General features: G+C 44.6%; 2 protein-coding genes across 5 annotated transcripts; one reads left to right on the top strand and one right to left on the bottom strand.

The window, feature by feature from the left end:
* Positions 1-51868: 51868 nt before the first annotated feature.
* On the top strand, positions 51869-233845 carry FRMD4A (FERM domain containing 4A). Of its 3 annotated transcripts, none has more exons than XM_045533701.1 (23): positions 51869-51970; positions 75633-75698; positions 114064-114158; positions 125218-125310; positions 130718-130802; positions 140975-141031; positions 141963-141985; positions 153080-153163; positions 156031-156096; positions 156346-156403; positions 159753-159839; positions 185562-185638; positions 190330-190468; positions 196479-196620; positions 209176-209309; positions 212925-213047; positions 216428-216656; positions 218774-218830; positions 222687-222924; positions 223748-223915; positions 225167-226041; positions 227165-227261; positions 228386-228704. In XM_045533701.1, exons 2-23 carry the CDS (start codon positions 75633-75635, stop codon positions 228453-228455), a joined length of 3063 nt encoding a protein of 1020 aa, XP_045389657.1. In that variant the 5' UTR covers positions 51869-51970; the 3' UTR covers positions 228456-228704. The 3 variants fall into 3 exon arrangements, with proteins under 3 accessions (XP_045389657.1, XP_045389649.1, XP_045389662.1); XM_045533693.1 differs by lacking the exon at positions 228386-228704 and adding an exon at positions 232704-233845 and having other exon boundaries at positions 51870-51970; XM_045533706.1 differs by lacking the exons at positions 51869-51970; positions 75633-75698; positions 114064-114158; positions 228386-228704 and adding exons at positions 117364-117422; positions 232704-233845.
* Positions 233846-242102: 8257 nt separating this feature from the next.
* On the bottom strand, positions 242103-283475 carry PRPF18 (pre-mRNA processing factor 18). Of its 2 annotated transcripts, XM_045533726.1 has the most exons (11): positions 283031-283207; positions 277143-277220; positions 277002-277028; positions 274429-274533; positions 269590-269703; positions 266171-266317; positions 264680-264748; positions 263149-263289; positions 262946-263017; positions 260502-260657; positions 242103-247808 (listed from the first exon to the last, which is right to left on the bottom strand). In XM_045533726.1, the coding sequence occupies exons 1-11, from the start codon at positions 283094-283096 to the stop codon at positions 247728-247730; spliced, it is 1056 nt and encodes a 351-aa protein (XP_045389682.1). In that variant the 5' UTR covers positions 283097-283207; the 3' UTR covers positions 242103-247727. The 2 variants fall into 2 exon arrangements, with proteins under 2 accessions (XP_045389682.1, XP_045389675.1); XM_045533719.1 differs by lacking the exon at positions 277002-277028 and having other exon boundaries at positions 283031-283475.
* Between the last annotated feature and the right edge of the window lie 4883 nt (positions 283476-288358).

Here is a 288358-nt window from a genome sequence, read left to right as displayed (position 1 = left end):
TGACCACCCAAGTGTTAGAAATTTAAGGAGAGTACTTTAAAAAAAAATCTACATAACAGTTCTAACCTCATGCACTAACACTGGCTCTTTGTGGACCAAAGAGCCAGGCCTGCCACGACCCACAGTTACAGAATTTCCCGCAAACTCCATAAGAAAAACAAGTGAGCTAATATGTGAGATCACCTACCAACCTGGAGTAGGGTTTGTAGTCCCAAAGAAGAGTTTACGTGTTTTCTTCTTTGCAGAAAGCAAGCTTCTGAAACGGAGAGGTTCTAGAAATATGAATTATTTTGAAAATGCAACTTTATCAGCTATCTGCATGATTGGTTAGGATGGTATCCGTGGTCAGTTCTCCCAGTGAAATTGGGTTTTCAGTGATTGGTTTTTTTATCTTCTGCAACAACTAATACCGCCGATCTGGGGTTGATGGATTTTGCCATGATTCAAACAAATGTTTCCACATGTGCGAGGCTGGGCTTTGATTCGTAATTTGCTATTTTTGCTGTTGCGCTTTCATCATTTCGTTATGGCGATGTGTATTTTAAAGGGTGATGCCCTTGTATTATTTAATGCCTGCATATGGCTTTTTTCTGATGATCTACAACATGTGTTATGGTTAAAGAAAAAAAGAAAAGGCTTACACCCAGAAAGAACAATTAGCGAATTTATTAGATTTCTTTGTTAAGTCTGCACATTTGTTTAACTTTCTCTGTCATTCACTAAGGCTGTTGGTGCCTGTCGGTAAAGGACGATGTGTTTGTATTTCTACCAGTGTGCTAGAATTGCACAGTCTGTCTTTTGCAGCCATAGTTTCTTTTCCTGTTACAGAATCATATCTTTGCAACAGGACTGAAAGCAAAACTCTCATTTCTGGAATTTTCATATGGCTCTTCCTTGATGTGGACAGTATTTGCAAACGATGTGATAGCTCAGTTTTTACTTTATTCTTAAAACATTTTTGAATCTGACATGGGGGATGGTTTCTTTTGCCTTGAAAGCACTTTTCTTTGTTCTGAGTGAGAAAGCAACACTCGGAGGTTTAAAGTTAGCTGCCAGTTAGGGCATCAGCCACCACTCGATTGGGGTCTGTCCCCACAACCCAAGATATGCTCATCTGCCAAAGCATTGTGGGAATCATTCAGACTTTGAGTTAATCATTCAAATTTAACTGTGTTAAATTTGGTTTGCCTCCCAAGCTCATAAAGCATTTGATCAACATCCAGCTATCTTTGAACAGTGACGGCTTCTAAAGGTCTACTTAGGTGGTGCTCAGAGAAAGTCATCCCGCTGGAAGGGGAGTAGCCAGTTTTTGACTTCAATCATGTGTTTTCAGGGGGTCTCTTGGGGTGTTGGGGTGGAGCTGATGGAGACGATGGGGAATCTAATCGCTCTGCCATTCCCTTGAAAAAGTGATGATTTAACTAAATGGAGAGTCTATTTGCCTAAGAGCCTCGAAATTTTCCATTTTTCACCAACGGGTATCTTTTCAAAATTCCATCATTCGCAAGACAAGTTTTCACACCAAGAAAACTACATATGCAAAACTTTATCTTAAAGATAAGTGCGAGTTAACCAGACAGAGGGTGTGAATGGCAGGTGGACAGGAGAGACATGAGGTACCAAACTAAAGTTGCTGCAGCAGACAGGAGAACAAGCTCACTGAACAGTCACATGGCCCTGTTTAATAAGTGTGATGTGTTTTAAATCATTTACAGTAACGTTGCCCATACTACCTGGCCACAGGAGCCTGTCTTCGAAGCATTGTTACAATCTACCACTGAACCTTTGGAAAGCAGCTAGCCTGTTTTGGAAGCCTCACCACCCAGCCTCAGATGGGAATTTTCTTCATTCCCAAGGGGTTGAGCTCATCGTCACACCAGATGGGCTTCCAATGAATGATCATCGTGCAATCTGATTATTTTCATGTCGTGCTAACTCCCTTTGAAAGATGGAAACAGGATACAGGGAGTCTCTTTCTCATCTTTGTTAAGTTACAGGAGAATTTCCTAGCTGTGGTCACATACTCTACAGATTGAGAGAGAGCATGCATTCTGGAACTAGGTGGAAATTCTGGCATATGGGTCCACTTCCAATAACTTCTTAACTGTGCACAATCAGTTTTTATCATAGGGTACATGGATAAAAGTAACTTTAGCTTCTACAGAAGATAACTTGGACATCTCAGTGACTTAACACAATAAAATTTTATTTTGTACGCAACATGAAGTTCAACATGCTCTGGTTGGTAGATAGAACTTGGTGGGATTGTTCAGTGTCATCTTGTAACTCTGTCCCCCTCTGGGGTCTCGGTGGTGTCTTCATTTAGTAAGCAAAGGAGGACAGAGAATGGAAGAGCCCCAAGAGAGATTTTTATGGGTCAGGCCAACAAATAGTGTTCATCTCTTCTACTCAAGCCCATTGGCCAGAACTTGGTCACATGACCACACCCAACTGCCAGACAGGTGGAAGTGCAGGTGGGTGGTCAACCCTTTCCAGACAGTCAGCTTAGCATGGGGTTAAGGGCATGTGCCCTGGAGTCAGTGACTTGGGTACAAGTCCCGACTCCAAGGGGATAAGTCTGAGGACAAATCACTTACCCTTAGGAGCCCACCTTCTCATCCATAAAATGCAAAAACACTGTTTCCCACATAGTGTTATCCTTAAGATCTAAAAATTAGATATAAAATACTTAGACCAAACCTGATAAATAGTACATGTTCTATCCATGTTAAGCCATGATTACCAATTTCACCTCTTGCTACAAAATCAAAGCAAAATTCAAGAAACCTGATCCTTTTGTGTCATCTGAGAAATGATGAGTAGACATACAAAACAATATTCCTTCACTTCTCAGAAGATAAAAGCCTCGATTTCCAAAATATAGAATTGTTTTTACAGTGTCATCACCATCCTGAGCCTCCTTAAGGTCTCCAGGAGAAATTCGATGAAGGCTTTTGACAGATTTTTTGTCAGGAAAGAAACAAACCACTACCAAGGATTCTAGGCAGGAATTGTTGGTGTGTTCAGTAGCAGATACTTGCTGGGGATTCACAGTAGAGTGGAGGTCACAAAGTTAGCAGTTCCTAGGCATCTAAAGAGCCTGATGTTCTCTCCTCCTCCGAGCCTAGCTGCAAAGGCGGCAGCTGCCTCTCCTACACCACACTGCTTTGTTAGTGCTTCCCAAGGTCAGCGTTTTGTGACTCTCCTGTTCTAGGACAGCCACTGTGGCTTTTCCACAGCATCTATTCATCTGAGCCAAATAACCTGAAGTTCATGTTCTCTCTTGGCCAAATCCAGAGGGTAGGACACCCCCAAGCATTGTCTGAGCAAAGGAAAGTGCTGGTTGATACTTAACCCTGGGGGGCAGATTGCAGCTGAGCCTGAGGGGAAGGGCTCTGGTCCAGGAATGGCAGCGGAAGGGCAGGGAATGCCAGCTCTTACTGTGCTCTGGGGCAGAAATCTAGGACGCAGATGAAGTTGGAGTGGCCTCGTTTTAACAACTGTGCTAAATTTCCTTTGCCTCCCAAGCTCATAAAGTGAGTAAACCCGTGAAAAAAATCAGCTCAGCTGTTGTGACATGACTTGGCCATTGTCTAAAATACCGTCCTCTAAAAGGTCTCTGAAGGATATCGAGCCTGTCACCTGATGATTTCAGATCTTAAAAAAAAAAATATCCCAGCTTCCGAATGTGGATAGACTTTATCTGATTACCGTAGTTGCAGGGAGGGTGGACTTTTGCTGAGAAGGGATTCTCATCCCAGCGAGTGCTCGTGGCTGAGGATCCCGGCCAATGCTGCCCAATAAAATTCCCATATTTAATGCATTTCATAGAATAAAATACTTGGAGTCCTGGGGACAGTTGCTAACTCAGTCCAGTGTCATTCCTTTTCTTCTGTCAAAGCTACATCACAACCACACCAAAGAAACTACCAGTCTAGACTGGTTATCATTATAAAAAGTAAAATAAATAAATAGTGCTTATTTAGTTTTGTTCCAGGTACTTTATATGTATGTTAACTCTCCCCATGATCCTATGAGGCAGCTACTCTGATTAATTACCCCATTTTATGGATGGGAATATGGAGGCCCAAGTTCACACAGAGGCCAGATGTGAGACTTCTCTTCATTGCTGTGTCTAGTAATTGTAGAAAACACTGATTCATGTACCGCGGTGTTAACCAACTACCATGAGATCCCTTTCATTTGCACACCCTTAGCACATACAGCCACTGAGTGAAGACCCTCTCTGCCTTAGTCCTAGTGATTTTCCAGTCAGCGTGGTGTTGGTACATTTGGTCATCCTTAAAATACAGCCATCGGGTTGCCTTCTTCTGTCTTCTTCTAAAACTATCTATCTGTAGTTTCTTTGCAGTAATTGGGGCCAAAGGATAAAACCAGGGCTCCTTCTCACCCGCTGAGTTCTTGTGAAATAGCCAGCTTTGCCTTAACTCCTGGACTGCATTGCTTTGTTCCAAGACAAAGGTTCTTGATGACAGCGGACGTTAGTGTAACTGGATGTGTGCATACTTCACATGTATGCATTTAATCCACAAGGCAGCCACATGAGAGAGGCACCTTATGGTCCAACTTTATCCACGAGGAAACTGAGTCACAGGGAGTGTTAAATCACTTGCCCAAGATTGCACGGCTGGTGAGTTGTAGAGCCAGGATTCAAACCCAGGCAGTTTGACATCAGAGTGGAGGGTTTACAGCACTAGGCAATGTGTCCTCCGATGGGGGTTTGTGGGAGCAATTGCTGGCCACAGAGCTATTTCTGTAGGATCCGTCATCTTCTTCCTGCCAGTGAAGTTGGCCATTCGCCATTTCTTCAGCCGTGTGAATTATAACTTCAAACAGCCTTGCCTCGTCTCATGGACGTTTTACTTAATTAAGTGTTTCTTGTTGGGGGCAGCGTGGCAGGGAGGTTATGGGCGAATCTCACTGTCAGCACCTACTTAGTTTTGTGATCATTCTCTTGTTACTTTACTTCAGTCTCCTCCCCTGTAAAATGGGGATAATAAGACCTCAACATTTTATTGTCATGAATGAGCTGCTGTATGTAAAGCCCTTAGCATCACTCTGGTGGACAGTAAGCCTTGCATGAAAGTGGCCATTGCTGCTTTCACATGGCCGCTTTACATCCCACTCAACCAATATCTGAGTTACGCGCTGGTCAGCGTGCTGGTGCCCAGGCAGAAACACAAAAGACAGGATATGGTATTTGCTACAGCTTTCAAAGTAGCCGGGTAAATCAGTCAGGTGAGTAGGAAGAAGATAGCTGGCGATGCGTGACTGTGGCCAGCAGAGGCCAAGTGAGAAGTTCCAACAATGACAACTTGGGTTTCAGAGGAAGGAGGGACCAGTGCTTAGAGCAGGACTTAGGGAGGAAGGTGAAGAGCAGACGGGATTTATAGAGACTATTGGACAGGGGAGGATTTCCAAATAGGAAAAACAGTACAAACAAAGACAAAGAGGGTGGAAAAAAACAGTGTATTCATAGTCACCGCATATACTCAACTTCCTACAGTACAGAGAGAGAGAGAGATTGAGAGAGCGCATGCGCAAGGACGTACACATTCTGGGGACCAAAGAGATACAAGGAAACAATAAGAAATAAATGCAATGGAAAACTGAAGATGCAAAAGGACTAACAATTTGCTCAATGCTGTGAATTAATATTGCTGGCAGAAATCCTTGGTGTCAAGGATTTCCAATTCCCAGCGAGGGGGAGGGTGTACAATTCCTCCTTCTTCTTTGGACTCTGCCTATGCTAAAGTACTACGCAAAAAGGAGAGGTAAGGCCCATAAACACAGACAGTGGGCAGTAGAGCCTCTCAGAGGCATCTGCCTATTTGTCTAATCTTTCAGGTTCAAGGCCAACTTGGCCTTCCCACTGACATCTGCTGAGTCAGAGCCATTAGCCGGGAAGAGGGCCGATCTTGGTTTTCATGGACTGCTTTGGTTACCCTCGGGTTCAGAGCCTACTGACTCTTCACACCTTTCTAAGCCAGTTATTTAGCAAGAATGTTCTGGACAAGCAGACACCCAGTGCTCAGGCCTTGTATGGGGGCCAGAGGATCAGAACAAATGTGGAATTCATTGTGAATCTCAGTTTTCAAAAAAATGCTCAAAATCTACGCTTTCTGCCACTCCCAGGACATTGCTAAGGGCCAGCCTTGAGAGTAGCCCGTTTGTTTTGTTTTCTCCTCCAATCTCCGGCTGTTCTACAACATCTTTATGCCACTCGAAAATTGAAGCCAATTCATTTGAATCTTAAAACTCACTGCTAAATCTTCTAGTCGATGAACAATCTTCTGTGCCATGGGAAAGTACATAGCCATGCCTCCACAATAATTTTCTTTGTGCTCACCTAGTAATTTTAGATTTGCATTGTGGTGTAGCTGAGATGAGCTTCAGTGACTTTGGTGTCAGACTGATACAGGCCCAAATCCCAGCTGAGTCATTTACCTCCTACATGAACTTGGAAAGCTACTTCATTGTCCTGAGCCTCAGTTTTACCTTCTGTCAAATGGGGTCAAGATCGATTTCTTGTGGGATTAAGAATGAGGAAGCCCACATAAATCACTTAGCACACTGTATAGCACGTATGAGGTGCTCCTTAAATGGTAGTGGTTTTGTTATTAATATTTTATTCATCATTTGAACACTGCTAGAAATCTGGCTGGCCTGGGAAAGCCCTTTGTAGCAACTGTAGAGATGCATTTGGAAGGGTTTAAAATAAAAACCACCTGGATATTTTTCATATACATGACCAGTTTTAAACCAAGGACAGGAGAGCCTGGAGATTCAGGAATATTCTTTGTACATACAGCTTTATGCACACTAATAATGTCCTCCTCCTCCCAGCGTGGACTGCTACCCCGCCCCCACCTCCGAGTCCCACTGCGCTGTTCTGGAAGGCTGGGTATCCCCACATATGGAACACAGTTCTCTACAGGGCCTTTAATACGCTAGAAATTCCAAAACAAAGTAGACCCCGGCAGGGCACTGGCTCCACGTTGGCAAATAAGCTTGCCATCCGGCGCCACCTCTGGAATTGCAATGTGTTTTTAATTAAGGAGGAAACCGCAGCCCCAGACTTCAAGGGTTCGCCTCATGCAAAAGTCCTGCAGGCTAATATAGCAGCTCATCTGCGGGATGGAAGTGCCTGGAACCAGAGAGAAACTTCTCCACCCGCTGTTTTGTCCGCCACCAGATCCTTTGTGCATTTAGACTCCAGTGACTTGCGTTAGGAGTACGATGCATTGCCCATCAGATGGCATGTAAGAGAAGAATTATTAAAATCAGTTTGGATGACTACCTTACCTTACGCAACTGAATATGATGTATGCTTTGTTACGAGCCCGTGACATTTGAAAAATGGGGCCCGTCTAAGAAAGAAAATTGTGCCCATGGCTAAAAGAATTGAAGTCAATGTCTTTTATTAGAAGAACATTCAAATTGCTTTTAAAGATGAGGCGCTAATGGTTTCGAGCCCACCTATGATCTAAAGCATCGAAAATTAAAGGTGTAACAAGGGAGCCAAGCTTGTGTGAAAACTCTGCATTGGACATGGGCACCCTGAAAGGGTTTGGTTTGGGCTTTTGGACCCAAGCCTCCAGGTCTTGGCGGAGCTTTGCCAGTGACCCCAATGACTCACACAGGCCACCAACAGCAAGGGGTGGGAAAATGCTACCACGGGCTGTGAAACCAGGGTCTGGGAGGGCTTTGACGGTGCTGGGGCCACATTTCTCATCTTGACTCCTCTTTCTAGCACCACAGGAAACTGGATAGGAGGGACTCTCCTTTCACTTATTTCTGTACAAACACAACTCGACCTACAGAGAAGCAGCAGAGGCTGAGTGGGGAAGTGAACACTGTGCACACGTTGGTCTGGCCCTGCCCTGACATCCTAGCACGGGGCTGGAGCCTTTGTTTTTGCTTCTGATTTGTTTTTGCAGAGAAGGAATAAGTCCCGGCTGCTGCCCTGGGGTGATTCTCTGCACAGTGAGCTGCTGGTGTGATTATGAATGAGTTCTTAAACTTTCAAAAGGGTAAAAATATCTGCTACTTCAAGGGTAATGACAATATGCAGTAGTCCCCCCTTTACCCTCAGGGGCTGCATTCCAAGATCCCCAGTGGATGCCTGAAACCTAGAATAGGGCCTGACCCTATGTATGTGATGTTTTTGTCTATACACACTTACCTATGATAAAGCTCATTTATGAATTAGGCACAGTAAGACATTAACACCGATAACAAATAATAAAATATAACAATTATAATAATATGCCAGCATCACTCCTCTTGAGCTTGGGGGCAGTTGTTAAATAAGATAAGGGAGATTGCCGGGCGCAGTGGCTCACGCCTGTAATCCTAGCCCTCTGGGAGGCCGAGGTGGGTGGATCGCTCGAGGTCGGGAGTTCCAGACCAGCCTGAGCGAGACCCCGTCTCTACTAAAAAAAAAAAAAATAGAAATAGAAAAATTATTTGGCCAACTAAAATATATATATAGAAAAAAAAATTAGCCAGGCATGGTGGCGCATGCCTGTAGTCCCAGCTACTCAGGAGGCTGAGGCAGGAGGATCGCTTGAGCCCAGGAGTTTGAGGTTGCTGTGAGCTAGGCTGACGCCACGGCACTCACTCTAGCCCGGGCAACAAAGTGAGACTCTGTCTCAAAAAGAAAAAAAAAAAAAGATAAGGGAGATTGAACACAAGCGCTGCCATCCTGCAGGAGTCGGTATGATCACCGTGAAGCTAAGGGACCAGTGGGGGTGACGCTGGACAAAGGGGCAGTTCACATCCTGGGTGGGGCGGGGCAGGATGGTGCAAGATTTCATCACAATACTCAGAACGGTGCTCCACTGAAAACTTATGAATCATTTATGTCTGGAATTTGCCATTGAATATTTTTGGATCGTGGCTGACCACGGGTAACTGAAACCTCGGAAAGGAAAACGCAGGTGGCAGGGGGCTATTGTATTCGGATCTATCTTCCTTGGGTGAATCATGCCATGGCTCCCTTTAGAACAAAAAGGGCAATGTCAATGTTACGGGAAAATGTTCACAAGTTAGTGGTAGGTGAGAACAAAACAGGATACAAAACTGTTCATATAAAGCAATCCCATTTTCACAAGGGGAAGAACATCTATATGGAAGAGCCGGGAGGAGAATGGCATTATCATAAAAGCAGGTATTGTTGAGTCCTTCCCACAGGCAAAGTACAGGGCTGTACGTTCCAGAGATGTCACATAATCTAATCCTCACAAGAGCTAGGCAGTGACTGTCACCACCATCCCCATCCTACAGATGAGGACTGCAAGGCTTCAAAGTTTACATGGCTTGCCACCTACCTCAGTAAGAACGACAGTGCTTGATTTGAACCATGGCAGATGCTTCTAGAATTCATGCACTTTGTTACTACACTACAGTATAGCAGGCATTTCTGGGTAGTGGAATTACAGGTACATTTTAACTTTATCTCACCTTTCTGTGTTTTCCAACTTTTTTTTAAACAATGAGCCTGTATGACTCGAAAAATCAGAAAACTAAAAGCATAAAAGGGGGGGGAAACCACATATATGGTAGAAAATCACACTTGCTTCATCTTGAAGATATTAAATTAAACCAGATTTAATTGGCTCTAAAACAAGCCACTTTTTAATTAAGATGACTATCTTAAACAACATCTTAAGAAAAGAACCCAAAACTTGAAAAAGCAAAGAGAACAAATATTCGCACCTACCACTTCTTTGTGAAATTTTAGGTCATGATACCTGACTACCTTAACATTTTTCCTGTGGATCAAGAGGACACCTCCTCCAAACTTGGTGGGATGGATCCCCCTCCACCTCTCTCAGTAGCCTTCTCCATCAATACAACTTCAATGGCCCCTCTCCTAGGGCTTTCCTCAATCTTAAAAAAATATCTTCTCTGAAGCCTGCTGCGATTCTAAGATTGCACACTCAGTCTCCCTCCTTCCTTCCCTACCAAATGCCAGGTGCAACACACTATTCCTAGAGCCTCACGTCCTCACCACCCACTTGCTTACGCCCTTGTAACCTTGGCCTCTGCCCTGCTGAGGTCACCACCAGTGACCATGCACTTCTCCACCTGCCTCAATGCTCCTGCAGCTTTGGTCGCCTCTGTGGGTGGAAGGTCCAGCACCCTTGGCTTTAGTCTCCCTGTACTAGCATCCTCCTCCTTCTCCTCCTTCTTCTCTGAGTCTTCTCAGGTCCATAGCTGGCTTCTTGTTCCTCATCCCACCAACATGGATAAACCCAGAGAGCAATTCTCAGTCTTGTTCCTTTATCTCTCCCTACTCTTTTTGAATCTCAGTATTTTTGAGTCCTACTGTGTTCTTAGCATAATCTACGACTCCCACATAAAAAGCTTACATTTCTACTGGGCAAGAGAGATGATAAGTAAAGAAATGAGTAGGACAAGGTCACTGGGAAGGATTTCCTGGCATCATGACATCTGAGCTGAAACCCAAACGATGAAAAAGAATGAGCCAAGCAAAGTTCTAGGGAAGGATCAGGGGACAGAGGGAAGAGCTAGTGCCAAGGTCCTGGGGCAGAAACAAACATGGCCTATTGTAGGGACAGAGGGAACACAGTGTGGCTAGAGTACAGTCAGTAAAGGGGAGTGTGGAAGAGAGAGAGGTTGGAAAGGCAGATTCATCCAGGAAATGTGAAATCCACACATCACTTGCTACCTGGCCCATTCTACCTTGCAATGGCATTATTTGCAATTATTTACATCGTGTCTTCTGTCTCCTGCCTACCCTGGGCACCACATTTTCCTATCCTGCACAGCGCTAGATCAACGCAGTGTTAAATTAGTTGAATTTCAGTGAAGGAGATAAGAGAAAACAGAAATGAATTGTGAAGATTCGGACTTTTCCCAAGTTAAAACCAGCCTTTGAGTCACTAATCAAGATGATGCCAGAAATAACATCACACTGAAACATCAGTAAAATTTAGTCACCTCGACTAAGGCCAAATGTCCCTTTCTTTTTTGCCTCCGCCTGCCTGGGAATTCAGCATTCCCCTAAAGCCACTCATCTGGGACAGGATTTTAGGGCGTGTGCATGTTTTTCATCTCTGCAGGACCAGCTGTGGGTGGAGAGGTCCTAACACAGGCTAAAGTCAGACCGAGTCAACCCAAAAGACTCTTTTCTGGGGACATGGTCTACACATTGTGAACTCAGTAACGTCGCTAATTAAAGAAACATTTTCCAAGATGCTGTGATCTGTCATAGAAAGTGTTGAGTCCTGATGACATAGAAAATGAAAAGCATCTTATTTCACGCATTCCAAAGAGAAAAATACACAGATGTGAGTGACTTCTCTCCATACCCAGAGCTCCTGAAACAAGATGTTGTGAAATCTCCATAGTTCAGGGTGCAGCCTGGAGTCAGAAAACATCTGCTCAGTGTCAGCTTGGTAGCATTATTAAATGTGTGACTTGGGTTGTCCCTCACCCACTCTGGGCCTCAGTGTCTTTGTCTATAAAATAGGGATTTATAAAATCTATCCAATAGGGTTGATAGGAAGACCACAAGTTTGTGAGATTGCTTTGTAAGTTGCAAAGAGTCTTATACAATGTAAGTAAGTTTGAGGCTTTTGAAAAATCTTGGCAATCATCAATTCTGGTCTTCATGATGTGGAGCTACAAGAACAAAATATTCCAAGAGTTTCTTTTGATTACGTCTGGCCCTAGACCCTAGACGTGAGCTCCTAGGACTCATGCTTTATTTCCCACAACTGGAGGATGAGGGCACAAAAAATACTCAGCTTGAAGTCATGTCCAAATTCCCCTGTGAACTAAATTGTTGTGTAAGAAAGCAAAGCTGTACTTAAAAAGTTAAGTTTTGGAAAATGCAAGCATTTACCCTATCCCATTTTTTTTAAATCACTAGAGCTCCTCTCACAAATTCCCCCATGCCAAGGCCAACAACTTCTTTTACCCTGGGCATCACAGACCTGCCTTTACTGAGTTCATAGATCTTGAAAATGAAAGGCCTTTAAAAGTGGTTATGTAGTAATCAGAACGTGGCATGTTTTGAATTGTGTTCATTCCACAAAAGATTTAACCAGTACTAAAAATGAACAACTTCTGGTTCCTAAGTGCTAGCAGACAGCCGTACTTTTGCAATAGGTGTACAAAAGCTCGAACACCAATTGCAAATGTCATAATGATATTTGAAGGAGCAAAGAAATGATTTGCATTTTAACTTATAAACAATCCTCTCTTGCCATGAGCTTATCAATTGGGTGGGTGCCTCCATCCCTACCATCTGCTCTCTGCTCGGACCCTTTCCCCATCTTGTACCTTTGAGCTGCCCAGATGATACTCCTAACCTCTTCCCCACCTTCTTCCTACCATCTTCACCTTCAATCCAGTTGACCCATCACTGCACAAGCCACTTGTCTGCTACAATATCAATATCTGTATTGGTTGCTTAATGTCTATTTCAGGGTCAGATGTCTTAGAAGCAAAACTCTATGAACCATATGCCGAACTTCCAATATACAAAATAGATTTCAAAAATGACACTTTAACAGCATAAGTGAATAACATTTATTTGTTACAAGGCCACTCAATGGGAACCATATTTTGTTGCATGATAAAAAAAATCCTGGTACATTCTGATAAGTATTTTTTTTTTAACATGAGTGGACTTGAGTAGACTGGAATATTTGAAAAGGCCAGTATAGGGTTACTCTTGTTGACTCTTGATGACAAAATAGATTCAACACTGGAGGCCTCCACTGTGCTATGGTACATATTGGAGTGAAAATGGTAAACATGGTATAGTTTTTAAATGTAGCATGTGTGTCTGTGTGCATGTACTTTTTTTAATGACAACTAAACCCAGTCTTTACAGAATCCCCTGGGCATCCCAGATAACCACAGATCTTGGTGTGGTTATCGAAGATTTTCCCAACTCCACAAGGAGAGATAACTGAGTGCCTGGTTTTAGTAAATGGACTCTGGGACCCGCCTCCAAAGGTTAAAATTCCACTCCATAATTTACTGCTTGTGAGACCTTGAGCAATTCAGCCTCTTTGTCTCAGTTTCCTTGTCTGTTTAATTGAAGACAATGACAGTCTGGTGAAGATGAAGTACATACAGAACAATGCACTTAGCCAGTGCTGATATTTCCAAACTTCTCTCTGTCTACTAACATATCCATAGCTTCTGCTTAAGTCAAATCCTCTATTAATTGTTCCCTGCGTCTCTGGAGCACTCGGATCTCTGCTTTTCATCCTGAGGTTGTCTATGGCCTGGAATGCTGGGAGCTAATACAATTCTTTCTTTCAGATGGTTGGATTCCTACCCAGCTTTTAAGAGGTGCTTTGATTAAAGACTTCTATGATGGCCCTACACAACCGATAATACTCCCGCCTCTGAAGTTCTGCAGCTCACATACGTTCCTGAAGCCCCAAGCTTCCCCTACATAAGCACCTCCTCTTGCTTGTAATCATTCATCTAATGTCTGTCTTTCTCCTCTTTGTACCGTAAGTTCCCTGAGGCCAGGGCTGTTGAGTGCTCCATCTCCAGCCCAGAGCACAGGGCCAGGTGCAGGACGGACGTGGGCAGGCAGACACATGGAGATGGACAGACAGACAGACTGAGCACACCATTCATGCCGCACACACTCTACTTCTCCAGTTCTTTTCGTACGACCATGTTAGGCTGACTGTGCTGATTTTGACTGATTGATCACGCTATTGCTTGGCAAGGAAACGGCCAGTAAAGGAAGAGAACCGGAAGTTGGAGGGTGTGAAACAAAAGACGAGAAAAAAGAAAGGCTGGATCACATTCCCTCAGTAAAGGACCACCGCTAAAGGTTGGTGGCAACTAGGCTTTGCAGACCGACCCAAGGGAAGTAGAATGTGTCTAGTGAATAAAAGACACATTGATGCGACTTGGGAAAATTGTGTTAGGTAAATAAACAAGTGACAGTCACACGCGAGCACCGGTTTCTTATGGTGAGAAAACCCTCTTTTCTCCCCGAAGCCTCCAACGTCCGCGGACTTGCTGATAAGATGGCGGAGGTCGGGACGGGACTTCCGGGTGCTTCGACTTTGTGGTTCCGGCCCCAGCCCTCAACCCTTCAGAAAGGTTCCGTGTGTTCAGGGAAGGGCCTGCCTAAATGTCCTAAAAAGCGGAGTTGGTACTTCTAGTTCTGAGGTTCGGGAAGCATTTGCCCGGGACTCTCACTTCACCAGCCCTCCCCAGGCATGTTGGGTCAGGGCAGGGTCATGAGAAAACGGGGTCCCTTGCTTTGCCCTTTCTGATCCCAACTCCTAGTTGTGGGGCCTGAAATTCATGTTGCACTCTGGGGCAATCCTAGTTTTTACCTCCCTAACCCCGTGGTGGTGTGTTGCTCCCAGAGAGGAGAAGGAAATCTTAGGGGATGTGCAAATAATGTCTGGGCTCCGATTGATGGCTTTGTTTCCAGCCAGATGGAGGTGGAACTGAGGCCCCTGACCCCAACCTGGTCTGGCTTCTTCCTCCAAGCCCAGAGTAATAAGCAAGGAAATGAAGGCTCTGTTCCTGGGGATAACTGGATGAGGAGACAGCAACAACCGCCAAATGCATAGTTCTCTCTCGCTGTGTGAAGGGGGAGGTGGCGAGATTTCCTGGGGTGACCCTGGCTCTATAATCGAGCGAGCTTTATTAAATGACTTGTTGCATGGAGCATGTAAAGTCTCCCAGCCCAGCTTGTATAACACACTGTTGGAGAGGCGGAAACTGGCTCAAATTTGAACCTCTGCAGAGCCCTGCCTGGCACATTTGCAGACAGCGGTGCCCATGAGACATCTCAAACTTTATGACTACATATTAAAGCATTTATGAGACTTGAACTGTGTTCCATTAAAATTGGGGAGAGGGGGGAGGCAAGGAAAAAAATCCGAGACTTCCAGCAAGGGTAATTAGCCCCAAATGTTTCATAAAGGGTTTGATACCATTCTGGGTTTAAGCTCCTTTCCTGGGTCTATCATAGGAGAGAAAGAGAAGAAAGAAACCTATTAAAAAATCACCATTGCTTTAAAAAATATATATCACGTGACCAAACCAAGCAGCTGGAACCATGTTTAGAAGGAGTCTAACCACCCAGACCCCCATTCCAAGGTGATAGATTAAAATTTTACTGGAGAGAAAATATTTAAGACATGGAGTTGGTTGTTTTTGTCATACCTACCAAAGAAATTCCTTTCTTTTATCCCTCTGTCCGTTCACTCGACTTCTTCCCTTTTGTTTCTGAGTTTGGCATCAGCCTGGCTGGCTTGGTGCCTTCCCAGCCTCCTACCGGGTGCGGGTCTATTTCCCTGTGACTCTCATTGCACCATTGCTGGTAGGAGGCAGGAGGAGTGACCACCGGAATTGCAGATGCCTGAGTAAAGCCAGTGTTAATCCCTGCCCAGGTGACATCACGTAAACATGGCTCAACCTGATCACACTGACATCCCCACAGGGAGAGCCACACCACAGGGTTCCCATCAGGCTACGTCTGGCAAAGACTCAGATATTCATTCAATGTTCTTCCTTGGAAGGATAAGGAGTTGCTTTCTGTTTGATCCTGGGTGCACGGCAGAGAAGGCACGCCATCACAATGTGTTTGTTAAGCCTTTCCTTTTTATAAAGGGACTTTTATTTGTCTGCAGAAATAACTCTGAATGTATCAACAGAAGAGTTTTCTATCTAATGTCAGGGAAAGCACCTTGAACTTTATACAGACCTGTGCTGAAGGGTGTGTGGTCCTGATCCCATAAAAGATCCCCAAGAAATAGACAGGGCTGATGGTTTTGATGTTCACCTGGCCGAAGAAAGGTCCTGGACAGGGACAGGTGGCCTATTTTGGTTTGTCCAGCTCCCTAACTCTGTCGTCTCTAGGTGAAAGGAGCATTCTAAGTGCTCTGATCAATGACCCACCTTATTCATGGTCCACTCCTTGGTGCCACCATGGTGAAGGAGCCTTCCAGCCCACTCTAAGTCGGACTTTCCGCAGCGATTTATTCCATCCACACAAACCTTCTTCCATGTCGTGCATTTTTAAAAACACAATCAATCTATGGCTTCTGCATTATCTGGAAAGAATGAAAATCATTCACTTTATGGTTACACATAGAACATCACTCTTTGATTTGGGTCTCTTTTTCATCAAATTATCTGCTTTGATCTGGCTTTTGTGTCCTCATCCTGGACATTTGGCCATGTGAGAAAGCTCAGTTCTTCACAAATATAACAGAACTGTGCAACAGGAAGCACCTAGCCCAGTTTTAGAGAGACGTACCAGCATTTTACATTTCACGAAACCCCCCTCCCCAGACCCCGTTTTGTAAGATTGATCAGAGATTTCATGACAGAAACCACAACACATCTTGCTTCTCTCAAGGAAAATAAAAGCAGAAGACACGGCTCTCTTTTTTTAACCCTTTCTTTGCCATCTGGGAAGAAGGTTTTCTGTTTTCACACAACATCCAGAGATCTTTGTAAAATGATGTAAAAAAACAATTCATTCACACCTTTCCTAGGCATCTTGGGCAGCAAAATGCCAGCCCTGTGTCCTGTGGACTGTTGTAATGACAGGAATCCGGGCAGGCCCTCAGCTTCCTGGGGAAGCTATGGGCCCCCCTGAGCTTGGCGATCTCTGTCGGACGTCCTCAGCACCAGCTTGCCTTTCAGCCGGAAGACGTCCTTTGTTCACAGAGCTGAAACCCACTACTTCAGCCCTTGCTGCTCTTCCATGGAGAGCACGGGGCCATCATTGCTGCGACAGCTTTGGAGACATCCAGACAATGCCTGGATGAAAGGGAGTGCTCGTTAGTGTCTTTAATGAGCCTTCCCCAGTTTCATTTGTGGCTGAATCAGAAACTTTCTGAATCATTTACCCCGTCGCAGAGCCGTTCTCAGACATGAGAAGGGTAGGGCTGTTCCGTCACAAAGACACCGCCTGGAAAGTGCCACCCAGAGCAGCGGTGACAGTGCTGGGCTGGGACCGTGGGGGCCTGCCTGCAGCTCTGCGGGCTCCAAGGGCAGGTGGCCCCTTTCAGAGCTCACCAGAACAGGGAGCTCAGGTACATGCTAGGCAGGGGTACTCGTGGGCCTGGAGCAGGGTGTGGTGTCTTCAGGGCACCCCCGAGGGAGGGAGCTGGAAGACCTCAGGGCTTTCTGCTCTTGCACTTGAGCCCCCTCATGCTCCTCTCATGCAGACACGCCCCAGAGACAGGGTGGTTCCAGGCCAGGGTAAAACAGGTCCTCGTGACATGGCTGGAAAGAGAGGCCTCACTCCGTTCCAGGTGCAGTTATCAGGTTGTGGCCATGTCCCCTCTAAGGACAAGCACAAATCCTCACTCTAACCCCACCAGCCTCCAGGCAGCAAAAGTCGCCCCCACCCCCCACCCCACAGTTCACCTGTCAGGCAGCTACCACCTGAGATTCTTTTCTGGCCTTTTTGTGTTGTTTTGCTTTGGTTTTTGAGCCTTCATACTTCTTTAAGATGCCATTTTTTGACAGAGTAAGGCTATACGTTTGCTTTTTCACACCTACCTTGTGTTGAACTAAATTGGACTCTTTTGAGTCCCTGGGTTCTTGGACGCTGGAGTTTCAAGTCCTTCCTCTCCGTCTCTGTCCTCCTGTGAGGTCACTGGAATCCTCACATCCCTCTTCGTACTTCATAGTCAGTAGTGCTATAGAGCAGAGAACTCTCCCGGCCTGGCCGCTGACTACTGTGTGGGCATTGACGGACACACTCAACCACTCTGGCCCATGTTTCGATGGGGAGTTGGACTAGAAAACCATAAAGACATTTCTGAGCTGTGACCTTCCAGGAGTCTACGGATAAGGCAACAGGGTCAGGTTGCATGGAAAGGCCAAGTGCACAAGCCCCATCAGGACACTGATGTCCTCCCAAGGGAGCAACCAGACCCTTTGCCTCACCACATTCTCCTGCCATCACCTGCATGCCCCAGTCCTATCAGAATGCACCTGGTGTGAAGAAGCAGAGATAGAGCCATTCCGGTTCCAGACTCAGAGCATGGAGGTTTGGAAAGAGAAATATTCCAAGGACAATAGATGGACATTATGCAGAAATCTAATTTCAACACAAGGACATTTTTTAAAAATAGAATAAGAAAGGATGACAAATATGACATCAAATTAAATTCGAAGACTCCTGTCTTTTGAATATAAACACTATGTTAAATGATGTCCTGTCATGGAAGTTAGGAAAGACCCCACATTCTAGCCCCTTCCTTTGTAGCAGTTCTCAAATTCTTAAAAGCACAGGGCAGGTACAGTGGCTCACACATGTAATCCCAGCACTTTGGGAGGCTTACATGGGAGAAGGGATTGAGGCCAGGAGTTTGAGACCAGCTGGACAACATAGTGAGACCCCCTCTCTACCAAAAAAATTTAAAAATTAGCCAAGCATGGTGGTATACACCTGTCGTCCTAGCTACTTGGGAAGCTGAGGTGAGAGGAGCACTTGAGCTATGATCAGGCCACTGCACTCCAGTCTGGGTGACAGAGCAAGACCCTGTCCAGCCAGGGAAGGCGAGAAGAATTGTCTTTGGCCACAGAACTTGAAGAAGCTGGTTGCCCATGGATGGTGGAGTCAACCTGTGACCTTGGCCTCAGTTGATGCTACTCTGAGTGAAGCATCGTCAGACCCCCAGGGAAGCAAGAACAGGGCACAGCCTCCTTCAGTGTCCCACCACATAGATGGGCTGTAGGAATGTTTCTCACTTCCTAACTCGTAGGGCCAACTGACTCATGGTGGACAGGACTTCAATGAGGATTAAGTTGTCTTCTCATATTTATTTCAATCAAAGAGTTGCACTCTTTGCTTGATCAGATAATTAGAAACCAATATCTTAATAAGCCTTACCAATGTGTATCCCTTCACGGTTTAGAAAGTACTTCAACTACCAGGACAGTAAGCTTTGTTTTCCAACTAAGGTGATGAGATGGGAAAGTCTTTTGGCTGCCAGGATGGGAAATCTGATTTCACACAATCTAGATACTGACTTCCCTTGTGGTCATCCTGTCGAAAAGAAATGCGGCACATTGAGAAGTTGTCAGAGAGGAGAGTTACTGTGTGGCAGCATCGATGATTCTTGCTGTTATTGTTGGCTCTGCAAAGTAATTCCAGGGTTTTGTTCCATTCTATATTTAGTCGTGCCTGCTATTGAATCAGGGATACTTTTATATCACTGACCTTTGCCATATGGACATTTTTCTGGAGGGGAGAAAAAAAACATTCAGACTCTCCCATTAATGTTGGGAAAGTACAAGCCTCAAAAATGTGGCAGTTTCGAAGAGTCAGAGCCAGGAACTAACCCGCCAGAAGTTTATATTACAAATAAATTCACTCATTATGCCAGCAAAGCATGTCAAGGGCTGACAGTTAAGCTTGCCAAGCTAAAATGTTTCCTGAAAAATTAGAACTCCCAAATAATGCATGACAGCTTCTACCTTATGAAAAATAGAAGCAAATTGGGTTGGTAATCTCACGATAAAATAAGAAGTAGATCCAAAATAGAATTAAAACCATGTGGTTAACAATTTTCAGAAACCTCAAATGATCTCCAGGTTGGTTTCTCTCCCTAATCCCACCCTACAGTGATTAATCCCAGGAGATTCTTAACAATTTGAACCACACCATTGGTACCAGACTTGAATCCTCCACAGCTGTTTCAATGGTCTCATAGTCCCACGTGGGGGCCACTTGCTCCTAACCCAAGGTTTCTCAGCGTTGGTCCTGTGCATAGTTTGGGCCCCATAATTCTTTGTTGGGAACGTGCTGTTCAGGGCATTGTGGAATGTTTAGCAACATCCCTGCCCTCTAGCTACTCGTGCCAGGTTGTGACAACCAAACACATCTACAGATGTTGCCAAACATCCGCCATGGGCTGGGGAGGGCAGGGTGCAAAATCACCCCGGTTAAGAACCACCATTAACCCCTCCATGCTCAGTACAAAGCTTTGCCAAGACTCAACCTCCAATTTGTGCCAGATGAATATATGATATTATGCTCTGTTAAGGCTATAGAAAACCAGAGTACAAAGTGGTAAATTAAAACCACAACAGGAATGCGTTCTGAACACAAGAAAAACTTTTCTAATATTAAGAGGGTTCATCATGAAATATATTCAGTGCCATTCTTGATGGTCTTTAAGAATGAGATTAGTAGATTATCTGTAATGAGTGGTTTAGGGGCAAATAAGTCGAACAGAATTCTCTTAAAGTCCTTGCTCAGATTTTTTGTTTGGTTTCTTTCATATTTAACAAAAAGAATATGTAGGAAAGCATGTGAGTATCTAAAAATACAAAGGAAAAGTAAATTATTTCACAAGAAGTTATTTTTTTCATTCTTTAACTGAAGAACTAGGCATGGGGGAAAAACACAAGAATATACTTAAATGAGAAACAGTGGACAATGAAACTGGGAGATTAGTGGATCATTTATAGCATAATAGAATGGTTACAATTAAGAGATTTGCTTACTGATAAATGTTCCGGGACACACCGTGGCACTAACTGCTCTTCCATCCCTTTCACTGGAAATGGATTTACAGATTGAAGGGCTCTTTAAATTTTAATTTTAAGTCCCTTTCTTCATTTCTGTTTTATTAATCTTCATCATAAATATTAATTTATGAGCACCGATGCCCAGACGGCCTCGGGGTACTCACTCACAAAGGATAATGAATATCACTACGCAGTTAACCCGAATGCAGCTTGAGCGTAAAAGGATTGGAGATTTGCTACTCGATTTGAGGTGGGTCTAAACCTAAAAGGCACCCCTCTTAATTGGTGATCACCTTTAAAGAAATGACACCCTAAATATAAGTAGAGCGTTCAAAGGCCAGGCATCGGGCTGGGAGGGTGGGTTTCACAGCATAAAGAGTTCTTAGCTAAGTGCACATGATCCTAAAGTTGTTTCTCAGTTCATCTGCTAACTAGCTATTGTTTGACCTCTTTGCTTTCTGCAACGGAATACATTCTCCACCAGGACAGTTATTTCAGACCTTGCGGAAGTACCTGTGTAAGCAGAGGGCAGTTCCTTCACCCACCTAAGGTTTGCTCTTATCAGATGCGTGTTGTCCCTGCCTCTCTGCAAAGACATGTAGCTTCTGGAGATGGCAAGTGTTTGATGCTTTCCAGGGATCAAGACGGTTACCTGACAAAAGGTTTGCAGAAATGTCACTCCCGGAGAACTTTTGCAGCTTCCCACTTGCTGTCAGGAGTGATTCCATCTTGCAGAGAACCCCAGACCCCTTCTGCTAGCACAGCCAGAAGTGCAATCAGTGCCTGCCCCGCAGCTGGCTGCAGAGACCTCAGCAACATCTATTAAGTGGATCAGAGGCAGCACAAAGAGATGTCAAAACAGTTTATTTAAAGGGAAAAGCTTAGTTAACATGCGTGGGCTGCGTAAGTGATGAGAGTACAACAAAATGAGAAAGCTTTTTCTTTAATCAACGTAGCACATAGAATCTCACATCTCTGGGGCACAAAGCAACCCAAGCCTCCTTGGCTCCCCCTCACTTACAAGGAAGAGAATACTAGTCCATCCGGGTTGCTAGAACAGAATGCCATAGGCTGGGTGGCTTACGAACAACAGAAATTTATTTTTCACAGTTCTGGAGACTGCAAAGTCTAAGATCAAGGTGCTGGTAGATTTAGCGTCTGGTGAGGGCTCACTTCTTGGTTCATAGCTGTCTTCTCGCTGTGTCCTCCCATGGCAGAAGGAGCAAGGGAGCTCTTGAGGGTCTATTTTATGAGAACACTAATCCCATTCATGAGGCTCCACCTTCATGATCTGTTCTCCTCCCAGAGAACCCCTCTCCTAACACCATCACCTTGGGGGTGAGGATTCCAACACAGAAATTTGGGGAGACTGCAAACATTCGGTCTGTAGCAGAGAGCCATTCGTCTCAGTCCACCCAAAGCGAATAAGAGACTGGGCCAAGGAGCCCAGTTTAGTGGCAGATCGGGGTCCTTGGACTGTAGCTCTGGGCCATTCTTGCCACTCCACCACCCCTGGGTGATTTAGAATGATGACTACTGTCCTGCGTGACACAAGGAGTCCCCTAAAGCTCTTCACTTTCCCCTAAGCTCATACGCTGCCCCCTTCAGGAAGCTCTCCTGGATTGTACTCATCTATCTTATATTAATGGTTTTTTGTATACAAGCACCTATATGGTAGGAATTACATCCACTTTCTTTTATCTTGTTCAATATGAGATCTTATATCTTGTCCAATATAACTGAGTTAATGTCTGACTCAGTGGTTTGGACAAAGGAAAAACTAAAGAAATACTTCTTCTGCAAACACACTTTCCTTTATTCACACAAATCTACCACCGCGGCAGCTGCAAGGGAGCAGAGGAGAGAGAAACACCCTAGCCATGGCGAGCTGGTGCAATGGAGCACACGTGGTTTCGAGAGAGAGACAGACTCGGATTCACGTGTTGGTTTTTCTACTTACAGAATGCATGCCTTTGGGGAATTCATGTAGCTTTCTGAGCCTCGGTTTCTTGTCTATAGGAAGGAGGGTTGCAGTACCTAAGCTGCCATGGCTGGCGTGAGACTCCAACACGACAATAAGTAGGAAGAACACGACGTAGCCCTGGCACATAGCAGGTGCTCAGAAAAGGGCTCCTAGAGACTGCTCGCTGCTTACTGGGACTTGCTTCATTTCACCACTGAAAAATAAACATCAGAGACAATAAAATTGTCTTTATCCATTTTCTGGAAAACATGGCACACCATATACAGCAATATTCTTACCGAACACATTGCATGCAGATCGCCTTGGGGTTTCTTGAAAAATCATTGATCATTTGGTATCACTTTGAAACCAAGAACTGCTGCTTTAGTCTTGGATTTATGTGGTGTTATGATCTGAATGTTTGTATCCTCCCAAAATTCATGAATGAGAGTCCACCATCATGAATGAGATTAGTGCCCTTGTAAAAAGAGGCCCCAGAGAGCTGCTAGGCCCTTCTGACATGTAAGAGCACAGCAAGGAAGTGCCATCTGTGAAGCACACAGAGGCCTCAGCAGCTACCCAGATCTACCGGCACTTTGATCTTGGACTTCCCAGCCTCTAGAACTGTGAAGAATGCATTTCTACTGTTCATAAATTACCCAGTCTATGGGATTTTGTTATAGCAGCCCAAAGGGGCTAAGACACGTGGTTCTCTTTCCTAACCTGATGTTGGATTTTTTGCAAGGTCATTATCATGGGTTCCATTTCTAGTTTGTCTGAAACAAAATCAAAACATGACTGCGCATTCTAATGTCAACGCTATATATGTAAAAGTGTTCTGCAAGGGACTGTCAGCCAAGGGACAAGCCATTTTATCACAGCAACTGTGGAGTAAAAAAGCTTAGACTCTCGGGAGCCTCTGATCTTTGTCAACACAGATTTAAGTGGGATTGTCCCATGAAGTTTGCTACCCTCTATCCTTTGTGAAAGGACAGCCAATGTCTCAAATTTTTACAAAACATTTTAAAATTGATGGCTAGGACACTTTCAGACCCTGTTTTTCCAGCTATCAAATTAATCTATCTGAGAATTCAATGATTAAAGTAGATTCCTAAGTATTTATGAAAGGAAAAAGTTTTACACTTTTCTCCAAATTCTGATGTGCACACACCGAGAAGAACAGTTCTCTCGGTTCCACTGCACAATGAGAAGCCAGATTGTCCATATCTTACTAGAAGCTGTTCCTCGTTCTAGCTGTCATTTGATTTAGGTATGATAATAACTGAGATCAATTGTCCCTAAAAACAAAGCACTTTTGAGCCCCTTTTAAGACCCTTCCTTATTGCTCACTACCCTTAATGCTGTCAAAGTCAGTGGCTTATTTTTAGGCATAGAACTTGTATATTTTTTCCAGAGTGTGAAAATGTAATTAACCCTGCCTACAGGGGCTTGCCAAATTCTATAGTGCTTTTTTTGATCTCGTCTTTTAGATCTTCATTCATAAGGGTTTCTTAACGTTCCTTTACAACCTTGGTTGATTCTGGCTGCTGCTATGTTCTGAATAATAGTTATAGAACTGTCAAGGATGCTGCATTTTCCCACACAGTTATACCGGTGATGTTTCTGTATTTTGCCCAGAGTTCAGCTTCCCTGATGGTCCCTCGAAATGAGCTTTCCCTCCCCGTCTGTTTCAACACCTGCCTCCGCCTCCCTGGCCAGCTTGTCTGTTGCCCAAGTCCTTGGGGAGGCCGCCTACTTTCTGGCTGTGCCTCTGGGGCCCCTGGGGGAAGAGATACAGGAGGGAGGCATCATGCATTGGCTGTGATTAACCAAAATAGCCACAAAAACAACAAAACTGCACTTTATGTTGAAAATCTGGAAGAGAAATTTTTTAAATGTAGATTAATCTGATGTTAAAAAAACACCAGGGCCTGTAATCCCAGCACTTTGGGAGGCCAAGGTAGGAGGATCATTTGAAGCCAGGAATTTGAGACCAGCCTGGGCAACATAGCAAGACCCCATCTTTACAAAAAATAAAAAAAAATTAGCCAAGGGGGTGCCACACACCTGCAGTCCCAGCTACTTGGGAGGCTGAGGCAGGACGATCACTGAAGGCCAGGAGTTCAAGGCTGCAGTGAGCTATGATCATGCCACTGTACTCCAGCCTCGGTGACAGAGAAAAATCTTGTCTCTAAAAGCAATTAATTAGTTAAAAAATAAAAATACAAAATGTCTGTTTCCCCTATTGACATACTCTCTATGCCAGTGTGATAGATTGACTTCTGTCACGTACGAAATTTAGAAACCCTTCACTCTTCTAAATGTAGTCAGAAATATTTTTTAAGCTAGTCAGGCGTGGATGTTGGAGCAGGGGAGAGACATTAACATTAGTTAATCAGCTTAACAATAACCAACAGCCCTCAGAACAACTATTTTTTAAATTATAATGAACAAAGGCAATTACTTTTTCAAGTAATCACATACACACCTGTATATTACAACGTATTTTCTGCTATCATTTTACATGTGTTCTTAATAGACTGTAAGTTCCTTAAGAGCAGTGCCTTCTAAAAATACAGGATGGTCTTGAATGGCTTTGTAAGTTCAAGAGGAGTCAAGAGTATTGCCCAGCAATTAAGGAAGGCAACACAATTTTAAGTCACTTCCGCAGAATCACAGGGACCAGCTCGTGGGAGGAGTGAGCCTGCCCAGTGCTTTTCCGTGAGGAGTGCTGTCTCGCATCTGCGGTGTTACCAGCTAAACTGACCTCTGAGAACCTGTAGTTTGCCCGAAAAGGCTTTTGGGTGAAGACTCTAGAAACTCTGTCTATGAGCAACAGAAAAAATAGAGAAGTTCACCCTGAAGTAGAAAAGACATAGAGAGGACATGATCACTTCCTAATTAGTTAATATTAAGGCATTCATTCAACTTTTGTTAAGTGAACATTTGTTGAGCATCTTCCGTGAGCCACCAACTGTGCTAGACCCTGGAGAAACCCGGGGCAGGGCAGAGGACCGGGTCATTGCTTTTCCAAAACTTAGAGTTAGTCAAGGGATCCGGATAAAATGGTTTTCCTGGGGGCAATATCATTTGGGTTAGGAACTACTTCTCTATAATTATGTGGAAATAAAAAAAGGCCATTTTCCTTATTATTTCCTAATTCTGTATCTTTATGTTTCTATTTAACTGCTTTTTAAAAAAACTCCCTCAAGAAGAGGAGCTGTACCCTGTGTGAGCTGTGCAGTCGTCTGAAATGTGATGGATTCTTATACGTGCAGGGAAGGTGCATCCAGCCTACACATGGGTGTCAGGAAGTCCTTTCCGGGGAAGGGACATGGTGACTTCTGGATGCAGAGACATGCGGGATGCAGAGGAACTCATTGGAAGGCAGGGTCATTGGTATCTGTGTCCCCAGGGCGTGACAATATGTTAAGCCTAGAGGGAGAGTGGATTTTGTCTGTCCCGGACTGCAGCTCTCGCTGGCTGAGACCTTGCAGGTGGAGGGTCCAGGAAGGTGCGGAGCCAGAGGTCAGGTGATCTGGACTCTAGTTCTGCCTTGACCTTGACTTAGCTCTGGGGCTTTGGACAACTCATCGAGGTGCATGAGACTCAGCTTCCTTTCCTGGCAGCGTATCAGTGGCCTGAATTCTCTCTAACCTCCTTTCCCGCCTGACCTTGACATTGCTCCATCACACCTTGGGTGTAACGTTAAAATTTTAGTAAGTTTTCCAGAGAACAACATAATTTAAGAACCACTGCTCTGGGATTCTAAGGCAGTAAAAGGTCCATTTACCTTTTTATTCTTGATTCTGCGCTGTTATACTCCTATTTAAATGTTCTTTCCCTCAAACAACGTTTTCCCCTAAAGCCGAACTCTCCGTATCTGCCTCTTTCCCTGCAGTCCCTTTGGGAATGTCTGGCAGTGACGCTCTTTGCGTGGGACTGGATTTTATAGCAGATTAGAGAGAATCGTGGAGGACACCGTAGGGACAAACCATCCCTCACTCAAAAACAATCCCCAGGCTGTGTCACCGCGTCCCCGAGGGCATCACGGGCCTGCGGAGCTGACACTTCCTTTCTGGTTCCTTGGAAGGCCCACACAGGAAAAGTAACCCCTGTGGCTTATCTAGCACAGACCGGCATTATCAGACACTTAGCGGAGAAGTCGGATAGTAGCAGGAGCCCTCTCTTATCACTCGTCACCTCTTTATTACAGTTCTGAGCCAGAGCCACATGTGCCACCAAGCCCAGTGAGCTGCCTTTGATGGAAGCAGGGTGCAGTGAGCAGCAGAGGCAAAGTCTAGTTCAGCCCTGCGGACACCTGACAGAGCCGATTGGGATTTGCAGCTGCAAGCGTTCCACAAACGCATAGTTCTGTGCACTGGCGAAGCCATCTCTGTCTTCTTACCAAGTGTGAAATATTGCATTATCATTGCGTATCCCTTCTTTCTGCAAATCCAATGCATTCTTCTTGGGGAAAAGGATTAATTCTCACTATATATCCTGGCACCGAATAACAATCATTATAATCATCATAGCTAATATTTATTGCCTACCTATTGTATACGAGGCTCTTTTCTGTGTGATTTTCATGGAATATCAAATTTAATCCTCAGCAACACCCCTATGAGAGAGATGGTTATTGTGTCCATTTTATAGATTAGCAAACCGAGACACAGAAAGTTTGACTTCATTTGCCCCCATCGCAGAACCACTAAGTAGCAGAGCCAGGAGTCAAACCCACAGTGTCTGACCCAGACCCTGTGCCCTTACCACCATACCTTACTGCGATTTCACCTGCCGAGAACTCCAATGGTGAAAGTTACAAATACGTTGCCAAAGTTCACACTTGGGAATGGCTTAGAGCTTATAGTAGAAGGTAGGCGTCCAGCACTGGGGACTGTCCGTTTCCTCTTCATGCCTTCTTTATGTCAGATGGCAAAATAGGGCCAAATCCCAGGAGTTAAACCAGTTGTCCTGGGTTCTCCTTCCAGGGTGATGTCAGTTCTCATGTTCATAAACCGGTCTTCAACTCTGCACGTGACAACTCTGCTTCCCCACGAGACTTTCCCAGTGAAAGCTTCAAGGTGCATCACTCCTGCGAGCAGGTGCATGACGGGCGTCCAGGCACACACCGTACCCACAGGTTGGGGTAATCTCAGGGTAGCACTCAGCCTGGAGCGCTGGCAGGAAGTCCTCCCGACGGCCTGCTAAGCATTCCGTTGGGAAGGAGAATGGCCCAGACGAATTATGAAACATGAGCCTGTCACTGTGACTATATGATTACGGAAAATTTACAATTTGTATGTCAAGTGGCAACTTAATTTAAAAATTAAAAAAAATTGCTGCAGGCTGCCATCCCACAAATAATGTGTCGCTTGCGGTGCGGCCAAACATTCCCCCGAATGGTAAGGAAATAAAATGTGAGAATGACAAAACGGCTTGGCACAGGAAGAAAAGGATCCCAAGCATGTCCAGTCACTTTCCGACCGATTTCTAATATGCCACCAAATGCTCTATCATGTTTGGAGCAAACTTGAGGCCTTATTAAATCAAGAATTCCATGTGACATTATTCCAAGTAGGCCTTCTGTTTCTCATTATTCTGTTGCACATCTCTGAACAGGTGGGGAAAAAAGAGGAAAAGAGAAGTTAGAGAAGGTGCCCGGTGACTTGTACCCACCTGGCTGGCTGTGTGGCTAAGTGCCACAGCTGGTCCTCAGTGCTGGGGGGTGGCACATGAGTCCCAGCAGAATCCCATCTCCTGCCCGGTGACACCACCACACATCCTCAGAGCGCTCATCAGCCAGCCTCAACGCTGTGCGAAATCTTGGAACAGGCCATTAAGGAGAATATATGATCTCCATTTATCTCTGAATGTAAAAAGAAATGAAATGGAGCCACTAAAATAAAAAACCAACTGCTAGTTTCCTGGAAAGCATCTTTATTTTTTAATCCCACAGGTTTTTTTTTTTTTTAAAAAAAAACGTGCATTTAGATCATTTGCCAGGATATAAATGCCAGTCCACATACTGGTGCAAATTTGATTTTCATTGATTGGAATTCAGAGTTTAGGATTTTTTTTTTTTTTTTTTTTTTTAGGTAGAAGAGAAAAACTCAGTTGTGAAATCAGCTTGAAGATGTGTTAAATAAAACCATCCTTTTTCTTCTGGCTGAACTTCTCATTTTTTTAAATAGATCATGGAGCTATGATTTTAAATCCCAAATACAATTCAGTTGAATTCTGAATATGGACTCCAAAAGTGATACCGGAAAAAAAATCAGTTACATTTCTTATGATCTCTAGCTTCATGGACATGTTCCAAAAGAACTCAGATTTCTTGAATTTCCCACCCTGCCAACTATTTTAGAGTCTAAAGATCAAATTGTGTTTACTTTCCATATGTTCTCATGAAATTGTAGCCTTCTATATGGGGAGTCTCTACACATTGATAAAATTTATAGTCTTTGCATGTATTATCATGTTAGCTTCACTTTTAAAAGAGGACAATCTACCAAAAATAAGTAGACCCTTTTCCTGACTCTTCCCCAAACAGAGGATATTTCTTGCCTATTTTTCAATGATCTCGCTGCTCCTTGTAGATCTTATATCTAGAGAAAAGAAAGAAACCACCTGAACCCAACTGAAATTCAAAATTCTTAACTTCTTGAATGGTGTGAAAAAAAATCAGGTATCAGTGTATGACTTTATAAACTGTAAAAATCAGTCTTCAAGCAGAAATTCATGGGAAGACATGAATTTAGGGTAAGTCTAACTTGCAGAAAACATTTCCATTTTAATAGAATCAGTCTTTCTGAATAGATGGTTTTATATGTTAGCGAGGGAGAAAATGATGACATTGGGCTTCATTCTAAATAGAAATCTGAAATGAAGACTCACGTAGAACTCCTTAGACTTGGGAGAACTTAGCCATGCCACCCTCTTTGGAAGGGATTCAATAATTGGGACTAAAGATGGAAACTCCAGAAGCGACCCCACGGTGGTGATTTATTTCTCTGCCTTGAAAGTTCTCTGGCTCTTGATGGTGCTTCTAGATGTCTTAACTCCTTCATTCTGTTCATTCTTGTACATTAAGATACAATTTTCTTATTTGCGGATGTAAGGAAAGTATCTAAGTAGAAGATACGTGTGCTCAGTGAGCTCCGAGTGAGACAAACTCCCTGTCTTACTGCTACAGTCAAAGCTCTGTTTCAAAAGCAATTGGTGGACCACAAAGGAAACACTGTGCTTTATGCTGGCGTTTGAAGGAGGTGGCAGTAGAAAGCCTGCAAATAAATACCTTTGGCTTCTAAATTGCTGACTGATTGTTGGCACTGCCTTTGTGTTGCTTTTTATGAAGGACTGGAATTGCTTCTGGTACTGCGTTGGCATTAATCGATCGATACCCATTAGGAAAGGGAACAGCCTATGACATCATCATCCTCCCCTCTTCCCCAGCCCTTAAGGGTGCCAGACAGGATCACTCCCTACAGTGAAATCTCAAGTGTCTGGACCAGTCTGGCTGCAAATGCCCCCCATAGTGAGGGTTTCACTGGCTCACTAGAGATCGGTGGTCACAGTCCGCCAGGGCACGTTGACAAATATTTCCCGGTACCCAGCCTCATTTTCTCTTCTGTTCTGTGTCTTCACGTCACTTCTATTTAACGCTCCTTCTGCAAAAGCAGAGACAGGACAAAATCGGGTTGAATATATTCCCCTTCACCGTGGTTTTCAAATCTCTGCAGCCATGAATTTCTTCTTGCAGCCACACACGATGAACAGACACCTAAAAGGAGAAATGCAAAGATGATTTCCTCAAGCAGCAAATGTTTACCACACATTGTATTCAATCAATCAGATAAAGGTACTGATTGCTAACAGGAAATTGCATGAGATAAAGGAACCTTTATGCTAAAAAAAATAACCACTACGATGGAATGTTTCATTGGGCATTACAGTGTTAACACGGAAAATGAGTTTTAAGGGAGGGAGAGAAACTAAAATTCAAGAGCATTGGCGTGCTACCTCTTACACGAATGAACTTTTCTGGGAAAACGGTCTGAATAACCAAAGGTGGAAGTGATAAGATTGGTGAGATTGAATTTTTGTACACAGATTGAATTTTTGTACAAGTACTTTTGGTTGATGGTAAATATTGTGATAGGGGAACTTCTCCCTCTGATGTCTGTATTTCTCTATCTCTTTTGGGCCAGTAGTCAAGTTCAAGTCCCATCACTGGTGCAGTGAACGATTCTAAATCCTGGCCAGGGGTGGGGCAAGCGCCACCATCTCGGGGATCTCTCTTCCTTGAAGGAAGTCACCGTGATCTCACTACTTGTGCCACCAAGGGGATATGCAGCCTTTCCGTGTTAATGAAGAAATTTCCAACTGCATTCTCTACTAAGTCATCATTTCGAGAGATGTCTGCGGAGCACAAACACTATATGCCAGGCACTCCTCGAAACAGCGGAGATAAAGCAGGAATAAAACACGCCCGTGCCCACTCACATGGGAGTTCCATTTTGAAAGGACCCAGAGCAGACAGAAAATAACAAACAAATGCAAATCTGTACTATTTTAACACGTCAGATGATGGGCAATGGCATAAAGAAAAATAAAGCCATCTGGGAGGATAGACAGTAACGGCAGGGAAAAGGATGTGCTTTCGACTGCGTGCTCGGGGACTGCTCCTCTTTGAGAGAAGAGATGCTATCTGGAGGAAGGGAGTTCCAGGCAGAGGGAACAGCAAGTGCGGCAGCCTGGAGGTGGGAGCGTTGCTTGTCCCACGACTGCAATAAAGGGAAGGAGAGAGAAGAAGAGTGGGAGGAGAAGAGATGGCGTAGCGGGGGGCAGCCGGATAATGCTGGGTTTGTAGGCTACTGTATGCACTTTGGAATTTACTGTAAATTAGATGGGAAGATATTGGAGGGATCTGAGCTGAGGCATAATGCAGTCTGGTTTGTGACCTTAAAGGACTCTCTGACTGATGGCATCGTGGACAATATACTAAAGGAAGCCAGGTCCTATAGCCCAAGATGTTTTCAGCCATCCCCTAGTTGGGCAACATAGCATGTTCACGAGACTTGCAAATGGTATAAAACTGGGGAAATAGCAGCTTCAAGATCTAAAAAGGCTACTTCTTAACTCTTGAAACCAAGCCAAATAGCAACCTCCACTGCCCCTCCCCGACCATCCCCTCTCCCCCACTGTACGGTTAGACTCTCCCATGTGGCTTGTCATGAACATTGGGCACACGCCCACCTCTGGTACCAAGGTGCCCTGTGACTTGTGGCTTCCTTGTCCCTCTCCCCTTTGACACTTCTCCTGTCCATTCCCCAGGGCTGGGGGACTGCAGCGATTCAGCAACATCTCTTTGAATCAGTGACTTCTTTAGCAATCTGTTAGCACTGATGAGCACCAATAAGATCAAATATATTAAAAATCAATTGCTTGTGTATAAGATAAATAAAGCCTACTTTTGCACTAGTCCAGGTGGAAAAAAAAATTTTGATTTTTAGCAGACCTTGAAATAAAAATCAAATTGAGGCATAAGTGTAATATAGCTGCTCTTCAAAAAAAAAAAAAAGGTAATAAGGTCTTATGGTCTACACAGGCTTGGTTGATATGCTGATCAGAACAAAAGCATCATATGATATACATGGTGCTGTACTGACATACCTGGTTTGTGTGTGTGTATGTGTGTGTACATGTGCACACTGGTGTGAGCAGAAACTTCATCTCCTATTTTATCAGAACAGGGACCCAGCCAGCAGACCCTAAATCTAAAGTTGTGATACCAGGAATTGGGAGGCAGGAGATGCCACACTTAGAAACACTTGCATGGAGGCTGGGTGTTTTGTGGTCCTTGACTTTGTAACTTGGTCTTGGGCTTTGTTAATATCTGAAGAAGAACAGCACTTATTTATGCATATACTGTGGATTATCCTTAAAATGAAAGGGAAGACTTTAAATAGCCACCTTCAAGGAAACATGCCTGGATGCTTCTAAAATTCAAACAAAGAGACAGAGATTTTGGGTAAAATTGCCCTGGAAAGCCTTGCTTGACCGAGACCCTGGACTCTGGGGTTTCCCACCGTGCTATTTACTATGTGTCTAGGGTGTGCATTCCATTATTTCCTTCAAGAAAATACATGATCACCCTAGGTTATCATTATGAATTGAGTGCATTTTTTTTCATCCCGTTTTCTCACTCCTCTTGTGCATAATTCAACCAAAGAATGAACTACTCACAACTGGTTATAATACAGAATGGCAGATCAGCCCTGCTGCTTGAATACAGTCTATTTATTGCTGACAATTACTGTAGTCTGAAGAAGTCATAAATAGACAGACGTGGCAGAAATAGTCACCATCTCTGTCACATGCCTCATTGTAACGATTCAGTTCTACCAACAATATCCTAGAGAGAGAGAGAGAGAGAGAGAGAAAAGTTACAAAGCGCTGAACTTGTGAGTGTCTAAATAATTTTTAATAGGCATCGTGGGATGCTAATTTTATCTTATATTTCGGCTTTTCCTCGTCAGAAGCAGTGCGATCTTGTCACAGGAATAATAAAACAGGAATTTTGCTTTTTACTTCGAGTCAAGGCTTGAGGACGATGAGAGCTTCTTATTTTTAGAAAAGAGTCCACTTACCTTATAGCTAGAAAACAATCTTTTCTAGTCCTACAAAATGAAACACCATCTGTCTACTCTTTGTGCACACTTCAGTGTGACCTTGAACAAGTCATTTAACCTGTCTGGGCTCAAGAGATGGTTACTGGAATTTTCACTGGCTTCTTTAATGGTGTCTATTGTGTTATGTGAACCAGGTCGGATGCATGTGCAGGGGTATAGTTTCAATCCAAATTTTAAAAAAATTTCTTAGGATTTTGAAACAGGTATTCTTCTACTTAATTGCTATTTTTTAACTTATTGACCATATGTACACACACATACATACAACTTTTATATATAATAATTATAAATGTAATTGTGATGCGTTTTCTACACTCCAAGTCCAGTGACACTATGCTATCTTTTGAGAGATCTGTGCCACAAATATGTTTCTAAAGGTTCTAAGATATTTCTAAGTTCTCTTCCTCTCTTGGACTCTTCCTTTCAAATTGTTTACACTGTTACTACCCAGAAATAAAGTGGGGCACATAATTGGAAAATACAGGCGCCTAGGTGCTTATTAACTCATTAGTACAATGATGAATGAACAGCTTCCTAAGTGAAATGATACCCGACTGCAGTATAAACAAAGTCGCAGACAACTGGCTCCTTTAAAACTCATCACGCTAGAGCAAGGATTTTCTTTCAACCCTTCCTGCCAAGGGACTCTTTTTCCGCACGTCATCTGTACTCGTTAATGCCATCTCTGAACCCTGCATATCTCCAGTAATTGCAACGAGTTTAGAAGCAAATACGGAAAAAATCAGACATTACAGTACCTTCCCCTCAGCATCGAACTAGATGTCACTCTGGAAATTAAGACAAGCCTCTTAATTCTAAAAACCAGCCACCAAAAGCAAAGGTGTCTGTCAATAGGCTACAAAGACACTAAATAGAATGCTTTGGGATTGAATGGGGAATTATGGGGACACGTCATTTAAATATGTACTTGAAATCTTTTCTTTACAAAAACCATTTTGCTTTGTTTTACAATATTCTCGACCAATACTCATGACAGACACGTAGCAGAGCCCAGAGCTTTGCACATAGTAGATACTCAATAAGAATTAGTCAAGTGAATCAATAAATAGATAAGTGAACGGCTTTCATATCCTGCTTCCAAAGGTCAGGTTCCTAAAACTCTGATTTTTTTTAACTACTTATTCACAATATCAGAGCTAAGAGGCTGGGTGGGGTCGTTTAGACATAGTTGCCATTTGGCATCCATCCATCCAACAAGGATTTATTGAGCCTAATATGTGCCAGGCACTGTTCAAGGCTCAGGCAATATCCCAGAGAGCAAAACAGACAGAAATCCTGTCTTCACAGAATTCCCAGCCTCATACAGGGAAACAGGCAACAGACAAATAAACAAAACACGTAGTATGGGAAGTGATGAGAACAAAGGAGAAACATAAACCAGTGATGGAAAAGAGAAAGTGTTGGGGGCCATTTTAGATGGGATGGCTCCTTTTCAATAGGAGGTGAGCTGAATTCTCCCCACTGGAAAAAAAGTCTGTTGACTAAGGTGATAGTAATCACTTTTTTTTTTTTTTTTTTTTTTTGAGACAGAGTCTCACTTTGTTGCCCTGGCTAGAGTGCTGTGGCGTCAGCCTAGCTCACAGCAATCTCAAACTCCTGGGCTTAAGCAATCCTTCTGTCTCAGCCTCCCAAGTAGCTGGGACTACAGGCATGTGCCACCATGCCTGGCTATTTTTTTTTTCTATATATATATAATTTTAGCTGTCCAGATCATTTCTTTCTATTTTTAGTAGAGACAGGGTCTCGCTCTTGCTCAGGCTGGTCTTGAACTCCTGACCTCGAGCAATCCTCCCGCCTCGGCCTCCCAGAGTGCTAGGATTACAGGAGTGAGCCACCGCTCCCGGCCAGTAATCACTTTTTGTAGTGTGCTTTGCAATTTATAATGTGTTTGCACACATCACCTCCTTGGAACTTGTCTGTAGCAAGTTCAAAGGCCTGGATAGTCCTCATTCTATCAATGATAAAACTGAAGGTCAGAAACTGATTAAATAGCTTGGCCAAGGCCATATACCCAAGAGCGCTGGTGCCCAGCTGTGGCTCCGATTTCCTGTCCCTTTTGCCTGGTGGGGTGAAAAGAGTGTCGGGGTCAATCCCGCCAGTGGGAGAATGAGGAAGCTTGTGCCGTTGTGTCTGTGTCCTGCTCAGAATAGCTCTTTCCTGGAGTTAGAGGTTTACAATTCCTGGTTGGTTGGTTGGTTTTCTCCCTAGGAGGAATAAAAGTACAGCATATGTTTATTATTAAATAAAATCTGTGACACGTATTAAGGTACAAAAAGAGAGAAGAATTGGGGGAAATTGAAGAGTCTTCCAACATTGTCAGCATCAACGTGTTCAACCCTCCCATCTTTAACAATCTCAAATCACACACCAGCTAGGGAGCCACGTACGTTTGTCATCTGGGCGTCACCTGACTTGGTATTCATCACACTGAAGCCCCTTCTTGGTGATGAGAATCTCTACCAGGAAGAATGAGTCATCCCAGCTATACTGAAATTTTTGTAAAAAACGTTTTTGAGAGCCGAGACTTCGGTGAGCCCACAGAGACAATTCTTTTCCTACTTAGAAGGATCCAAGTATAAAACCTCAAAGCAGATTGTCAAACACAAAGCTTTCCTTTTAAATGGGCTCAACTACCATTTAGGTCAAAGCCATGGAAGATTATTGCCTGCTTTTTTTTTTTTTTTTCCTTTTTTTCTTTTCTTTCTTGAAATGAGTGGAGTATTTTTCTTCATTTCCTGAAAACAAGCAAGCAAGTAAAAAAGAAATGATCAACACATATTTACTGAAAATATAGCATCGTGTTAGTTAGTAAGATGCTGACCTAAAACAAGCACACTCAGCAGGGTACACCGGAGAAAAATACAGATTTTAGAAGCACAGGGAGGTTTGAATTCTAGTTCTACTGCTCATGGAGTGACCTTGGGCCAGGTACTGAGCCTTTGACCCTCAGGTTCCTCTTTTGTAAAATGGGCGTAACATTGGCCCTGCAATGTCACCATGGGGACTCCATGAACTATAGACTAAGTGTCTGGGGCATATTAAATAGTCAATAAATGGTACCATTATGGGGCCAGTAAGTGACAGTCACACAGCCGTTGGACCTTATCTCCAGGGCAATAAAGACCTTGACCTGGGCTAGAAGCTCCCAAATCCGGAGGGGGAGTGGGCAGGGCTGGACCCCAAGAGCACACGTGGAGCCAAAGGAAGCATGAGACCCCCAAGCCTCAAAGAGTAAGGACCGTCTGAAAGCAGCATGGAAGAAGGCAGGAATCAAAACCAAAATGAACCGTCTGCAGAGGTGATCAGGCAGATTGGAGTGAGTGGCTCAGACGACAGAGCTGAGAAGGGCTCCCTAAGACACGGTCACAGGAGAGAGAAGACGGAATGAAATTTTCTAAAGGATTTCACAGCCAAAGCCATGGGTGGGGCCAGGCCAGGTCAGACAACAACAGGGTGTGCGCGGCTCCATGCCAGAAAAGCTTGCTTCCGTCTTGGAGAGACTGCGCATTTGTGAGTGACCTGCAGTCAGCGCCATTCCAGACAATGGTTACTTCTCCAAGTCTGTGCCTCCAGCAGAGGTTAAATTCAGACAATGTTGTGTTTGTTCTCTGAATACAAATTACTAGTGTTGGGAAACCACTGTGCCTGAGCCAACCACCCAACTGGAGCTCTTTGTTTGCGGTGCCCAGTCCCTGACTCCAGGAGCTGCAAGGGACCTCCGAGGTCAGGAGTCCAACCGCCCACCCAGAGCAAGGGATTCCCGCCACAGCAGGAACACAGGTGGGGCCCAACTCTGCAGGGACACTCCCAGAGACAGGACGCCCACCCACTCCCTCCCAGAAAGCCATCGGGTCACGGGGCAGCTCTGAGCTGTGCAAAGCTCTTTGTGCAGTTGCTGTAAAATCTGCCTGTTCCTAAGCCCCCTTCCGGACCCTGCCACCTTGCAGGGTCCCTACTGTCATGCACATCTCATCTCTCAGAGAACAGCTCTCCGGGTAGCCGGCTCCTGCCTTCCCACCACGACAGCTGTTCTTTCTGGGAGCATACATCGCCATTCCCGTCAAATATTGAAGCTGGCCCTGAATGTTTCTTCATCTTAATTGATATAAGCAAATTTGCAAACATCCGTCATAAAATGTAGGCTATGAAATGGAACCCTGGACTCCATATAACGTTTTGAATATGTTGGTCCTATGAACGCCCTGTGAGAACACTGCGATTTGTTTTATATACTAATTTTGTGTTAGCTCTGAGGTCCACCGTATCACACTTTAGTCTCTGTTCAGCTTGCTGTCAATAAAATTCAAGATGTGTGGGTTCTGTGTTTGGTTTTTTGGTTGGTATTTGTTTTGTTTTGTTTTGTTTTCTTGATACAAGGTGTCGCTCAGTCACCTGGGCTAGAGTGCAGTGGCATCATCATAGCTCACAGCAACCTCAGACTCCTGGGCACCAGCCATCCTCCCACCCCAGTAGCTGGGACTACAGATGCTCACCACCACGCCCAGCTAATTTTTCTTTTCTTTTCTTTTTTTTTTTTTTTGTAGAGACAGGGTCTTACTATGTTGCTCAATCAAGCTGGTCTTGAACTTTTGGCCTCAAGTGATTCTCCTGCCTTGGCCTCCCAAAGTGCTGGGATTACAGGCTTGAGCCACTGCACCTGGCCTGTTTTCTTTTTTTAAAATATTAATTGCTTTTCTCACCCTCCATATATGCAGTTATTTTGGTTCAATCTCCATTTCACATTGTTAAATCCATCAGTCTCTTTTCCCCTACCTTTTTCAATCCCGCTTTTTAGCTCTCTTTTTAAGTTTCTGTCATTTTAAAACTTTAAAGTCATAAATTGGGCCAAGGGATGATAAAAGTATTTATCAGCACATCACCAAGGGCAGCCCCTGTGCTACATAGCCAGAGACCAGTGAAGCTCTTATTAGACTATCACTATTAGTGTTGTTAATAATATCCAGCCTCACTGATTAGTGCCATTATTAGTCAATAGTATTAATTTATCAGACTGTGGATGTTATTATGACTGTCAGAACTCACCACCAGCATATTGGGTACATTACTCATTATTTAATATATTATTTCATTCATTGACATTCTTTGCATGTGGTTATTTTACCAATTATAAGGTGACCTATGGTGAGGGTATGTTTTTCATCTTGTCCTCAAGTGTATCATGAGAAACTTTGTAAAATGTCTCACTGAAACCACAGTGTGCGCCACCCAGGAGCCCGGGCAAAGAGGAGATGACCCTAACATGTCACCCATCTTCTGACAACAGAGGCGTCTGCCGGCCCCTTCCTCTGCTTGGGCAGAGCAGAGGCGGCAGCTGAGTCACTTGGCAAGGCTTTCACCTTGATCCCACTGTCTCCTTCCCAGTGTGCGGGAATGTGCGCCAGGGCAGGGGGCAGGTGGTGTGTCTACAGGTGGTTGAAACACACCTGCCACCAAGTTCACCTGCCAGGCTCTTTACCCAGTCATGACGACTGTCTCGAGAGGTGTCTGCCTGTCCTCCTTCCCCCAGCCCCAGTTCATGCCCACCCAATATCCTACTACGTATCTACTCATTTTTTCATTATCAAATCCCCCACTTGGAACGTCAAGTTCAGGAGTACAGAGTCCCAACTTTTGGGGAGTCTATTTTGTTCACTAACTGTATCCTTAAGACTAAGGCAAGTGCCTGACATGTTGTAGGATCTCAATAAATTAAAATAAAGTCATTAAATGAATGAAGGGGGATTAATTACCTAACTGAGAGGATTTGGCTAGACCCCTCCTTGGGTGTGGTTAGACCTTTGTTACAATTATAGAATCCCTCGAGCACCAAAGACCCTAATGGCAGAGAAGAGCAAAGGCTGCTCCAGAGCCTGGGGACAGTGTCCTAACGAAATCAGGATACTTACACTTATTGTTATTATTGAGATATAATTCGCACACCACACAATTCTCCCACTAGAGTATGCAATTCAGTGATTTGTAGTACGTTCACAGAGTAATGCAACCATCACCACAATCAATTTTAGAACATTTTTATCCTTCCCCCCCAAAATGCTTGGACTCATTAGCTATCATCCCCCTACACACTCACCCCATCCCCTCAGCACTAGGCAAACACTGATTTACTTTCTGTGTATATAGATTTAGTCTGTACTTTTCCTATAAATGGAATTTTATAATATGTAGTCTTTTATAACTGACTTGTTTTCATTTGATATAATGTGTTCGAGATTAGTCCATGTTGTGACATATATCAGTACTTAATTTCTTTTTGTGGCTGAATAATACTCTATTATATGGAAAGACCATATTTTGTTTATCCACTCATCTGTTGATGGACATTTAGGTTTCTGCTTTTACCTGCTATGAATATTCATGCATAAGTTTTTGTGTGGACATATGTTTTTAATTCTCTTAGGTATGGATCTAGGAGTGGAATTGCTAGGTCGTATCGTAACTATGTGTTTAACCATTTGAGAAACTGTTTTCTGAAGTAGCTAAGCCATATTACGTACCCACCAGCAGAGAACAGTTCTGATTTCTCCCCATTCTCACTCAAGCTGCTATTGCAGACTGCTTCTTTTTAGTCTCCTTGTTTATCTTATATTCCTTGCAAATTTTGCATTCTTTTCCATAACATAGAGGATTCATTTATTGAATTTAAATTATTCACCATTAGGAAAAATAAAAATGAGAAACATTTGGATGGTGCCAATTAATTTTGCAAAACTGAGTTGCATTAGAGAAAACAGAAGAAAGCTAAAGCTGTCACATTCAGTGTCCAGAAAGTTTCTCTTCTCTGTTTTCATACCTCTGCATTTTGAGGATCTAGACTCGCATAAATATGTGGGTACAAAGTGAAACAATTCTTTCCTTACTGTACATGCAGGGCTAGCATCATCACTAAGGGGATTCCTTGGGCTGCTCCCAAATGTGGTGCATCTTTAGGTTTCTGCAGGTGGAAATGTCAAAAAAATGCTTCTTCTTGCATATGATGAACTGAACTCTGGTCCACTAGTCAATCTCTTTTAAATTCTCGGAGATCTAAGACTATTTCAGTGAAATAAGATAATGGACTGTGTTTTTCTTTATTTCTACCCCAAGAACTATGGTTTTTAATAACATGAACCAAAAAACTCAAGACTTACAAAATACTATAATCGTTGTCCCCCATCATCCTTTTGCTTTTTTTTTTTTTGCAGATCTTTATTTTGTGGCCAGGAGCTTACTACGTGCAGGAAAAAAAACATTCATAACTTTGCTTTGCACTGGATAACTGTGAAAGCTCAGCTTTGAAAAAACTTTGTGAACCCTTCTTCATAATTAACATTATTTGTTTGGATTTTTCAAAGCCATGGTCAGGATTTTTGATTGTGTGCATTTGCTTCCTGTGAAGAACACTAACAATTCATCTCTGAGTCTGAAAACTCCCACCAGCACTTTCCCCTGGCCGAAGAAAAAGGATATGCTCAGAATACTATTTTTTTAAGTCAAATATCAGAGGCAGCTTTCATTTTCTTACTGATTTCCCTTAAAAAAAAAAAAAGTTTTCAAACCATTAGATTTTTTTCATGCAACTCCCAGAGAGTTAACAGTGTCATGTTTTCAGTGAATGATACAATGGTTGCTGGTGCATGCATGGGGTGAGACAGTTGGATGCAGCTGTGTGTCTGTCATTGACGTGCCCAGCTGTGTACACAATTGTTTATCAATTCCAGTTGTTATTGGGCTCAACAAAATATCCACAAAATTTGTTGGAAAAAAAAGTCAGTTATTTTTCCATCAAGTCCTTTGCAAATCAAGATATATTCACCAATTTCATCAGCATAAATATAGCAAAAGAAAAGGAAATGAAATTAGCAGCTTCTGCAGAGTGGAGAACTGAGTTAGACTGTCCCAATTAACCATTGCTATGTAACAAATCATCACAAAATGTAGTGGCTTAAAATAACCAGTATTTATTTAGCTCACGATTGCATATGTTGGTCATTTAGGCTGGGCTCAGCAAGACAGTTCTTCTGGTCTCCCTCATGTATCTTTGTCAGCTGCAAGTCAAGCAGGCAGCTTTGCTGGTCTTGGCTGCACTCTCTCATCTCGTTGAGGCTTCAGCTGGGACAACTAGGCTGTCTCAGCTTTGATTTACCTGAGATTTATCTCATCTTCCAACAGGGTAGCTGAAGCTTATTCACATAGCAGCTAGGCAGTGTTCCAAGAGATCAATTAGAAGCCTGAAAGACCTTTTGAGACCTAAGTTTCAAACTTGTATTTTACTACTTCTTCTGCATTTTATTGGCTAAGGCAACTCAGAAGACCAGTCCAGATTCAAGAGAAGGGAAAATGGGCTTCACTTGTAGACATCACTTTACAGTCACATTATAAAGGGTATCAATATAGGAAGTGAGGGAGAGTGGCCGCTTTTGCAACATACTACAATCTATTTCGTGACTGTCCAAGAATGTATTAAGAACACATAGAAGTGTGTCATTTTGTTGTATCCTTTGGTTGCAGGGCTTTCTTTATATATAGTTTAAATCCATCTTTTGCACCTAAAAAAGATTGACTGTATCTATAACAAAGGATTTTATCAAATTTTCTCTTTTGATATGAGCTGCATGTTTCTGGCAATTCTGAAACTGACCTGAAAGAACATGCCATGCAACTTGTGTATTTGTGTGTGTGTTTATTTTATTGCTCTTAGCCAAGACTTCCTCCTTTTTAGTTGCAAAATAAGTAAGGTGGTTTTTCTTCAAAATTTTTATTACAGGCTTTTAAATGTCATTGCAATAGTGAGGAGTTTGTGCAATTTCTGTTTATTTTCTTAGACAAGAGACACCATGGCTTAGGACTGTTTGCACATCTACAATAATTAACTCATCTTTTAAATAAGCATCTAAGAACATCTGACACATTTTGGATTAACAATTGCTGTTTATTTTGAACTCACTAGTTGTAGTTTACTAGTGGTTATCTTATGTCTCTGTACTGGTTTTGACTGTTGATTCAAAAACTAAGGTTGTTGTAATTCCCAAGGTAAAGGAAGAAAGATATTGTGGATATTGGGAAATGGGGGATTTTATACATTGCTGATGGGAATGGAAATTGGTTCAATGACTTCAAACAGCAAATTGGCAATATCCAGTAAAGACTACACACCCTATAAAAGGCAATTTTATTTCCAAGTATTTGTCCTAGAGAAACTCTCAGACAGTACAAAGGAGACATGTGCAAAGATGGTCACTGCTTTCTTTCATGCAGTTATTCATTCACTCAGCAAGTATTTACTGAGCACATATTGTGGGTAGAACAAAGGACAAAATAAATAAAAATCCTGCCCTCTGGGGGGACTTACATTCTAGAGGAGGAAGACAGAAAATAAGCAAAATAAATAAGGAAGATGTATTGCAGGTAAATTGGTGATAAGGGCTATGAAGAAAAATAAAAGAGAGGAAGAATAAGCAGTGTTGTGGAGGAGGTTAAAAATGTAATAGGACATGCAGGGATGGCCTCCCTGAGAACGTGACAATTAGAGCTACAGATTTATCAAATGGAAACACAGGATTCCCACTTAAATTTTAGGCGTACAATATTTGGGATATATTTATACTACACACTACCTTGTTTATCTGAAATTGCAAGTTACCTGGACTTCCTGTATTTTATTTGGCAATCCTCCTAACAAATGAGTCAAACCCTGGGAGGAACGGGAAGCACATTAGGTGGACGCGATGAGAAGACAGTGAATGAATGAATTACCGGGAGATGAGCGTGGCAGGAAGAGGAAATGGTAGGAGCAAGGACCCTGACCGTCTGTAACAGTGAAAACTTAGAAGTGACTCGTCCCTCCGCAAGAGAACAGATTAACAACCTGTGGTGTATTCGGAAGATGGAATCCCTCACATGGACTAAATCCAAATATGCCCATATTGATAAATCTCAAAAACCTTATGTGAAATGAAAAATAAATTGAGAAAACATAAATCTGTTCTGGTTGCATTTCTGTAAGGTTGAAAAACACACAGCACAGTGTGTGCTGTTTATGGCTACATTCACATGCAAGGGACAAAAACAAACACGGGAATGATCCACCCCACCCCTAAAAGGATTTGTTGTGTAATATTTGGATTCAGTCAAAAGGCTGCACTCAAGGATCCAGAAGGCCACATGTGGCCCCAAGGATCCAAGTACCCAAGCAAACATCAAAACAATTCAGAGCTTACTAAGGAGAGACTAAGCAGAGAGATGGAAGGATGTCCATTTCAGGACAGAAATCCCACCTGCTCGATTAAGAAAGAGCTTTTATTAGGCCCCCGCGAATGCTGCCAGGAATCTTCAGAACATATTGCAGATATCCCCCCAAAAGTGGGCTTTGGTGTTGGCCCTGCAGCATGCAGACTGGCCCGGGTTCATTTATGAGAGACAGAGCCCACTCATGGTCTCAGATCGCCTATCATTTCGGCTGCCTTTCTTAAAACAATGATATGGAATTGCATATTAGCACTAGACAAACACTGTTTTCTACCATCACAGACTCTCCTGGTTTTTATTAGCTGTATGGATTGAACTATAAAAATCTTCCAGATCATGATCATAGTATATAAGAAAGCAATAAAGCAAAATTAAACACTATACACCGTGTGCAGATTACCAAGTTTTGTGGACTTGAAATACAATATTAAGATGAAAAGCACCGCCGTGATCTACCCTCGAGGAATTCCCGACAGAGCAGGATACAGACATATGCAGAGATGCTCATGGAAAAGTGCTAGTGTAGAGATGTGTGCTGGTTATTTAGAGCTGGGAAGAGGGGAACTTCATGGACGGTGTCCAAGGGAGTGGAGTGTGGGAGCTGAGTTGGAAGAGAGAGTGCGAGTTAAGCAGGTGCAGGGGAGGTCGGGAATATACATCTTCGGTGCAAATGTATAACTGAGCAAAAGCAAGGCAGCAGGAAGGAACAGGAATGTGCATTAGCTTTGCATTTGCTGGGAGGTGACATGCCAGCAGGGAATGGCGGCTGGTGAGGCCGGACAGGCAGGCAGATCTTGTTTACAACCAGGCTGTGAGCAAAAGGAGACAAGGGCCCCTCCATGTCTTAGCCCCAACCAATGCCTAGCGAGGGACCAACGCCAAGGAGTTTTGGCTTCACCCTGGGTGTGAGAGATTTTTCAGAAGCAGAACAGCCCGTGCTCAGACTTCATTTTAAATAGGGAGACAATCGGGAAGCATTTCCATCAGAATTCAGTTCTTAAAACTGTAATTCTACATTCCAAGAATATTCATTCATTCATTGTATTCACCCATTCAACAAATATCTATTGAATGTTTAATATGTGCCAGAGACTGTTCTAGGCTTAGGAGATTCAGCAAGAAGAAAATAGACACAAATTCCCACACTCATGGGAGGGACAGATAATACACAAAGCACCTCAGTAAATAAATCGTACAGGGTGTTAGAAGGTGATATGGATGATGGAGACAATGAAACAGGAAGGGGTTAGGAACAGGGAAAGCAGCTGGAGGGTGGGGGTTGGGGGGACTTGCTATTTTTAGTAAAGGAAGTTAGGAAAGATCTCACTCATTAGGTGACGTTTGGGCAGGGACCTGAGAAAGATGTGAGCTTGATTCCTGCTGGTATCTGGGGAAGTGCATTCCCAGCAGGGGACAGTGCAAAGGCCCTGGGGCTGGCAGTGTTGACATTTTGGGAACCTGCTTAAAATGGAAATTATTAATCCCTGACCCCACCTAAGAATCAGAAGCTCTTGGATTGGGGGTGGGAGGTGGGGTGAGACCCAGGAATCTGTTTTAACAAGTCTTCCAGGTGATCCTCATGTTAGCTTAGGTCTGAGAACCACTGCCTTAGAGCCAGGTCCTCTCTCTCTGTCCATAGTATTTTGCCTAAACATCAATTTCCATAAGTATAACTGCCCTCCAACCTTTTTTATTTTCCACCCAGATATCTCTTTTTGGGTTCTAATCCTGTGTATCCTGTCCCCATCTCAACAAATAGCCTAACCACCTTCCTATTTAGTAAAGTCAGAATCTTAGAAATTTGCTATTTGCTATCCTGAATTCATATTATTCTTTTTTAAAAAAAAAAAAATTTGTATTTTTTAGAGAGAGAGTCTCACTCTGTTGCCCAGGCAGGAGTGCAGTGTCATCGTAGCTCACTGCAGCCACTAACTCCTGGGCTCAAGCGATCCTACTGCCTCAGACTTCTGAGGACCTGGGACTACAGGTGTGCACCACCATGCCTAGCTATTTTATTTTATTTTTTGTAGAGATGGGGTCTTGCCATGTTGCCCAGGCTGGTCTTGAACTCCTGGCCCCAAGTGATCCTCCTGCCTCAGCCTCCCAAAGTGCTGGGATTATAGATGTGAGGCACTGCACCCAACCTCATGTTATTCTTTAATCAACAAATTATTTGCCATTATAATCTGGAGTAGGTCTGAGTTTTACTGGGTGGAAGGAGAAATGGTCACCTCCCAAGTCATGACTTGATGGCAGTTTCCAGCCCTGGCCCAACTCTGAGAAACTGGCCTTTTCTGCCTGGGGCCGAGGGGCACATATTCTCTTAAACCTTGGGCTCTTCCTTTTGGCTCTGGGGCCTCCTTTCAATATATTCTTATTGCTCGCTTGATAGATCGATCAAGACTGATTGACAGATGTCACCTGCACATCAGCCTGCACACTATTAGAAGTTACAACTGAAAAAAGGAATATTTGCTGAAAAGCCTTTCCATTCAGTTTCACAAATATTTCTGCCTTAACTGCATTTTGCAATGAGGCGACGGGCCAATAGGTAAATAAAAACTATTTCTGCTGGGCTCTAGAAGGGACACAACGCCTCCAAATGCTTGAGCATTGGAAGGGAACACGTGTGAAGGTTAAGAAAACCAGCTCTGGAATCAGACAGCCAGAGTTTGACAGTGGGCAGTTGCCTGTTTATGAACTATAGGATCTGAGGTGGGTTATCAGACCTCTCTGGATGCTTTAATTCCTTCACTTATAAATGGGGTTAATAATAGTGCTTATCTATAGGGCTGTTGAGAAGATCGAGTTATTATATGTAAAACACATAATCAGTACCTGGCTCTTGTAAGTGTCAATTGAGCGTTAACTATTCTTATTAATATATATTTCTGAGTAAATAAACAGAAAGGGTTTGGTGAGAGAGCTATAACCTAAGGTACTTGAGCATCCTCTTAACGTTAACCAATTTTATCCTGTGCTACTCACTGTAATACACGCGCTCCCAGGGGCTCCCCGTTACATTAATTAGCTTGTGATATTTTTATTGATTCTTGTCTATGTTTCAGAAAGCCTTGCCCTGGTTTTTTTTTTTTTTTTTTTTTGCCATGAATTGAGGCATGACTCCCAATCGGAAAAAATAATGAGCAACCATCTAATGTAGTGAGAACACAACAAAATTATAAAATATAGTTATTTTTAAAAGGACATAGCTATTTTTTAAAATAAAACACGCATTAGATCATTTCTTCCTATACCCCAGGGACTTTTAAGGACTTGATCGCAGGCCGTGGGAGGAGACAGTATTCTTTCTTTTTGATTCAAGTGGTTCAGAGTTGGCCTTTAATTGACCTGGGAGTGAGAAGAAAAAAGGATTGGGTATAAAAATATAATAGGGTTCACTTGAAACCAGCCAAGCACTGGAACCTGCCCCAGAGGGGTCTTTCTCTGCTGTTAAAACCTAGCTGAAATATGAAAGGGAAAGTGTTATTCACCAGAAATACAGAAAATGGGATGTCAAGCTATGCCCACATGGTGCAAGTTAGGAATTATTGGATCAGCACAGTATACTGTCAACTCCCAGGGGCCATCCAACTTCGGGATTCCGTCCATAACTAATGGTTTATATAAAGTCAATCTGTGCTCATGTCTCCTGTGATTGCCAATATAGTTGGTGTGTATTGTCTGTCGTTGTCAAACGTGGAAGATAAGAGCTCAGTGTCTCAAAATGATGGCTCTGGTTTCAAATCTGATTAGCAGAATCATCTCAGGTATGTGGCTTCGTGTTTTTAAATCCTGGGTTCCTCATCTGTACAAAGAGGGATGAAATAGTCTCCACCTCCTAGGAATCCTGTGATGATTAAATGAACCGATGTTTGGAAAGTTCTTAGCCCTGTGCCTGGCACAGAGTAGGTACTCATAATAGCTGTTACAACTCCTACAACTGTTCATTATTATCAGTAGCATGGTTTGGGAAATACTATGTGTTGAACCCACAGTCCTCACAAGGCTGGAGAGAGATATTATTGTCAGGCTCATTTTAAAGGTGAGGAGAGCAGCCTTAATGAATGAAGACTCATTCAAAGTCTCGCTGGACAAAGAGTCCAGGGCTGACCTATGCTATTGGCTCCTAGGACAGGATTATGCAGCCCAGGCTCAGATCGACCCTCCCCTCAGCGAGCAGCTAGGCAGATGCACAGAGGCTGGAGTGGAAGCGACCTTCCCTCACCTGCAGTGGGACCCTAGCTGTAATAATATCAGAGCTGAGCAAGCATCTCCTGAATGCCTAGTGTACTGCCCCAAGCTTGTTAGGGAAGCCTTGGCTTCAGACCCCAGACTTAAGAATCTGGCACTTTTTATTAGTATAAAAGGTATCATTTTCACTCCGTAACTTGGGCATAAAAAAAAATCACATTAATGTATTTCTCTTAACCCAGGTAATTCTGACTACATCCTCACTCATTCGTCAAGATGGCAAGAGATTGTTCCCTGTGTCCTCTCCCTCAGCTCACATTGTACCTCAAAATAGGAAAGGGGTCTCTTGTCATCAGCCCAACAGTTGCCACTAAGGTGCTCGGTGCCCAAGGACTTGCAGTCCATTTGAAGGCCAAAGGCTATCCCTCCCAATCAAAGCCAAGGATCCATTGCTGTGCCTAAGACACGCCTCTTAGAATTTAGACACACCAAGGTCCACATGTTGTCCCCTGAGATGATTGTCCCCTCCTGATGCCCGCAGCAGGCATAGTCTCTGGTTGTCATTTGCTCACCATGTGCAGATGTCATCCCTTCCTTCTTTGGGGGGTGCAACGCCCTTCTCCATGCCATCCTGCCTCCCCTATTTCCAAGCCTCAGGGCACCTCTCCTCTCTTTGAGAGCTCAGCTCTTTGTGAAACAAAGCTCCTTAACTCTGTGTAAGAGAGGCAAGGGGCACCCCAGTACTCAGGTCTCAAAATCCTGCTTGCTACTAGAACAGCAGAAAGAAAGGTATTTGTCCTTCTTTCTGACCCTTCTCCAGCAATGACAGCAAAAACGCAAGGCAAGTGTCCATAAACCAGTCTGCCACGCTTCTCTTTTCAGTAAGACTCTTGAAAAAGTATTAAACTCAGGTTGGAAATGGAAACACTCTATATTTTTCAATCACAGCTACATGTTAGGGCTAGTCGGTGGCCCCACATGTTGCAAAAAACCCTTTGATTCTTTATACCTGAATTCTCAGTGGTGGAACTGGCTACTCTTTGAGGAACAGACCATTATGGAGTTTTGACCAGCAAAGCTTGTTACCCATCGACTGCAACGAAAACCGCTGGTGAAACAGAGAATCTATTTCTTTCAGGTTTTCATTAACTTCCAGGTAACTCCAGTTTGAATTGCATTTCATTCACCAAGTTTTACCATGGCCTATTTCTCCAAGTACTTCGAATTCTTCAAATACAATTTTTCTTCCTTCAATTCTGATCCATTCTTAGTCCAGGCCCTGAACACACACGGATTAGGGAGCAAGGAGGTCCTGTGCCAGGCACCAGTCGAGGCCGTGGGGATACCGAGAGAATAAGATATGTAAAGGCCCTCACAGGCCTCATGCTGGTATAGCCAGGCCCTGTTCTGAGTGCTTTACATATATTAACTCAATTAATCCTCATAACAACCGCATTTCAGAGATGAGAAAACTGAGGCCCAGAGAGGTTAAGAAACTTGCCTAAGATTGCACAGCTAGTAGGTGGCCCAGGCAAGATTCAAGCCCAGGCCATCTGGCATCAATGTGTGCCCTTAACACAGGGCTGTGAATACAGATCTATCGATTGATCAATGGTAGCTGAGTGTTAAGAAGGAAATAAACATGAAGATAATACATAAAGTTGGGGAGGTGGGCATCGGCATGTGCTGATCAACAAAGGTTATGCAGGAGGCAGCATCTGAACTACTGAAACCTGGAGGACTACAAGGAGCCAGCCACCAAAGAGTGGGTTAGGGCGGGTGACCTGCCTTCCAGGCAGGGGGAATGGGAACTGGAAAAGCCACAAGAGGGCAAGAGAGGTTCCAGGGCAGACATGAGGCCTGTGTGACAAAGCACAGGGAGAGACAGGAGAATAACATGTGAGGGAAACAGAGAGGCTGCGTCAGGGGCAGTGAGAAGCCACCGCCGTCTTTAATCAGGCACAGCCGTGATGTTATCTGAGTTGCTTCTCCAGGCCCGGCTGCTGGTGACCAGGGGCTTGGAAGAGGGTGGTGTAGCTGGAGGGGAGGGGATGGCAGGGTCTCTGGTGTGGGCAGGTGGCAAAAGCTAAGGCCGGATGGACCAGAAGGGCCAGGTGCCCAGGTTCATCTGAAGGACTGTGGACTTTTTGCCAAAGCCAGCCAAGGCCTGAACAGGTTTTAAGCAGAGAAGTTCCAGGCTCCAATCTGAGCTTTAGGAGAACTGCTCCGGCTAGTGTGGAGGAGGCATGAGAGAGAGACAAGACATGCTGGAGACACAGGTGAGAAGCGATGTGCCTTGAAGGTGGCTGGGGACAGCGGTTACTCTTTCATCTCCAGGCACTGTTGGCATAAGTCAGCCAAAGGGTTGCTCTCAAGGAACTTTCAAGAGGTATTGATGAGGACAGGATTGGTGATCAATTGAATGTGAAGAATGAGACAAAGGAAGGAGAGAAAAGACCCTTTCTGTCCTTGTGGGAGGAGAAGAGACCATGCTATTTAGTAAGAGAAGAGGATTTGCCAGTGGGACAAGTTCAGGTTAGGACACAGAGAAAACTCCAGTGGCCAAGATGCAAAAGCAGTAGGTGTGGACACAGATGGAGCCCAGCAACTCCTCTAAGGATGGGGAGGAAATACTGGAAGAGAAAGGTAGCTCTGAACGTTTCCTCATTGCCTCCTCCTAGGTGTTGGAGTCAAAACAAACCAGAACTATTTAATAGAAATGGTCTGCTCCCAAAGCAACAACATTCACGCTGAGGGTGGCAGAATGGCAGGTGATAGGAGCTTCAAGTGCATTGCAAAAGAACTGGGTTTTGCACGGAATCAATCCTCAAGAACTCCAAAAGCACCAGAAAATCTCATGCAAACCTGGTTTCCCATTACTCAGATTCAGATCAATAAGTCAAGTCCCCAGTGACCAGTTAGGTGATCCCGACAGCTTGCAATAACATGCGTGATCCTTAACACTGGTGTTGAACTTTTTCTCCAACCCTGACTGTTCCCGAAGTTTCCTTTCTATTTGACTGTGAGACTGTCAGAAGTTTTCACCACTGATCTTTAGGAAAGAATACACGACCTGAGTCTGGAAAGAGTTAATCTTCAGTCGGTTTGGAAGGTGGGATGTGAGCGATTGCTTTTTCATTACAAAGTTGGTAAGACTTCACAGCCTGCTGGTGCCCTGGAAATGATGGTGCTAGATCACCCAGGGCCTCCAACCCTGGTGGGAGGAAAACCAGTCTCGCCCCTCAGGCGTGGATGGATGCACGGTGGGAGTTCGAGACTTGAGAGAGGTTTTACCCCTGAAACAAGTCAGCTTTTGCTCAGCGGATGCCGGCGCCTGCTTCTCCCTTTATTTTAAATCCTTGTTTTGACAATTCATGAAAAAAATGTGTCTAAGAGCAAATTGAGCTGCTCAAGCAATAAACATTTAGACACACAGTGTGAATTGAGTTATTGTTCTCCGTGGGGGTTTTCCCAGAGTTTGTTTCTCTTTTTTGGGAGGAGAACGTGTCAGCCCGGTCCCCTCCCCCGGGTCTAGCTGGAAATGGAAGTCTCCCTTTCGCAGCGATTGTCGCGAATCCTTGACAATAGCCCCTCGCCTAGGTTATCTCGCAGCAACTTCCATTCAAGAGTTGGGGGGAGATTCACATTCAAGACAATCGGACTGGATCGAGGGGTAAGAGCTGCGCCTCCAGCCGAGGGAGCCGCCTGTCTGGGCTCGCAGGGTAGGCGAGGGCCTCTCGCGGGGGTCCAGGTGGGCTTGGGGGGGCGGGAGCAGGGGCGCTCGGTTTGGGGATCGGCGCGCCGGGCACCCCGCGCGCGCGGCCGGCAGCCTCGTTGGGAGCGAACTTTGTGTCGCCCGCGGGTGCGGCGGGGAGGGGCGGGGACCCGGAGCCAGCTGGGGCCACTCGGGGCGTCCCCGGCTTTGCCGGAGGAGGCGGGGGCGGGCGCGCGCGCTGCGGTCCCGGATCGGGGGCGGGGGCGGCGGTGCCCGGCTCGCACCCGACCCAGCGGCCGCCGGGGTGGGCCGGGGCGCGGTGCTGCGGGGCGGTGCGGCCTGGAGCGCGGGCGATGGGCTGACGCGCAGGGCCCGCGGCGGGGGCGGCGGCGGGGACCGACCCGGGCGGGGGCGCGCCAGCTCCGGCGGGGCGGCTGCGGGCGCCGCGGGGCGGGAGGCGGCGCCGGGCGCGGAGGCCGCCTGGTAGGCCACGGGCCTGCGCCGGGGCGGATGGGACGCCGGTTCCCGCGGACCTGCCGCCTCCAGCCCGAAGTTCCTCGGCTCCCCGGGAAGCGCAAAAAATAAAAGGTAATGTGTCTTTGTTTCCCAGTGGCCATGGCAGGGCGACATTGATTATGCAGCACTTCTCTTTCCGTTTTTTTTCTTGCTGGGCTGGGGCAAAGGGACATTCCACTTCTTCTGGACTGGGGGCTTGGCGTCTTTTATTTCGCTTATGTTACAATTTTGAAATACACACCCCACGTGGGGCACATACTATGCTGCCTGCTGCTGCCCTGCCCCCTATACACACACTCTTCCCTTGGGCACCTCAAATCGCACACTGTCTCATTTACCCAGGGAGGCAGGAAAGGACATTGCTGTAGGTAGAGCTTGATGGGTTTTTTTTTTTTAAACATTTTCTGGAAGTGACAGGGGAGTCCCCGTCCTTTGGGTGCAGGAGAGGGCGTTTCAGACAAGGGTGGCAGGAGGCCGGCGGCTGATCGCAGGCTGCCTGGGACCGCTAAGATGGACTGACTGCCTTTTTACATTCCAAATGGCTGCAGCAAGTTTGATGCAGAGAAAAGGGGAGTGGAGAAGGGGAGGACAGGAGGGAACCCCCTTTAGCACGTGCTCATTTAAAATTGGCTAAATGCATCGCTTCTGTATCGTAGGCAGCTGCCCAAATGCTGGTGCATGTTGAATTCAGCAAAGATTACCCAGTCCTGGCTGCTCTGAGCGCTGTGTGGGCTGCCTGTGTGTAACCGGCAAGCCGGTGCCTTTCTCCACTACCCCGTTAGCAGAGTAACTGCTCAGTGGATTCAGGCGTATTCTGCGAAATTTCCCAGGGATGGCTGATCTAATAATAGCTCTGGCGGTGGCTTCTTAATACACATCCCCATTCTGAATGATGCAGCCGTGCCAGCCCCCCGGGAAGCGCTGCTTGCTGAGACACGAGATCCAATGCCTGCCTGCCGGTAAAAGACTCCCTGACCCCACCATGAATGGAGGAGGCTCTGTCTCCCCTATGAATGGAACATCCCAGTAGAGGCTGCTGCTGCTGTTTCTGGCTTCGTTCAGACACTGCTGAAAGGGTTGCTCGGAAAACCTACATAGGCACATTTCTAAATCCGAGCTATTCGGTGATGACAGCCTGTTCCATTTTGGACTGACATCTGCATTTACCTGATTGAGGGTTCCCTTCCTCCTCTGCATCCGTAAGTGTCGTCCTTTTCCAAAAGCGTGACTGCTAAGTGGGAAAGCACCAAAGAGCCCAGATTGCTGAGTTCATCTCGGGAAGCCAACGTTGAGTCCCGGGAAAGTACCCAAGGAGTTGCAATAGTCTGTCCCTTAAACTTTATGGAATTTAGCTATGCGTACCATCTTTAATGCACACAAAGTGCTTTTGCTGGGGAGGGGAGGGGGGTGGACACATTTCATTGTTTTATTTCTGGTCTTTAAATGGCATCAAGCCCATTCATTGCCATAGCATTTGGCCTCGTTTGTGGTGGAGCATAACTTGAACAGAGCTGGAAGACCAAAGCCTCAGATCAGCAGAAATCTGGTTTTGATTCTCCAAGTGTTACTTGTCTCTTGCAACCTCGAATGTCAGGAGATGAGCCAGCTTGGACATTGTCTTCTCTTGGATCCATTCTGCTGCAAATGAAGTTTGAGTTTCTTTAAGGCACAGCAGGAATGAGGGTCCCATGGCAAATAGGTTTGAACCCATTTGGTCCTGAGAGGTTGAATAGCTGTAATTAATTTAATTGGAGGCAATATTTGGACATGCTTTGAAATCAGCCCTGCATTGTCCAACCAATGAATAGAATATGTTGCCTGCAGATAACTTGGAAAGAAGTAATGCCTGATGAAGAGAGTTGTGTGGGTAGAAGTAACCTTTTAGACAAAAGTTAAATAAATCTTCTTTCATTAAAGGGAAACAGTAGGAATGAGGATCAGACAATCTCTCCACCCTCTTTTGTTCTGGCCAAGTGTGATGTGCTACTACTGTTGCCATAGTCTTTTTGGCATTTGTCTTGGACTAATTTTATTAATAAGACTTGTTATTTATGGCACTGGGTCTCTGTAATTTGAAGACATTGTTGCTGAGTCCCCTGAGAGCCTGGCAGGTGGCTAGTGCCATTAGCAATGTCTTGTCATTGGGGAAACTGAGGCCCCTTGAGGTTCAGTGAGTTGCTGATTTCATAATCCATGGGAACTGCATCCCAGATGTATACAACCTTGGGTTTTATTGTTACAGCAAAGTTACAGCCTGAGGTCAAAGAAACAGATAAGAAATGAGTCCTTGATTGGAACTTGGAAGAAGAAGCATGGTGGAATAGCAGATAGCAAGAGCTGTCAAGGAAAAGACTCTTGAGTCGACCTTGCTGAGGGGGTGAAAAACATGTGATTGGTTTGTGGTGGAAAAGAGAGTGATGAGAAGGAAATTTCAGGAAATCTCTTATTCAGGGGACATGCCTGGCTACCTTTGTCTTTGAGTAAGTGTGGGGCGAGACCTTCTTCCAAGATCATTGCTGGCTTTACTGCATAAATATACCACTTGTGCTCACACTGTTTTTGCCGGCATGTGTGTGTGCAAAATGCTTGTAGTTCTGTTCACATGTGTCCTGCAAACCATATACTTATCCCTTACAAGAGCTGCATTTAGCCCGCCACACCACACGGAATGAAAATACAATGCAACAATTTACAATCTAAAGCTTTGGAAGATCAAAGGAACGGTATAACTTCTGGAGAATTTCTAGTTCAATATGTCAAGGCTTGCTAACCGCTAACTAGCTTATGAAGTTCTTTTAAGCTACACTCTACATAGTTATCCGATTGTCTTGAGTCTGGGTTCACTGGTGACTTTAACTCATAGCTTTCATTTTTTGTGTATCACTTGATGTGATGATAAAATTTCTGGCAGAAATTCTCTGCTTAGGTTAACGCATTTTGAAAAATCTCAGCATTTCAATTAGAAGTGATTTCTAATGCCTGCTGATAGGAGGGCAATAGGGTAATGATCTTCCAATGATTATTCAATCTAAACCCTAAAAACTACATTCCTCTTGAGATAAAACAAGGAGCCAGAGAGGAGCTCCCTTATCTTAGCAGGATCCCTAGGTAACCCAGGCCCACATTCCCTTGTGACCTCCCCAGGACACTACTTTTGTCCATGTCTCCCATCCAAGCACTAACCAGGCCCGGCCCTGCTTAGCTTCTGAGATCAGATGAGATTAGGCGTGTTCAGGGTGGTATGGCCATAGACCCACTGTGTTCATTTCTGATTCTCCTTCTTCCACTGCTCTCTGAAAATGCCATGAAAGTTACAAAACAAGATATTAGATGTCTCCAAAGACTTAGACATCCAAGTGAGAAAAGGAAGAGAAGGGATTAGTGCATTAGTTGTGTAGGGTATGTAGATACTTGAATTTTTCCTATAATGAGCAATATCAAACAGTTGGAACATCTGGGAAAGGTGGCTACTAAAACTCTGATCTGTTGAGCAAGGGTGAGCTGGGAGTATTTTATCTTGTGTCGTTCTCTCTAGCTGTCATCGGACTGAAGTACACTGGTAGTATTTTCCATTTTTTTGTTTTTGCTCTTCCTAGAACATTTCATCTCCAGAGCAGGCACAATAGCTCTTGGAACCCTGGGCTTCAGAGTCCCCCTTGCACACAAAGGCCAGCCGGTTTCACTGTTCTCTTCTGGGAGAAGTTTTCCACATCAGCATAAATCCAGCTTATCAAAAATTCTGTCCACAGCAGTTTCCTTTTAGTTCCCTGAATCCATCACCTGCCACCCTTTCCTCTGTCCCGTGGGATCAGCATGTCTTTCTCTTATAAGGAATAATTTAGACACACCCTACATTGAAGGCAGCCAGCTCCACCACGAGTAGCATTATCCTAAAAATATCTATCATTGTTCCTCTCTTACTTTTACAGAAGATGATCAAAGCTGTTGCTACTGTTTAGTCAATTGCACTAAGGCTTATTTTGGGTGCTAATGAGTGTCTCTGTGTGTGTGTGTGTGTGTTCAGTTCTTAATTATATCAGTGGAAATCGGGTATCTTCCCCCCAAAGAGAAATACTCTTCTCTTTGAAGATGGAAATTACTGCTAAGAATAAAGACCACAATTGTTGGAAAGTAATAGAAGAATATGAAAGATCTGGTTCAGTTCAGTGGACTTATTACTACCAAATAATCGAGAAAAAATGAGCTGGTGGCCTCCGTTTGAACTGGACAAGTAACCTCCTACAGATGCGCAAGCCTAACTCACTCCAATTCAGAGACAGCTCTCGGGGGATCTAGCTTGTTAGCAAGCACACTCTCTATCACGTGTCATGTTTTCTAGGTTTTGGTTTTAAAGGTGAGCTTCGGCCATCCCATGATGCAATGCAAGAAGAAACTTGTCGTCCATGGTCAAGGGCATTGGTAACGCATACCTGTAGCTCCAAACTCTGCAACATGCACGTGCTCCTTCTTTGCTCCTGTCATTTTAGCAATTATTTACCAATATATGGCTACTGCCTATTTTTTGTTCACATCATACTCAGTACGTTTACCCTGCTGCTCATGATAAGTACTGTGGCCTACATCCTTACTGAGTAAGCAAATCACAGAGTGAATGTATGATACCACACTCCAACGTGGATCCATTCAGGTGTCATTAGAAACCTGAAAACCCAGTGATCTAAAGTATAATGTCCCTTGTTCGGGACTCCTGTGTCTAATCTTAGCCTGTGCTGTGATGCGGCTCTTCTTTCTCAGTTAGCAATGCTTTACAACCTTAGAGTCTGGATCCTTGATCCTAATGCAAAATACTAAACATGTTAATGGTATTTTTCACTTCAGATTGGCCGAAACCTCTCCCCCCAAACTTGAGGCTATAACTCTACAGTTTCTACTAGAATCAGCGTGGTCTTTGGTGTTGCAGGCTTCCTCACAGGGCTCTTGCCTTCCTTTGTCTTTGCCGTAGGAGGAATGCATGAAAAAAATGGCGTGTAATGGCGAATTAGATTGATAATGCATGACAGGGAATGGAAATAATCATTGGCCAGTCGCCAGGCTGTGCCATTCATGACCATAAAATGCACAATTACGCTCTCACCACATGCCTGGGAAGAAGTATACAGATGTGACAAACCCAGGCTAGGAGACCAAAGAGTGCAGGCCACGCACAGCTGGGTGACAACACACCTGCCAGGAATGCTGGCTCACCCATCCCTGCTCCTTCTGGCTACGGCCAAGAAATACCCCATATTTACTCCTCTGTTGCTCAGAGAAGAGAGGGGAGGGTGACGAGGACATGAAGCAGACATGGAGCGGAGCACAATGGACGGCAGTGTTCTGCCTTCTCAATCCCCTTTTATTGGGGTGGTTGAGTGTTTTGCAACAGAGGAACTGCAGAGTGACCAGTAGCACAGATGTAGCCTGCAGGTCTTGGCAGGAGGGAAGAGATGTGCAGAAGGCAACAGTGGTGACGGCTACCGTGGGCAAGGGCTGCCTGGCACGTTCCAAGTTCAGTGTCCTCTATGAACCCCGTGCACATGTGATTAGGATGATTGGTCAGGTCAAACATTTTTTTTTAATTTTATTTATTTATTTATTTACTTTTTCACAATATTATGGGGCACAAACATTTCGGTTATATAAATTCCTTTTGTACCATTTGAGTCAAAGTTGTAAGTGTGCCCATCCCCCGGATAGTATGCATTGTACCCATTAGCTGTGACTTTATCTGTCCCCTCCTCCCCCCCTCCCGCCTGCTTGATTTCCAATGAATGTTAATTTCTTATGTGCACGTAAGTGTTGATCAATTAGTTCCAATTTAATGCTGAGTACATGCGGTGTTTGTTTTTCCGTTCTTATTATACTTCACTTAGAAGAATAGTCTCCAACTCCATCCAGGGTAATACAAGAGGTATTAGTTCACCATTTTTTTTTTTATGGCTAAGTAGAACTGCATGGTATACATGTACCACATTTTATTAATCCACTCACATATCGATGGGCACTTGGGTTGTTTCCACATCTTTCCAATTGTGAATTGTGCTGCTATAAACATTCAAGTGCGGGTGTCTTTTTTATAGAATGTCTTTTTTCCTTTGGGATAATACCCAGTAGTGGGACTGCTGGATCAAATGGTAGTTCTTCTTTTAGTTCTCTGAGTACTACCTTCCATAGAGGTTGTACTCGTTTTGCAGTCCCACCAGCAGTATAAGAGTGTTCCTATCTCTCTGTATCCATGCCAACATTTGTTGTTTTGGGACTTTTTGATAAAAGCCATTCTCACTGGAGTTAAGTGATATCTCGTTGTGGTTTTGAGTTGCATTTCCCTGAAGATTAGAGATGTTGAGCATTTTTTCATGTTTTGTTGGCCATTAGTCTGTCTTCTTTTGAAAAGTTTCTGTTCATGTCTTTTGCCCACTTTTTAATGGGATTGTTTGATTTTTTTCTTGCTGATTTGCTTGAGTTCTTTATAGATTCTAGTTATCAGCTCTTTATTGGATATATAGCATGGAAATATTTTCTCCCATTCTGTAGGTTGTCTATTCGCTCTCATGATTATTTCCATGTCTGTGCAGAAGCTTTTTAATTTGATTAGGTCCCATTTATTTATTTTTGTTGTTTCTGTGATTGCTTTTGGGGTCATCTTCCTAACCTTTTAGAGAGATGGCATGTTAGGAATGCAAGGGTGTATGTAGATCAATTTTGCAAATGAGGAAGAGCTTACAGGCATGGAGAGATCACACCAAGGTCTCAGCTGCTGCACCAGGTCTGGAATCCCAGGCTTCTGACCTGGATTTACAGGATGCAACACAGTGTGGCAGAGAGGGGACTGTGACATCATCTCACCCTGGGTTTGGTGGCCTCACCAGCTCTGCCACTTACTACCTATGAGGCCTTGGGTGAATGACGGAATCTCTCTGAGCCTCAGTTGTCTGGTTTATAAGAAAAGTTACATTCAGAAGAGCAAATGAGATAATACTTGAGAAGCATTGAATGATCAAAAAGTATGAGAGACTCTTAGAGTAAGAAATTTTGTCTCTGTGTTCGCCTCCCCCACTTGGCTTACTTATGCCACTGGAAGTCTCAATAACACAAACTTTGAGGGGCCTTAGAACCCACTGGGGTGCAAGAAGGTAGCTGGGTGTGAGAGTGGAGATACTGTGGAAATAAATGGTGCATCCTCACTTAAAACATGGAAATGAGTTTTATAGAGAGAAGTAGCATAATGGGAACAGATGTTAGCTTTGCTATTTCCTAAGTGTCACCTAGCCTTCCAGAAAGGGCTCTGCAGGTAAAGGCATGACCCTAGCAAGCCTTATCTTGTCAGGAGCAGGGAAGGTTTGTGAAGAATGGCAGATGACAGGATGGAGTAGAGTCTCCTGGCAGTGAAACGGAATGAGAGAGGCCAGGGCTGTCCTGCATCTGGGGTCTCCCATGAGTCTCTGAGATCAAAGTAGAGAGGGTTGGTTGGGGGAGAGGAAGGAAGAGAAGACAGATGATTTTGCCTTTGCACTAATGGATCATATCACCAACCTTTCTAAAAATTTTCAATTTTTAAAAATGATCAGAAACGCTCTTCAGGCTTTTATCTTGAAAAAACCCTAGAATAGAAACAAGAATGACCAAGGTTGTGTCAACGAATGGCAATGCCTTCCCTGTCTTAATAGCAAAGGCAAAAACCCAATCACTGCCTAATATTCTTTGGTTACTTCCCATTCGTTGCCATTAATTAGGAAGATTTTCAACTCCTACTTATTTAATGTATTTCACTCCAGTAATTAATGCAACAAGTTAATGGCAGAAATAAGCCTGGATGGCGACTACTCTGGAAATACTGAGATAGTTTCCTTGTGGTATGAAAAGCCAAAGTGCCAATTTGCATAATTTTCATCAAAAATTATTTAATCACTTAATGACCTGCTAGGTGCGAAATAAAATAAATCAGAATGAGGGAGGAACCATCTTCCGGAGCCTGATTGAACAGGCAGACACAGGCAGCAGAAGAAAAACATTACACAGCAAGTACAAACAGGGAAAGTATTTATAGAACATTCTCTCTGCATCCAAGACTAGGATATATTTTAGATGAACCCTAAGGGACAGCTTATGGCCATCTTTTGCCTGGACAAGGTGGGGTGTGTCTGTCATTTTATGGAGAAATTATAAGCTGGTATTTGTTTGTGGTTCCCTCCTTGCTTTATTGTGGAAAATATGGCTTTTGTAATCCACAATGATTTCATTTGCCTGCTTTTCTGTTCCTAAGGTTACAAATTAGTCAATAGAGGTTTTGTGCTATTTCGATACCGAGATCTAAACTTCCAACCTGGAAAGATAGCCAAAGACTCGGAGAATAATATCCCAAAACAATCCTTTGTTTCTTATGCAGCTAGATTCTTCTTTTCTTGTTGCCAATAGAACCGATCACCCTCCTTAGAGCACTGACAAAACTCAACTGAAACGTTCCATGCACTGTTAAGTTTCAGATTGTGATTTTTGGCTTTGCGTTGGACACAGAGAAAAACCAGTGCTCAAGCACCCATTGCTCCTTGTTGGTAAGGTAGACGCCCTGGGGGAGCCCAAATCCTGCAGCTTCCCCAGCTGGGACCCTCCCAGAGTGAGGTTGTGTGTCAGGCTGGCTTTGAAATGGGTCACTCTGGGTTTGACCACTTAGCCATGTTCCCTAAATACTGTTCCCCAAAGGATCCTTGCTGGCTAGGACTCCAGGGCTTGCAGATGCTTTGGTGTGTTTCCCTTTGTTGTTCCTTAGCCCCACCTGTGGTTTTCTGATGACTCCTCTTCCCCTTCCTCCTGAGGCTCAGCCCTCATTGTCCTGTGGTGACTCAGTCACCGCGCCTGCCTCACGCTTCCTCTCTGCTCCACTGCGGGGATGCGGCTGGGCTGTAGTGAGCCTTTTAAATCACATTTCTCCAATGCCTCGGTCACACGTTGTCCTCCCAGGTGCATTTAGGGCGAGGTGCCCACTGAGTCAGCATCATCATAGCTCAGGACCGCCTGTCTGTCCTGAGTCATTGTGAAATCAGTGTAGTTTGTCCCTTTGTCACCTTCCTACCCCTCACCGCCATCTGTCCACCGCTTTGTCCCCCTTCGTGCCTCCATTCCCAACAGACCACAGTCCTTAGCATGGAATGAAAGGCCCGTCACGATCGAGTGGCTTCTTATTTCTTAAACTTCCTTTCTTATGTTATCCTTCACACACATGCCTGCACCCTCACCTCTCCACGAGCACATTTGACCTTATCTGGACCTCAGGCTTTGCAATTACTTCCCCCCTCTTTTTTTTTGAGACGGGGGTCTCATTGCTCTGTCCAGGCTGGAGTGCAGTGGTGCAGTCATAGCTCACCATAGCCTTGAACTCCTGGGCAATCCTCCTGAGTAGCTGGGACTACAGGTGTGCACCACCATGCCTGACTAATTTGTCTATTTTTTGTAGAGACGGGGGTCTCACTGTGTTGGCCAGGCTGGTCTTGAACTCCTGGCTTCAAGCAGTCTTCCCTCCTCAACCTCCCAAAGTGCTGGGATTACAGGTGTGAGTCACTGTGCCCCGCTCACCACTGTAGCTTTTTAAGGGAAGGACTGTGTCTTCTCTATGGTTGAACCCACGGCACCCAGCTTTGTGGCTGGCATTTGGGAGGGGCTCAGAATTGCAACTTAGTAACTGCTTGTCACATTCCCACGTGCCTATGAGTGCTGTTTCCTGCTCAGCCCAGTGGCCCTCCCTGTGGGTGGCTCTTGCCTCTGCTCTGGTCTCTGCCTTCTCTTTGCCTGTTTCTGTGTCGAAGGGCAAGAGAATAGGGACAGTGTGACAGCTCTCATTTCTTGTATGAAAGGGGCAGCCTGGGAACCACCAGCTGGCACAATGGCAGAGAGTGTTTGAGCACTACAAGTTCATTCATTCATTCATTCACTCAGTCATTCCACGAGTACTTATTGGTGTGCCTCCTAGGTTCCAGAAATGTCTCAGGGAGGAAAACAGAGAAAGTCTTATCCCCCAGGGAGCTTGCCTTCCAAGAGGAAGGGACCGACAAAACACGCCATCAATAAGTAAAAGACAGAGGATGCTACAAGTTGGTAACTGCTATAATAAATAAATAAATAAGCCGGGCGCGGTGACTCACGCCTGTAGTCCCAGCACTTTGGGAGGCTGAGGCAGGAGGATCACTTGAGCCCAGAAGTTTGAGGTTTCAGTGAGCTATGATGATGCCACTGCACTCTAGCTGGGGCAATAGAGCAAGACCCTGTCTCCAAAAATAAAAAAAAAGATATAATGTGTAAAAACTTAAGTGATTGCTCAGAGTACAAAGAACTCTGTTGAGATGTACAGTTGCACAAATGGAAGCTTCCATATCATTCTCCCAATGATCTCTTTTGAACATGTGAAAGAGATGTCTCTGACTTTCATATTTTAAGCAGATTTATTGATATGTCATTGATATATAACAAACTGCACATATTTAAAGTGTACTGTTGCATATACGTTTTGACATACGTCTACACCCGTGAAACCGTCACTGCAATCAAGAACTGTAACTCCAGACTTTTAGTCAATCATTTTCACTGGGAATCTTTTATGTGTAAAGCTCAGTGCTGGGCACTAGGAAGGTTGTGACGTGCCATCATTGTCCCTCCCTCATGTCTTGGTCCTGATTTAAAATTCTGGCTTTCCCCATAGCGTTATCTAATCACAGACTCACTTCTGGGTCTTTTTCTAAAGGTTAGAGTGCAAATACACTGAAGTTTGATTGCCAAAGGGCTTGGAGTGACATGGTGACCTGTTTGCCACCAGTGTTGCCAGGTGCACCGGGAAGGAGCAAAGATCAGGAAGCTGCCGTCTTTTAATCAGCTCCGATCCAGGCAAAAAAATCTCTCTCCTTCCTTCTTTCATGGAAACGGTCCGAACAGTAGGCTCGGTTTCAGCCTTTTCTTTCTTTTTTTTATGAGTAGTCAACACAGTGATTATCCCCTGCTGAAAGCTCTGAGAAATGTTTCTGTGTCCAATTAGAATTCTTGATTTGACTAACAGATACAACATAACATCTTTATTTCTGTAACTGCTCACTCATGATGTGCACCCTGGATATTTTTAGCACTCCTGTTTGCCATGGTCATTGCATTTCAAGGCCCCGAATGCTTTTCTGTGACAGCATTTCTGCTGCGAGGCTTGTAGACCTCGGAGTGGACAGGACTGGGGGTGGAGGGAAATCTTTGAGGTTTTGCAGTTTCCCTCTCATCCTTTTCTCCCCTCATTTCCCGTAGTCTCCCAGCCTCATCCCCTACCCCTGTGGTTACATGGTGTTGGGTAACAAAGAGAACAGCTCTGCAACTTGTCCTCTCCCGGGAGCTGCTGCCGCAGAACCAGGCGCCCCTGGGCGGGTCTCTGTCTGGGACAGCTGGCCAGTGTTGGAACCTCCCCCAAGATGAATGGAGGGAGGGATCTTCAGCGCAGCTCCTTGCAAGAGTGAGCACTCCCTGCCAATGACATTCTAGCAGAATCCTTTCCAAAGAACTCTCTTATCTAAACATAAAGGCGGCAGCCTCCAGCCCAGAGGGACTGCCCCGTACTGATGTCAAAATAGCTGTCACCCCTCCCCTCGGTGGAAGCACTACAGGTCCCCAAGCTCTCCTCCCTGCAGCTCCGTATCAGGGTGGGGAGAGGTAGGGGCTTGCTTTCGACCTCCCAGAGCTGGGACCAGGAGACCACCCTGCAGAACTGGTCTTCAAGTTCTGGGGCACCTGTATTCCTCGGATGTGTTTTGCTGTGATGCCACTGGGAATTTGGTCCCATCTGAGAGTCTTACTGGGGTCAGCTGTGGGGATGGGGTGCTTCCTGCTAAATGCGGCAGGACTTGGCATCTGACCACTCAGGCCCTGGATTCTGCACCTGGGACCCGGTGGCTGCCTCATGTCTAATGCAGATTCAGCCAAAGCAGGTGGCCTGGTGAGCCATACCAGTTGCTTAGGTGGCCATTTTCCCGCTACATGTCAAGAGCCATCAAAGCCCCAAGGGTGGAATTTGGAAAGCTTGCAGATGGTCTAGAATGCCTACTTTCGGCCCCACACATCCCTGGGGAGTCATGGAGCGTATGACTGTAGTATAGGAATACACAGACAGGATCATTTATGGGAAGCAGAGCCCATTCTCGAACACTCTTCCCTGTGTGGCCCTGGCAGATTGACGTCGATTCTGCCTGCCAGGTGGTCGCACAGGTATATGAACTAAAAAGAATGCACTTGTTCCTGAGCCTGAGTTTGGGGGCATGTTTCTACAGAACAGGCAAATTAAAACATATCTCACCGAATGCAAATTGAGTTTTACGGTACCTCTATTATGAAACTGCCCTTGAAATGATACATAAGGGTATATGCTGTTTAAATATATATTTATTAATTCATGAAAAATATTTATCGAGTGTCTATTAGGGCAGTCACACCATTCCATTTCAATCACACATATTATCGTTCTAATGTCAATAAAATATTTACAATTGTGAAAACATTGTGTAATAAGACCCATAGTTGTAAACAGCGCTGTGTCTCTTCCCATAGGTCACACCGTAAGCAAAATATTAAAAATTAAAATTTGAAATGACAGGTTAAATTAAACACTGGAGCAAAGTAGGCAGATTCCTATTAGCAACACCGTGGAGGCTCTTGGTTATGAAGCACACAAATGCTTTCCTAGGCCTGCGAAAGACTTGTGCAACTGTTCCACACAGCTTTACATTTTACATAGAGGACATTCAGTTGCACATTTATACAAGAGAAACTGGTAGGATAAAAAAGCAGAAAAACGTGTGTGTGCCTATTAGTCTGTAGTGCAGTTTTTTTAAGCCTTCTGAAGCAGCAAGTGAATGTTGTGAATATTTGTTCCATGAAACTGTATGTCGTATGGAAACAGGAAGCATTACAAGTGATACATCAGTTGCTAGAATGCTTGGAATTCTTGTTTTGGGGTAGATATCCTCGTCTTCTACATCACAGCTTATTCGACGAGGGAAAGGGATCTTAGAGCCCATCTGTCTGGTAATCCTTTCTACAACTACCCTGGCTCATGGTTTCTGGCCCCTTCCTGATCATGAGCAGTGATAAGGGGGACCCATTCCATTTCGAACAATGATGCTTGTTCAAAAGTTCTTCCTTCTATTGAATTTGAATGTGTCTTCTGGAATTTCCATGCATTGATTCTATTTTTTGCACACCGAAAGCAAAGCGCTTCTCCTTGCTCATTATACGCATCCAGTTACCAAATCCTCACATACATCCCTCCAGATGTGCCCGGGACAGTCCCAGTTTGTACCTGTGCTCTCCGTGTCATCGCAGTGGCCTCCTTTCTCACTCACAAAAGTGTCTTGTCATGGCCAATAGATTTTATGGTCACCCTACAGTAGAGCCTACGATGTCATAAGTTCCGTATGCAGTTTTTCCATCAGTCCCGGGAAGTCGTGGGGTAAAGGGGTAGCCTGCCGTGGTCTTACTCCAGCTTCTTCTGTTTTTCCTACGTAAAATGTGGTACCCAGAGTTGGACCCAGAGTTCCAGAAACCATCGTAGAACACGGGGTGCCTTGTCATTCCCTTATTCTGGATGCTGAGCTTCTGGTGTGTGAACTAAGAGTGGGGCACAAAACCATCAACAGTATGATCCCAAGTTTTACATTTCGAAGCTTCCATCTGAATCTCTCTGCCGTCTGTGAATTTGCTAAACATGCCTTCTGTGTACATTTACAGATCGCTGGGGGAAATGCATGTACTGAGACAGACAGCTTATATTTGAGTATCACGTTGCCGTTTTCCAAGTGCTTGTTGTGCATCTTGTTAGGCACCGAGCCCCAACATTTGCCATGGGAACCCTCTTCCCAGACTCCCCTCCCTTTGGCCTCACTTATGGTGAAATTGATTTGATAACAACTTTCAGCAGCTACTTACTATTTTGTAAGCGATGTGGTCATCCTCAGACCGTTGGAGCCTCATCTCTGCTTTCATAAATAGGGTTCTGTGCTATATTTCTCACTGCTCCTTGCCCACCCACTGCTCTGTCCCCCAGCTCATTGCATGACAGAAGTTTCCAGAACATGCCATGTTCTCTCCATTCAAGCCTTTCTTCCCTTACCTGGCCTCTGCCAGCTGTCCTGTTCTGCAGACAACACTTGCACCAGGTAAGAGTTAGGGTCTCCCCTGACCCCACGCCATAGCGTCTTGTACCCATCCCCATTGTCACACTGATTACTCTGTACTTGCCTGTTAACTTGTGTATTTTCTCCATGGCTCATAGAAACGCCTTAAGTATAGAAACAAAATCATGTTCACCATTCTATTACCATATCTAATAAGATGCCCGGCACATAATAAATAATCCATAAGCACTTGAGTAAATACACACTGTGGTGAACATTTTTACATATGATTCTTTAATTCCATTTCTCTGATTTCATTAGTATAAATTCCTAGAAGGGAAATGACTGAGCGAAGCATATGAACTTATTAGCTATTTGCATTCTAGTTTTAGTTTATTTCCTGTAGGGTGTTAGTGGGCTTCTAATTAAGTTGTAATTATCTGCTAATTAAACAATTTTATCTTTAACATATTAATCCCTCATTATAGGTGTCACTATCCCCTCCTGAAATTGGCATATAATTTTTATTTTTGCTTTGGGGGCTTTGTGGAGTACAATTATTATTATTTTTTTTAGAATTATTTTTAATGTAGTCAAATCTATAGATTTTTTTCCCTTTGGGCTCATTCATTGCTTAGGTAAATATAATAAATAATCATCAAATTTAACTTTATGAACCACCTGGGATTTACGTGGGGGAGACAGGTGCAGTTAGTTTATATTCTTTCAGTGCTATCCCTTCTTTGTCTTCTTGGCTGAGAAGGTTGAGACCAAACAGGAACTGAGTGGTTTAGCTGTTCATCTGTTAACAAAAATCCACTGACTCCAAACCATAAGTCCATTTCTTTCCATGCTCTTCTAGCTTTGAACATTATCTTTAAAGATTCTTCTGTTGTCCTTAGACTGTCCTTGTTTTGAACATCAGCTTCAACTTTCCAGCATCCTTCCTACAAACTTGGGGTGCATTGAACATATTCCTCATAGGTCATGTGCCTTTGATGCTTTGTCTATGTTTTACTAAAATCCAGTCTCCTTTGGGAGTTCTCTATGCACATGATACTTTCTGTTCTTAGGATGTCTCAATCTTCACTTTCTCATTTAACTTTATTATTATTATGTGATCAAAATTTTACATTGAAAGTCTGCATCTCAGACAGACCATATTCTCTTTCGATCTAAAGAGTCAACCTTTTCTCTTTTCTTAACCTTATCTTTTTCTGGATTTTTTAAAAAACTGTCTGGGGTCCCCATCGAACCCTCTTTGTCTATCCTAAAAATTCCAAGTACAGTCATCAAAACAAAGGAAAGGGTAGATATTTGTCTTTTCCATTGGAAAAAGCCTCTTCATTCTACTCCAAACAAACAAACATATATACAGCCTCTGTCACTCAGATACTGAAGCCACAGCTCCAGTGTGGCAAAGAACAGGTGTCACTTTCTTTCTTCTTTTTTTCACTGTCCCCACAGGGGAGCAGCTGGACGTGAGGCAGGTGTATATATGTTCCTACTGCTTATTTGCATGTTCCATTTCTTTGGAGTTTATACCTCGCTCAGCTGCCCTGGCAGGAAGTCTGCATGGACACGTGTGCTGTGAATAAGAATGACGTGTGTGTAAGAACAGTACCTGACACGTCATATGTCGATATTCCTAAACCTCCTCTCTTAAGCCAACTTCAGCATTCCTTCCATCAGCGATCAACGGTTAGCACAGGAGGACCCTGGGGGCCACTGGTGCCGGGGAAAATAACTGGAACTCCAAGTCCCCTGTCTGGTTGAACACCCCGTCTCTACGTCCAACCAGGGCCCGTGGAGCTCCATTCTGTGAAGTCCCAGAGCTTGCTCAGTGCTAGGCAAAGCCACCCAAACATCACCTGCCCAGAACCAGCCTCCTTGCCCACCCTACCAGAGCCACAGATGACCTGGCATGGTTGGACAGAAGGCTGCAGCCCCTCCCTGGCCATCCTGTAGGTGGGCACAGCATTCCGAGTTCTGCAGTCTGTATGTGTATAGGGACCAAGGCCCGTGGCCCCCTAAAAGTTTGCTGAAAACCACTGACATGAAGCAGATTGCTTAATAGGAGAAAACGCATACAAACTTATTAAAATACCAAATGTGTATACACGAGAGCCTTCAAAATGAAGACCCAAAGATCCAGGGGGAATTGTCCATTTTTATGCTTATGTTCAGTAAAGTGTAGACAGCCATGTAGAAATATGATTGGACAAAAAGGGTATGATCTGACGTCCTGTTTTCTAAAGATACTTTAGCAGTGGCGGACCCCAGAAGAGACTATCCTGTTCTTATTTTTTTGGAGGTATGGTCTCACTCTGTCACCCAGGCTGGAGTACAGTGGTGGTATGATAGCTCACTGTAACCTTGAATTCCTGGCCTCAAGTGATCCTCCTGCCTCGGCCTCCCAAAGTGCTGGAATTACAGGTGTGAGCCACCGCACCCAGCCATAGGTGTCCTGTTCTTTAGTAGCTAGTTGGAATGTCACACAGAAAGCGCTGCTGCCTACCAGGAGCCTGGAGGCCTTCCTGCACCCGCCTGCCACCCACGTGTGGCTTGCTGCTCTGCGCTCTCCAACGTGGTGTCCACGGTGCGTGACCTAACTCCGGGGCCCGTGCGATTGCACCTGCCGGTGTCTATTTCCTTGTGACCATTTAGTCAGAGCTTCCAGACACGGGGAGGGTGATGGTCCACTCTGGCCCCTGGGTTGACGTGCACCTGCTGAACCTGGGGCCTTTCACATCTGAGATGCACCTGTCCAACATCCACGCCAATGGCTTGTCCTCAAACTGGGATGTCAAGTTGCAAGGTGAAAAGCATGCCCTTCCTCCCCCACAGCCCGAAGCTGAGCTTTGGGAGGGGGAGCTCCTCTTCAGTGAGATCCCGTTAGACCATCGGGAGAGTGTCCTGGTTGTCCCCACCTCTTATGTGCCCAGGTGCCCTCTTTGATGCCTAAACTTTAGGCCCAGAAACTGATTACTAATGTTTCCTGACACTGGGCCCTGCAGTACCCTGTGGAAACAGTTCAATTGCTTGTGCTATAGGACTTGTGGCTTGAACGCACACAGACCACCGGGTCCTCACACCGGGGACTTCTCTTTTGCCCTCCCAGAGAAAACCCAATTTCCTCCGGCCGTGGGTGGAGAAGAGAGACCCAAGCAGCAGCTGGGTCTCTCGACTGTGCTTTCCAGAGATTCTCCAGGAAATCACCCACCCCGGTTACGACCTCGTGGAATGCAAACTTGCAGAGGGCTGAGCTTTGAAGAATGCATTGCTCTTTCCATCTTCTACGATGTCACATCGTCGTGTTCCTTTGTTTGTAGTAGAGCCACTCGCTTAATAACTATCATCTGGGTTTATAAACAACAGCTGTATTCAGCAGCCAGGAGCCTCAAGGACACACCTGTGTATATTCTGCTTTTAAGTCTAGGAGGGTCATGATGAAGACAGAGGTGGAATAACTTGCCAGAGGTCATGGGGCAAGAGAGGGACAAAGTCAGTGTCTCCGAGTGAGACTTCTAGTGTCTCGTACCTGGATTGCCTTTCCTGTCATTGTCTTCTTACTTTGGAGACCCCACGTGCCTGTAACCTTTAAAGACTGAAAAGATTGTAAAGTTTCAGTGGTTGTCTCTGTTATTTCCATGGTGAAGGCGAAGTGTGGGCAGGGAATGGATGAATTTTTTTAAATAAATTTCATTGTGCATCTTCAAGGTTTACCTCATAATAGTATGGGATGCATAGAGATGTATATAGAGACCTAGATACAGAGCAGATATGTAAGATGAACAACTCTAGGGAGATCTAGTGTACAACATGAGGACTGAAGTTAAAATTATACTAGGGGTTTGTTAAATAGGTAGGTTTATGTGCTCTTATCCCATAAAAAAGTACCTACGTGAGACGATCAATATGTTAATCTGCTTCACCATAGTAACCATTGTACTAACTATATGTATCTCTATGGATGAATATTTTTAACAAATTTTAAGCTGCCTGAGGTCCTTTCTGTTTGTGTATTTCCTGTTGGGTTGAGTTTCTTGAGGCTACTGTGAATGCGTTGTGTTCATGCATCTTCTCTGGGCAGTTCTTTAATGATTATTGAGATTTTGTGGTCTTGCAACTTTGGGCTACCAAGAGTGGTCTTCATTTTTCTGAAAAGGAAACGGAAGTGGAGAGAAGGATGTGACACTTGAGGTGACCCAGAAAGCAGGAGTTCCAGGGGTGACTTGTGCTGGGAAGTTGTCGTCATGGCCTTGGAATTTCCTTCTGAGCCACAGAATGGCCGGGGTCAGAGGGCAGATTGTAAGGTGCTGTTGTCATGCATCCGGCGTCCTCACCATGCTCCCTGGGTTAACAGACCGTCCTCGGGGAAGATGTGCTGACAGTCTTAAGTCTCTGTGCTAGGGTCTTGGCCTGGATGCTTCTGAAATCTGAATTTTCTGTCTGATGATAATGTTTTAAAGGACAGCATTGCAGGTTGTTTAGGGAGTGTTGGTAATTTCCTTAATAAAGCGTGTCTTGAAGTGTTCGTTCTTTGTTTTGTGCAATTCTAGTGAGTTATTAATATTTCTTATTTTATTGTTTCATAAATGTATTGCCTCAAAAATGAATGCGAGTCACAACTCCGTAACTCACTTTGCACAGAGATGTAAATAAGTAGGCATGCAGTAATTAGGTTAAAAACATTTTTTGCAGGCCTGAGACTATTATGGTAAACAGCTCTCTTCCCTCGCCCATCCCCTCCCTCAGCTCCACTCCCCAGTGTCTTCCCAATAACAGTTTTAGCGTAAATTAGCCTCAGGAAACTGAGGAAATATAACAAGTGTTGATCGACTACTTTTTAGTTTTTGTTTTTTAAAAAACGCATGGTTTTTTCTGAATTCAGGATCAATTTGCACAACTGCATTACATTTCTACAGCCTGGGCAACATAGCAAGACCCCATCTCTACAAAAGATTTAAAAAACCAATTAGCTGGGTATGGTCATGGCACATCTGTAGTCTCAGCTACTCAGGAGGGTAAGACGGGAGGATCACTTGAGCCCAGGAGTTCAAGACCAGCCTGGGGGATATAGTGAGACCCCCCATCTCAAAAAATAAAAATAAAAAATGTTATAAACAGTGGAACTAGGATTATTTCTTCTGAGCTCTTCTCGCACATGTATATACCATGGTATATAAATTATTGGCAAAACACAAGAAAAGGGGGAGAGAAGATATCTAAGAAGCGGCCAAAACAAAAGGACAAAAAGAAAAAGAATTGTAGTATGTTGAGAAATAGGTTAGAAGCAGCATATGAAAATAGGGTTGACTTGGTTTTGAATTTGAAGGGAAAATATTCTTAATAAAGCATATTTGGTGTTTTCTCAAATCAAAATGTTGGTACTGTCTTTAAGAAAAGGCTTCCCAAACCTTGAGTTCTACTTTTTCTCTACCCCTGGGAGGTGTGGGCAGCAGAATGGTTTCAAGGTTGCCATCCCGTGACTGTTTCCAATCTAAGCCTAAGCCAGAACAAGTAAATTCACACCCTGAGCTCAGTATCCTGCACGTCTCCTGAAATGGCCATTTGGGGGTTTGTCCTTGCTAATTATTTTGTTTTTTAATAATGCCCGGAAGAGGGGACTCTCCTGCCATATTGGAACAACAGTTCTCTCCACCATCGTGACTATGTCAGGCCATTGTAGACAGACAGCCTCAAACATAGATATTTATAATTCCCCTTTCCAGAATCTATACTCTGGGAATCACCTCTGGTCACAAACTGGCTTCCCACTCATTCTGTCTGCAGGGCGAGAATGGATCAGATATTCAGTCTCAAGTATACTGTCCTATGTGACAATGCAAATTCTCATTCATATATTAAAAGATCTGATTTTGTATGTTAAAAATATAGGCAATCTAAGCAAATTTGCTGGGAAAGAAGTTTCTCAGTTTTTATTTCCTATAGCTTACCTCAAACAGTGTCAATCATCTTTCTAGATACAGTTTCTTTTTCACACTTTTTTAACTAAGAAAAAAAGGAACAACATGTTAAATAATATTGGGGGGTTGGGAACCTCCCTTAAGCCTAATACCCTAGCAAATCCAATCAACTACTGTGTTTTTATTTTTTCCTCTTAATCTCTGTTCATATGCATGACAATTAGCACACATATTTCATAGCCTGCTACGGTCACTTAAACTAGTATCCTAAATGTTTCCATGTTTATGCAGTCTTTGCGATTCAGAGTGTATCTGAACAGCCAAGTTGGATAAATTGGGGTGGGCACCTCACTTTCAGAATAACACTTTGGCACACATCCTTTAGAATCACAATGCACTTGGCAAGCCCTCTGCTTGGTATAGAATTGTACTGCAGCAAGACGATTTATAGTTGGAATGGTCACCAGCTGACATCTCTTGAGAAGCCTTGTTCTCCAAAGGATTTCCTTTGAGGGTGATGCCAGAGGTCTAAAGAAAATGAAAAAAAAAAAAAAAAAAAAAAACGGAAAGCAGTATTATTTTACAACTGTTAGTATTCAAAAGAAAATTTCAGTGTTCCTGGCAAGACAGACAAAGCTACAGATGTCAACTCTTTCTCTGTACATACCCAAAATGGGGCACCTTTTCGGAACTGGGGATGAGAACAGGAGACTCTGATCTTACTTGAGTAGGGAACAACACACAGGTGTTCCTTTGGGAAGCAAACTGCAGCAGTGCTGTCAAAAGAAAGTTGTGCTTTCGAAAACATGGTGGTTCAAAGGTGAGTGTCTGTTTAGCCTCATGGCTCTATGCTGATGTTTTGCGAGGACATTTTGCTTTCTGTAAGGGAGGCATTAAAATACGGAACGTGCTCAAAGATTCCCCAGGAATTAGTGTTGAGGCTTTGTTGAAGAGAGAACTTGGAAGACTTTGGGTAGATACTAACATCTTGATTCACAGTGACTTCCTTACGTTGTTCAACAGATAAGGTGAGACCATTTAATGTAAGGAGAAGTAATTTTTTTTTTCAGATGAAAATGTGAACCTCAGGGTAAACTTTTAAGTATGGGTGTGAAATTTGTGTGCTTTGAAATAGTTTGAGAAAATGATAATGCTGCTACCTCTTCTTCACTACTGTGATTAAAACTTTATTTGATCCAGTAATGTCTTTCAGATACCAATTAGTTTGCATCACTTTATTAGAATGTGAATAAGTAACTCAAGAGCACATTTATGCCCTTAACCTTTGACAAGAAAATGAAGCTCAAAACTTAGTGTTTTAAAGATGCAAAGGACAAGCAGAATTTCTTTCTTAAAACTCTCCCCATTCCCAATTCCAGAGAATTTTCTCAAACTCATGATAAATGTTTTTAAGAGAATTTCAAAATAATATGCTGGATGATCGTATCATTTTCCTTCTTAAAACTTTCACTCTTTTAACCTTAGCTTCTTTCTAATGAGAACTGACTCGCTCTAGCTCTAAAATTATATCCAAAGCACCTGTGCAACTGCTATTAACTGCCCTATTGAAACTTGAAATTAACATTTTGGCATCCTTTTTTGATTAAGGAATTATTTATATGTGTTGGCATAGCAGCAGATATTTTGTAGCCTAATTTAAAATTGAAGTGGCTTTCATTGAATGAAGATGGGGGAATGATTGAAAGGAAGTTGATAGATTTTTTAAAATTAAGTTTCAGTGTGGATGCTTACTGCATGCAAGGTTGATAGATTCTAATAGGACTTGAGCCTGTTTTCCTGCTAAGGCAATTAACACCTGAAGTTAAGAGTTCAATGAGTAAATAAGGACTTTGCAAATACCGTCTCATAGCCATAGCTGCCAGTTTTGGTTTGTGTGTGCAAAATGGCAAGCATTTTTTTCCTCCCATTTTTAAATCTCCTTTAATCGCTTTGTTAGAATGCTTAGGAAGATGTGAAACTTTTCTTGCTGATTTTTCTCAGAGCTGGGGACTGCAGAGTCATTATCATAGTTCAGAATTAAGAGATGGTTGAGATTCGCCTCATGCAAGCAGGACATGCTGTTTTGATTTAGAGCCCAAAACAAGAGAAATCTGACTTGATGAAAGCGTGCTAGGGTGGTTTCCTTTGAGGAAGGAATAAGGGAATTTTCTCGTAGGTTTCTATGACAGCTTTAAACATGCTGATGGTCAAAGAATAATCCCCGTGGAAGAAGAGAAGAGGCACTTTTCCGTCTTTCCTGGAGGGGGCACTCGTGAGAACTCCGATGGCCGGGCAAAGAGATAAGGGCAGGTTCTGCTCATGTGCAACTTTTCTTTTCATCTGTTTGAAGTGACCATAGCTGGGGAAAAGGTGTCTTTAGTGGGATCTATGGAGTCATGTAAAATAGAAGGGCTGGAAGGAACCTTATGGCTCATCTGGTGCAGAAAGTCGTGTTGGAACCAGTTGGATACCAGCTTAGGAGAGTCAATTGCTACATTTGTAGGAATTCGTGTAGCCAGTTGTAATAGTGTGCCATTATTAAATGAATAAACTTATACTTAAATACACTGTATTTAAAAAACAAAGGTAATGAATACCCAAAATCCATCACGTCTTGATTATTTTACTACACTTTACTGTTCTCTGTGCTGTGGAGGTTATTTGTGTCTGTTGTATCTGTATTTTGGAAATAGCATCAGTGTTGTCATGACAGTAGCTTGAAATCAGATGTCGTGATTTCTGCAAGACAATTTACGGTTAGAGGGGTCGCCAGCTGCCATCTATGAGAAGCCTTGTTCTGCAAAGGATTTCCTTTGAGGGAGATGCCAGGGCTCAGCAAATGCTACAAAGCAGGCTTTTTCCTTCCAGAAAGCCAGTTGTTAAACTCCCACCAGCAGCCCACTGGGCCTGGCCCATTCATTTTTGTGTATGAGACTGGGGCACAGAGACCAACAGAGACTTGTCCAAAGTCCTGCACCTGCTGTTACTGGCAGGGCCAACACTAGACTTGGGTCTCCTGGTACCTGTCCCAGGTGCCTGTCTTTCAGTTACACCGCTCAGAGATATCAGTGCTGAAAGGCACAAGGAACATGGGTCAGGTTTAGCTGTGGGCACTGGTCTCCAGGGCTCCTCTGTGATTGGTGACAGCATTGTAGGGAATCAGGTCAGCCCCGAGGAGGGGACAATTAACACAGAAATAAAGTCATTGCCGGATGGATGGTCACCTGCTCTCTGGTGGATCATCTTGGGGGAAGAGGAGGCAGAGATGGGATCCTGAGCTGTCCCTAATGCATGGTGCTACAATTTGCTACAATTACTGAATGGACGGATGAGTAAAGAATGAGTAACAGCGCCACCTGATTGTATATTATGTACATATTTGCTGATTTATTTTATGTCTCCCCCATTAGAATGTGAGCTCCATGAGGACAGGGACTTTGTCCTGTGTGCTGCTATGCACCCAGCTCCCAGAACAGTGCATGGCCCATAGCAAGTGTTCAATAAATATTTTCACCTGAATGAATGAACCTATTCTGCCACTTCTTGGCATTGTATCATGCCAACTCCCAGAGGACGCTTTACCCAGAGGAATATGCCTGGTGGAGTCCACCGTAGGGGACCCTCTAACCCTTGTCCCGCTGCTAGACTCTCACGACCACCGTTTCTCTTCCCTCTTAGATGACGGAGGGCCGTCGATGTCAAGTACATCTTCTTGATGACAGGAAGCTGGAACTCCTAGTACAGGTAAACCGCTTTTGGTCCACTTTCTAAGTTTCTGCGGACGTGGATGTGGTTCAGATGTTGATTCAGCTGGGGACGGAGAGGGAGAATGTGAACTGTTTTTGACTATCTGTTAAAATCTGGGGGAGAATGACGAGGGCACACCAGGGTGTATAGTGTGTGTGCTATTTTTTGCCTGTTCTGTGTCTGTACACATTGGAGCCTGAGGCATTCAAGGCCAAATGTGTATCTAACCTATTGTTACAAATCTCTAGAAAAGGAAATTGCACAACTGCGCTTAGCTATTCCTGCCTGGAAGGAGTTAACTACAATGTAACCTAAATAACTCTTGCTGTAACTAACACTGATTTAGTCTTCCTTGCTCAGAGGGGATAGAGAATATTAATAGTTCATTCTTTTCAAGTTCAGTTTTCATAGTTGAGAAGAAAGATGGATGATCTCTGTGCTCTGTCTTCTCTCTAAGAGCTAAGCGACCCCTTCTTGCCCCATCCCGGGGGTCAACATTGCCATCCCTGTTTAGCATCTGGAAACACTGAGATCCAGGTAATCAGTCAGTTTGTCCCTAACTAAAAACACATCAGCATCAGCAAGGTCAGAGAAGTAACAGGAATCAGAGACCCCCGTCTTGGTCAGCTTGCTCTTGGAGAGATCATTGCTCAACCCAGAACCCTAAAGAATGGTGATGTTTCCAAACCTGACTTAAAGAGTTTACCATTCCAAATCTGTTGTTCTATTCCAACTTTTGTTACATTTGCTTGGTGTTCTCAAATGTCTGTGTCAGGTTCTTAGGGCGTTGTGTGCCATCCTCCGTCACATTTTCCTAGGAAGAAGCTACAGTTCATCAGGAAGGGGGGGTGGGTTTGAAATGGTGCCCACCTGCTCGGTCACAGGGGACATGATCCTGCTTCAGTGGGAAGACTCATGTACAGGTGCTCGTCTGATATTACCTTGTACTTGTTGCTTTGGTTTGAAAACATTCAAATTGATGACTTTAAGACTTAATACTAGTAATAGGAGTCAAATGATAAAAGCTTTAGAGATGCAATATAGAAAACAGAGAAACTAGGAAAAGGCTCATAATTACACTGTACTGATTCAACTACTATTCTCATTTTGGTGGGGTTTTTTTCTAGCATTTTTCACATTTATATTTCTTGCATGGTTGTAATCATAATGTATGTATATAATCCTATATATTTTATTTTTCACTTAATGTTGTCTTTCACTAGTATTTTCCAAGTTACTGTAAATTATCATCTTTGTGAATAGCTGCATAAATTCCAGAAATGGATATGCTATTATTATCTAATCATTCCCCCATTTGGGTATAGTTAACAAGTTTTGTTTTTGTTTTGTTTTGTTTTTTACAATTTTTTCACTAGTACAAGTAAATGCTGTGATTCTCTTATCCCTATGCATAGAGTTCTCCCACATTTTGAATTATGGCCTTGTTAGGCTAGATTCCACAGCCTATCATCCTTAAAAGTCACACTTGTGGTTTGGATTTGGGGACTAAGGCAATAAAGTTGAGCAAGTTCTCTTTAATTAGCAGAATCATTAACTAAGATTAAGAGTCAGCGTGAGGAATTTATAGGTGAGTGACCTGGCGCGTTTTATATGCTTTTCTTAAATCAAAGCTTGAGGACTTAGAGACAAGCTCCCTTCTGGAACAGGAAATGAGACTCCAGTGGCAGTTCTCTGGGCCAGCCTGCCTTGAGAAAATAGGAATGGGGACAGCTGAGATGGACTTGAGTCACAGAAGATATATTTAATCGCTGATGTGCACAGTTTTGGAACAGTTACCCTCAACCCTATAAAATCAAGGAAGTGTTGAATTAAGCCAAACCAGAGAAGGGCGTGCCCTTCCCACCGCTTTCTAGAACATGCTTCACGTGTTATTTCTTCTTCCTAAATCACTGTCCTTCCCACACTCTCACCCCTGGACCTGGTTAGTTTCCATTCAGTCTTTAGTTTACAACTTGGAAGACACGTCCCCACACTCAGCCAAGGCTCTCCCTGTCCCTCCCACATCTGGGTCTTAGCTGCTCCTCCCTGAGCTTCTCACAACACGGCCACACCTCATTGTCATTGCCTGTTCGCTTGTCGCCATTTCCCAGAGTGTCCAGCAGCATGAGGGCTGGGTCTGCGTCTTGGCCCCTGTGTGTCCCCGGTCCCAGCCCGGCGCCTGGCACATTGTTTCACTACATAAAAATCTATTGAATGAAAGAATGAACAAGCCCTAAAATGCCTTGGTATTACTTCCCCAAAGGACTTCTTGCCATAGTACTGATTGCTTGGCAGGGAATTTAGCTTAGCACAATATATTCTTAAAAGGAAAGAGTCTTTTTTTTTTTTCTTGTTTTGAAATGGAGTCTCACCCTGTCACCCTGATTAGAGTGTAGTGGCATCATCATAGCTCACAGCAACCTCAAACTCTTGGGCTCAAGTGATCCTCCAGCCTCAGCCTCCCCGGTAGCTGGGACTACAGGCACCCACCACCACACCTGGCTAATTTTTTCTATTTTTTAGTAGAGATGGGATCATGTTCTTGCTCAGGCTGGTCTCAAACTCTTGCGCTCACACGGTCCCCCCGCCTCAGCCTCACAGAGTGCGAGGATTACAGGCATGAGGCACCAAGCCCAGCCCAAATAAAAGGAAAGATTCTAAACTCTATTGCAGAGCGGGCTTCAGCAAAACTTGAAGAAACAAGGTTAAAACTATTGGACAAAAGCCAACTTAAATATCTGACTCTTCTTTCTCCTCCACAAAGTTCTGTTATCCAGGCATATAACCTTTTGGCAGAATCTTTTCTAAAGGGAGTTTCTATTCTCTCGCTCATTTGAACCCATCCCGAGGTTTTTAATGTCATAAAACATCTTGACCTATTACCTTCTTTTTGATATTATTCATAGAGTGATAACCTTCAGATTCATTTATGCTTTAGTCACCAAAATATATTAAATGCTGAGAGCATTGCTGTTGTTAAGAACAATCTCAGGATGTTCATAGTAAGCCTTAGACCAAGCAGTGCCTTTCCTGATCTCTCGGTCTAGGGATTTGGAGAGGAGGAGGGACGGGAAAGACTTCTGTGTTGACCTGATGAGGTTTGTAGGGTGCAGAGGTGGGTTTGGAGGAAGCATTTCTCTCCCCCGGAGAAGTAAACAGGTTTGCACAAAGGTGACGGAAAGACATTAATAAGAAATGTCAGAGGTGGGAGTTTAGTTTTTGCCACTCACTAGGAGGCTAAGAGACTCATCGAATGCTATACCTCGGATCTGCAGAAGCAGGGAATCTTCTACGGCATCAGTGTTGGAGGAACAAGCTGACTTGGCCTCAAGAACCGACCCCCTCATGGAGAATTGCTTCCTGCCAGGAGGATGCTAGTAGCCAGACAGCCACGCAGATCATTTCAAACAGTACTGTCGACCCAGCTACTCTGAGTGTAGCATTCCCTTCTCTGGGCTGCAGAGAAAAATGGCCCTCATCTGAATGTTTAGTGCTTATTCTGCAAAGCACTTGGAGATTATCTCGTGAAATCTGTACTTCCAAATCCCTGATTACCCCGAGTGAATCCCACACCGCCCGTACCAGGGAAGGGCAGACGGTCAAGGGTGATCCTCTAGGAATTAATATTCGAAAGGCTCATCCCTAAATCCACAGCCAATGCCCTGACACCCACGTCTTTACAATGTATTAAGAGCTCCGAACGTGAGTCCTCAAATTCTGCTTAAGAACAGCTGGAAGCTGATTCGAGCATTCAGCAGCAGACCAGACCTTCGACCTTGGCCGTGGACGTACGGCAGATCGCATGGCCAGACCACCCTGCGATCCAGCCTGCAGGTGGTGTTTTTCACTCTGTTTTCCAAAATCCTTTCCACCAATTAGAAATGCACGCAAAAAGCCTTCATTAAAATGAGAGAGGCCACCTCCATCGCAGTCTCTGACTTGGCCTCTTCTTGGAGCTGTTATAGGCAGATAAGAGGGGGTCAGGCATGTGTTGTCTGAACATGAACTTCCCAAGTCTTGTAACCTTACTCCTCTAAAATTATTTTCTTTATTTTTTTTTTCTGATCTGAAGACATATTTAGGAAGAATATTTTGCAAGCCAGGAAAGGCCAACATGTACTTTAGCTGTAGGGGGAATCGTTGGAGGCTTTGAGAAGAATTTCTGAACGGTGAGAGTCGATAGATGGACTACAGGAAGCCGTTAGTAGGGAAGGTTCTGGACTCTTTTTCCTGGGCCTCTTAAAAATAGAAAAGATTTTCACTAGAATGGAATGGCTGAGGTGTGGCCCTTCCTTATTAGGTTCTCTCGGGGCTTAGGATGCCGTACAACGTCCCGTCTCACCGGAAGACGGCCCGGCACGAGAAAAACACACATTGGCTTCCACTCCAGGGACAGTTCATTTTAGTGTTTTTCCCTGTCTCTTTAGATGAGTCGATGTTAGACTCTGTTGGCAGAATTTCTTCCCTTTGATGATGGAGGTTTGCACATCAGAGTCCTGTCCCTGTCCCCTAATTCTGCCACACTGAACCTCGCTCCTGGCTTTGTGTAAGGAGCTGCCCCACGATAGAAGGCTGTGTCCCAAGTCCCCAAGACCCAGGTTGCTGTGGGGTTACCGCGTCTCTCCCGCTCTGCGCCAGTCCCTCAGTGGCCATCAGCAAGATACTGTAACTGTCTACTTTTCAAATAGAGGAATACAGTGTCCTTATGATTCTGAGAAATGGAGCAAACTTTAACCAGTTAGTGTTTTCCATGAGAGTAAAAGACAGCAACTAAATTATTGCCGCATGTGACACGGTGCTCCTAATCCCGAGAGAGCCACTGGGACAGAAGCTTCAGGAAGGTCTCAGCTGCTCTGTGTGGTACAGTAGCCACCAGCCACACATGGCCACGGAGCAGAATGTGGCCAGTGCAGACGGAGACGTGTGCAAGTGTATAACATACACCAGATTTTAAAGACTTTGTATATTAAAAGAAGTGAAATGTCTTATCAAGGATTTTTGTATTGATGATTCCATGTTGAAATGATAATATTTTGGATATATTAGGTTAAAGAAAATATAAAATGAACTGCACCTGCTTCTTTTTACTTTATTATTTTTTTAAATTTTTTATTTATGTACTTTTTACAAACAGGGTCTCTCTCTCTCTGTGTTGCCCAGGCTGGAGTGTAGTGACACCGTCATAGCTCACTGCAACCCCCAACTCCTGGGCTCAAGGGATCCTCCTGTCTCAGCCTCCTGAGTAGCTGGGACTACAGGTGCTACCACACCTGGCTGATTTTTAAATTTTTTCGTAGAGACAAGGGTTTCACTCTGTTGCCCAGGCTGGTTTTGAACTCCTAGCCTTGAGTAATCCGTCCACTTTGGCCTCCCCATAGTGCTGGGATTATAGAGGTGAGCCACCGCACCCAGGCTCTTTTTACTTTTTTAATATGGTTACTTAAACAGTTCAAATTTTATATAGGGCTCACTTTTGTGGCTCACGTTATTATATTTCTGTTGGACTGCTATCTCTGAAGGACAGAGAAAAAATAAGAGGAAAAATTTCCAACAGAATAAAATTGTTTCGGGTTGCCCTGATATCATACTGGATGTTTGGCATAATAACGACTACATTTTACAATTCTTTATGGAATTTATATGGAATATATCTTATTTAATCCTCACACTAACTGTATAAAGTAGATGCTATCTCAGATAAGCAAACAGAAATTCAGAAAGGTTAAATAACTTACTCAAGGTCACATAGCTAGTTGAGTATATATAGCCCGAGCATAGATCTTCTAATATTGTATCCCATTCTCATTTCACTGCGCCATAAAAAGTATATGCAATGAACAACTGAGACAAGACACAGTTCACCAGTGACAAGGCTGCCCTGCTGGCCCCTGACACCAGCATCCAAAATGACGGCAATTAAAGACCTTGAACTTTATCTCAGGTCTGCACTAAAGATGGGTTTGCCCAGGTCATTTAGTTCCTTTGAACCCAGCTCCTAATCTATCTAGTCAAGATGTAAATATGTGACACATCAGGATGAAGGATTTGCACATCATGTAAAAGCCTCAGGCTATCAGGTGTGGAGGAAACTTCTACAGGAGGAGATGAAATAATTGTTGCCCTCCTATTACTTTTCTATATCTGTCAACAGTGATATTCCGTCTTAAAGGTTATGAATGTTAATATGGGCTGGCAGTAAGGTATCATTGAGGGCACAGTCAATAATCTGGCTTAAAATGGGCTGGAAAAGAAATGTCTGTGTGTTTTTAAAACATCTAGAACTCTGATAGTGCTACATGGAATAAATGAATCAATTTGGGTTCTCTGCATTGTGGGCACACAGCCTCATAGCCCAAGTGTAGCTGCGTCTGTGGTTAATAATATTCTTCTGTAAAAATGCAAGGGTTTGTTTCTGTACACCAGGAAGTCCCCCAAAGCACATGTTGCCAAGGGAAGAATACAGGGATGATTCCACAGCTTCCCCACTGAGCCGGGTGGGCAGGTGGGTTTTTTCTAATCTGCCCACTGGGCCATCTACTGGAGTGGGCCCCAGGTCTGCCATCTGCTCCTGTCTGCTCTGAATTCAGGAGTGACACTCTCAGCCAAGCGCTGAGAAGCTGTGCACAGAAGCTGAGAGCAGACAGAGGGACTCCGGTGTTAGGAACCTTCTGTGCGGGACCTCCCAGGCCACAGGCCACCTCATAAAACAAGAGCCCGAGGGGCGTCAGGGAGCCCCGCTTTGGGCTGACCTCACACTTCACCGTGATGGCCGTCATCACTTAAGAGGCTGCTCTCTGCAGAGCCTGCAGGGCTGGGCACTCCACCAAATGAGCAAAACAGATGTCTTCCCGGCCCCTGGGGGTGGCAGATAATATTTAACATTTGAAAGGCACATGGTGAGGAAAGAAATGTTAAGATAGGAATAGACACAGATAAGCTAATGGTAACTCCATTTAGAATGGCAAGTTCATTTTGTGGTTTGGAGGGATAAGACATAGTCCATGAAGTGTATACCCTTGGGGGACACAGGTGGCTAAGTCCTGCCGTGGTGAGGGACGCCCTCCATCTCCCTTCTCCAGCAAGGGCCTTGGTGGAAAAGTTTCTGCAGTGGCTGAGAACAAAGGCGAATCACAGTTTCCCCGAGGGGCTGTGGGAGAGGGCTGAGCGACAGGAAAGGCAGATCGACGCAGTGTCTGGGGACCCCTGACACACACGCACACAGATCCTGACCAGACAGCTCAGCCAGGCGCGGGGTAAGGAGGCAGAGGCGGCCATTGCCGTCTCCCGGCTGACCAACTGGTCCAGGCTGCTGGTTGCCTAGCAACACCCCTCCCCTCCCCCCTTCTCTCTGGAGCATCTCCATCTCTGTGCCCCATTCACCCTGGATGCTAATCTTAACCTGTTTTAAAATGTATTCATTGGGACCATTTGAAATTGCCAATATTTGGCCGACTTTGTCCTAAGAGGACACTTTCATGTGGCTCAAACTGAATGTGAAGGAAAAGAGGAAAGGGGAGGGAAGATAAAGCCTTCCAGAAAGTTCTTTTGTTGTTATTTTACTACTGAGTTATTTTTTCTGCAAATGCTTTACAAAATCATCTCTGCATCTCCCCTAGAAGAGAGTGTGAACAGATCAGGAACCTCTGGAGGTGACTGTTTAATGATGTGCACCTAGTTTCTGCCTTTCTTCTAAAGACAGATGAGAAGGAACATTAAACACACTCATGCACAGACCCCTAAGACGAGTGTGGAAATGGAGAACAAACTGGCCCTGTTGGAAAGGATGGGGTAACAGGAACCTGAGCATTAGCCAATCTGAGGCTGCCACTGTTTTTGTTTTTTTATCTGTAACTTTCAGATTGATCTTGGGCATGATGTTCAAATACTTGCGTGTTTGAGAAATATTTATTATTTGTCTTCCACTGTGCTACACAGATCTAACTGTCCGTTTGGGCTAAGAGTGCATGTCTGGAAGTGGAAGCTGATTACTTAGGCTGTACAACTTTTTACAAGTCCAGGGGTGGCTGGTTCTTCCTGTTCCTAGGATGGGCTGGGTGTTGTCACTCAGCTCTGCTGTGGCTGGGACAGCTGCCTTGCCATGTGATTTCTGCCCACCGAACCCTGTCCTTTATTGTAAGGAGGGGTCCAGGAGGGTATGGGGGTGGCAGATTTACTCGTCTGGCAGCCTCTGCTGCAACTTGTCCCACCCAACCCAAAGAAAGAAGGGAGGAAGCCCCTGTCCTGCGCTGTCAGGTATCAGAAGGGGTGGAGGAAAGAACCGAAAGGCGTGGGGGAAATCTCAGCTTCTCTCTGTTTGTCCCCAATTCTTCTAGCCCCATGGACCTGCCCACCTTGAATCTCTCTACTTTCTGGTTTCCTGCCTGGCCCAGCACAGAGATGACAGTTCAGCTGTCAAAGCCACGTGGAAAGTTTCCAAATCTTGCCAAAGCCCCAGCCCTGCCCCTCCGGCTGTCTGCCAGGTCTGCCAGGTCTGCCAGGTCTTTGTGATGGACCCCCTAGGCGGCAGTGCCAGCGCCTCTCACCAACCCAAGCAGGTCATCTCCCTCCTCCAATCCGGGTCATCTTGTTCTCGCACCTGCGTGGAAAGTGAGCCCACGATTCTCCAGATCAACCTCTTTGGCGTATTCCTCGGCTCCATCCCCATCCTTCAGTCCTGTCCTTGTTTTTGCCTCCTACTGAAAGACCTTCCTTCTCCTCCCCAGTTGATACCCACTGTAGACATTTCCCACCCTGGACTCAACATCCTCCCTGTGCCCGTTGTCCCTGCACTGTTCGCCTAGAGCCCTGGAGCAGCTCCTTTCTGACCTCCTAATTCTGTGTCTCTGTTCATCCCAGTTTGTCCTGCAGGACACGACCAGAATTTTCCTTCTTATATGCTGCCCTGTGATGTGTCTCTGCTCCAAAGCCTTCCGGAGCTCATCCTGTTTGAACTCCTCTGTTTGACTCTCACGCCCCTCTGTGATCTGACCATATCCTGTTTGTAAAAGACAGTATATCAAAGAGGTGAAGAGGGTAGTTTTGCCCCAAACTACCTACTCTCTGGGTGGCATTATAGTCGCCACACTCTGCCCAGCAGAACTGGGGTCCTCAACTTCACAATTGCAGGGAATGGTGTCCATAGCAATGGACACAAGCCACCCAGTGACCAGAGTGGAGTCCTGTAGACCAGCAGTTCTCATACTTCTTTTAGCTGCAAAATCCTTTGTCTAATGTCATGTAAACAGAGAGGGTCCGAACTCTGCCAACGTGTCCCCCCCACCAACAGGGAGGCACATGAGGGTTTGGAAATCACTAGTCTAGATAGAAACCAGAGGATAGAAAATATAAGTATCCTTTATGCAAATAAACACACTCCTGAGTAGTTCAGTGTAAATTGAGCTTTAATTACATGCACCATATTTTAAATGCTTTAGGAAATTATATAGCTTACTGATTGATCATCATGTGAGCTAATTGAACACTTACTTTTGTACCAGACTCTGTTCTAAGAGCTTATTATGTGCTGAGTCATCTAGTGAGCCCCACAACTCTATGAGGTAGGTCACTGTTCCCATTTTTCAGATGAAGAAATCGGAGCACAGAGAAGTTAAGTAACTTACTTGGAGTTGCACAGCTAGTAAATGGTAGAGACATGATTCAGAACCAGGCCTCCTGGCTCCAGAGTTAACGCAGGCTCCAGTATATTGAGAGCACAGGCTCTGGGGCCAGATGGCCTGGCCTCACAACCTGACTTTGACACGTAGCTGCTCCGTGACCTTGGCCAGTTGTACCACCTCTTTAAGTTTCAGTTGCTCCATCTATAAATGGGGAGTAATAACTGCCTCCAGTCTTCCTGCTGTAATTTTATCTGTAAATTGAAACTGGTATCTGCCTTGTAGATTTGTGGTTAGGATTAAATTAACTAGAGCATTGGAAGTGTTCAGAAAACTCCCCGGCACATCAGAGCTGTCTCTTAGGCTGGACCACTTAGTAGCCATGGTAACCTGGGCAAGTCACTGGCCTTTGCTACCTCATGTGTAAAATGGGAATGATAACTACCCTGGCTTTGAGGGAAAGCATTTAGGAGACTGCGAAATGCTCCGTAATTTACAGTGCTATTATTCGTAATAATTAGGTCTTCCATATGATTCTGTGCAAGGCTTCATGGAGTATTTATAGAGTTCAGTGGAAGTTCATTGGACAAGTGATGGGTTGACAGTCCATCAAAAAACGTCTTAACTGCCTAACCCTTCCAGACTTCCCAACACATCATCCCCCAATCTGTTCGTGAACACTGGTTATCACTACGCATCCTTCCAATGCCATATATAACTCATACAACAAGGTCATAGGATGATGGGCAGGAGATGTATGTACATGTATTCATACAGAGTCCAGAGAACCATCTAGACAAGTGGATTAGGTTTCCTGCTCCAATTATGTCGAAGCATGCTAATCGCTCATCATTCTTGGGGATAAAATAGAAAACACAATGATTTTGATGGGTGCCTCCCAGTATCTTATATATGACCCCATCCTTAATGTTTTACATTAAAATGATACTAAAGCACAATTATATACCAATGAATCCCATCGGCTGTGATCCGTAGGAAGGTGAGAACTGAAGGCACGTGTTGTCACGTATACTATCTCTTATAAACAAGGTGGTGGTTGGATTTCACGTTTCACAAACTATTACCACAAGTTCACGTATGAACTGTTGTTTCCCAGAGAGGCTGCAGCCTTCACAGAGATTGCAGTGCCCAGTTTTGCAGTGCACAGTGGAATACACGTTTAGGGACATTCAAACGCATTCTAGGCGACTGTGCAAGGCTCAGAAACACACGTGACCAGCAGGGCCTGCTGAGATCCCAGCGATCTTGGATGATTCCCTGGAGAACTGCGTTTTCCAGGAAATGCCCAACTGCCTCTTCCACCTGGTCGAGAAATGTTTTCTTTTAGGGAAAAAGGTTTTGAAATCTCACATGGAGTCCTTTGAGGATGGCAAGAGATCAGTGCAATGATTCTTAAACATTAAATTGTTAATAGATCTTAAGGTATATTACTACAGTAAAGTGGGCCGTATGTTGGAATTATAAAAATCCTTATTAGCATTCTTTTACTTTGGCCTTCCTTATTCCTGTAACAGCGTCAGTATTTTATAAATAACAAAAAGAGTATCAATAGAGAAATATCTATATATTTCAGACAATGGTATTTTAGAGCTGTAATAATCCTCTGAAATACCTCAGTGCTCTATTGCATTTTGCCTCCTGTGAGTAAGAGAGTCAGAGAGGTGTGGGCGAGTCGCTGCCTTTCACTTGCCATTTGGAAACTAATAAAGTGACGCATACACTAGTGAGTGCTGTGATAACAAAATGCCCTCGGCATTAAGTTGGGTCTGTCAAGCACACACTCGCATATTCACATACACACACTCATACACACACTCACATACGCACTTATGCTCACATACACACATATACTCACGTGCATAATCACATACACACATACTTGTGCACTCATGTAACACAGATATGTGCAAACATACATACATAACACACATGCACATAGTCACATATTTACATGCACATTCATACACACTCACATATGCCCTTACACATACATACACACATACTTGCACGCACAATCACATACCCATTCACATACTTGCATACTCATGTAACATACATATATGTAAATATACATACATAACACGTGCACACATATTTACACACATGCACACTCACATATGCACTTATACATACACATACTTGCATACACAATCACATACCAATTCACACACTTGCATACTCATGTAACATACATATATGCAAATACACATACCTGACACATGCACACATATTTACATACACATGCACGCTCACTTATGCACTTGTGCACACTCACACACTTATACTTGCATGCACAATCACATACACATTCACACACTTGCATACGCATGTAATGCGTATATGCAAACATACATATTCACATAACACACATGCAAACACATACATACACACTCATACACACTCACATGTATACACACATGCACTCGCATGCACACATACACATTCACACTTGCACACTCATGTAACACATATATGCAAACATATGTACTCACATAACACATATATGCACACACATGCACCCTTACATCTGCGTACACGTACACATACCTACATGTTCATACACACATTCATGTGACACATATGTACACATATGCACACTCGTGCTCCTGTAACACATATACACACATATTCACATACATATACTTATACACACTCATGACACATGCACATACACATGCATAATACACATATGCACGCTCATATACCTTCATACATACATGCACGCTCACACACATTCACACACTCAAGTAACACACATACATGTACACTCATGCTCACGTAACACACACATACTCACATATAATGCATAAATCCTAGAGAGCAGAGGTGCCACGTAGTCTTTAGTTCAACAATGGTATTCTCACCAAATTATATTCATGAGCAAGAAAAACATGCTAGTCTTCCCATACGGTTTGCCTTTGAGCCCAGTGAAATTAAGTGCAGTTAAGTCCAGGTAAGCTCTGCAGGCTCCTTGACTTCTGCCCTTCCCACCGGCAGTGGTTAGACCGGCCATGGGCTGGCGGCAGCAACCCCAAGCCCACACCCCCACACAACCATGTTCAGCAGCAGGAAAGGGAGTTTCTCCTCTCATAACTTTTTATCAGGGAGGAACCGGCTCCCCACACCTCAGTTCCCCACTGCACCCAGACCGTGGCTGGTTTGTGTTATTCCCGTATCTGAACCTGCCACTGACAGGGTAACAGAATCCATGATTGATGCACCCCAGGGGTGCTCAAAGGGTGGTCCTGCACAGCATCCCTTGGGGACATGTCAGAAATGCAGGTTCCCAGTCCCCACCCACAATGCATAGAATTAGAGGCTGGAGCGGGGCTCAGGGGCACAACCCGCATCGCTCAGATGCAGACGGCTGTGGAACTCACGCGCTTACCCATGGCCTGCGACATTAGGGCTGCAGTGATTGCATGCAATGATTGAACCCCATCTTCTGCCCCCTTCCTCTCCTGGAGGTTGGAAGGTCAGGCTAGTAACAGGGGACTGAAAGCCCCAACTCTCTAATCACATGGCTAGTCTTCCTGGTGACCAGTCCCCTCCCAAGTCATCTCATTAGTATACCCTGAGGGGCCATCCCAGGGGCTCATGAATAACAAAAAGAATCTTATTACTCAGGAAATTCCGAGGATTTTACGTCTCCCTCCCAGGAACCAAGGACAAAAGCCAATCAAAATTTTTGTCATAAAGCAATAGCTAACTTTGCAGGCAGCCAACATCTTAAACCTCAGCCTGAGATTGTTGAAACAAGACCAACGTTAACATACAAAGTCTCTGCTGCTGCTGAGCTTAACGTTAGACCATTTTTTAACTGCCACTGTATTAGTCAGCTCAAGCTGCCATAACAAAATACCGTGGCTGAAATGCAGACATTTCTTTCTCACAGTTCTGGAGGCTGGAAGTCCAAGATCAAGGTGGCAGCAGGGTTGGTTTCTCCTGAGCCCTCTCTCCTTGGCTTGCAGACGGCCACCTTCTCTCTGTGTCTCCACGTGGCCTTTCCTCTGTGTGCAAGCGTCCCTGGTGTCCCTTCCTCTTCGTATGAGGACACCAGTCCTATGGGATTGGGGCCCCACCTGTATGATCTCATTTAACCTTAATTATCTCCTTCAAGGCCCTATCGCCAAGTACAGTCGCATTCTGAGGGATGCTGGGGTTAGGACTTCAGCAAAGAATTTTGGGGCCTGGGGACATGATTCAATCCATAGCAGTGATCTTCAGCAAATGACCTCTTTAAGCCTTAGAATTTATATCTGTGTTTTAGAAAAAAAAAAAAATAGGAAGGAAGGGAGGGAGGAATGGAAGGAAGGAAGGAAGGAAAAGAGGAAGAGAAAAGAATAAATAATGATTATTGATGCACAATAGTGAGGCATAAAATCAGCAGTGTGGACAAAGCTGCCCACCCCAGAGTGTCCTGAGGTGGCTATGGGCCTTACTCCATCATTTTTATAGGGACATACTGTTTGCCACCTGGGATGAGCCTCTGTCTTCCCTCCAGCCCCCAGCTGGGGACGTCAGTCCTGCAAGAGATGCTTTGCCCTACTCTGGCTCTTGAAGGCAGCAGCAGACTCTAGACTCAGCGTCCCTTCAGGGCAAGTCAGGCCTCTGGCTGTGTCAGCACACGCCACCCTGCTGTTAGGTGTCTGCTCCTCTGTAATCTCAACCCTTGTAGGCCAGGGCTGGTGGCCCCTAAGGCTCCTCTCCTGAGCCCAGGGACTGTGTGCAGCGAGCTGTGATGTGGGCCTGGGGCCTGATGGGCCGCCAGCCGGTGTCCTTGCCATGATCACGTGACCATCTGCAAAAGCACCTGCGTCTTGAGCTCTCAGAGTTCCATAGCTTAAAGGAGAAAGGAAAGAAAGAAGGATGCTCATTGGACCCAAATCCAAATTAACTGGGGCCTCCCCAAAACCTTAAGACTTCACAATGACATCTGCAGACTTCCTCAGGTTTACTTACGGGGGGCATTTTATGGCAGGAATCCTGTTGGCTGGGATCGCCACTGAGGGAGATGATTCAAAAAGTATTTCCTCATAAATATAATTTCCTTAGTCTTCTGTCCAGATGGATAACTAAATAAACAATGACCTCCCCAAAATGCCTTTAGAAATGGTGATTCTTCCAGCCAAGCCCTGAAGTGATGTTAATCACTGTGTTTATCTTAATCATCATCAGATGGTTTTTGTTCAATATCATGGTCACGGTCAGTATTTGAGACTGTATAATAAAGGGAAACAGGCAACATTCACATCTCCCAGGACCGTACGATCTAAAGACTATGACGTCCGTATAGCCAGGTGTGTAGGAAACACTCCAGAGGAAGCAACGCAGCAAACCAAACAGCAGTGCAGTCAGGTGACTTTACATAAGTAGATCATAAATGGACATTGTCATTCAGAGATGTTGCCTGTGATGTTTTGAAAGGGGAATGACTAGAGAGGCAAAGTTATGCCCTGTCTTTCATGGGAAGGTTTCTAGAGGAGCTAAGCCTGCTTTCTTCCTCTGTCCCCTTAAAAGATGTTCACTGGGGAGGTCACCCTAGGGGCCACCAGGTGCCCGACTGCTCACATGTCGTCGGAACAAAAAGCAGGGAGAAGAAAGTGAGGATGTGAATGGAAGACACAGAAAATGCCCAGTGCCTGGTGGTTCTGTGTAACTGGAGAACCTTGCAGGGGAAGAGTGGGCTTGGGATTGGCTGTGACAAAAGCTGGGAGTCACAGTAGCACCACGCTCATCTCTGATTGTGGAATGCGACGTTGTGCTGTCAGGCCAAGCCCCCAGGAAACAAAACGTTGTCAACATAGAGATGAGATGATCTTGCCCAAACAGGTGAAAAATTAGAAGCTGCCTGTTGTGGCCGACTATTGTACAAAGTACAGTGGCTGAAAACATGACCCTGTGATCCTTTGTAACTGTCGTAGGTTCCCCGCTGCCAACTTTCTGGTCTATGAAAAGCTCTGAACGGTTTCCTTAAACAAGGTCAGGAATCTTGGCTCGAATTCTTGGCTTCTTGATGCTTGTTGTGGCAGAGGCCGGGACTCAGAGCCCAATCAGGGCCCTGGGATCCAAGTGTCGGGGCCCCCGAGCCTTGCCGGGCTCCGCCCAGCGCACTTTGTGAGCTGTTTCTCTCCAGCCCGGTGTCCATATTAAGAGGGAGAGAAAGGCAGTGGTCAGGTCGGTTTAAATTTGTAATTTTGGATGGTTCTCTCAAAGGGCAGTCCCCCTGAGGAAACTGTTCCCTGAAACAGTATTTCCAAAAATGTGCTGGAGTAGGTTCACGTCAAGTATATTTGGGAAATGCGTCACCGAATGTTCCCATTTGAGATATGGGCACATTTGCCTGTTAAAACCCAGTGAGGAGCCCTGCAGTGAGGGTTTCTGGTTAAGCAGTCTTCCCGGCCTCCCTACCCCTGAGAAACCTGCCCTCCTAGACCACAGACTTTGTAGGGGGCATATAGAGGGTGCCCCCAAAGTCATCATCATAGGGAAAATGGGAAATGGTAGCTAAATGTACCTTTATTTATAAAATATTCGTTACAAACTTTTTCCTTTGTGTGGAGACTTTGGGGATACCCTGGTCTTGATCTCCTGAACTCAAGCCATCCTCCTGTCTTGGCCTCCCAGAGTGATGGGATGACAGGCGTGAGCCTGTTTCCTTGATCTTGATGGCTTTCCTGAGAAGGAATACAAGCTGGTATAGAAATAATCACTTTTTTAATAAGGAAAACAGAGGCACAAAAAAGCAAAAAAGTGTCTTGCTCAGAGCCACCAAGAAGACTATGCCCATTCCTTAAAGGAAAAGTAATATTTTGAATTCTCTGCTCATCTGGGTAATGCCAAGGCCATAATAGGCACTTTCTAGATAGATAGTGAATCAATGAAAAAAAATAGTAATACATAAGGAGGATAGAACTCTATGTAAGTTGACATTTTTGTCTTTTTATATAATAGTATATACAAGTGTGAATATTTACATGCCAGGCACAGCACCAGTACCCTTGTGTGTTGTCAGTGATTCTTTGGGACAACTCCAGGAGACACCGTTACCTCCATTCTGCTGTTGAGGAAATGGGGACCCAACAGGTTAAGTCCGTCACCGAGTTGACACAGCTTCCCGAGTGCAGTCCCTGGGCTCAAACTCAAGTTCGTCGTCTGATATCGCAGTCCTGCTCTTAACCGTTACATGTGCCGCTGTGCCGAATGAATGCATTTTGAACAGGAAAAGAGAGTCTATTTCTTTCGGGTGCATCCTAACCAACTCCATCTCAGGCTCTTTGGCAGCCTGACTCTTTGGTCTCAGAGAGGTGACACCACTGTGACATGTTCTTTGTGCACGTTGCCATCACGGGAAATGATCTGATTGTCTGGAAGTCCATTTGCCACAGTGGGACTAAGGCAAAAACCGAGCGGAGAGTTGCAGAGGTAAGAACGAAGCCTCGTGTTTGTCAAGAGGGGGAATGTGAACCCTGTCAGCTTAAAAACCCATTTGGCCTTCTCTGGCATGCATTTAAATCACCCACTTTTAATGGCCTGCCTGAAAGTATGTCACGTGGCCACATAGGCCTGGCTCCATGCCCTGTCCCCCGCCTGTGGGCCCCTGCCTTTCTCTTGATGTGCTTTATAATCCTGAAGACTGTTCTCTGGGCCAGAAATTTCAGGTGCATCAATTTAGTCTTCCCTGTGCCCTGGGGGGTGAAGTCGGGCTTTCAAATCCTGGTACCCTTTGACTATTCAGAAATTAATACTCGGAGGATCTAAAAGGAGCCTCCGGGGTGAGGGGCTTCCCGCCTCCCCATTTTTCTTCCTCCTGGAGAACAGCACAAGGGGCTGAGCTCATGTCTGCAGGCCGGTTGTATTTTAGGGCAGGCTGGGCTAATTTGCGTCTAGAGACTGGTTTCTTTAGAGAACTGGTTCTGCTGCCGGGATAGTTGGTATTTTCCAAACCAGCTTTTACATTCTCGGGGAGAAGAACTTTCCTCCCTTAGTATTGACTTTGGACTTGACTTTTTAGCACCCAGAGCATGTGTCTAAAAAGTCCCTGGAACTGGGGCTCTGGGAGGCTTGGGATTGGGAGAGGAACTTACCCATCACTGCGGATACCTTTTACCATTTGAATTTTTAGCACAGTCATGAACCATTTTTTTTGTTGTTGTTTAAGGAAATTTTTATAAGTATCTTTTAATGGCTTTATTGAAACATAATGGCTGTACATCAAACTGCACATATTTACAGCATACAATTTACCATCTTCACCTGGGTAGACCTACCTGTGACGCCATCAGAAAGTCTCTACCTAGTTCTGCAACCACAGCTAACTTGTGTGTCTCCCCTGAGCCCACCAAGACTTCAGCCACTCAGTGTCCCTTCTTGTTGAAGCTGTTGGTCACACCGAGCCACAGTACAGTTCCCGGATGGCAGAGCCTGTGACTTGTTGTGGGGTATTTGTTCACAGGCTCTTGGGAAACCACGGTAGGAATTTTTAAGAGCTCTATAAAGGAAAGACAAGCGTTTATTTTACTTCTCCACATCCTTACCCCTAGACTCTAAGCTGGGGTATTCTAGGTCATGAACGCACCACGGGGCATTGTCCTGGCTTTGAAAGGGTCCCCGGAACTGTGAGCTGTGAGCTGTTCACTCGGAGGCCAGGCTGCAGGGCTCACTCAGCACGGCTGGAAGCTTTCACTTCTGCTTAGGCACCAAGACAGGAAGACTGGGCAGGCAGGGTCCTAGGAATGGGGCTTTTTCAACAGGAACTGAACGCAAAAATAATGTTGGGGAGGGCACAGGCCACTAGCTGGGTGGACACTAGAGCAGAAAGTTGACCTGCCGTCCCTCCCGTGTTGCCCGGGGGTCCTCCACCTTCCGCATGGTATTTGGATCGCACTTCACAGTCAGGCTTTGAACTCCTGTAACCGCTCCCGTCGTCCTCCCAGGGGTACAGACAAACCAAAAATGAGCAAAAGTTACCAAGGGTCTGTTAATGTTCAAATGTTGAGTTATGAAAGTTTCATTTCAAACACATTCACCTTACTGCCCCATTTGAGGACAAAAGGTAATGCCACGAGCTGACATCACGGTTTGATTGCCGTGCTGAGCAGTTCATGCAGCTTTGTGGACGTGGATAGCTTTGTAAACAGACTTCATCCACACTGCGCAGCTTGCCCGCTGTGATGCCCATCACGCCGGTTTCCTCTGTGACGGGTTGTGGTTTGGACTCACTCCCTGAAGATGCTGTTTGCCTGTTCCTGTGGCTTGCTGTCCAATGTCATGGTTATAATTTATTCAGAAAGAAACAGGTAAAGGTGAATTCAGAATTGGACCATTTTCACACTCCTATGTCAATTGAAGTAGAAAGAAAAAAATAGCCAATGCACATGAAAAACAGGACATGCTGCTTCAAGTGACGTCTGTGACATTTACCCCTGATTTAGGCCAAGAGGAAATGAGCTGGGTGTCAGATCGCTAAGATTTTCCTTTCAGGGCTGCTCCTTACTTTAAGCAATTTCCATAGTTTTAAGATTCGATTTTAAAAGCATAAAATGTGTGAATCCCTTCTTCCTAAGGTGATGGTGGTCTGCAAATGGAGAAGATACTTCTGGATCAGTTTCTGGGTGAATTAATGGGTTTTCTGAACACTGGACTTGTATATTTACTAAGGATCTTTTTTTCCCTTACATTTCTATTTTATTTATTTGTTCATTTATTTTTTGAGACAGGGTCTCACTCTGTCACCCAGGCTAGAGTGCAGTAGCATCGTCATAGCTCACTACAGCCTCAAACTCCTGTGCTCAAGCGATCCTCCTACGTAGCTGGGACTACAGGCAGGTGACAACATGCCTGGCTAATTTTTCTATTTTTTACATACATGGGGTTTCACTATGTTGCCCAGGCTGGTCTCGAACTCCTTGCCTCAAGCAATCCTCCTGTCTTGACTTCTCAAAGTGGTTGGCATTACAGGCGTGAGCCACTGTGCCCCTGTTCCTTATGTTTTTACTATATTGTGTTCTTGCAATGCTGGCATGAAGGATCAGGCAATAGAAATGAGACAGACAAGGGAATTCTGAATTAATAGTATTGAAAAAGGCCTGTAAGTTTGTATACTTCACCTTCCGTTTTTTTAGGCCATACCTGCTTAATTTTGAAAATGTCACTGATTTAATTTAACTTCAAAATATACTTGATACCTTATGAAATGAGTGTAGAGTTTCAGTTTTGCAAAATAAAAAGGGGTCTGGAGATGGGTTACCCAGCAACGTGAATGTCCTCAACACTACTGCATCGTACACTTCAGAAATGGCTAGGATGGTAAATTTCAGGTTATGTATGTTTCACCACAAGTTTAAAAAATGTACCTGGATACTTGCAGCCTTCTTGGAACGCATTTTGGGAGCCAAAACCTACGCGAGGAGCTTCCTAATGTCCATGTTAATTCTCTTTTCATAAAATTTCACATCATAGCCTCTTTGGAGGAAAGAAAGAAAGTGCTTACCACCACCTGTAAAATGTGCTTTTTAGCACAAATAGGCTTCAAGAGTCACTCTGCTTAACAACCTCCGAACCGCTTTGTTCTCAAGGAGAGAAGAGCAGGACGGTTCCTTGGGGATTCCGGTCCTCCCTGTGTGAGTTCAGATCATCTATCTTGTAGACCTGACTCCTGAGAGAGGCACAGAGTTAGCTCTCTGCCTGGAGGATGCTCCCTGGGAAAAGTCGGGGAATCCAGTGTGAATCACATGCAAACAGCGCAACTCGTGATGCTGAGCCCACTGCCAGGAAGGGAGAGAGGTCGCCCAGGCAGAGAGAGGTCGGCAAAGCCGTGGGGGGATCGAGGTTGCCCCTTCCTCTGCCTCTTCCCACACCCACCCGTTCAGTCTCCCTCCAGAAAGCACAGAAGGTTCCTGGAAGGTTCAGCTAAGGATGGTACCCTCTGGCTTTCTGGAATGTTCTATTCCTGGCTGCAAGCTCAGACTTTGGCCGTGGGATCCCACCCAGTGTACTGGTCACCCGGACAGACTGCAACGGCTCGAAGAGCTCCTAACAGGCAGGAAGAGACAGCTGCTCTTCGGGGTGGAAGTGGCGGTGTTTCCAACATAGCCACCGAGAGGAAGTGGGGTCGCATTGTGCTTCAGACAGGCCTCGCCGCCGCGTGCTTGGGTCTGAATTCAGACTCCAGCCCTTGCCAGCGCTGTGACCTTAGGTGACCCGTTTTGCCTCGGAGCCTCAATTTTTCCAGATGTAAAATGGGGGAGGGGGTCATGATTGTTTCTCGAGTTCCTCATAATTGTGACAGTCACATCTGATCACCCCCCTCCCCTCCCCGGTCCCCAAGCCTGTGGCAATCCCTGGCTTTGTGATGGGACCAGAAGTCTGTTCTCATCCTTTATGGGGCCACCCCCTGGGGGCCTCACACACTTTCAGATGTGTGATGGTTCATGTAGCCACACGTCACTGAGCCAGGTCCTTCCTTGTTTGTGTTATAGCTCTCTCACGCGTTGGATGAAATTTTGGTGGGTTTTTCTTTCCTTTTGTCATTCTTTCTTCCCCACAAGCAGCAGCAGAAGCAGGGAGCAACGGCCTCATGGCTCCACGCACGGGATCTAGTGTCAGACCGCCTGGGTGTAAAGCGCAGCTGACGGCTGGGTGACCTTCAGTGTGGAAGTGATACTAGCGGTTGCACTTGCCTGTCGAGTCGTCGGGAAGATTAACTGCGATACTGTATGTATCAGTGGTCACTTACAAAGACCCTACACGATGTTCTAAGGGCTTTCCCTGTTAGAAAGCGTTTCATCCTCACAGTATGCCGATGAGATAGGTACTGTTATTTTATTGACAGGTTCGTTTAACCACCTGAAGGCCACACAGCCAGGAAGTGGCTCTCAAATCGGGGCTCTGAACCACCTGGCACGGGGCAGTGCCCCATCAATGTTGGTAGTTGCGTGGCTGCTGCGTGAGCCCCTTGAGGTTGGGGACTGTGGCTTCCTGTGGCATGTCCCTGGCGCCAGCATACTACCAGCACATAGTAGGTGCTCAATAAATGCAGTGCTGAATCCAGGAGGACCACGTGTGAAGGCCGTCTGCACACTGAAAGGTGTCAGAATCCTAAGAACATCACGAATAAACGTGTCCCCACAACACAGTGATTCCCCGTTTCCGGAGACTTCTCAATCCTACCTGCACAGTAAAAGCAACGCTGGGCCCACCAAGACCAATGAAGTCAGAATCTCTAGGGTGGGCTCAAGCATCTCTGGCTTTTTAAACTTCCCAGCCGATTGGAGTGTGCTGCTAGCGCTGAAAGTTGCTAATTTAGAACAATCTGCAGGTGACATTTCTGCACAGACCACCCTCCCCCCGCCCCCCTGCTTCACCTTCTGAAACCCCGACTCTGAACAAAGCCCGGGGTTCTGTTTGGAGGAATGAATGTTAAGCGTGCAGTGGACAGTCCTTGATGTTGTCATTGCTGTTGATTCACTGCAATCAAGAGATGGCTTTGGGGGCAGGAGACGCAGGGTCTGGGTTCAGCCCCCGTGAGCTGGGGGCACAAGTGGTATCTCCTGGTGTAACTCATCATCGGAGCCCACCTCTGTGCATTAGAACCTAAGTCCGGGGCAGGGTTTTATTTTTGCTTTTGCTGTTTGATTTTTTTCCCTCCACTTTCTAAGGAAATGAAAGCCTTAAAGATTGTGTGCCAAGAGGAGATTTTTTTTTTTTTCTTCGTTCTGGCTAACAAAGTCCAGAGCTCTTGGACTGGATGGATGGTGATGGAGGTGGGTAGGGTCCACCGGCATGGAGACCATCGCAGCCCAGCTCAGCCTCTCCCTGGGTGAACGCCAGGGTGTGCCCACACAGTGACAGCCAAGGGACACTCTTCCCCAAGGAAGGCAGCGCAGGATGTTGCCACGAGGGTGACATGTGGAAGGGAAACGCAGAGTAGACGTGTGGAAGGAATTAACAAGGATTAAATGATAATCATGTGTCAAGAGCTGAGTTACAGCTCACACATACCGTCTTATTTAATCTCTGCAGCCTTCCAGAAGGTCAGTGGTATTATGTTCCTGTTATAGAAAAAAAAAACTAAAGCTCCGAGAACATGAACCACTTGGTCCTGATCCTAAAACAGTTCAGGAAGCCGTGATCCCAACCCAAGTCTGCGACTCCGAAGCCTTCCTGTTACCCAGGAGTGATCTTGGGTTCTTAAGGCTGCGATTTGATGCCCAGGTCCCCAGCTGGCAACCAACAAGGTTGATGTTGTCCAGAGGAGCTCAGAGAACTTGCAAAACCCAGCAGGGACCGTGGAAGTGAACAGCCCACCTTCCTCTCTGTGTCTCTTTGTCCAGCGGAGAAGTGCTCAGTCTGGGGTGATATTTACAAAGCAAAAGTTATGATACTGAGCATGCACGTGCACACACACAGGGACCCTGTGTGACCTTGAACATGAGTATACACAGTCAGACTGCCCTGTTCTTTCAGCATCCTGCTGTGCTTTCCCCGATACGTAGAGTAAGGCCTGTCACAAAGCACTAGATGGTGATGCCAAGATCGCGTTCATGTTCCACCTCGTGCTGGTTCTGCAGAGGGCAGCACTAGGTTCAAGGAAGCCACTGGAGTGGACCATGGGTCCCACCTTCTCTCTTCCTGCCACAGAACCGTGTGGCCAGTAGACTCAGGACAAGAACCGTGACCTCTGATCTCGGCCCAGGGCTCATTCAGAGTCTGCACCTGGCTTTGGGGAAACTCTGAGAAGAAGAGGCATGCATGTATATTTTTTTGCCTTCTCGTTCTAACACTGTCGCCATCCCGAACCCTTGACTTCTCCGTAAGGAGTGTGTCAGGGAGGCTGTGAAAGGCAGCGGCACAGACAGCAAAATCTCTTTTGTGCCCGTGACCTGGACAGATGTCTGACCCTTCCTCCTGCAAATGAAGGGCAGAGGGGATCAAGGAGTGACAGCTCCGTGCCCGATGGACACCCCGCCTGGCAAGCCTGTGACACTCACTGCAGTGGGGTCGTGGCCTGTGATGATTTCTCTCTCTGCAGATTGACACGCTATTATGGATGTAAAGCATATTAACTCTCCTCCAGAAAGGAACATTCAGGGCCTCCTGAGAGAGGGCAACCCAGGGCAGGTGGGGGTCAGCTCCCCAGACGAGGTCACCGTGAGGCTCCGGTGCAGGACCAGAGACAAGAAGCGGGCAGGGGTCTCCTGCACCGCATGCAAATCACCTCCCCCAAAGGCTTCAAGTTCAGCATTTCGGATGGCCCTGCCAGGCCCCTGATTTATTTTGATGAAACCCTCATGACCAGAAGAGACAGGCAGCTGACAGAAACAAGGACTGGGGAGCTCTGCCGAGGAAGGGCGTTTGAGACAAACAGGGTGACACATGCAGGACAAGGTGCGGGACCTAAGCTGGACCCACACGTAGAAGAGCCCTGATGAACAAGTGGCCGTCTGCAGTGGTTAAAGACATTAATACTTCTGATGCCTGCTTGGAAAGAAATCCTCGCTGGCTGTGGGAGGCACCAGAATGAGGTGGGAATTAGAACCAGCAGAAGGAAGGAGTTCACTGAAGGCTCGTTGGGGATTGAGAAGGGCTTGGGCGCGGGAACAGAACTCAGGAGAACACTGGTTTTTATCAATTTGAAGACTTGATAAGACCCTATGCACCTTACTGTTCATTCCTTCATTCATAGGTTCATCCGGGCTGTCATTTAGCCTTGGCCATTTGAGCCACCTCTGTGGAAACAGAGATGCGTACATGCAGTCCTGTTCCTGCTCTGGAGATGTCACCTGGCAAAGACATGGACTTATGCATGTCCCAGGGGCACGCTCGCAGATAAAGGCCACGCCCGCTTCTGTGCAGACTGCGCCAGCGCCTCCAAACCTGCATCTGCTTTCATTTTCTTGAACGTGATTTTTTTGAACATTCCTACCTCTTGGCTTATCGGTCTGCAGGATGCTGTTTCGCTTTGCTTGAATTGAAACTGACTTCATATTTATTGTGTGGTTTGGCTCCGGGATAAGACGAAATGCCAGTGCCAAGCTGCCTAATGGCCGCCATTAGCATGTGTTAAAAACCTAATAAAATAGTGCCTCCGAAATTTCTGGCCAAAGGTACTTATGTAAATGTCTAACATCAGGTCTCAGCCCAGAATATCCCATCGGGGTGTCAGGAGGTTGTTTTTAAATCTGCGGCAAGAACGGTGCAGAGAGAGGGCCTGCGTGCTGGGATTTATTGGGGCTAGACTGTGAGACAGGTTATGTCAGCCTCGTTTCTGTGTTTCCCAGAAACCATGTGGAAGACTTGCCATCTGATGTCCCTTGTGTGTGCTTCTGGAATATGCTTCTGGGAAAAGTCTTGCCTCTACCTGTGGACTCAGCCCGTTTCTTTTGTCTGATAACGAAGCCCGTGTAACCAACCTAGTGGGATTTCTCTGCAGAGTCAAATTCTGTTCCCAGCAATAGGAATTCATTTATGTCATAAATGCTAGACCCTCTTCAGTGGACTCTGTCTTATTTATGATCTTAATACTTTTATTTTATATGATTTAGAATTCCGTAAACCTCCTCTCAACTTTTGGAAGTAGGTGGGCTATAGGTAAATCATATTTTGGGTCCAAGAACGAGGACATTTCAAACACCAAGTCTCCTTTGCACCCAGTGATGCCTCGTCTGTTTTCATGCATTTAATGAGCAGAGCAGAAGGGAGGCGGCTGGGTTGCCTTTGCATCCTTGCTTATCTGACATTCATGAAACTGCTCTCTAGGAATAAATATTTTTCAGCCAAAAGTTGATCTGTCCTCCTTGGCCTCCTGGGAGACCCATATCTGTGCACTTTTTCATTACCTTCCTAGCCCAGGGAGAGCGCCTTTTTAATTGTGTTGGAAATGACATCATCAGCCGAGCCAAATGTGTCTCTCCTGCGTGTCCCTGCCAGCGATCTGCAAGAGCTGCAGGGAGGTGACGCTTCAGGGAGAGGGTCTGCAGGGAAGGCACTTGGGGGACTTCCAAATTAAAAGGCTGACAAACACTGAAAAGCCAGTGTCGTGTCTCCGGGCATATCCCCGGAGCCAGAGGGAGACTTCTTTTTCTTCTAGCCGATAAATGTAATTTTAACCCTTTAAAGAAGCAGTGGGTGGGTTCAGATGCGAGGAGGTGATTCCCTCTAGTGAACGGAGAGGATGAAACTGAGCAGACACTGGCCGCAAGAAGATGTGCTGTTTAGGGCCCGGCGACACACATGGGTTTGATTCCAAGGGACGTGGTCTGCATTCTGTTCCCCTGACTGTGTAGTGATGATTTATTCATGGTTCCCGAGATAAAGGATGACAGTTCACTGCAGAGAGGATTTAGATCCAGATCAGAGAAGGTCCTTGTCAGAGTGAGGATGGGATAAGTAATTTTTATATGGATTCAGTTCCTGATTAAAGAGAACGGGGAAACTCTCTTGCCGAGCACCTATCATGCACTGGGTACTTCATATGTGACAATTTATTGAATCCTCACCCAGCCTTGTGGGGTTATTGTCTTGTCGCAGTGTTCATAGTGAAGGTGGACGTAGTGATCAGTTTACATATCAGGTAGAATTGGGTTTCAAAGCCCTTTGGTCCAACTGCAGATCGGCTGCCCAGATGTCACGAAAGGTCACTTACATTTTAAGGGAAATCATGGTACCTCCAGCTGTTGATCTCTGCAGAGGATAGGTTTGAGGACCCCTGAACAAACCAAAATCCTCAGATGCTCAAGCCCCTGAAATACAGTAGTCACCCTTCTCTGCGGTTTCATTTTCCACATTTCAGTCACTCTCAGTCAACTGGGGTCCGAACGTATTCAGTGGAAAATTCCAGAAATAATCCATAGAGTTTAAATTGTGCACCATTCTGAGTGGTGTGATAAAATCTCTCCCCATCCAGCTCCATCCCGCCCGGCATGTGAATGCTCCCTGTGTCCAGAAGGATCCACGAGACCCACCCCTTAGTCACTTGGGAGCCACCTAGGTGATGAGTGATTGCAGCGCTTGTGTTCTAATCATCTTATGTGATGTCATAATGGCCCCAAAGCTCAAGAATAGTGGTGCTGGCATATTGTGAGAATGGATGTATTTTGTTATTAGTTATGGTTGTTAATCTCACTGGGTCTAATGTATACATTAAACTCTGCCATAGGTACGTATGTATAGAAAAATAACATGGTCTATAGAGAGTTCGGTGCTATCAACAGTTGCATCCACTGTGGTCTTGGAATGTGTCCCCCAGGGACAAGGGGGGACGGCTGCAAAATGGTGTAGTATTTGCCTATGACTAGACACATCCTCCCGAATACTTGAAATCATCTCTAGATTACTTATAATACTGAATGCAAATGCTATGGAAAGAGGTTTTATACTGTACTGTTTATTTGTATTACTTTTATTCTTTTAAAAATATTTTATTTTTTTGAGTCTTTTTGATCTGCAGTTGGTTGGCCGTGCAGATGCGGAACCCAGGGCACCGAGAGCTGACTGTGCTCTCACCGCTGTCATGCCAGGCAGGCTTCCTCCTGCCAGCAGGGCCGCAAGGGAGCCACGTGCTCTGAAGGCCAGCCATGCCCTAGGCGGAGGATGGCAGGTGTCGCAGGAGCCACCCTTTCTGTCCCTTACTCTGGACAGGTAGCACGCAGCCCACCTCTCCCTGAAAATGGCCCAAACTTTACCTTCCTCTCCGCCCGATTGCTATACAGTCCCTTTATTGATGAACTCCTAAGAGCTCCTAGCTACGGCAACTATGATATTGACAGGTTACGTGATGGAGACCTGCCTAAGGCTTCGTCGCCTCTGTGTGTCCCACGGACAGCCTGTTTCATAACTGCAACTTCAGCCGCTGCTCTATGTGCCCTTCACAGCAACCTTTCTCTGCTTTCCCTGAGCATCAAACAAATGGAATAAGCTAGCGTGCAGTGTCATGAAGACATCGACTTGGAATTGGTCTTGGTGCCATTTGGCCCCCTGAAAGGTACCAATCTGCCAGCATGTTGTTTTGGAGAACTTACCTCGCCTCCCAGTGAATGCGTTGACAGCTTATATCCAAAATAGCAATTTATTACTCACTGCGGGACGAGGTAGGGTTATAACAGAGTGTGCGGAACAGGCTTATTTTTAACAAAAATAAAGAAAGAAAGAAAGAAAAAAAACTGGAAGTAGTAGACAAGCCACCGTGGAAGATGAAACTTAGCTTATCATCCCCGTATTTGCTATAAATATCTCGGAATTTGGGCTGCAGACTTGACAGCCCGATCCAGCCGAGGCAAGTCGAGAACTGCCTGTCTTTTTGTGTTTTCCCCTCCCCAAAACTGCTACTGTTTTCATTAATGCAGAGAGGCTGCCAAGGGGGCCTGCGCCGTGGAGTAACAGTCCTGGTGACATTGCCCCCAGCAGGCTGGAGTCTGGGGGTTCCTCTGTTAATCAGGAGGTCCTCCCTAATGAACACCTGCCCGCCTCCCAGAGTCCCCAGGGCATGGTGACTAGAGTAGGCTCCCCCGCCGGCTGGCAAGCGCCTCTGCGTTTGCAGAGGAGCAATAATTCTGCACGCCTGTCAAAGCCTTTCCGTGGTGCATCATTCACGTGCGTGCATGAGAAAGGCCCCCTCCCAGACTCCCATCAGCCCCAACTTTTCAGAGAACACCGAGACCAGGCTGTGGCTAAGAAGAATACAGAAGAAGCTATGTGGAAATAAGAGGGAGAGACCCAGGGAATAAAAGCTTACAGGGGAAGGCTGGAGACCAAAAGGCAAACTAAAAAGGATGCTCCCAGGGAGAGCCCAACCGTGGGTTAAAGGGCAGAGTCCCTCGGAAGGAGAGGGGGAGGCACTGGTGTAGGGCGACAATAGGGACATGACACATCCTATCTTGGGCGCACAGGTGTGTATCTCAGGCCCCTTCACGTGCCTGGAGGTTATGATCTGTGACTCTGTGACCGTCTCGTGTCACCAAGCACATGACGCCTGGTCCCATCTGGCTCTGTGTGGCCTCATGGTCCCCGCCCAGCACTTCTCTGCTCCAAACCAGCCCCAAGAGAGTGTCAAGGTTTCATTCTCCCCCGTGGTAGAACAACAACCAAACCCTCCACCCTTTATTCTAGCCCATTCTGCCAATCACAAACCTTTATTAGGCACCGACAGTGCGTCAGGCACTGAGTGAAGGGGAGACACAAATACCAATAAAAAGTGATCTCTGCCCTCTGGGAACTTCCTGTTTGGCAAAATTCTGTTGCGTTTGGAGAAAGTGACTTGAACATTTTGACCTCTGAGGAGCCTGTTACTTGCGGGGTTCATACCCCAACATATCCAAGCGAGGCTTTGCTTACGAGATCTATCTTATCTCATGGTGATTGCAGTGAATGACAATGTCTTATACATGTGTCAGTTGCTGAAAGAATAGATTTTAAATGTTCTTGCCACAAAAAATAAACGTGTGAGGTGGTGGGTATGTTCATGAACTTGATTTAGTCAGTGCACTTTGTATACGTCATGTTGTACAGTGTAAATATATATAATTTCTTATGTCAATTTTGGAAAATGTCAAGGTAGGAGAATCACTTGAGGACAGGAGTTCAAGACCAGCCTGGGTAATAGCAACACTCTGTCTCTACAAAAGATTTTTTAAGAGTGTAGCTGGTCACAGTGGCGTGCACTTGTTGTCCCAGCTACTCAGGAGGCTGAGGCAGGAGGATCGCTTGAGCCCAGGAGTTCGAGGCTGCAGTGAGTTACAGTTGAGCCACTGCACTCCAGCCTGGGTGACAGAGAGAAACTCTGTCTAAAAAAAAAAAAAAAAAAAAAAAATTTAAGAATAAAACTGAATGAATCAGCAAATTTAACTAAACATAAAGCAAGGCTTTGGAGTCAGCCTTGGACGGAATCCCTTGGTAGGCCCTGCGCCCTTTGGGGGTTGTGACGTTGGGTTCACCATCTAGCATTTCTGAACCCCAGTGTCCTGTGTAGACCGACCATTGCAGGGTTGCTTTGAAGATAAAACGAGGTGACGTGAGCAAAGCTTGCAGCCCAGGTGCCATACAGATGCCGCCGCTGGTGCTGGGGGAGAAGGGTCCCAGGAAATCTAGATCTGAGCATCCTTAGTGTCAGTGACTGCTGTTCTCCTGCCGGGACCCCCTTACATTCACACACTTTTGTTTTCTTTCGTTCCCACGTCAAGGCTTTGTGACCTGCTCCATACATACATATGTGAAGTTTGAGGATGGGCAGGAGACTACCATTAGGCACTTGGGTCCTGTCCTACCTACGCTGGTAACTAAGGTGACCTCCCTTGCCGTTGGACAGGCTCCTGGACTCCTGTGGGCCTTAGTTCCCTCCCCTGTAATGCAGTGGGCTGGGCAGATGGTCTCTCTGGCTCTGCATAATCCAGTGTTCCCTTGTGACATAGCCACCTTACACTAATGGTGCAGACGTGCCACTTACTAGCTGTGCGAGTTTGGCAATTCGTGTCTCTCCCTCTGTGCCTCGGTCCCCTCCTCCGTCAGTCCTGGTGTCGGCTGCACAGGTTTCTGGTTTCTAGGCTGGCTGAGTGAATGCGCGCGCAGTGCCCAACGCAGACAGGACCCGACGGTGTTTGCAGCCAGCTCTGCTGTGATGTTACGTGGCTGTTCTCTGCCAAGCTGGAGGTGGAGGATGTGTCTCGTGTCCACTGATGGGTCCGGGTTCAGGATGGATGGGGGGACCTCCAGGGTGGAGAAATGCCTCTGCTCTTTGCTCTGGGGCCGCCCCTACCTATCCCGGGAGCTTCTAGCCAAGCCAAGTGCAGCAAGTGCAGGGCGCATTGTTCTGCACGTCTTGATGCTTACAGGAAGTGGCCTCTGTGTGTCCCCTGCCACAGGACCCAGGGCGGGAAGGAAATCAGACTCTCTTGCTAATCAGCAGAGCACCCCAGGGCAGCAGAGGGGAGTGGCCAAGGCCCGCTGTCCCTGCCCTGGAGGAGCTGCCCAGACTGGCTTCATGCCTCACCCCCTTCCCTGGGAATCAGAGGGGACTCCGAGCACTTGCCTGGCTCACTGCCCCAGGGGAGGCGGAGGGGACCACAGTCACCGGCCTTCAAAGAAGGTCTCAGGCCTCATTTACTCAAAGCTGCCCTCCTCCTCCCCACTCCCTCCCTCTAGGTTTTCAGAAAAATTAACCCCAGCCATTCCTGTTGAGAAAGAAGAGGCAGCCTCGCCACGCTTTCTGCCCACTCCAGGGACCGACCCTGTCTGCCACCTCGCAGCTGCGACCACCCCTAAAGGGCAGGTGTCACCCGTCCATGGGGTCCCAGGGCCCGGGCAGAGTGGGTGGGCAGGCAGTGCCGGGCACAGAATGGCACTGGGCTGTAGCTGTGCCATCGGGTCGCCAATAGCCCTTCCCCTGGCAACCAGACAGGCGCTGGGCACCCGGCAGTAACAAGTGAATTGTCAATGACACCCTGGCTGAGGAGGGGAGCTGGGAGGGTCAGTGTTCAGGCTTGGCCAGGACTCCTCCCCGAAGTGCAGAGGGGAGTCGTTTGGCAGCTGCTGTCTGAAGTTCTATTTCATTTTTTTTTTAATGCAATTAACTCAGGCCATTTCTTGAACTGAGAATCTGTGAGACGCCCCAAGGGAATAGAGTCCTGGGGGCAGAATCCCCTGGCTGAGTCACGCCCACTTTGCCCCAACTGCCCCAGGGCCAGCTGTGGGACAAAGGCTCATCTGCCTGCCTGTCCGGAGTGTCACTGGTCCTGGGAAAAGGGGACACAAAGGCCTGGTCACTCATGTCTCAAACAAGCAGCAAATACTGAGTTTCCTCTGATGAGGAACCGTGTGCCACGCACGCACCGTGACGGGGGGATGAGATCTTTGGGGTTTGCATCTGAGGGTGTGTGAATTTCCTGTGGCTGCCTAACGAGCAACCACAAACCTGGTGGCTGGGAACGACAGAAGCTTGTTCCCTCTTGGCTGGCCGGAGGGGAGTCGGGTCCTTGCCTTTGCAGCTTCCAGCAGCTACTAACTTGGTTGTGTCTCCGTCACTCCAGTCTCTGCCTCTGTGTGTCTGTTTCAAAAATCCCTCTGTCTCTTTCTCAGAAGAAGACATGAGACAGCATTTAGGGCCCACCCGAATAATTTAAGATAAGTTCCTGGTCTTCAGTACCTTAATCACACCTTTTGTCATGTAAGGTGACATTCACAGGTTCCAGGGATTAGGGTGTGGACATACTTTTTGGGGGACCACCAAAAAAGGCTGATAGCTTTTAGGAAAGGAAAAAGCTAAATTTAATAATAACATGAAGAATATCTTAGGATAGGAATCCATTTATTTTATCAGCTCTAGCGTGTGATCATACAGATGAGAAAACTGAGCCCAGAGAGGTGATACAATTTGTCCACAGTCACCTATCTGGGTGTACACATGTCAAGTTTAAAGTGGTGGCACAAAATGTAAGTGATGGGAAATACATTCTGTGAAGGGTGGGAGAGGGGCGTGGGTGCCACCACGCATCCTCTGACTCCTTTCCCCCAGACTTTGCCTGACAGGCGCACGGAGGTCCCTGGAAGGACCTTTGTCATGTGGGTGTTGCCTAGAGCAGCTCACAGCCCTGCACACGTGTTCCTTACAATTGGTCATGTCCCGCTGGAAGAAAGCAGGCCAGGAAGTGGACAGCCTAATGCAGAACTCTGTAATACTATGGCTATGTGCATAATTCCCACTGCGCCAGCCCAGAGCCCCCAGAACTCCGATCTGGGTGGCACAGTCCGAGCAGCACTGACTGAGAGCTGCTGTCCTGTCCTCACTAGAGGACGTGGCCGAAGCCCAGGATTGCAAGCTCAGTGGTGCTGGGAACACTGTCCTCTTAGCTCTAGGAGCAGCTCCACCAAGCAGTGCACTTCCAGGGGGATGTTTATAAGGAGATTTCATTTGTCAGATACAAAGGGGAATAAAAGCTTAGAAGGAGAATGAAAGGGAAGAGGAAAAAAACTATTGAGCGGACAAAGTTAATTACAAGCTAAGAGAAAGTCAGCAGTGACCTCGTGGGGCCAGGATGGCCAATGACCCAGAAGAGGCTATTTCTGACCAACCCGAGATGGGCAGAGCTTGCTTGGCTTGAGTGGCCTTTGGGCGCCTGCCCAGGTTGTCCTGCACAACTCGACCGGGCCATGGGCCGCCTTTCTGGCTTTGCTCCCAGTCTGATCCCTGCAAAGTGCCACAAATGTTTATAGCACGAGTAATTGGCAAATTATAATCAGCAGGGTTCTGTAAACATCCTTTCAAAGTACATAAGAGTCGACCCCTTTCTGCTTACCCGGCAACTTTCTCTAAAGGAGTTTCAGAAACTTTTGGAACAATGTAGCACATTAATCACTATCATGTCAAAGTGGGATATTGCCTTAGTTTGCAAGATCAGGAAATCAAGGGGCTGATGCCTTAAACAGTTTTAAACCGACCGTACAGAGAATTAAAGATCCGGTGCCTGAATGAATCAGAATAGACTAGGTTCCGCTATAATGATAAACAAATCTCAAAGACTTAAACAATAAAGACTTAAACTCTCACTCACACTGCAGGGCTCTCCATCTATCGGGTGTTGTTGGGAGCTGTCACTCTTGTGGGTGGAGCAGCCGCTTTCTGGGCTGTGGCCGGTCACCATGACAGCAGAAAAAACAGTGTGTGGCTTTTTAAAGGAGTTCAGATGCAGGAGTTATAACCTTGCCACCTTCTGGAATCTCTGCACAGCCTTCATTCCTGCGCTTGTAAATTGCGGGTGATAATGTAGGCTTTTCTTCCTCGAAGTGCTACCTATGATCTCTAATAACTGTTGTGTAAAGTAATGGGACTGACCTTTGTCATGTCAATTTTGATCTAATAAGCTATGCATCCAAATGAAAAAGATTTCCTTTGAAAGGATGAAGTTTATTCCAGCGATGGTGTTACTTACTGCTCAGCAGAGCCTTTTAGTTGGCCTTCTGTTTATGAGTCAACCAAGAAAAGTCATTTTTTTATTGCAGAAATTCCAATATAAAAAGGATGATGTGACAGGCTAAATCAGAGGGACGTATCACCAGGAAGAGGCCAAAAGTCAGTTTCCACAAGGCTCCCAAGGTGGCATTTGTTCCTCTGGTGAATTCTTCACTGTGTCAAACCGTCTCTTTATCTGTGCAGGCTCAGAGACCTGATTTTTCATCCTCAGGGGAAGATTCACATTACCCAAGTTCAAGGTAACTGATGTATAAATCCATAATGCCAGTGTGCTGGTTTCAAGTGACCGATATGGCCCTCACCCAGCCAGGGCCCTCAAGGCACATTATCCTTGACCTTCCACCCAGAGAGTAGCATCAGCAGATGAGGGATGACAGAGGGGTTAGGCACGTGGGCTTTGAGGCCAGCCAGACCTCGTTTGGTTTTTTGTTTTTTCATTGTGTCAAAATATACATAACATAAAATTTACCATTTTAACCATTTTTGTGTGTGCGATTTAGTGGCATGAAGTGTGTTCACCATGTTATGTAACAATCACTACTATTTCCAAAACTTTTTCATCATCTCAAACAGAAATTCTGTAACCATTAAATAATAACTGTCCATCCTTTCCACCCGCCATCCCCTGATAACCTCTATTCTGTTGTCTCCATAAATGTGCTTGTTGTAATTACTTCATCTAAGCGGAATTATGACAATATCTGTCCTTTTGTGTCTGGCTTCTATCACTTAGCATAATGTCTTCAGGGTCCATCCATGTCAGAATTTCTTTCCTTTTTCCTGGCTAAATAATATTCCATGGAGTGTTATCCGATCCTTGTTTTGAATCCTGGGTTTGCTGGGAGACAGAGGACAGGCTGCCTGACCTCTCCAGGCCTCGGAATCTTCTTTGGCAAAGGAATGATAATCTCTGTTCTAGAAGATTGTGAGGTCAGCATCGGGTCTGGGACACAGTGGTGGCGCAATGAGTTCCTCGGAAGATGTGGACTTAGAAGGAGCGTTAATATAATATGATCGGCTGAAGCAACTCCATGCTTCTACTTCTGCCATGTGAAAGGCCTTATCCCTGGGGACGTGGCCAGGTGCTCAGTGCCTGTTGGCTAAGGTCACATTTGCCTTCCTGGCTTCCTTCTTTCCTTCCCCAAACTGCCCTCCCCCACCTCTCCGCACACCCCCTCCCATTCACCCTCACCCACTCTATGGAGGAAAGAATATATTTAATCATGGTGTAGATACGCTATGCCAACCCTGGGAATCATTCTTTCTCTTCCTGGGAAAATTTATGTATCTCTCATCAAGTCCATTGAGACATTGGCTTTAAAGTTTAACTCTCACAGAGAATGAAATCTTTTTTTTTTTTTTTTTGAGACAGAGTCTCACTCTGTTGCCCAGGCTAGAGTGCCGTGGCGTCAGCCTAGCTCACAGCAACCTCAGACTCCTGGGCTCAAGCAATCCTCCTGCCTCAGCCTCCCGAGTAGCTGGGACTACAGGCATGCGCCACCATACCCGGCTAATTTTTTCGACATATATTTTTAGTTGGCCAGCTAATTTCTTTCTATTTTTAGTAGAGATGGAGTCTCGCTCTTGCTCAGGCTGGTCTCGAACTCCTGACCTCGAGAGATCCTCCCTCCTCGGCCTCCCAGAGTGCTAGGATTACAGGCGTGAGCCACCGCACCTGGCCCGAGAATGCAATCTTATTTCTGTCATTTCCAAGTTTGGACTGGACCTCTCGGCATAGTAATCAAGAACCCACAATAATTACTTTATAGTCATGCCTCATTTTGTGAAACAGGGTTGACCCAGCTTGGTCACCCATTCCTTCTCCTCCTCCTCCTCCTCCTCCTCACGCCCCATTGACTTGACTTGTGACTTTTAACAGTTGAAAAAAATCAAGTCCATTCTAGGTACAAGAACATTTATCACCAGTGAAAATGCTTTTACACATCTGACACTGACTTCAAGGGCAAACCCGAAAGATTATCAAAAATGTTTTAAGAAATGGCAAGCTTCATGGAAATAGTGTCTACTTTGAAAGGGATGACAGTTATTTGGACAGGTAGATTTTTGTACAGACAGTCCTCAATCTACAATGATTCGACTTACGATTTTTGACCTTCAAGATGGCGCGAAAGCAATATGCATTCAGTAGAAACTGCACTTTGTATTTTGAATTTTGATCTTGTCCTGGGCTGGTGACGTGTGGTACAGTCCTGTCTTGAGGGGTTGGTGGCCACACAGACATGAGAGTAAACAACCGATAGACTGCGCTGTACTGTGTTCAATAAATTAATGAGATATTCAGCACTTTATTATAAAATAGGCTTTGTGTTTGACGATTTTGCCCAACTATAGGCTAATGTAATTGTTCTGAGCAGTCTAAGATAGGGTAGGCTAAGCTGTGATGTTTGGTAGTTTAGGTGTATTAAATGCATTTTTGACTTCCAGTATTTTCAACTTCCAGTGGGTGTGTTGGGAGGTAGCCACATCCTAAGTCAAGGAGTATCTATACGTTGCAATTTGAAAGCACCCACACTACCTCATAGTCACAACGGATTCATCCAGTACCTTGTTAGTGGGCAGCCAAACACCTTCTGGGGTGGAGGTGATGCTGGCAGCAGATCCTGCAGCAGCCTATAGCAAACAGCATTTACTGGAAGCTTCTAGAGCCTTCATCGTGGATTCTACTCTGTAATCCACCAGTGACTGTTCTGAGATGTGCCAGATATACCCCTCTGCATTCCCCCGGGGACAGAAGTTCCACTATGAGTGAAGGAGGGTCTGATCTATCACCTTGAGTGCCTGTTGGTCACAAAGATTGCTTTTACACGTTTCCAACATTTTGTGGGAAGGGAAGGATAGACTGTATTAGATGGTGTTGATGTGTCACGATGGATTCTCCCGTCTGTTTCTGTCGTCTGGGTTTGAACCACTGACAAACCAGTTCGAACCAGTTCAAAACCAGTTTCAGCAGGTTTTCACTGGTTACTTGATGGTCACTGAGGCCCTGAGGCTGCCCCCTGAGAGCCCAGGAGTGAGGCACCAGAGGAGGGAACATCTGCTTTGGCTTTTCAAGCTCAACCGTAGCTCCTCCTACTCTGGCTCTGATACAGTTTGAGGTCCGTGTCGCCAGGTGCTGTGTCTTATTTTTCTATCACCTGCAGCATTTGGCTAGTACCCTGCATACAGTAGGCACTCAATTAATAAATGTCTGTTGTATTAAATGGAAATACACCTATATTAGTCTGCTCCAGCTGCTATAACAAAATACCATATAGACTGAGTGGCTTAAACAACAGAAATCTATTTTCTCACAGTTCTGGAGGCTGGAAGTCCAAGATCAGGAAGTTCAGCATCGTCACTGGTGAGGGCTCTTTTCCTGGTTTGTGAACAGCCACCTTCCCACTATGTGCTCACATGGCAGAGAGAGAGAGGAAGCCGCTCTTCTTTCCAAGGGCACTAATCTCATTATGGGGCCCCACCCCCATGACCTCATCTAACCCCAAATGTCTCCCAAAAGCCCCACCTCCAAACACTATTGGGGGTTAGGGCTTCAATGCATGAATTTGGGGGAGATACAATTTAGTCCATAATACCACCCAAAAAGTGAAATAAGACCAAACTGCCATGTAACGTTTGATTTATATCTTATCCACTCTCCTAAAAGAGAAATGCCTAGCCACCAGAATAAGAAATACACTCAGGAAGACTGAAAATAACATACATGATGTACACACACACATTTTCTCTCCTGGAATCTTTGTTTTTGCTCTGAGCTTGGAGATACCCAATGAGTGTGCTTGGAATGGAGCAGCTGTAACAGGATAAAGGCAATGTGTTTTCATATGCATGCCCTGGAAACTCATTTAGAAATAACTATTCTCTTTTAGGCCATGTGTCACATCAGACAGCCTTTCTCTCCTCCCCCACTTTCATGCCTGGTGTTCTTTGATCCTTTCAGTAGTGACAGACCAAGGAGAATAATGTGTTGACAATCCTCCCAAACATCTACCAAGATTTTGTGCCTAAAGCTCTGATGCACTTCTTTAGATTGGCAAAGATTTTAAAGAAAGAGTTTTATGTTGTAATAAAACATTCTTAGGTAAAGACTATGCTTCTTTGAAAAGGCAAAGGGAGGATGAGTTTTTAGTTTATTCTTAAATACTATTACCAAGGCTCTTTGGCCTTAATTTGAATAGTTTTTGCAAGCAGGTACTTTTATTATTTGTATTTAAAATTATGGGAACACACAGAGTGGCTGAGGATAAGTCCCAACACTTGCTTAATCTGTGGGTGGCGGTTTCCTCCCTGTACGACGGATGACCTGATAGGGTCCTGATAAAGATTAAAGATGATAATATTTGTCAAGTGCTTAGAGCAGTGCCTGCCACATAGCAACTACTGTATGAGTGTTTGTTAAATATATTAACTTTTTTAAAAGAAGGCATCTTCCTATGGATTCAGCTTAAAATACGGGGAAGGAAAGCCACGAGTTTTGATGACTCTGCTAAAGAGCCAGTGTCATTTGTTCATAGAACACAACTGCTCGGAAACAACACGGAATGCCTCGGTCCTTTGATGGCCCTTGACTTGGCTGTTTGCTCGATGGTGCCCTCCTTGTCTGTTCCTTTGGGGTTGATAAAAATCATGTGCATCGACCTACTTGAGCTTTGAGTCATTCCATTGGGAAAATGATGGCAGCCTGAGATGGCCCGTTGTAGGAAGAGCAGTCTCAGGTCACTTACCCTTGTCCACTGTGTTCTCCCCCCAGCCCAAGCTTTTGGCCAAGGAGCTTCTTGACCTCGTGGCGTCTCACTTCAACCTGAAGGAGAAGGAGTACTTTGGGATAGCGTTCACGGATGAGACGTAAGTACCCCCGCAAGCCCTCGGAACCCGATGGAAACGGGCAGAACCTGAAATTGCCCCAGCTGTCAGCAGGGGCATCAGCTGCAGGCCACTTGGGTCCCATGGTCTGGGGTCAGTCCAAGTTCATCATCTGCGTTTCAAAGGCCTTGTGATCACGCCTGGAACGGCCACAGGATATAATTAGGGTGATGCTAGTATTATGAAATTATTAGCTAAGCTAGTTGTTAGAATCAAACAGGTTCGTGTTCGGGTTGAAATTTTTTTTTTTTTAATTAGATCTGCATGGGTTTGTTTTCTATTAAAGTTAAACGAAAACTTCTGGAAATGAAACGTTTCTCTCTGGTGTTGGGATAACAACAGCAGGAAGTGAATTGAATGATAGATTCAAAATGAAAAGAATCTGCACAGTTTCACTGTCTAAGCTGAAATCAAGTGAATACGAAAGTCAAAAATTCAGGTCACTCATCTGTTGAGAACAATATTTGCTTGCAGTGGTCTTTTCCATTTGGCTCTGTCAAATGGTGTTTTATAACACAAGGATGAAGTATCTTTACTAAAATTTCCATTTTCTTCTGAATGTAATGTTATCAAAAGAGTACAGTGAATACCTGCACAGATTCCTAGATAAAAATAAGCTGTTGTAAGCAAATGTTTCATAATTCTCTTTCCTCTGTGTATATAAACACACACACACACACACACACACACACACACACACACACACACACACACGCACGCGCATATGGTCGCCCTATAAATTAGTGACACTTTGGGCTGTGGTGTGTTCAGGGAGCAGGAGACAGGAGCGAAGCCAGATCTTCCTCAAGAAACAAGCTCAGCCCGTGGTCCTGGAGCCTGTGGAAGAATGATCTGGAAGGCGGAGACAGCTGCCCCTGGCCAGGAGGAATCGCCATGCCTGCAGGGAGGGACGAGAAAGCCCTGCTGTGAAAAGTTCAGGGTTGTAGCAGAAAGGAGGCAGCATAATAATTAAAAAAAAAAACAAAACAAAACTTTTAAACAAATACACATCTAAAACAATTACTTTCTCAAATGCAGATGTCTTCTGCTCTTTCTCCTTAAACTCCTTAAATTGCTCTTCCTACTTTCTTCACTAATTAGAAGGAAACCATAAGTTTCAATGAATCATGTCCCCATTGTTCACATTTCCCAAGTAAGTTCACTAAAAGACCCTGTGAGCTTTAGACAGGCCCAGTTAGACTTCCCTTTTGCATAAACAAGAATGGGGGAGTAAGCATGTTATCGCGGGCCAGAGGGGAAGAGGGATGTCTGCTGAATGTTCCAGATTGTTGTCCTGATGGCGCTCGCTGGAAGGAACCGATCCTAAGGTTAGAAAGTCACTTTTCTCCCAGGAGAGATGAGGGCACGAAAGCCACATGTCATAGGAGGGGGTGCACACAGCAGATCCGATTGTCCCATCCAGCTAAGCCTGTATGCTCTGGGTCCACACTGCCCTGGTTCTCTGTGCTGGCCAGGAAAGAGTGCATGTGCGTGTGTGCATGTGGAGGCCAGGCCAGGAAAGAGTGCATGCATGCATGTATGTGCACCTGTGTGTGCATGTATATGCATATATGTGCATCTGTGTGTGCATGTGGAGGCCAGGCCAGGAAAGAGTGCATGCATGCATGTATGTGCACCTGTGTGTGCATGTATATGCATATATGTGCATCTGTGTGTGCATGTGGAGGCCAGGCCAGGAAAGAGTACATGCATGCATGTATGTGCATCTGTGTGTGCATGTATATGCATATATGTGCATCTGTGTGTGCATGTGGAGGCCAGGCCAGGAAAGAGTGCATGCATGCATGTATGTGTACCTGTGTGTGCATGTATATGCATATATGTGCATCTGTGTGTGCATGTGGAGGCCAGGCCAGGAAAGAGTACATGCATGCATGTATGTGCATCTGTGTGTGCATGTATATGCATATATGTGCATCTGTGTGTGCATGTGGAGGCCAGGCCAGGAAAGAGTGCATGCATGCATGTATGTGTACCTGTGTGTGCATGTATATGCATATATGTGCATCTGTGTGTGCATGTGGAGGCCAGGCCAGGAAAGAGTACATGCATGCATGTATGTGCATCTGTGTGTGCATGTATATGCATATATGTGCATCTGTGTGTGCATGTGGAGGCCAGGCCAGGAAAGAGTGCATGCATGCATGTATGTGCATGTGCATGTGTGTCTGTGTGTGTGTGTGTGTGTGTGTGTGTGTGTGTGTGTGGAGACCAGGCTTGAGCAGAGCGTCTCGCCCTCTCTAGTAGTGGAGGTGGCAGCAGGGAGGCTCTGCGGAGATGTGATGAAGAGGATGTGAGCCATCGTGGAGCTGTCTGGGGGACGATGATGACTAGGATGTGAGCCATCCTGGCACAGTCCCGAGAAAGTGCAGCCGCCTCCGTCACCTGCCCCTGAGTCTGGTGGGAGGGTCTGTCCAGCCGTGGTAGGAGTGGTGGGCGGCCAGCAGGAAGTCAGGGGAAAACAGCTGGAGCTGGTACACGGTTTCCAAAAAAGAACTGGCAGGTACACGCAGTGCATCAGGGAAAAGGCAAGTGTCAGGGGCCCAGAGGAGATGAAGAGCCAGCGCCTCCACGGAGACAGAAACAGGGCGGCAGGGGATGGCTGTGACCCAGTGCTGTGAGTCCTGGCCAGACAATCCTGGGCAACACACATTCCTGGTGCCACTTTGCTAATCTGAACTTGTCGCCTTTTCCTGGGAACAAACGGAAGAACAGAAGCTGCCCCTATAAAATAGTACCAGGGGGTGTCACCTGCTTGGGGTCAGTGAATTATGTGTCAGTAAACACTGGCCTTATAATGTGTCCCTGAGCCCACCCTCTGCGTACCACTGACGCAAGATCTTTTTAATAACCATGTTTTCAAATTGTGCATGTGCACTGCAAGGGGGTGTATGTGTGCTACACTGTGTGTTTTATAATCAAATGTGATAAGAGTTTCATTCTTTATGACAGCCTATGGTATACCACATGCATTTGCCTATTTCCTAATGCAAACCAAACAGCATTAACACTTGAGAAGTGCTTCTAAACTGTGAAATCCTGTACAAGGACAAGATGTTATTACCGGCACTATTGTCCTTCCTAATGGTAGAATTTCTAATAGTAGGATACTCCTAGATCGTATATTGTCAGTGACTCTTTCAGAACTAACTGCTGCTGGCATTGTGCGGGATCTAGATGACACTGGATGAAAGATACATACAGCAGGATGGAGACAGGACATCGGTAATTACTCTAAGCTTCCCTCACCCCATAAGTTGCATTCAAAGTGTCTGAGTCCACAGTGCAAGACTTTATGCCCAGGAATGTTAAATATTGTTAGTAATCAACAGTGTTGCAGCATTGATACTAGCTCCACCTTCTCTTTTTTAATTTAAGTTTCTAGTTTGAAACAATTAGACTTGTAGAAGAATTGCAAAAATAGTAGAGTGCCTGTATGCCTTCCACCTGGCTTCAACAAATGTCACCATCTTACAAACCATGCCCCATTTATCAAAACTAAGAAATTAACATTGGTACTAAACTAACTAAACATTGTTAACTAAACTACAGACTTCATTCAAATTTCACCAGTTTTTCCATGAATGCCTTTTTCTATTCCAGAATTCAATTGCATTTGGCCTCCTCTTAGTTTTTCCAACTCCGTCCTAAAAAAAGGAGATACAGGTGGTCATCTATAAATGATCTGAATTGTGGTGATACATGCAAACGGTGACATTTGGGCTGAATTTAAAATCTTCTGAAACAAAGTTAGAGCCTGGTATAAATTTGATCTTAGAATAATTATTTGTGTTTTGCCAGAGTCATGGCTCTCAACCTTGGCTGCATGATGGAATTCCTCAGGACACTTTAGAAAGTATGAATGCCTGGGACCTACCCCTAGAAAGTCTGATTTAATTGATCGGGGTGTGGCCTGAGCACTGAGCTCATCCCAAGCTCCCCAGTTGATTCTAATGTATGGCCAAGTTTGAAGACCCCTGTTCTAGAAAGAGGGAATGTTGAAGTTAATTTCCTTTTCTCCCTCACTCTAGAGCTAAGAAGAGAAGCTGATTCTGCTTAAACTTTGAATGTTGGGGGCCAATAATGACACATCCCAGGGACCTGCCAAGTTATAGACCTTCTGGGTTCCCCTTCTCGGTTCCATTCCTGACAGTTTGAGAACCAACTCTGAAGTTCAGATTTAGTTTTTCTCTGTGTACAAGTAGTGTAACTGAGATATTCATTTATCAAACATTGGCATCCATCATTTAGAAAAAGTCATTTTTATATTTTATTTCTGAAATATTTCTATTGTTTTAATACCTGAGTTTTAATTATATTTTTTAAATTATGGGCTGGGGGGTGGTGGGAACAGAGGGTCCCATCATCAAAAGCTATCACTAAACAACTTTTAGACTATTCAGCAGAATTCATCCAACACACCCCAAGTTGACGTCATGATTGTCTTAATGTAGTTACATTTTAATTTGAATCCCTTGTCATAAATTTTAAGACTTGCTCATTGAATGCTATAAATAAGTATCCATATTAAAAAAGAAAACCTTTAAAAAATATTTAGAAATTTGAGAGAGGAGAAGAATAAACTTGGTTAGCCATTATTGCATATTTTAAACGCCAGGTTACAGTTAGTAAGATTTTCACATACCAATTAAGAATATGAGTAGTTATTAACCTTTTATTGAATCACAGATGCCTTTGAAATTTGTTAAGAAGTTACATTCACTCTCCTTCCCAAAAATTTACATTTAAAAGTTTACAAAAATAATTTTTGCTTAAATTTTTAGAGGATTCATAGGCACCCTTAAGCCAGGATTCTAGAAAGAACCCATAAGGTAGGCAATTGAGTTGAGGTTCTTCTGCCCCCCAGCATCCTGTGTTTTAATTAATTGAATTGCTTGATTGGTACTATTTGGGGAGTCTGATTTACCCTAATAATTAAGGTGTAAAGTGGCCTGACTCATTGGAAATTCACCTTTCGATCCAGTGCCAGGTGTGCTGGCACATGGGAACGCGCCCTGTCCTGCGCTGGCGTCCTGGCCTTTGCTCAAACCGTGACTAGCGTTGGCCGAGGCATCTGAAAAGGGTCTAGTCATTCAGCATTCCTGGTTACAAGCTTATCTACAATTTAAAAATAAGCAATGTAGAAAAGCAATTTTCCAATTGCAGAAGAAACAACAACGAGAAGCCGCTCTGGGAAAGTAATTTATTTAGAAATGGGTTTGGGATTTCCAGTTATTATCTGCCATTCGGCGAGAGAGGAGAGTCAATAGTTCGGCCGCGGTGCTTGGCTTGCAATATAATAGCTGCTTCTGGGGACGTGGCGTTCCGCGTCTGTCACCGCCGCCGAGATGACCCGGGCCACGCTACCAGACACTGCAGCAAACAACGGTGCCTCCTACTTAGCGACCAGAGCGGGGCTTGAGTGCAACTCCTTCTGTGTGGAGCTAAGATAAATAGAAGAGAATGCTGCGGTCCAAGGAGGGCTTAGCGACCCAGGCTTTCTGTTCATGTTTTCCTTCCCAGTACAAATGACAGGAGGCAACTGGGATTCTGGACCAGGTGACCAGAGTGAATTCCTAATATGGAGCCTGTCATTTCTTTAGGATGCGAGTGACACCTATACCTGGGTGGCAGTCCTTGAACCTACAAGAATATCCATCTGTGGGGCATATTTTGAAGCTGATGTCTTCATTCTCTCACCAAATACTTATTTAGCATCTGCTGGTCACCACTGGAGATGCCCAAATAACTGGCCTTTGACTCCTTGTCCAGTTTGGATTTGTAGTTGAGGAGGTGATTATTAAGATCTAGTGTAGGATTCAGCCATGGAACAAAAAAGCGACTTACTTGTACCCCCCTAAATCTATTTAAATAAAAATAAATAGATTGATAAATAAAGAGAAAATTTGGAATAGCGTTCAGAGGACATAGCAGAGCAAACAATTCTTCCATAAATAAAAAAGCCGGGAATTCAGTGGGGCTGAATGATTTAGTAATCTGTTCTTCCCACTATACACCCTACTTGAACCTTTCTCTGCTGTTGAGGGTGTAGTTAAATCAGTGTCCCTGGACTGTCCTGATGAGCGCATGTACTTCGGAGTCGGGGACACCGAATAGCTAAACATTCTTCCATTGGAAGAGCTCCCAACCCCACCTGCATCCAACAGCATCTGAGAGAATTTCATACCCTTGCTCTGGCTTTCTGTAGAAACTCATGCCGTATGAAATAACCTGTCTGCGATAAAAACATCTAAAAAGCAGGCAGCGTCGTCCTCCCCCACCAGGTCTGAGAAGTGTGGGCTCAGATAGACTCATCACACTCCTCCACCCTCCAGTAGCTACAAACAAAGCTGTCCCCGAGGCCATCTCCATTGAAGGTGCCACCACTTCAACTAAAAATCTATTTGTTTTAAATGTAGACCGCTAAAAGCAATCTGTTAAATAAATGCATCCAATTTCGATTGCCCGGAAGCAACTGCATATTTATTACCGACCTGACATTTTTGACCTACTACAACCATAAACCCGATGAGTGTTATCTCGCTCAGCTTTAAAGATAGTTATCAGTCCCGTAGTAGCAAAAATGCTCTGTCTGCTGGGGCACCTTTTTGCATTGTTGCTGGCAAACACGCTGAAATGTGCAATCTCAAATGAAAAATCAATGAGAATCATTGGGAACCAAGCTATCGGGCATCTCTTAGTTAAACTGTGTAGAGGAAATACTCCTTTACCTCTTGGCTTTCCCTCCCACCCTAACACAAAGGGGAAAAAGGAAAGATCTGAGGGAGGCACTATGTGTCAGGACCATGAAGTGTTAAATAGGAAGGAAAAAGCCCTCTGCAGTGTAGAATCCTTGCCCCTGTTGGGTGCAGGAAATGTGACTTTGGGCCCAACTGATGAACAGAAAATAACATTTTAACAAGTCTATTGCAGCCAAGCATAGGGGCCCCAGAATTATATGATAGTTTCCAGTGTTTTTTTTTATTTTATTTATAAGGCTCTCTTTTTTTATTTTTAATTTTTTTTTATTTCAGCATATTACAGGGGTACAAATGTTTAGGTTACATATATTGCCTTTGCCCCACCTGAGTCAGAGCTTCAAGCGTGTCCATCCCCCAGACGGTGCTCACCGCACCCATTAGGTGTGAATATACCCATCCCTGCCTCCCCCTCCCATCTGCCTGACACCCAATGAATGTTATTACTATATATGCACTTAACTGTTGATCAGTTAATACCAATTTGATGGTGAGTACATGTGGTGCTTGTTTTTCCATTCTTATGATACTTCACTTAGTAGAATGGGCTCCAGCTCTATCCAGGATAGTACAAGAGGTGTTAGATCACCCTTGTTTTTTGTGGCTGAGTAGAACTCCATGGTATACATATACCACATTTTATCAATCCACTCATGTATTGATGGGCACTTGAGCTGTTTCCACATCTTTGCAATTGTGAATTGTGCTGCTATAAATATTCTAGTGCAGATGTCTTTTTTATAGATTGTCCTTTGTTCTTTTGGGTAGATGCCCAATGTGCTTTTTAATCCATCTTTTAGCAGAAATAGTGGACAGTTATTATAAGGGATCTTGGTTGAATTGCCTGTCCCTTCAGTCTGTCCCTTCAGTGAGAGACTTTTACAAACTCAGAATATGGAAAGAGCCAACTTCCTGCCCTCCCCCACCCCCGCCCAGGGTGCAAGGGCTCCGGGGGCGGGGGCGGGGAAAGGCCTCCCCGTTGGCCATCAGAGCCAGGCCAGCATGTGCGTCCCGCCACCCATGCAGAATTGGGGAGGAAGAGTTCAGCAGGGGAGGTGGAGAAATAAAAGTCATTTGTCCTCAGAGGCTGACTATTCCATTTAGGGGCGATTCCGGCCTCCTCATTTCTCTTTGCTTCCTGGTCATTTTTTTTCCTTTCTGGTCATTTAGTTGATAAATGCTAAACCAATATGTGGCTGGGAACAAAAGAGTTTCCAGTTAAATCCATTGCTTAAAAAGTCATTCATTGAAAAAGTTTAATGTGAGGAATGCAATGATGTAGAGAGGAAATGCACCTGTGTCTTCTGTTAATGTGAATGAAGAATTGATAGACCCAACGGAGTGGGATCCAAGCGACACCTGTCTCTGGCTCTTCTTGCAACATGTCCCCACCTTGCGGTTCTTCCTGTGTGAGTGACAGCCTGGAGATCCAAGTCTAATCCCCAGCGGGCTGTGTGGTCAGTAACGTGGTGCTGGAAAAAATGACTGTGCTTTTGTGCTGTTCTGGTCTGTGAGTGATTCAGAGACTTCTCTTGTGAGGATAATGTAAAGGTGGTTCCCACCAGGCCATTTATCAAGAAATATTGTAAAGGCACAGGATGAATATTTAAATCTCCCTGGTCATGGGATGGATTGCTCTTGGGGGTGATCCATCATTCAGTCGATGAACAATCCCTTCTTTTGAGCACCTCACCTTTGCTGGGCACTGTGCTAGATTCTTGGGATAATTTTTTTAAATGGTGAAAACTTACAATTTAGTTGCGAGACAGGTCATATTTTTAAAATACTAACTCATTGTGTGAGATTACACCAAATGCCTTGTAGACAACACAAACCAGGAGCTCTGGAGAAGTTTGAAAGAAACCCCAGACTTAGGCAGTCAAGGAATATAAGTCAGGCTTGGACTCAGCCTTGAACAGCGTCTACGCGTTCAGATAAAGAGGGTGGAGAAACAAATCTCTGATTCAGTGAGTAGAGCCGTGGTGTCGAGCGTGCATGTGGCGTTTCTACAAGAGGCTGAGCCCAAAGAGAGGACCTTGAGAGTCCGGGGGCGTTTTCAGAGCCAGGAAGGGAGTGGCTGCAGCTTCTGATAATTTGTCTAACACCTTCCCGTTGATCAAACCTGCACACTTTTACCTTATGAGGTAGATCTCCTGACATCTTCCAGGTGTAAATAGTCAGTTGAAGACAATGAATCCATCCACAGAGTAAGTTCTGTACACTGGGAAGTGTAGAAACAGAGGTGGACCCGGGGTGGCGGGTCTGGTCATTTTACTTGCAAATACCATCTTCCTTTTGTTTTTTTCCTCTTCCTGTATACAGAGCAAGGTAATAAAAACAGTAAGTTAATGGAAATCTTTTTTCTGGCTGGAGATTCTTAGAAGGAGGAAAAAGAGGCCAGAATTACTCCGGTGGACACCCTCCGTGAGGCAGATCCAAACATCACCGGCCTCGCAGCCACAGGCTTGGGCTTCCCCGGGAGGGATTTATTTTCTTGTGCAAAAGGTGCATTTTGAGTAAAGTCTCAAAAAGTGGGTGGAAGGCTCTAATGTGTTTTCTCTCTTTGCTTTGTTGGAAGCGAGCATGGGCTTGGGGGAGCAAACATTTTTAGGTAATGATGCAGACAGATTTTGTTTCTTATTATCCACAGAGCAGGTGGCAGCCTTCCGCACACGTGTGTGCATGATAAACACGGGTGTCACACAGCGTCAGCCACCTGGGGAAATGTAGTGAGGTCCACTGGGTCTATTCCCTGTGAGTTTGCTCAGTAAAGTGATGATGGGACTCTGTACCCTCCAGGATATGGACTGAGATTGGTAAGAGTGGATTCCTCTGTTCACAATTGTTCCATAGCTCTGCCTCACGCTTCCAAGACCAGCATCCTTGAAGTAGCCTCCAGCGCTCTCTCTGGGTTCACCCCTTCCCTCCCTACCTCAGGGCCTTTGCACATGCTGGCCGCTCTGCCTGGAAAGTGGTTCCCCTTTCTCTTCGCCAAGTTAACTGCTGCTCTTTCTTCAAATCTCAGCTCAAACACCAGGAAGTGTTTCTTGGACCCCCAGACTAGATCAGCCTCTTGTATGACCTCCTAACTCATCCCAATGCCATTAGCAAGAACGTCATTCATTGTGGACATGGTTGTTGAGTGTCTGTCTCCTGACAAGAATATAAGCTCCAGGGGAGTAGAGATTGTGTGCGTCTTGCTGGCTGACCATCCCCAGACACTCTAGAGAGAAGGCAGCCAGGGAATGTGTAGGGAAGGAAAGGAGAAGGGAGGGAGGGAAGGAAGGAAGAAATGCAGCACTGGCTCCATTCGTATATCATCACATGTCTCTGTGGTTCACCTTTTAAAATGGTGTTAATGAGGCATAATTGACATACAATAAACCACATACATGAAAGTGTGCAATTTGATAAATTCGGACATACGTCCACATCCATGAAACCGTCACCACAATCAAGGCAGTGAATATATCCATCACTCCCAGGATGTTTCTTCTTGTACCCTCAGCCACGCCCCAGGCAATGACTGATCTGCCTTCTATCGCTGTGATTAGTGTGCATTTTCTGGAGTTTTACATAAATGGAATCAAACAGTCTATACTTGGCTTTTTTTAATCTGTCTTCTTTTACTTAGCATAATTATTTTGCAATTCATCATGTTGCTGTATATACACGAGGACTGTCTGGAAACTATCCAGCCATCCAGTGTTCAATATAACAAGAATGGTGACCTGGCTAGATACTTCCCGGACAGCCCTCATGTTTAATCGATCAGTAGTACGTTCTCTTATCACTGCTTAGTATTCCATGGTATAGATGTAACACAGTGTGTCTATCCATTCTGCCGTCGATAAACATTTGGGTTGTTTACAGTTGGGGGCTATGACCATATCTGTGAAATGTCCATTAAGTGTCCATGAACATTTGTACAAAAGTCTTTGTGGGGACAGATGCATTCGTTTTTCCTGGGTGTAGAACGGCTTAGTCATATGGTAGGTGGAAGTGTAATTATTTGAGATACTCCTTATGGTTTAATTTTCATTAGGGTGCAGGTCTCAACCCCAGGACTTTCTGATGCCTCTTCTTCCTCCTCAGGTGACTCAGGTGACACAGTGTCTCCTGCTGATGCAGTATTCACTAGATAATTCCTTTAGGGTCCACATTTACCTGCAATCCAGCACGTTCCGCTCCACATACACGCTTATCCCAAAAAGCCTCTGCAAAATCCGAAGTCCTAACCAATTTGTCTTTATTTTCCTCAGGGGACACTTAAACTGGCTTCAACTAGATCGAAGAGTTTTGGAACATGACTTCCCTAAGAAGTCAGGACCCGTGGTTTTATACTTCTGTGTCAGGTATGTACACCTGGTATCTGCATTTTTGCTTTTGTTTGGTGTCAGAAAAGTCGGGGACAGCAGAGAGATTCAAGGGGAAGGTAGGACAGGTTCGTCTTGGATCATTGCCAGGGAGAAAGGTCATTGTATAGCTGCGTTCCTCGTAGATGCAGATGCAGGGTGTGAGTGTGTAAGGCACATTGGTTTGTGTGCATAGATAAACCCGTGTTTGTGCATTTGCATTATGATGCTTGTGTGGAATGAACATTGAAACCCATTTTTTTTTTTTTGCTTTTTTTTTTTTTTTTTTGGAGAGGGTGTCATATATCTTGAGCTAAACTGAGTACAGTAGTCAGTTGATGACCAGGGTCATTTTCAACCACACACCATTGTTTAGGGCTACAAGGCAAGTTCCCCACATCTGAGAACAATGACCAGGCCAGCTTACGAAATAGGTCAAGAAAAAAATATAAGGACAATATACCTACACACCCAAGGAAGTCTGTGTGTCATGTGTGTGTGTGTGTGTGTGTGTGTGTGTGTGTGTGTGTGTGTGTCTTTTTATAGGCACAAGTGTGTGCTCATAGTGATGTGTACATTGTCTGGGCTGTTCCTTTAATTGTGTCTTCTTCAGCCAAGTGTCCTGTAGCTCTGATCATCTGTACTGTTTGCAGGAAAATAAACAGAGATTAGATTTGTCTGGGTTTCACAGACAATAAACTGAAGTGAGCAGGAGAAAAAGAAGAAAGAGGGGAGATGCTAGGAAGCTTTATCTGGAGGGAGATTGTGGGGCAGAGTCCCTGGGCCTGATTCTCCGTGTCTTCTCTGGCTGATTGAGACAGCAGCTGCTATTTCCTGCCACTCACAATAACAATGATGGCACAGAGCTAAAATGAGGTGCCTGCTACCCACAACTTGCTATATTTCAGCTGGAGTGTCCCCGTTAAGATCTTAGAGCTGTTGCCGTTCTAAACGCCGGAGATTTTGGCTGCAGAAACTCACAGCTTATTGTTCTCATTATTATAGTAATGCTCTTTTTTTTTTTTTTTTTTTTTGCTACCAAAAGTCAGCATTTCAAATGTGACATTTGTGTTCATTACGAAATGAAATCACTGGGCCATTTAATTAACACTTGCTGTAAATACTCAGTGCCTCCCAGGAGCAAGGCGGTGGATGTGCGCCGGGAGAGGAGGAGCCGGGGCGGCCGAGCCGGAGACCCGGTTGATGCTGTCTGGCTGGACCGTCGCCACCCGACCAGACAGGGCTCGGTCTGTCACAGTCGGGGGCTTCCACAAGTCAAAGAAGGGGAGAACACTCCCCCCCCACACACACCCAGGCAAAGCCTCTTGAATATTTAATAGGCGCAAACATGTAATACAGGGGCCAGGGCACAGTGGCTCATGCTTAGAATCCTAGCACTCTAGGATGCCGAGGCCGGAGGATCCCTGGAGGTCAGGAGTTCGAGACCAGCCTAAGCAAGAGTGAGAACTGGTGTCTACAAAAAATAGAAAACATCAGCCAGGTGTGGTGGTCCATACCTGTAGTCCCAGCCACTCGGGAGGCTGAGGTGGGAGGATCACTTTGAGCCAAGAGTTTGAGGTTGCTGTGAGCTGTGATGATGCCACTGCACTCTACCCAGGGCAACAGAGCGAGACGTTGTCTTAAAAAATAAACAAAAAAAAAACATGCAAGCAGGAAGCTCATACTTACTCCTGCTATACACAGTCTGATAAGACGTTCTCAGGCCTGGATCATCTGCCCTGGCTTGAGTGCGATGTCACTCCGATCTAGAGTCTAGGAACCCTCTTAGCTAGGGTTGCTCTCACTCTAAAGGGTTGTTCCTTTTAACTCGAAAAGACACCCTAATATTTAGCCCTGTTAAATCTGCTGAAAAGCCTGTTTAGAACATAGGTTTTATTGTTACTCAGTTGCGGTGAGGCCAGCAGGTCAGGAGAGGACTGCCATAGAAAAATAGAAAAGAGAGTTTGTTACAGTTTGGAAGAGGAGGAGGCAGGCCACGCCACGCCACGCCATGCAGGACGACACAGGAAGGAGCCAGGGGAGTGAGGGCGAGTGTGGACAGGGGCCCTTACTGTGGTTTCCGTGGGAAGGCGAGGCAGGGTGAGCAGACTTAGGATTGGCTAGTCTGAATGATTTCAGCAGGCTCTGGGGCACGGGGCTGTCCCTAGTTGTCCGGTACGTGTCCCTGGGGTGATTGGGGCAGGGGAATAGTGGCCCTGGGTGTGAGAGCCCCTAGAGGTGTGGGGAAGGGTGGGCTCGGGACGGCTAGTGTGTCGCACGTGAAAGTCGTGCTCCCTGGGGAGCGGTTTGCCGTCTCCAGGAATTGGCCAACCCTGGCCGGAGAGCCCCTCCAAGGACAGCAGGGACCCTGATGTCACAGCATCGTGGAGACACGGTTAATACAGAACCAGACTTGGAATCGTCCATGCAGACCCTCTGACTCTAAGAACATTCATCTCCCTGGGTTTTCCCAGAGACCTGGAATGTTCTTTGTGAACTGAGGAAACCCTCCCTGCTCTGCGCTGATCGTTAAGGAAATGCAACATCGCCCCCTACTGGCAGAGAGGAGGACTTCTGGAGAGGCTCTCAGGAAAATCAGAAAAATAACTGAATTTTTGAAAAAGAAAAGAAAATCTTGACTCTGACTCCAACCGTCAACGCTCCCGTCTCCCTGGGCCCCCGCTGTGAGCTGTGCCTCTCTCCCTGTGCGGATGGAGGTGTCTGAGGTCTCTCTCTCTCTCCAGGCATTTCTGACTCGGCGGTTCTCTGGTACAGTTGGAAATTCAGGATGAGCTAAACATCCGAGTGTAACAAACAATGATAGGACAAGCCCGGAACTCACAGGGTTTCCAGCCTGTCGTCTCAGTGAGAAAAGTGAACAGGAAACTACTTTCCAATTCCGTGTAAAGGAGATATTTCTTTTTCCTTCACCTCAAAAGAAGCTTGTTATTTCCTGGCCCTGCTCTGCCTCTGTTAGGGCCAGACGATGTAGCCCAGTGGAAATGAATGCTGTCCCCAAAGATGTATCATTTGCCGCCTCATTTCGGTTTTCCATTATGAGAGGGTTGGAAAGAAAAGAGAAGTGTTCTGTTTTCTTAATACACGATGCAGGAGAAAATTGGGATGAGGGAAGGGGAGGATGTAGAATGTCTTCACTCCTTTATTCTCAAGAACGAAAGCAAGGCCGCCGCGCGGTGACTCACGCCTGTAATCCTAGCACTCTGGGAGGCCGAGGGGGGCGGATCGCTCGAGCTCAGGAGTTTGAGACCAGCCTGAGCAAGAGCGAGACCCCGTCTCTACTAAAAATAGAAAGAAATTATCTGGCCAACTAAAAATATATATAGAAAAAATTAGCTGGGCATGATGGCGCATGCCTGTAGTCCCAGCTACTCGGGAGGCTGAGGCAGTAGGATCGCTTAAGCCCAGGAGTTTGAGGTTGCTGTGAGCTAGGCTGACGCCACGGCACTCACTCTAGCCCAGGCAACAGAGTGAGACTCTGTCTCAAAAAAAAAAGAAAAGAATGAAAGCAAATGAGATAAAGATGGACGGTATTGCTTTTAAAATTAAGTTATTTCAGACCCTACAGATTTAGATTCAAAATTATTATTAGAGTACTGAGGTTGCTGTCAACCTCAGGAGGCCTCTGCTAATATTCTGATATTAGGGTTACCCTCGCCCTCCCCTCCCTTCTCCTGTGTTTTCTTTCTTTCCTTCCTTCCACTTATTTTGTTATTCTGATTACCCTTTGCCAAAGGCCCCTTGTAAAGGATGTGGATTAGCCTTAAAAAATTAAATCAAGCTTCATTTGCTTTGAGATGTAACAGTTGCTTCTGCCTTTCAGTTTTCTGTTATTAAAGAACTGGCAGTTGTACGACTTTACCTCTGAGGCCATGGTGGAGGGGTATGGAGGCCTCTGTGCCCTAAAACACTTGCTGCAAAAGCAGGAGGCGTGTGCTTGCTTGGGGATGCAGGGGGCATGGAAGGTGACCCACTAGTTCATTCATTCCCAGGCTTTGCAAGTGTGAGGGCCACTTTGTAATCCCTTGAGAATTATAGACCCCGACATGGTGGTAATTGTACTAATAATATCTGTGGACTGAGAAAACCTACTGATGTCTAAGGTTACTCTGGATTCACTAACACGTTTAAATGAGCAGATACTATATTAAACATGACAGCCTCTGCATGCATTTGAAAAATGATAGAAGACATTATTTATTTAGTCTGTAGACAAAAGGTGGCAAACCGGGTAGGGCGTGGGCTTGACCTAGCCTATAGACATGTTCTGTTTGCCTTAGGCAATGTTGGTTGGTTGTTTTTGCTGTTGTTGTTGTAATTTGAATTAGTTTCCCACATTTAAAAACCAATGGACTTCTTAGGTGGTGAACCACTGACCTAGTCCCACTGTCTTCTTTTACAGTCCAGAAAACAGAGGCCCAGCGAGATCATGTGACTTGCCCTAAGTCACACAGAGAAGGTTCTAGATCACTCACTGGTCTTTGACTCTCTCCCCAGGAGTCTTGCAGTCAGATTGTTGTGCTGTTCTAGATCATAGTGCTTGTTTCTTCCTGTTTCACCTTCTGCCTCCTCTTGGGTACCCAGTACCCTCCGAGTCCAGTCTCAGGGTTGCCACCACCCAGAACCTTCTTCTCCTCCAAGAAGCTGCATCTCAACCACTCCCTGCCCCCTGTTTCACTCCTTTAGTGTGGCTGGTCCTTAGACAGTACAAGCACATTATCTCATTAAAGAATTTAATCAATTGGGAAGTCGATATGTAAAGGCGTGTTTAGTGTAAACCTAAATGATGTCAGCATGTTTCATCTTGGGGAAAAAAAATCCATAAGCTCCATCTGGATAGAAACCCAATTTTCATTTGGCTTAATATGCATTCATATCTCACCGTGTTAACACTTAGCCCAGCTCTCTGGATATGCAGAAATCAAGTGACACTTTGCCACCCCCAGGAAGATACATAGTAAACCATTTCAAAGAGACGTGTGATTAACCAGAGGAAATTATCTTTTAAAAATCCAACTCAACACCGATTAGGACAAAACAAGCAGCTGTAATGAAAACAAATAACATTCTGAAATATCGGAAAGCAGGGAAAGAAAAAGAAAGTAGACCGGTCAGTTTTAGAGTCTGTGCTTCCAAATCGGTGGCAGGCCAGTTCTTTGGCTGTGGTGAGGGCTGTCGGGCGAGATAGTCCTGAGCCACCGTAGAGGAACCTGAAAAATGCTGTTTGTCCTCAAAAAGGAATCACAGAAAAGCAATTGATGACACCATCCTCTTTTGGTCATTTAGGATTGGGCGTTCCAGTTGGCATCTCAAGTCGTGTAGCTCAAAGGAACAGCTGATTTGCTGTGCCGGCCCTTTCTGTGGTTCATGCGCAGTTTTTGTCTTTCAGGTTCTATATAGAAAGCATTTCGTACTTGAAGGATAACGCCACCATCGAGCTCTTCTTTCTGAACGCTAAGTCCTGCATCTACAAGGTAGGAACTTCCTCTTCCGTTTCCCACTGAAATCTGAAAGTACTGTTTGAAGCTGGAAATCCCAAGGTGTTGCCCCTTGGGTGATTTTATTGATTAACAGAAGTGATTTATAACTTATTTATTATAAATAAATAGAACTTCGTGAAGCTAAAGGCATCAGGTTAATAATGTGATTCCTTCCAATCCCTCTGTAGTTCTGGCTTCGTGGGGGTGTTCCTTAGCCTAATTTTAAAGGTATCCTAATTTTAAAGGTCTCTTTCTCAACTGAGACAAAGGGGGAAAACACTAGATAAGTGTGACAAACGTACTAGTCAACTTAGGCCTGGCAAGTATGAATGAACTTCTTATAACCAAATGTGTGTCTAGGGGACCATTTGTGGGTGGTCTAACAGTATCTTTCAAGGGGATGCTTGTGGCACTTTAGGTGAGACAATTCTTTTCTTAAAATTGTAAAAGGCACATATATTTATTATCATAATCATTTTTAAGAGTACCGTTCAGTGGCATTAAGTGCATTCACACTGCGAATGCAACCATCACCACCCTCCACCCGCCAAATTCTTTTCATCACCTCACTCTGAAACCCTGTACCCACTAAACAACCCCCCATTCTTCCCTTGCCAACCACCATTCTCCTTTCTATCTTTATGAATACGACTACTCTAGTCCCTCATATAAGTGGAATCATACATATTTGGCTTATTTCATGTAGCATGATGTCCTCAACGTTCCCGCATGTTGTAGCATGTGTCAGAATTTCCATCCTCTTTAAGCTTGAATAATATTCCACTGGGTGTATGTACTACGTTTTGTTTATCCATTCATCTGTGGATGGACACATGGGTTGCTCCTACCTTTTGGCTCTTATGAATAATGCTATCATGAGCATGGCTGCCTGAATAGTTCCTCAAGCCCTTGCTTTCAGTTCTTTTGGGTGTATACCCAGAAGTGGGATTGCTGGATCACATGGTAGTTCTGCTTGTCATTTTTTGAGGCACTGTCTTACTGTTTTCCATAGCGGCTGCTCCATTTTACATTCCCACAAACAGTGCAACAGTGCTTCAGGGTTTCAATTTCTCCACATCATCACCAGCACTTATTTTCTGTTTTTTGGGTTTTTTTATTTTTTATTTTTTTTAAGTAATAGCCATCCTAATGGGCATGAGGTGGTATCTCATTATGGTTTTGATTTGCTTTGCCCTAATGACTGATCATGTTAAGTGCCTTTTCACATGCTTATTGGTCTGTTCAAGAGACAATTCTTAATAGAGCAGGACAGTCCCTTGCAGTGTATCCAACTGGCCCATGTGTTTAGAGTGTTTCCTTTCATGGGATAACCCAAAATGCCCACACACCTTTCCAGCACACACTCGCTCCCCAGGGAGAGGAGCTTGCAGAACACCACCCAAGTTAAAAACAATGACTAGGAGAACATATTTAAAGGAAACACCCGCTCCCCTGGCTGCCCCACCTGCACGTTACGTCCCCTGAGTGCAGCCTTCATGCTCCCTCTCGAGGGCTGCTGTTCAGGGTCGGGAGAACAGCTAATACCACGAAGCTCACATAAGGTGTAGTCTTATTACCTGCCGAGGGCTTGATGTCCATTGTCTGATTGAGTCTTTATGCCTTTTGAGATGAATACTGCTTTTTATTCCTGTTTTCCAACAAGAAAGATGTGGCAAGAGGGTATTCACCTGAGGTCACATACCCAGTGGGTGGCCCGGGCTGTGCTGTGCCCTGGGTGGGGGTGCAGACTCTCCCTGCACACCCGTTTGTAAAGTGGCTGATGGATATATTCAAAGGAGTCTGAGGAGATCCCGCTGCCTGTATTTTCATATTTAACTACACTCAGGTTTGGGGGATGGCAACAACCCCCTAAGCCTTAAAACACACACGCAAGAGTTGAAATGGTGTATATTAGCTATCCCTTTTCCTTCTGGAAGGACTTGAGCAGGTTTGTTGCACAGAATTGATCTACCAAGTGCAAATGTTCAAAGTAACAGAGGGCCTGGTAATGATCAAACTCAATTCCGTGAAGAGACCTCACTTGGTGGCAGTCACTGAGCCAGGACTTAATCTGGGCTCAAACCTAGAGCACTACCATGACAGTATTTTTGGAGTTTTGCTGAATGGAGGAAAACGACACTAAATGCAGTTCCAGGTACTTGCAAATTCCTTCCTCTCTCTAAGCACCCATTTTCTCATTCTAAAGTGGAACTGTTAATAATGACACCAACCATCCGTACCTCACAGACCTTGAAAGTATCTGATGGTGTTTTTGAATGAAAGGGAAAAAGCACTTTGAAAAAGTTCAGAAATGAAAAGTAAGCACTGTCCACCAGGTGGCAGCCTTGGGCAGTGAAGTAAGTGGAAGAAAAGTCGCTGAACCCACGAATTCGCTCTTGAGCCTCTCAAGTAAACAGTGGCTCCAAAGCGGACCTGTGCAGGTACCTGGGTAAAGGCGGAGAGTGGGTGTTCAGTTCTGTCTTGTCCCAAATGTGAGCTGAAGGTGACAGGGTTTCTGAACATCATGTATGCTGCAAGGACTCTGGTATTCAGGGAAAATACAAAAGGAGAATAAATCCCAGAACTGAATATTACAGATTCCCCAAGTGGAGGTGATGATCGCTTTGTCGCCAGCCACATTTAGGATCAAGGTGCCAACAGCCTCAGCCTGCCTGCCGAATGGCATCCCAGAACCCAGCTCTTTCTTAAAATTTTCGCTTGAACTTGGGCCCACAAATGACCACAACTAACAAGGCATGGCTTCTCTTAGGTTTATATAGGAGACCAAATAGCATCACGAGGCCACTTATCTCCCTCTGGTGATCAAGAATAATTTTTTTCATTTGCATAAATTGGTCCTTAGCATTTATAAAAAATTTTGCACCTGTAGTATCTTATTTGAGCCTCAGAAACTCTAAGTGAGGAAGAGCGAGAACCCCTGGTTTTCCAGGGGAGAAGCTGCTGTTGAGAGAGGTTAAGTGACTTAGTTAAAGACAGAGGACCTGGAGTTGGCTGGACAGGCCGTGTAACCTGTAATGGGAGGCGTGGAGCTGAGCGATTAGGAGTTTACTTTTGCCATGGGGCAGACCCGGGTTCCCTTCCCACCTCTGCCACTTAGTAAACGCAATAAATGTGGACACCTTCCGCAATGTCTCCAAGCTTCATATTCCTCTTTGATTGAGCAAGGATATTGTAAGACCCTGCTCACAACCTTCTTGGGAAGTTCTTAGCGCTGTGCCAGGCGTCTTGTTAGCTAGCTGGATTCCAGCCTGAGTTGTCTCTCTTGGCTATGATTGTCTTTGTGCCACCCACGCTGCCCCCTGGCACTTTGGAGGCCTCGGAGAACCCACAGGGCGGGGCCAGACCTGAAGAACCTGCCGTGGTAATGACCCAACCGCAGGCTTGGGTTTTTGGATTTAATATCAAGTCCCTCCCTGTTTCTTGGGGAATGATTCTTACCATGTATGAGAATCTGAGTTAACCCAGGTAAAACATGCCGCTTATTTTTGCTTCTTCAAAGTCCAATTTCATTCTCTTTTTAAAGTTTTAATATTCATTTCTATCAAAGTCATATATGATGTAGTTCAAAACTCCAATGGTTCTATGAGGCTTTTTATGAAAGAGTCCCCTCCCCCCAAGTCCTGCTACTTGCAACAATTTTAGCAGTTTCTTCTAGTATTTGCCTCTCTGTATCCAAATCATTGGCACCTGACATTATTTCTTGATTTATCCATTTTGGATTTGTTGAATTCCTGTTAAGATGGCTGAGGATTAGGGTGTCCCGTACAATCTCCTACTCTTTGCCTTTTCCCGTTTTCGCAGTATGGCAATGACGCGATTCGGGGTTCAAGCCATAGCCATCAGCATGACATTGTTATGACTAATCTAAGTAATATCCTGTGGTTGTGGTTCCTGTTTTAGACAACCAGTTGTTTTACCCAAAGGGAATAATTGCCTTCATTTTACTTGTTCAGTTTCTACACACCTGTCACTTTTCTTCAAAAGCTTCTATAATTTCCCAAACGTCTACCTACCAATATTAATTTCCAAACACATCAGGCAATTCTTCAGTTCCTCTCTTTGGTTTGATTCTGGTTAGTCTTGCTACTGCTGTTGTTTTCTGAGACCTCCCTCCTGGACCCCCCAACCTCATGCTCCAGTGTGGCCCCAGGCCCGTGCAGAGCCTCCCCCGGGGACACCCTTCCACATTGGGGTCTTTCCTTCACCCCAGCTCTGCATGGGAGCCTCTGTTTCCCAGATCCTGAGGCTTCCTGTTTTTATGTTTTACATCATTGTTAGTTTTTATGTTTTACATCATTGTTTCCTTGGAGAACATCCTGCAGTAAATCCAGAGAAAGTGCATATGGAAAGTAAAATGTTTGGGTCCTGGTGTGTCTGAAAAAGTCTTTATTCTACCTTCATATCTGATGAATAGTTTGACTAGATGTAGAAATACAGAAGGAAGATTTGTCACAGAATATGAAAGTTGTTGCTCTGGGAAAGTCTGCCGTCCTATCCATTGTGTGTGACACCCCCAAAACCCTCCAACAGTGGGACCTTTCAGGATCTCTTTGTTCTTCTTGATCTGAGGTTTCAGGGGCTGGGCCTTGATGTGGGTCTTCATAAATTTATCATGCTTTGTATTCAGCGGGCACTTTGGTCTGGAAACTTGTATTCATTTTCAGTTTGGGGGTGGGGGATCTTTTTGTATTATTTCCTTAGTATCTTCTCCCCTGCTGTCTCTGTCCTCTCTTTCTGGAACCCTGTTAATCAGATGCTGGACAAAGCCACCTGCTTTGATACCTTTTCTCCCCAGCTGTCCACCTCTGTCTTTTTAGTTCTACTTTCTGGGAGATTTTGTCAGTATTATCTTTAATCTCAACTCTCGACTTTTGAACCTTTGCTATTGTTTTTTAATTTCCAAGAATTCCTTCATATCATCTGATTTTTCTTTTGATGTTGTTTTTGTCTTAGGAACATCATAGCCTTTCTTATAGCTCTGATACTATTAATTATCACCATGATTATTCTGTTTCCTTCCACTTCTTTGTTCTTCCTGTTTATTTATTTTGGACTCTCTGTTTCCCGTAGGAGGCGTGTCTCAGTTATCTGTGGGTCCTGGTTCTGTCCATTCATACTTGAGAGGGAGGCATTTAGGAGCCAACCAGACGCTGAAGTCACTTGGTGTGTGTCCCTGTGGAGTGATCCGGTCTCAGGCTGGTTCTTTCCATGGGGAACCCCAAGTATCAGTGTCTGGATATCTTTTTGCTGTGGCTCTTCCTTCTCCTCAGACAAGACCCTTCCCACTTCCTGCCCGGGACATGTCCTCCGACGTGCGGGGTTTGGGGGACGGAGTGGCCCCAAATTCCGGGTATCCAATTCCATTTATTCCCTGCACTTCCCGCCTGTCTCATCTCAGCTTCCTGCTCATCTTCTCCAGAGAGCAAACCTGTCATCTCTCCAATAGCAGAAAGGTGAGGAAAGGTGTGTTGCTTTGTTTTGTTATTTTTCCCAAATCAGGAATCCCACCTTCCCACCTTCCTGTCTTTCTTTACCAGGAAGCAGGAAGCACGACCAGGATGGATTTCTCTCTCACTTTCTCTTCCCTCACATCTATTTTCTACAAAAAGAGCAGAAAAATACAGTCCTCATCTATCCAAGTTGTAGAAAATTAAAATATATTCATGAGAGCAAGGCTGGACTCGTTTACTTTAGGGGAGGCAGGAGGAAGTGTGGAATGGGATTCCCTGCCACCCTACTTGATCCGATGTTTCTGATGTGTTTTAACTTACTAAGTTGACGACTGGGTGGTGGGAAGAAAATTTATGGCCGGGGGTGGAAACCACTTGTTTAGAAATCTGTGTGCATGTCCGTGAAAAACTCCCATGGGGAGTCTTTCTGGGACTTTGTGTGTTCCCTGGGAAGAGACATATGCGAAGACTTTTCTATCTGGTGTCCCTCCATGCCCACCTGAAGGGCCCATCAGTCAGCCTCCGCAGGAGGCGGCAGCATGATTGTTATACAAGACGAGAGCGATTCAGTGGACATGGACTCTCATCCCACCTCTTCCTCCACTTCCAGACTCCAGCATTGAATCCTGCCTGCCCTGGACAGGAACTTTCAGGTGAAAATAGAAGTGATCTTAGGGAGAATGGCAAGATAGTATAATCTTTAGATGTTTTGTGGGTAAGAGGACGGTGGTAGCAGTTGTCGAGCATTCATTAGGAAAGCCCTGCACCAGCCCTGCATGTGGCTCTGAGCGGACTTTGCAGTGGTTGTCCTCATTGAAATCTTCTCAACCTACCATATGCTTGTCAACTGCGTTTTACAATGTGATAATCTCATTCGTCTCACGTGAGAGTTGAAATTCCTATAATTTCAGACCATGAAGGAATGCTTTACATTAAGATTCTTGGTTGAGCACAAAGACCACCACCACTGAGTCCCTCAGAGCGGAGAGGTCCTGCAGCTCGCATGAGTTCTGGAGAACATCCATAACACCTGCCACTTGGGGTTCCCGTGGGGCCATTTGTTAGGAACACTTGGAGACCCTCCAATGGGAATCATCCTGAGACTGTTGTTACCCATGATGCTGCTGATAAATGACTTCAGGCCTCTTCCTTCAGCCGCTTAGTCACCTGGGATAAAACGATGCTGAGTGGGAGGAAGGGGGCCACCCCCCACCCTCCTCTGAGCACACATGCACATACCTGCAGTTGGTCACATTTTGTCTTTCCATACCATTTTTCAAAAGATCAAAGAAAGCACATATTATTCAGTAGTAAGGAAGGCAGATGCCCGAAGTGCACACCCAATGACCACAATAACCCAAAGATGTTGTAGCTCCCTCTTACCAAGTAGTCTCAAGGGGAAATGACTATATGCCCACCGGACCACCCTAGATTCCCAGGCAAGATGCTTGCTCAGAAAAACCACCCTGCAGAACCCCTCCTTATATGGCACAAAGAACCTTAGGGACTTCAGCACAGAGCCCTGGATTGAATAAGCCCAGAGGAACATCACACTGCCGCCTCTACATATGCCAGATAGATGGAAACCGCTCTACATCTTTTGGAAGAGACTTCTGCTCCTCCTTCTGTTTTCCCATTTTGTCCTCAGTTAAATGAAAACCCAAATCTCCAGGAAAGTGTAGGACTTTTTGCATGCACCCTTTGTGGGTTTTCTTCTGTTTATTTCCTCTGCTTGAGCAGAAACTCATAAAAGAAGCCACCTCTGAGTAGCCAGAGAAGTCAGAAGAGGCAAAGGTGGAGTTAGTTTTAGTGCTACATGGGAGCACATTTCTCCCAGGAAGATCCCTGGAAACATCTCTTAACTCCTCCAAGGGACAGTCAGTCGGCTTTCAGGTTTTGAAGTACAACGGGAAATTTGAGGAGTGGCCAAAGTTCTGGTGCTCTGTGTTGTCACGGTGTAATTTTAAGGATGAAATCACCTCGGTGGGTGAGGTATAAATATTAATAAAAGGGGGGGAAGTATTATTAACAAGAGACATCAGGGAATTGGGCCAAGACTGCCAGGATGTGGAAGTCTCTTACCAATTAGGAATGTGTCTTCCCACTATTTCTAGATTGCTTCGTATACACACCTGTTAGATCGCTGTGTCGACTCCTCTGAGGACATGCAGTGAGGTGATCCTTGAACTCAATAAATATTGAATAGGAGTGGCAAGAAATAACAATGCAGCTCTGTTTCCATCAGACTTTGCAAGTGTGTGCAGTGTCTGGGGTATATCATTCTTTAATCCTTTTTTTCCTCTTATTGGCTGCATTTCAGCTCTTGCTGTTGTTAATGTTTTCACTGGGAGATTGTCAAGGTCAGGGAAGGTGAAAACTCGCCCCGTTAAAGGTGCTAGTTCCTACTTACCCTGAGGGAAGAGAGAGAACTTGGGTCAGTCAGGTTAGACATTTAAAGGTGCATTTTTGGTAGCATTCCTGTGGATAATAGAACATTACAGTTAATAGTCACCAACAGTGCTCCTGGTAGCATGGAATGGGCTGTGTAAAAATAAAATAAAAGACTTTCCTCCTTCCCTCCACCACACACAGTTAGAGACATTTGCATTTAGCAGATGAATCAAACAGCAAATTAAAAGCTATGTTCGCACTTCAAAGGGTTCTTTTCTGGTGGTTGGTGTTCAGTTGCAGATTAGATGGCGGATGTTAAATATTAGCCCGCCATTGACCATTGGCAGCCACATAGGCATCAATGTTTGACGGAAAAGCACACACACGGCGACACACTAACAAGTGCACACCGACGCTCTCAGGTGGGATTGGAAACAAACATAGTGAGAGTGGAAATGGTCTATCGTGGAAGCCCTGGTCAATGTTCCTGTTAAGTCATTTGTGCACTGTTAAATGATTTACATTCTGATGGGACCCGGTAATCCCAGGACTGCAATTCCAAACATTCCTTCACATCCCAGCACTGACGGTCTGTATCCATCACCGCAGCCGTAAAGCTCTCTCAGCTGGTTAAACATAAAGAATGATTGTCCCCAACTCTGCCATGTGCTCTCGTTAGTCCTCTTAGCCCACACGTCTAAGGCGGTTCAATAGCAAATATTATCATCCATCTTTGAAATTCACAGGCCTGAAAGAGCCTGAATGAAGATATCCCTCCTTCAAAAGATATGTGTTTAAATGCATTGTTTTAAATTATAAGGGGCTCATTCTTGAGTCCCCCAAAATAATTGGAAAATCCATGAATCAGAGTTCGGTGTATAAGGCAAGTGAATAATCACTCTTTTTCTGCTAATTTTGATTATAGCTATTGTTCTGAGAATACACTGGCTGAAACTGAGCCTTTACTGATTTGAGGAAATTCAGACACTACGGGAGGCCCCATACTGGACACGTAGTTGGTTTGTTTGCAACCCTGTAACTGCCATTAAGGCCCTGGGATTTGGGGCAAGTCCCTAACATTTTGGATTTCTGTTCTCAATAAAATTACAGGGTCAAGCTAGCTGGTCTCTAAATCTCTCTGACTCTCTGTCATCTAGTCAGCCACCATAGGATCCAGTGATATTAGGGAAATAAAGATGGACATTTTTATTTTAGCTTGACAACAGAAATATGGTGCTAATTAATTTGTTTATTATTCTTGCTGATAAACTCTAGGTTTCTCTTTGTCTGTAACATATGGGCCGTATATAACTACACAGTATCATGCACTTGAAAGTTTATTAAGAGAGTAGATCATGTTAAGTGTTTCACCGTGAAAAAAAAGAACACGAGGAAATCTTTGGAGGTGATGGACATGTTTATTACCTTGACTGTGGTAATGGTGTCCCGGGTACATGCATGTGTCCAAACTCATCAGGCTGTGCACAGTACACATGTGCAGTTTTGGGGAGTGTTTCAATTATACCTCAATAAATCTGTTTTTAAAAAAAAAGATAGGAAGTCTATACATTTTGGGGGAAAAAAATTGGATTTTTTTCAAAAACCAGGGAAAGGTTTAAGTTCTTTTAAGACCATGTCCCTCAGTGACAATTAAGTATTTGCGGAAGAACTAATAAGACAGATGGCATTTTTAAATTAGACTCTATAAAAGTGCTGACCAACAGAGGTTTCTACGATGATAGAAATGCCCTTTGCGTCTGTGCTGACAACATGGTAGCCACTCGCTACGGTGAACTATTGGGCACGTGAAAGAAATGTGGCTAGTCCGACTAAAGAACAATATTTTAAGATTTTGTTTGATTGTAATTTTAATCTAAAGAGTCACAATCCCGTTGTAGCATTTCTTGCAATAAAGCCTTGCTGCTAGTTCTGAAGTAGAGTTTACAAAGAAAACACAATGGGTTATCAAGTAACCCTCCTGCGGTATTAATAAGATGAGTAGGTTTGTAAAAAGCTGAGGCCTGGTCCACCCCTTCATTGCTCATCAAGATTGAAAGATGAGGCCCAGGATCACTAGTCCAATTGGGCTAAAGACTGTAAGACATTGTCAGGAAGCATTTAGACCAAGTAATTCAACACAGTGGCCACAGGGACCAAAAATGTTCTATGAGTATTTGACCTTCTGGAGAACTCCTCAGAAAAGGAAAACCAGGCCTCATTTTTAGAGAGCTGGCATTTAAATTAAAAAAAAAAAAGTGGTTGTTAAATACCAATCTTGTCTTCCTTGTGGGTTTTTCCTTTCAGGAGCTTATTGACGTTGACAGTGAAGTGGTGTTTGAATTAGCTTCCTATATTTTACAGGTAAGTTCTCCCCTCACCTGCGTATCCCAGGGCCATGCACAGAAAAGAGAGGAAATGAGACTTAGCATGCATGGCCAGGCCAGTGGTTCTATCCACTAACTGTTTGTCGTCTTAACTTTTCCCAGCCGCAAGCTGCAAAGAGCTTTTAGAAACACTGATATCATGGCCATGAATGGGGGCTCCTAGAATTTCAAAATTTTAAAAGACAGCATTTCTCTGTAAAGGAAAGTTGTATGTTTAACCTGATCCTGGAAGAAACTGAGATCATTTAATGAGTCCATTCTGGGGGGGAGGGGTGCCTCTATTCTGGGAAAGGCCACAACAAGAGCTAGAATTAGTCACCAAAGAATCACCTTGTGCCCCCTAGAAAAACAAGGAAAAGCTCTGTAGCTTACACAGAAAAGATGTTGCAGTGTATTAGCTGGAACAATGACAAGATGTGTTGAAATAATATCACTTATTTATTCTTTCAATAAGTATTTATTGAACAACTACTTGGTTCAAAGGATTATGCTAGATTCACTAAAGTTTATACTGTTTCTGCCTCCAAAGTCTTCAGTATAATTGGGAAATAGCCTACAATACAAAGCAAAACAGAGAATGACAGAAGAAATAGATAGTTCTATCCCAACACACATTCAGCTTCAGAATCTTTAAACTAGAAGAAGTTAGATCAGGGCTTAGAGGTTGAAATGCAGCCTTTTTTCAGTATGAATCAATTTCTTTGTATATAACTTTCTAAAGTTTAATTTCATATGTCATATTCAAGTGACAAATGCACACATTCCTTCTTAGTTGTACACCTGTAGCAAATAGGATGACAGCAGCAGGAAGCTGCACTTACCCCGTAGAGGAAATGTCACGATTATAGAATGTGTTTTAAAGTCTGGCTTAGTGTGTTTCACTGATGTTGAATTTTTTTCTTCAACAGGAGGCAAAGGGAGATTTTTCTAGGTGAGTTTCCAAAAGTTTGCTTTTTGTTTTTGCTTAAAAATGTCATCCCTTGCTTCTCTATTAAAAGAAACTATTCTGCCTGTCCCTCATAGAAGGATACTTTATTAATATTATGTATTAAGGATAAGATCCAACTCTCAACTTGTCAATTGAAAAAGATAGATCAGGAAGAGAAGGCATAGTAATGGCACGGAGGAAATTCTATACCACGCGAAAAGCTCAGAGGTTACTAAAAAGCTGAGATCAGACCGCAGTGTCACACGTGGCCACTGTCCTGAGGTTTGTTCACGGGTTGCTCAGGTGTCTCATGGAGCCGGGAATCACCTTGCAGTGTGAATTATGTTTGCAGATAACCAGACAGTCCTAGCGAGTATGGGGACACCTTGTTTTCCTCTCAGTTTAATCCCTGCCCCTCAAAGGACAAAATGCCGTCGTGATGGGAGATTCCAAAAGCGTTACAACACAAATATCCCACCTCCACTTTCCTTCTTAGGATATTTCGTTGGGAAAACATAAACAGACTTAACGACTGGGAACCTGGGAACGGCTTTAATCACCCTGTAAAACTGCAAACTGGAATCTTGTCATTTGTTTCCTTAAGCACTGTGCATTGACCAATATAGCTGAAATGGCCTCAGAATCTCTGCTGATCGTCATAAGCTACACAGAGCAGAGGGAGTAGCCATCCACCAGCAAGAGTGTCTACTCCAAGACGGTGTTAGTCCTGGGCTTTTGTTTGATCAAACTCCTCCTCCAAAAAAAAGTCTGGGACAGCCCATTCTTTAAAATCAAAGTCCAGAGACAAAAAGAGCGAACCACATGTCCAGGAAAGCCGAGTGTCAAGGCACGTAGTTCTGGCCCAAAACAGGAAATTAGCAAGTTGGTATTAACAGCAAACACAAATCGTACCTCTGCTCCATTTGATAACTTGTGTGTTGTCCTTTGCTTTGAGGGATTTGGTTTATAGATGCAACATCAGCCACTTCCATTGGTAGTGCCTATGCTTGTGTAACACAAGGGCTGGCAGACTTTTTCTCTAAAAGGCCACCCAGTCTCTGTTGTAGTGACTCGCCTGTCCCTTTCTAAGTGCAGAGGCAGTGTGATCGTGTTCCAATAATACTTATAGACATGGCAATTCGAATGTCATATAAATTTTCGTGTATCACAAAATATTATTCTTCTTTTGATTTTTCCCCCAACCACTTAGAAATGTAAAAGCCTTTCTTAGTTCACAGACCATATACAAACAAGCGGAGGACTGGATTTGTCCAGTGGGTTGTAGTTTGCCTACACCGATCTAAATGTTATCCCTTCAGCTCTGCTTGAATATTTGCATAGGGAGACCTCCAGTCCCCCTTTATTTAGGTTTCCCAAGTTCTTGGAATAAAGAAGAGGTCATCAAATTTTTAAATAGACGGTGTCTGTAAAAACCTTGAACTTTCTAGGTAGCCAGTAACCATTGACTGAATTTGTTGAATGAGAATGTTTTCAGGTCATAGAAACTATACTTTGATATATTTTTTTTTCTTTGTCACTTTTTATGACCTTCATTTGGCGTTGGAATTTGGGATTTTGATAAGTGCAAGTCCCTATCTACTTATAAAGATTTCTGGAGTCCCGTGGAAAAAAAATGGTTTAAAAACCACGAATCCAATGAATTCCAGTGTCTCGTCTACTTACTCTGAAGATACATTTTTCTCCCCCCTTTTTCATCAGCTCTGAACTCTGCTGTAAATATTATTTATTTTGAGAGTGCCCTGACAGGGTGGAATGCAAACTGGGAACAGCGTCATCTGGCCCCACAGATCATGGGAACGTGTGGCCACAGGGATCGCTGGGGAGGAGGAAGCCCAGGCCTGGCCCCACAGTAATTCATGGCCCCCTAAAGAGCTTCTGGAATGCCAGCTTGTTGGCTGAATTCAGAGAAACAAAGGATCCTGGCCGAGCTTCATTTGTCAAAGTGCTACCTAGCAGTTTGTTTGTAAGGGCAGCTGTCAGGGGAGAGAAATCACCGTCAGGGGAAGGGGAGGTCAGACACCTTTATCCAAAAGGTCAGTTTATCTCATGGCATAAATCCCACACCATGGAAGGCAGAGGCAGTCTATTACATGGGGGTCTCTGATAAATACCCATTTCCTGTAGCAGACCCGTGGTTAGTAAAGCTCTCTTCGGGGGTCCAGAGAAAACAATATGCTTGAGTGGCCTATAGAGTTTTTGGAACGAGAGAATTCATTCTAAATTCCTTGCCATCTACTTCTGGGAAGATCCCAAAACACTAAAGTTGACCACGTTTGGTTTGGTGGCTGAACCAATGAGGCATTTAAGACATCCCATTCTCAGTTTATATAATTTATGCAAATAAATACATATAAATCTATATAAATAAATTCATACATTACTATAGAAAGTTATTTTTGTTATATTAGTAATTAATGCATGACTAGACAACCTTAATTGTGTTTAACTGGATGGCTTTGACTTGTAAACGCTTCCTGTAAATGTCATATGTTTTCTTAAACAACATTAATGACATGTCAGCTTGGAACATACAGAACACTGAAGAAGGCTGTTATATATATATAATGCAAGGTCCAGGGCTGAACTCTAAGTTGGTCTAGAATCTAGGATCAAATAACCTTTTAAATTAACAGTCACACACAGAAGGCAAGTAAGTGTTTCATAGCCCGAGAGGTTCTGAATCTATAACTTCCCAAAAGCCTATTTTCTCCCAAGACGCTGTCATCTGATATTACATTTCAGTGACTATCTACAAATTGCATTTATGTGGAATGAGTATTAAAAATCTACAAATTATGGGAACGATTGCTTTGAAGTACAAGGGAACAGGGGTTATTTTTACAAAAGAGAGAAGTCAAAAGTGCTGATACGCTTTAGTCGCAAGAGAACTACATGAAGACGACCCAAAATCATAACTACTCTTGTGAAACTTCCAGACTCTTCTGTTTCTTCTTTTGGACTTTCTTTTTGCTCAGCAGATCCCTGAAGGCTTATTCTTATATAATTCTCTTTTCTTTCCAGTTGATAGAATTGCTCACTTCCTTGTCTTTTTGAACTTTACAGTGACAAGTTGGGTTTAGCATTGCTGAAAGAAAATGACTGAGGGATAGGTAGATAAGTAGTATTGTCTACAACAGGAAGAAATATAAGCCATAAATGTTCATATTCTAACATACAGTGAGCAAATTTATATGATACCATTAAAGATTCTGGAAACAGTCTTATCTAAAAATACTGTATGTCTTTCACTTTTATTGTTTTCCTTAGCACAGCATGTAGTAATCCTATTTCATTTCCTGGTGCATATACTTGTTAAGAAAAAACCTGGAGTCTATCAACAATCAGGAAATCAATAGATGTGGCATTTCTGTTTAAAAACAATGGATTGAATAGCTTCAGAGCTGTTAACCAAGGCAGTTATCAGGACAAACATTAGGTGCCAGTACAGTTTAAAAACAAAAAGTTCTCATTAGATAATCACTGTTGAACATTAGTCAACTGACAGACATTATCTATGATTTATACATATTTTATTCATCACAAAGACTGTGCTGGTTTGAGTACTGAGCACCGACATGTTCTATTTTAAAACTTAAAAAAAAAAAAAACTCTTGGGTTATTATAGAAAAAATAATATTTTCTTCCTTTAAAGGGTCAGTGCAGAGAATACCTCATTTAATCAACTGACCTGACATCCAGAGTTTCTAGTTATATTCTAATTTAATTTAACAGAAGACTTATCACCACATTGTACTAAGCAAGGTATTAGTACAAGAGCTTGATTTTTTGTTTTGTTTTTTTTTTTCTCTCTAAAGGGACCCTAACTGAAAACCGTATTGGCCAATTTCCTTACCTTGATTTTAAGAATCATCTCACTTTTCACCTTAGGTTACCCCTTCAGATCTTTCTGAAAGCATGCCACAAATTTCTTTTTAAATAACAACAGTTTGCAAAATTGAAGCAATTTAGAAATGCTTCATGCTGAACACAAGTCGTAAATGCCAAAATCACACTACCTTTGAAATAAAGGATCATCCATACATTAACAAGGACACGCAAAAAACATCTGTTCTATAGAATTTTTGGTTAACAAGATTTATTGAAACCAGATCAGCAAAGCTCTGTTCCTCTGGGCTGGCTGGGGGGACATGGAAATATCTTTGTTACAGAGGACCGGATGTACTGATGTTAATCACTAAAGCAGGATTCCTCCAGCATGACATTTATCAGGACCAGTGAGCAAACAGCACCTGCAAAAGACTGATATTGAGGAAATTCTATGTAAAGATCCACGGGCCACATCTTGCCTACCTGGCAGAGCCCATCACATGCTTACGAAGTGACAGAAGCCACCCTGTGTCTGCAGCCTCCCCCTTCCAAATAAACAACAGCGACCAAGGGAAAAGTGAGGTTTTGATTGAATACTTGGAGGTCAGTTTATACGACATCTGTACAAAATTAAATGCTGGTCCAAGAGAGAGAGTTCAGTGGTCGGTGAGAAATCTTAGTGTGTCCCTGAAGTATTGTGTTTCTTTAAAAAAAAAAAAAAAAATCCTGCTTTTAGGAATAGAGCAATGCATTACTCAATCAATACAAACAAATAGCAGCCCTCCCTTCACAAGGGAAATTGATTTTCCTCTCCATTTTAGAAGAGGAGTTGGAGTATTCATTTGTGCTGAAAAATCCCCATTAACTTCTACAGATTGTGTGTTCTTGGGTCCCTGGGAGAGCAGTTAGAGAGCAAAAAACATAAAGAGCTTTTAATATTTTATCTTCGCTAAACCACAGGACTGTGTGGTCACTAGTCTGGAGAAAAAGAAATTTTTATGACAATTTCTAAAAGAGCTCTCTTGATTTTTCTTTTTTTCTTTTGTTTGAAATCCATGCTGCCTTTTTAAAGCTCCATTTCTGAACTGGTATAAACTAAACTTGGCTTACTGGCGTTTGAAAATTCTAGGTTTGTCTTTTTGGTCAAGCCAGACAGTCAGAGGTTAAAGGAAGAACTTTGATGATCAACACAAAAAGAACACAAAGAGCTAATTTTCTCCTGAAAGCCTTTTTTTTTTTTTTAGTAATATAAACATTTGTATCGATTGCTATCTTTAAAAAGATGACCAAGTTATTTTCTTGCCAGCTACAGCATTGAGAGTTAATTAATCTAAAGCAGCAGTCTGTAAATCACAAATCCTAGACTACTACTATCATTACTTTGCACTTACATAAGTGGTTTTTACTACTACGATTCTGAGCAAGCTTGGTTTTAAATCATTATTAGATCATTGGAGTGTAGTTTCCTGTGATGTTTTTAATTGGCCACTTGAAAGGAAACAGCTGGCACGGATCATATGGTAAGAGAAAGAGATTTGCTAAGACTATTAGATAGTGAGTAAAAAAAATACTCAGACCGTGATGTTTGAAATGGTAGTAACATTTGGAATACAACGTATGTAACAATGGTATCTTTAATACCTAAACTTGCAAATTGCCCTATTGGAAATGTCCTAGGAAAAAAAAATCATCTGTTAAACTTGAAACACACCTATCAGCTCAAAGAAAATTTTTGTGGGAAGAATTGAAGTTAATGTAATTCTCATACATTACTTTATAAAAGAAAAAAAAAACATACGGAGTTTTCCCATGATTTAAAAATGACTTTGAGAACCATGAGTAATTCAGGAGCAGCTGGAATCTTTCATGCCAGCCAGAGCTTTTGAAAGGAACAGAATCTGTGAAAATTTGAAGCGAAATGGTCAAGTGGAAAAGTTATAAATTCTTACAGAAAGCTTTGTTTTGGGCACAAAAGTCCATTTCACTGAGCTTTCAAGTGTGTAATTCACATTTTCAATGCATAAAGAAGTATTCAGAGAGGGTGTTTTTGCAAGATTATATTCTTCAAATCGTATGGGAATTGCCTAGATAGAAAGGAAGGAGCAAATTTTGCATTATGACAGCCTACCTCTTTTGTTAAGTATTTATTTATCATATTAAAATATTTTGAGTTAAACCTGTGAATAGCACAAAGGTTCATGGCTGTGGCACTCCATCAGTTTTTCAGAGCTGAGATTTCTAATCTAAAGGGTGACATTTAGAAATATAGGAAATTAATCAATCGTTTCTTCTTCGGCTGTTCCAGTAAGATTATTTGCTTAAAATTGTAGACTTAGGAGACAGTTTTTTTTTAACTTGTTTTTAATTTTCTGTATTTACAACTAAGTTAGAAATTCACAAAACTTGTCTTTCACCCCAGGAAATTAGACTCACTAATCAAAGAAGACATCTTTACTTACATAATTTAACAATTAGCTTAATAAATAAAGGCACGTAATTCATAAACATGTTTGTAATTTTGCCCCTCTGAATAGTTGGTAAATTTGTGTGACATATTCATCTATGACACGTGCCCAGAATCCCATGCTGGAAAAAAAAAAAAAAAAAAAAAAAAAAAATCTCCAAGGCTCCCCAGGTGCTTCCTGTTGTCTGCAAATGGTCAAATGCAATAGCAGAAGTTTCTCTGACAGACAGGCCCAGTCCAATGGTGGAAGACACCTACAACATTGCCCAAGCCATCAGCTTTGCTGAGCCCTCCCTACCCACCTGGGAAAAAAGCGATAGGGAGAAGAGAGGCAGGTGACCCCAACTTGACCTTGGTTCACAGAAAAAAGAAGGAGGGAAGGAGGGAAGAAGGAAAGGGAAGTGAATGAAGATTATTTCCTGCGTGAATTTTAAAGATCGATAGATAATTACAGATATAGTAATAGATAAAAATCTATAACTTCCCTTATGAATCTGTCTCAGAGTTTTCTAGGTTTATTGTATGATCTAATAAAGGAACACAGATCCACAATGCATTTCTGAAACTTCAGGGTCCCGATGTTTCCGAATTCAGAATCGGTCAGGTTTTAGACCAGGAGTTCAACGCCCACACCACCCCCTCCCTGGGCAGGGTCTGGGGTGGCACCAAATCAAATGCAGCAACACTCTGGCACCAAAACTTGGATGTTCACACCAAGTGGGAGAGAGAAAAGGTCAAACACTTCCTTATGCAAAAAAGTTAAGTTTGCTGCCAAGCGGGTTAAGAAAAATTTGTTTCCTAGACCTTTATGGATTTGGGGATTGCAAATAAGGGACTGAGGACCTGTCATACTCTTTTTCACTTATGAAATACCTCTTCCTGGAGAATTTTACCTTTGATAATCTTCTCATGAAATATGGAGGAGTTAGTCCAATGCTAGTGTAATATTACTGTTTCTGAGTGTTGCGTTATCATTTCTGTTCCGCTAGTATTACTTTCTGGGTTTAGCACCCTATTATTTTTATACCAGTGCATATCAAAACAGCTATTTCAGGAAGAATTCTTCCACACTCAGCATATTCTATCTGCCCCCAGGTTTCTCCCACAAATTACAGACATTTCATTTGACCCAAGGGGAATTTCTTGAAAAAGTTATTTCCTAGTATTTTAAAGGAAAACAAACACATTGTGGATTTTACTAATTCTTCTCTTGCAAAAATCATTTCTGCTTTCTTTACTTTATGGTGTCTTGGTTAAAGTTGTTGTTCACTATGGCAAATTCTCTGATGTATTGCTAGAAATCTTTGGTTTTCCCCAGTAGATCATTCTAATTTCCCATGTTTTATGATCAGTATAGGTGGTCAAAGACAGGCACGTCATCTCAAAAACAAAACAACCTAAATCAAGGAGGAACATAGCATCTACATACTCCTTTTCTGCTGGCCATATTAATAGCTACCTAAAAGTTTTGAATAAAATCTGGTTAATATTAAAGACAATAAGACTTGAATTTTATTTTCATTTGAGTCTAGCAATTGGCTCTCTAAGAGACCTTTTTGCTTTTGTCTGAAAATGGAATACAACCACAATGAACTGTTTTAAAAGTTGGTATTTATCACTTGCAGTGAACTCTGGGGAAAACATCAAAGTGGAAGACATGGAGGTAGAAAACTGGGAACTTCTAGAACATTCGTTAGGCCATACCCTCACAAGTCTCTGGAGATAGAGTGACCAAGTTTTCCCTTAGAGCAACTTTCTGATTTTTAGCCACAGCATTTGGCCAGAGTGACAGAGCAGGACACCTCTAAGTTATTGCAGATGTTTATAAACAGCAGAAAGGCAAATAGAACATCGCTACATATTTGTCCTTCGGGAAGCATTAAGAGCCATGGATCACTTCCAGAATATAATGGATTTGGACAGGCTTCACGCCTTGGTGATTTCTTGTTATATTTTTCTGTGTAACCTTGCCCTGGGGAACAGCCAGAGAACCCGCTGCAAGCTGCAGCAAGGAAACCAAACCTGTGGCTGTCATCAGGGAAACTTGTTTGCCAACAAACAAGTGTTTGGTGGGTAAAACGATCCCTTCCTCCCTTAGTTCCTTCCTTCCCTAAATATACTTTAGATGGGATGGGTGTGAGTAAACCCAAACTCAAGTTTCATCTCAATAAAGGAGCTACTGATGAACCTTTCTCATGGTTTCATCCAATATGTTTATCTGATGAAAATGCCTTTCGAATTGAAGGCAGTGCTCTAGGTGCTGATGAACCATTAAGTCTAAGCTCAGGGAACTTGCAGTTAATCAAGAGATTCATCATTGTAGGCTCTCAAGTGATTGGCAAACTGAATATTTGCTTAAACTATGCTTTATTAGCATTCGAGTAAAAATTCTGAAACATACTTAGGAATGGGGTTTTTCTAAGTGCCAGGACCGTACCTGTTTGAAAACCTGCAGTGGCTGCCCCACTGCCAACTGGATCAACTTGAACCTCTTAGCCTGGCATTGAAGGTCATTTTGCCCATGACATACCACCCTCTCTAGTCAGTTTCTTCAGTTCCAGTGACGTGGGCGCCATGACTTTCTGAGTCCCATTGGGGAGAAAGATGCTATTCCTATCCTTTTCTTCAATGCTGGCCTCCCGCAAAGCCTGGTCTTACCCTAGAGCCGTAAGGGGACTTTATCTCCTCTGAACTTTCAAATTTGTTGTTTGAATTGGCACAAGCAAACACTGCCCGTGTGGTCAGTTAGCTTTGCAGATGCACCTTACACCTCCCCAGCTAGATCGTGAGCACCTTTTGGGTAAGGACTGTCTCATCATTTTTTGGTATCCCCTACAATCCTTTCCATATGCTAGCAGGGACTCCATAAATAACCTTCAGCTTATTGAGTATTAATTGCTAAATCCTTGCCTTACCACTTAGATTATAACAGTCCCAGTACTTGGGTGTGTTGATCCAATTACACATTGAGCTTTTCCCTCTAGTTGCTCATTTGCAGCCAGGATTCACAAACACCACTGTCATTGCTTCTTTATGCACTTGAAAAATGCCCTTTCTGGGAGCAGCTATGATGTCACTGCATCTCCATGTGTTTCTTTGTCACCACACAAATGAACTTAAAGTGTCGGTATGGTTTTGCCCAGTGGGCACGGGTTTCCACTGGCGGAGCGGCTGATCTCATTGTCATTGGCAATATTGCCTGCTGGGGCACATGGAATGATATGTCCTCCAGGTAGCAGGGTGGGTGTTGGGGTGTCCACCATCCAGACACCTCAGGAACGCCCGAACTGTGACTGCAGTGTTCCTTCCTTCCTTCATGTTTATTTATTGAGGTCCTAGCTCACTGGTTTCTTGAAGTGTACATCCCAGTGTCATGGTGGCCAATATTTGCACAGAAGGTGCTAGCATGGCCCAGGTCAGAGCTGTGATGGAAGGCGAGACAGGGCTCCATGACACGAGCCTTTGCAACCACACCTGAGGCTCTTTGCTGGACCAGGACAGGGAGATGCTCTTTCGATACCGTAACCATCCCAAAGTGGATGCCACTCGTGGCTCTGGAGGTAGTAAGTGCCAGCACCACAGATGGCCTGGCCCGGAGGGGATGGGGACCTGCTGAGTGTCTAGAGAAGGGGTCAAGTGTCTGAAGGAGGCCGGTTAAACTGGGGGGAGTATAAAGCATATTTCAAACCTGAGCACACTGGAGTCTACGGGAAAAAGAATTTCTGGTCCAAGACCAGATGGTATAGGTTGAGTCTCCCTCATCCCAAATGCTTGGGAGCAGAAGTGTTTCAGATTTTGTATTTTGGGGGGGGGGGGGGCAGATTTTGGAATATTTGCTTTATATACTTGCCTGTTGAGCATCCCAAAATCTGAAAATCAAAAAAAATCTGAAAATCATCTGAAAAAAACAGATTTTGGATTTTTGGATATTGGATGCTCAACCTGTAGCAGACAGTACATTTCACACTTTCTAAGTAGGTTCAGGCCTTTTGAGTCTCCCTAATCTGAAAATCTGAAATTCGAAACGCTCCAAAATCTGAAACTTTTTGAGTATCGACATGCCGCCTGAAGGAAATGCTCATTGGAGCACCTTGGGTTTTAGTTTTTCAGATTTTTTCAGATTTTCAGAGTTTAGGGTGCTCAACCAATACGTATATAATGCAAATATTCCAAAATCAAAAAAAAATAATGAAATCCAAAGTACTTCTGCTCCCAAGCATTTCAGATGCAGGAGACTCAACCTAAACTCAATTTATTTACCATATTTCAGAAGACAGTTTCCAGCATGTGATCAAGCTAAGGAAAGCAAACTGGCATTGTATAGTAGTAAGGCGAGTAGCTCTCCAGGAGAAAGCAGTGACATTGCCCATTCTCGTACCCTGTGAGCCTATCAGTGGGGCCGTGGGGAGCTCCTTCTAGGGTTCTCCCTCAGGGGCACCCTGGGGACCCTTCCCCTCCCTGGATTTCTGCTCAGGGCTGCCCGGGGGCGCTCAGTCTGCGCCACTGTTTGAGAGCAGAGTTTGGAAAAGTAGTTGGATCATTTGTGGGCACCCTGCCCTGCCCTTTGGGAAGCGGCTGTGGGACTCTGGGTGTCGTGTTTTCTTTTCCTATTTTCTATCTCTATTAAGTAAATAAATAAAAAGAGAACACCCCTCCCTCCCAGCACTCTTCCCTGAAAGGGAACAGATGCAAGGTCTCAGGGACAAGTCGCCGGGCCAGGTTGGATCAGACAGTGCGGTTGTTTTCTCAGAGTGAGTGCATTTCTGGGCATTTCTCTCTTGCAGTAATGAAGTGGTGAGGAGTGACTTGAAGAAGCTGCCAGCCCTTCCCACCCAAGCCCTGAAGGAGCACCCTTCCCTGGCCTACTGGTAAGACCCCCGGGGTCTCCTCCGGGAGCGAGCCCCTCCCCAGGTGCACAGGGTTCAAGACAACCGCGTCCACCCTCTGCCAGCTCCTGCATGTCAACGGGACCCCCGGGTACATTAAGTCCCTTGTGTCTTCATGAAACTGGTTTCTACATTTATCGAAATGATGTGCTGTGTGTGAAACCTCTCCTTTTCTGTTGTTTTTATTTAAAAAAAAAAAAAAAGAACCTTCTAGAATTTCACTTTGGAAGTTTCGCCTACTTCGAGGGCCTTTCATGTGCTACTCGGGTTTCACTGGGAGTCGCTGTCATTTGATGCCAGGATCTGTGAAGTTCTGAGATGTGGGAGAACCACAGGCTTTTTTTTTTCTTTGCAAAAGAGAGTGATTCTTTTATTTTCCTGCAGTGTTTCGTATCTCCCAACTGAGCCACCTTGTAACATTATGCCCTAGTTCATCTGTCGGGCCCTAAATTACTGATTCTGGATGATCCAGGCATTTGAAAGGTTCCCAGAGCGCAGTCTGGGCCACAATTGAGGGGGACTTGCATTCCCGGGGTGGTGTGTTGACATCCTGTTGGGCTCCTAAGCCCTGACCGTTGCCCCCAGAATTGACAAGGACAATTCTGCTTCTCCGATGTTCCCTCTGACTCCTCAACAAAAATCACTGTAACCATTTTTATTAAAACAAAACAAAACACGAAGAACAAGTCAATCCTGATAAACTACAACACACGTGACTTGTGTGAGCGCTTCTGTGTACACTGTCTGAAATACACGGATCACTAGCGTTTCATCTTGTCTGGACCCTTTTCCAGGCAGTAAACGGATTGTACAGTCACTCAGGTGGTTTGGACAGATCCCTGTGGCTGGGATAGGGCGTGTCTAGATGCAGAGTTCATAGCAGGATTGAATTCCGGCTCATAGATCATTTCTCTCCGAGAGACCCCAGTCTCCAGGGCCTGGACTCCAAGCCCGAGGCTGCCTCGGCGTCTGTCGTCTCTAATTCCACCTCTCAAAACGGTACTGTTGCCACTCTTGCTTCGGGAACACAGATCTAGGTAAATCATGGCCTTCTGTAGTTATAACCTGCCCCTGAAGAGCTCAAGCTGTTTGACCTGCGGGGATCGTGTCCGCAGCTGCTGCCAAACATCCCGCGTTGCAGGCTGTTGCACGCAAGCACCCAAAAGTGATGGGGGCGTTTCCTGGTTCGTGGGACCCTGTTGCCCGCCCCCCACCCCAGTTCCTTCTGCTCCCGGGCCCTCATCTTCTGTACCCTCCCGGCTAGCCATTCGCTTCCAGGAAACCAGTGGGGAAGGAGATGGGGGTGCAGGAAGGTCGCTCGAGAGACCAGCTGTTCCTACAGGGAGGGATCATCTGCCACTGAGGGCTGTAATGTCCATGGGTCCCTCATCATCACTTTGGTTCATTTGGTTCCCAACATTGTGACACCCCTGTGTGCACTTGGGAGTCATGAATTCCTTCTCTTCTCTCTCTCTGCCTCTCCCTCTCCCTCTTTCCCTCTTTCTCTCTCTGTCTCTTTCTGGATTTTTCTTTCACTGTTTCCACTGTCTGCTCGCTCCATGCTCACACATTATGGGGCCAAAGGAGCCAGAAAAACTGAGGATGGAGAAGGTCGCCGTTGTGGCTTCACAGGTGGTCTCAGGCAGCAAGAGACACAGGCCGAGGTGGGGAGTGACAGATTCCTGCAGCTGCTGGGCACCAAGAGACCCGGGTCAGGCCATGTGGCTGGTCAGCAGCTCTCTGGCGGTGTTTCCGCCTGTCACTGCTGCTTTGCATGAGGCTTGCGCGTGTTCAGCACGACATGGACTTTCGTCTTCCCACCTCACCCGGGGACCCTCTGCCCAGAGCTGCAAAGGAAACAGGCGCTTGTCTACACCGAGTTGCTTGACCCTGGATCTGGGAGCCAACCTCACAGAACCCCAGATCGTGTGACAGGAAACGCACCAACGCAGCTGTTGCTTTGGTGGGTGGGTGGGGATGACCCCCAAACCTCTTGCCACGACTCTGAAGGCCTGGCGCCGCCAGGGCCCGTCCCTGGAGCGGATGCTCCTCGGGGATTGTCAGTCAGGAGAGGAGTTTGTCACACTCGAAGTAGAACTTCGAGTTGCCTGTGATGAGGAGGAGGAAACAGAAGAGTGAGAACTGAGGCTCTGAGCTGGCTCTGTGGTTCCGAAAACAGCAGTGGGCACAGCTGCAGCTGCCACCCGTGGGCGCCAGAGTCACTTCCTAAGGAGGGCCATGCCACCTGGCTGCCCTCCGCATTGTCAGAGAAAGTCTGGCTCACCACTGTGGCCAAGGAGTCCGCTCACCTCTGGTTGTGCCAGAACTCGGGTTTCACAAGGGGAAGAAATTCCTGTCTGATTCTCGGAGCTGGTTTGTTGTTCCCCTGAGTGTTCCCGTGGGGCTTTTGTTGCCTCATGGTTTATAGTAACCAGGCCCAAATTCCAGAACTTTCCGTCTTACTTGGAAGCCCGTGATGTCTGACTTCTCCCTCGGAGCAGGTGGGCTGTGGGCACTTGGTTAAGGTCAGCACCTGCCCTGCCCCCAGGAGGCCCCGTGCAGATGGGACGAGGGAGATGAGGAGTGTGACCCACGGGAGCTCAGCCACAGCGTCCGCTCGGGATCTTTGCTGACCGCTTCCGACTCCTCCTGTGGTGTCATTTCTTACAAGAAGCCAACCCCAAAACCTGGACCCTAATCTTATTGCACTGAGCCGTCACGTACTCTGTGTTCTCAGACGGATCGGAGCTTCTCAGGAAGTTGCTCGTGCTCAGCAATGTCTCACTAGCAGGAATCTTGGCCGTTGACCTTGGGACTCTCGTAACAGAATTCTTTTCTTCTCATTCTAGTGAAGACAGAGTAATTGAGCACTATAAGAAACTGAATGGCCAGACAAGAGGTCAAGCAATCGTGAAGTAAGTAGCCCTTCCCAACACTCATGGAGACTGTGTTTGTGCGTGTTAGTACATCATATGTCAGGATTGCTCCATTCCCCTTGGAAATGGGGCCTGTCTCCCAGGTCGGGGGGAGCGTGTATGTTTCATTTTAATTTGCAAGTAAATAATCACCCCAAGAACTTTATCACACACACACACACACAAATGCGTATATGACCCCAGTTCTGCCAAATAACCACCCTGTTTGTGTGCGTGTTGTCTTCCCAGCTACATGAGCATCGTGGAGTCCCTCCCGACCTATGGGGTTCACTATTATGCAGTGAAGGTAAGTGAGCTCATTTGGCAAAGGTTGCCAAGACGGCCCTAAAAAAAAACTAGCACACAAACAAACACTTCTCGTTTTTTTTTTTCTTTTTGATCTTACTGAAGATTGTTTTTGGTGGGAGTGGGGAATGGGGAGGACGTGGCAGGAAGATTGCATGCTTGAGGGGAGCTGGGCCTCTGCATTTTATACCCCCATGTAGTGAGACTCGATACAGTTATGCTCCAAAACTCACGCTCCCTTCTGTGAAGTAACATAAATCCTGACTTCCTTTCGGTCTCAGAAGAATCTTGGCAGATGAGACCACAGAGCACATCAGTAGGTAGACTCCATCCAAATACAAGGAACTGTAAGAGAAAGAACAAGAACTTTCAGCAGAATCTAGTGTTTCTCGTGGTGGTCAAACACCACAAAGGCAGCTTTAACAGGAGGAGAACTGTTATTAATTATTAATAGCCTGACAAATTGAGTACGTGACTGTTTTTGAAGACATTACCTGTCTTCTTAAATGTTGTGATGGCCAAGCCCAGTGCTGACTTTGACCCCGTTCTAAATTCTCTTTCATTTTATCCATCATATTCCAGATTGGGATCTCTTCTTTGAAATAATAGATAAAGATGGCCCACCATGAGCCCCTGAGACGGACAAGTTCCCTTCCTTCCCCTTCCTTAATTTACCCTCACATGAGGAGTGTAACTAAGTCGTTGCCCAGAGTCCGGCCACAAAAGATCAGAAGACACTTCTGAACTCAAGCAGTTCCACCACCCAACCTGAGATTCTCTTACTTACTCATCCACCAATGCCTTTCCCCCTGTTTCCACCCAACTCTATTTTTAATTCCTTTAGACTAGAACATGCACCACATTTCATTCATTTTGCACCAGCCGTGGTAGCTTGCATGACACTTTGCATGCCATCGGCATGCGCTAAATTGCCTACAGCATCTGCTAAAGTGCGGGCTTGTGATGGCAAAGACTAGGTGTCACATTCTATTGTATATTCCCAGAACCCAGCGTAGTGCCTGGCACATAGTAGATGCCCACCTAGTAAATATTTACTGAGTAAATGTTCCTTGAGAGTTGAATGGGGTGGTTGGGTGTATGCATTTCCGTGCTGGGGACACATGTTGGAACTACACTTATGGAGCCCAGTCTCATGCCACAGCTTGGCTCAGGATTGTTTAATGCCTGCAATGGTTAAATTCCTCCCGATGTCCTGCCAAAACTCTTCTCTCCTGCATGGAAGTTCCAAATCCCTCTTCACCATCATTCCAGAAACCCCTACAGCCATCACAGCCAGCCTTGCCCTTAGCCTAAGCTACGGTCTGTCATGAGCAGTGTGACCTGGCCTCCTGGGGCCTTCCCTGTCCCGTATTATTAATAGAAAGGTGGATCCTCTAAGGAGATGACCCTGTGCAAGGCTGTGCCTGGGCCGTGGCCACTGCAGTAGGGGACAGTCGGCTCCCCCAAAAGCAATTCAGTTCTTCATGAGAAGAGGCTGCAAATTCAGCCGTGCTGGTGGCCGGTGTTAACAGCCCTGCTAGGGAGAGCTTCCGTCTCTCCATCTTGTTACCATAAAAGAAACATAAGACTCCAACAACAGTTTCTAACATTATGATAAGGGGCATTTCATAGGAATTCACCTGTGAGGTTTTCTCTCCATTGCGGAAATACTCCATGGTGATGTATAGCCAAGAAGTCTATACTCAAGGATGGGAACCAGAAATTTAGGAATTCCTGGACTATATTCTCTGGTTGGCTGTTTGTCCTAAATGTTAGCTCACTTCCATCTCTTGTGATTAAAAGAGAGATTAAGAAACTTGCCTCCCTGACTACCCCTATAAAAGTCTTGTGAATATTGGAAGGATATTTGATATAGAGGAAACTCCATCTGGTCTTTCAACTTGCTTAAACCTGTGGTCTGTTTCTTTGTCAGCCCTAGAACTTAATAAAAAGCTGTCTCTGAGATATATATGTATATATACTTTCTGCCTTCCCAAAGAACCTTAGAAATGTGCTCTTATTTCAGTTTGTTAGAGACCCAGAAGCAGGGCTTGTGTTTTCCAAGGTGCCAAATCAGTATGGGTGCTTGGCTCTGGGAATCCAAAAGTGTAAGGAGTCGCTCTGCTACTAATATGGAAAAAGAGCAGGAGTCCAAGCAGGCCTGAGTCACCTGCACCAGGCTCACTGTTTGGTGGCCTTGTGATGTGCTGGTGTAAAGACAGCACTTATCTGGGCCATCTGATGTTGCAGTAGCATTGGGTTTCTTCTCATTCTAGTCTCTGAAACCATTGCATTGCACACAGCTACTTCCTAGAGACCAGGGTTTAAGACAAGGATTTTACACTACCTTTCACATTTTTTAACGAAATCATATACCTGAAGCTTTAAAAATGTTTCAAAATGTGTCTCTTTTGCTTCTCTTGAAATAACTCACACCCCACAAATATGTCAAAACCATTGTGCCAATTGTGAGTTTTCGAGACACCCATGATAGGGGTGTATTAGGTTATTCAGAGCCTTGGCACGTAGGACAGGACATATCTAGGGAAAAACTGCTTGGTGATGCACACTATAAAACATTAGCATTTGGCAGCTTGCGTTAACGATTCAGAATCATTCTATTTGAATGTAGAATTGCAGATTACACTCAGGTGATGAGAGGTCTCTGTTCAAGGCATCAACAGAGATGTGGTGTTTCTGACTCCGTTCTGAGAATGTCTTGGCTTTGATTTTGCCACCTCATCCCGCCTGGCACCCAGCTGTGATCTTGGGTGAGCAGGACCTCAGGGGTGACACCTTCCAGCCTGCACCGCCATCGGCTGGCTGGGGCTGCGGAGGGTCCTGAGTGAAGCCGGGCCAGCTCTTTGCTGTGATTTGTCCTTAAAATGAGAGGAGTCACTTTCCATTGACTCCACAGCCCCTCTAGCTCTGACAGCCGATGACAGTTTCTCTGCTCAGAAGGTCTTTTTCTAAGAATGTGCAACAGCTCTCAAATTTTCCTTAGTGGTGAGTGAGGGCCCCGGCATGGACAGCCTAAAGTCTTAGAAGAAAAAAAACAAAGAACAGGGCACTCTCTGCTTATTTATAAAGGGGGAAGAGACCCTGCTGTGTGCCTGCTTAGGAACAGAGCCCGGTCCCCAGCCTTGGGCACTTCCCATGTCCCCCCGTTCACATAACTGAGCATCCTTAGCTACTGGGCACACCTGTTAAGGTAAAAGGTAGACAGGTGGGCTCGATCCAGTCGAAGGAAATTGGATTCCCCTTGTCTTCAGCTGCTCTGGGAATCTCCTCTTGGTTGGTGCCGTCCTTCTCCCGCCCTGAATTTACTCAAGCTCCTTTCGACCTCCTAGGACAAGCAGGGTATCCCGTGGTGGCTGGGGCTGAGCTACAAAGGAATCTTCCAGTATGACTACCACGACAAAGTGAAGCCAAGGAAGGTAAGGGTGTTCTCTCGTGTGGGTTTAATGGCTCTCAGATCGAGAGAGGAACACAGGGGTGGGAATGCGTAAAAATGCCAACACCGTGCAGCCTACGGGCTCACCAGTCCCCTGCTAATTTAAGTGTATACAAATTATCCACAGTAATCCGTTCTGAGTTCCCTGGGTAAATATTTTTTCTCCCTGTCTCTAAGGAAACCTGAGCCGTTATGATTACTCAAAGTAAGGTGACTGGCTTAGGCGCCCCCCAGAGGAGATGGGCAAAAGAACTTTTGAGGGGCTGTCATGTTCCTTAATTTCCAGGGGGCTGAGGGAGGCTGTATAACTTTGGGAAAATAAGGTGACGTCTCTCTTGAATCCTGGGGCCAATCTGAGTTCTCCTGAAGGTTTTTGGGATGGGGTAGGGGGAGGTGGAAGAGCTAAAAAAAAAAAAAAAAAAAAAAAAAAAAGATTATGGGTCAAAAAGAGGTGAAAAATAAAGAAAAGAGTTCCTGGAAATCCGGCAAACATTTTCTGGCACAGTGGAAGTGTTCAGAAAATAAGGTCATTTGCCGAAGAGGAAAGGGAAGCAGAGAAGTACCTGTTGGCAAAGTCCTGCTACACCCAGAACGAGATGTTTAAAACAGGCACAGAGTTTGAATTTTCTGTTTTCATTTACACATATTTTTCAGACCAGAACAAATTGAAAAATCATAATGGAAAAATATCTCCGAGGCGAGCGCTGTCATTCTCCGGCAGAGAGTGACAGCGAGGTGGCATACAGTTCAAACGTGAAATGCGTGTTCAAAGCCTATCAAAACCACATTTGGTTTAGCAGAGAGAAAGCACTATTGGGCCATTATGTCATTCCAGATTGCTTTCCAAGCCGCTGTATCCACGAACAGGATGGAAACCCGCACTGTATGTCTGAGTTGATCACGGTCTATCTACTTAACATCGGTCCTTACCCAGCTTCTTTATTAAGTGGGTAGGGAAAAAATTGGCCTTATGTTGGGGAGGATTTTCACTCTATAGGTCAGTCAGTCAGCTATGCTCTAAGAGAAGATGCTGAGCAAAGGATGCAGGAATTGTGTGCTGGGAACTATTCAGAGGGATGTGTTGTGTGTGGCTATCTCCAAACCTCTCGGTTTCCATTTATATGCAGCAAGAACTGAATTGGACCTGTGTTCTGACTTTCCTAGTTCGTAGGGTCTATATACCTATTTCTCCCTATAGCTTTCTTCCTGTTTCCCCTGGGCCTTTTCTCCACGTGGCCTTAATTTACCGTTTCTTTTTTTCTAGAATTCTCTCTTCCCTCCCTCCATCTTTTTACGTCGACTCTCCTTTCCTTTCAATCTGCCTGTTTTTCCTGCATGCAAAAGCCAGGAATTACTCCTAGAGCCTCTAACAAAATCCCGGCTGCGCAACATCCAGCTTCTCGTGCCCACGGCGGGGGAAGACCTAGGCCCACGTGAATAATTGAGATCTGTACCCGAGTTCATTAAAATCCGGGTTGAAATCTCCTTTCCCTCTAAGCTTGTTGAAAGACATGCTAACAAGTATTCATGCTTGTTCGGTTCAATTGATTACTAATATGTTTAAACTGTCTGTATGTCTCTAATTGAGGTTCTAACGAGGATTAAGGAGGTAACGAGATGGCACCTGATGTCTATAAAACCCAGCAAGGGCTCGGGAAATTCAAACTCTTAGTATGAGACTCTAAAACGGGCTTCAAGATCAGGAAAAGTAGAAGCCAAATAATCAGTGATTGAATAAGAGAATTTGTAATGATCTGTGGAACTTATCTAGGTCGGTGAATTAAAAATGTTAAAAGGTCAATATAGTTTTCCAGGCCATTGGCTATAACTCAAGACTGTGTTGTTATTTAAAATAATTTGTGTTTCTGTGGTCTTTGAGGAGGAAGTTAGAATTCCCAGGGCTGTTAATTGAAAGACAGTGGAGCTATCAGGGCCATCATTCATTCATTCACTTATTCATTCATTCACTCACTCACTCACTCATTCATTCATTCATTCATTCATTCAAAAATGGCCATTGTTTTACTGTTATGTGCCGAGCACACCACTGGGCACTGAGATAAATGAGAAGTAAATCCCGTCCCCCAGGCCTGCCCTGTCTGTCAGGGGGAGAGATGTGTGTAATAACTGAGCCAGGGTCTAAGTGCCACCACAGATGTCCTCGAGGGTCAGTGGTGGTGGGTTCAAGGAGGGAGGGAAAAGTCCTCACAGAGGAAGCAAGAGCAAGGAGCATCCTCAGGGATGCAGAGCTTTGCAGATGGAGGAGCGGGGTGGGGAGGCCTGCAGGAGAGAGGCCAGGGTGCATGACAAGCACAGTGAGGGGACAGCATGGTGTGACAGTGGGGGAGGGGGACCCAGCACCTTCCACGCTGGAACTCCAGGTGAGAGGAGAGCAGGCTGGTTCCTGGAGACCTTGGGGGCTCTGCCAAGAGGACTTTGTCCTCTGTAGGCGGCAGCAGCCTGCCCGTGTCTGGAGCAGAGGAGTCCCGTGTCAGGTCTGTACTGTCACAGCAGCATCCGCTGGCAGCTGTGTGGAGGGTGGATGGGGGAGCCGGGGCATCGTTACCGGAGTACAGGTCACACCTGGCGGGGCTGGAGGCCGGCTCTCAGTAACAGGAGTGGAGAAGAGACCCCAGACATTGGGAAGGTAGGGTTACTCATCAACTGTGTCAGGAGAGGGTGGCAGCGAGAGGAGGAGGGCAGCCCAGGCTTCAGGCCGACCAGAGCATGGGCTCTAAGAAAAGAGGAGACCTGGGGGTGACAGTGCGTGCACTTTAGGACGTGCAAATCTGGAGTTTTCATGGGACCTCCAAGGAGCTGTGACCAATAGGCAGTCGGGTGTTCAGTCGGAGCTCAAGGGCAGCAGAAATTTCCAGAGCAGAGCTGAGCCGGCGCCTGGACAGGGAGAGGAGGCACAGAGGCAGTGGGCACCCCAGTGACTCTGAGTGCAGCATTCAGTGCCCTGTCACAACAGCCATGGCGAGGTGCAGGATCTGTCACACGGGCCCTTGAAGCTTGTATAAATTGGAGCACCCGCCGCTTAGAAAATGAAAGTGCAATCTGAATATAGAACTAAGAACAGGCCTTTCTTTGAAAGGCACGCGAGGGAAGCAAAGCCTCAGCTCTGTTAGCTTCAGGGGCACCCACCTCTGCTGGGACGACACACGGACTGAAAGGCAAAGCCAGCTCTTGACTGCAGCCGCGGTTCAGAAGTCCCAGCCACGGCAATGCCGCATCAGGGTGTTTCTTCTTTTCTTATCGCCAACACCGTCCCCATCATAAAAAGGCCATATTTGTTACATTTAAGGCACACGTGTATCTCTGAGAGTACAAGAAGCACACACCCTGGTTCCAGAGCTCCGCATCTAAAGAGATGCATGTACATGAGAATGAATAGTATCGATGCGACTTCTCATCCGGAATGCCAAATGTCTGTCTGCTGTGCCTCTGGGCCCGTGGTTCCTTTTTTTTTTTTTTTTAATAGACAAAGTCTCATTCTGTTGCCCAGGCTGGAGTGTAGTACCGTGAGCATAGCTCTCTGTAACCTCACCTGGCTAATTTTTTAATATTTTTTGCAGAGGTGGGTTCTCTCGCTATGTTGCCCAGGCTAGTCTCGAATCTGATTTTCCTTTCCCTTAAAACTTCACATCTAAGGATTGCTTTATATTTATTTATTGCATTTTTTTGTTTGTTTTGGAGACAGTCTTGCTCTGTTGCCCAGGCTAGAGTGTAGTGATACCATGATAGCTCACTATAACCTCAAACTCCTGGGCTCAAGTGATCCTCCCACCTCAGCCTCTGAGTAGTTGGGACTACAGGTGTGTACTACCACACCTGGCTAATTTTTTAAATTTTGTGTAGAGCCAGGGTCTTGCAGTGTTGTCCAGGCTGGTCTCGAACTCCTGGCCTCAAGTGATCCTCCCTTCTCGGCCTCTCAAAGTGCCGGGATTACAAAGTTCTCGCCACTGCAGCCAGCCTCGGCCAGTGGTTCCCAGCATCAGCTGTACATCAGAAACTCACATGAAACTGCTGGAATGTCTAGATGCCACGCTGTCCTCCAGGAACACTCATCACATCTCTGGCCGCTGAGCATGTAGAAGGCCCTGCAGTGGTTTTGCTGATGTGCAACTAGAGACCGAGACCACCACTTGCAGCCATCTGTGCTTCCTTTGACAGCTCAGACTTGGGAAGGTCAGCCTGGCTCAGCAGGGTCCGTGCACATGGAAGGCTGCGGAGGCCCCAAGCGGGGACGCTGGCAAGCGGTGTTTGAGGAGTGGCCCTCCAGGGGGCGCCACACCCTCCTGGCTCCGGCACCTGGCACATCTCCGCCACCTTGAGCCTCCAGGGACGTTCAGGAAAGGGAGCGGTGTCCAGTCCCAGTTCTGTGCGCCTGGAGGCTTCTGCAGCAGCAGCTGCATCTCCAGCCCAGGCAGCTGCTCCCACCCAGCGGCGGGCAGAGGCCCTCCCTGACACTCTGACCCAGTTACGGCAGCTGTCACATGGCACTGCAAGAAGAAGGGCTAACATTCAAGTAGAGGCAGTGGCAGGGTTGGGCCTGCTGCCTTTCCTTTGAAAGATCTAGAGGCTTCTGCTGGCATGCACAGCTCTGATAGCGTCACAACCCACTAGCACAACTAGAGTCACTCAGCAGCCGCCTTGAGAAGCCACTCAAGTGTTTCCACATGGGCCACCAAAAATAATAATACTAAGCCACTGAGGAGGGGTGGCTGGTGACTGTCCAAACATGGGCAGCACTGTAGCGTATTTCAGGTTCTCCAGTTGGGATGCAGTTTTCCATTCTAGTTTCAAAGTTCACCCTGAGTCACTTAATCCTCACCCTGGAGTTTGGTGGCTCTGGGAAGATGGTGTAAAATGCAAAGGACCTCACAGGTGGAGAGGAAAAGAGAAAACTGTTGGCCCCACCATCGGCTACCTGAACCTTCTAAACAGACAGGCTCTCTGCCTTCCTGAAGCACCACCCAAAACACAAGCTGCTGAGCTTTGTAAAACACAGAAAAGCAAAACAACACAGATTCTTTGCCTTCAGGGTACACGTGCCAGGGACAGCTAGACACGTGGGGACACCTTGCAGACTGGGTTTGGCTTTCGTGTGTGTTCAGAAATGTTGAACTTCTGAAGGTGAACCTTGATGGTATTTTGGAAAAATGTGTGCAGAGCAGCCCTCAAAATGCCCTAGAAAAAGCAGCAAACAAGACTAGAAAACATCAAAATCTGTAATGCACGCATATTCTGCGGAATACTGGCCCTAGCTTGCATCTATGAGTTCTTTTAAAAATATCAGGCAGACTCCCAAACAGCACCTGATAGGTTGCAGAATTTTTTTTTTTTTTTTAGACACAGTCTGAGTCTGTTGCCTGGGCTTGAATGCTGTGGCATCGGCCTAGCTCACAGCAACCTCAAACTCCTGGGCTCAAGCGATCCTCCTGCCTCAGCCTCCCCAGTAGCTGGGACTACAGGCATGTGCCACCATGCCCGGCTAATTTTTTCTATATATTTTTAGTTTTCCAGCTAATATCTTTCTATTTTTAGTATAGATGGGGTCTCACTCTTGCTCAAGCTGGTCTCGAACTCCTGAGCTCAAATGATCCACCCACCTCGGCCTCCCAGAGTGCTAGGATTACAGGCGTGAGCCACCGCGCCCGGCCAGTTGCAGAATCCTTTATGAGACACCATGAACTGTCCTCTCAGCAGCCTGCAGTAAATCCTGCTTCCGTCCTTCACCCCTGATGTTTTCCCTCTCACTCTGCCTGCCGCCCACTTCCGAGCTCTTGTTCCCACTCAAACACCGTGTGGCACTGGAGACGTCCCTTTGGGTTCTTGAACCTTCCTCCCTGTGGCTGTGGCTGGCCGTCTTGCTGCACAGTTGTGGACACAGCCTCAGGGTCCCAGGGCGGACAGGATCTACGTGTCTGTCTTGGCGCAGCAATGGTGAGGGAGGTAGAAGGAAAGTGGCAGTGGCATAAGAACAAATCTTGCAGCAATTATTTGACCCTGTTTTATCCTAGTCACCAGATTGCATTTTCGCGCATCATGCATAGGGGTGTCGAAATGAGCTCTGCCTAAGTGAGGCTGTGAACTGCAGGCAATGGTGAAATGGTGTCAGATTGGCATTTGGGCTCTTAAGGTAAATCGAGCTTCGCCTTAGGTTGCATTTACAGTCGGGTAAAGAGACCTAAAGCATCAGAAAAAAATGCCAGCCGTGGAAAATGACCATCAACAGCCTCATGCCTCGAATCAGCTATTCTGCAAGTCTGGGGCAGTTGGGCTGGTGCACGAAGTAGGTTTTCCTCTTCCCTGAAAACATTTGAATGAAAATTAAATGACGCCTATTGAAGAGGCGTTGTTTACTAACTCTGGCAGAATTGGGGTCCCATGGAGCAGAGATAATAAGGCTAGATAAAATCTGTCTCCCATATGCTTCCTCTTTAAAGGAGGGGTCCTTGCATTCCTTAGATCAAAGCCTGAGAAAGTGTGAGAGCTCTGATCTCTGGGGCAGGCTGCCCCTTTCCTGCAGTGTCCCTACTGTGAGGCTACGAGGCACTAAAAGACTCAACTTACCACCAGCACCAGGCTAAGCCCCGTTCTCTGTCAGATCCCTGTATTTTGCACTCTGCAAACCTATAGACAGAGCAGCTCTCCGGTCATCAGAAGCCATTGAACAGAAGGGCACTAAGTTCAAACAAAGATCCCTCCTGCAGGCTGTGTCTGAGGCTGTCCGCATAAAGCGAGAAGCAAGTGGCAGCACAAAACCTTCCCTGCAAGGGATATGGAATATCTGTAAACCATCACTTACAAATGCAGCCACTCACAGCCCGTGTCTGATGAAATCTACCCGCTGGGAGAGAATGGCAACGCCGGTCCTTGTTACATACTCAGCAGACAGCATTTACTTATTTATTCGATGTGCAATTAGAGGGGCTTTTATGTACACTTAGATGCACACTTAGGAGCACTGCGGGGTCCCCTCTGAGGCATTAGGAGAGGGAGCCAGAGTAAATGGTCTGGCCCCCTGTCCCCAAGCAGCCGGCGTGGCTTCCTCTGATTCCTAAGAGTGTCTCAGAAGCAGGGGCGTTGGCTCTGGGAATTGATGCATTACTTTCACATCCCCAGATGAGTAAAGATTTTTGAACTAAATGAGATGATGAGGCAGGAAGGGAAAATAATGTTTACAGGAAATATTCCATCAGCTGCATGCCAACTCCCAGGGGCGTGGCCCTGCTAAATGGTGCTGCGTGGCGCACACCCTGCTGAGTGCGCTGCTGACTTACTGTTCAGCTGCTTCTGCCGGCTTGCGCCCCAAGCACTGTCTGGGTGCAGGGCCCTTTGCCTTGGCCGGTGCTGGGTGGGCACCTCCCTCATTCCAGCATCAGTATTCCGCTTGGAAACCGCACTCTGCATACTTGGGGGGAAACTCCACTTAATGCACTCGGCATTCTTAGCATTTCGCAGCTTTCACGGACTCATTCATGGTGTAGGATCAAAGGGCCTCCTCCGTTGACATCACATCTCAGGGCACTGTGGAGTGGGCCTGGGAGGGTTCAGTGCCTTTGGGTGACAGGCCCTGGCCTTGGGTCCTCAGCCTGCCGGGGGCAGGGAGGATGGATAGTGGGGGCTGAGGGGTGAGGGACAGGGAGTTACCAGAATCTGCTGTTTAAAAATAACTCTTGGCTGGGCACGGTGGCTCACGCCTGTAATCCTAGCACTCTAGGAGGCCGAGGCGGGTGGATCACTTGAGGTCAGGAGTTCGAGACCAGCCTGAGCAAGAGCGAGACCCCCATCTCTACTAAAAAATAGAAATAAATTATCTGGACAACTAAAAATATATATATAGAAAAAATTAGTCGGGCATGGTGGCGCATGCCTGTAGTCCCAGCTACTCGGGAGGCTGAGGCAGGAGGATTGCTTGAGCCCAGGAGTTAGAGGTTGCTGTGAGCTAGGCTGACGCCACAGCACTCACTCTAGCCCAGGCAACAGAGCGAGACTCTGTCTCAAAAAAATAAATAAATAAATAAATAAAATAACTCTCCAAGAAAAAAAAAGGAAAAAAACATAATGGTATTCTATGCAAATTGAGATCCCATTCTCAAAGTGTCAATCCTAGACATATCCCTTCTCCAGCTGCCAACATCAGACAGGGCGGAATCCTCCCCCTTTAGAAGGGGAAGCCCAGCCTCTTCTCCCATATGAGAACTGCAGTCACCTGAAAGCGCAGTGCTGGAGCACGGGGCCTCAGTAGAGGGTGTTGGATGTGACATCCTCTCCAGTTAAATGTCCCCCCATGAGGATTCCCGGGGGAAAGTCAGACTTACCGGGAGTCTCACTGAGAACTGACTTGGGTTTGCCTCCGAGGATGACACAGAGGCAGAGTCCGGGGTCCAGACCCGCGAGACCAACATTTCCATGTGGGCCGTGTTGGCCACGGGCTCCTGGCTGAGCAAGTCACTCAGCCTAACCATGGCTGGTTTCTCTCCTCCCAACCCCTGAGAGTGACCCCTATTTATAACAACATGGGGTTGCTGTAAATATGGAATGGACCGCTTTTTAGAGAAAACAACATAAAGTACTAAGCAAATTTAAGGTATCACCGATGACAGACAACACTTTTGGAAGCGCCACCTATTTTCCTAGACTTCTCAGTTCACTGAAACTCTTAGAGTTGCTGGTGAGGATGTGCAGCTCTTCCCGCCCGGAAGTTCATTCGCTTTTCAATAAATGTTGTCCGAGTGCCTGTGAGGGGCAGGGCCCTGCTGTCTACTCTGCAGATACCGCAGAGAGTGAACGCAAGAGACAAGGTCCCTCCAGCGCAGGGCTTGCAGTCCACGGGGGAAGGCAGTCAAATGATAACACTAGATAAATCTGTAACATGCAGTGTCAGGACGTTAAATTCTATGAAGACAGTAAATCAGAGTAAGGAAGAGTGGCAGGGCTGGCGCGTGGTCAGGAGTGGTCTCTCTGAGCAGGGGCCGTTTCAGTGACTGTCTCCTCCTGAGTGTGGGACATCAGGCTCGCCGGGAAGCAGTCCAAGATGGATTTGCACGCCGGGGGTGTGCTTTGGGATTAACACCAAAGGGGAAGGGGAAAACAGCAGGGCCAGGCCGAGGGAGGAGCTGAGCTGTGATACAGTCCCAGTGAGGTGTCCCTAAACCTGGGACACAGCACTGGAGTAACCCTCCGAGCCATTGCCACAGCCGTTGAGGCTGGAGGTTGTGCCTGATCCACCCGCATCAACCATTCCTTAGATCCAGGTGACCCCCAGGGAGGGAGGGGGACGTGACCTGGGCTAGGTGGCTCCCTGTAGCTGAGAGTGACTCCAGCAGAGGGCATGGGCCCTTCCATCCTGCAGGTCCACATGGCACGGCATCCTCCCAGCCCTGGTTCTCAAAGTGTGTTCCTTGGACCAGTCAGCAGGCTTGTCACCTGGGCACATGTCAGACACGCTAGCTCGGGGTCCCCAGCTGAGACTTAGAGACTCAGAAGATGGGACTCAGCAGTCTGTTTCTGCAGACTCTTGAGGTGACTCCGATAGATGTCGTGAAATTTAAGGACTGCTGCTCTGCGTACAGGCCGTTAAAGAGGAACTTTATGGGATTCTACTTTGTTGTTGTTTTTGTTGTTGTGGAGACATTTTAGCCTGAGTCAAAGTCAAATTCCTTCCTAGAGCAGTTACACCTTTAAGAAGGAAAAGTGTTCTGTGAGTCAGTGAGCTTCACATCCACTTCAAGACCCTAAGGAGAATTCTCTTGACCAGAGAAGAATTTGGGTGCTATTAGCTCACCTCTTGTGTTGTTCAAAAGTCATGATAAACAACTTTTTTTTTTTTTTTTTTGAGACAGAGTCTCACTCTGTTGCCCGGGCTAGAGTGGCGTGGCGTCAGCCTAGCTCACAGCAACCTCAAACTCCTGGGCTCAAGCGATCCTCCTGCCTCAGCCTCCCGAGTAGCTGGGACTACAGGCATGCGCCACCGTGCCCGGCTAATTTTTTCTGTATATTTTTAGCTGTCCAGATCATTTCTTTCTATTTTTAGTAGAGACGGGGATCTCGCTCTTGCTCAGGCTGGTCTTGAACTCTTGACCTCGAGCGATCCTCCTGCCTCGGCCTCCCAGAGGGCTAGGATTACAGGCGTGAGCCACCATGCCCGGCCAACAACTTATTTTTGTATCTGTGAAATGCGGGCTGCAAGACACAGGATGGAGTCTGATTTTCTTCCACTTGAATAAGTTTTGCTTCTCAAAGAGTTTGCCATTCCCCAAGATAAAAGCGCCATCGCCCTTGACATAGCAAATGTTGTTACAGTCTCTTTTATCCTGAATGCAAAGGGCAAGATCATCTAGAAGAACAAACAACATCTCTTTGTTAAGAGGATTCATTTTTTCCTTGGTCATCGGGTCTGGGAACCCAGGGTCCCTCGTTTCCCACAGGTTCCTGCGAAGGCCATCCTAGCCTGGTCTGTCTGAGTCAGCCAAGCCTTCAAGGGCACCACCTCGTAGCCTGCTGTGTTCTTGTTGAAGCTTGTGCTGGTGTCAGACTGTCACCTTGGAGGAAGGTTGATCTGTGAGCAGAAAAAAATAAAAGCATTGCCCCATCCAGGTGGATGATTCTTAGAAGTTATCACGTGGGAGTCGTTTCTCTGCAAAGCAGGAAAGAAATGTAGTTATCCCCAGGGAGGGGCAGGTCTAAATCTCTCCCAGGTGACAGGCTTAGAGGCACCTCTTGGGGCAGGCACAGTCAAGCTCTGGAGGATCCCCTCAAATTGCCTCTGGGGTCAGTCTCTAGGCCTGACGTGTCCTTGGGTGCTACGCACCTGCCCCACCCCAGGCACCCTGCCATTATTCGCAAGGTATCTGGCCCAGAAGTCAAGACAACCTCAGTCTGGCTCCAGTTCTGCCAGATGAGTCACTTCCCTGGGCTTCAGTTCCCTCCTCAGCCAGGTGGTTCATACCCGTGGACCAGGAATCCTTACATTGAGGGAATCTTAAAACTAGAAACAGGAGGCAGTGGGATGGAACAAGAGGACCTGCTTATTTTAAAGCCAGAAGTGGTGAGGAATGAATAAAAGGACGAAAGAAAGGGCAATGTTTTTCCAGAAGGAAGTGGTAGGCGGGGAACATGCCAATTTCGTAGTAGGTAACCCCGACTGTCTTTGTTCTCCAGTTGAGACAAAGCTCAAGCTAGATCTAGTTCAGTGACCAAAAAGAGTTCTTCTTCCCCAGCTGATGTGTCTTTTGAGGCATGAGGTCTCCCAGGACTCATCCACTTCCCACACCAATGCCTGGTCTCCCGGACGTCTTGTCCACCCTGGCCCCTGAATAAATGCATGTACTGGCACCAAGAAAGGCCACATAAACAGCCACGTTGGTCGTGTGTATAGCAGAGGTCAAACACAACGCTCGGCATTTCTAACATGCAAATAAACACCCAGCCAGACAACACAGCAGCCCCCTTGGGACTGACTAGCTCCTCAGTAACTCAGCAGACGCGCATTCCCACTACTCCGGGAGCCCCGTTGACCTTGAATGTAATTGGAAGCAGCAAATCAAAACCAAATGCTGTCATTGGATTCCAAACCACTGCAAAACAGCATCCACTAGCCTCATTCACTCCAAAAGCAACCGTGAACCAGTAGCAACTTAGGAACAGATTTGGTTTCTCTGGCTTAAAAACGAAAGACTTTGCTATTATAAGGATATTGACTATTGGGGACTCAGAGGCAAATCTCTTTTATCTCCCACTGTTTCTTTAAATGTGTCCCAATACAAAGTCATGCAGACACTTTAAAGATCAAAATGAGCTTTGATTAAGAAATTAGAAATCCAGTCCTTTATGGCAATCAAAGCTCCAAACTTGATATAAAGTTAAATCGCTCCCTTCTCCCAACTGGGCTCCATCCCTCCTTCAGTTGGTGTGACTTCAGGGGACACCAGTGAAGCTCGCTAGGTGATCCCAGTGAATCTTCTCTTGCCAGATTTGAGGGGACCAGCAGGTATCTTCTACCTTCCACCTCTGGGTAGCAGAGAGCTTCACAGCACCTATCTCTAAAAATGCTCTTTCAGTTTCCACCCCCTCAACGTTTTACACCCCAGTTGTGGGAGAGAGGTTTCAGAGTCATCTAACCAGAAGATTTTTTAAAATTGTGATAAAATTCACATAAGATTTACCATCTTAACCATTTTTCAGTGTACAGTTGAGGAGTGTTAAGTAGATTCACACTCTTGCACAACCGATCTCCAGAGCTGTTTCCATCTTACGGAACTGAAACTCTACCCATTAGACAATAACTCCCCATTTCTTCTCTTCCCAGCAGCCGGCAACCACGATCCCACTTTCTGTTTCTATGAATTTGACTGTGACATAAGTGAAATCGAAGTTCTTTGTCTTTGGTGACCACAGAGCATTAATAGCCAAACCAGGACACTTTTGAGAGTGAAAAGAGTACTTGTTAATAATTGTCCTATGATGTCAGACAAACCAGGGCTGTTGCAGGCAAACAAAGGCACGTGGTTTTTTTGTTTGTTTTGTTTTGTTTTAATATTCTGTATTTTTTATTTTTTTTTCATTTCAGCATATTGTAGGGGTACAAGTGTTTAGGTTGTGTATATTGCCTTTGCTCCACCTGAGTCAGAGCTTCAAGCATGTCCATCCCCCAGACGGTGCGCACTGCACCTATTAGGTGTGAATATTCCCATCCCCTCCTTCCCCCTCCTACCTGCCCGACACCTGATGAATGTTATTACTGTATGTGCACGTTTAAGTGTTGATCAGTTAATACCAATTTGATGGTGAGTACACGTGGTGCTTGTTTTTCCATTCTTGAGATACTTCTCTTAGTAGAATGGGCTCCAGCTCTATCCAGGGTAATACAAGAGGTGCTAGATCACCATTGTTTTTTGTGGATAAGTAGAACTCCATGGTATGCTTATACCACATTTTGTTAATCCACTCATGTATTGATGGGCACTTGAGTTGTTTCCACATCTTTGCAATTGTGAATTGTGCTGCTATAAACATTTGAGTGCAGGTGTCTTTTTTATAGAATGGCTTTTGTTCTTTGGGATAGATGCAAATGCACGTGTTGACCTTTCCAACCAGCATGGTAGCCTGTCTGACCAGCTTTTTGCCTCTCCTACCAGATGGTCTGCTCACAGCTCTCTTTCGTGATATTGTTCATCTTAAGATTTCCACCAGGACTTCCATTTTACTGTCTTGTGGCTCTAGTTACATGGTGGTGAAGTTACCCACAGGAAGCATAATTCATAACACACTGGGTCAGGTCAGTGATTGGGGACACTTGACAGAGCCCTGGCCAGGGAAATAGTAGATTGTCCAACCACCCAGTGCTTTCTAGCACTTCCAAAAGGTGTTTCTGATGGCTACATGGGGATTTGTAAGTCTCTTCGCCAACCCTATAATCACTCTGGAAGGCATGTGCTGACATCTAATGTACTCTGCAGGGTCCCTCTACCCCCTGGAGTGCGCCCAGCCTCCGTGTAACAGTGTTCCTGTTCTGGCCTTTTAGCAAGAAAGCAAAGAGCCAAAGGGCCTCTAGACACCGGTGTCTCCAGGTCCCCACATTTGACTGGAAACCAAACCCCAGTCCTACCTTTAATGAGCATTAGAAGTCACAGCTGAGTGAATTTCCTCTGCGTGCGCGTGTGTATTTTTAGGCACGCACATGTGTATTTTTAAGTACATAATTGAGCTTATGTTTGAGGTTTTCAAACCCATTAAAAAGCTGGTCCCTGGCCAGATTTCTCACTCGACGAGTCTGTGAACCATCTCGTGGTCACATTCCGGGGGAGGAGGATAGCACCCTGAGGTCCTGCTGGGGCTTCCCTGATGCTGATGTGTTGGGGGAGATGAGTCGTCATCTGTAGAGTCCCCCAGAGCAGATTTGAAAAGACCACCCTGGCAGGAGAACCGTCATCGAGGGTGGGGAACTTCTTTTGCAGAAAGGGTGCATTGAAGACTCTTTTACCCTGGACTGCTGGCTCCTGTTAAGTGATGAGTTTTAACCAAAGACTGTCTTGTAATCCATGATGAACCCAGAGTAGGATTTATTTGTCAAAACAGTGGAAAGCTGCAGGGAGCTCCTCCTGGTCACTGCCCATTTCTTCCCAATCCCCAAAACCCTACTCTGTGGGTTTGCCAGTTCTGAACAGTTCATGCAAATGGTGCCCTACAATGTGTGGCCATTTGTGTCTTGTGTCCCTCACTCAATGTCACGTTTTCAAGGTGCCTCCATGTCATACACACATTATTAGCACTCTCTTCCTTGTTTAGGGGCGAATAATACTCCATTATCCTTTGATGTTTTCTGAAGCACTTTCTGCACTAACATAGCAAACACACAAATGGTGCCCTAGACTTTTTTTTTTTAATCAACTGATTTTTATTGACCATTCTGTATACCAGGCACTGTCTTAAGCCCTGGGAATTGAAACAGTCAGATGTCGTCATGTAGAGATTTGGCACTTCCTTGTAAATAAATTTTTTTTAGAATTTTATGTTTGTTTCCTCTAGAAATTATTTTCACCTTTTTTAATGGAAGACCTATAAATTCTGATAAATACTTTGCTTTTGAGTTAACAGCCTTTAGGGCGCTTCAGGTGATGGTTAAGAAATGGAACCTATATTCCTGCTATTTTAACTACGCTACCTCTCTAAACCTCGCTCCCCCATGTGATGTTCTACCCGCTTCTCCTGTATTTCCTTATAGGCATTGATTTCATCACTCTCTGAAATGATTTATTTATCCCTTTACACATCCTGCCCGTCTTTCCTGCATTGTATATAAGCTCTGTGGCTACAGAAGTCTGTGTCTGGTTGGTGGTGTGTTATCAAAGCCAACAATGGAGACTGGCAAACAGGAGACACTCAACGAGTATCTCTTGAATGAGTGAATGAATGAGTGAGTGAATGAATGAATGAATATTGGCCATGGGTGTAGTAGATGAGAATTCTGCACGGGATGAGAGGTGGAGATGGGTGTCCCAGACTGTTGAACCTGCTGTCTCTCCCCCACCCCACCCCGTGTAGCTGCACAGCTCTGCCCTGGGTTTCTGTCTGACATTAACTCGATGACAGGTCAGTGTGACCTTCCCTGACCACCTTGTTAACAATGGCAACCCCTGTCTTGTCCTCCTCTCCTGCTTTCCGTTTGTCCTGGGAACCTGCTATCCTGTGACTTACTGTGCTGTGTAGTTTTCCTATTTATTTCCTATTTATTTGCTTACCCCTCCCCTCCTGAGAATGTACTGGGCTGTTTTGTTCACTGCTGTAGCCTTAGTGCCTAACACAGTGCTGGACCCATGGATTCAACAGTTGTCGAATGGATAAAAGGAGCCAAAGTGGAATATCTAATAGCTCGCCGCAATGCACTGCTAATTTTGAAGACTTCTCCATGTGTCTGTGGGTAGCGGCCTCATAGATTTAGGTATAACTAGCATCACTCGTACAAGGAAGGTTTTGCGAGAATGCCCCGTAAACAGCAAGACAGGGAGAAGGAAGGAGGGAGGCACTGTAGTTTGTTACAGCTTTGATTTGTTGATGGAAAAACGAAAACCGTAAAAAGTTGCACCCATCTGGGCTCTGCCTTGATTTTATTCTTTGTCCGTTGGACCCAGAGGAGCTCATTGTACTTAGATATCAAGAGAGAATTGCTCAAGTGCTGCAGATTATCGAACAGTTCTGGTTAATCTAGACTCCTTTCTTAGAGGCAGGAGGTGTAAGGTTGGGAAACCCTGCTTTGTTGAATTCTCTTTGTCTTGGGCAATCTTAACAGCTTGTTTCTGCTGAACCATCCAATACTTAGGAGCTCTGTGAAGTTGGCTTTTTTTTTTTTTCTTAATGAGCTTGATTCAAAGGGGAAACCCAGGCTGAACTGGCCTTCCAGAAAATGTCAGCCTGTTTAACACTAAACCCCACCATAGCCAGACCCTGCTGCACCTCACTCTGCCTGGTGGCTCCAGACCAGCCCCTGCGGGGGGGGGAAGAGGGCTCTACAGGAGGGGTCCAGCCTGGCCTAGGCCCTTCCTAACCAAGACCCTCAAGCAGACCGAGGCAGTTTCTAGGCAAAATGAGTTGTGAAGATTCACTCCAGCCTGGGACTTGGATCCCAGTTGGAGACCACGAGCTGCTGGGACTGGAGACTTCCCCAGCTCGCTGTAGAATAATAGAGTTTCGTTCCAATGGCGCTGCCCATATGAAGGACTGTGGCTCCTTGGTTGTGGCTCTACCACTCTCCCTCCTTGGGCTGGCCCCACCTGCCACTGCCCTGTTGCCATGTCCCTTGCAGTTTAGAAACGTATTTTTAACAGAAAAGTGGATTCAACCACTGGAGTTTCCTCACCTCATGGAAGTAGCATAAATTTGAGCAAACAGATGAGGGCCCAGATACCAGCTCCCACCATATATTATCTGTGTGACCTTGAGAAAGTGACTTAACCTCTCTGAAGTTTGGTTGCCATGGTACCTACCCCATAAAGCTCTTCACCCATTCATTCCTTCGATCAACAAACTACGATCAAGTGCTTGATATACCCCCAAGCATCATGCTAAGTGCCATGAAAACACATTCAAGGAACTTAAGTCTGTTTGGGGAAGACATTTGAGTAAAAAAGACAGTTATTATACAATGCAGGGTGATAATTGCTGTGGCAGAGGTATATATAAGCATGTCTGGGAAAGCTAGCCCAGGCTGGGGCTGGGAAGTTTGGGGGCTCGGGGACAGCCCTGGTGAATAGAGAGTGGTTTAGGGCAGGCTGCTCAGTAGAAGCCCCTCTGCCCCCGCCCGTCCTCCTCCCGATCCTCAGTTCCCCAAGTTGACCTGCCAACTTCAGAATTCCCTCTAGGGAAAAAGGCCGAGCTCCAAATAAGATCAGCCCTCCTGGAAAGACAGAAATTCTGGACTTGAAGGTCCTCACTTCTTTCTGGGAAGGAAACCCACGGAGCAGATACAGGACCAGAGCCCAGCTGCAGGGGTGGTGGCCCCACCCAGGCCCCTGCACGGCTCAGGTCCAGCCAAGGGCTCAGGCCCTCCAGGTGGGAAGTTCCCGCCTAGCCGGGCAGGCCCACCTCTGCCCCTCTGCTGGCTGCAGCCACTACTGCAGCCGAGACCATAGCGTGTTGCTCCTCCCGCAGCAGCCTGACTTCTAGAGCAAGCCACAGACCCCGGGCCCGGTGCCCATGTGCCCATCTCGCTGCCTGGCACCTTCTGCCCAGGGGAGCTGGCAGCTCACACAGGAAGTGTCAGTGACAGGCGCTCTGCCTCCCGCCACCCACCGGAACCACGATCTGCCCGACAGCAGACTTTCAACTCTAGGGCACTAGGTGTTTTGCAGAGAAGCTGCTGGCAAAGAATTATTCCTGAAGCCCTGGCTGCTTCGCTTTTATTTATTTATTTATTTATTTTTATTCTTCTCCTTCACAAAGATAAGACTAGGGATGTTAAAATATTGTCGTTTTTTTCTTTTCTGGTCAATAACGCAGGCTGTCGGTTATGAGTGCACCCGTGTTTCCCTAGAGAGCTGGTGACCAGCCCAGTCTCTTCCGTGGGGTCCGATGGCCTCCACAGAGGAGATCGGGATGCCCCCAGGATGCCACACCTCTGGACAGAGCCACCAGGCATAAGAGAACTGCCAACACCCCGAAAAATAGAAAAATATGTGCTTTTGCCCAAAGTCTGCCCTCCAAAGTAGTCAAACCCTGATTTTTAAAAAGATTGAAAACTTGACCAAATCCGAAAAGAGAGAAGTCTTTGCCAAAACAGGTGAAATGGCCAATGATCATCCTCTCTCCAGATGTGCCAACTGCTTCTCAGGTTCATTCGTTCCCCCCTTTGAAGCATCCCACTGAGATAAGTCATAACCAGTATACTTGGCCTTGACTTTTTTTTAAAAAAAGGAAAGATTGGAGCTCAGAAAGGTTCAGCCACACATCACGGGGTCACAGTGCTCATTGCTGGAAAAACCAAGGTTGGACCCAGACATCCCCAATCACTGGGTCGTTGTAGCCATTCAGAGACCCTCCCGATGCCCCCAGAGGCACACTGCAGGGAGGGAAGGAATGACATCAGGAGACAGAGATGAGAAAAGGAAAACGCTTTCAGCTTCTCTGTAAGGTATTTACATGCGCTAAATGGTTCAGTCTTTCTGCAAGAAAAGCTGAAGCACACACCAGAAAAATAATAGAGAGGCTCTCTAGGAAGAAAAGGAAATCAGGGCCGGTGGGGAACAATAAAATTGCCTGTTTCTTGATAGGCTTGTTAAGCAGTTCTTAAGCCCTTTCTCCGTTTTCTTCTAGCAATGACTCTCAAGCCAAAGGAAGCTAAGAGGTTTCTGATGGGTTAAAAAGAGGCCGTCCATTAAAGGGTCGAGGCCTGGTGCCCTGGGCCCCTGTCCCTGAAGTCACCAAATCAATTTAGAGAGCTTGTGTTGTCTGACAGCAAGGAGGATGCCGCTGTGGCCGGAGGAACATCTTGATTCCATTAGGGCTGGCTGCAGAGAAAAACTAGCCATTGCTTCCTTTGCTGGGTATGTGGCCATCTCTGAAGAATACAGATGCCAGGGAGCCCTGTTTCCATGCAGATGACAGAGGACATCCTCAGACCCATTTGGAGAGCTAATGCTCTGTGATCATAGGTGGCATATTTTGGAAGGCCTGATTTGTCCCCAATATATCGCATTCTGCTCTGCATAAGACTGGATCATATTCCTTTGCAGGGTGTTTTGAAATTAGAAGTCACAGCAGGAAAATGGTTAAAACTGACTGGTCCAACTGCAGGGAAATTGGATGGATAAGATCAGGAATGAATGAGCGGGAATCCTGGGTTAGGCTAATGCTTGCATTGTAAAAAATCCAGCGTAACCGAAAACATTTTTTAAAATGCCCATGACACCATATTAGTCGTCTTTCAAAGAAAATTACACAAACCTGTATTTTGGGTTGATATGTGTTCAGAGTATTCCAAACTTTTATTTTTCACATGAAGAATAATATTGGCATGTCAGTGATGGAATGGAACGGACAAAATCATAGTATTTCTTTAGGGTTAACTATATACCAGGCACCATCTTAAGCACTTTATGTATTCATTCATTGATATAGCAGCCGTATGAGAAAAGTGTTATAATTAGTATTATTTCAAAGATGAAAACACTAAGACACAAAGAAATTTAAATTGCCAAGGCTACACAGCTATTGAGTGGCAGGCAGTGTGACTTTTCGTGGGCACTATTCGGTATTGTCCCCCACGAGTAGGAAACGTTTAAATCAAGCTACTTTATTTTTAAATTCCAAAGAGTTGCAGTGTGACATTCTCTGGATTTACAGTGCTGACCTTCAACCCAGGCACAGAACGCAGGAATGCCCGCACACCCCCTCAGATTTTTTTTTTTTTTTAAGGCGGAAGCCAAGATGTAGAAAACCTCACAAAGTCAGGGCTGGGACTAGGGAGGGATTCTTGACCTCTGAGCCAGGGTTCTTGCTCCTAAAAATAATGAACCAAAGCCATCAGGAACAAACGACAGTCATGAATATTGATTATTTGAGACAAAAGCATGAGACATATCTTAATGAGGCAGCAGAGCACCCCTATAAGAATTTTTAAAGCCTGGTACAGAAACCAGAAATGATTTTAAATTCCATTATGGAGCTGATTATAATACTATAGTGTGAATACGGGCTACTTTGTGTAGGTCTTGTCTTCACAACTACATGGTGAGCTCCTTACAAATATAGACACGTGTTTAGGCACCATGTCCTTTCTCTTGCCTGTTAGCTCCGGCTGGTAGAAAGTAGACACCCACTACATGGATGGTTGGAAAAGGAATACGGATTCAATGTTGCCTAAAACCCAAAGGCCTTGCTCCTCTTGTATTTATGCATAAAGTAAAATATATTGAATGCTTGTGGAGCTAATATAAAAAAAAAAGCCTCTGGCATATGGTTTCAACACACTAAAAACGTATATCTGCTTCCGTTGCCCCTTACAACGGGTCGTGCCGCAATAGCAGAACCTGACCAGGGCACAGCAAATCAACCCTCTGGGAGCACAGGCTTGGGGTTTTCTGTGGCGCTCTCGCATTGTAAGCTCCATCCGGTTCGGGTTCAGCAACTCCCTCCTTTTGTCCTGAAACCCTCAGGATGTGTAGCAACTCTGGGCAGAAATGAAATAAGGAAGTGAGGTTTTTTTTTTTTAGTTTGTATGTTTCATTCTGAGCTTGGAGATTATTCCTGGCCAGGAGTCTAATTCTTCTTATTAGAGAACCAGTATAAGAAGCCTGGAACAACGTTGCTCTCATTTCATTGTCCTGAGTTTCCTACTCGTGGTGTGTTAGAGCCCAGGACCAGAAGTGACAAGACATGGGTTTCAGAGTCACTTGTTTAACCTCTGCCAGTCCCTGAGCCTCACTACAGTGCGCTTGCTTTATCTGTGAAAGGAGGAGGTGGACCAGATGGCCGCTCTGATTCTGTATAATAGCCCCTCTGGATGAAGCAGGAAGTTACTCATAGGGAGGTCATTAAGAGGCTGGGTGACTCAGCCTCTGGGACAGGAGGAGGACAAGAAGGTTCTCTGAAGTCCTGCTCAAGAATTAGAGCCGCTAGACTGACCTTCCTCTCAAGCCTTTATTTCTGCATCATCCGGAGAGTTTACCCATCGCTGCAGGCTCTTCCAGCACTCAACAAATGCTGGCTGGGGAGGAAGTCCAGTGGAGACACGGCCCCTTCCTCTGCCCTGACCTGCAGCCGTGCACAGGATGTGGGGATCTGGGAGACCCGCTAATAGAAACCAGGACCCAGGTCCCTGCTCATTAAATATTTATAGTGTGCCCTGTTGCACTTGCGGCCCGAAGCCGGTGTTTATTAGCCACTCTTGTTTGCTCTCTGTGTATAAATGTTTTCCATCTCCTGTTTTATACATGAGGACAATGAGGCCCACAGAGGGGAAGTGGAAGACCCAGGATCGCCTTGGGAATCGCCCCAGCAGCAGGTCTAGGTCAGAAACCGAGAATCCACATCTAGAATCAGCCAGAGCCCCAGCCATGGGGACAGACACTGTCTCCATGAAACCACTTCCTGGTGGCTCCCTCGCAGTTTTTTTCTGTGCAAGCCCAAATCACCCAGGCTGTTCTTAATCGTGATTATTTTTGGTTTTTAGTCCCCGAACCAAAGCTCCTGAATACTGAAGCATTGCCGTGTAGAAAACTGGAGGAAGCCAGGTCTCCGAGAAAAGACAGAAGTGATACTTGTTACCCTGTACAGTGGGCGAGAAAGCAAAGCCATAGCGTGGGACTCAAAAGATTGGGTTGGATACTTTCCTTCCTACTTAGAGTCACATTGTTGCTCGTTGTAAAAAATCATTCTATTTGTAGAGTTAACCACTCATTAGCGAGTAAGAGCTGTTCCCACTAATTGGGGGGCCCCAGTGGGGAAAGCAACATAGTTAGAGGTTAGAGTCAGGGACCAGCTGCCCTTGAATTCTATTTCTGGTTCCTTCTCCAACCTGCTGTGTGGCCTTAGGCAATTTTCCTTAATTTCTCTAGGTCTCCTTTCTCCCAATAAGAAAAATTCTCACTCTTCTTGGGGGATGGGAAAAGATCAAAGAAACGTTGTTTGCAGAGTTAAAAGATGCCTAGATGGAGTGCATTAGTAAGGCCTTGATTTAATAAGTATTAATTAATATATTCTTTGGTTATTGATAGAACTACCTATTGTAGCTTTCAATCAGCTGCATAATTGGCTGTAGGAGGTTCACAAAATCCTAAGGGAGCCAGCCGGGTCCTACTGATGCTCATTATGAGTGTCTGCTGTGTCTTTTATGTGGCCTCACAGAGCATGTTGACGTCTTTATGTGGTGGCAGGTGGTGACGGGGGCACTGATAGGCAGCGCCCAAGCCAGGGGGCTCCCCTGAAGTGGCACGATGAGGGGCTGCCGCGAAACCACGGTCAGAGCCCACCTTACCCTGTTTCCACGAGGTTGGCAGGTGGAGCGCATTCTGGCTGTTGATTTGCTTGTTTTTTTGGCCCTGCCAGCCTGGGTGGAGTGTTTAGCAGGCAAGGCCTCTAAGCTGCAGGGCACAAGGGCCATGGGCAGAAATGCCCCAGACGCCATGAAGGGCACAGCTGTGCCCAGCCCTATGCAAGGGGCAGCTGCCTCTGTCCCCGTCTCTGTCCCCACCGCCTTCATATTCCTACTTCCCAGCTCCCCACCCCCTCTGGGGTTCCTGGACCCTTCTCGTGTCCCAGGGCAACAATCTGATCCTGAAAAACTACCCGTTCCTTCGCCTCACTCCCATCCCTCCTACCTAGGATTGCATTTGCAAAACGAAAATAAAATAAAATAAGTAATTCATGCTTAAAGCAGATATCAAAGGGAATCCACTGTTCTGTGCCCTGTTACAAAAATCTCTACTGACCGTGTCTCATCCTAGGGAGATGCCAGGGAGGCCCGGACTGCAGGGTCACCACGCGGGGCAGAGGTGGGGGCGGGGCCTTCCCGTGGGCAGCTGTAGCGGCCGAGGGCGCAGGGCCCACCGCGGGCTGCAGGTGGTTCAGTCTGGGCCCTTTGGCAGACTCGCAGCTTTCCACACCAGGCAGCATCAGGGAGCACTTAAAGGCTTGGTTTGTGTTTTATTTTACATGGAAAGGAGGAAAAAAGAGCTGCCAGGGAACTGAGTCCTCCGAGCATTCTGCTCCGGGGCGCTCCGTCAGCTGGGGAAGGCACTGCTAGAGTGTTCTCCAGCAGCTCACACTTGGTTTTGCTTTCTCTCCTCCTTTTGGAGAGCTTGAGACCCTCCTGGGTCTGGCCATCTAACCCGCCGGGCTGCTGAACCCGGGACAGAGCCTGCCGGTGCCAGGACCAGCTACACGCTGTGTGGGCCCCAGTGCAAAATGGCAACGCAGAATGCCTGGATCAAAATGTAGGAATGTCCAGACGGCAACAGCAGAGCATGAAACCCAGCCTGAGCTCCTTCTTAGAAGGGCCACACACCCGCAAGGCTGGTCCTACCCAACGCCCCACTTCGCCTGGGCAAGGGACCCCCGCAGGGTCCAGCTGTCCACCATCCACGTCCCTTGCTTGAGAGGAAAGGGAGAGAGGAGGGAGTGGAAGAGTAATTCTTTATACTTAAAGATTTCCAGCACACAAATAATCTAATTTTATTTTTTTTTAACCCCAAAGCAGGGCTTGAGTTAGGGAATCTAAGAAAAGAATTATTCTGGTTGTTGTGGAGCTATTCTCTTTTATTTGCCAGGATTTGGGAGAAATGAGAACAACCAGGAATCTCAGTAAGATCTAAGTTCACTGAGTACTTACTCTGTGCTGCTACTGTGCTAAGGATCTGTTGCTGCCAAGATCTATCTTAGAGGGGGCACTGTGTTCATTTAACAGATGGAAAAACTGAGGATAAAGGAAGTACTGTAACTTGCCTTAGGTCCAGCAGTCTGGAAGTAGGGGAGCCTAGATTCAAACAGATGCAGTCAGACTGCAAAGCCTGCATGCCTGACCACCTTGCTCTGTATACCACCCTGAGTTCAAATGCCCAGTATCATGGAACGTGATTTTGCGGCTGTGTTCTAAGTTCAGGTGGAATGTCTATAAGTACCTAACAGCTGGGGACCAGAGAGGAACTTCGGGTGCTTTCACTGGGCGACTTATAGTGGCCGAGCATCACATAGGAACATGAGCCCCAGACCTGTGTATTTGAGTAACAAAGGCTCTGCCAGCATTGAATCTATGACCCAACACAAAGCTGTCTGAGCCAACGTAGGGCTTTGTTCATTTGATTTCCTTGAAATATCTCTCCACCCACTTGGAATTGACCCTTAAAGAGAAAGAAAATTATAGTTTCCTTGGGCATCAGAGCAAAATGCACTCTGAGCTGGGAACAAAAGAGGTAACTCTATAATAAGAGATAATAGATGAGGCTGGGCACAGTGGCTCACTCCTGTAATCCTAGCACTCTGGGAGGCCTAGGCAGGAGGATCACTTGAAGCCAGGAGTTTGAGACCAACCTGAGCAAGAGCAAGACCCTGTCTCTACAAAATACAGAAAAATTAGCCAGACATGGTGGTGCACACCTGTAGTCCCAGCTTCTCAGGAGGCTGAGGCAGGAGGATCGCTTAAGCCCAGGAGTTGGAGGCTGCAGTGAGCTGTGATGACACCACTGCACTGTAGCCTGAGTGACAGAGCGAGACCCTGTCTCAAAAGAGAGAAAGAGAGAGTAAATATCCTCCTGCCTAGTATTTACACAGACCAAATAATTTTCAAATTCTGGCAAGGAGGTTGTAAAGATAAAAGAATGCAGCCAATCTGGAAATGGTATCTATTCCAGCCCAGTTCGACCTGGGGTGTTGGTGCCATTGGTCATCCACTGGCTGGCAGTGTCCTGGGCGTGCAGGGCGGGGTTGGCTGGACACAGCAAAGTGGCCATGGGGTTGTTAAGGGGGAGGAAACAGGAGCAGGTCAGAGAGACACAGGAGCCTCGGGTCTGAGGTCCCTGGGTCTGCAGTGAGACCCTAAAAAGCAGACGCCTCCACTCTGGGGGCAGAGAAAGTCAGGAGCCCAGGGGAAGAATCAGCCCTTCCCAGGAGGAAAGGCAAGAACGAGATCTCTGCTTTACCCTCGCAGCAAAATAAACTCCAAGTCTGTAGAAGGGGCTGCAGTATCCATGCAATGTAAAGACAAATACGTGTGCACATAACTTTAACTTCTTGTGACATTTCCCAGAGGATTAAAGTAACTTTCTTTTTCATCCGATGAAAGGAGCTCTCCATTCCTGGAGCAATCAGAGGTAGCCTTGATGACTTGCAAACACCAAAGTCAGCTTCTTAGTTAAGGGGCTCCCTGGTAAGGGCGGGCGACCACCAGGAGGGCCCCTGCATTCCTCTTCTCACCCGCCAGGCCAAGCCCCTGGGAGCCTCTGGCCACAGTGGTTCTTCCGGCAGCAGAACTCTTGGTTTTCCTTTGTGCTGCAGCAAGAAGAATGGGCTGTGACAGGCTCACACTGTGATCTTGAGCCGGCCTGCCCAGAAATGAGGTTCCAGCAGCCTCCGCCCTCCGTGAGGCTCTCACACATTTGTGGGCAGGAAGTGGAGTCCCGAAGGGAGGCTGGGAATTTGAACGCCTTCCCATTTCAGCACTTGGTGGGAGGAAGCGCAGCTCAGCACTGCGGGCGGATGCCTCCTGCTCCCTCCTGAGAGCTTTTCTGTCCCCTCTGCTCCAGTCGCTGCCGCTGCCGCTGCGCTCTCACCCTCTCCACGCCCCCCTTCCCCTCTCCTGGGAGGGAAAAGTCTGCCAAGCTGGGGACTGTCGTGGGCAGTCCAACAAAGGCGAACCCGAGGGGAACAACTTGAAAAGAACTTGTTTTGTTCCCGTTCAGAAACCTGCAGGAAAATCCACACCCACGTTGCCTGGTTTTGAACTGGAGAGCTGCCTCTCTGCGTGCGTGCGTGCGTGCGTGTGTGTGTGTGTGTGTGTGTGTGTGTGTGTGTGTGTCTCGAGCAAGAGGAGGAGGAGGCGCAAACAACTGCAGGGTCCCCACTTTGATAAGGAAACTACCAGCTGTTGGTGTCCTGCTTTGACAAGGAAACTACCAGCTGTCCAGCGTTAACCAGCAGAGCAGGGAAGATGCCGGCCGGCCGGGGAACCAGCCACTCCTGAATTTAAACAACGTTGTTTTCTGTCCAGATATTCCAGTGGAGACAGTTGGAAAACCTGTATTTCAGAGAAAAGAAGTTTTCCGTGGAAGTTCATGACCCGCGAAGGTAAGCTGAAAAGTCCTTTCCTTTGGGGAGGGCATGGCTTGGCCGGGCATGGGGTGTAGCTTACAGTTCTGGGGCTGTCGATGGGGGTGGTCAGTTTGGGGCAAGGAGAGAGGATGGTGGATCGTGGAGAGTAGAGTTCACATGAGACAGTAAAGCTTTGTTTTGGACGGTACGTGTTGATAAATGCAGGGTATGTGTGTGTGTATTTGCCTTACCTGGGAAGCTTTGTGGCTCTTTGTAACAAACACCAAACTAAACCGGGCAGTGGCCTAAGTCCCCTTCCTGAGTCCCCTTAGGAAGCTTTTGCCACCAAAGAGGCTGAAGAATCCCTTGTCGGAGCCTCTAAGAGCCTCTCAGGCAGGACCGTCAACCCCAAAAGGGATCTGTCACTGAATCAGTTGCGCTTAGTTGTTTTGTTCCAGGAGCTGTGATTTTAGGATCATGGGTGGATGTGAAAGAAATACAGTTCTGTCTCCCTCCATCCCACACAGTACCCCAGAGAGCACCCGTGTGTTGTAAAAATCCGTGCTCTCCAAGTCGAAGGGCAGACAATAGAGCCCCGGTCTGGAATGCAACAAGCCTGGCGGGGCCCGGGGTTGGGCGGGTTGTGCCCACTGTGTGTCCCTCTTTCTCTGCTGCCAGACCTAGAGTGAAAGGCAGCCTGTAAACTGCAGCAGAATTCCCTAAAACCAGGGCCTGGCACCTGAGAATAAATCACTTTCCCTGGGTCTGAAAACAGATTTACAAGACAGTAGCCCTGGGGAGACAGTAAAAAAAGACTTTATAGAATAGTGAAGGTGGATTGTAGGCCCCGTTGACACCCCAGCCTTGGGCTTGGAAAGAGGTCTTGGCACCATCTCCACCTCACACATGGCTTCTGATGCCCCAGACAAGCTGCTGTGCTTCCCCGTGAGCTCTGGGCACGTGGAGAAGCCGTCACCTCCCCCCGCACACCCCACAGTGAGAGGGCTCGTGCCTGTGCAGTAGCCTCCGCCCCTGCAGCCAGCGATAACCTGGTGGGAGGATGTGCTGCTCTCACCGCTGTGTAATCTGCCTGGAACAGCCACTCCCTGCGCAGAGCGAGAGCTTATCCCAGCCCCGCAGTTACTGCAGGGCTGGCCGCGGGACAATGCTATCGAGTTCCCGTCCCCGCAGCCAGCTGAAGATGGTAGCGTTAAGCAGAAGAATAGTTGGTCCAGGTTCTCGGGGTCCTGCAGAACCTTCCATGGTCTGAAGCCCCCCCCATCTAGGGGTGGGGGAGATGCCAAAAACATTAATACTGTTCCAGCCAAGAAGAAACGCACTGTTATGTTTCCAGGTGAACTGTGCTGGGCCAGATGCTTAGGCGTGTGAGAGGAGGGAAAATTCAAGTGTAAAAGGAGTAAAATGAATTTTCCAACAACGGGTCAAGGGCAGAAAGGGATGTTTGATGGAATAAAAATGAGCGACCAGATAATCTAAGGAACGGAGTGCAATGGACAGACCCCTGCCTGCCTGTGCTCTGTTGGGAATTTTGCAAATTCCCAGGCACCTTGGACACATCCTTTCCGTGTGTGTGTGTGTGTGTGTGTGTGTGTGTGTGTGTGTGTGTGTGTGTGTGTGTGTGTGTGTGTGTGTGTGTGTGTGTGTTCGTGTTCTCTCTGCGTCTGTCTCCCTGTCAGGGAGTGATACTAAACTCCCTTCTCTTTCCTGACACCCAGGGATATAGGAAAGAAGCTAAACCTCACATGTGACTATTAAGTGGGCTCTAATGTCATGTTTGCTTAGAAGCTTCTGTGCTTGGGTGCTGCGTCAGCTGAGGCAGGGAAGGGAAGGAAGTCTGAAGCAGGGTCCTCTTCCTTGCAGAACTGCTAGCATGTTTGGGGAGATAGGCAGAAGAAGGAACTTAAGCTTGGGGAGTGTCTACCATGCCCAGGCCCTCCTGTTCCAAACATAAGCACACAGTCTCTCATGGGGTCCACCCTGGGACCCCAGGAAACAGGTACTGCTGTCATTCCTGTTCTACACGTGGGAAATGAAGTCACCCGCTCTAGGTTACAAATATGTGGCAGAGGCAGGATTTGAACCCAGGAAGTCTGTCTACAATGCCCATGCACTTTATCTCCACACTATACGGAAGGGCCACACGGCACAGGCCATTGATGTTGAATGACAGGGTCACCAGCAGCCTGGCTGGGCAGGAAGGAGAGCTTCATGGCAAGGACAGGTCTGAGCTGCACCTTGAAGGGTGACTAGGATCAAAGCCAGGCAGTGGGCTGTGGGGGGTGGGGGGGAACAAAGATATCAGTGGATGTTCCTCGACTGGGCCACAGGAGATGGGAGCGTGACCATCACTCCTCCAATGCAGCGCTGCCCTGAGCACCCCAAGTCATCCTAAAGACACGCAGGGAGGTGACAGGCCCAGGGAGGCCAGAGGTGGAAACCCAAGTTGACTTCATCATTAAAGACGCCTTTTCCAGACTCCCAGGGAAAGGGATTGGCTTCAGGGCGGCCACTTGGTGCCGTGGCTGAGCCAGAGCTCCGAGGTCTGACCCCGACCCAGTCCTCCACCCACAGCCTCGTGGTGCATTCGAGGTTTGACCGTGTCCCCCCGTGGCATGTTGCCTTGCTCATTTGGAGAGGGAAGGTGACTCTGCGTGAACTTCTCTTGGGATGGTGTTCGGCCCCAACCCCCTAAGCCGGGAAGGGAGTCAGAAGACAGTAATGGGATGGGAAGCGCCAGATGAATCATGTAATGAGAATGTCGTCGGTGGAGACGGCGACAACAGGGACTCACTCAGGGCAGAAGGTGCTTTCCCAGTTGATCGGTGCACGTGTGATCACCCCTTTCCCTGTTGTTTTTGCTTTGGACACACCTCGGACTTTCTCCTCCTGTACATCCTGACGCGATGAGGTTCTCTAGGCTTGGCAGATACTCCATTTCTAAGGTTTAGGTGAAACAGGAAGGGCTCGAAGGAAAAGATGAAGAGATAAATTAATAATAGAGCAGGAGAAAAACTCTGAGTATCTGATGTAGATGCTCCCAAGGAACTACCCAGACCTGACCAGCCACTTAGCTCTTCCCCTCTCGCCATTCCTGCAACGTGGAAATGCCCCGCCTCATGCATTTCTCCCCACCTTTATTAAATACATTTCAAGGTACTTTTCCTCTCTGATTCAGCTTTTCTGGGGGAAAAAAACTCATTTATTCCCAGAAGTGGCAACTGCTATGAAAATCAAACTTGGGAGCTCAGATCTCTGTTTCCTTTTAAATCTACAAAGACCCCTTGGGGTTCGGGGGGTCCTACATCACTTTTTTGCTGCCTTCTTTTCAGTTATTTCCAACTGTGTGCTCTCTCACAAGATGGCTTTTTTTCCCTTAACTTTTATTTAAACCAACGGGAGGGAAAATCCTGCCTAGAATCAGTATCATTACCTCACCACCAGATTTGAATTTCTCCCCAACGGTGGGCGTGAAGAAGACCGCACTATTGAATCTCGAGTCCCCAAAGTAAGATGATGCAAAGCACCTTTCGATTTTCTTGGAGAGAAACTTTGCCATGGAAAAAAAAATGCTATACCATTCACAAGTCCGGATTACCCTAAGGTTCTTCCAAATTAGATATCTTCATGTTGAGAACACACATTTATCCTCTGACGCTTAGGTCAAATGCTGCACATGCCACCATACCCTCCCATCACCTTGTCACACACACGCATATAGACACACGCATGCGTGCACAAGGATGCACATGCAAAAACACATTCTCAGATTTCATTTGCAAAGTAGTCTTCCTAGCCTGTAAAACATACCTCACAGAGAACATGATCATATAATGTTTTCTCCATGAATGTGGTGTATTACATGGAGATCAGTATTTCTCATTTTCATTTTTATTTATTTATTTTTTTAGAGATAGGTTCTCCCTCTGTCACCTAGGCCGGAGTGCAGTGGTGGTGTTGTCATAGCTCGCTGCAGCCTTGAACTCCTAGGCTCAAGTGATCCTCCCATCTCGGCCTCCCAAAGTGCTGGGATTACAGGCATGAGCCACTGAGCCCGGCCCCATTTTCATGTTTCAAGTCTGATTGCTTCTCTCTGCTCCATGCATGTGTATTCCATATAGGCTTTGAAATGTCCATACAGAGGTTGAGGAACTGGCTAGGCTCATTCCTCTCTGCCTTTCCTCCCTGCACTCTGCATATATTTGAAACTGACAACCAAACTTTCAAGGAACACTGAGTTAGAGTGACTTAGGAAGTCCTGGTTCCTCGGATGCCGTGCCCTGTGGCCATCAGAAGAGACTTTGCTCATCTTCACTGCAGGCAGCATCCGCACAAGGAGCATTGTCAAAGGTTTTCCTGTCTCCAGAGTTTGCCTTGGCCCCGTGCCAGGAGCTGATGATCAGAAAGGACAGTCCAGTGACCCAGAATGACCCGTCTTATTCCAGACAAGGCATAGACTTGGCCAAATTCTGAGCCCTAAGGAGTCCATAAATCAGATGTGGCCTTTGCCAGCCTGTGTCCCTGAGCATGTCTGCACGTGAGTGTGTGTGTGTATGTGTTTCTTCCTGTGTTTATGTGCGAGCTCACCTGTCACCTTTACGCCGGGGCTCTTAGGACCCAGTTGGTTCTCTATAAAAGCTGCTGCCTAAGAAATGTTTTCTCTCATAGGAAACAAGATTGAACCTTGTGATTCTTGCATTCTTTCCCAGGGCTTCGGTGACCAGGAGGACGTTTGGGCACAGCGGCATCGCAGTACACACGTGGTATGCGTGCCCGGCATTAATCAAGTCCATTTGGGCCATGGCCATCAGCCAGCACCAGTTCTACCTGGACAGGAAGCAGAGCAAGGTGAGTGACCAGACCTTGCACCAAGCCGTGAGCTGGCCTGAGGCCATCCCGGAGCCCCTGTCCACCTCTCCTGGTCCCGGGATGAGAATTGGGTGGGTCGGGGAACACCCTGTCCCTTGCCCTGAGATGCACACAGGTACAGACTTGCCTTTTAGGGATGCAGGTAGGAGGAATGAGACTAGTCCTTCAAGAGGGCACATTCTGTGCAACTTGGTCCGGGGGGCTGCAGCCCAGAGCTGTGAGAGCTGCTCAGGCCGATTATTGCAGCCAGGTGGGGCCCTTTTGAGCAATTCCCACTGCAGGAGACCCTCCCAGAAACATGCAATGAGGCCCTTTTGGGTGTTTAAACAGTGACATATTGTTTTCTTTTTGAAAAAAGAAAAAAAAAAGTAACCGTTCTCAACTAATAGACACCACCTAACTGTTTAGAGTAATTGCTGTGCAAAACCCTCCAGGCTTTTCCAACTGCCAACTCTACTTTTGAAAAAAATGCAAAACTGGAAAAGTGAAGGAAAAAAAAAAAAAAAGCAACCACTCAGTTGCCCTAAGGTAGACCCAGAGCCCGCATAGTCCTGGGGAGATGCTACCCGCCCCCGGCGCAGGCAGCCAGCTGTGCTTTCTGGTGGGTGAGAGGATGACGTCTCCTTGGTTCACACACGGCTTATGTCAACACTCTGCCCCCTCTTCCTCCAGACTCGTCTCCCCAGCTTCCCCCTTTGGCCCCCACCAGCCACTCCTTTTCGTTGCCCCTCAGGCGAAGCGCCCTGCCCAGTGGCCCTGCACTTTTCCCAGGCTCCTGCGGGTGTGGGGTGGTGGGATGCAGAGTGGGACCTCCCTTGGCCCCCGGGGCCACTGGTACCAGCACCCGGGGAAGGTTTGCTCTATTGCTCGAGTTCTCAGAGGGAGGTGACGGGACCTTGTGCTCAGCGGGCACAAGAGTCATTGGCTCGGTGCCCACTTGGGTTCTTTCTTTTTTTGCTGTATTTTCGGGAAGTTTCTCTTTCCCTGGCAGGGGAGGGGGGCGTAGGGGAGAGAGGAGCGAGAGAGGAGGTCAAGTGGGAGCTAAGAGAAAAGCAGTAAGGAAAGAGGACAGGAAGAAATGAAACAGTCCCTCTGGTCCTAGTTCAGGTTCGAATCAGGTGTGGCAATCGTTCTCCTTTGTAAAATGGTTTTTTCCTCTACGAAGTCTTCTTCCTGACCCCTTTTTGGGTCATTTTTGGGGTAAATGCATCCAGGGCAGAGCATAGGAACAAGGAGAGTATTCCACCGCTCCCCTGGTGGCGATGGGCCTTGGCATGAAAATTCACAGGCTGATTAGATCAAAAGAAACTGGGCCAAAGGGTTTTGAGTCATGCGTTTCACTAAGGAGGTGGGTGGGCGTCCACGGCCTGCTCTCAGGTGGCGAGGGCTGGAGGCCAGCGCCTGCGAGCGTTGATTGTGTCCTCCGTGGTGGTAGGTGATGGGGGGGCAGAGGGTTGGCGATTCCTCTGAACCCCACCACCAGTCCCCCCCGGGGCACACAGATACCACAAGGTGGAAAGGGAGAAAAAAACCATTTCACCCTGAGGATAGTGCAGCCCTGGCCGTGTAAGTGCCACCTCCCCCTGCCGGTCTCTTACACAGAGGGTCTCTCGAGTGTTTCAAGAGGCCTGTTCTCGGGGCCATTTCGCCCCACTCTCGAAGATGGTCCCATTCTGCAGTTTTGAAGCCTCACTCGATAGGCTTATGGGTCAACCCACTGGCGCAGCTAGTAGGTCTCAAAAAGAAATTATCGTAGATCACTTAATATTATACTAGGAAGTGTCTTTTAGGAGGCAAAACCAAAGGCCACAGTGTTAGGAATATTTCAGCTGTCCCTCCTGGGAACCCTGGGGACTGGAGAAAATGCCCACCCTCCCAGGGGGCTGTGGGCTTCTCTTCCCCAGGAAGCGTTGGGTACTCGCAGATGCTGCAGGGCCCTTCTTGTGGGAGCCAGTTCTTGCACCCCCTGCGTAGAAGTTGGAGGAATCTGTTTTCTAGCTCTGGGTAGGTCTTTGATGGTCTGCGCTTTGGCTTCCCCAGTTAGCAAAATAGGAAATTCCCGACCTAATTGATGATTGGTCAAATGGTACAATGTTTATGAAGGTGCGTTAGGAAATAATGTACCATCTTTTATTAACATCATTGTTAATCTAACATACCATCCCCTGGCCAACGCTTGCGTAAAGTTTAAATTCTCTGAAAGGTCCCCAAATTAAATCTGAGATGATGAAATTCCCCCTTAGGAATGAAATGACAACACCTTTCATTTCTAGAATGTTGTTCATTAGAGAACAGGAAGTGATCCATCTGCAGTGGGCAGCGCTGCCTGCGGGTGAGTGATGCCCACAGACCTAGGACCAAGAGCTTCAGGATGTTTCTGGACAGCCAGCGTTGGCTGGCGTCCTGGCCACCGCTCACACTCTGCTGCGTCGGGCCGGGCCAGCCCTTCCTTTCTCTGAAGCACTTCAGCAAAGCCCAGGCCTCCCAAGCGATGTTTATCAACTCTAGAGAGACGAGTGTGGTCTAGTGGTTTGAGTCAGCAAGGGTGGGGGGAGCCAGGAAGGCTCATGTTCTTCCCTGGCACCAGGTTATTTTCTTCTTTCAGGATCATTGTGCTAATCATTTAAGGAAACCTCCCCCTCCCTCCCCCTCCCTCCCCCCCCTCCCCCCTCCCCCTCCCTCCCCCCCCCTCCCCCCGTGCTCTCCCCTGCACGTACCTCAAGGGACCCTCCAGTCTCCAAGACAGTATAGGAGGCTGTGCTGGTTGGTTTCCTGTGGCTCCTTCAGAACGAGCATCCGTGCAGCGCCACTGATGATGGGTAACTTACATGTGCCGACCCCAAAGGTCACAAATGTTGTCAGCTGGATCCCAGCAAGCTCTGTAGTCCGGAGCCAAGGAGCGTCTTGTGGACTTCGGAGGAAAATATTTGAAAGCTCAAACTGTTTAGAGTAAACATTAGACACTTTCCCTCTGATCTCAGAGTGGGGACTTCTTGAGTTGGCCCCCAATCCAAACGTCACTCCTTCTTCTGAATTGTTTTTTTATTTTTCCTGATCCAGCCTGCAATTTTTCCTTCCTTCTAGCATCAACAGCAGAGTGCAAGTGTAATGGGGGATGATTAAACCTTGCTCACGGGCTGTCCGTGCTAAAACCAAGTGACGTTTACCGGGCAAGACCCTCGGAGCAAAATGTTCAAGAGTCTGGATGCGGGTGCTGACTTCCTCTTGGTTCTCTCTGCCCTCCGAGCCTGGAGGTCATTTTGATGTTTCTGTTCTAGAAAGAATTCAGCAGCTTCCTAAAGCCTCTAAGAATCTAGCCTCCCTTAGGGAGAATATCTGTTGTTTCCATATTTTCCATCCAGACCTTCTGCCTCTGCGATCGATGTGTGACAAGAATCAGGGGCGGGAGAGGACAGGTTTTCCATATGATTAATGAGATCCCCAAAATATCAGGTTGGGCCATCAATCTAAGCTCATTTAGCAAATTACTGCTAGCCCCTCATGTAAACACTGTTCCTGTTACAATGGCCTTTACGTACATTATCTAATTCAGTCTTAGCATGACTGTCATTTCCCAAACAGGAGTCTGAGGATCAGAGAGGTTAAGGATGAAGATGAAGGCCCAGCAGTGATTCGCAGGGAAGAGCCAAGATTCTAATTCGGTTCTTTCTGACTTCAGAGCCTGGACCCTTCAGCACTGCACCAGATGGGTCTAGGTCTTTGTAGTTATTGTTACATAGCTGTTTGAGCGTGGGCTCCTTTTTATTAAAACATAGGTCTAGGTGAAAGAGCCATGCAGAAAGACAGGAAGTCATGGAATGTCCTTGCTCCGCTGGCTGGTGGGGTGAAACCCGGCCAGCTGGGTGCTGTTGACAGGCGGCGTCAAAACGAAAGCAAAGGCCTTTCCTCCTTGCTGGCCTAAGCCAAGATCCTGCGACAGCCTGGCCGCAGGGTTGGTCCAGGAACGAGGAAACCCTCCTAGCCCAGGGGAGGTGACCTGGGTCTGCATGCGGGGACAAAGCTGAGGTCAGAGAGGAGGTGCAGCTGAGGGAAGGCCCACGGGGTGCAGAGGAGGAGGAGGAGGAGGAAGATGGTTCACAGCAGGTGAACAAAACAGGCACCACGTCTGGGTGTTTCCTGCGGCCCCCAGACTTCACCTCGTGTTACCAGGAGGAAAGTGCGCGGCGTCCAGAAGTTGTCATGGTTCCCTGCGTGACAGCGACATCGACGGCACAGGAAGGGCAGAACCACAGGAGGTCACATGGCCCCTGTGGGACACCCGAGGGCCCCTGGGCACAGGAGGGACACTGTGAACCGGGAAAGCTGGAGCGGTGGGCCCATGCCCCTCCACAGCCACCACGGTCCCCTCCCCCCAAGGCCTGCTCGGGAAAGACCTTGTCCCGCGCAGTCCAGGCGTGAACCGTGCCTTAAGTGACAGGAAAGCTAGTGGTGACCCTTGCCCAGTTCCGTCCCTGTGTGCTACAGCCAGTGGCCACAGACAGGACATATGGGCAGATCTGTGGGTTATACCAGCATTTATAGTTGTTCTCATGAAGTTCATGGTGTAGGCAATGCTTGTTGCCTTAAGCACGCTCACAAAAAATTGATTTCCTGAAAAAGGAAAAAAAAAATGTTGAACCCTTGTGTACGCAATGCAAACACATTCTCTCTTACTGAAGGTGGTAACTGAAGCAGACAGCTTTGCTAAGAACCGTTACTGTTAGCGACGTAAATGTAAATAGAGAACCATCTTCCAACTATTCTAACCCACTGTGATTATTAGCCAAATTGGGCCAGTTTGTGGACTGAACAGAGTAGTGTTTTGTGGACTGAACGGAGTAGCGTTTGAACCATAATACGAAGACTTTGGCACATACATTTAGGTGTCAAGATAAAAGCAAAGCCACCCTCCTGCCTCAGCCTCCCCAGTAGCTGGGACTACAGGTGCACTCCACCAAGCCTGGCTAATTTTTCCAGTTTTTGTAGAGACGGGGTCTCGCTCTTGCTCAGGCAGGTCTCCAACTCCTGACCTCAAGCAATCCTCCCACCTCGGCCTCCCAGAGTGCTGGGATCACAGGCATGAGCCACCATGCCCAGCCTAATTCAAGGGGTTTAAATCATTTCCAAATTTATTGGAAATGCGTAAATTTGTTTCACGTATCTCTTACATCACTCAGAAAGCTGAACGCTTTTTTTTTTTTTTTTGAGACAGAGTGTTGCTTTGTTGCCCTGGCTAGAGTGAGTGCCGCGGCGTCAGCCTAGCTCACAGCAACCTCAAACTCCTGGGCTCAAGCGATCCTACTGCCTCAGCCTCCCAAGTAGCTGGGACTACAGGCATGCGCCACCATGCCCGGCTAATTTTTTTTTTCTATGTATATTTTAGTTGGCCAGCTAATTTTTTTCTATTTTTAGTAGAGACGGGGCCTCGCTCTTGCTCAGGCCGGTCTCGAACTCCTGACCTCGAGCGATCCACCCACCTCAGCCTCCCAGAGTGCTAGGATTACAGGCGTGAGCCACCGTGCCTGGCCGGAAAGCTGAAAATTATTTTTTCTTCCTTGTTTTAAGCACAAAATAATGATAATCGTAACTGCTTATTGGGAGCTGTGTGCCAGGCAGATGAGGAGGGAGAGGACGCCCCTCCCACACCTTCCCTCCTTTGACCCTGACCAGCCCCTGGGTGGCAGGTGACAGTAGGGAATAATGACGCTCAGCAAGATTAAGTCACTTCCCCCAGATCAGGACATTCTTGTAAGCGCTACAAAGGTGTAACCTACAGAATCCTGGGTTTGGCACGTCCATTACTGGTGCAGCTCCTAAGCCACCTCTGTCCCTTCAGAGTGTTTCAGTGATGACAATTGGGCCAAGGGACACAGACAGAAAAATGCTGCCCATTGGGGAGATAAGTCTGTTTGCCGAGTGTCAGGACGACAGGTGGGAGCAGGCAGGTGGTGACCGTTCCCTCTGTGACCCGCCTGCCTTTCCCTTCCAGTCCAAGATCCATGCGGCGCGAAGTCTGAGTGAGATCGCCATCGACCTGACCGAGACTGGGACGCTGAAGACCTCAAAGCTGGCCAACATGGGCAGCAAAGGGAAGATCATCAGTGGCAGCAGTGGCAGCCTGCTGTCCTCAGGTAGGTGGCTGGGCCTCCTGGAGTGTGGCTGGGAAGGCGGGGACGGCCGCAGAACGGGCACGCGGCTGCCCGGCACCCTGGCCAGGGGCTGGCTCCAGTTTCCACACCAAGCTTGGGAGCCAAATGGGAATCTGAGAAACCTGCCCCAAAGTATCAAAGGGTGGAGGAGGAAAAGAAAAATAATCAGTAGAACTACACAGTGTGGGAAGGACTGTTGGTTACACTTAAGTGTCTTCATGTGTCCCCCAGAGCCTGTAGGAATGCCAGTGGCTGGCTGGCAGGAATGTCAAGTCCAAGGGCAGAAAGCAGGGTCCACATGTGCGTCCTTAAAAGGGGGGATTACACTAAGGAAGGGCTGGTGTTCAGGGTCTGGTGCCGAGAGATGCTGTATTCTATTCCCAGGCAAACTTCTTGGGACCTTAGAAGGGATAGAATGCTCTCGATCTAGTGTTGGAGAGGAGAGTCTTGCTGTCACGGGGTATGGTGTCTCAATTAAGCACCTTTTGAAACTGAGAGTTAGGAGATCTGGTTCCGTCGCCTATTTCTGCCAGCCTTGGGAAAGTCATTTTGTCATTCAGTGTCGCGAGGGACAGAAGAGCTCCGGGGTCTCAGATCTGGCTGATTTCAAGAGGGGGTTGGGAGGTGCCATTCCCCAAAATGGCAGGAAGAGAGGAGCAAGTTTGAGCAGGGCCAGGAGAAAGGGAGGTGGCCGTGGTTTGAAAATGTTAGAAAAGTGCAACAGGGGAAAAGCATCATTGCTTTGGGAGCTGGGCAAGCTGGCCTCTCAGTGAGGCAAATGAGGCAAGAAACCTACCTTACCTACCTTCCTACCTACCTTACCTTCCGGGGTAATTTGCATAGCTATGTATACTGACTGCAAACAGCAACAAGTAGTAAAAGAGGAAAAGACAGGAGGGGAAAAGGAGCCAAAGCTGTCTAGTTGGCTTCTGGGCTGGTGTCCAGTCATAGTCAGGAAGAAGTTTAAAGGACCAGGGAGGGGACAGACACCTTTCCTGGACTTGGAGGTGGCTTTACGGGGCGGGGGAGGGAGGTGGGTGGAGTGTAAGTCCAGGGCCCTAGTGGTGTGTTCACGTGGTCATGTGTTTTTGTAAAATCTGCAAATGCAGTATGTTTTGTATTGTTTTTCTTAAATACAGCCACCAAAATTATAAAAGCTTCAGGCCCCATAAAACCTGGCTCTGCCTCTGTGAGGTCACCATGGGGTCCACTCTACACCCCTCCCTGCCTTGGATTCTTCCAAAATGTTTCATCCAAGAAAATGGGCCAAATGCTCATTCTTCATGGGGCTTGGGAGTGTGCAAGGCAGAGCTGTGGATAGTATTCTCTTCCTGTATCAAAAAGAATGAAATTCAAAACCTAAGAGCCCTGCCTTGAATTACAGCCACTCCCAGTCCCCTGCTGAATGAACAGGGGCAGGGCTGAAGCCAACATCTTGGTTGTCTTTTAGACACAACATACCATAGTTTCTCACTCGGGCCACCCGCTTTGCTCCTTGTCACAGAGAACCCAGAGACTCCGGCTTGGGCTTTTCATGCTCAGTGGTTCTCAGACTTGGGCAGGCATCGAGCCACGCAGAGGACGTGTTCAAACACAGATTGCTGGGCCTCCCCTCTGAGTCTCTGATTCTGTGGGCCTGGGGAGAACCCAGGAATCTGCATCTCTAGTAAGTTCCCGAGTAAGACTGATGCTTGCTGGTCCAGGGACGTGACTGTGACTTCGAGAGCCACTCTTCTTGCTAAAGAATAGATCAAAGCTTGAGGTGGGGGTGTGGCTCAGGATCACAGAACCCAGGGATTCCCACTTTCAAGCCTGTGTCCCGGTCCCTCCGCGTGGGCCCCCTCATATCTGACAGCCTCCAGAGCCCCCAGGCTATATCCTAATGGCAGCTATAGATGAGTTTATGGGACCAGAGCCCCAAACTCCCAGGATCAAACTGACATCACGTAGCCATCAGAAATGAAATCCAAGCATCTTTAAGACAAGAAAGCAATAAATCTCTCTTCCTTCGCACACGTTGACATTAATGATCAATCGTATAGGCTAGAAAAAAATTGCAAGAAAATCTTCCGGCCGACTTCACCCCTACACCTAACCTGTAAGCATCTTTTCCCCAAGATATTAAAGTGATTTTCAAGAGTTTAATAATTCAGGGATGGGGCCCCAGGCTAAGATGTGTAGGAGCTGACAGAAGCAGCAAAGGCCACTTGCAGGGTGACTCCAACTGCCGGCTTCAACGCCTTCAGCCCTCTCTGCCGCTGCACGGCTAAGCAAGAAGGAACATGGGCTGAGAAGGCCCCGTGACTAAGCCAGAGAGCACATCCAACTCTTCCCAGCCCTGCAAGTTCGAGCCTGAAACACGTCCTTTAATGCCAAGGTCGAGGCTCCTCGGGGACGCCCCACACCCACCTCCCGTGACTTAGGAGAGATAGGACATCCCATCAGCTGAACAAAGGGAATTTCTGGGCTCCATAGATCTTGTCCTTCCTTCTGCTAAGACTGTTGACGACCGTCGCTCTGTTGTTCCTTGTACTGGGAGGAGGAAGCCTTCACCTGGGCAAAGCCCGTGTCAGTCCCCTCTGGAAGGGACGGATGCCACGTCCCCTACAGTGAGGGACTCTAGCCCTGGACCTGCGAATCAAGGCAGCTGGCCAGTCTCCCACCCCTGTCCTCTGTCCTTCCCGTCCTCTTGCGTCTAAATGTTGATGACGAATAGTCAGACTCCTGCATGAGCTGCACTTTAAGAATCTTTTATGTTCCCAGAGTGTGTGGTATCTTGCACCTTGCTAAGAGCTGTCCTGTGACCTGCCACCAACATCTTCCCTCAAGTTGTGCTGCAGCCTTTTGTCGTGCTGGCGTGAGGCCTTTAAAGGTTAATCGTGTCAGATGAGGCTGCTGTGACAGCGTCGATCCTTGTCATCTTTTATCACCCTTCAACCCTTCTCTGTGCCAGGTCGTGCATCTGAGCCGTGTAACAATATTTGTGTGGTGGTAACATTCTTTCTAGCTACCAAACTCTGCTAGCTACTAACAGCATTTTAAAACTTACAGCCCCTCTCTGCAGAGTTTGCATTCTGTTTATTGATGTTAAAACAGAGATAAAATATGTTTGAGCATTAGTAACTTTGAAAATGATTTTCCTATGCAAGGGCACACAATTACCTTCAAGATTACCAAAGTCTAGCACTTGGTATCTGAGGCCTCAGATGCTAAAGAAATGAAGTGTCATTGACATCTATTAAGGGAGTCAGAAATCCGTGCTTACCAATGCTCTGGGCCACGGGCTAGCATTTCCAAAAGAAAAGGTCAAATAAATTGAAATGATTTTTTAAGGCTTGGGGCCAGGACACCCTGAGTCCTGCAGCAGTGACACCTAGAGCTGTCCCCTGCACGATCTATAGCCCTGTATCCTCGTGGAGACCCTGAGACTTGGGTAGCGTGCTGTCTGAGTCAAAGCCATCAGCCTGTGCTGGAATAAAAGGCATCAAACTCTCACCTCCTGACTGGCATTCAGCTCCGAGGAAGGTGATAGAACCCCTGTCCCAAATCTGTTTGCAGAGGGGCTCAGCAAATCTGACAGTTGCCTGCTCGAGTAGACAGGTCACGTTTGATTCACGCCGCCCTGGGAGAGACTCACTATTTCCTCCGCTTCTGTAGCTGCCTCTGTCCAGTTGCTTTTGCTCACAGGTGCTTCGGGCAACAAATTTCCAGATGCAGTTTGGGAGGATAACCATGTATTTGAGCCATTTGCTTGAGGTGTTTTCAGAGTTAAAACAAAAATCCAAATCCATTTTGTAGGAACTTCCAACGGATTTATTCCTCCCTTCCTTTTGCCCATTACTTGAAATCCCAGAAAAGATTGGAAGGGAGAAAAAAGGCAATAAAAGCAAAAGCAAAACCCACAACTGTGTCTGTCACTGTAGCTGAAGACATATGGCATTTGCATGGCTTGTCTCAAAGTGCAAGAGAGTCTGAGATGTGTTGTAAGGACCGTCTCAGGGATTTGCCATCACGAAACAATTGATTTCGGTGGGCGTTAGGGGCCGGGGGAGAAGTTGTTTTTGCTTTCAGGCTATTTTAAAAAAATAGCACAAACCCGCTTAGGAAATACTCCATGTTCTGTAGGGTCATGTGGCTTGTTGCGTTAACCACCCAAACAAAACACGTCCCTGTGCATCCTGTCTGAAGCAGAACTATGAGTGCACTGTTGGCTACTTGAATGGAAGTCTAGAGGCATGAGCTGCCCACTCTCTACCCAACGAAAGGACACGTTGTGTTTTTAAATAGGAATTTGGCTGTTGAGTCATGTTCAATGTGATCAGGATTACAAAGAATCTGGTGCTAGATCTTTGGCTTAAAAAAAAAAAAATACTAGCAAAAATAAAACCAAACCTACAGTCTGTCCTTGTTCTCTTGGCCTCTGACACTTTCCATTCTGGGGACAAAACAGGGTGGGCTAAAGGCCTGAGCCCAAGCGTTGCCTGGGATCCGACCACATTTGTTCCTCGGTGGCTCGCACGCTCCCGTTCTCTGCGTTCTAGCACTTCCTCCCATTGTTGGGAAGTTTATTAATAACTAATGTAACAATGAGGGTGCCAGCTATCTGACATCTCTCCGCACAGGGAGGAGATCTGATAGGCTTTTGCCAACTTTGTGGTCGTAGCTATATTCGGCTCGAGATTCACTGCCTGGAGCTGGTGTAAATCACGCGATGTTTTTTGTTTTTGTCCCTATTTCTTCTTGTATGCCCCACCTCCCTCTGCTTCCCCCCCCCCCCCTCTCCAGCCTTTTAAAGGTCTCCGGCCTGGTGCCTCTCCTTTTAGGACCAACCATGAGCAGGATTCCAGGGGCCTCAATTTTGGTCATCACCCCCGCTCTGCCAATGGGTATGGCAGCCCGGCAGGCAGTGCCAAAGGAGGCAGGTCCCACCAGGGTTTGTTTATGCTGGACCCAGCACCCAGCGAGGGCTGTGAAATCTCCTTGTGTGGAGTGGATGTTTCTGGACTTGTTCGAGCAGGACTGGCCTGAGCGAAAACTCAGAAGGAGACAGAAAGGTTATCCCTTTCCACCCTGATTTTGGAAAAATAACCTAATAAAGTCATTTACACGCTGCATTTATGCCCTTAGGTGTTGCTAATGAAGGGATATTTGCCTACTAAAGAGACCCGAGACAGGATGACCGTGTGTAACCTAAATGAATAATTGTCCACTGATGAAGTTTTAAACCCTGAAAAAGAGATAGCACTGTCACCTCCCACGGGCATTTCTCTGTCCCCAGCTAGGGCAGCCCTCTCTGGTCCAGTACCCCTTCTCTGGGTATGTAGAATAAGGGCCCTTGAAATATACAATGTATCTCCAAACCTCGGTATTGCAACAGAGTAACAATCCTAGAGCCAGAAAGATCAACTGCCTCCTTTTATAGGCAAAGAAATGGGAACCGTAGGAGTTACAAACAAGAGTTTCAACTAAATATTTTACTGGATAATGTTTTAATTGTTCGATTTTCTTTTCACTCCCTCTCCCCTGACCTCTCTCTTTCCCTCTCCCTCCATTCCTTCTCCCCTCTCTCGCTCTCTCGCAAATTACATTTGTCACCAAGTGCCACTAAGCCATGGAACGTAGCCAGAAAGTAAAGCTATCCCCGAGACCTCAGCCACCATCAAAAGGTGTTTGCTTTCAAAGAGCTTCGATTTCAGGACTCTCTGAAGTTAACCATTTTCTTTCTAAAATTTCCAAGCCTGATGAAAAGTTTTCCAAGCGTGCATTTTTCACATTAGACATCACGTTTCATCCTCTGAGACGGTCCCCAGAGGTGACCCGTTTATCCCACAGTCTGCAATGTGGCATTAGTTCCCATAGTCCCCTAGGACGTCTTTTAGGTAAGGAATTCATCACTGAAGATTTTTCAAGGAAATAAATATCTTTTTATCCTAAAGAGGAGTTCAAACCTTTTCCCCATATTTATTCCCAGAATGTGTCTGCCAAAACTTTTCCTTCCAGCTTTTACAGATCTGCTGGGAATATGCCTTCATCATTTTTTATTTATTAATTTTTTCTCCCTAAAGATCTAAATAGATTGTCATTTCCTTACTTCTAGGACAACAGATTTCTTTCTTTGGAGCACTGTAGGTTTCGAATTTCCCACTCCTCCCAGAGAGGAAAGCACCCTCTATCTTCTGAAATCAGTGGGCTGGTCACCCTGTCCCTCTGTGTGGTGGCACATGAGCTGTGCACGGCCCCTGACAATGTCTCCCTGGGCAGAACATGCTCTCACATCCGGTGCTGAGTTGCCTGGGGCCTTTTGGACGATTGGAGGGAATTCTCCACCGCAGCTGAAAGAGGAAATCCTTCCACGTGTTTGCTGGCCGGGAGGAGAGCCCTGTCACTGCCGCCGCCACCCCTCCACATCTGCCCCTCCACGCCCCCTGCCCCTGGCCTGGAGTCTGGGGTTCCCCAGCTGGAAAACAGGAAACCCACAGAGATACAGGGGCAGTGTCTCCACCAACATCCGTAGTGTCGGGAAATGCACCGAATAGATTCCCAAGTACCCCCTAAAAATAACTTTCTAACTTGTGAGTGAATCACTCCGTCTTTCTCTGTCTTTTCTTTACAGTCAGGTCTTTTTCTCCTCCCCACTGGCCAGGTGATTAGTGACCCATTTCAATGAAATCCTTCGCATTAGCATTGAAACGTGATTGTGAAATAGCCAAAGACAAAAGATCATATTTTCAATCTGGTATCATTCAAACAGCTATTTACTGAGCAATGGCTGGGAAGAAGGGTTTCTACTAGAGAACTGATCGGACACCCTGTTTTCCTGGCAGTAAATCAGAGGGAGCCTTAACCTCAGAGAGAAAAACACCCCACTAGAGGTGGACGGCAGCAATCCGGGTCAATTACCCAGTTCGCTCCAGCGAGTTGGCTTCTGTCTTCTATAGCGGCTACTGCCTCTCTCGTTCTCATGGCCTGGCTGTCTCCTGCCTCCTCCTGGCAGGCACTTTGTCGGGGCCGGAGGGTGTCTGCCGTACCTGTCACCCCCACACCGCCTTGCACATGGAAGGAGCTCCAGAGATTCTGTTGTTTCCCTGGCAGATCTGACGAGCCCCTTGTCTCTGTCTCCTCCTCCCTTCACCTGTGTTTTTGATCCGTGCATCACCACGGAAAGAGCCCAGGCTTGGAAGGCGATGGGATTGCATTCTGCACAGTGTGCACTATGGCAACCCACTGTGACCACGACAGGAAGCTCTTACCCTTGTGGAGTTTCCATTCAAGGGACAAAACTGATCAAGCAGAGCCCGAGTAGAATCTTGGGTCTGCCTCCCTTGCCCCTGTGACCTCTTCTGCAAAAGCGAGAATAATGTTTCTGCAAGGAATAAATGAAGGGTAGCATGGAGGAAGCCCCTGCTTTGGAGTTCTGTAAAAAATTCATTTTCTTTCTCTTCTTTTCCTGAGCTTCCTGAATTGATAGGGTCACAGTGGTACATCCACTAGTGTTCCACAATTCCTTGCTTGTTCATTACATGCACTTCCTCTTTTACAGTAGGAGGCTCTCTGGAATCGGAGTGCCAATTCCCAAAAAGGCTGGGAACACTTTTTTAATAAAAAGAACTAGTATTCATGTAGCACTTGATGCTTTCAGAGCTCATCTTCCAAGCATTACCTCTTTTATTTCTCCCAACAGTTGAAAAAAGTCCTGTTTTCATTCCCATTTTATAGGGGAGGAAACTGAGACTTAGAGAGGTTACATCACCTTCCCAAGTCCCTGTGGCTAGTAGGTGGCAATGCCGGAACACACACTCAGGCCTGTTAACTCTAAACCACTAGACCGTAGACCTCTGCTTTAGGTACAGTGCCAGCTTGTGTTTTCCAAAGAATATTCAGAATATTGTTTCTTATAAACTTGGCTGTTGCTTGAAACTTTCCACCCCCCAAAAAGTATTCCTATGTTATGTGTATCTTGCAAAAATACTGAGATCACCTTGATTTTTCCTTTGTCCCCTGTACCAACTCATTACATTTGGGCAACCCTTTCCAAGTAGCTCTTGATTCCTGCTTTTTCAATCTATACATTTTGAAATCTTCCTCTTTTAGGCACAGTAACAAGGTTCCATCCATCTTGCTACTTCATTGATCCCAAAGACAGCTCAGATTAAACTCTGTTTAGCAGTCAAGCTTACAAATGTTTGCTTTGGTCTGTTGACAAGATGAAGAGATGAATCCTTTAGGCACTGGATGATAACTAGACACGCCCTTCCAAGCCGAGGGAGGCTACGGCAGTAGCTGGAATGAGAACAGAGCTGGCAGAGAGGCTTGTCTTTCCTAGAGGTTGGGATGGTAAAGAGAGGAAGAAGGGAGACCGTACCATGTGTAAGGTTCCTTTTGTAAAAGTTGCAAACATGACTGCTAGCAGCAAGAGGGAACTACCTGAGGAAGTTGTTTGTTAAAGAATACTTTCTCCAAGTCTGGAGGCATCTCGGAGGTTGGTCAATTGGTCACTTTGTAGATGGGGCCATGAGATTAGAGACTCAAGGCCTTATTAGTCCATTTAATAGCAGACACGTGATAAAAATCCAGTTGTCTTTCCTATCAGTCACTGTCCCCTCAAAATAGCAGATTTATGCCCTTTTTTAATTTCTAAGGGGCTCAACTTATAACCTTGGAGAGGTCTTATATGTGCAAAGGCATGTGTGTGTTCTAATAATTGGAAATGGATCTGTCATGAGAACCAAGAGCTTCCATTCCATCCCCCAAGTCTAGGTGCTGATTCAAAACTATTTCTGGGTCTAGAATCACTTTCTATATGCTCATGAACCTTTAGTTTATGAGACGCCCATGGACCTGAGCCCTGAGGCTCTTCCCTGCTTCCATTTCTTCCTGGAGTCGTTCTACCACTTGAGGGGACTCAGACGACCATCCACAGAGTGAACAGCCCCTGCCTCCTGATTTCTAGCTAGCTTGTGGCTTCTTTCCTTCTTCCCTTTTAGAGCCAACCAGCCTATTCAGGGGGTACCTAGAGGGCATTCTTTTGAGCTTCCTCCTGTGGGATGTTCCCGGGCACCCGTGTCACTGGGCACTTGGCCGCCTTTCCTCGTGGTGGCCACATTTGCCTCATTGCAGGTGACAACCCCCAGGCTCAGATCACACAAGCTCTGTGAGAACTCAGAGCCCTGCCTGAGAACAGTGGGTTTCCTTTAAAGGAAAAAGGCAATGGGAACCCCTTTCCAATGCAGCGTGACACATGAAACAGATTCCTGCGGAGCTGCTCTGGCTTGAGGAGTGGGGTGTAGAGGCCACCCGAACCCGCAGAATCTCCCTGCCTAATCCTCACCTTCACCCACAGCTGCCCCAGAGGCATATCTGCAAACCCAGGACTCAAGACACACAGTTTGAAGATACTGCCTAGACCTATATCTACTGCCTTTGTAAAGGTGAGCTTTGGAGCTCAAGTCTTGCACTGAATCGCACAGACAAGTTCTTCTCTTGGACCAATAACTCTTTGAGCAACAGTGAGGAGATACTTTCAGTGATTTCTCTCATTCTGATTCTACAAGGGTGTGTGTGTCTGTGTGTTCATGCATAGACATGCACACTTGTGCTAAATCTACCCTAGGTTGAGGGTTTACCTATTGCAGGCACACTGCTAAGTGCTATACGTGCTTTATGTCATTTAGTCTTCACAGTGATTAAGGAGAGCAGGTCACATATGTACTGAATGGTTTTAGATTTCTTCAAACTCAGATCTGTTTGACCTTCTACTTTGCTGTCTACTTACCACTAAAGGGGAAATCTGCGTGGCCAGGCCAGGCTGGCTAAATGACCTTGCGGGGATTTAAGTTAGAACCCAGGCACCATCTTGCTCCTCGAGTGACTCCCAGGCTAAAGGTGTGAAACAGAGCCAGCCAGCATTAGTGGGGCTCTACACCCATCCAGCCTGCCAAGACTTTCTTGCTTTACGTGGGTTTGGTTTAGGCTAATTATTATAAATCATTATAATTTAGGTAGTATTAATGAGCCCTATAACTCAAGGCCAGTTCTTAACTAATCCCATAACTAGAAACTTGATCATCTAAAAACCGTGTGCTTTACCTCTCCGAGTTTAATACTGTGATATTTGCTATTCTTAAACATTAGTTAATTCTTAGATTCGACATAATAAATCATCATTTCCTATGAAGAGGTTAGGCGAGGGTGAAAGGTAAAACAATGAATTTTTCACTTGAGCTAGAAATCCTTTAATCTTCTTGGACCCAAGTTCCCCAGGCCTGTTTTTTAAATCTAAAGTCTGACTTCCTTCCAGTATTGTTTTACATTCTTATTAATTCTTTCAATGATGAAAGAGAGAGTACTTCATTAAATTTTCCTGTGTCTTCAAATGTGATGGGTGACTATTACCAAGAGAATCAGATTAAGATTCAAAATCATTTGGCCATGTTGCCTTGGACGGACAGAGACTGGAGATAATTTAGTACTGATAAACCCAAAAAAATTGACTTTTGGAGGTGGAAAACCTGAACCATTTCAGAAAGGGGAGCCTGCAAGAGTATTCAGCAGTGTGTTGCATGAATATGACACCATGTAGATTTAGTATATGTGAACCATGAGGTCATGGAATCTCTTGGTAAGGATCAAGCTTTCGTTCGAGTTTTGCTATTGAATTTGGAAACCTGCAACGGAAGCATGTTAAAATCCAAGAGAGAGCTACAAACATGATTCAAAGCTTACAAAGTTGGGTCTATAAAAGAACCACTTATGGGTACTAGATTTACCAAGAGGAGATAGAACTTAATTAGAGCATCCAAGTTTATGACCGACAATATTTATTTGTTTGTTCGTTCAAACTAATATTTATTAACTGCTGTGGTAGCATAAAGAGAGAATATTCCTACAGTGGTAAATATATCCTCTATTTCAAGCTCAAATAGGGTGGGGGGAAGAAAAGAACCAAGCCCAAGTCAGAGTCAAAATGTACTTAAGATGCTGAGAGTTCTTGATTATTAGGGTTACAAGAGCCTAGACGCATGATAATTGGGGGAACATGGGGTTTCCTACTCAGCGACTTTAAATAAAAGAGTAGAATAGTATATTCATGGGAACAACTTGGGGATCACAGAGCTATCTGAGCCAAAGACACAGAAGTTCTTTCAAGCCTTACAATTGATTCTAAGATGCTTCTTGACCATCGGAAGAAACAGAACCATTGACTCTGGGAATTCTGATTGGATTATTCCCAAATCTCCATTAACTGAATTATCCACAAATTCAGTAGTTTCATATGGAAATACAATCCCTACTCCCTCCCCCCCAAAAAAAATCCTGCTGGGATTTTTATTGGGATTGCATTGATTCTAGTGTTTAATTCATAGAGAATGGACGTCTTTAGCACATCCGTCTCCCAATCCATGACCACAGACGGAATCTCTCTCTCTCTCTATTTAGGTCTTTAATTTTTCTCAGCAGAGTGTGAAAATTTTCATGGTAAAGATCTTGCACATCTTTAATTAATCTCTTAGGTATTTGAGGTTGTTTGATGCTGTGTCAGTGGCATGGTGTGAGCCCCTTGAATGCACACTCAATCACACTTGTCCCTTTCTAATACTTCTGCTCACCATGGGCATGGAAAGAAAAATAATAATCAGCTTTTCCTTTTCTAGGGAGTCCAGGCACCTTTTCTCACCCAACAAGGTAGAAAAACTATAATGACTTCACTGCAGGAAACCTATTTCAGAATCCAAACATTGCAGCCCAGAAATTATTCTTTTGGTCTAACCTAAACTCCTCCCGTTGGCATTTCAGCTTATTTTCCTTTTGTTTGGTTCACAGTTTGCCTTCAGCAAAGGTTTTCTATCTAGCACTCTCCTGTTTGAATCGTCATGGAGATATTTTATCCAGGAAAGCATGTAAAAATATGGATAGGGAATTGGTGATACAATATGAAGTTAAAAAATATAATAAAATTCTAATTTTTTTAAATATAATGCTTAAATATATGTGCTTTTTAAATATATATGACCTTAATAAAGGTCAAAAGAAAATGCACAGCAGTGGTTACCTCTAGGTGACTAGTTTATGGACTGTTTTTATACCCGTCTGCATTTTCAAAGTTTTTATGATAAACACACCTTATCTGTGCACTAAGCAAGAAAAAAAAGTATTTTTAAATGGACAAGAGAAAATTAAAAATGCATATTAAAATTACTAGCATGAACTTTATTTTCCCTCATGATGTATATAAAGTGTGTTAAAATTTCCCAGTGAAATGAAAACAGGTGTGTGACGTATCTTAAGATAATCAAGAAAGATAAACTGTATTTTCAGGAGTGTCCATTTTCCTGGCAGCCCTTCCGACTAGCTGTAAATTCCATGCAGTTCTGGAATTTGCTCTTCACACTTCAAACTCTGAGCACCTGTTTTATTTCACACTCCTTTGATTCCCGAGATAAATCCCACATCCACAGTGTGGGCTCCGGTTAAATTCATTAGTGGTCCAGATGTGTGTCCCCTGTCGGCTGGCCTGGTAACCCCACTGTTGATTGACAGGTTCTCAGGAATCAGACAGCTCTCAGTCGGCCAAGAAAGACATGCTGGCTGCCTTGAGATCCAGGCAGGAAGCTCTGGAGGAAACGCTACGTCAGAGGCTGGAGGAGCTAAAGAAACTCTGTCTCCGGGAAGCGGTAAGTGGTTCATTCCTCATCCTGTGGGAATCTGGGTTGTCTGGGCCATCACTGACCATAGCGTGTTGACAAAGGGCAAAAGGTGGGAATGATAGAGAGCCTACCTGGGAGGTGTGAGCTGTGCTGAAACACAGGTGTTGGAAATATCCACACCTCTGTAATACACCTTATCCAAATTAGTGGACGTTGATGGAACACCATGACAACCAGTTAAAGCTGCTGCTGGCCAGATCCTAAATAGGACCCCTCTAGAGGCCAAGTGACAAGTCTTAATAACAGTCCCCTGTACTCGTATAGCGCACCATAGTTTAGAAAGCATTTCCGCACATGCTGGTACCTCGTTGAATATGACGGCTGGCCACCACCTTCCCAAGGTTTTGTGCCTGAGTTTATTGTTGTTGTAGCTCTTGTTTCTCTTGAGGATGCTTCAAATTTGTCTTTGGACATCCTGTTGAGAAGTATTGGCGGTCCAGGATTTCGATGGATATACAATCCCCTTTAAACCTATTTGGCGTTTTTTTCATTCTTTTATTGTTTAAAATAAACTCTTAGCCCAGTGATGTTTTTGAATTTTATGCAAAGGAATGCTTCCTTGAGGCTGCTACAGGCTGTTGTTTATATTTATTTTAAATGTCCATTTCCACCTTCTTCTGTTTATCCCGTGATTCTCTGATAGCAATGTTTGGAGACTTCATTTTTTGAATGTGGCATATGTTACTGTGTGTGTGTGTGTGTGTGTGTGTGTGTGTGTGTGTGTGTGTGTGTACTTGCACATGGGCATCGAGGAGGGGCGCTCTCCCAGAGAGATAGTGCTCCATGTGACATTACCAAGATCTCTGTTGGTAAACAGGTCACAATGGGAGGTATGAAGCAGTTCCCAAAGCAAGTGCAAGAGATGTGTTCCCCTCCCCCAAATAATGCCTTTGCAGCAGGAAGAATGAAACAAGGGCTATAGAGTGAGATCACATTACATTTCAACTTGGCTTAATTATGGTCTGGATTGATTTAAACCGGAGCCTGCTCAAAGCAGAACCACATTAGCACAAATCCATTGGAGCTCTCAGGAAAGCCCATTGGCCTAGCTGGGGAATGCGCTATGTGATACTGTTAGTATTAGCAACATTTTTATAAAGACTATGCTGGAAGGATTGGGAAAATACGAGTTTTGGTGTCTGCCTTTCCTAATTTGTAAAGCCTTGTTTTGTTTTTAATAAAGGAAACGTCCCTGAACCCCCGGCAGGGAATCCACATTAGGAAACATGTCAGGGCAAGGTTCGCATGCATTCGAAAAGCCTCACTGTCTCTCTGAAAAATAAATGCAAAACAAGGAAAACAAAGTTCCCACTTCTTATAATGTTGCCAGCAGAAAACACAACATGAGTGGAAGAAATAGCCCAGCAAGAAGTCGGGCGCCGGGTGACTTCCCTGTGTGTGTTCAATGCTATTCCCACCTTGACTCCCCTGCAGTGAGTGGTGGGGGGAGTCTTCTTGCCAACTCTGCACTGTTCACACACATTTCTCTGCTCAGCTCATATCAAGAAGCTGTTTGCTGGGGAGGCAGCCGCCAGAGCAAGGTAGACTGAGAGTGTTTGGCAGAATACAGAGGCACCAAACCGAGCGCCCCAACTACCCAGTGTTAAATTACTTATTTGCCACACAGCTCCAGTTACATTCGAAATCAGATTAAATATCTGGAGAATCCAGACCTCGACTCAGATACCTTCATGCAGATGGGGAAAAATCAGTCCCCTCCTTTTTAAACTATATTTTAAAACCACAGACACTTGAGAGTAATAAATGTAAGAGAATTTTAAGAACTTTTCCCTCCTTTTTATAAGTCTCTAGGTAAAATAATAATAATAAAGTCCTGACAATATAAAACCCACAATAGGTTGTGTTAAACAAATACACAGGCGTTTAGGGAAGCAGATAAAAAAAAAAAGTTGCCAAATAAACAAATAACTACTTTGGAGACATTTGAACCACATTTTTTTCAAAAAGAAAGAAAAAAACCGAGGAAGATAATTGCAGAGCATTTCATACTCAGATAGTTGGCCATTGTGCTCTGAAATGCTTACGTTAGGGAATGAAAAGTGCACGGGGTCATTTCCCAGTGATCTGAACATAGAAGGGAAGAGGCCTGGGAAAGTAGGGAGGGGTGTGTGTGCACACGCTCACAGTCTGTGTGCGTGCACGCACACGCACACCCAAGCACTCAGCACACGGCAGCAGGGAGGAGGGATCAGAGTCACTCTCCCATAATTTAGGTTCTCCAGCCTGCTGGACACTCAGGATTGGGCTGCCCTGACAAAAGCTCTCTGTGTGGCTGATGGATGTTGCCAGGAAGAAGCTTCTGACCTCTTCCTTGTCGGAGTGACCCTTGAGTCTCTGTGCAGCATCTGTGTTGATTTGGGGCCTTGGAACCCAGAGCTGGGCTTTGCCTGGAAGTGCCCACGCTGCCTTTGGAGACACACTATGGGTCCCCCAGACTTCTCTGGTCTCTCGAAGTGACTTCTTGCAGTTGCTGCCTGGCCTTCACAATGACTATTAGCTGCTAACTCAGACCCGATCTTGATTCAGCCCAAGATATAATGCATTCGTAGAGAGCCTAATTCTAATCCCAAATCCTACCCCAGAGCCATAATTGGGAAAACACATTATGGGAGAGTAACTCTGATCCCTCCTCCCCCACTGCCCAGCACTGAGTGCAGGGGTGTGCACGTGTGTTCTTGTGTGTGCGTACCCAGACTGTGAGCACACAAATGCACACCTCCCTGCTCTCCTGGGCCTCCTCCCTTCTGTGTTCAGATCACTGGGAAATGACCCCGTGGACTTTTCATTCCCTCACGTAAGCATTTCAGAGAACAGTGGCCCAGCTTTTGCCTGGGATCTAAATTCACTGTTCTTGTACCCAAAATAATTAGATTTCTTGAGCCCCAAATACACAACAGATTTTTTTAGTAGCCTTGAACACAATATGGATTATATTTTCAGTTGTCTACTAAAACTCTTACTTGTATATAGTTTAGTGTCTTTTCATTGCAGCCCGTTCCTGTAGCCACTGGCCAGGGTGGAAGAATTACTGCCCATGTTCAATTTCTAGCTTACATATTAATCCACTTTCCTGGAATTTGCCATCTAGATACCACTCCTCTTAAGAAACTCATTTGAGAGAAATTGCAAACCTAGATGTTGGAGGGGGAAGGGCAAGGATTTGGAGCTAGAGAGACACAAGAATTTATGTGGACTGTGCTCCTCACTGGTGGGGTGGCTCCCCGGGCACAGAGCAGGCACCGAGGAAGGACACTTGTTAGATTAACAGATGAGTGAGTGAAATTCAGGTTTTATAATGAAAGCCAATGGCAATTCTATCGACAGACGTTTATGTTTGGAAATACATCTCTTCTCTAAAGAAAGGACGACTCTCAAACATTTTTAGAGGAATGAAATTTCGATTTCGTTCCATGAACCCTTATTTAGGGTTAGTGCTCCATGTTTGTGATCTAGGCATTGAGTCTGTGCATTGCAGAGTGTGTGCCTGTGTGTGTGGGGGGGGGGGGGGGTGTGCACGCACGTGCGCTCGAGGAAACAAGCACTCCGAATGCTCTTTTGCAGGAGCTCACAGGCAAACTGCCTGTGGAATATCCCCTGGATCCAGGGGAGGAACCGCCCATTGTTCGGAGAAGAATAGGCACAGCCTTCAAGCTGGATGAGCAGAAAATCCTGCCCAAAGGAGAGGTGCGTCCTTCCTTTCTGCTGCTGGGTTCTCTCGCGTTATCTACGTTTTTCCCATTTGTTAGGAGCTTTCTGTAACCATGTCTTCATTTCTGCCTAATGTCACTATGTTCCCTTTGACCTTTTCTTGAGTGAACCGGCTGATCGGTACGTGGTTCCGCTTTGTAGGATTCGTTTGCTTGCATTAGCAGGCATTCGAGTTCCTGTTGAAGTTGCTGGTCTAACACTGAAGCTGCCTGGCTCGTGCAGGCAGCTGAGTGGAGCTTGGGGAGAACATTCCAATGGCACTCGTGAATATTTGCCTTTTGAATGGCCTCCCAGCTCTGGCTTATTCAGAGCCAAGCCTAATGCCTGGTCCGTGCAGGAAAACAATCCAAAAGGAAGGAACACTTAGGCGCTGGCTGTAGGTGCAAGGGTCCCCTAGCTGGGGAAGGATCGGTAGGGCCTGCCCTGCGTGGTCAGGACTTCAGCGGCTGCTCAAAACCCCACGAGAATACGAGCAAGACACCTGGGCCGTCCTGGCTTCGCCCGTCGGTTTGGAGGAGCCGCTTTCATCCTCTTTGGACTGAACGCTGGTGGGGTGGGGGCTGCAGAGTTCACATGGAGAGGGAGGGGACAATAAAAACTTGAGTCCCTGCCTGGTTAATAAGTGTCCAGCCTGAGACCGAGAGATGGTAAAAGCCAGGTAATAACTGCAGGCCTCAGGGTCATGTCCAGGAAGTGTTTTGCCACATTGACTCTGAATACAGTTACTAATTAACACGCTCCCGAACAGAGGGCTTAACCGTCAGGACTCAAAGCCAATGGAAAAGCGAATACCGTGGATTTTAGTCTTTTAAGAGAAAGATCAGGGGACACTGACGTTCTCATGGAACACCTGCGGTAGGGTTGGCAGGGTTAGTGCGCCCGGTGAGTTCAGAGGGTGACCCAGGTGCCCCGGGCCAATCTAAGCATTAGACAGATGTCCTGAGATCTGCAGTCACAGGTCCCTGGAACGCTGGTGGACACATCACAGTGAGCTTCATCCAAAATTAAAGCTCGATCAGGCATTTTTTGTCTTCGGTAAAAGGCAGCTCAGAGCCCTGACTTGTTTGGGCTGTCACTAGGGTTAAATGAGCTAGTATATGGAAAACAGGGAACTCGGGACTTAGCACCTGCTGGATGCTCACCTGACATTAGTTCCCTGCAGAGCCGAGGCTGTGGGTGGGGGTGAAGGAGGGCAGGACTGGGAAATCTATATGGCCGGGTATTTTTCAAATGCAGCTGATCAGCAGGAACTTCAGCTTCCCTTGTTGCTGGGCAGACAGCTGGCACTCGCACTTTCAAAAGCAAGCCCACTTTTAGTGAGTGCCCCGCCCCAGCTCCCACGGGTCTTCCCCAAGTCCCACTGCACCTTTGACACTCTTCGGTAAAGGATGACTTGAGTGCCCTGGGACTTCCACGGTGCATCCGTGTTTCCTCACCTGTCCCTGCACGTTCTGTCTCCTACGTCCATAAAAAGGAACCCGCACAGAAGCAGCGGGCGTTCGGCAGGGTTCCTCTGGGAAGGAAGAGACCGGCCCGGGCGCTATTGCTGCCCCTGGAGATGCGCCCGCTTCCTGCTCTCCCAGCAGGCGGCCCTGTGCACACCCACAGGGCGTTCAGCCTTGCACTTGTCCTAGATTAAGTAGTAGAATTCGTCCCGGGCTCCCCGCAAGACTCTGAGTCAGTGTCTGGGGTCAGGGCCATTGGAACAGCCCACAAGCAGCTGCCCGGTGGAGCCCAAACTCACAGAACAGCCTTTGTCCCCGGGTGGCTGGCCTGTTTCAGGACACTGGGCTTGAGTCCATCTCGACATTCTCTTCCCTCTGGGAGAACGAACGCGGCCAGCATGCAAAGGCCGAGTAAGGAGTTTATTATCTCCTAAGTGGTTCTGATTAACCTTCACTTTTTCCTCTTACTCCCGGTCCCTGCTCCCTGCAGACTTAAGGTGCTCAAAAGTAAATGCAATCAGGCTAAGAACTTGTGCCCACTGGGCCACTAGAAGGGCAGATCTGATTCCAGCAGACGTGGGCACCTCCTCCTGCATGGCTAGGGGAGCTCCTGCCAAATTGCAGTGTGACCGTGCATCTCCTCGGGCGAGATCTGTGGTCTCCACGCCTTGCTCGCCGGCATTTGGAGAAACTGCTGATGCATCTGTCGTGGGGTTACTAGGTGTGGGGTTAGACAGAGATTCCACGTCTCCTCCAAGCCCCCAGGGGATCTGGGCCCTGCGCTAGGAGCCAGCGTGCAGCCCTCTGTTCCAGATCCTAACCTGAGAGGCTGCTGTTGACAGCCAGCTTTGACTGGAGGGGTCTCATCAGGGAGGAGAGGAAATAGGAAAACAGACAAGCTGATATTTCAGGGGGATTCTGCATTCACCCCCCCCCCCATATCATCACACACACGTGCTTGAGTTGGTGCACACACGTCTGCAGAGGAGCGTGTGGTCAGCAGAGAGCAGACACACTCTCTGGGGTGTCACCCTCTGGGTCCCCTAGGCATTTTCTGACAGCCACAGCTTCACTCTCCCCAGGCCCCAGACTCTGTTTGAGGAGACTCTCGTTCATCAGCACATCCCGGCCCAAGGGAGGGGTAGAGGTGGGAGCGGGCTGCACGAGAAGGAGGGGACACTCGTCCGGGGAGCGGGGGGGAACTGGCTCCACCCCCCACACCGTCAGTGCTCGTGGAGGGCCCAGGCGGAGCCCGAGCAGGGCGTCCGTGGACAAGCAGGTGTTAGAAGTGCAGCTGGAGCTTTTGCAAAAAGAGCTTCTGAAAGACACGGGTGAGTGGGGACCTGTCCCAACATGAGAGGCACAACATATGTGAGTCAGAGGACATGTGGGTTAGGTGTACGTGTGTGGGCTCCCCGTCGGCAAACCCACAGAGAGGAATGACAGAAAAATGAGTCTAAAAGTAATGCCATGTCCCAGGCCTGAAAGGGAAAGAAAATGACAACCAAGGGGCTCTGAATGTCCAAGAAGGCTTTGGCTTATCTTGAAGAACCCTGCTGGGGACAGGAGAAACAAAGCCAAGTGCCCCCAAGAATTGGGGCTGGGAACTGTTTCTCAGTGATGGTGCCAGTGTACACAACGACACTGGTCTCCAAAGGTAACGGGAGCCAAGAGTCACAGTGGCTGTGTCCAGGGCCCGCAGCTGGCAGAGATTTCAGGAGTGGGGCCACTCTCTTACCACGGTGGGGGTGGGGTCCCGCGGGGGTGGGGTCAGGCACTGGGACTGCTGGCTTCCTGGTACACATGTCTCCCAAGGAGCCGGGCTCGCCTTGGGCAGGGGACATGGGGAGGGGAGGATGGGTGTCTCCTGCTCAGCCTCCCCGGTGACAGCTGTGGCTCTCCCTCCCCCAGGAAGCCGAGCTGGAACGCCTGGAACGGGAGTTTGCCATCCAGTCCCAGATAACCGAGGCCGCCCGCCGCCTTGCCAGCGACCCCAACGTCAGCAAGAAACTGAAGAAACAAAGGAAAACCTCTTACCTGAATGCACTGAAGAAGCTGCAGGAGATTGAAAATGCAATCAACGAGAACCGCATCAAGTCTGGGAAGAAACCCACCCAGAGGGCTTCGCTGATCATAGACGGTCAGTGCCATGCCGGCCGCCCACACCCCCTCCCACCGTGGGGCCTCAGGGAGCCAGACGCCGGGTCCCACGGGTAGTCCGAGAGGCCAGCTCCCCGCACGAGCTGAGTGGCCACTTAACTGCTCTGTGCCTTAATTTGTCATCTGTTACCACACGAGAGCAACCACATACACTCAGATATCCAGATGAAAGGGATTGCACAAGTGGAACCAGCACTGTCACTGGGGACTGCCTCCCTGGGGAAGCCACAGTGACAAGCTGACACTCTTCTCAGCCCTTACTGCGAGCTGAGCAGAGGTGACATGGCAAGCCCAGACTCTGACCTCCTCAGGGACATGAATGCCCCTACCTAAGTCTGGGAGGAGAGCGGGGTGGCTGGGGTACACAGCATCAGTGACCTCCCCCTTTTCTTCCTCCTCCTCCTTGAGCAGGCCCTGCAGGCCAGCAGCTCCCCAAAAATCCCCAGTCTGACTCTGTTTCCAGGGGACTCCTGTCCCAACAGCCGAGGCTTGGGAGGACTGGCCCACCCCTGTGTCATTGTCAAGAGCCCTGAGCTCTGGTCAGGAGTTAGGAGTTTGGCTGAACTCCTATATTTGGTAAACTTTAGAGGGAAATACCCCAAAATCCACCAACAAACCTCAAGTCCCCCAAACTGTTAGAATCCTTTTTCTCTAAGTCAGTGAATTCTTGAAAATACATGTCAAGTATTGTCTCCTAGGGTACACACGTCTCAAATACTTTTGCTCTAGGAACATAGGAAGTAGAATAGTGGTTACCAGGAGCCGGGGGCAGTGGGGAATGAGGAGTGATTGCTTAGTGGGTACAGGGCTTCCGTCTGGGAAAATGAAAATGTTATCCCAACAGAAGATGGACGGTGGTGACGGTTGCATAACATCGTGAATGTACTTAACGCAACGGAACCGCACGCTTTACAATGGTTAAAATGGTAAAGTTCATGTCATGTCTGTTTTACCACAATGATATCATTATGTATATCTGCAGCCTAAACGTGTTGGCATACTAGGGAAGCAACAATGTGCTAGAGGTTCCATGGTTGCCAAAGTCAAGGTTCTCAGTTCATCAAGCAATAGGAATAGAGCGAATTCCTAGTTAAAAAGAGAGAATTTTAAAAAGGCTTTTGCTCTAGGAAATTTGGAATAAGCATCTTTCCCTGTTTCACCCTGTTATCCTTGGCCGAGACCATGCAACTTTTCCCACTTCCTAACGGAGCCCACCGGCCAGCCCACCCTTTTCTTACAGCCCGTGTGAGACCTCTGCCTGCCACCTCAAAGGCACTTGGGGGTTCCCAACTCTGCAGAAACATCCAAGAGCCCACTTGAACTAGAGCAGTGATTAAGGCTCTTGCTAGTTCCTCAGCATGTTATTTTATTTGAAGAGCTAAAACACTAAATTTGGCATCTGAGGACTTGGGACCTTCGTTCACTTTGCCGGGAGAGCAGAGCAACCTCGCACAAACCACTCTTCCCTTAATGTGTGTATACGTCTTCCCTGGGTGCACCTCAGTTTCCCCAGCAGTGAAACCGGGAGGATTATTTAATGTCTCCCTCTTGGGTGTGTGCTGGTTCATTGAATGGTGTCTATAAAAACAAGCTTCGGAGAGATGGAGTCTGTACTTAGCACACTTGTTTTCTCTGCTAATGGCTTATGAAGTTTATTGAGAAGCCATTTATTGCTGCATGAGCAAAGCAAGGTTCCCAACCCTGGTTTCGCATTTGGAGAATAAACAGCAGTTTATTTCCTTTGGTTTCGTCGGTACATGCCCTGAGTTTGTGCTGGGACAACGATGCAGCTTAACCAGGCTGGGGCAGCCTTTATATCGGATATGACACCACATGGCATCGCAGGAGCCTACGGAACCAGAGCACAGAAACACAAAAACCAAGGCACACTGCAAAGTCGGGCGGGGAGGCTGAGCTCATGGCCCAGCCCAGGGGCTGTCAAAAGAAATGCCTGACAGCATTTTTATTGTATCTCATGGCTTCTTTCTGATTAGAAAGAGGAGGCCAGGAGGGAGTGGTGAGCACACTACTTTTACAGACAGGGCTTTGTGGAAGGAATGTGCTGCACTCACAGACTTTTGCTTTTTGTCTTCTCAGATGGAAATATCGCCAGTGAAGACAGCTCCCTCTCCGATGCACTTGTTCTTGAGGACGGTAGGTTACTCACTTCCGACCTGAAAGCCTGGAGCTCGGAGGAAACGGGGGTGGCTCTGTACCTGGTCTGGAGCCAGCAGGTGCGGGAGGCAGGTGCGGGAGGCAGGCGGATTCCCCGCAAGCCCCCTCGTTTCCCAGAGTTCACCCATTTGATTGGGAGTGGGTGGGTGCTACAGAAACACATGTTTATGGGAATTTTATGGGATTCAGGGTGATTTCCAGCGAGTGGTGCTTCACTTTTTTAGTAGCCAAAACCACATTTTTAACTAGATAGAGAATTCTAAACACTGTGTATAGTTTCGAGTATTCATAATACCTGGAGGAAGGGGGTAGAGATTGATTTGATCACAAATGAAAGATTAAAACCCACAAGGAGAGCCTGGGTGTAGTAGGAAGGGACAAAACAAACCCTTGGTGCCTTCCTGAGACAAAAGTGACAATGAAAGGGGACAGGTCCCTTTAGACACCTGATCAGGCCTTGAAAGTTGTCCTATTCTCATCAGATTCTTTTTCTTTTTAAATAAAGATGGGAATTTATTGGCTTATGTGACATGAAAGTTTAAGGGACAGCAACAGATGTACCTTGATTCGGGGGTTCAAAATTATCAAGACATGTCCCCTCATGCTACTTTTCTTAGTGTTTGGCTCACCCTTTGGCAGATTCTCGTCCGTGGGGGCCTCCAACATGTCAAGCCTTGTTTCACAGTTCCGTTTCTAGCAGGAAAAGAGAATATACTCCCTTCTTATCAGCTCTAGCCAAAGGACCCAAGATCATTGGTATAGATCATTGGCTCTGGCAGGATCACTGGTTCATCTTAGAATTTATCAGCGTGACCATGGAATGGAATGCTCTGAATGGCCAGTATCACATCCAGACCAAAAAGGTTAACACCAAACAAAACAGAAGAAAGCAAAATCAGGGAGCTGTTAGCAGAAGGAATCTTAGATGGTAGGCAACAAAGTAACAGCAAATGTCTACTACTCATCCATCTGCCCGTGGAGGTAACACATCCAAACTAACCTTAGGATGACTTAAATACTTGCCTTTGCATAAGGCTATTCTCCAAAGCCCTTTAAACCAGTGGTCCCCAACCTTGTTGGCACCAGGGATCTGTTTCGTGGAAGACAACATTTCCATGGATGGAAGTTGGGGGGGTGGCTAAGCGATGGGGAGCGGCTGTAAATACAGATGAAGTTTCTCTCTCACTCACCCCGCAGCTCACCTCCTGCTGTGCGGCCTGGTTCCTAACAGGGTTGGGGACCACAGCTTTAAACTACTGAGTCATATTCCAAATGTTTGTGGTTATCATGTCTTCACGTCCTTTGACTTTGAGGGCAGGCAACTGTCTTTCCACTAGAACCTACTGATCATGAGTTACCTCGTAATAATTACCATTTGCTAGCGTGACTTTGTAGTTTTAATTTTATGGCCCACTTCCATTTTCTGTAGCTTCATGCCATACTTTATTACTACCGCAGATGGATTACTTTTACTTTTTTTATTTCAAAACATTACAGGGGTACAAATGTTTTTGGTTACATGTATCGTCAGGGTTATAAGTGTGCCCATCACCCAGATAGCATTCATTATACCTGTTAGGTAGGTATTTGCCCATCCTCTCCTTCCCTCCTCCCCTCTGCTGTATTTCCCCTGAGATTTACTTCCCTCTGTGCACGTGTGTGCTCATCGGTTAGTTCCAGTTTAATAGCGAGAACACATGGTGTTTGTTTTTCCATTCTTGAGAGACTTCACTTAGGAGAAGGGTCTCCAGTTCCATCCAGATTGTTGCAAAAGGTATTAATTCATCTTTTTTTAAATGGCTGAGTGGTCTTCCTTAGCATACATTGGATTTTTAAAACCTGCCAGTTACCAGGATATTTTCTTGAGAAATTCTTAGAAAAGCAGAACTGATTCCCTGCTGCTGCCACCACCACCCTACATGGGGGAAGCAAGAATTCCAAACACAGAACCGTCTCTGAGAATGTTCCTGTGATGTTCAACCAAAACACTGGGAGGCGAGGGCATTAATTACGTGGAAATATATTAAGTGGCAGTTAATTTTTCTGCCCTGTAGGGAAACCTCAGGCGGGCAATGCTAAGTGCCTATTCAGATGGAAAACATAAAAGGTCTACCCTAGTTATGGTAATAATCATAATTGCAATAATAATGATGATTGGTCTTGATGTGGGGGAAGCCTGGCGGGTGATTTACAGAGTCGTCTTGCCCCTGCTATTAGAAATCAGATTGTAATATTTTTATTATCTGCTTCATTCCCTGGGTGGGAGCGGGGGCGGGGGGATTGCTTTGACTATCAGAGATCCCAGCCCTGTTGTTGGCCTGTGTGTACCCCAGTCTCTCCTGGGGAGGGAACAAGAACAATCTAGTGAGATTCCTTTGTCATAGAGAAATTGCCAGAGCAATAGATGATGTCGTTAGCTCATTCTGAAACGTCACTGGTGATTCTAGTTTCTTCCCCATGTACCAGACCCCAGGACTTCCTGAGGGGCCTTATTACCTCCCATTGTACCCCACACTTCCATCACAGATCCCTTCTCCCAGACTCCTCCTTTACTGATTTGAGAGGGCAAAGGAGGAAGGGAAGCGTAGTGGGTGTCCCCGGCTGAGAACGGCTTACTAGCTAGGAATGGATTTAGGGACAAGTGAAAGGTGGCTAGTGCTTTGGGGGTTTGCTTTTTGTGTATTTTTCCTCTCCAGCTCCCACCTCTGCCTTCCCCAAGAAGGCTGAAGTGTTCCCTCCTCTGTCCTTTAAATTCTGACCTGCCCTACGTCTTCATGGGCCACCCTTGCTCCAGTCCCTCTCCCTGCCTTTCTCATTTTTGAATGCTGCCAGGTGAATAGTTCTCAAACAGGATTTTTTTCACCCTGATGCATCCATGCTTAAGAAGTTGCAAAGTTTTCCTGGGGCTTGAAGGACCCCATCCCAACTCCTGTCATCACAGTGCGTTCAGGTCGGCTACGCTGACGGGAGCTCCTCCTTCCACGCTCTGCCTCAAATTCCCTCCTTCCTCCTCCTCTCTGCCCGTCCACTGCTCAGTCCCCTTCAAGACCAGCCCCTCTCACGGCCCCTCCTAGACTAATTGAATTCAGTCTCCAGAAGTCCTGTAGCACCCTGATGTGTTAGACCATCACTCCCCTGAAGGCAGAGAATAATTTTGTAGTACTTAGTCTTCCTAGCCCATCTCCTTCCCGAAGAATTTACAGCAGTTCCAAAATTAAAATATACAGGAACCTAAGAGAATACAGATAGCTCTGGGAAAAAGCCGAGTAGAAACCCAGATCCACCCAGCAGATATTTACACTGGACGGATACACTTTCATTCATGTGTTTTCCCAGCCAGTGCTTACTGAGCACCTACTGTGTGTCAGCTGCCATTCATGGCACTGAGGATACAGCAGGAAACAAAACAGACGAAAGTCTATAGGGCTTAGAATGCCCCAAAGCAACACAGATCCCTAGTGTCTGTTGAAAGAAAACTTACAATATGGTAATAACTACGTTTTGCAGTTTGGGGTGAAGCAGTCATTTGTTGATGGTATTTTATAAAATTCAGACTTTGTTTCATCCATGTCTAATCAGAAGTGATAGGAGGTCTCTTCCTGTGCAATTCTGCATGTGGTTGGGGTTTGGTTTGCTCAGGTTGGGCTTGACGGGTCTTGACTTGTCTTGGCAACTGGGGAAGGGTCCCAGGGCTCTTTGTTACATGGGCAAAGGAAAGGTGTGGATCTGGCTGTGTGGCCCCGAGGTGCCAATGTGGGGTGCAGGTGGGTGGGGGCTCTGTCCGGGTCTTGTGGAAAGGATGCCCCATGCTCACTCCCTCTCTTTGTTTGTGCAGAAGACTCTCAGGTTACCAGCACAATATCCCCCTTACATTCTCCTCACAAGGGACTCCCTCCTCGGCCACCATCGCACAATAGGCCCCCTCCTCCCCAGTCCCTGGAGGGACTCAGGCAGATGCACTATCACCGCAGTGACTACGACAAGTCCCCCATAAAGCCCAAGATGTGGAGTGAGTCCTCCTTGGATGAGCCCTATGAGAAGGTCAAGAAACGCTCCTCCCACGGCCATTCCAGGTGAGTCGGGTCGTGAATGAGGCCAAGTGAGGTCACTGTCTACGCTCTGGAAGAATCACAGGGCAGGCACAAAATCTGCAGCCGCCTGGTTCCTCCACCTGGGTTTGCCTTCCCCGGTGCTGTGCCCACAGCGCCCCCTGCTGCCAACACTGCTGCGGTGCAGCTTGGTCGTCCGGGGGGAGCTGGGCTTTGGCTCACCATCAAGGTGATGGCAGATGGCTTTAATGCCGTTAAATGCCACAGGAATTAATTAGGAAATCTCAGGCAGTGCTATTCTGAAATGGCAAGTGCGAGTCCACTCACAGGAGTCCCAGAGTGGGTCAGAACTCTAAGCTGTCATCCAGCAGAATTCTGGAGCCAAACAGCTGTAACTGGAGCTATGCCTCCTCAGCTCGTTACTAGGCTGACATTGTAGAGAGTGGTTTGTTGTTGTTTATTTATTTATTTTTTTTGGAAGGAATTTTTGGTCCAATTCTCTGTTTTTCTCATTTCCTTTAATTGCACCCTATAAAGCTCTAAGTGGGTGAGCCTACAGGTAAATATTTGTCTCCTGGAACAGAAAAACAGTGAGGGCAGGGGATTACAGGACAGTCACCCTGTGCCTGTTACAGAGAAGGCTGATGAGGGTCTTGAGCTCATTATTATCTGGGGGGTGTCAGGGACCAGGACCCCCACACACTGCTGGGGGAGAGGCTGAGGACCACGGTAGAGATCTGAGGGAGTGAGGTGGGGAGTCCTCACCCAGATCTGTGTCCCAAGCTAGCCAGTCCCCTGGAGGTGCCATCTGTCTGGCAGTGACAACATGCCTTCCTTGGGTTTGCAGCAGCCACAAGCGCTTCCCCAGCACGGGAAGCTGCACCGAAGCAGGAGGAGGAAGCAGCTCCTTGCAGAACAGCCCCATCCGTGGCCTCCCCCACTGGAACTCCCAGTCCAGCATGCCGTCCACACCGGACCTCCGGGTCCGGAGTCCCCACTATGTCCATTCCACAAGGTGAGTCCTCCCGGCTTTCAGGCCGCCTCCCTCCTCGGACCAGACCTTCCTTTTTAAAATTAGGCATTGCTGGCCCCAGACTGGCCCAAATAACGGGTGAGCTGAGACAGACCTGAACCCATAAGAATAAATGAAGCTGAATTTAAAAAACTGAGCTGGCAGAGGTCAGCCTTCATTAGCTGAGGGATAGCACACCGTCCCCATCCGGGGGCACTTGGCATCGGCCGAGATTCCTCAGGCTCCTGGGGACAGTCAGCATGGAAAGAGCTTTCCTGATCAAAATGCAGGCAGGAGAGGCTGGCCGGGTTAGCATGGGAAGAGCTGGGACCAGAACAGCCTTGCCCTGCTGGGCATGCATGATCTCTGTTTGATAGTCCTCTTACAACTTCCTACTGAGACCTAAACCAACACTGAAATTCCTTTAATGCCTCAAGGTATAAACTCACAATTAGTAAAAGAAATAGGCAAAAATTAGGCTTTGGGGAATCACACTTTCATTTTCTAAAAAGCAAAACCAGGCCATGGAGAGCCACATGGTGGGGGCTTCCGATTCCACCCTGAGTGACAGTCACAACTGGAACTCAAGTCTTCCTGTGGTTGGCCAGCGGGGCCCTGTGAACTTCACATGAAGTCCCAGCATCTGGCAATGTCATCTGCCATGTGCTATTGATGAATACTAATGGTGTGGACACTATGAGCAGAATGGATTATAGACAGAGTAACAGTGTGGCAAATATTTGCATCATTCAATCTTTTAAGTGTTCTTCCATTTTCAAGTTTGCACAGAAAATTGCAATCTATTTGTGTGGATTTCTTAATAGTATTTGGTTAAACCATATGAAGGGCCTCTGTTGGACTCTTTTGATCTACAAAAATGGGCATTTTATCTGGTTTAACGTAACACCAGAATAGTGATTTTGGGGTCATCTTTGTATCTATAAAATCATTTTCCACCTTAAAGGGGGAAAAAAAGCTCCAGTATTAGCATACTTGTTCCAGAGGAAACCCTTATGTGAGTTCTGGCTTCACTTCTCACTGGGAATCAAAGCGAGGCCCCGGGTTCACCTCCAGGGACCACCAGTGGCCAACCCTGCTCAGACTCTGAGTCTGTAGACGCCCCGGCAACCCCTCCACTCCCTGGTGGCTAAGAGCCCGCGTGGGTTTTGCTCTTCCTTACGTGCAACACATGGGGGGATCTCCAGTGCGCCCCTCTTGGGTCCCCCCAGACCAACCCAGGCCATCTCCCGGCAGGTCGGTGGACATCAGCCCCACGCGACTGCACAGCCTCGCACTGCACTTTAGGCACCGGAGCTCCAGCCTGGAGTCCCAGGGCAAGCTCCTGGGCTCGGAGAATGACACGGGGAGCCCCGACTTCTACACCCCGCGGACTCGTAGCAGCAACGGCTCGGACCCCATGGACGACTGCTCGTCGTGCACCAGCCACTCGAGCTCGGAGCACTACTACCCGGCGCAGATGAACGCCAACTACTCGACGCTGGCCGAGGACTCGCCGTCCAAGGCGCGGCAGCGGCAGCGGGCGCGGGCGGCGGGCGCGCTGGGCGCGGGCAGCTCGGGCAGCATGCCCAACCTGGCGGCGCGCGGCGGCGGCGCGGGGGGCGCGGGCGGCGGCGTGTACCTGCACAGCCAGAGCCAGCCCAGCTCCCAGTACCGCATCAAGGAGTACCCGCTGTACATCGAGGGCAGCGCCACGCCGGTGGTGGTGCGCAGCCTGGAGAGCGACCAGGAGGGCCACTACAGCGTCAAGGCGCAGTTCAAGACCTCCAATTCCTACACGGCCGGAGGCCTGTTCAAGGAGAGCTGGCGCGGTGGCGGCAGCGACGAGGGCGACGCGGGCCGCCTGACGCCGTCCCGCTCGCAGATCCTGCGGACTCCATCGCTGGGCCGCGAGGGCGCTCACGAGAAGGGCGCGGGCCGCGCCGCCGTCTCGGACGAGCTGCGCCAGTGGTACCAGCGCTCCACCGCCTCGCACAAGGAGCACAGCCGCCTGTCGCACACCAGCTCCACCTCCTCCGACAGCGGCTCGCAGTACAGCACCTCCTCCCAGAGCACCTTCGTGGCGCACAGCAGGGTCACCAGGATGCCCCAGATGTGCAAGGCCACGTCAGGTGAGAGGGGACGGCGGGGCTGCGGTGGGGGAGGCCCTTAGACCTTACATGCGGCGAGCAAAGGAAATCATCGGCTCTGGGGACCTGGCTGTGCCCCCATGTCCCCATGGACTCATTTATTATGGCACATTTAGCCCAGATGACAAGCTCCAGAGACCAGAATTAAAATGATTCAGGCATTTGTTAAGTGTACCATGGACTTAAGGGTCCTAGAATCTTCTTCATGTCCCTTCTTCATCTGTAAAATGAAGTTTGCCATTGACGTCCCAAAAAGACTTTGAGAGTGCGTAATCGTCTGTGACCCTATTAGAAGAACCAGTGGTTTGTAAATATCACTGATAAAGGGACAGGGCTGTTTATGTTCTATTGAAATTTTAGTGCTTGTCTAATGAATTTGCTTTACATGAAGAGGTCAGGTAGATCTTTTGCAATATATTTTATACTAAAAATTTTAAACAGCTCTGAGGTTTACTGATGAAAAAGATTCTGTTCCCAAGAAAGCAAAGGATGCCTTTAAGTAGGATCGACTTCCTAGATTTTCCCCAACTAGAATTCTATGTTGCCCGTATCAAAAACTCCCACTAATCAGATTTGGATGAGCTTCTAAAAGCCCTACCCTTCAAAATGCACTGAAGTAGCAAATGACAAGCCTGAAACAGCAAGGAGAGCAAGCTCTGAGGACCTTTCTGGAGGCCCCTATTCATAACTGAGAGCATCTCGGTTATATCCGAAAATGCCCTGAGGCCAGAGCATGAGGCCTGCCCAGGGCTCCCTCAGAGGACTCTAGGGCTTCAGGGTTTTTGCTGCTGCAGAAGCTGCCCCATCCCTGTGACCACTTCTGGTGGCAAAGCAGGGACGTAGGATGCCAGGTCAGCTTGACTTGTAATAGAGGTACACGGTTTTGGTGCACAGTTTTGGGGAGAAAATGTAATTGGTGGGGTGCAGACATGGGGGGGGTGCAGAAATAAGCCCCCACTGAGCCCCTGCCATGGGGTCACCTCTAGTATGCTTGGAAGTGGCGACTCCCAGCCACTGGGTTGGTGTGGGCCAGGGAGTCAGGAGCTGCTGCACCTGTGTCTGATCCCTGTCTTCTCCCTGCCTTTCCTGCGCCACCTGCGCACAGCTGCCTTACCTCAAAGCCAGAGAAGCTCAACGCCGTCAAGTGAAATTGGAGCCACCCCCCCGAGCAGTCCCCACCACATCCTAACCTGGCAGACTGGGTGAGTTCCCCTTCCAGGCCTTTAGCCTGGTTCTTGGGTTCTGGACTGCATCTATCTGCTAGGAAGTGTTGTAACATTAAGATCCTGGTGACATTAGAATATGTATCAGTAAGCAAACGATGAGGGTTCATTACTGGGAAACGTCTTCATGAATTGCTGTTACCTTCACCTTCTACCCACTCCTTTCCCTCGCCCTGCCTTACAGAGGTGAATTCTCTGTGTTGTCTTTTAGGGTAGGCAGTGGTTCCTGGGACGGAGGGAGGTGGAAGTAGAATTGTGCTTGTTCGGTCAGAATGGCAGACAGCATTTGATTCGGGTTTCGATTGTACCCAGGCTGACTCAGAATGCCAGGCAAAAATGTCGGGGGGAGTAATAGAGCTAATTAGGCACCTCTGTGTGCCAGGCTGGGGCCAGATGTGTCACGTGCCTCTCAGTGTGCCTGCTGGCTTAGTGTCAGGATGCATCTTAAGATGAGACATTGCCTCTAAGTGGATGTTACATTCTGTCAATAACTTTCGGTTAAAGGACTGAGGGGGTCCCCTTACCTAGTTTTAGCCGCAGTTTCTGGCTTGCTGGATAGGGGCATATCTGGAACAATCTGACAGCTGTGTGGGTTGACTCATGAGAAAACCACAATTCCGGAATTGCCTCTGCTGACTGACTGTCTTCAGGCTCCCATAGCTTGGCGTTTTGTTCCTGCAAGTTTATCTGTAGTGATTTTACACCAGGCTTTTTGGAGCCTTAGTTTTTGGCCAGAGAGGAGGGGAACTAACATGTATTGAGTGCTTGCTGTGTACTCAAAGGCTGGGTGCTTCTTCTAATATATTGGGGCTTACATAATCCTCAGTGCAACCTTGCAAGGGAAATAACTGGATCTTTTAGTTTTATAGATGAGGCTCAGAAAACATAAGTGCCATGCCCAAGGTCACACAGCCGAAGGGAGCTGAATTTCAGCTCTGCTCTCTGTGACCGCAAACCCTGTCTTCCACTACACCAGTGGTTCTTAAGTGTGGTCTAATCATGGGCCTTGCCAATGTATTAATAAGCTACTAATCATGTCTGTGTCAGTTCCTCTCTTTAACATGACATCTCTTCTCTTCCTCCTTCTGCTTTCTTTTGTTCAGAGAAGCAACAGAAAACTCACCCATTATGGATGGGTCTGAGTCTCCAACTCACCAAAGTACTCATGAATAGAGGTATCGTAAGGGAATGTTTTATTCTTTCTGCCCATGCGTTTGTGATCCCAGATGTGTTGCCTTGCCCCATGTCATAGTTTCTAGAAGGAAACATCCAAATGGTGTGGGAGCCATTATTTTTATGTTTTATTTCTAGATACATGGGAACTGTATGTTTATACGTATGTTCTTACATCAGATGTTAGATATTCCCAATGCTACCTCCCAGAAAAGACTGGCAAAGTATGTTTTAGACATATAAATATTTGTAGACTTTTTTACTGGGCTAGTAATTGATGTCCAGGAAAAGAACAGCATCACTGCAGTTTAACTTTCAGAGCACCAAGGGCAGACTTAGTAGATCCTTTCATCCCAGCATTCTTGAGTGACAGCCATGCATGGTGCCAAATGCTGCAGAGCCCTGCTTTTCAAAATGTAGTCAGTCCATAATCTGCATTTAGAAACATCCCTGGGTGAATCAAATGCATGTTGAAATCTGTAAAGCACTGCTACAGTGGGCAGAAAGCAGTAACACCTGGTCTGGTTCCTACCTGGGACACAAGATAATGGACTCAAATAGCATTTCAAGAGATAAACGATAAGGATACCATGCAAAAGCATATAAGTTTATTAGATAAAAAATGAACCCTGACTATGTTCCAGGAACTGTGCTAGAAACAAATCAACAATTTGTAAAGTCTATCAGTAGATGTACAGGGGAATGAGAAACTGCTGCACTTGTGTATGAAGTGCGATAAGGCTTAGAAATGAAATACCAAGAGGATTTCAGAGGTGAGGGCATCACTTTTGAGCTCGTGGAAACTCTACATGAGCCTAGCTTGAGAGGCCTGCAGACGGGCTTAGAATGGCCTCTCTGGGTCTCCCCCCGTCTAAGGGCAGAAACAAGCTAGAGGACAGGGTTATATTGCAGCCTGAAAAGTCAGTTAGGACAAGATCATGAATAAATTAGGAGACAGAGGGGGAACAATTTTTACTGCAAGTTCCCTGAGTTGGCAGATGGGGGCCTGGAGAGACAGGGGCTTAGCCTTTGAAAGGAACATGGACACCTCACACCCTCTGCTGCCAGAGAAGAAATTTAGAGATAGGATGATGTTGAAGTAGAAAGAATCATCTTTTTCTCCTCCCAGTATGGGGGGCCCAGTCATCTGCTAAGGACAACAGAGGTGGGGATGGTAGTGGGAACTTGAGATACAGACAGCAACACCTGCCCAGGCTAGCCAAGACAGGGTGACTCTAGAGGGCCTCGTCACCCTGGCTTTGTGACCAACTGCAGCACAATTCAACAACCCCAGTAATGGGCTGCCAGTTGGTTCTGTAAGTTAAATCATATTTCTCAAATATTAAGCTATGAAGAGGAAGCATGCTGAAATGTACATTTACAAAAACAATTCCACTGAAATTCCTCCCTCCAAGATCTTAGTGTTACATCTTCCCCCTGCCTCCACTGCCCATCAGCAGAATCGGAAGTCACCACTCCCGGGACCCACAGGGGGCAAGAGTGCCCCAGTCTAAGCTAGTCTCTGGGGTCACAGCTTAGAGAGCATACCTAGACACCATCACCATATCCCAGCACATATTACAGTGAATGACTGACTTAAATTTACTACAGTGACTACTTAGTGAGCCCCCATTTGTATTATTTGTGAGGAATAAATGTTCCTAAGCAGTCTCGCCTATTAGCATAGAAGTGCATTTATACTGAGCAGCCAGACCACAGGTTTCTTCCCCAAACGTGAGAATAGGAGACCAACACATCAAGTAACATTTGAGAAATATCATTTAACTTACAAACATGTGGTTACATGTTACTTGGTACTTTGGGAGGCCAAGGTGGGAGGATCGCTTGAGGTCAGGAGTTCGAGACCAGCCTGAGCAAGAGTAAGATCCCCACCTCTACAAAAAGTAGAAAAAAAATTAGCACACACCTGTAGTCCCACCAAGCCAGGAGTTTGAGGTTGCTGTGAGCTGTGATGATGCCACTGCACTCTAGCCGGGGTGACAGGGCGAGACCTTGTCTCAAAAAAAAAAAATCAAAAACAAAATACATGTTCGTTACTTTACTAATAATGGGGGAACATTAAGAAATGGTCTGTGTAAAACACTGAAAGGTTGGATGAATATGTCTTTTCTTCCAGCTTCATAGTTTTCTCTTTTATTCCTTTAGTAAATAATTTTTAATCTAAAAAAATATGCATGTCAGACGCGTGAGAGTCAGCTCTTTCTGGGTCGCTGGAAGCACCACCCTTCTCAGGGGCAGGAATAGGACAGGCTGGTGCTTTTCACACTGTGGCTCTTCCGGGCGCCACGTGGGGAACAAACCCAGCATCTCCCATCCTACCCCGCCATTCGGATCTTAGTTCAGCTATTTTACACATTGGCTTTCTTATAAGCTAATGAGCTAAACAAAAAGATCCTATCATTTATCTTGATTGCCTCTCGTATGTAGGATCCTGTGATCCAGAAGCCTCCCTGATGAACCACAGGACAGTAGTGTGGGCCAGCCAGGGGTTAGACTGTGTCTTCACATACAGAATGAACAAGACCCCTCCCCCTAACCTGCTGCCTTACGTACACACCAGCACTGTGAACTCGATGGCCTTTCCTCAAAGTTTTATGATCACTACATAGCAGACTTTTAGTTCCTCTGGAACAGAGTACATTGTCCCAAAGGCCCTTTGTATTTGTGATACAATTATTACTCAACTTTTTAACAGTAATAGTTTCAACCAGAAACTACTTAGGATACAACATACAAAAGGTTCAAACACATTTGATAATATTAGGCTATTTAAGATAGTATTTTCTAAAGTATGTTCTATAGATTTTCCTAGGTGATACTATTTAGGGACTTCTGAGTGGGGACAAAGTAATGCAGGACTTCTCAGAGCCTTTACTATATGCCCATGTACACTACAGTGCTCCAAAAGGCAGAGTCCTCAAACTTACTTGTCCATGGAACCTTCTTTTATTTCCTCAGAGCACCCTGAGAAACACTGGCTGTGGTAGTTCCTTATATCCTGTGAAGCCCTAAAGACAATTCAGTCCAAGGAGACCCTGTTGTGTCAGAAACAAAATTTCCATCAAACTTTGCCAGCCCATTCAAATGTGCCAGTATGAGCCAGTAATGTCTGAGAAAGAACTCACTTCAGCAAGTGTGAGCAGATGGCAGCAGGTATACACTGAAGTCAGTGGGACGCTGTGGCAGAGCTGGCACCAGGCCTCCCTGTTCTTCCCATCTTAGCTCTGCATCCTGGCCCACTAACTTCATTCTTAGGAGGAAATGGCATCCTTGTGCATGTGGCCCTCTCTGCACCAGGGACTGTCAATGGCCCACCTGGGTCACTTGTTCCCCCCAGTAGGTGCAGGGTGGCACCTTGGTGGGGATCCCCTCCCCCCAGGACCAAGTGGAGTTAGGGAGAGGTTGTCCCGCAAGGAGCAGCGTACGCCAGAGAGGGTTACTTTTCCTAATGATCCCTAGTAGTGATTATAGACCTCAACATAATGTGATCACTTCTTGATATTTAAGAATTCCTTCTACCCAGCCAAAATTAGTGATGCCCACCTGAAATAGACTTTAAAAAAAAAAAGCCTCTTACCGACTTATCTACTTCTACATACTTTCCTGTATATTTTCAATGAACACTTCTTTATAATCACAAAACAGTACATGTTATTTAGAATAAAGCAGGGTCAACAGTGATTTTTTGGAAGAACTTTAAAAACTCAATTCAAAATACCACCTCAATTTCACTCTAGCGAAACCTCGTGTTTTCAATGTCCTAGGACGGAATAAAAATCGACCAGTGAGATCTGGTCACCCATTGGTCTCACGCAGGACACCCCAGGCAGCTGCTGTGGGGAAGGTCGTGCCCAGGGGGTTCTGGGCCTCGGCTGCATCTGAGAATCACCTTGGGGGGCTTTGAAAGCTCCCAGCACACAGATCCCAGCCCAGGTAAACCAGCATCTGTGGGGTGGGGCCCAGACTTGAGTATTTTTGAGAGTTCCCGGGTGATTCCAGGATCCAGCCAAGCTTGGGAACCACTGAATTGCTGCATTCAGTGTGAGTTTGCATTTTCCTCTTTGCAGTTGTGTTAGAGGTTCAGGAGGCCCCTTGGTGTGGATTCTGTCAGTCCGTGTGAGCCATCTGTGAACAGGCGCTGTTAAGTGACGCGCACTTCTGAACAGGCCGGCACGTGCCTTCCCTTCTTCCCTGACTGTCACATCTCCTCTCTCTGGTTCCCCACAGGAGCTACAGTGACAGCTGTTTCCTGGATTCCTCCCTCTATCCAGAACTAGCTGATGTCCAGTGGTACGGGCAGGAAAAAGCCAAGCCCGGGACCCTCGTGTGAGCCAGCCCGGCCTGATCTGACCGCCTCAACGCCATTCTGAGATCACCTCACTGCCTCTCATTTGCCTTACCCAGACGCACTGTCACCCTGCACCAGCTTCGGCCCTCAGCACTTTTTTTTTTTCTCCTGTCTCCGCATCCCCTCACCCTTGAAAACCTGACTGAGGAGACATTCTGGAAGGTTCCGGTCCCACTGTGTGTCCCCTGGCTCTCTTGCCCACAGAGGGCCAGACACCAATCCTCAATGGCACCATGGTGGCTTCCCCCTGCCATGACGGCCCCCCAGGCCAGGAACGGTCAGGGAGGCCAGCTGGCATGGAATTCCTGCAGACAAGTAGCATCGGTGCAGAACAGGAAGGGGGCTGAGTACAGGGTGATCGGAAGGACCAGTAAGCTGTGTCCAGCCTGCCACCTGTAGGCCAACCAAGCACTTCATGGAGAGGACGCCTCGTGGGATATTCAGCTCGTACCTGAAATATTCCTTTCCAGGACAGCTTTGGGGGAGTGGCTCTGGAGAATGGGGGATGACAAGGAAGCTCAACACTGCAGACATGCATCAGAGGATCACAATCAGTTCTATGCTGCCAAAGATTAAACAAACAAAAAAATAATAAAAACACAAATAAGAGGGGCCAAGAGGAAGACATTCTTTCTGCAAAGAAATTTCTTTTAAATTCTAGACTGCTACTACACACAAGTGAAAGTCAACCATCTGTAAATTGGTGTCTTCTCTCTGTCCCTCTCCCTCAATGGTCCACTTCTCTCTCCATAGAGAGCCTGAAAAACTAACCCAGTGTGATGGTAAAGATGAGGGAGTCTTGGCTGGCACTGCTGATGCAGACCCTCCATCAGTCTGGACACAAAGGAACAGAGACCCACGGGGAATAGCAGAGTGTACTACTTGCCCTGGTCTACGCAGGTGGTTCACCCCAAGCCCAAGACTCAACGCTGCTTTCCTTTCAGGATTTGTAGTACACATAAGGTGGTAATTGCCAAAAGTGGTTCTCTCTCATTAAAACAACCAGTAAAAGTGTATCGTATTTTTTTGCACAAGGTGTTTCATTTTCTTTTTTATGGGAAACCAAGGGAAAAAGCACATTGCGATCCATTCAAGTGTTTTCAATGTCGTGGCTCATTTTCTGTTTGTTAGCACTTGTGTGACAAAGAGCTCAGATCCAACTTCTATGTGTCACTTATTCCAAGAACCCAACTATGCCCTTAGGTAGAAAGATTTGACTCATGTGTCTACTAGCCAGCAGGCAGAGCAGGGTTGGAAAAAAAAACAGCTCCCAAAGGGCCCACGTGCCCACAACATTAGCAGTTACTTGGATGCACGTTTATGTGCAGATACCAAAAGAGGAAGAAAAATAACATGTGTGGGAGCTGCACGTTTACATGTGTTTTGAGCTATGCTTAATACACAACTGGAAAGCCATCGATCTTCAAAGGCCTCAAAAATACTTTTATAATAACGAACCAGTGCACAATCTTAGTTGGGTTACTCAAGACGGCACAAAAAGGTCTCCACAGAGCTGGTATGCTGTGCTTGTTGGCGCAAGTGGGGGAGGGGGGGCGGGGGGGGGGGATATTTTTTCTCACTTGTGATGACTTCCTATCAGAAAGGCATTTGACAGCCAGGGACAGGAGCCGGGGTGGGGGTAGTTTTGTGGGAAAGCAGAAAACTGAAGTTAGCTTTAGCGTAAAAAAGGAAAAATCTTCGTTTTTCATGTATGTGTAATCCAAGAATAACAATAGACTCTACCAGACCAGGAGGGGAAGACTGGATACTAAAACAAAACCATTACTCACGTTGTTCCCTCCGCTGTAGCCCGGAAAGCGCTGAGAGCTGAGCTGGAACATGCACACCTGGCAGGGACTGGCGGCCGCGGCCTCCACCAGTCTCTGTGAACGACTCAGGGCCTGCTTCCCCCCGGCTCCTAGCACAGCTGGGTTGGTGATTCCAGCTTGTAGAAGGGATTAAGATTCCCAGAACACTTTAGGCATAACCTGCAGGATACATAGAAACTGACAGAAACCGATTATGAACTTACTCAATGACTCTGGGGATTCACTGGGGGATATTTTTGTTACTCCTTTTTTGATCGTCAGAGCTACAGGTTTTTGGTTTTGTCTTTTTTTTCCCCCTTCCCCATTTGGAAACATTATACATTGGGCCATTTTTCCTTTCTCCCAAAAGAAGATGCATGAATAATCAGACTGAACTATGTGCAGCAGGAAAAGTCACAAGGGAGCTAGAGAAGGTGATGAGGTTACACGGTTACAGGTTATACAACATGGATAGTAGCTTGAAGCCAAGTTTTTAATCAGATGAAGCTTTTAGCCCAGTTGAGTTACAAGGAATGAGAGGCAAAAATTCTAAAAACTTGGGTTCTGGTTTGGATTCAGGGGACAGAGAAGAATGGAGTGGGAGCAGGAATTACAGTTCTAGCAAACATCATGATAGTCTGGAAGTAAAGACAGATTAAGTAAAACAGGTTTTACTGTTTAGCTGCGTTCAGTTATTACAAAATGTACATAAAAAAGAGTCCTTAGAGACTGACATGATGAATGATCAGTGTGGTGGGAAATGATGTAGTTACTGTATACAAGCACTTGCAAACTCTTTATATATCCCTATTTCTTTAAAACAAAATAAGATGAAATATGAAGTCCCTGGTCTGATATAAAGTCCCTATTGGATTCTTCGGATACGTATAAGAAATTGCCTGTTTAAGGCAGAAGACTGGTGAAAACACACACATCAGACTATGTTGTGAGCCAGGTTGATTTTTTTAAATTTTATCATATGCAGGTGAGTGTTGAAACTGTTAAAATTCCAATTTGTTTTCATTATTAGTTTAGTTCTAACTATAGCAAACCCCATCCAGGTGCTATCAGACGACCAGTTACTGCTTAGTTAACTAGGTGTAAAGTTTTACATAAACATTAATGTCAATAGTTTATTACAAGTTGTGTAAAATGGACTCTAGTTTAATAATGGGGGAAAAAAAGATTAGGTTGCTCCTGAAACTGACTGTAGAGCATGTAAAATGATTTTACTGGATTCTGTTCAACTGTAATCAATGAAAAAAAGATGTATGTTGTAGACAAAGTTGCAGAATTAAGAAATCTGCTTTTAATTTATTCTTTTTGTATTAAGAATTTGTATAGTACCTTTACATTTTACAAAACAGTGTTGTCAACACTTATTAAAGCATTTTCAAAATGAAAAGATCCCAGCTGCCTCTTGGAAATTGTGTGTGTTTGGGTCTAAGTGATACATGCTGAAGCATGCTCTGGGAATCTGTAATTCAGGTGCCTGCATCCTCACTGGGCTCCTTTTAAAAGTCAGTCTACGGATCGTATTCTTATTGGCTTGCTAGATGATACAGGCAAGCTTGGTTTGTTTGGTAGAGGCTAATTCTCTCTTATTCTAGTTTCCTTTTGTTAAATACACAAGCTAACATAGTCTAAATTATGTATTTGTCCTACTACAAAAAAGGACTTGAGAGTAGAGGTCAGTCTTTGTATCACGGCTCATTACAAACAGTTGCCCATGTATAATATGTGCCAGCCATGCGTACTGTCCCCATGGAACAGTCCCTCAGTAGAAGGAACACCTAGGGAATCTGGGCTTTGAGGACTGTCCCCAGCCTCTTGTCTCCATGTTCTGGGTAGGATGCAAAGAGTCAATCACATAGGACTCGTGGGCTCACTATGACCACCATTGTTCACCCTCTGTGCTCACCCTCTGTGCCCACCCTCTAGATCATATCACCAAAGCAAGTGCCTACTGGGCCTGTAGGTACAAAAGTCCCCCATTTGTGGGTAGACCGGTGACGGGCCGAGTAGAGACTCTGCTACCATCTAATCCCTGTCCTCATAACCCAACAGGCATCTCTTCACTAGCAGGAAACTGGAAGTCTGGCCTCCAAGAACATATCTGGAAGGGAAACCTTGCTAAAGCTTTGGCCACTAAAGCCAGCTGACCCTGCCAAAAAGGAAAAGGATCCACTGAGAATCCAAACTGCGTCTGGAAGTGAGCCCATCGAGACAGCGTTCTCTGCTTCCTAAGCCCTAAAAACCGCTCATGGGAGAGCCTGAAGCCTCCTTTCTTTGGGGAAGCAACCAGCGCATCTCAAGATAATCTACACTTAAAAAAACAGAAAAGGACCTTCGATAAGTCTTTTACATGTAAATATATACAGCTCAGGAAATTAATCTATTCTCTCTTCATTAAGTCTATCACATGAAGACAATTGGCACACAGCAAGATGAGACTATTCCCATTTCTTTCCCACTCCTCCCTTTCAACTCACTCTCTCCTTGCATAGTGCCAACAAGGTGATGCCTAACAGTTACTATTTTGATTATTGGAGAACACAAAGTAAACACCCCAATCCCAGTAGAAAGTATTAGAAAATACCAGTTCAAAATGCTCTATGTAAAGCGCTCTCTAAAAAGGGGGCATGAAGAACCACAGGGCCAGCAAGGAGGCAGTGGGCCTCCATCAAAATCATTTTGCTACATGCTTGGTGCGGAGTCCGGGTCCTCGTGGAGGAGACCAGCAGGCACACAACCACAAACACCTGGGGAAAGGAGGTCACCGGCATCAAACAAATAGAAGAGATTACAGTGATTCCCATGGACAGGAGATCAGCAAGTGAGTACACAGGGCATCTCTCACCAACACCTCATTCAAGATGCCACTGGTCAGAGATGGCAGGGAAAAGATGCAAGAGCTGCAGGTAGAGCCTCTATGGCTTGCACAAAGCCATGCACCCAGCAGAGCCAGTATCCATCTACTCAGGCAAGAGCCAAAGGGCCTGCACTGCACTCAGGAGAATAAGCAGTGGAGAGTCATTGCTAGGGCCCATGGGTTTATAATCCCACCATGATTTTTTTGTATCAGAAACCCACATTTCATAAATTTTGATCCCCACAAGCTAAGAGTTTCCTTTTATTTTTCCTTTATCCATCTGAATTCTCTCAAACCCACTCCAATCATGCTTTCATTCCCTCCACTCTACCAAACCCACTCTCAACTCAAGGGAGACTCTGCAATGCCAAAGCTAATGGTTAATTCTCTGTTCTTATTTTATGTGACTTACCAGCAACACCAGACACACTCGATCCCCCTGGCTTCACTGGAGCACTGTCTTCTCTTGGATTCCAGGCCACTTAAGGAAGGAACTTTCTTCCTATCACAATCCAGGGATCTGCTTTTCAATTTCCTTGTTTTTCTTGTCTGACTTCTTAGTGTTAGAGCATCCCAGGGCTCGGTCTTTGGACTCCTGTTGATTATTGACAATCACTCTTTGTAGCTCCCATCTAGTCTCATGGGTTTTTTACAAGCCAACTGCATGCTGATGACATCTGTATTTACCCCCACATCCTGGACCTCCTCTCTAAAATGTGGACATCCTACTGCCTACACAATTTTCCCACATGGATGTCTAAGGTGCTAACACATCCAGAACAGAACTCCTGACTGTCCCCTCCAAACCTGCCCCACGGATGGTGTTCTCAGCTCAGTTCCAGACAACTGCAGCCTTCCAGTGTTCAGGACCCTCTGGAATCATGCATGACTGCTTTCTCTCACACCTCACATCTGCAGCAAACACAACAGATGCAAACTCCCTGCCCTTAGGAGATTTATATTGCATTGGGAGTGGAGGAGGAAAATACTAAGTTCTATGACATATTAGGTGGTAAGAAAACAGGGACAGTGGAAGATTTAACCTATGACAGGAGCAGGAACACCTTTTCCTCCAAGTTGGGTAAAAACAAAAAAAAAGATGCTGGTAAGTTTGGAGGCAGAAGCAGACCTTAAAGTTGCCTCCATATGCGACCTGGGATGAGCAATGTAGGTGAGGACACCGGCCCATTGAGATGGGAGAGGTGGCAGGCTGGGGCCAGGATAGAGCAGAGGCACAAAGAAAGCATCAGGAGTGTGACAGCAGAAAGGGTCCAGGTGACACGGGATAGAGATTGTGAATCTTCCCCCCAGCAGCACCTCCTGGCCAGAGCACAGGAGGAGACGGACATTGGGATGATCCTGATTTGGGTCTTATCACGGGATGTGGCCTGATCCAGGGGAAGGTCCCTGTGTTGCGTTGCTGGGTGCTCACGGAAAATCCACCTGAGGTAGGGATTGCCTGGAACAGGACCTGGGTCTCCTGCCCCTTTTCCTGGAGCTAAAAACCTGGTTGCCTGTTGTATGAGGGACCAAGACCACACCAATTATTTTAACAGAGATGATTTAATAAAAATGACTGTCAACCAGATAGTGAAGACATGGAAAGGCACAAAGGGGCCACACAGGTGTCACAGAGATGGTAACTGCAAGAGGCAGCTGCCACACGTAGGGCTGGGAACAAACAGCAAGAGCCTGGGATTATTAGAATTTAGAAGCTGGAAGGAGACGTCCCAGGAGCTGGGGGTCAAAACTCTTAGGAGTGGACGTTGTCCAGCTTGTACCAATCCCTCAGAGACTTGGCAGATCCCCGCAGGGCTGGGATTGAATCATCTGAAGAGGGGGCGCTGGCTCGATGGTGCCGTGATCGCTGAGTGGCAAGACAAAGCTGGCTCCTTCAGGAATTACCTGCCATGCTAGGCTGGAGAACCGCTGCTGTGCCATCGTAGTGAAGAACAGGAAGCAAACAGAAAGGAGCAGATCCCTTTTCCCTCCCGCAGGTTCCGGTCTTTGTGTCCGCTGTTGGTGACAGCTACAGAAAGCCAGCCAGCACAAGAGAGAGGGGTTTGCAATCTCATGACGAAGGTGTGTTTGGAACTGAGGGACAGCAGCGTCACCACCAGCGCCCTTCCTGGCCCTTCGCCTCTCTGACTTGTGGCTGGCCAACATGCTAGAAGTTCCTAGTCAAAGGATGAACTACTAAAATCGCACTAAAGGCCTCTTAAATTTACTGCTATAATATATTGAACAAATTTTCAGATTTAAAAAAAATGTTATAAAGGACGAAAACCACATGCACTTTGGTCCATGTTACTGTAATATGAGTTGCTTAGAAGCAATGTGTAATAGTAACAAAGTGAAGCATATCAAGCTACTTTTCCCAAAAGGCTGAAATCACCATCATGTATTTTCTCAAATATCTTTCACATCCATAATATTCAGAAGAAAGAGAATTTATTCCTCTTAAAGTCATATTTTACTACAATGGAGATTTGGAAAGAACACAAGAGAGGAACAAGAGCTAGATGCTTCTGTCCAAAACACCGGGTGACCAAGAATCTTGACAACAGGCAAGAACTCCTTTTGGCATCTGCCCCAATACCTGGTTGTCCTTGAACTGCCTTGACCATTGGTTTGATTTGTGGCTTTTCTGTAACTGAGATCACATTGTACTGATATACTCACAGAACCAGTTCCGGTGAATGCTGCTTTGCCTATTTATATCTTAGGAGGTTGTGGCAACATCAGATTCTATTCCAGCTGACACAGACATGACCTCAGAGCACCATGACACACTTGCCACGAGCCTCGATGATTTTCAAGGCCAAGAAATTTGAGTACCATATATATTGCTTAGGAACTGAATTAAACAAAATATGATGGAAACCCAACTGTGGGCACTTACCAAGTACTGTTCTCATGTAACATGAGGCCTGGAGGAAGGCAGTTGTGATGGTTAATTGTGTGTGTCAACTTGACTGGGACAAGGGGTACCCAGATAGCTGGTTAAACATTATTCTGAGTGTGTCTATGAGAGTGTTTTGGATGACAGTAACAGTTGAATTAGTAAACTGAGTAAAGCAGAGTGCCCTCCCCAGTGTGGGCATCATTCCATCCACTCGAGGCCTGAAGAGAACAAAAAAGTGAGTAAAGGAGATCTGCTGTCCGCCTGACCGCTTGAGCTGGACATCAGTCTCCTGCCTTCACGGTGGAGTTACACCATCAGCTCTGCCCGTTCTCAGGCCTTCAGGTTCAGACGGGAGATACACTACCAGCTTTCCTGGGTCTCCAGCTTGCAGACAGCTTATCGTGGAACTTCTCAGCCTCCATAATTACATGAACAAATTCCTTACAATAAATCTCTCTTATCTATTCTGTTTTCCTGGAGAACTCTAATACAGAGGTTCAACTCTTATACAGTGATCGCACGATGTCATCAAAAAACCAAGCTTTATCTTCTGCTCTGCCATCTTTAGCAAGTGTCTCTCACTGTCAAGATTGCAGGATGGCTGCCAGGCACCTAAGCATCACGACCACGGGGAAAGGGCACAATACGTATGTCAGCTAAGTCTGTGTCTTTTAAAAAAGCAATAAATTTTACAGAAGTCCCACCCAATAGACTTCTATCTGTATCTCATTGGCAGAACTATGCCATGTGACCAATCCTAACCACTAAAGGTCCTGGGAGAGCACATAATTTTAACTGTGCACATTGCAGCTCTAAACAAATTAGGATTCTGTTTATAAGAGAGAATGAAAATTGGGTAAGCAACTAGCAATGTCTACACCACACATATGTGACACGTAAACTTGCACACCAAAAGAAGGAAAACAAAAATAGCCAAGTCTTAAATAGTAATCCAGTTCAATTTAAAGTCTAACAAAAAGTATAAAAACTCATATGATTTCCTCTTTTCTCAAATCCTATACTCTTAGGCATGTCACTACGATAATATCATTAAACAAAAATTATGTTATTCAAGCTCGACGTGTTATTCGATTTTTAAATCTGGCAAAGATAGCTGAACAAAGGTTATTATCAATATCTCAGCTAGTCATAAGATTATTTCCCCACTGCATAAAAAGTAACCTAGCACAAAGGCAAGTCACTGGGTAGAAGTATCTGCAATACATCTATCTAACAACATAGGAGAAATATCTGCAATACATGTATCTAGCCAGAATACATAAAGAACTATAAATCGGTAAGAAAAAGGCAGGCAATTCGATAGGAAAAAATGGACAAAAGGCCAGGCGAGGTGGCTCACGCCTATAATCCCAGCTACTCTGGGAGGCTGAGGCAAGAGGATCGCTTGAGGCCAGGAGTTCGAGACCAGCCCAAGCAACAAAGTGAGACCTGTCTCTACAAAAAAAAATAGAAAAATTAACTGGACACAGTGGCGCACACCTGTAGTCCCAGCTACTCTGGGAGGCTGAGGCAAGAGGATCACTTCAGCCTAGGCGTTGGAGGTTGCAGTGAGCTACGATGATGCCCCAGGCAACAGAGCAAGATCCCATCTCAAAACAAACATAGAAACAAAATGGACAAAAAATAAATCTTGAACAGGAATTTCACAAAAGATAATATCCAAATGGTTATGTAACATATGAGAAAGGTGCTCTACTTTATTAGTCATCAAGGAAAACGCAAATTAAAGCCACAGCATGATACCATCATAACTACCAGAAGGGCTAAAATGACAATGACAGATACATCAAGTGTGGCCAGAATATGGAGTAACTGGAACTTCAAATCCTGCTGTGCAAGTCTAAACTGGTACAAGCTCTTTGGAAGATTCTCTGACAGTATCGTCTATAGCTGAGTTTATACAAATTCACACTTTGGTCTATACCATACAGAAATTTATATTCACCAAGAAATGCATACAAAAAATCCATGCAAAAACTGGAAACTCACATGCCTGTCAAGAGTAGTATGGATAAATTGTGGGATACAGCAACGAATGAATGAACCACAACTACACACAACAGGGATGAGTATCAGAAACCCTAGCTGAGCCAAAGAAGTCAAACATAAAAGAGGTCAAACACATACTGTTTGATTGCATTTATAAACAGGTAAACTTAGAAAACTGGCAAAACTGTGTGTGGGATGACTACTAATGGGAACAGGGTTTCTTTCTGGAGTCATGAAAATGTTCTGAACCTGACTGTGGAGATGGTTGCACAACTCTGAATGCACCATAATAAAAACCATTGTATATTTTACATGGGTAAAACCTATGGTATGTGAATTATATATCAATAAAGATGTTTTTAAAATTATGATGTTAGGAATGAGGACCATGGCTGCAACTAGAAGGCATGAAGAGATTTCTAGGGTGTTAATAATATTATCTTTTCTGATTTGGATGCTAGTTACTTTGGGGCATGTTTACTTGGTGAAAAATCTATTATGATATAGTACTCTTACGATTTTCTGTATGTATGTTATACTTCCAATAAAAATTTACATTAAAAGAAACGTAACCAAGCACTACGTGAGCATTGGAAAATAATTTTCAAAGGGCTGAACAAAGCACTTTTTCTTAACAGATACTCAATGTCTAATACTAGACTCTTCTATCTATCCTGGCCTCAAGTCTATTTCATACTTTGACCTTCAATTTATTTTATAATACCTTGTTTAATCTTGCATTAGTTACCCACCAAGGTACAGCCAGCCCAAGGCAGACACTGTCCCTGCTGCCAGTGTTCTTACAGGTGACTTACATGCTGCCTGTCTTGGTTTTTCTTCTCTCTCTATGCACAAATCTCCCCATTTTAAACTTAAGAATTATGTACTGCTTCAGAATTATTTAGCATTTGAAGTATTCAAGGTTTTATAATCGGCTACATTTCACACTAACCTTGAGAGCCAAGTGTTATCTTCGTATTAAAAAAAGTAAAGAGGTATAGTCCCTTTGCCCTGAATTCATCTAACAAGGTCGTTGTTTCCCTCCTTAACTCTGCTGGTGATTCCTTTTAATTGGTGCTTTTCAAATTGCTGATAATCATGCCTTAATGGGTTGTAAACCAATTTAGAGGATAACCTCCAGCATACTTTTGAAAGAAATCCGCCAGAACAGAAAACTTAAGAATGCCTCGCCCACAGGATGGCAAGAGCTTTCGTTTCACCTGTACATGCATGTGTGTATATAATACTGCGTCTCCATGCACTGATCAGTTTTCTGTGAGTTGTGGCTAAAAAGTTTCAAACTCTACAACCTTAACTCCCAGGATGGCAGCAACTCAGAAAGCCAGGCTCAGACTGCAACACTCACGGGTCATAACATCTCCTAAGTCGAAAAGGAAGAGCAGTTTGAGAGCGAAAGCAATTCAGTTTTGGCAAGTTGTAAAACTGGGAGTTCAGAAAAGCAGGGAGAGCAGACTGTGGGCGTGACTCGACTGCCACGGCCAGAAAAAGCTCAGGGAATGAATCTGAGGTCACCAATAACACTCAAAAAGCAGCTCGAAACTTCTTAGCTGCCCTCCATGGTGAAAGCATGTGTTAAGCTTGAACGCTGTGAGGAAAAGTTGAGAAAGCTAGTGCTTAAGGACAGGGAAGGAGAAACTGAACAATTCCAAGCGGCCTAGTTAGAGTTAACCATCATTGGCAATACAAGGATTAGCTTAAGCAAGTAGTATAAAGCACCCCAGAGCTTACAATGGGAGAAAATACATAATCAATGCTTTCATAATAAACTGTTTGGGCAAACGTAAAAAATATCCTATATTTTAACGAGTATGGTTCCAAAATCTCAAATGGGGTCGGCGCACACCACAGCTGCTGCTGCTAGCCATACTGTGTTCCCCTGGTTACTTACTCCACACCACCAGAACTTATTTTTAAATTTCAAAAGATTTTAAGGTTACTGTAAACCATTAAAGGACTAACGTGTGGTTATAATTCAGCCAATGGAACTGCAGTCTGTGATGAAAACCAGTTGCCATAACAGTGTTCCCATAGTGACCCCCTGGGGACTGGCGCTGGCCCTCGCACTCTGGACAGCTGGAAGCTCTTACATCAAGATGCCGTGAGAAAGTGCTTTTCGGCTCAAGACTCCCAACTCGATACCATACCATGAATTTCTATGGGATAAAGTTATTCCTTCAGGCCATTCATGGGAGTATACTGGGGGAGACAGGAGACACAACCCATTAAGTCACACTCCTCAAGATGTTCAGACAAAGGAAAGAGCCACATCTCAACTTAATGCTTCCTTTCCTTGAAACTGCCCACTGTACTCAGCCTTCTATGTTAAGAAGCACCGAGCAGGGAGGGAGAGGGGGGATTTTGTGGTTGAAAAGGAGCCAGTGATACGAACCCTCAAATTCCAATCTACCAGAGACTCTAAAACACTGTTTCTGAGTCTTTTCCAAGCTGTTTACTTTCAGAATAAATTATAATATTACTTTCTTTCCAACAAAAAGATGGTTGCATTTCTATTACTTACTGAGATCAAACCCTAGGGTGCTCTGAAGTGCTGGAATAGGTCAGGAAATCGCCAGAAGGAAGAGCTTAGCATTAAAAAGTCAGAGTGCTATCAATCCTATTTCCTAGTCCTCGGAATTCTCCCTGAGCGTCTGAGACCACAGCAAATCACCAAGTTCTGTTATTAGTGACAGCTGCCTGCGCCTAGCTCTGGTCTCTCGGGACCCTTCCCTTCTTCCTACAAGATCTGGACTGTCCCCTGTTTCTCCCTACGTGTCAATTATCTTTGGCCTCAGCTTTATTTTCTTAATTTCCCCCAGAAGACTGAAATCACAGCCCCCTGACTTCCAGACTGCCGCAGACTCTGTGTTGGAACGCTGAAAAACACTGCTCCATCTTTGTAGTTGCAATGACACTCCTAGGAAATGCACTATTTACTTCTGAGGGAAAACCAATGTTTTACTAAATTAAAATCCAGAAATACATATCACCTGTGGACAGGAGTCTGGGGAGGCAGGGAGTTCAACGAAAGGAGGAATATGGTTCTTTCAGGATTACGATTGATTTAAAAAGGTATGTCTTTATTGTTTTATAAACAGCTAAAAACAGAAATATGTAGTTTCTGCTGAACTAAAATTTTCAATTTGGAGAATGGGAGAAGTCATTTTTCTGCATATCCTCATGATATTTGCAGCCATCTGAAGATCTTTAATCTCAGGAAAATGGAAAACTTTTCTCTGAGGGGATCCACATCTTTGAACCTGCTTCTCTCCATGCCAGCCCCAAATGGTTAACAGTTGCAGCCCTGTTGAGTATGTTCCTTTCTCTTTCATACCATCCAACCACACTAATCAACATTAGGAGGTACTGGTGTCGTGTGGTCCAGTTGCTTCTTTATGTGGAATATTAACAAACAGCAAAAGGGAGGACCACAAGAAATTAACTGTCATGCAGTGGCCTGATTGTAAATAAAGAAAAAGTAATTTGGGGACTATTCATACAACAATATTCACAAACAAGTCCTATCAAGACCACAAGAAAGTCTAGGTTGTTATCTTACGAAAAAGTGTGCCGCCTCCCATTTGTGCTGTTAAGTTCCCCTAAGTGCTAAACAATCATAAGCAAAGGTTTCCAAAGTGGGAGGTGGCAGGCAGAGAACCCCGATTCAACTCAGGGCAGTGGACCTTGGCCAGCACCAGGCCAGTAACCAGCAGATACGACCCTGTCTATGCACAGCTGAAGAACACAGTGGCCAAAACTGGTTTTTGAGTCTTCCCAACAGGGGCCGGAATAAACAAGAGTGAATCTACACCCGCCTGCTCAGTGGCCTCTAGCTCCCACCACAGCCTCGGCCGTTCTAACCTCAGAACTGGCCCAAGTTGGGGGCAGCCATAGGGCCCAGCTACAGTAAACGTATAATCAATGTTTCCATTATTACTGTTGCTAACATCATCATCATTATGGTTAGTGCCGCTTGAGTAGACACTGGCACTAACCACAGGGCTCATCAAAGGTAGTTTAGCTACCCTCTAACAACAACAATGACGACGACGACACAACTCATACACACTAAGCTCTTAGCATTCACCAGTGTGCTAAGCATTCTATTTTACTGAAACATGACAATAATGCTATGAGGAATGTATGTTATTATTACCATTTTAAAATGAGGAAGCTGAGGCTTAGAAAGATTAGGTTACTTGCCCAAGGTCAAACAGTTGGCAGGTGCTGAGCTGAAACGTGAAGCTGGGAAGTTCTGCCTTTGGAGCCCCCACTCTCATCGCTGGCCAATACTGCCTCTTCCACCTGGTCAGGTAACGGCCTATTACCCACGTTACTAGGAGTCTTCTCAACGTCTAAAGCACGGTGATTGGTCACAATGATCTAAGTATGACACTGCAAAATCAGAACAAGTCTTTACTTTGTGGAGAGCCAGAACCAGAACATGCTGTCTTGTCTTGGGTAGTGGCATCAGTACTGGCACCTCCCTCCTCTGCCTGGCAGGGTGTGGATGGGAACAAAGTCAGCCATGGGTCTATCAGCATCATCACAATCCCCCACTCTCACTGTTCACAACCTTTGCCCCACCTTGAACCTGGGGTTACTTTGTTGTGAATTTATGTTGGTATAATACACCATATTTGTTTTTTCAAACTTCTACTTATTGTTAGATCCTTTTGTCTGAGACATGACAAATACTAAAATTTATACTCCTTAGAAGATAAAAGCAAGCTAGCTTTGAAACACAAGAAAAATAACATTCGCGCTAACTGTAATAACATTTACACTCAAATTCTATTGCAAGACAGCAAAAGTTCAGCAACATTTAAGGACTATACAGTTTCATTCAGTGGTTCCAGATTTTTGTTGAAATATATAAAAATATTTTTTACAAATATTACATAAAAGACAATGTGCAAATATATTTTACCAAAACAATTAAGTCCATCCTTAAATGTTTCTTTTTAATCATGTAACCACTACTTTGAAGTCTAGTGGGAAAAGGTCATTTTAAACCCCCTATTCTGTTGTCTACATATTTAAACTATGAATAAAAGTCTTTAGAACTTGATTTTTTGACCATTTAAAATGAAGGCAAGACACAGAATCAGTTTGTAGTTAGATGTGATATGAAAGCCATCACAGTTCTTAAAACCAATCAAGTTGCATCAGATAGAACTCAGACTGGCAACTCCAGTTTTCTTCTTCCCTCATTCCTGTTGGTAATTCCAGAAGTCCATACCCTGCTTCCTTAAGGTTCTTATTGTTGTTTACACACCATACACAGATCTCATAGTGCATTGTACTCCACACATTTTGATGGATCTGTAGGAAAGTGTTTCTGGCAAATGGTCATTAACCTCTTCAACCCCTAAGAAAATAAAGAAAATAAAGGTTGGTTATGATATGGGTGAACTATTCTTAACTGCCCTCCTCTGGACTCACTCCAGTTTGTCAATGTTCCCATTAAAATGCAGCAGTCCTCAGCAATTTCACTCAGATGTATATCCAGAGAAACATTTATTCACGTGCATTTGGAGATATGCACAAGAATGTTCATTGTGGCATTGTTCATGACAGCAAAACAAAAAAACTGGAAACAACCCAAATTTCCATCCATAGGAGAACGTATGAATAAACTTTAGTGTGCTCCCAAATGGAATATTTTATAACAGTAAAAATGAATTAACTATAGCTGCATGTAACAATTCAATGAGTCTCAACCAGGTTCCAATAGAGAATTAAGCTCTAATCTGCTCAGCATAAAGCATCCATTGTATGTAATGAGGTAACTTCTCTCCTAGGCATCTAACGTTTCAAGGATCACTTATGTTATCACCCTTGGGAGAATTGAGAAAATAGCCACTCGAATTATTTTCTGTGTTCTACGGTCCAGATAAGGAACTCTGGTTGAGAAAGGCCAATACATATGAATCTTAGAAACAATGTTGACTATAAAAAGCATTGAACTATTACTACATACACTATTATACCATTTTAATAAGATTCGAAAACAAGTAAAAAATATATATTGCTTAGAAATACACACATAACATGGTAGAACTGTTTTTGAAAAGCAAGAAAATGAAAAAGAGAAATATAGGATAATGGTTACTTCTGGGGTAGAGGAGGAAAACAAGAGATTCAGTGGTCTTCCAGATGTTGTAGTTTTTAAGCTGGGAATAAGGCTTTTGGATATTCATTTTATTATTTATAATTTGTAATTTTTGTTTACATGTATTCTTTTGTATGTACAAATATCACACAATAAAGCACTTTAACATAACAGTAAAAACTAAGTCTAACACTCCAAATGTAACCTAGCCATTCTTGCAGAATTTAGTAGAAGCAGTGACTACACACCTTTGCTCTAGACTTTGGGCATCTGTAACCATAAACCTTTGACTCTTTTTGGACAACTACAATACACACAGCTAATTCCCCTTGATCTCACAAAATTCAAATGCTTTCTATCTCTTCTGCAATTTGGCCAGTTCTTCTTCAGTGTTTAACTTTATAGTGAAAAACTCATGACAAGAACTATCACTATTAAATTTCATTCAGTCTCTTTCAATTCATCCTTTGGTCTGTGATCTTTTAAAATCCTTAGGTGACATTTAGTTTTTAGTTATTCTTCTTAGCTTTGTCATCCAGCAGTGAGTAAACAGGTCCTCTAAGTCATTATCCAAATACCCAATATCCTTTGCAAGCAGGCCAGGGACAAGGGCAAGATGCCCCTACAGATCTCTCTCCAAAACAATCTTGGGAAGAGTTTGTAACCAGCAATGAATCCTATGAACTGTCTGATCTATCAACCTACAAATTTCCTCATTTACAAAGTAACTTTTGGCACAAATTATCTTAGGGTTTCCCACCATAGGTTCACAAAAATAACCAGAACAATGAAATCCTATTTTCACAGGCCAAAGGCTATGTTTGGGCCTAGAATAAAATCAGATATTGAATATGAAAGTGCACACTGCCTGCTAGTTAACTAGTATTCCCCCCAAATTCCTTTTCTTCCTTTAAAATGATACACTGAAGTATCATCTGGTCACTAAATAAGAGCTATCCCACTATGACCCAGTGGGAAGAGCAGAGTATGTGGCCACAATTATACAACCCAATAACAGAAGAGAACATCTCGAAATCTGGGGAGGAAGCATGAAAAATTGCCTCAAAATGTATGCTAATGTAACACAGGTATGTAAAACATCAAGTATTTATGACTCTTATTCTGTAATTACCTAAGTATTCAAACAGCTCTTAAGCTCAGTGAAATCACCAAAAACAAAACAAAATGGCAACAAAAAAATCCCTGCAAAATCTCTTTAGCCTCATAAGTAGACAATACAAATATAAATCACAGTCGCTTCTGAATATCCATGGGTTACATGCTCACAGATTCAACCAACCGTGGATTGAAAATATTTGGAAACAATAAAAAATAAAATTAAAAATCAATATAGTATAACAACTACTTACACAGCATTTACATTGACTGAGATATTATAAGTAATCTAGAGATGATTTAAAGTGTATGAGAGAATGCATGCATAAACTATATACAAATGCTAGGCCATCTCATACCAGAAACTTGAGTATCTGTGGAGTCTGCCATCTGTAGGGATTCCTGAACCAATTCTCAGAGGATATTGAGGGACACCTATACTTCTATGAATTCAGCTATATTCTAACGGATTCAACATCAGAGAAACATGATTTTTGAAATATTTTACTGAAAGTCCTTTGTGGATTCAAGAATTGCTTATATTACGCTCTTTAAGCATTAATGGTGTGGAGGGAGGTTGGCTTTCAGCTGATTTCGAAGAAGAAATAATTCTGCAGGCAGTGCAAAACAAGAACATGTAATTTGCTGTGCTACTCATTTTTTTTGTTCTCTGTGCTAATCAGGTATCTGCTTTAGGATAAAGACCATTCCTTCCCGTAGCCTAGCTTTCTCCTGCTGTGAATTCTAATCATGTATGTGAGAACTGAACTGTAGCCATGGAAATACAGGTGAAATCACTAATTTGGCATCTTAAGTTTCCTGGAGGAATAGGTGAGAAGAGGCAAAAGGAGGAAAAAGAACACCCTGATGAAATACAAATAGCTTTAGTCACAGCAAACGCAGTAAGAACCGTTAGGAGCAAGTAAAAGGTAAACTGACGGTAAGGCTGCTGGAGGTGATTTTCCTTACGCTATAAAAACTGGAATTTTAGGGGCGTGCTCCTCACAGAAGACACTTGTGATGCTTATTTATACTCACTAACCAAATTCTATGATTTAAAAATATATATCAGTATTGTGCCTGACATCTTAGCTGCCAAAAAGTTGTGAAGCTCAACAGTTTGAGTCGTAAATAGTTACCCGGCGCATTACAATACATTTTTGCAGTAAGGATGGATAGGACATAGCACAGATTTGTCAAGGTGCTGTCTCAGGACAGCACATGGCTGTTTCCCCAAATGGAAACAAACAGTCTCAATTAGAGCCCGCCGGGTTTTAGTTTCAAATTGCTTATGCCAGGAAAACAATGAGCTGCTTAGCTCAGCTTACTGCATGCAAATCGCTTAAAAACAGGTGGCATTTTTAATCAACATTTTATTTTTATAAAGGCAATACATTTATTTAATGAATATTTATTCAGTGCCTACTATGTGCCAGGCACTGTCCTGGGCTCTAGGAATACAGTTGGGAACAAACCAGAAAAAATCCTCACCCTCACTGGGATTATATGCTAGTAAGGGAAGCAAGACAAGAAACACAATTTGTAAAAAAAAAATAATAATAATAAGGTTAAATGATGAATGAGTGCTGTGGAGAAGATAAAGCAAGGGAGGGTGCAGGGGACGTGTGGGAGGACCAGAAGGACTTTGGCTCTGACTCTGTGAACCAGAGCTAATATCACACAATTCTTCTAACATAATAGCAGTCCTCTGCCTCACTCTTTCCACCTCCCTAGAGGCAACTATTTTCCAATCTTTTAAGTGTTTCCTCTGGTACTTACTGCCATATTCCTAAATATGACACTGACAGTGCTTGGTTTTTCTGTTTCAGGTATGATCGACTGACCTGCCCCTATGAAGGCTGAGTATTGTCACACCACGCCCACTGGCCCCACATATGCGCACACGCACCCTTAAAAGGCCCTTTCTCTCCCCAGATCACAGTTCTTTGGGTAGTGAAATCCAGGGCTTACCTCATAAAGGCAACACAAGTATCATTCAAAGCAGAGCCACATCTTGTATTATGATGACCTCTCCTTTCACAGTTTATTTTTCCCCCACTTTTTGGCTTGTCTACTCCATTCTCCAACAGTGAGACTACTCTCAATATGACCAAACACCCCAGGTAATGTAACCTTTGCCATTCCTTCCTGGAGCCCTCTGTCCGTCTGCTCCAGTCCAGACCTACTTGTACTGCGACCACTCCCTTCACCGCTCAGCTGGGAGTTCCTCTCACCTTGCTCTGTGCTGGATCCCACCCAGTTCCCGGATGTTTTCGGGTGGAGGACATCCTCAAGCAGAGCTAGCATAACACAGTGGAGTCAAGACTTCCCCGGTACAAATCCCAATTGCACCACTGACTAGCTGTGTGGCCTTGAGACCTTGCTTCTCTGTGCCTCGGTTTCCCCACCCATAAACAGAAAAATGGTAGTCTCCATCTCATAGTGTTGCTGTATGTGATGAAGTTAAGCCCAGTGTAAGCACTACGTGTAAGCGCTGACTATGACGACAATGTCAGAGAAGGCGTACATGTGAGGTCACATTTTTGAGACTTTACCTGTCAGAAAACTTCATTAGCCTATATTCTCCCTTGATCTGATAGTTCATATGGGAAGAGAATTCTGAGCTGGAAATTATTTCCCTAGCTATTGCAAGGTACTGCTCTGCTGTCTTCTAGCTTCTAGTACTGTTAGTGAGAAGATGGCATTTTAATTTCTGAGCCTTTGTAACTGACCTATTTCTTTTCTCTGAAGCACTTCTTCCCTTTAGCCTTGGCCTTGCATTATATCATGCCTTGATGTGAGGCTTTTCCTATTCATTTGCTCTGTCTTAACTGTACTCTTCATTCTAGAAACTAGTGTCCATCAGCTCTGGAAAGTTTTCTTGCATTAATTCTTTATTCCCTACCTTCCAATTTCTGTTGTTCTTTTCTGGAATTCGAACAGCTACAAACCTTATAGACTGACTCATTTTCTTATCTTTCCTAGGTTCAATATTTCCTCAACTTTATCTTCAGACCCTCTCACTTAATTTTTAAGTTTCTACTATAATGTTCAATTTTTAAGGGTTCATTGTGATTTTTTTTTTTTTGTAGCATAGTACTCCTATTTCACGGCTACAACTTTATCTAAGGATAAGGTATTAATTATAGTTTTTAAATGAATTTTTTTCTGTTCCCTGTATAATTCTTTTTCTCTGAATTCCTTTTCTGTGTGTTTATTTTGGTCTCTGTCTTCATGTCTGATGACTCTTAGGAGAATATTCACGCTGATGAGTAAGGCACTACACAGCTAAATGCAAACTCCCTGAATGGGCCAGGCTCATCAATAGGACTTCATTTGAGGATGCTATGGCAGCAAGCTCAGGTTTTCATTGGAGGAACACTAAGTGTTAGTAATTCAGATCTTTTCTCTTGGGTCAGTTTCACAGAGAAGAACCCTCCAACGTCCTGAGTAGGATGGAGTAAAAGCCTGCCTGCCAGCATCAGAGGAATCCAGCAGAGAACAGGAATTAGAGGTCTCATTTGCCAATATATAGACTTCCACTTAATTCTCATTTTCAGTATTGCATCTCACTCTGCCTTAGTACAAATCTCTCAGAAAGTAAACCCATCTTCTGCTACAGTGGAAGAAGGATGGGGAGCCCTACTTGTGCAGGGCTGAGAAGCAAGCCCTGGACTAATCATCCTAATTCTCAATCACTCTGTTTTCAGCCCCTCTCATGGCCTGGGCTTTTCGAAATGACTAATAGCCCCATGTCCTGAGCCTTTCCAGATTCTACCATAGAAACTGAATGACTTCTTAATGACTTTCTCCCACACAATATTTAGCTATATTGATTTTTCAAAATCAATGTTTTTAGGAAAATGGTCTGCATTTAAAAGTCTAATTGGTGGACTATACACTTAAAAATGGTTAAGATGGCAAATTTTATGTTACGTGTATATTACTACAATTAAGTTTAATTGGAAGCAATATAGAATATTCTAGATATGGTATAAAAATATCAAATATAGATACAGTTTGGTGTATCACAGCCTGTGATACCGGATACATATCCTGGTCCTGGATAATGAGAGTTGTTTATATCCAGAGAAATCAATGGATCATTAAAACAATCAACCTGCATCCTCTAAAAAACCTGAAATTTTTTTTATTATTGCAGAAAACAAAAACTTATAAAAACCAAACCAAGGTACAATTACAATTGTTCACCTGGATTTGTCTTTTCTTTTCTATCATTAGTTAATAGAACATGAAAAAGATATTTTTGGTTTATAAGTAATCTTTTTACTGAAGTATAAAGACATTTTATTAAATCAATTATTTCTGTATTTGTCATCACTAATCTATACTATAAGACAAAGTCTTAAAGATGAAAGCATAGATCCATTTAGTGGTACATCCCAAGAATGAGAAGAATAAGGGATGAGTGACATTTTCCACCTATTTAAAATTCCGTTATGAACTGTGAAAGTTCTAATCAAGTAATGAATTAACATGCAATACTTAAATTAAAAATTAATCCTAACTTCAGACTAAGGGAATGCTCATTTGACCTGAAATGTGATGCTCACAAAATGTGTACTTACTGCTTATAAGTTAATTTCTATAATTTCAACCAACATCTGCAGTCATGCACAAAAAAGGCCAATATTTTAAACGTCGTCTACAGGAATTCCTTTCACACAAGTATTTCATTAAAATTGAATTCATCTAAATAAAGCATTCTTGACTTTTAAATAACTGATCTGGGTCTAGCCACTTGAGATGATGGCAGAGGAAGGTAACTACACACTGCTTCTAATGAAAAGCCCCACTGCAAGTATTAAATGTATTAAAAACTTCAGTATCTGAATGACTTATTCGAAAAATTAAAGAAAACTGATAGCTTGGGACTAACCCAAACCACTTACATAGCTTATGGTAGAAGACACAGAGCTGCTCTTGTTTTTTTACTTATCTGTATGTTTGTTTTCTATATGAGAACAAATTTCCACTTCAAAGGTTCATCATTTCACAGAAAGTAACAACAAATTACAATTACAAACAGTAATTTAAACGTTAAGTAAACACGTAGCCCTAACTAATTTGGGGGAAGATTTCATTTATTTGACTACCAGGCTTTCACAGTGGAGGGTGATACGGCATTTTTTTCAACCATGTGGTTGAGAAATGTAAGATTTACCATCCTAAAGTAAAACAATGCCTACTTCCCATCCACTAAGCTACCAGCTAGAAAGCAGCATGGCCCAGGGTAGATCAGCATTCCCCAAAATCTGTTTCCAAAACACACTAGTGTTCTATGATATTAAAGGGTGTTATTACAAGATAAATGCTAGCAGTATTTTTCTCCAAAAATGTACTGTTTTCGTAGGCTGGGAAGTATTAAATGGGTAGACAGCTGTTATCACGCACTAACTTGCCTTTAGCAAATGGTTCATCATAGCCAAGAATGCCAGGCTGTGGCACAAAGCTACTAAATCCACAAATGTGTGGCGTATATTTGAGCTTCACGCAGGGGAGCATTTACCAATAAGCAGGATGTTTTGCGTGCAACATACAGATCAAGCTGTGATCACTCACTGCAGTAATGAATGTTTCTATTACACCAGTTTGGGCAACACATAAATACATCATAGATTTACAAATGTTCCATGGACAAATAAATTTGGCAAATGCTAGTAGAGAAGAAATATGCCAAAACCTGAAATACGGATTGAAATAATGGACATAAAAATATTGACATCATGCCTTTACTAGGGAATTCACAAAACTGAAGGTTATTGAAAACATCTTGCCAGAGAAGAATATTACAGGATATTTTGTCTTCTGTAATAGCAAAAGCTTAAAAAAATTATTTAAAAGAGTATATTCCTTAATCTTCTAACCTCCCCAAAAGAATCTGTGTATAACACAATGCACAGATCAATTCATACACAAGTATCAAAGAGGATACCAGCAGAGAACAAATAGCACATTCAAGCTAGATAAACTGATGGTAACAGTTTCGAGGACATTACAAAGGAATGGGCAGGACTTGGGACCAACAAGAGATAGCACAGCACCCTTGCACTGGCAATCATGGGAAGCTGTGGCCGGCCCAAGCCTAGACGGGAAGGGCGGAGAATGGGTCCTAGAACCCAGAGAGGAACCTGTATGGAGACAGCCACCAGAGAGAAGCGATGGCCTTGGGCAGAGGGGTGCAGTCACCCACAGGAAGGAAGCCAGGGAAACAAATACCCCAGAACGCGTTCTTTTCCCACCTACAAAATGCCTTCCAGTACCTCTCACTGCCTGCCCCAGCTGGAAGCCAGAGGGCAGGGGAGTCTGCCAATTTTGTCCACAAGAGTCAAGATTCACGGCATAGAATACAGTAAGGAAGGGTGAGCGCAGTTCCAAAGGCCAACAGCTACCTGATGTGTATTTCACCTCATTTTCCTTCTCCTGTTTACCTTCCTTCTCTTCTTTACAAGTAAAGAGTGCCCAACATGTGAACTTCTTGAAGAGATGTCTGGAAATGACTGAATTATAAAGTCTTTAAATAATCAAGAGCTTCCTATAATCTGTGTAGAAAAAGCTTTACCAAAATCTGGGCCAAAGGTTCTATCTGTATTTGGCAGAATAAACAAAGGCCCTGAAGCTAAACCACCAATCTCAATCTAACCCTGGACTTGAGGCGGGCGCGCTACAAAGCTATAGAGCTTTCCTTTGATCTGCATGGTGAGAAAACCCTCCCTGTGGTGTATTTAATTTTTATGAGAAACAGAACACTTCAAACAACTTCCACTGTTTACATTCTACAGAGGTTTGCATAAAACCAAAAGATGAATTTCTGTTCCAGTAAAACCGCCCCTTGAATTGTTTTCTACCATATTTCATAAAACATATTTCTCACCAGTATTTCTAAAAAAAAAAAAAATTATTCCACACATTGCAAGTTTTCATTTACATGATGTCCAACAGGCAAAACTAATCAATAACGACACATGTCAGAATAGTGGTTACTCCTGATGGGGGACTTAGGCGGGAACAGGCATGAAGGAACCTGCTGGAAATGTTCTAGATGTAGATCTTGTTTTATAGCTTGCTATGTATCACACACATCAAGAATCATTGAGCTGTACAATTAAGGTTAGTACACGTCAAGCACTATACTGTTGAGGTGTATTACACTGCAATTTAAAAAGAAATAATTACTCTATTAACTGATTTTCACAATTACCTACTCAGCAAATATCTGAATGTAAAAAAGGTTTGGGTTTATACATTCACCAGGAGTCAGCGCACTATGGTCGCAGGCCACTTGCGCCTTTTAAAAATGGAGTTTTGCCGGAACCCAGCCCAGTATAGCTGCCTTTGCACTACAGCTGCAGGGCTGAGTAGTTGGGACAGTATGAAGTACAAAGCCCAAGATTTACTTACTGTCTGACCCTTTAAGAAGTTTGCCAACCCCTGACTTAAACTTCAAATGACACGCTTAAATTTTACCTTTTTTAGGATAATTCAAATCAACCTCACCTAGATACCAAAGTAACAAGAGGATGATTCATAAGACAGCTTAGTAAATTACTCAGTTGACTGTAACCAAGAATTTCACATAACCCTAACACAGAGGTGGCAGCATACTTTTTCTTGAGCTAACTATAGGTTTAAGACACAGGTCACAAACTGGCATTTTATTTAGCGTTATATAATGTTAATAATGTTAATTTTTTTAATGTGGTGCCAATATTTTAAAAATAGGAGAGCACATTTTTCTAAAACCCAAGATCTTAGCTTCTAGTTAAAAAAAAAAAAAAAAAAAAAAAAAGACGATGACGATGACTCAGCAACATTGGAAACATATTCCCATAGGGAAAGAATGAGTTTAAATGACTCCAACGGGAAAGGCGTAAAAACATAAGCTGACACTTAACATTGTGTTTGCATTGTTCATTTTTCTTATAGCAGAGTTGAGGAAAATGAAATGCTGCCTCTATTTGTGTCTGTATAAAAAGTAGGAAAACAGAAGATAGACAGAAGGCCAGAGGTTTCCTGTTATCTGACTGACTCTTGTGGGCATGTGAGTTGCATAACTTTAGGTTTAAGCAATGGCCTGTAGGGAAATGGCAGAGAAGAACCAGAAATTTGAAGGCCAGAAGGGCCAAAATGGCAATAGTTAACTCAGTGTTTGCAGACAGCTATCTCCCCCATCTTCCAAGCCAGCTCTGTTCCTACTTGGGGACAGTTCTGCCTATTAAAAAACATCTTCATATTATTTTTGCAACTTCTTGTGAATCTATAATTACTATGAAATACAATTTTTTTAAAAAGCTTTTCTTTACACTGACCCAAAATCTGTCCACTTAGACTTTAATTGGTCCTTAACTGTATAGAACAAGTTTAATCCTCTTCTACCACAAAGTTCTACCATTATCTAAGGACCTCTTGCCCAGATTTCCACCAAATCCCAAGGACTAGAAAAAGAACATGACTGTCACCTCTCTTGTTCTATAGAGCAGTCATTCAATCAGCAAATATTTATTGAGCACCTGCCAGGAGCCAGACATTGTTTTGGATTGTAGGGGTACAACAGTGAACTATGTTCTTGCCCTGTGGAGCCTACACTAAATTATTAGGTCCAATAATGGAGCATAAGCTATCACTAGCCTTTCTGGTGGCCATATCATACTACCAACTTTATTGTGTTTAATTTAGTCCACTAAATTCCCTAATTCTTTCTTATACCCACTGCTGAAATTGTATACTTAAACAAGTGGGTTATGGATCCAAATTTTCTTATGGTCATCCTTGCTAAATATTGTATTTTTAGAATCTGCCTTTCTCTCTGGTCTGTCAAGAACTTCTGGAGTATCAACTTCTTTTCCACCCAAATACGCATCCTTATCCCTTCTAGTTTCTTGTCTGCAAACCTGATAAACCCATCTCTCTGTATAGTCACCCAAGTCTGTCATAAAAATGTTGCACAGGATAGCACTGAGGTCACTAAGACCCTGGGACATATGTCACCAGCACCCACACAGAGATGTGGGTCCATTATTCATTCAGTGCTCCATGGCTTCCCTCTGTCGAGGAGCTATGATATGAGTTCACCTGACTGTGCCCTATCCACAAGAACATTACTGGGTCTATATCAATAAACTTCAGATACAATGTGCTCACCAATTTTCCCTAATCACTTTGGGAGAAAAAAGGAGAATTCTTTTTAATGGGAAGAGAACAGTTAAGGGAAGAACAAGGGAGGAAGGAAAGGTCACTATGTAGCTTCCAAAATAAACCAGAAATCTTGAATAAACACTAGGTATACTTTAAAAAGGAAAATCAGTGTATGGGGTGGGATGGAAATCAAACCATTGTTTACAAAAGGAAATGCTTTAAGACAATTTATCTAAAATCACATGGACTTTTACATTCTATAGCTTTGGCCACAGTATACACAAACACAATTAACAAATTTAATCCTTGAGAACTGTTTTCTATTGTTACAGCCAAACAACACTTTTTCCCCCTCAAAAAACTTTTGCCTTTAATAAAAGTCACTGGTGGTTATTAAGAAATGGAAATGTGCTTGGGTTTCCAGAAGTATATTTGAACTCTATAAAGTCTACAGTTCACATTAGGAAGTCAGATTGAAAACATATTTTAAAATGCTAATATATGTGAATAAGGCATAAAGCATGACACAAATTAACATTCAGCACTTGGAACTGAAATACAAATAAAAAGATAATTCATGAATACGGTAATGACTGTTCTCTGGCACGAAATCTGGAAGCACTTTATGCATTTTCAGTGAACTTTGAATTTTAAGTAAACTTCCCGAGTATCATCTTCATGTCTTAGAATTAACATCCAGCAAAAGTCATTATACAGACAGAGTCTGGCATTTATGACAATTTGGCAAGGGCTAGATTATAGTTGATTTTTTTCCCCACTAAAGAGAAAAGTTTAGCCCAACAATAATGCAAGCAAGTTTACGTGAGACATGCATAACTTTAAGAAAATAAACTATAAACACTTGACATGACTAAAGATGTATTGTTATGTGCTACTTAAAAATGATTATATGCAGTAAAGCCAAGTCTTTACTCTCCATACCTATTTAGCCTAATAGATGTTAGACCCATCTTGAAAACAACAAATCAAGATTTATTGTAAAGTACTCTAAATTGGTCACTCTTCACTAAACTCCCAATTTGAGAGCTTTTATATATATGTCAAATTTTTTGGACTAGCTCAAGTTTTACTTGCTAATGTATGTTTTTTTAAAAAAAGTAAAATGTTGGGCATTGGTGGCTCATACCTACAATCCCAGCACTTTGGGATGCCGAGGTGGGAGGATTGCTTGAGCCCAGGAGTTCAAAACAAGCCTGGCAACATAGCAATGCCCTGTCTTTACAAAAAAATTAAAAAATTAGCCAGGCCTGGTCGTGCACACCTGTAGTCCCAGCTACTCAGGAGGCTGAGGCAGGAGGATCCATTTAGCCCAGGAGTTTGAGGTTGCAGTGAGCTATGATCGCACCAATGCATTCCAGCCTGGGCAACAGGGCAAGACCTCACTTCTATTTAAAAAAAAAAAAATGCAATAGTTTCATTCAGTGCCAATGTAATTAAAGCACAATACTTGAACCTGTCTTCCATCATATATAAAAGTTAAGAGGTTTTTACTTTATTCAGTGAAGGTTTCTTAAACGCACTTATCAAAAGAGGACTTGGATCCTATCATGCTATTTCCTATTTACCACGATTCTTCACCTGCTCTCGAGACTCAGAGTTTTGGGAATTCGAGAATGTCAACCTCCAGGGCAATTCCTGTACTTCCAAATTGCTTACCTGAATGTATTTCCGCTGAGTTTCATCATTTAAAACATGTGCAACATGCTTGGAAAAAATCTTTTCCCGACCAGTTCTGGCATGGATACCAACCATAGTGACACCAATGGGCCAAGGTGCATTTCCAATGGCCATCTGAAGATAAGCATCATTCGCCTGAAAGGAAAAATTGAGAAGAAATCAATCAGAAAGGCAAAAATATTGTGTTGGTCCAAATTGTCATTTCAAGTATTTCATAGCCCTTTATGATGTAATCTTCTTCCAAATCTTGGGCATATTGAAAGTATTACCATTCCTGTTATTCAAATAAGAGATTAAAATATGGGGTAGCTGACTGCCCTGCCCAGGACAACAAATGTCCACGAAAAACAGAAACCAAAGTTAGGTTATGAGCAAAAAAGACAAACATTCCTTTGAGGCCTCTGTGTGTCAGAAATTAATATATTTCCAATCTGGAATTGGCAGGTAGGTAATTTCATGCACTGACAGAAATTCAAGTTTCCGTGTCCTTTAGACCCAGTCTTCTCCATAGGTGGTCATGCAGAAGACAGAGGGTAACTAGTTTTTAATAATCCAACCTAAAATGATATCTACTCCCTGCACAGCACCGCAGCTCTCTGAAGGCAGTAGGGGCTCTGTGCGCTGGGACGAACACACAGCATCCGTAACAGATGTGTAAACAGAGAGGAAATACTGGCCCTCCAGTCAAATAGCTGAAGGATGAGATCAGTTCACTTTGGCCCCCCTAAACCTCCCACCTGCCAAGAACCTAGAAAGAAAAGCTACAAAAAGTTAAGACAGAAACCAAGGAAGACAAATGGCTCTTTTTCTTAACCAAGCCTGACTAGCTGTGAGAAAGGAGGAGGATAAAAACAGTAAATTCTAAAAGATCCTGAGGGTTTCAGAGAACCTTACAAAGCCAAGCTTCAAAGAGATTTTAATTTGAAAAATCAAACACTTACATGATTGCTATGTAGAACCGATTTTTAAAAACTCAGGTACTACTGAGGTTATCTGGAAGATCATTTTCTATCCTAAAGTTAAATTTGAACTTGCTCTGCTCAACAGATTTTATAAAGCTTAATGTTATTAAAAGGGCATACGTATATATTTATCACTGATTCTCATGTGTGTAAATTATAACACTGGACTTGAACTGATAAAAATTCCAATATTTAGTTTCCCCAAAATTCCAAAGAAAATTGTCCAAACAGGTTACTAAAATTTCTTTGTTCTTTTTGTAGTTTATGCAAAATAAGCTTGCACCCAGGTCTGATACAAGACCATGAGAAAAAGTAAGAAGAGCAAAGGCGTCCACTCTAGCAGGCAGGTGGTTTGTACTCTTTCTGCAGTGGTGGTGACCTTGTCCATCCATTTCAACGCAATCATGCCCAGTAAGAATCGTGCAACTGACAGAAACTAAGAAAATTTATAACCATAAGGCAAAAATATTTTCTTTAAGAACACTGACCGGCTCTTACAAGGAGTAAAATCACTACATTAGCTTCATCAGCTGAGGCTCTGATCAAGCAAACCATCCAGTCACCCAGGGATGCCAGCATCCCTTCCTCCCATCAGTATACAAATACTCACAGCACCGAATAAGTGATGCCATTTCCACCTTTCTACTGCTCTGTCACTGTCACTGCGATGGCTGCACTGAAATGCTCCACTCCTAGTCTCTAGGGAGGCACAGGAACAAGAAGCCTCCTCAAATTCTGTCCTATCGTGAATCCCCACTATGGGTGCATTGTGCCCTTCTCTTCTCGTTCCCCTCCACCAATGGACAGTCCTCCACCCTCTGCTTTCTAAACTCTACCCCAGGAGCCCTGGCCACCAGAGCCCTTTCCCTCTGCAGCCTCCTCCCAGAGCCCATTCAGGAGAGAAGAGACTGGAACAAGGGAGAAAAGTCTTTCCCTGCATGGGGTATACTATTGTTGTAGTACTGAAATAGAGAACTGGAGGGCTTACTTGGACCATCTTCCCACAGAAACAATTACAAAGACGATACGTGGTATCATCAGCACAATAGCTATGTTATATTACAGATTACACAGACTTTCATAGTTGGCCTGGGAAACTAATTTATAACATTGTTTCTATGGGAAAATTTGTTCCACGCCATAATCAATCAGTTACACACTTCAAAATTCAACCCCATTCATAAAACGAACACTACCTATATATAGTTCATGTTCTGAAGAACCTTTAGGCCTACTTTAAGAATGACTAAGAAAATACAGTGTAGTCCCCAAGGTCTGTTATTCAATGCCTCACAATAAAGCTGACAAATACAATAGAAAATAAAACTTTTCACTACTAGCTCATTTCACATTTATTCTTAAATCTACTATGTAAAACCCTCCCATCCCAAATAAACCTTATATTATGTACATAACCTAGATATGCTAGTAACAATTTCAATGTACAACATGGTACTGTACCTTCACATATTCTCTCTGCAACATGAATTTAATAATATCTGTTATTGATTCTTTAATATCAGCAGGAAGATTCTGGAAAAGAAAAAAAATGACTAATTTTAGAAGCTACTATGTGTAGTGAAAAACAAACTGCAAAAATTCTAAATCTATATATTCTATTTTTAAAAAGTCAGCTAAAAAAAGCATTTTCCAAGAGGCCTCACCCTTTTCCGTAGCTTTCTGAAAAGTGGTCTGAGGTAGGACTCAGTCTGCTTCTGAGTAGCACTGTTCAGTTTACCCTGCACACTGCGTTTCACATAATCTTCTCTGGCATTCAATTCTTTAGCCCAAACGCCAAGAAGAAACTGTTGAAAGAATGGGTAAATTTAGACTACAACGCCACCCAGTGGTTCAGTACGTTTAAAAGCTCTAGAACGCACAAAACATAATACCATCATCCTTAAAGTAAATGTCTTGATTAAAATATCGTCACATAATATTTAATTCATGAGCTATTTCTGTTTAAGTTGTCGTGTATATTTTACGAAGTAGTGCCTTTGGCAAGGGACAAACTTCCCTAGTCTATATATATTCCTAGCTCAAGATAATCCATTCCTCCCCCTCAAAAAAAGAACTATCAAATTTCATAGCTATTTGATAGAAATAAACTTTTACTTGTACTTCTATTACATAACATTAAACCAACCTAGCCTTATCATCCACAATATCATACGCACTATGACATTTAATCGGTCTTCCAAGTTATAGTATTTGGACTTTCTACTTATGCAGTAGAGACCAAAACTCAATTTAAAATTCCCACTAAAGCACCTGACTAAACAAGAAAGGAAAAAAAGGAACAGAAATAAAAAGAAACCATGAATTCCTCGCACCTCTCCCCCCTAGCCCCAGAAAACTACCCCAGGGCCCCTTGGGTTTAACTGCATAAAGAGCACTTCTCTAGAAGCCAGTAACAGAGAAGGCTGAGGAGGACGTACCCCTGAGTATGCTACATAAGGAGAGCCATCATTCCAAGAGGATACTCCGGTTCTACTAGTTCCCATGCCCGGTCTGGTTCCATGCCATATCCTCGATGTATTCAGATCTTGATGACTAGTATGTAGTATTAAACTGCACATTAAGTAAAAGCATTTTGTGCATTCAAATCTCTTAGCCTGAGCACAGTTTGCAAGTAAATGTTAAAAATGAATTTGGGATTTGCCCACCCTACCTAAACCACTAAAGAGAGAAATGCTGAGAAGAAAGGTGGAATTAGCATATCATAGTAAAAAACAGGCAGCGATCTATAGACCTGAAGAAATGAACACCCTCAAAGGTTGCAGATGCAGTTACTTGTTTTCACTGCCAATGTCTTTCCACCTACTTCCTTTCCTTATTGTCATCAGCCTCTCAAAACAGCTTCTGGAAACCTCCATCGCACTCCTTCCTAGGGTGTTTAAAGAAAAAAAAAAAAAGAAATTCCCCAAACTTCTTGTCCAATCTGCTGTTGTGATTCTTTTCTGTGTTTACATTAATAAGCTAGCTTTAAAAAAAATATGCCACGAGGAAAGTAAATATACATTTCCTTTCATTAACTGCTATATCCAAGTACACAGTGATATCATAAACAGTGCATGTACAAGAAAGTTTACTGAAGGTTTCCCTTTCCAGACTTTAACCCTTGATAATCCAAAAGTATAAGAAGAGATCTTAAGCATCCAAAACGTTCTCCCTTCCTTAGCCTAAGATACTCACCTTTAAGAATTTGGTGATGATGTCCATGTCTTTGTGATCATCGCCTTTCCCTAAGGACTCCCCAAGGGCCTGAAGAAAGAGCAAGAATGCTTCTGTTCATTAGCACCGAGAACAGCTGAATATGTATGATCAACACCAGTCTACACGTGGCTCTTTGTCACATAAGCTGTTCAATTTTTATTTGAAAACCTCATGGATTTTCTAGATAAGTTTAAAAAAAAAGTGCTGATTTGTCATTTAAATTTAGACAGCATGTTATTTTTTATGAATCAAAAGACAAGGAGGGGTGAAGGGAGTGACTGCTAATGGCTATGACATTTCTTTTGCGTGGGGAGCAAAAATGTTCTAAAATTAGATCATGATGGTGGCACTACCCTTGTGAATGTATTAAAAATCACTGAGTTGCACACATTAAATGGACAAATTGTATGGTATGTGAATCTCAATAAAACTACGAGGAAAAAAAAAGAAAGAAAGAAAAAAGCCCACAAGTGGTTGCCCACACCAGTTATTGTAGTCAAATTGAGGAACCATACATAGATGTTGGAGAAGGAAGGGGATTAAAATGACATCCTCCTCAACTATGATCTCAGAGAGACAGCGACATGTGTAAGAGCCAGGAATGAAAAGAAACAGGAAAGTAACAGTTTATGCTTCATTAAGCATTAAGAACTTAAAACCAAGCCATATTTTTTTCACATGCTAGATGTTTACATGATACAACCATGCTTTTTAATTAAAATTACATATATCACCCCATATGCAACACTGCGGCAAACATTAGAAAGCAAAGCATTGCCAAGTGTTGGCAGGGATGGAGGGACATGAGACCCTCACATGCTGCTGAAGTGGGTGCAGACTGGGACAGCCACTCCAGAGAGCAACCTGGCAGCACTCAGACAAGTTAAATACACATATACAAATCCCTCAATCCCACTTTTTTAAGCCAGAGTGGTTACGCACAAGATTGTTCGTCACAAAGCTGTCTGTGGTAACAGCGAGCTGGGAACAACCTAGCTGTCCGCCATTATAGGGGAACAAAAAAATAAAATGTAGTGAATGCCATAATATATGGAATATTATGGAGCAATTAAAAGCAAAGGATTAAATGTAACTAAAGCATCAAGGATGGGTCTTAGGAATATGGTGCTAAGTGAAAAAAAATAATAAAGAATTTCACAGCACAATTATCATTTCTGTAAATCAAAAATATGTGCACACAAAACACCACAGGCTTTAAAAGAACACGAGCAAATAAAAGGGTGCACATCCAACATATCAGAATGACTACTTTTGAAGGTAAGAAGTAGGGGAATGTGAGTGGAGACTGAGAAAAAGAAGAGTAAATAAGTAAAAGCAGGAGTCAAAAGGGCCTTTGCACCGACCAAAGACAGCAGGGTGCTCTGCATGGAAAGATGTGATCCACTCACCCACCTGCTCCAGAGGAAAAGGGGTAGGGAGGGAAGGGACTGGGCTGGGTACAAAGATTACCTCTAACTCTTCGATTGTCGTGTTTTCTTCATGAACTTTCAAATCATTCTGTGTGTCTTCCTCTCCAGGCTCCTGCCCACCCACGATCTCATTGAGGTACTGCTGATCAATCTTATCCAAAGCTGCTTTCAGGTCATTCCTCAAGCCCTAAGAAAGGTGGAAAAGTACATTTGATTGATGTTTCACCTGTGATTTTTCATCAACAATATACAATTCATTTTTTTCTCCACAAGCAGTTAAGACCTTGGCAAAACTAGGGACTCAAATGACATTGATTATTTTACAACTAAAATTACTGTCCAAGAATGTATGTACAATGCCAAGTCTGGTAATGGGAAAAATAAAATAGACGTGAATGACAATGCCAAATGAGAATCTTCATAAATGCCATAATTTCCTAATGAGGATTAATGAAGGTGGCCAGGTCTCCATCAGAGTCCCCAACCCATGTTCCCAGTTCACTGACAATGTCTAACCTCATTTCAACTACTCCGAACACCCGAAACAGTCAGAAATGTCAATGGAATAAAACTGGTGTCTCATCTGTATCCCAGGCTTCAGCTATGCTTCTAACAAAGCAGCAAATGTCATGTTTCAGGCATGTCCAGTTTATGACCATTAAATAAAAAATGGAAGCCTCAGTTTCCTAAACATGAGTGGGAATCAGCTGCAAGGTTTGAGAGCCAGGGCACCATGGCCGTGAGATGGCCGTAGGGCAGTGGTTGAGAGCAGCTACCTGGGCGCAAAATCCTTGCCACTTACCAGCTCTTGGGCAGCTTACTTAACCCCTGTATGCTTGTGGCCTCACCTATAAAATGGGAATAATAATACTATCTACCATGAAGGCTGTCATGGGGATGTTATTTTTTATTTTATTTAACACTTTCTATGTAATGGGATTGTTCCAGAGCCTTACAAACATCAAGTTATTTAAATAAATTCATAACTGTACAGTGTGTTTTGAACAGTCACTGGAGCACAGTAAGCATTCAATAAATGTTAACTCCTAATGTTACTATATTAGAAGCACCTGATCATTGTCTACTGTCCTTTCATAAACACATAAGAGAAACATTCAACTCAAAACACTTAATTTACCATTCACTGAGTATCTGCTATGTATGAAGTATAATGCCACATGTTCCCAAAGGTTATCTCATTTAATTCTCACTACACCCCAGTGAGCCAGATATGATTGCCTCTATTTTACAAACGAGGATTATAAGGCACAAATGGTCACATAGTTAATAATCCAGAAATGGGATCCAGACCTTAGGCTCCTGTGCTTTTTCCTAAAAACCTCTACATGCAAAGCACTAAATTTGGCATATAAAAGTAAAACAGCCCTTGCCCAACAGGAAGAGATACATATGCACATACTCTAATACTAATGAAATACAGCAAGTGCACTAACAAAAGTTTAATTGTAGGAGCACTGAGAAGGAAGCAATTAATTCCAAATGGGACCAAGGATAGGTTCAGAGAAGAGACATAATCTTTGAACTGTGTCTGAAAGCGTAAAGACAAGATTTCAACCAAGGCATGCAAGAGAAGGACACAGCAGGCACAGAAAAAATCATCATTGCAGACACAGAGGACAGAAAGTGCTCAGGCAACTGTCAGTGTTGTGGGGCTGGAATGGCAATGCTGAGAAGTGAAGCAGGAAAGGGGTTTTGCAATGAATAAAGAAAGCAGTGAGAAATTCCAAGCTAGCAAACAGCACGTGGAACCAGCGGGGTCCAGCCAGCTTGGGTATCCCTGCCATTCCAACTGAGATGCCAGGCAAAGACACCAGCTTAGAAGACGAGTCCAGGTGAGGCTTCAAATGACTTCAGCCACAGCCTTCACCTGGCTGCAATCACACGAAAGACGCCAAGCAAAAACCTGCCCAGTCCAGCCCAATCAAACCACAGAATTGTGAAAGATATTAATAAATTATCTTAAGCTACCAGGTTTCAGGATGGTTTGTTACAGTCACAGACAGTCAAAAAAGATTTTCTAATAATAAATCCTTTTACACTACTAAGTTTTGGGGTGGTCTAGTACATAGCCATAGATAACTACACCTGCCTCTCAGCAACTGACAGAGTAAGGAAATAAAAAGTAAGGCCACAGAAGATCTGAACAACACTGTCATAACTGACATTTGTTGAACTGCATAACCAAGGCAAAAACATACTCTTTTCCAGAGACCATGGAATAGACCCTATGCTGAGACATAAAACAAGATCAGAGCCTTAGAGTCTTAAATGTAAAAGCAAAAACTTAATAAAGCTTTTAGAAAGAAAAATAGAACATCTCTTTGAGACCTTGGGACAGGCAACGATTCTTAAGCAGGACACAAAAAGCAATAACATAAAAGGTAAAATTGATACATTGGACTTCATCAAAATTTAAAACTTCTACTCAGCAAAAGACTCCATTAAGAGAATAGGTGAGCCATACATTAAGGAGAAAATAGTCATAAAACACAGCTGTATATCTGACAAACGACTTATCCTCCAGAATATATAAAGAACTACAATTCCTTAACAAAAAGACAAACAATCCAATTAAAAAATGAACAAAAGACTTTAACAGACACTGCACAAAGAAGATAAGTCTACGAAAAGATGCTTATCATCTTTAGTCATCAGGGAAATGTGAATAAAGCCACAATGAGATACTAGTGCACATACAAGAGAATGGTTAAAATGAAAAAGACTAACAATACTAAACTCTGATATTTGAAAATGTCTAACATTTCTCATGAAGTTAAGCATACATACACTTTTATTATTCAGCAATTCTACTTCTAGGTATCTCCCCAAGAGATATAACATATTTCCCCAAGAGAAATAATGTAGTTCCAAAAAAGATTTGTGTAAGAATGTTCACAGCAGTTTTATTCCTAATAACCCAAAGCTGGACACAAACTGTGACATATTCATACAATTGAAAATCACTGGGAAATGAAAAGGAAACCAGTGATACCCACAACGACACAGATGAATCTAAAAGCTGTTATGTTGAGAAAAAAGAAGCCACACATGTACCTCTATGAATCTATCCATATGAAATACTAGAACAAGCAAAATTTAATCTGTGATGATAGAATCCAAAAGGTGCCTGCCCAAGAGTGGAGGAGGAGGGCTGTGGGGACTGACTCAGAAAAGGGCAACGGGGAACTTTCTTGGGTGATGAAAATATTCCATACCTTTATATGGCTAGTGCTTATATGCTTGTATGTGTTTATCAAAATGTACCAAACTGTATGCTTAAGATATGCACTTTTTAAAAAATTAATGAAAATTTACATTAGCAATAGTAATCTGACTTTATCTTTCCATTTTCACCTGTAATAATGCAATCAGTCAGACTCTATTCTAGTTTATGTGATATAGTGGTATTTTTCTAGCTTTTTTCTGATTTGTTCTTACCTTGTTAACTTCTGGTGTGAGGATCTCTATTTTTCTTAAACGTTGAAAAGCATCATAATCAGTTTCTCCAAATAGTCTGATTGGTTCTCCTCTTTCTCTCAATCTTCTGATAACCTATAAAGTGAAACAAATGCCCAGTAAATTATTTAACTTTTGAGAGAAAAAAAGAATTAAGCTCTCAAAACAATCTGTATAGTTTTTACCTTAAAACTGAAACCTGGGTTTAATAAAATGAACTTAATTATCCAAACACATTTCTGAGTGAAATATAAAATCCTTCAAATATTTTCATCATTTCAATTATGTTAAACAAAGATGTCTACGAATGAAAGAGAAAATCAAGTACTTTAGTTAAAAATCTATTAATATTTTGACTCAAATGTCACTGTTAATTTATGACCAAATACCTCCTAGAAAGTAGTCCGTCTATGAATCTACAATTCAAATCTAAAGCAAACCCCTAATATAAACCATCCCTTTTTCTGTAAGACAAAAAAAAAAATTACTTTTTGCAAAAAAAAAAAAAAAAAAAAAAATAGGAGGATGAGCTTTTGGTCCTCATTTTACATAATTATAATTGCTCTTAGCCTTCTTTTAAAAAATCAAAAGACAATAGTAATCCCTTATGTTAACATATTTTCAGTGACCAAACACTTGTTTTGAAATGTAGATGCTTGCCACCAGCGGGCGGTGGGCAGTGGCTCATGCCTGCAAGCCCAGCACTTTGGGAGGTGAAGGCAGGAGGATCAACCCCATGGCTTGATGCCAGAAGTTCTAAGACCAGCCTAGGCAACAAACTGAGACCCTGTCTCTACAAAAAAACAAGAAAAAATTAGCTGGGCATGGTGGCATATGCTTGTAGTCCCAACTACTCAGGAGACTGAAGCAGCAGGATTGCTTGAGCCCAGGAGTTCCAGGCTGCAGTGAGCTATGATCACGCCACTGCACGCCATGCGCAACAGAGTAAAATACCATCACTTAAAAAAACGAAAGGAAGGAGAAAAAAACAGAAAATATAATTAAGAAAATAAAGGTTGATCCAAATTTTTAAAAGTAACAAAAAACACCAAGAACTTTATCTGAGAGCATAAAATAAATAGAAACCATCGGGTTCTCACTGGGTTAACAGAAGTTTGAGATTAAACTAGAAATTTAACAGGTCATCTAGTGCTATCTCCAATCAAATGCAGAAATGACCTCAAAAATGTCCTTGTCAGATTTTGTGTCTGACAAGTGACAGGAATCATCTCTCTTCATGAAACATCCCATCCCAGTTTTGACAGATAAATTTTGCTTCTCAAAACTGAAATCCACTTCCCTCAAACTTCTCCCCATTTATCCTAGTTCTACTTTATGAAACTGCAAAGAATATTCAATCTTGTTCTAAAATTAGATCTGTTTTCAATGGACTTTTTAAAGTGTCTCTACTAATTCTTCTCTTTAGGCTAAGTATTCCAAATATCCTTGCCCTAATTTTCACATGATGGTTTCCAGAGTCAGTCATTCCTCTGAAAGTTTCCTTTTGTATAACGGCCAGCGTAAAAATGTGGTATGCAGAACTAAAAAATACTGCAAACGTGTCAATCTGTGAGAAACGCAAAACATACAATCTTTTCACCTAGACACCATACTTCCATCACTTACATTTAGCCCTATTCACACTATAGAGGTAACACAACAGGAACAGACTGCTGAGGGTGCACAAAGATTAAACACGATTGACTGAGTCAGGGCCAATCAAAGATGAAAAGAACCTAAACAGAAAAAAAAGGGAATACACGATTGACTGAGTCAGGGCCAATGAAAGATGAAAAGAACCTGAACAGAAAAAAAAGGGAATTTGACCTAGTTATCACTTTAAAACATTCCTTAAAATTAGGGGCTAAAATAACTTAGGCCAAGTTATGTGGATTATGTAATTTTTTTTTTTTTTGGATATCAGAAATACATTCTAAATATGTAATAGTATAAACAGCTAATTCTCATCTATCTGGGATTCTGTAACAGCAGTTTTGCCTATGGCAAGGTGATAAATGATCTGACCTCAAACTTCCTTTCAGTGCAAGAATTCTATTATTCTAATTTTTTAAATAAAGAAACTAAGGTAAAAAAAAATGTGCCAGAGAACAAAAAGGATATCAGTGAAAGAACTTAAGCCTCTGAGTCTTCTTTTACTATTTCAATAGAAGCTCCCTGCGTGAAGGCAGGAACCGTATCTTCCTCACATTTTGTTCAGTGTTTGACATGTAATATTAGTCAATGATTTAAAAATACTGGAGTTTATGAAAAGACCAACTTCTTAAAAGTACTTTGCCTTTTAATCCAAACTTTTCAATGTTCAAAAATACAAAGCAAATTCTAATATACAAAACTTTTTGCTAAATCATAAAGTAACAATTCTAAAACGTGAATGACAAGAGATTTTAAATACTTCTGTAATTATGAAATTAATACACGCTCAGTTTAAATACAAAGTTAATTAAAATATAAAGAAAATATTTTCTATATATAAAGAATGAGCTCATAAAGGTAATGGAAAAAATACTATTATATCATTTTTTAACTCTTAGGGATGGGGAAAATCTTTCTAAGCATGACACCTAAGGAAAAAATATAATGAAAAAAAGTTTGATATGATCACATAAAAATTTAGAACTTCTGCATGGCAAAAAACAAATGTCAGACTGATAAAAAAATACGCACTATATGTACATCTGACACAGATACACTTATGAAAATAGGGTAACACCTTTAATATATAACCACGTTGACTTACAAATCAATAAGACCAATTTCATGATATAAAAATAGCAATTCCACAAAAGGAGACATTAGTGGCCATGGAACACATTAAAAACATGTTCAATTTTAATAACCATTAACAGAGAAAGTTTCAAGTTAAAACAAGATACTTTTTTCACTGACCAGTCTGTCAAAAATTTAAAGTAATAATAAGACTGCTTTCAGATTGGCAAAGGCCAAAACATTTTACAATAAAAACTTGACAGAGTTGCTAGGAAACTAGTACTCTTACAAATTTATGGGAATTAAATTAGCACAGCTTCTTTGTAGGACAATTTGATATACTATCAAAAATCAAATAGACACCCTTTGATCAGAAACTCTTTTTTTAGGGAATTATCCTACTGATAAACTCATACAAATGTATCAAGATATATACATAAGGATGTTCACTTTAGCATTGTTTATAACAGCAAACAACTGAAAGCAACCTAAATATCCATCAGTAAATGGCTAACTTAACAAATTACAGAACTACTATTAAAAACAGTATCTAAATTTATTGAGTACTTACTAGTAAGTACTGTTCTCGTCATGTATTACCTCATTTAATCATAAAAATCTCATGAGGTAAACCCTACTATTATCTTCATTCATACACAAGGCATTCAGGAAATAGACTAGGTAACTTGCCCGACATCATATTTATTGTTAAAATTTTCATCTATATACACACACACCCCAACATAAAATGGTCTTCAAAATGTATTTTAAGTGAATAGACCAGACCAATGTACAAATGCATATCATCTCACCTGTGTGCAAGGGGGGTAAAAGTATACACTCGCACACTGATGCTAATAAGTCAATGGCTTTGGATAGCAGAAGGGCTGGAAAGTGATTGGGGGTGGGGGCAGAAGACAGGAAGAAGGGAAGACATTTTTGTTTTATACCCTTCTGTATACGTTTGAATTCTTTGTATCACATGAAAATCTTAAAATCTGGTTTTAAGTAAAATCATAATTGATACTGAGCAGGGTACGGACAAACTACAAGTGGAAGTATAAACTGGTACAACATGCCTAATATCTACAGAGCCATTTGGTAATATGTGTCAAAAGTCTCAAAAATATACATATAGTCTTTGCCCTAAAAATCACACATTTCCAAATTTTTCCAAAGGAAATAATCATACATTATTATGCACTCAATGATGTCTATACAAGGATGTTCGTCTTAGTACTATTCATAATAGGGATATGCTGAAGCAATCCAAATAACTATTAATAAAGAAATCATTTTTTTTTTGGCCAGGCGCAGTGGCTCACACCTGTAATCCTAACACTCTGGGAGGCCAAGGCGGGTGGATTGCTCGAGGTCAGGAGTTCAAGACCAGCCTGAGCAAGAGCGAGACCTCGTCTCTACTAAAAATAGAAAGAAATTATCTGCCCAACTAAAAATCTATATAGAAAAAATTAGCCGGGCATAGTGGCGCATGCCTGTAGTCCCAGCTACTCAAGAGGCTGAGGCAGTAGGATCACTTAAGCCAAGGAGTCTGAGGTTGCTGTGAGCTAGGCTGACGCCACGGCACTCATTCTAGCCTGGGCAACAAAGCGAGACTCTGTCTCAAAAAAAAAAGAAAAGAAAAGAAATCATTTTTAAAATATTGTGGTGCAAACAATGGGAAATTATTCAGTCATTAAAAATTATGTAGATCTCTATATTTTTATTTACAAAGATTTACTAATAAGGGAGAGAAAAGCAGGTTACAAAATATACTATTTAAAATAATTTAGACAGATAATTTACATATCATTATTTAGAATATATACATTTAATATTTATCTAGTATATTCATGTTTATTTTTTAAAGTTTACAAGGATATACTCTATGAAAACGTAATACTATTAAGAAAAGCAGAGATTAATTTAGAACTTCATGAAGAAAACCATCTAGCCGCACAGTATTTTTAGGTCAGTAAATCATCTTATATGAGAAATAATGACATTTAACTTATTGGAAAGAACTGGAGATAAATGTAAACACTGTGGATATTTTCCTTTTTGTTTTCATGAAACACTCATATATAAACTTACCTCTTGCCTAGAAAGAGTCATGGGTAATTTTTCTTCTGCCAGTTCGAGTTCTAATACTGGATTCGATGAAGCTAATGGTTTCTGTTCCTCTTCTTTTGGCTGTATCTATATTAATAGCCAAGAGAAATGAAATTCAGCTTTTAAAACACAGTTAATATTTATCATTCCATTACCTTAGCTTTTCATGAAAATTAAACATATTTTACATACTGAAGGTTTCCCAATGTTCCTCTGAGTAAGGAGCTCACAGTAAATGTACATGCTTTTAAGAGCTTATCAAACGTACCTGTTTCAGGGACATCACAAGTAAAGAGCATGCACACGGGAGATGGCATTCTTGCAATTTAAAAAGTGGCATGACTATCATGGTTTCTAAAATCAAAATTTAATAGGGCTAAAATCTGCACTCACTTTCTCCCCAGATTCTAAAGAATTGTACTTTTTTCTTAAAAACAACCAACTTGCTTCGTCTCTTAAGAAAATCGTCCTACAGAGTCTTACATTCTTGCTCAGCTTCAAAATGACTAAAGAATTGCTTTCCAACAGAAACCTGTGAAACTTCACATGCTAGCTTTTTCCCATCCTGCTTTTCAAAAGGTTAATTATTCCAAATGCAGAGAAATCACTGTTGGACATATAGAAAAATTCAGTGCTATACAGGACTGGCCCACAAACTGAGCTAAAAGCCTTGTAGAAAAATAATAAAAAAAAGCACCTCCCTACTCATGCCACCCAAAGAAAGAGTGGACCCTCTTGTTTATAAGAACCTGCAGGGAAAAAAAAAAATCTCTTCACATATTTTCTCAAATTTTCTGCCCAAGTCAAAGTTTAGGAAAACTGAGCTCAGCAATTTATAAGCCCCATTGTAATCTGTGAACAGATACTGAAACGTGGTTTCCCACCTGACCGTAAGATAAATCGAAAATGCTGAAAGGAGTTAAGACCAAAAGAATATTGAAGATGATCAACATTACGGAAAAAACTCAAATTCAATTAAGAAAGGCTACATGGTGAAAATCATATAACTCATGATTCTGTAGTTTATGGTTAAAGGTTATGTTTATCATAACTAATTCATACTGAGGTAAAACTGAAGTATAAAAAAACCTAAATTTTCATGTTGTCATAGACCAAATTAGCATCAAGCCTTAAAAAATGGTAGCTAGTTTCTGTAAAGGAATAAAAGTAATGCATACTATATTGCTATTACTATCAAGAAGGAAATATTTAAAACATCTTCATAAAGAAAACCTGTGCTTACTTTTTTAGCATAGAAACAGGTATTTCTCAAAAATCTCAGGACAAAAGCATGTTTAATTATATAATGGCAGCGAATAGCTCTGGGGAAAAATCTAAGATAATCTGTCAGCTGGACTCAAAGTTATAAGCAATTTTCCTACCTTCTCAAAAAGTTGAAAAGGTTCAAATTTAGGGATCTGGAAATGCAGCAAGCTAGCAGACTAAACCTATGTAGGTGATTCTCACTCCAGATCAAGTTTGAATTAGACAACGTTGGGCAAGGAAAAAATGAGAACTCTTCTATCTACTCAATGGTTATTTACATAAAAGGTATTTTCATTTCCTAAAATAAAAGCAAATAAAACAAATATCTTTGTGGAAAATTATCAAAACAGAAATACAAACTTTTGTATTTTAAAAACCTATCAGAAACATAACTATGTTTTTCTGTAATACTTGCCCTCTCACAACACTACAAAATAAAACCAAATGCATATACATACCATTTGCATTCCTCATGCTTCCTTTTAGAGATGTTATGCCAGATAAATTCACCTCCAGAACTTTCCCCATTACATGCACAAGAGTATTATTGTATGTTAATGTTTCACAAGCAAAAAGTTGATTTCAAATGTGTGAGTTGACAAAAGTATTTCAATAGAACCTCTTAACTTTGAGTTAAAAATTATTGTACTAGGTACAGTAGGTATTTTAAAATAATTTAAACATAACTTCTCCACCTCATAACCTGTAACCCCTCCCAATAAAAACCCCAATATATTATTAACTAGGTAATTTCAAAGATAATTTCAGTCATGCTCCTAAAATATACAAGCAAAGCCTTCCAGATAACTCATTTGTTTCTAAAAATATTTCAAAATTACATTTTCTATCCATTAAACTAAAGAATGTTTGAAATGTGATACCTTATTACAACAAAAGCATATAAATGTGTATGGTGCTATATTTCAGGCAGAGGTACTTAGGGCCCAAAAGGAATTATTAACAATGCAAACATAAAACCAACGGCTTAAAATATTCAGGAGAAAGCAGGGGAAATACCACTGCTAATATCACTGTTGCTGAATGAATAAAGTGTTTGAACTCTTTCAAAATCGACTGTTTTATTGGGAGAGGTAAGGGAGAGCAGTGGTGGTGGAGGAGGAAATAAGGTAGTCTCAGATCCAGGATTTAATTTTTTAAAATACTTCAAGCTTTGATCTCAAGCCACTTCATGCTGTCCACAAAAAGCCAAACCATTCCAAGCCAAAAGTCATGCACGTATTTTCCTAAATTCAAGATTTAAAAAAAAAAGCAAAAACCAAAACTCATACCTCTCCAGATGGCTTCTCATTTATAGGCTAATGTATAACATCGATAAATTGAACAAAGATCAATGATTTTGTCATTTAACAACAGCTGTATAAATTTAAACTCAGAAATACACAATTTAACATAAAAACAGGCATTCATACCTTGTAGCCACATCTTTCAAAATATGCTTCCTCTTCTTTTTTTGCAAGTTCACTACGTTTGAAATATTTTTTATTTTCCTATTAAAGGAAAACAGTAAGTTAATAATGTATCCTTGGGAAAAATTCCATGTCCCGTAATCAGCAAGCACCTTTAGAAACTTTTTGAAATACTTAGATTTTTCCAGAATTTGATAATTATTATTTTTTTGTTCCAGAGACGAATAATACATTGATTCCCCAAACGCGCCACCCCTCCTCCACTATGGGTCTGGGTACTGATCTGTGATGAATACTGAAGTATTTTTCTTGCAGTATTATTTGAGTAAGCACGTCCAACAGCAAAGAGAAGAAACTAAAATGGCTTCCAAATGTTCATGTTGTTTGGATTTAATTTCCTAATGTTTGAGTTCAAAGATAATTTCTTCAAATGGATTCATTATGAAACACATAAAATGGTATACTTTAATTTTCTCCTAATCAAACAAAAATTATGGCATATATAGCCAACATTTGAAATCTCATTTACCAAGAAAGCTCCAAGAATGTGTCTAAATTCTTTTTTGTCATCTGGAATCTTATATCATTCAATTCTTAAAATAATCTAGATATGGAATGGTCTTGGTGAATCTTTCTGATGAAAAAGATGGTTTACAGGAACTTGTTTTAATATGATTTGATGTAAAGAGACAAGCTCTAAATCCTGTATATAAAATTATCCTCACTGTTAAATCTACAGTCCCTAATTTGAAGGCTTGTTATTATCTGAAGCTCTGCCTCTTGTATATTATTTCATTGTTGACTTTGCTCAAATAAAGATATTGCCCTACTTTATTAACAGTAATTACATTAATAGTATCTCAACAATACCTCCACACCTGTACTTAGCACCTCATAGTTTCAAAGCTCATTCATTCAGGCAAGGATCATCAACAGATGCTAAAACCATTATGAGAAAGGCTAATGGTGACAATGGAAAGATCAGGCTGCCAACATTTAAACCCAGTGATTAAGCTTGGCATGAGTAAAAGATTAAGCACCACCTATGTGATACCACAGGAAGCGCACAGCATCATCTATGAAGTACTCTTGTTAAATGTAGGAAACAGAGGAATTAGTTAAATGGCAATGCCAGGAAGCGATCCGGCAAATCTGATACATTTTCAAAACTAGCCCCATTTCTCTAACAAGTAAATGACATGGGGGAAAAAAGGGGAGAGTTGGAGAAATGAAAACGTCCTCAATTAAAAGAAACCAAGAGCCATAACAATCAATTGCAATGAGCAGACTTTGTGTGAATCTGATTTGAAAAACCAACTGTAAAAACATATTAATCTATGTATTTTCATTCAACTGGGAAACATGAATGTGAGAGGAGTATCTCATGAGATTAAGGAACTAATTTTACTTTTCTTGGGTGTGATCATATTTTGGTTATATAAGAACATATCATTTTCTACAGTTATGTCTTAGGAGAAGAGTATACAAGTTCATGATACAATTTTCCCTACTTTTATGTTGCTTAAAACTTCCAGAATAAAGTTTTTCTAAAAGTTCATTTATTAATGCAATACACATTTCTGGACTCCAAACACAGTTTTACAGATATAAAGATGATGATATTACCTGGGGTAAAGAACTGATGGTATTACATGAACATCAAAACTACCCTAAGAATGGTGAAGACAAATAGTATTAATCCTCTTTTAGAGGTGAAAAAGCCAAGAATTAGGTTAGGTAACATTCCCAGGACTTAGTAAGGGGAAGAGTAACAGCTAGGACAAAAACTGGTCCTCAAATCCGTTGTATTGACCTAGTCTTCCAAGCTACAGTTCTTCACTCCCAAAATGTTATTTCGGCATCCAAAATTGTTCCTTTTGACTATGTAGAATGTAACTGTTATATTTCAAATAAGCTGGCAAATACATAGTGGTATCCTCTCAGACAGGACCAATATGTAGGAAGAAAGATAAACAAACTGGGTATATTCATACAACAGAGTACTGCTCAAAAAAAGGATAAACAACAAATACATGCAGTAACATCAAAACATCATTCTGATCAAATGAAGCTCGACGTGAAAGAGTACACAGTGTGATCCCATTTATGTGAAGTTCTAGAGCAGGTAAAATTGAGTGGAAAGAAATCAGAATAGTGATTACTTCTGGAGCAGACGGGCAGGAAATGACTCAAAGGTGGGATGAAGGTAATTATTATTGGGTTTACTTGGGTTATGTGTGCACTTATCAAAACTCATTGAACAGTACACTTAAGATTTTTGCATGTCTTTGTATACAAATTTGTGCATATACACAAAGAAATATAAGCAAACATTAACATTGATTCTAGTTAATGATATGTATGCCAAATTGTTTAGAGGTAAGAGTACTGATGTCTATAATGTGATCTGAAATGCATAAAGATCAGCAAATTGTTTTCATTACCCTATCTGCAGCTGAAAAACACCTGTCTCTGTGGTACTGCTATTCCTGAAGAACTGCCTCATCTGTGGTGATTTCAAATGGTATCCCAGCCTTTTACAGTTAATCTGTGATCATCAAAATAGTCAATATCCTCCTATCACCTGTCCTAAAATGCCCTGCCTGGTATAACTATTCTCAGGTAAATATAGTTTCTGCATTGTTAGATGGCTTGATGAATGGACAGAAGGATGAATAGATGGAGAGTTACATGATAAAGCAAATACAGTAAAATATTAATTGCAGGTTTAATTACAGAATCTAGGTGAAAGGCATATGGGTGTGCACTGTATAATTAAGTTTTCTGTAAGTTTGAAAATTTTCATAGTAAAACGTTGAGGGAAAAAAATCTACCTTGCAGATGTCAAAATATGGTATCAACATGGCAACAAACTCCCTACAACAGTGTTTTTTCACAATCATAAAAAAAACTTTCAAAAGGTCCTTGCTGACTACTACTGAAAGAAAGGAACTGGAGAGGATTACAGAAGACTATTCCACGTTAAGGGATAAATAAGTGTGAAAAAAGGCAAGTTCAAAGAATCGAAAAAATGAAAAAGGTTCAGCAGAGCTGGAACCCAGTGTGAGGGGTAATGACACAGAGAACTGGAGTCACCAGCACAGAAATGACTAGTTCTTGACCTTTCTGAGTCAAAGACCCCTTTAATAACATCATAAACAGGGGGAGGGGAAGAGGGTCATATACACACGTACATACTAAATTTTAAATAAAATTTCAAGGAACTGATGGATATTGGGAAGTCTATCCAATGCCTCTATTTCTTAATAAATTCCCCAATACAAATGGTAACTAAAATCACAGAGGTGAGTATAAGATTTGCAAAAGAGAATACTCAGTGAAGGGAAAATGGTTGGGCTTGAACTTTAAGAAAAACCAACATTTTAGGGACCAAAATAAAACGCACCAGCCTGTAAAGGAGATCAAGAATAAGCAGCCTGAGAAATAGAAGGAAAAAGAGGAAGCTGTGGTATAAAACATGACAAGGGAAGAGCAAAAGATGACCAGTCAACAATGTCAAATGCTGTAAGGTGGGTTAATAAAACACAGAGGTCACTAGCTTCCCTGATTAGAGCAGATTCAGTATAATGATGGAGGCAGAAACCAGACTGTCTCAGGTTAAAGAGTGAGTGGGAATTAGAATTTATTTTAAGCAGCTGGCTATAAAGATAAAGAACAGTATATGTATCTTTTTAGAGACGGAAGACATCTGCATGTTTCAGTGCTGATGGAGATAAGCCAGTAGAGAGATTGCAGACACAGGGACAAAGGGAATAACTGATATTAAGGTCCCTGATGATGCTAAAAAAGGTGAGTTGTGACCCAAAACATAGATGGAATGTTTGACCCAAGATATAACTGAAACCTCATCCATTTTAACAAGGAAAAACTTGAGGAATTTCCTGCCTGTTGGTTTCTATTTTCTCTGTAAAACTGAAGGCATGTTCCTTAAGAAAAGGACCAAGCATTACTGTTTTTAATCCTCTCAGGCACTGTATAGTATCTTGCATGTGGGAAACATTCAATAAATATTGAAGGAAAAAAAAGCTAAAATTCTACACAAAGCTCATCCTTAGAACAACTAGTAAACCTACTAAGTACTCCCCACTGAGTTCCTAGAGCAGCCTGGCTTTCCACATAAGTGAGGCTTTGCCTTAAATGAAGACTTACCAATGCCGGACTCAAAAGCATCGGTAGTCTAGCAATGCAGACACTACACTTACCTCAGGGTAGTTTACCAGTGCGACATTTTAGGACAGGTAAGAGGAGGATATTTTAGTAGTTTCTCCTCAGTTTGACAAAGAGGCACTCACCAGTTAAGCATTTGATTTCAACAATTAGATTGAACCATAAAAAGCTGACATACCACCTGAAATGGCAAAAGATGAGACAGCTGTTCTGGAACAACAGCACCACATAGACAAATGTTTTCCAGCTACAGAGAGGGTGGGAAAATCATTTCCTGATGCCCACGCAGTGTTGTTTTTTTTTTTTAAATGGACTTAAACACTAAAACATATGATAGAATCATATGTAGTCCTGGCTTATGTCACTGCATTCAGAGGGAGCCAGTTTCACTTCATCTCCTTGATGAAGTGGTAAAATTATTAATTTTATTAAGTCTGGGTCCTTGACTACATCTTTGTAATATCCTGTGTGACAAAACAGGAAGGATGCATAGAGCACTTGTCGTTTATGCCTAAGTATGAGGGCTGTCTGGAGGAAAATCAATTATGCAACTGAGTTGCAAACGCAACTACCTGTTTTTCATGGACTATCATTTTATGTGTAAGAATACCTGACAAACTATGGTTTTCCAGACTTTGGTATTTGGCAAACAACTTCCCAAACTGACCAAAGTGAGATGATCACTTCAGAAAAACGACTGAGAGTATTTGCTGCCTATGATAAAATGCCAGCTTTCAAGTGGAAGTTAAGAGGAAAAGACTTACACCTGTCACCATGCGCTTGATGGTTTCCCCAAGAGCAAAGAAGTTTCTCGACAGGGTCAGTGGATATTAAATAAAGTGATTTTTTATATTGTGTAATGAAATGTGTCAACAGTTGGGAAGTCTGCATAACTCGGTGAACCATTATCCAAATGATCAGTGATATATATTTTTAAAGTTTCTCAGTTTTAACCTCTAACATGGTAAATACCGATAGAAATAACACATTAAAAAAAAAGTCCTTTGGGATCCTCAGTAACTCTTAAGAGCCTAAAGGGGTCCTGAGACCAAAAGTTTTGAGAGCCAGTGGTCTAAGTTATTGTTATCCAATAAAGCAATGGAAACCAACTTTTAAGGAAGTTCTCAAATCATGTAATTCTTTTTCAGAACCTCTCCGAAAGAATTTTAGCCTTCCCATCAATGAAGAGCAGACCTACGGACTTTGTATGTGTTGAAGAATAGGGAAGAAGAGGGAAGAGAATAAAAACATTGGGATTTGCTACTAGGAAGGAACTTTTAAGGAAGAGTTCTGAGACTGCCCTTCCTCCGTGTTTCAGCTGGGCACAAACGCTCAGTGAGACCACAGAAGTGAACCATCCGAAGTGGGGAACGCCGGCAAAATACCGACAGATGGGAGTGGGGATGGAGCAAAATGCGAGGGGAGTAAGGGCAGTCGGGAGAGGGGAAATAGCCAAAGCCATGGGTTTTCCTGCAATTCCCACACTTCCATCCCTAGGGCTCCCAAGTGAGGTGCCAAGGGGTGGACCTGGGGGAAAGGCGGAGGCCTCCCGGGTGTGGCGGCAGGGCTCTCGCTAAACGCCATCCCCGCCCCAAATCTTTTCAGTATCATCACCCCCGACACCCCAACACACATACATACACACACATACCCACCCACACACACTCTTCGATACCCAACCCCACGGCCACAGCGGTACTCACCACCAACAGGTTCCTGTCCTCCACCAGCTGCCGCTTCCGAAGGATCTCTGACTTCAGAATGTCCATCTCGCTGCCCGGGTTTAAGGTCGAGTTTCCCTCTCCGGCTCCTCAGACCCAGCCCCGCCCGGCCAGCCGCCGGGAACCCACCGTAGGCAACACAGGCAAGCCGCAACAGCAAACAACTGACTGCGGCTGCTTCCGGCGGAAGCTGAGGTGAGCGAGAGAGGAGGGAAGAAAGCGCTCCCTGGCGCCTGTTGTTGGCGGAGCGGCTGCGCGTGGCTGCCCCCTGGCGGCGCCCTCCGGTAGCGCGCCTGTGGTATCCCCCGCTGAGAGGCACACGTGAACGCGGATTGAAACCCAAGTGTTCTGAATCGTGTTGAGGTCGGTGTGCTGCATTTTTTATTCTTACTGTACCCGCTTGCACCTGCTAGTTCAGGCCCAAAAGCCTCCTCGTAGAACACCCCAATTAAGGCAAGATCCTTACTTATTATATTTAGAAGTTCACATCAGGATTTCTGAAGTTGCTTGCAAAAATTAATGTACCAGAGAGTGAGAAAAACCTAAATAATAATACCAGTTCATAAGTACATAGTGAAAGGGCAGTGTCCATTGCTGGCCTGTTAAATTTCCTGGGAAGTTAAACAGCTACATCCATTTAAGGCATTTCAGAAGTAAATTCGTCTCCATTCCCTCGGTTCTAGATTGCTTACATATATCTTGGTGATAATTGAGCATTTACCTCAAGCTAACTGAAGTCGTGTTTTTTGGTCATGTGTTTAGCAATCAAGATGTTCAATGACGTGATTGCAGATGTAATCAGAAATTCTTTTCTTTTTTAAGTCCAACCCAAGAAAAAAATTAAATTGGAGGGGGAAAAAAATATGTCAGAGATTTTTTTAAAGACCCTAAAAACTGCTTGCATTTCTTTTTGGTTCCATGCCACTGAAGCATTTTTTAAAAAAATTTTTAGTTGTTATAATGAAACAGTATTTGACATGTTAGTTTTTCCCACTCAAAAAGGTGAGGAATATCATTCAGTTCAGTGAATTGATAATAGGTAAGATGGTTTATCATAACAAAAGATCACAGAGAATTGTTCATTTCAATTTAGGAAGTTTGGGGGTGGGGGGTCATATTGCATTTAAAAGATATCTGCCTTTTGCCAGAAATAAACCAAGATAGGAAGTTAATTCACTCTTTTACCTAAAATGCATTGCTGAATTTTAGGGCTTTTGAAAGCTTAAGATATTTTACAAAGAAAATGTCCTGGAACTAAACATGGTGGCACTTTTGCATGGATATGTTTCCTGGGTCACTTACAATTCAATGAGCAAAATAATAATTTATTAGCATTTTCCTGATTTAGGGATTAAATGTTATGACACAAAAAAGCCTAAAGGGTTGAGATAGATAACAGTAATGGAAATTTACAGGGAACACAAAGGAACAGCTGGCCAGATGGGAGACCATCAGTCTAAACGGGAGTAGGTACTAGCTGCAGCCTTCTTTTAAATTTTGATTTTCATTGATTTTAGTGTTTATGTAAACATGTGCATTAAATCCTGATTAAGGCCTGAGAACAAAGAGTGATAGACAGGAGTTCTTGACCAAGCAAACTGAAGAGCAAGCTTTTCAATATAAAAGAGGCAAAAAAGATGACCCGGAGAGTTTAGAAACCCTCAAAAGAACCAATCAATCCTGACTCTAAACGAGAATGTGCTCATTTAAAACACCTGTGTCCTGTGTCATCGCAATAGTTATTTAAAAAGTGAAATATTGGAAACAACCCAAATGTCTTAAATGGGAGAATGGTTAAATAAATTATAGTTCATACATACCACCAAATAACATGGAACCATTAAAAACCACATTTAAAAAAATATTCATTGATATGGGAATGCTCATGATATAATGTTTAGCAAAAAAGTAGAATGTTCTCTGTTTTGTAACAAAAACATATACACATAGAATAACGATTGGAAGGAAACATACCAAAATATCAAGCTGTTATCTGGACAGTAGAATAACTGGTGATTCTTATTTTCTTCTTTATGCTCCAATTTGATACAAATCCCACAATTTTGGGGGAAAAAATCCAGATATCAGTCATTTTCTGTTTATTTAATTATTCAAATTATTTACAAGTTTTCTAGATGTCTACTTTGGAAATTATATATGATAAATCTTAAATAATGCCTGTAAAATAAAGCAAAAGATTAAACAAAGAATATTTTTCGTAATTATTCAATCCAATATTTAAATATCTTATAGATGAGCTCTGTACTACATTAGGATCGGTGGCCCAAGCAAAAACATAGTCCCTGCCTGGAAGAGATTACCAGCTAGTTGGGGAATCAAGAAATAGATCATTAAAAGTTAAATTTTGTAAGATGTATATGATTTAACAGTGTATGCGAGGCTATACTATCCACAGAAATTAAAAAATCAGTCATCTTCTAAAAGAAAAAATGGTAAAAATCAATATATGATTGCTGAGATTTTCCTCCGTAGAAGTAACTCATCCTAAGAAATTATCTGTCATTTCTGGAGACTAGAGGGAAATGCCAAATTTAATCAGGATCATCTGGATTTATTCTGCTGCTCTCTCAAAGGATAGAAGGTAGCTTTAAAAAAAAAAAAAAGAAAAGCTATATAATTTAATACCTTAGCATGCCTCAGGATAAGCTGGAAGACTTTTTGAAACAAAGACTGCTGGTCCCCATCATGAGAAATTGTCTTTCAGTAAGTTTCAGGTGGGACCCAAAAATTTGGTTGGTGTTGATCCAGGGACCACACTTCCAGAACCACTGATCTCATATTTTATTTTGTAATCTTCGGGGATGGAGGGAGGAAGAAAGTGGGTGAATCGGAAATTCAGTCTGTGTGGCATCTTGAGAGTCGGAGAGGAGGCGGAAGCATGTGGCGGTCTGTCTGCAGCAGTCACAGGCACAAGAGGTGCCTGTCCTCGCACAGTGATGCTCCTTCTGGTAACTTCCTAATGGGAGGCAGGCTGCCTCCCTTGGGGTCCTGCCATGTTTACAAGATGGCCTTGTATGTTTACACCATAGCGAGTACCTATTCCAATCTGGGACAATCAGAGTCCCTTCTCTAGAAAACTGAAATTGTAACTGAGTCAGTCTTTCCAAGATGCAGGCTATATAAAAGGTGAATTTGGGAGTGGTCGATAGCCATTTCAGTGCCTTGCGGGAGCCAGGGTGGTCCATACTGACCCACAAGAATTGATTGTTACATTTTCAAGAATTTGCATCAGTTGTTAAACATAGCCATTATTAAAAATTAAATAAGTGTACATATAATTAAATAAATGATATTACAAACAAAGGTAATAAATACACAGAACCTATTACTAATTATTTTACTGCATTTTACTATTATTTTTGCTCTTGGGGTTATTGATGAGTGTTGTATCTTTGTGGTGGAAATGTCATATGATGGTGGCTACTGCACGTCTCTTACCAACTCCATGCTTGCAGATGTCACATTGGTATGCTGAAATCAGCCACAGTGACTCTATTGGTTAGGGTTCTCCAGAGAAGCAGAACCACTAAGATATATAGGATATTTACAAGAGGAGATTTATTATGGGAATTGATCTCAGAATTATAGAAGCTGAGAAGTCCCACAATCTGTCATCTGCAAGCTGAAGAGTCAGGAGAGCCAGTGGTGTCATTCAGTCCAAGTCTGGTGAGGGAAGGAGAGTGTATATGTTCTGGAGTCTGAAGGCCCAAGAACCAGGAGCTCTGATGTCCAAGGGCTGTAAAAGGTGGATGTCCAGCTCAAGAAGAGAGAGAGAATTTGCCTTTTTGTTCTATTCTGGTTCTCAACAGATCGGATGGTGCCTGCCCACATTGGTGAGAGCAGACCTTCTTTACTTGGTCTTCCAATTCGAATGGTAATCTCTTCCAGAAAACACGCTCACAAACACGCCCAGATATAATGTTTTGCCAGCTATTTGGACATCCTGTAGGCTAGTCACGTTGACATATAAAATTAACTATCACAGCGGGAGTATTTACACCACAGAAATTGGCAAACTACCAATCTGGGATTGATCTGTTGTTTTGTTGGTTGTCTAAACTTTAAAAATTTATGGAGAAAATGTTAATAATACAGATCAGGGTTTTTCAACCTTGGGCCAGATAATTCTTTACTGTGGCAGGGATGCCCCTGGCCTCAACTCATTAGATGCCAGTAGCACCCCTTCCCTAGTGTGACAACCAGAAATGTCTCCGGATTGCCAAATGTCCTTTGAGGAGCAAAATCTCCCTCCAGTAGAGAACCAGTGATAAAAATTAAATTTAAATGTGTCATATCTGTAACCATTAGGACTAAAAAATTGAGGAAATATTCTTCCCACATTTGAAAACTCTTGTCTCATTCAATAAAGAATCTCTCATGTCATTGAAAAACAACTGACGTCCTTACATTTATCTTCATTTTTTCACTTTTGTCTTATTCATTAATTTAAGAAAAAATATCAGCCAGCATTCATGTTAGAGCTGGACTTGTTCATCAATTATAATCACAGGTTGGCTAGAGATATAAAGTTCTGCAAAAATCAACAAAAGCATTCTATGAGAACTGATTGGCTGTATGGGATCTACCATAAAGAGTATTGTGTAGTTTATTATTATTTATGAATTCTGTCCTCCACATCCTTTATCACAATAAAAATTATATTTGCACACTTTTTTTCTTCCCCCAGAGAGCTAGTTTTTAAACTAGCACAGCACTGGCCACAGTGCTCTTCTCATATTGGTTGGTTCCTGGAAAACTGTTTAGCAAAGAAAGTTGGAAAATCAAGAAAGAAGAGAAAAATAGACTTGCAAGAAGAAACATGAATGGCAGACAAGGAAGCATAATCCCTGGGGAGGCCTCGGCATTTCCGGTTCTCTGATCTGGCTTGCTTCTTTCTCTGTTTCAAAACACACGACTGAATCCTTTATCATATTTCTGGCATTTTAAGGTGTACTTTTAAAATATGCTTTAATGTTTCTGAATTCAGGATGCATCTTACATCCGATGTGTTTGTAGTGAGGACTATGATGCTCTGCACAGATACTCTCTTCAGGCCACTGCACTCATCCAGCATCTGCTGCGACTAGGACTTTTGGGGGCATACCGCAGCACCCTTCACTGGGCAGGCAGGGCTGCAGGGACCTGCCTCTGCCAAGGTTACCACCTGTCCCAACGGGCACCTCCAACCAATGACCAACATGGAGATTCAAAGGCCTAGCTCCATAGCCAATTCTCAAGGGTCTTTCTAGCTCCAGAGCTCACCGGAGGATGATAGGAGGTTCTCAGTTG

This window comes from Lemur catta, chromosome 1, assembly GCF_020740605.2.
Source record: "Lemur catta isolate mLemCat1 chromosome 1, mLemCat1.pri, whole genome shotgun sequence".
In the NCBI taxonomy this organism is placed as follows: Eukaryota; Metazoa; Chordata; class Mammalia; order Primates; family Lemuridae; genus Lemur; species Lemur catta.
Note: the sequence above shows the minus strand (reverse complement) of the source record. Positions and strands in the feature narration are given on the sequence as shown.

Coding starts and splice junctions, on each gene's coding strand:
- FRMD4A (XM_045533693.1), top strand. CDS start 75,633: ATGACGGAGGGCCGTCGATGTCAAGTACATCTTCTTGATGACAGGAAG. Junction 141,986..153,079: donor GCAAAGGGAGATTTTTCTAG/GTGAGTTTCCAA, acceptor TCTCTCTTGCAG/TAATGAAGTGGTGAGGAGTG. Junction 190,469..196,478: donor TGGACAGGAAGCAGAGCAAG/GTGAGTGACCAG, acceptor TTTCCCTTCCAG/TCCAAGATCCATGCGGCGCG.
- PRPF18 (XM_045533726.1), bottom strand. CDS start 283,096: ATGGACATTCTGAAGTCAGAGATCCTTCGGAAGCGGCAGCTGGTGGAG. Junction 260,658..262,945: donor TGCAGAGAGAATATGTGAAG/GTACAGTACCAT, acceptor TTTTCCTTTCAG/GCGAATGATGCTTATCTTCA. Junction 247,809..260,501: donor CTCAGCGGAAATACATTCAG/GTAAGCAATTTG, acceptor TTATTTTCTTAG/GGGTTGAAGAGGTTAATGAC.